This window comes from Sorex araneus, chromosome 3 (assembly GCF_027595985.1).
Source record: "Sorex araneus isolate mSorAra2 chromosome 3, mSorAra2.pri, whole genome shotgun sequence".
Lineage (NCBI taxonomy): Eukaryota > Metazoa > Chordata > Mammalia > Eulipotyphla > Soricidae > Sorex > Sorex araneus.
The window spans coordinates 121716876-122005233 of record NC_073304.1 but is presented as its reverse complement, the minus strand read 5'-3'; the positions used below and the strand labels follow the sequence as shown (position 1 = coordinate 122005233).

Sequence of the window (288358 nt, the reverse complement as noted above, 5' to 3'; positions counted from 1 at the left end):
TGGTTCTCAGAAAGCAAGGGAAGAGAATCAAATAAAACATTTTGTCTGTCTAAGAACTTATGATCATGCGGATATGCCTTCTACCTTATTTTTCATAGAAAGGACCCAAATAGCAGGCACTATATATTATGCGCCTACTCAGAACCAGTAATGCACCAGGCATGACCGCAGGGCCTTTGTACCTGCTTTCTTTTCTATCCAGGTCTGTGTTTCCTATACATGCCGGAGACCCTCCCAGGCCCTTCCGGCCTCTCCTGAAAGGCCCCCTCCAAACTGAGGCCTCCCACTGCATAGCACAGCAGCCTCCCCTCCGTCCCTGATCCCTGATCTTGCTTGGTTTCCCTCTACCACCCAGCATGTGCAAATTTGCTCACTGTCTGCTTTCTCCTCTTCGGGTTCAAGCTCCCAGGGCAAGAATTTTTGTCTGTTTTATTCATGTTGACCTCCCCAGCACTCCAAAGAATGCTCGCAACGAGACAACTTTATAAATATTTGCACAACGGGTGGATGAATGATCAATGGACCTCATTGAGCAGATGAGAAAAGCGCTCAGGAAATAAAACCACTTTCCTAAGAGTTGTGCAGCTGAAGAGGGCCGGGCTGGGATTTGAACTCAGGCCTGCCCAGCTATAAAGCTCAGTCCCTTTTATTAGGAGTTTCCCTTCTCTTTCCTGCATCGTGGTCCCTACCGCCACCTACTTATCCTTGGGTATGGCTGGAGATGGCACCCACCCTGGACTGACTGGCAGCTCTGCCAAAGCCAAGTGCTTCTGTTTGCTTTACAGTTCGCTCCTCAGCAACCAAACCATGCCTGGCACCCAGGAGATACATCTTTGCTGAACTAAGGCAGAGCGGAAGGTTTTGGAAGCTGGGAGGAGGTGGTTCCCTCTGCATTGGTGTGGAAGGGGTGGAGGGTGCTCCAAGGAACCTGTTTCTCCTCCCACAACTCATAACACCAGGCAAGGGAGGCCTTTGCTAGGCCATTTCATAGATGGAAAAATGGAGGCTCTAGCCTTGCCCACTATCATCCTGCTAGTGAGCCCAACGCTGCAACTGAACCCAGACCTCCAGAGCTCACAGGTCAGGATCGAAGGACCCCCACTTAACCCTTGCTGGCTTGCATCACTCAGTTTACCCAGGACAGCAACTATCTGGCCAGAAGCAGCCCCCACCCCGCCCCCACACCCACCTACCAGGGCCTGCTATTCCCTCAAGGTCAGTGGTATCAGGGCCAACTCAAAACAGCCTTCATTCCCAACTCCCAGTTTTGTCCATTTAAGTGCAACTTTGATGTTATTTTCACCCAAGTCCCCTGTCGACTTCAATGGAAGCTTTGAATCCACGAGGAAGGTCAGACGGCGTCTCTTTGGAGGTGGCACAGGCAGGCAATGGAAATCACATTAGCATACTCATTATCATCAAGGCCCTTTGAATGCGTTTTCAGCTGTTCCCTTAAAGTGACTCTGTGGCAACAGATCTTTTCTGTTCATGCATTCCTGGGCCTGCTGCGAGACTCCGGCTGGCGCCTGTGTATGTCTCTTGCTGCTTCCCCGGTGGGTCCAGTGAAGCCTTAAGGAAGGGAGAGCCCAGGACCTCACCCAGCGGCACCCTCACCCTGGGCTGGGTGCTGCCCGCAGTCTCCGCTGGGGAGAGAAGCTCTCCACGTCACTGAAGGCAACAGAGTCACGCTGGGAGCCAGGACGGGCATGGGCAATAGCAGGGATCAAGCAGGCGCTGTCAGAGCACCTGGGCCCTGCAGACCGGGAGAGCCATGGGGGTGGAGAGGGGCGCAAAGTGAAGGATGGGTCTGCATTGAAAAGATGGTGGCTCAGCTCTAGAAAATGCCAGAAAGGATGGGGGTGGAGCTGGGGACATCGCCAATACCTGTGTCCAGCATCCCACACCAGATCTGTAGCACTGTAGCACTGTCGTCCCGTTGGTCATCGATTTGCTCGAGCGGGCACCAGTAACATCTCCATTGGGAGACTTGTTGTTACTGTTTTTGGCATCTCAAATACGCCACGGGGAGCTTGCCAGGCTCTGCCATGCGGGCGGGATACTCTTGGTAGCTTGCTGGGCTCTTTAAGAGGGGCGGAGGAATCGAACCCGGGTCAGCCACGTGCAAGGCAAACACCCTACCTGCCCTTCCTGCTGTGCTATCGCTCCAGTCCACACCGGATCACTTGGATTTAAATCTTGGGGAGGAGGGCGCACTGGGGATCAAGGTCTTTGAGCATCTCCAGATGCCTCCACTATGGCAGCAGGCAAGCTGGGAAACAGAGCAGAACTTCTCTCCCCTCCGACCCAAGGGGAAGGAAAGAGGTTTGGGGAGGAGAGGAGCGGCGAGACGAGCCACAGGAAACCTTCTGGGGACAAAATCTGCAGGCAACAAAGAAGTTCGGGAAAGGAAGACGTTTCTGTTTTGTCTTGCCTTGATTTGGGGCCACACCTGGCCGTGCTGGGGAGCTACTTCGGGTGGTGCTCAAGGGGCCCATGGGGGTCACCGCCTCCCCGCTCCTCACTTGCATCCATAGGCAGGAAAACATTACATGGCAGAAAAGTGACAGTGCAATGGCCGTATACCCGTTACCAGCCTCAGGGTCACTGACAGGGGTCCCTCCTGCCGGGAGGACTTCGGGCTGTGCACCACCAGGAGGCAGGTGCCCAGCTTCCCTGGACACTGCTCTCAGCCCCCAAGTGCTGCCCAGTGATTCTGCAGCAGCAGCTCCTGGGGTAGGACAGGGCACCCATGCCAAGCCAGCCTTGACAGACGGCCAGAGGCTGCGGTATGGGGACTGTTGTATGACGGAGACTGGCAGCTACCTTTGAAAAGAAATCCCCACCTCTCTGGACTGGTTCTTCCTGGCTTCTGGTGTTTGGCGATAGGACCTGGGGACTTAACGCCTAACAGCATCAATGAAGCCACAAGTCTGGGAAGATCCCGGGGGTACGACTGGGCCACCCAGGAAGCTGCCAGACAGCCCCTTCTGTGTTCCTCTTTGTTCACTGAGAGAAACGCACTGGGCACCTGCTGCCAGGGGAAGGAGACGCTGCATGCTTGCGGGCAGGTGAGGTCCAAGGCAGGAGACAGACCACCCATGGGAACAAAATCCGCCCCCTCCCCCGACCGGAAGGCATGCATGCCACAGACTTCCACAGCAGCTGAGGACACAGCAGCATTGTGTGGCATGTGCCAGGGAAGCCGCCTTGCCGAGGCAACAGTGACCTTTGAGCCGCCCCCCCCCCAGCGGACAGAGGGAGGGGGCCCTGCTGGCAGATGGACCAGCAAATGCAGAGGTCCTTGGGTTGCGGGAGGGGAGGGGGCGCAGGCTGGTTTTAAGAGCGTGACACCGATTGAAGGGGACTCCAGATCAGTCAGCTGAGGTTGGGGTTCAAAGCCAGCCTCCACCCCCACCGTGACCTATGCACTGGCTCACCCTCCCTGGACCTCCAACGCTCCATTTCTTAAGTGGAGAGTCTGAGCGTTAACGGCGTCTCTGGGCTGTGGTCGGGGAGTCCGTAAGCTAATCAATGAAACACTTAAAGCACAGTGTTTAATTACGGCTCCAGAAAGGTTAATTACTGTTGGCATTACCGGCTGGACAGCTCCTCGCAGACAGGTGCTCTCGAGGCTCTCCTTCCATCCCTCACGAAACCCTAAGGAGATGGGTTCTCTCTGCAGTGCCACCACACAGGCGCCAGAGCGTAGGTACTGAGCAGCTGGTGCTTTGTGCCCAAGCTGAAGGGGCACAGAGCCAGGATTTAAGCAGGTCGAGAGGGTCTAGCATCACCGTGCTAAATCGCCCTCCAGGGGGCCGTGTGTAAACGCCCACCCTCCTTGAAGCCGTGGGTAGGAGCCCCCGGAGGGTGCAGCTTTCAGCTCTGCCTCTGACCCCCTCCCCTGCCCCCCTCACCCTGCCCTCCGAAGGAACCATGTGTCATCCCTTAAATGCAGTCTGCTGGCCTTGGTGTGCAAAGGCCACTTCTATCCCTGGTCCTAGGTGGTCCCCGTTTCCCTGGAGGAGGCGGCAGAGAGGGATGCCTGCCCCTGCCCAGGGGCGCAGACGCTGAAGCTTAGCACCCACTAAAACAATGACGCGAGGATTTGAAAGTGAGTCTCAGGCTCTGCTCCCCCTTGCACAGGGCCAAAGGGGACCCCGAGTTCCAGCCTCTCTCTGCTCTGGACAGGGAGAAGGAAAGCAAGAAGAATGTGGGGGAGGGGTGAGACCAGAGGACCTCAGAGCTGGAAGTGCCTCATTTAACAGGACCCAGAGGAGCCCGCGGGTGCCTGGGCTCGCACCCCCAACACTGCTTACCATGGAGGCAACTCTGCACAGTCTCACGCCCCGGGCTCCAGTTTGAGCACGCGGAAAAGGGGATGACATGAATTCGTGGTGTCAGTTTAATTTCATGAAATCCGCCTGCCTGGCCGGGGCGTGGATGCAAGCTTCCCAGCAGGAGGGTGTCAGGGGGAAAAGAGGTGAGGGCCAAGGCATCGGCAGGCTCACAGATGGGTGCACTGAGGGTGGGCTTTGTTCTGTCCAGAGCCGTTGCCAGGAAGCTTCCCTGGGCTTCAGTGTGTGGGTGTCACAGCATGTCCCAGCAATCCGACAAAGACCAGAACCTCTGCCTGGTGCCTACGCTGTGTGGCCTGGGATGAGCCACTTAACCTTTCTGAGCTTCAGTTCTTCATCTCCCTGCCTCCTCCCTCCATCCCTCCTTCTCTTTATCTCTGTCATCTCTCTGTCTCTGTTTCTGTCTCTCTCTCTCTGGGGACCAGTAGCATCAAGTAAGAGATGTTCATATAGTCCTGGAAACAGTGCCTGGTGTTCTAAGAAGCATTCAAATCCCATGTGCCCCCCCTCCCCAACAGAGAACCTTAGACACTTGCTGTTGGCATGGAAATGATTAAAAGATTTACCTTTTAGGAACAAAAAAAAATAATGTAAAAGGAAAGATTATTTTTGGCGACAATGTGGAGGATGTATTCGGAGGGACATGATTGGAAATGAAACACATCTATTAGGAATGTGTTTGGCGGTTGGAAGGAAAGAAATCTTACAGTGGAATGGATTTCTACACTTTTATTTTTTGAAAAAAAATTCTATTTTATTTTAGGCATTGTGATTTACAATCATGTTAATGGTAGGGCCTCATGCATCCCAACATTTCGGCGTCACACCCTCCACTAGAGTTCCCGCTCCTCTCCAGCCTTGCCCAGTGTCCCTGTGCACCTCCTCTCTCCTACTGCCCATCCCTAGCCCCCTGACACGTTGAGCTTCCTGCTAGAGCCCAGTTTCTGTTGCCTTTGGGCATTGCATTTGCTATTTGGTGCCTGCTCGAGCAAATCGATGAACAATGGGACGACAGTGCTACAGTGCTACCATTTCTTTACGACTCCACAGATGAGGGAGATCATTCTGTGTCTGCCCCTCTCCTTCTGACCACCCTCACTCAGCACCATATTCTCCAGATCCACCCCGGTAGCAGCAAATGGAATGATTTCATCTTTTTTTACAGCTGAGTACTATTTCATTTTGTCTATGGACCAGAGTTTCTGTAATGGACGACAGAGATGTCAGACCGGAAGCTGTATATTCTACTGAGGGAGACACAGGTAGAACGCGTCAGGACAGCAAAACTAGAGGTCTCTTTGGTGACTCAATGCTCTTGGCCAAGCAAACGGAAGCCAGGAGAAACATCCAACTGAGAAGCTGCTGCACCACAAAAGAATCAACAGTCGGGGCTGGAGTGATAGCACAGCGGGTAGGGCGTTTGCCTTGCACGCGGCCGATCTGGGTTCAATTCCCAGCATCCCATATGGTCCCCTGAGCACCGCCAGGAGTAATTCCTGAGTGCAGAGCCAGAAGTAACCCCTGTGCATTGTCAGGTGTGACCCAAAAAGCAAAAAAAAAAAAGATACCCCACAGACTGGGAGAAAATATTTGCCCACTGCTCATCTGACAAAGGGTTACAAGATGGAACAAGGTAAGAAAAGGAAAACAACCAATCCCATCCAAAAAAATGAAGAAAAGAGATGAACAGAAATTTCCCCAAAGAAGACATATAGATAGCCAAGAGGCATATAAAAATTTTTTTCTCTGCATCACTTATCATAAGGAAAATGTGATTTAAAACAACAATGAGATATCTCTTCACACCAGTAAGACGGGCACACATGGCAAAAATGACCAGTGTTGCTCTGAATGTGAGGGGAAAAGAGAACCTCACTCATTGTCCGTGGGAATGTCGACTAGTTAGTTCCAGCCTCTTTGGAAAACAATATGGACACTTTTCCAAAAAACTAGGAGTTGAGCTTCCATACGAGCCAGAAATCCCACTTCTTGGCATCTTTTCCCCAAGGTCCTAGAACGACTCAGAAAAGACATCTGCCCTCTGACGTTCAATGCAGCACACATTCCCAGTAGCCACATCCTGGAAACAACCTAAGTGTCCAAGAGTAAATCGCTATAGCTTCTTAGTCTCCACCTTCCCCTTCTTCCTTAGTCAAAAGAGTGCTTCATTTCAGCCTTGCGTGTGGCTAACCCTGATGTAATCCCCAGCACCACAATGGTCCTGGTTTGCACCCCAAGCACCAAGCTGGGAGTAGGCTCCAAGCACTGCAGGTGTGGCCTGAACCCCACAACCCCGTTGAAAAATTCCACACCTTGATCCTCCAGAGGAGCCCAACTGTCAGCTAAGTACAACAGGGGAGAGTTTTCACTCGGGGTGCATTCTCAATTGGGGACCCTGTGGCCCCCACTGGACCCCCAGAATATTCCAAAGGGGCCACAGATACAAGTCACATGAACGGGAGCCATTGGGTAGGACAGAGGGGCTATAGGAAGGAAACAAGGTCAAAAGGAGGCCCCGGTAGGAAAGAGACTGAAAAAGCAGGACTGGCTGATGCCCAGGAAGCAGCAGTGCCAGCTGGCTGAGCCCTGCCCAAGCACCTGCCCTTCAACCCTGCAGCAACGAACACCAGGTTTGCTTTTACAGGGCATGTATGTTATGCAGCGGAATAGACCACGAGGCAAAAGTGCCAAAGCCTCTAGATCTCTTGTTCCCTGAGAAATGAAAAGATATACATATACATACATATACATATGTTTTTGGCCAGACCCAGTGGTGCTCAGAGCTGACTCCTGACTCTGTGGCAGGGCTCTAGGGACCGTGTGTGGGGTATGGGGCCTGAGATCAAACCCGAGTCTGCTGCATGCAAGGTCAGCTTCCTCTCTGCTAGCCTATTGCTCTGGCCTCATGAAACCTTTTTGATAAAAAGCCTTAATGATACCTGGGGCGATTGCTCGGGGCTTCAGTTTCCCAAGACTTACTCAGGAGAGCATTAGGTGCTGTCAATCACCTTCCAAAATGCCAAGGACCTAGAGAGTCCCTAGAGAGGCCTCTCCCGGGTCAGATAAACAGTGTTTACATCAGTAAGGATCAACAAGTGACTCAGGGAGGCGGCTGTCAGGATCTGTGTGTTCCTAAGGGGTGTCAACTTGTCACGAGCCCATCCACCAGATGTCAGAAGCCAGATTCTTCAGGCTGCAGGTACAGTTCTGCCACTTTCGAAGGTGACAAATTGGGCCAGTCACTAAATCTCTCTGGGCCTTAGTTTCCTCATCAATAAAACACAGACGGTGCTCTTTCCCGCGTAGGCTGTGTGAGGATTAAATTAAATGAGATGAATCCATCTATTTGATAAATATTGAATATCTTCTATGTGCTACGTCAGGTACACTCCGGATATTGGTGGGGCCTGGGGCCCACTCACTCCCTAAATCTAAATATTTAAAACTTATAAATCAGGCCACAATAATACCTGGCTGGGAAAGCAGCCATTCCTTCCTTCCCTTCCCTGGGAGGGTCTTCACAGCAAGCTGGAAGATGAGGTCCATGGAGACCCCTCAGACTCTGCCCTTCTGCCCTCCCCCCCCTGCCCCGGTAGGGGGCCCCCTGCTTCTCACCACACTGCCCATGCTGTGTGAATACGTGTGGACAGCCCAGCTGTCAGCCTGCCCACAGCCTCCACCTCCTTGTTCTCTGCTGCCCTCTGCCCTCTCCTTGGCACTGACCCTGTGAGCAGCCTTGGGACCTTCTGCAGAAGGGGTCCCAGGAAACAGGAGGGTTTAGCCGATCTGACCTTTGGTTCAGGGCTGTGTTGGGCACTGAGCTTCAGGACTTGGGGACCGCTGCTGACCTTCATCTCCGGGGGCCAGGAGGCCAGGAGGGAGAGGAATGTGTGCTCCGTGCTCCATACCAACCTCCTGCCAGCCGGGAAGAGCAGGGCCTCTGCCAGCCAGCCCCACCTGTGCAACCCGGAGTACAGCCTTAGAAATTAGAATACGGGGCCTTGCTCAACCCACAAGGCCGTCTCTCCATCACGGTGCCCTGCCCATCACTCCAAGCCCGCCTGGTTCAGCTCCAGTCCCCTTAACCTCCCGGGCGTTCTGAGCCACGGGAAGCCTGTTCCTTTTCTTCTCCGCACACCCAGCACCTTCCCCCATCATTTGGAGAGTTTCGTGGATGCCCTTTGGGGGAGAAGTGTCACTGTCACCTCACCAATGAACAGCCTTCCTGGCACAGTCAGCCCACCCGTGAGCGACCGGACACAAGGAATGGGTTCAAACATCGTCTCCACCCACCTACTGGGCGCGAAGACGACAACCCCTTTCTCCACAGGCAGATGATTTAGCTTCGCGTTTCCCATGAACAGAGAGATGATCTAGACCTCTACTTTCCCATCTGTGAAAGGGAGTGAGGGTTGAACCCATCTCAAAGTTGGGCTGTGAGCTTAGAGGTGCAAACGTACTCGGAGCATTTAGAACAAAGGCTGACATCAGCCCGCGCGCGGCGGCGGGTGCGCGCGCGCCGTTAAATTAACACTTGCTCTCTGGAATTATCTCGTCTGCTTGACTTTTTGTTTGTCGTCTCACTTCTCTCCCAGTTCCCGCCCACGGTGTCTGATAAAGGACATCCAGCAGGGAGCTGGCGCTGGGTGGCAACATCGCCCGGTGCGCGTGGGGACACTGAGGCAGGGGAAGCGGAGTAGGGGATGGGGTGGGGGGTGTGGTGGACCCGGAGCCGGCGGCTCCCGCCTTCCCCGCCGCGCCCGTCGGGGTTTTTATTGTTGTGGATGCTGTTCCCGGCGCGTCTCTCCTGCAAGCCCGGCGGCGGCGGCGGCGGCGGCGGAAACGCACCCGCGAAGCCCTCGTCCGCGCCGGCTGCGCCAACAAAGGCATTTGCATGAAAACAGGAACTCCGTGTGCTGGAAGGGCCGGTTTCGGGGGTGCCTCGTGCGCTCCAGCGCCCCACAGCTGTGCGCCCCGGCTCGGGCGCGGGGGGCGGGGGAGGGGGGAAGGCGGCGGGTGCGGGAGTGCCGGGGAGGGGGCGCTCCAGCGGGCTGTCCCCGCGCCCCTGCGGCGCGCGCGGCTGCGGAGCCTGGACTCGGGTCTGGGGAGCTGGGCGCGGCCACGCGGGCGCCCCGGGACCCTCCGAGCGCGGCCCCGAGGTCACAGCCTGACCGCCCGAGTCTGCAGGGCCCGCCCGCCGCCCGTGGTCACCAGACCAGCTCTCGCTCTGCCCTTTGCGGGGCGCAAGTGTAACAAGGTCGCGGGCACAGACGCAGGGGAAGGAGCTGATTTCTGGGGCGCAAAGACGGGGCGCAGTGCAGCGGGGCGCCACGGCCCCTTTCCAGCGGGGGCTTTTTTTTTTTTTTTTTTTTGCTTTTCTTTCTTTATTCTTCTTCTTTTTTTTACATTTCTTCTTTGTATACCCTCCCTGCGGCGCTCGGAGGCAGAGTGCCTGAAGTAGCGAGGGTTCTAATTCTGCACCGCCGCGACGAGGGCCTCCAACACCCGGGGGTGCCTTGGCGGGCTCGGCTGCACGCTGGGGAGATGAGGCCGCTCCTCAGGCACTTGCCCGAGCCGTTGTGACCAAAGTCCTTAATTCCCGCCACACGAGGCTCACGGGCAATTTACCCACGCGGAGCAGGTCGCGAGGGACTTTTCAAGGTTGCGCCGAGGGCCGGTGGCCAACCCCCCCGCCAGGTCCCCCCTCCTGCGCCCCCCACGACAGTTTTCAGTCTTCGGGGGTCTGGCTGGCGAGTTTCTCCAAAACGGGTAGAGATGGGGGTCAAAGAGCCAAGAGCTGTCCCGACTCTTCTCTTTCCCCTCGCCCCCTCCCCCCAGATGCTCCGGCCGCGGGGGGTCCTGGGGGACGCTCGGTCGTGCCTGGGACTGGAATTGTAAGGACACTGGGAATGCCTGGAACGGGGTTCTGGGTTCTGGGGTGAGTTCTCCGTTCCTACCATCGTCCCACTCCACGCCAACCCCACCTTTTGCAAAAAAAAAAAAAGAAGAAGAAGAAGAAGAAGAAAAAATCCTGAAACCGGAGCCCTTTCGGTAGCCGCGGCCAGCCCCGGAGGGCGGCCCGCACCTAATTTCTCCGCACTTCCTGGCCGGCCAGAAGGCCGCACACTGCCCCCTAGTGGCGGCCAGGCGCGGCGGCCCAGGCGAAACTGACAAAGGGATCTCCGCTATTCCTCTTTGCACGTGCAGGGGCTGTTTGGAAGAGGGAAAATGAACCAGTTTGGTTCCCGGCACCCCCTATCCCCACCTCCATGGGTCTCTGTGGTTCCAGCCCTTCCTGGGATTCTTGGGAATGGAGGATAACGGACGGCGTTGGAAAGGCTGCTGATATATATATATATATATATATATATATATATATATATTCTTTATTTATTTTTGAATAGGTAACACATTTACATGAAGAATGAAAAAGGAAGGCTCCTTCCACTCTTGTTTCCCCAGCACCCAGTTCCTTTTCCTGGTGGCAGTCATTGTCATAGGTTTCTTCTGTTTTATTTTTTCTTCCCAGCAGGAAGCTGACTCAAATATAATGCAGAGGGGAAAGAAATAAGTAACAGTTGCCACGTCTATATATTCTCTTCTGCTTCTTGCTGCTTCACTTCAAAATGGACTATGGGGTTTGTTGCGAATTGACTAGAACTGTCTCTTTCTTTTGAACGGCTGCATAATGTTCCATTTAAGACTCCCCTAAATTATTTGACCAATCTTCTGATAAACTTGCTGTTTTTTCTAGTCTATTGTAAACCCAGAGTCATACCAAATAGCCCTGTACACAGGCTGCTCTGCCCAGTGAATTACTTGGCAGTTATTATATAGCACTGTAGCACTGTCATCCTGTTGTTCATCGATTTGCTCGAGCGGGCACCAGTAACGTCTCCATTGTGAGACCTGTTATTACTGCTTTTGGCATATCGAATACACCACAGGTAGCTTGCCAGGCTCTGTCGTGCGGGCGGGATATTCTCGGTAGCTTGCCGGGCTCTCCAAAAGGGATGGAGGAATCCAACCCGGATCAGCCACATGCAAGGCAAATGCCCTACCCACTGTGCTATCACTCCAGTTACTATCACTGTATCACTGTCATCCCGTTGTTCGTTGATTTGCTCGAGTGGGCACCAGTAATGTCTCCATTTGTCCCAGTCCTGAGATTTTAGCAGCCTCTCCTTACTTGTCCTTCCCAACGATTGGAGGCTCTTTCAGGGTCAAGGGAATGAGACCTGTTATTGTCACTGTATTTAGCATATCGAATACGCCACAGGGAGCTTGTGGACTTTTCCGTGTAGGTGGGATACTCTCAGTAGCTTGCCGGGCTCTCCGAGAGGGATGAAGAATGTATACCAGAGAATACAAGCATGTATGTTAAAGCCAAACACATGTGTGCTGCTTTAGGCATATCAGTGGGCTAGACTGTAAGAGGTTGTGCAGATCTGGGAGCTTTGTTATATATAGTCTCTGGATCTTGGCTGTTGATGGGATTACGTGGCACTGAGGGCAGTTTCTGGGTGTGACTGCCATGCTACTGGAAAATGGGGGTCTGGGTGGAGGAGGCCCAGTCCTGATCTGAGCAGGCTTGGAGATCTCAGCTCTGGTCCTTGCATGCCTGGGTTCCTCTGCCGGTTCCTTCATGAGTTAGACTTGTCCAAGAGTGTGCAGAGTGGCCTTGAGCATGGCTGTGGCTGGGTTCTGGAGGTTATTATATATTATATAATATATGATATATTATATAGATTTATTATTATATAACAAATCAAATGCTCAGATGTGATCCTGGCGACTCCAAGGATCTGAGTAAAAATTTCCTTGGTTCCTATGTCTGGATCAGAGTCTGTGTTGGGGGGACAGTGGCTGGCTCACCTAAGGTCTTGGTTGCTTGAGTGACAGTAAGCTGGTTGCTAGCTGGAATAATAAGTATTCAAGGTCCCGTGTCTCTCATCCTGCAGCAACATGCATGTCCTCTTGAGACACCCCCAGTGGCATTATATTCCATCACAGTCTCTTGGACAGAGAAGCCATAGAGGATCCAAATTCAGCAGGGGGAGGAAATAGAACCCAGCCCTGCAGGGAGAGTGGCAAAGTCACACTGCAAAGGGCGTGAGGCAAGGCACTTGCACTGCTGTGACCATGAGAAAGCCTATTCCAAATATATTTGAGTGAAGTTTCCATTTTAAACATTTGGATGTGCCCCCAGATATTGCAAAGATACTGGGAAGGTCATGTCTAGCCTGTACCTGCTTTCCTCTGTTGGCACTACCCCCCATCATGGGGCTATATTTGTCATAACTCAAGAATCAATATTGACATGCCAACATTAGCTAAACACCATACTTTATGCAGCTTTCAGTGGCTTTCATTAAGGTCTTTTTTTTTCCCCCCTGTTCTAATCCCGCCCAGAATTCCTATTACCTTCAATCATTTCATCTCTGGAGGCTCCTGGGGCCTAAGACGGTTTCTCAACCCTTCCTGCTTATTTGATGACTTGAAAATTTTGGGGAGTTGCTGGTCATGCTCTCTGATTTGTTTGTTTTGGGGGTTGGGTTTTTTGTTTATTTGTTTCTCTGGTTTGTTTTGGGGGAGTTGTTATTTTTTTTTTCCTTTTGGGCCACACCTAGTGGTGCTCAGGGGTTACTCCTGGCTCTGAACTCAGGAATCACTCCCGGCAGTGCTCAAGAGACCATATGGGATGTCTGGGATCGAACCAGACAAGCACCCTGTCCTATGGCTCCAGCCCAGATCAAGCTCTCTGTAGAATGTCCCTCAATTTAGACTTGTTTGTTTTTATCTCACAGTTAGATGACTGGAGTTATGGACTTGGCAGAAGAAGACCACAGAAGCGAAGTGTCATTCACAGCACTGTGTCAAGAGAGCCACCATTGGCATCACTTACCACTAATGATATTTGCTCAATCAGCTAGCCGAGGAAGCATGACACATTTGTCCTGGTGAGAAATGTGTCCACATTTCCCCTGCTCTCCAAGCTGTTCTCTCTGGTTTTGTTTTTGTTTTGGGGGCCACACCTGGTGATGCTCAGTGCTAACTCCTGGCTCTGGGCTCAAAGATCACTCCTGGTGGGGTTCGAGGGTCTGTATGGGGTACTGGGGATCAAACCCAGTCAGCGACGTGCAAGGCAAGCGCCCTAACCCTGGCACTCTCTCCAGCCTTTCCGTACTGTTCTCTAGAGACGCGGGCTGCTGAAGCATTGCTCTTATTTAAAGGGAACATGCGCTCTACCTGCTTGAGGGGGCAGTATCTTATCCAAACCAACCTTTCACGTAGGCTTTTTGTTCACTTGCCTTGGGCCTCACCTTTAGTGCTCAGGGGCTACTCCTGACTTAGTGCTCAGGGAGCCATGCACTTTGGCCCACTGAGGTATCTCCCTGGCTCCAGATGCAAGTTTTAATTTTAAGATAAAAAATTGAGGGGGGGATAAAAATTTGCACCCAAATAAAAATGATTCGATTTCTCATTTGTTTATCCCATTGTTTAGTCTGTCTGTGTGGATCAGAGATATTTATTTTTGATACTACATCATCTAGCACTCAGTTACTTCTTTTGTCACTGAGTTTATTCCAGTTTGGGCTAGTAGGTAAATGCTGTCTTGTGTCCTTGAGCTCACCCTTATTTTCCTTTCTGGGCTTCTGTGCTTTCTGGCATGATGTAGGAACCTCTTGTATGTTTTCCACCTGTGGCCTAGGATCAGCTGTTTCTTCATGGAGTCCAAAGGCTTGGACTGGAAAACAGTCTAAGAAATCAAGATCTGGGTGTTGGGTGTGTTTGTCGCTACTGGGGGCTCCCTCTCAAGGCGCAGAAATAGGACATATACGTATGTATGCGAGGATGCATAGACTCCTAACTATAATTATTTCTACATCTGTTCATCAGCATCTATAGTAAATGAAACACAAGTCCATGCTAATGTCTCCAACTGGAATCCATTCACAGAGTTTGTTCTTTCCTTCTCCCCTCTCGTCTCTATACGTTCCCACATCCCCACCATCTGCCATCCAGGGATTTAATTGTTCCGTTGTAGTACACACGGAAGTCACTTCAGAATTGTCCAGCCCCACTCCTGTGAGACATAACTTTTTTCAAGCAGAGTCCAGAGCTTAGTGGGAAGCTCTTTTGGTCTTTGGGGGAATTGCCGTTTGTTGTTTGTTTTGCATTTCTCCCTGTTATTTCTACCGTTCTTTAGGCTCCCGGCCTCATCAGTGAAAATGAATCCTATACGTGTAACATGGTTGCTGTGTCATGCCATGTAGAGTAAGCTCCACTCCTTGCGATGAAAAGTTCTAGAGTTTTTTATTTGTTTGTTTTGTTTGGGAGCCACACCTGGTGGTGCTCAGGGGTTCCTCTTGGCCCTGCACTCAGGAATCACTCTGGAGAACCTTTGGAATGTTGGGAATGGAACCTGGTCGGCTGTGTGCAAGACCAGCGCCCTACCCCCTGGACTATCGCTCCCTCCCCCATTCTAGGAGTTTTGACGAATGGATGATGACCTATTGGCAATTACTGTACCAGGCAGAATATCTCCCTGACTCTAGGCTATCTGCCCTGCTTTACTGAGCCCACCACCCCTCTGGCAACCACTGAGCTGATTTTCATCTCGAGAGTTTTGTCTTTTGCTTAATCATATAAATGGAATCAAACAGTATTCTAACCTTTGGAGACTGGCTTCTTTGTCTTAGCCACGGGCGTTTTTAAGATTCCTCCTAACTGCTGAATGCTGAACAGCTCCTTCTAGTATCTGGACTCTGGGCCCACTGCTGCTGATCCACACACCTCGTACGGGACATCTTGATCTAAATAAAACTGCCAGATTCATCTAAGGGCTTTCGTGTGGACATACTGTTTCTGACCAGCTGGATAAAGACCTAGGAGCACTCAGCTGAGTCACATGATCAGTCTTTTTAAATTTTTTTCCCTTTCAGTTTTGAGGCGACACCCAGCAAGTCTCACGGGTTACTCTTGGCTCTGCACTAAGGATTCACTCCTGGTGGGGCCAGGGGACCTGATGACACGTGGGGATTGAACCAGGGTTGGCTGCATGCAAGACAAGCACTTTAATCCTTTCACTATGGCTCCAGCACCCCCAGCCTACGACACCCTTCTAAGAAGCAGTCTGACTTCCCAAATAACGGCCCTTTTCCACTTTTCTCTGAGACTTCCTCAGGCTTTGCTATTGCCATTTTCTAAAACGTCTCCATTTCTATATTGATGTTGTCGCTAGTTTAATGTGCATTTCCTCAGTGACAGACGGCGCTTCCCATGCTTATTTGGCACCTGTGTATCTTCTCTGATGAGGTGTCTGTTTACATAGTGTGTGTGTGTCTGCTTAAAAATCCCACTATTTGGTTTTTGTATTGGTAGATTTTAGAAGTGCATTGTATATTCCTGATATGACATCTTTAGGGGGGCATGGGGGCTCCCATGCTGTGCTGGGGGGGGGGGGGCCCAGAGCCACTCCCACAACCAGGTCAGAGGGTTCAGTGCTGAAGCTCCAAGATGTGGTGCTTCTTGGACCCTGGGGTGCTCGGGACCACTAGAGCCCCAATCGCAGTGCTCAAGGCCACCAGAGTCACGCCCTGGGGTGTTCAGAGGGCTATACACAGCAGTGCTCAGGGAGCCACTTAGAGTTGGGGACTGAACCAGAATCAGGCAGATGCCAGGCATGCACCCCAAACCCCAGTGCCGTGTCCCCGACTTTTTACTAGGTGTGAGACTTGAGAATATTCATTCCCATTCTGTGACCTATCTTTTTCATTGCTTCTGGTTGCTTGACAGAACAAAAGTTTTTCAAAGTTTAACTTAGCATGTTTTCTTCTGTGCATTGCTCGGATTTTTTTTTTTTGCAGGGAGAGGGTATTATTGTATCAAAAATTAATTTACTAAATCCAAAGTCAAGCAGATTTTCTCCTGGGGTTTCTTCTAGAGCTTTATTATTTCCTGCTTCGCATTTAGGTCTCTAAGCTATTTCGGGTTCACTTGTGTTACTTTGCACGTGAGGCAGGAGGTCTATGTGAAGTGTCTTTTCTGATTTTCCGATTTTTGCACGTGGGCGTCTAATTGTCCCAGCCGTAGTTGTTGAAGTAATGTCTCTCCTTCACATAATTTCAGACTTTTGAAGTGTACTGGCTTGCTTTGTAACCCAACGTGTGGCATCATGTAGACTGCCCCCCCCCCCATCCCAGACAAATCTTTAACAAATTAGTTCTAGTTATTTTAAATTCCCTATCTGGTCATTCCAACAACAATGTTCCATGGGCAGCTGCTTCTTTTGGTTGTTTAATCTTGTTAGTCTTCCTTTGCTCTTGCCTGTGCTAGACTAAACAATGAGACATCGAGATGATTCTGGATTATCCAGGTGGGTCCTAGTTGCAATCCCACACATCCTTACTGAGGGCAACAATGGAGATTCGTGGCCTAAAGGGGCTGCTCAGGGGGCCTTAAGGACAGAGATGAGTGAGATTTAAGCAGGAGTCAAGCGGGGGTTAGCGGCTACCAGGGCTGCGAGAGCAGGGGTGCATTCTCCCTGGAGCCTTCAGAATGGACGAAACCTCACTGACACTTTGGTTTCTGGCCTCCAGGACAGAAAGAGAGCCCTACCTGTGGGTTTAAGCCACAAAACTTGTCACAACTTGGCATAGCAGCCTTGGGAAAGGCATACCCTGGGCGTCTCTGTTGAATACTGGACATGTTGTATGGAATCGCACACACAGAGTCTGCAGACCTGCAGCGTGAGAACTGACTGGCAGTTGGACGACCATTGCGCTGGTCGTTCTCAGTGTCTCAGGCGCTGAGGCCCCTGCCGCCTCGGAGTTGGCTCCACGGTTTGGTTCTGCAGTGCACCTTCATGTCTCGGAATTCCCTGTGTTCCACTGGAGTGTGGCAGTGCGGTAGCGGGGATTCCTGAGGAAGTCTCCTACTCTCTGCAGGCTTGCCTCTGGTCTGAGGGGCGCAGACTCGGGAATACTGTTTCTGTTTGGCTTCCTTCTCTGGGTGCAGCATCCCAGCCTATGTCCTCTCTTCCAAACCATGAGACAAGGCTGGCGAGACTGCTGAGTTCCTGTTGCCTTCGATCAAGTCTCAGAGCCATCCACAGACAGATTCTCTCTGTGGGAACTGAGGAGGGAGTTCTGGAAGCTTCCCTCTGGGTACTGCTGGCCTCTCCCTGCCAGAGCCATTTAGCGAGCTTTCTTGTGTCTTTCTTGGGGGGAGCTGGTGGGAAAATATCTTCAGATTCCTGAGGTCTTCTCCACACACCCCGACTGCGGTGCCAGAAGCTCACAGCCGGCTGTGAGCCCACACTCAGCCGTGAGAAATTAACGCTGGTGACGACAAAGTCTCTCCACTGACTCAGGTTGTTGTCACATGTGAAGTTATCCGGCTGCCTTGTCTCTTTGGAGGCACCTGACTTTCCTGGTGTGGGGAGGCAGCTCGCAGTCCTTGTCCTCTGAGGGATGCAAGGAAAGTCATTGATTTTTCGGCTTGTCTGACTTTTCCTGGCTAGAAGGACAGGAGTCACGTCTTCCAACCACTTTCCTGGTCTGAATTGAAGTCAGATGTCACGATTGTGGTCGTTTATTATATTGATCTCCCACAAAGAGGAAGAAATATGAAGGGTCACACAATCCTAGGATGAGAATCCTGGACTCACAGACTTTGGCCTGGAAGCTTAGAACTTCACTACTAGGGACTTGCAAATTCTTAGCATAACACCCCACCCCTGCTCCCCCTGGAACGACTCTCTTCCACAGCTAGATGACATGGCATAAAGTGACTTCTCATTATCTGGCCTCTTCTCTCTTCCCTAGCCTCATTTCTCACCATTTGTCTCATCTCCCATCCCATCCTGTCCCCACCGCCACTCTCCTCAAGAAAATGAACTTGGTGTCGCGCTCAGAGTTCCAGACATGTGCTCAACTAATTGGGATTCCCTGGCGTGCGTGAACCTTGCCTAGAACATGGCAAACCCTCAACAAACAATTGTTAATCTAATTAACGGATAATTACGGAGCTCCCAGCACCACAGACGTGTTAACAATGGCCGGTTCCTTTCACACAACTCAGTGTGGACCTGACATTCTTCTATGCACTTCGCAGGTATTGATTTATGTTATTTCCGTAACCTTATGCAGCAGGTATTATGAGTTCCCCTCCTATTCAAGATGAGGAGGCCGAGGCACAGAGAAGTCATCACCATGCTCAAGGTTACCCAGAGGACAAGGGCCAGAGCTTGGGATGCAATTTAGAGAAACATCTCCAATGGGTTGTAGTCAGTGTGAAACCCCACTGATGCTCAAGGAAGTTGCGGAGCCTGTATGATCTTGAACCTCATGATAAGCCCCATTTAAAAGTGAAGGTTTGGGCTGGGAGCGATGGAGTGATAGTTCAGTGGGGAGGGCTCTTGCCTTGCATGTGACTAACCCAGGTTCGATCCCTGGCATCCATAGGGTCCCCCGAGTACTGCCAGGAGTGATTCCTGAATGCAGAGCTAGGGGTAACCCCTGAGCATCGCTGGGTGTGACCCCACACGCAACCCAAACAAACAAAAAAAGTGAAGAGTTCAAGGCTCTCTGAGCCCCTGGGATGGAGGAGTTTGTTGGGACTTTGTGGGAACCAAGTTTTCAATATGGACAGTTTGAGGGCTGCCAGGGGCTAGATGCTACATGAGGGTCCAGCGAGGGTCATCTGGCATGGCCACCAGAAGTTCACTACCCCCTTGCGTCAGCCAGTGGCTTCTGGCCCTTCCTCCCTTGGGGCAGCCTGGACCGCCTCATTGGCAGTTCAGAAAGGAGGCACTGACGGAGCCGTGAGGCCGGTGGAGCCCCCTCGGAGTGTGGACTCCTGTAGACCTGGGTGTGGGCCACCGTGGTGTTGGCCTTTACCTGAAAGGTCACTTTTGCTGGCACTTTGCCCGACTCTCAGCAGGATGTTTGGAAGAAATGAAACCAGCTTCGTGGCTGGTTGGGAAAGAGCTTCCTCGGTCCACACCCTCCCTTTTAATGGGGAGCCACACCAGAGCCTGGGAGAGGTGGTCCAGGTTAGAGGCAGATCACAGCCCCTGCCCTGGGGCCTTCCCTCACTTCCTACCCACTGGCTGCCGCTCTTGCTCCGCTCCTCGGAGAGCCAGCCTCATCTTCACATTATGCCCTTGCTGACAGCTTGCAAATGCCCACCCTCCCGTCTGCCCCACTGCGCCTCTCTCTCCTCTGTCCCTGTCTTTCTGTCTCTCTGTCCGTGTCTGCGTCCGTCTGTCTGTCTGTCTCCCCTCCAGACTGCCATGCTCACCTAGCCGCAGTCACGGAAGCCTCTCGCTTCCTGCTCTCCCCAGCTGCCTCCCTCGTCCTCAGCCCTCCCACAGCCACTTGAGTGTGAGATTTTAATTTGCAAATTGGATCCTGCCACACCTCTGCTCTCAGCTCCTTGCATGCAGATTGCTGCCCAACCTCTTGATCATAGCTGCCAGATCAGTCCTGGGGATCCTGCAGGCCTGTCTGCACGCCTCCTCCCTACCTCCCCCCGCCACCGCCCTCCGCCCTCGCCTCTCTCTCTGCCTCAGTGGCTTTGCTCCCAGCCCAGCCTACAGGCTACTTCCTTCCCAGGGCCCGCTTTGTTTAGTGCTCAGCTTACCTTTTCCTAGAAGGGGTCCGAGTTATGCATTGCAACCCCAAACGCACCCCCACCATGTTCTCTTATTTCTCCTCGTACCAGGTCATCTGACTTGAAAATTCTGTTGCTGAGCAGAGACAGCCACGCTCCTGTGTTTTGAGTCTTAGGTCACGGCTTCCTTGAGGGTAGCGCCTCGAGGGTGGCTGGTGTGTAAGTGTGCAAGTAAATCTCCTTCCTTCAGAGCTGTGCAAAGGAGCTCATGAGGTGTCCAGTGCCAGACAGAGGCTGTGACAATACACGGCGGGTGTCTAGGAGTCAGTAAGGACTCATGCCGCATAGGCAAGCGTCCCTGCCTTCCAGGAGTGTGCCCCTATCTCTGTTTGGGCGAGAGGTGGGATGACATAGTGGCTTGTCTAAGCTGCATCTTAGACTAATTGATGGGAGTGTGGGTGCATTGCCAGCAGGGGTTGAGTCTTAGGGACCCATGTATGTCCCTTTATCGAGGAGCTAGTGGCTAACTGTCCTTCAGTTCCCTTGGCCCTCTGGGCCATGGCCAGACCCCCTATTCACAATAAAGACATTTGCAGACCCAAGGCCCCATGTGCTTGCTGACAGAGAAGATGCCTTCTCTGTTGATCTTGTCTCAGGAAGAAATCTGACTTGGCCCCACCCAGACAAGCCTTAACCCTCATAAGGTCAAGAGTCACCCATACTGCTCTCACCAGCTTCCTCCTTCGGTTCCAATGGCACCCGGGGCAGATATGCAGACCTCTGAAGGGAAGCACTTCCTCCAGGAAGCCCACTCTGCTTTCTCTTTTCCCCCTCACCCCCAAAACACACACCCTCTCTTTGTGTATTTATCCAAATATTCTTCTATCCATCCAACCAACCAGCACTCATTGAGCAATCCTGTGTTCCTTAACTTCATCACAGCAGCGAACAAATCCCTAGTCCCTGCCCTGGTAGAGCCAACAGCCGAATGAGGCAAGGAGTCATTAGATAAGATATTGCAAATGGAAATGCAGGTGTAATAAGTGCTCCTGCACGAGAAGCACCTGAATTGAAGGGGGACATGCAATAACCGTTTATGCAAAAGATCTTCCGGGGAAGGGACATTTCACCCAGGACTATGCTGCTCAATACGGCAGCCACCAGCCACATGCAACTCTCGAGCACATAAGACGTGGCCGCCACACAAAATAAGTGAATTTTACACAGCATTTGATTGCCGTTAATTGTAATTAAAATTCAAAACTAAACTGGTGTAAAAAAAAAAAAAACTAAACTGGTGTAAAAAAAAAAAAACCTTTTTCAAAACTGTATGTGTGTGTATGTGTGTGTGTATGTGTGTGTGTGTGTGTGTGTGTGTGTGTGTGTGTGTGTGTTCCACATGACTTTATTGTTTGGGTGAGCTGCATCTCCCATCACCCGTTACATTTCAAAGACTAAAGGAGAAAAGACTACAGAGTGTCACAACATTTGTGTATGGTTTACATCTTGAATTGATGCGATTTCAGATGTTGGGTTAAATAAAAGAAATCAGTTAAAATTCGTCTTCGCCCATTTCCTTTTCCCTTTTCTGTGTGGATCCCGGCAAGTCTGTGCTTCTCCCTGTGTGTTGAGGGCCAGAGCTCAGCTGCCCGCAGCAGGACATGCAGGGGGCGTTAGCCAGGAAGGAAGCGAGAAGCATATGGGGAGCGGCATGGAACCCACATTTATTTAGCTCCTCCTGGGGTTAGGACTATGAGAGAAGTGCTTATTTATTTCAGTTTGGGGCTACTGCGGACCAATCAAGCAGTGCTGGGGATCGAACCCTCCATGCAGAGCACAAACTCTAGCTTCTTGACCCACCTCCTAGCCGGAGCTTAGGACTTGGTCCCCTTCTGGTTCAGGTCCCTCGGGGGCAGTGTCACTGGCCTTTCATAGTGCCTACAGGACGCCGCAGCCTGGGCCGGGTGCAGGCTCCAGGGCTGGCGTGGCCCATCTGTGCCCGGCAGCGGTCAATCTGAGCTGGTTTTATTTCTCAGCATTGCTGTCACCTCAGCTCTGCCTGATGTCCCCTGCCTGCCTCTTAGTCTCTGGGGGTTGGGGATGGGGAATGGGGAACCCTATTTGGCCGCCGCAGAGAGTGGGGGACTAGATCGGTGATGCGGATGGAGGGCCATGGACGAGCCATTTGCGTGGGAGGTTGGGCCACACCTGGTAATGAGACTCCTGGCTCTGTGCTCAGGCATGACCTTGGTGGGCACGGGGGACCAGAGGAGTCGCTGGAGATTGAACCCCAGTCAACCATGTGGAAGGCAAGTGCCGTAACCCTTGTTCTCTCTTGTGAAACATTAATCAACTGTGAGAAGCTCTGTGGGTCGGACATTGTTTAAAACCAGATGGGCTTGTTCTGAAGGTCGCCCTCAGGCTGCCTTCCCTTCCCATGGCCCCATCTGCTCCCCCCAAGCTGCTGCTGCCAGACCTGCATTTGGGGGTGAGGGTATGGAGGCAGAGCTCCTGGCCATTCCCCTGCCTGAATTGGGTTCCCTTGCTCTGTGTGTGTGTGTGTGTGTGTGTGTGTGTGTGTGTGTGTGTGTGTGTGTACACATGTGCACGGAGCCTTGTGGGAGCACCTTGTGCTTGCTGGCATGATTGCATCCTATTCACACACCTACCCCCAAACCCAGGTTATTGTACTTTTTGGGGTGGGGGTTGGGCACACCCAGCATTGCTCAGGCCTTACTCCTGGCTCTGTGCTCACAATCACTCCTGGAGGGGCTCTTGGGTCAGACAGGGTGCTGGGAACTGAACTTGGATTGACCACATGCAAGGCAGGCTCCCTGCCTGCCTCCTCTCGGGGGCCCTGGCTGCAGGCTTTTCCTCCTGGCGGAGGGGGGGGGCGCGGGGCGGGGCGCAGTGCCTGGTAAGGGAGTGAGCAGCTGGCAGAAAACTCGGAGCCCCGCCCCCTCCCCGCCAGGGGCTCTCCTGAAACTCTGCCACTCTGCATGGGAGGAGCCCGGGCACCCGCCCCGTTCTCTCCCCGCTGCTGCTGTCTTTTCAGTTCCCTTTCCTCCTGTTGGGGTGACACTGAGGCCAGGCAGCAAGTGTAGCCTCAGGAGAGAGCCGCGGGGAGGAAGCCAGGCCCCCTTCCCACAGGCACCCTCACCTCCAGGGCCCTGGCTTGGCAGAGGCCGAGGGGGTATTCCAGGGGTTTTCCAGGGGCGAGGTTCCATCAGGAGATCTTCCCACAGGTCTCTGGGTGGCCGGCGCCTGGGAGGGTGGGGGGCGCGGCCGGGCCCAGATACTGCAGCTTCCCTCAGCTCCGGGAGCGTGCCGGCCCTCACCATCTAGGGACAGTATGGGCCACAGCCAGGAGCCAGGGGACACGGTGCGGGAGGGCGGGGCAGCGCCCAGTGCCCGGTGCCTGGCGCCTGCTGGGACCGAGGCGGGCTCTGCGCCTTTGCTCATAGGTTGGGTCATGCCCATCCAGGCTCGCCGCCCAGGCCCCGCCTCCTCTGTCCGTGGGGACGTGGTGGTGTATTCAGAGGCTCAAGGCAACACCAGAGCTGTCCTCTGTGGCTCCAGGTGCCCCAGACGCACCATACCAGGCCGCAGACGCCTGCCCACCGAGACCTCAAGGCCCGAGGGTCTGGGCCCTCTCCCCACTTCTCTGCCTCGGGCTTAAACCACGGCTCAGGCCTGGGGAGCGAGGGGCGACTCTGTGTGTGTGTGTGTGTGTGTGTGTGTGTGTGTGACTGTGTGTGACACTGTGTGTCTGTTTGTGTGTATGTGACTGAGTGTGTGGCTGTGTGTGTGACTGTGTGTCTGTGTGTATTTTTGCGTATGATTGTGTTTATTTGACTCTGTGTGTGTGTTTGTGTGTGTGTCTGTGTGTGACTGTGTGTGACTATGTGTGTGTTTGTGTGTGTGACTGTGTTTGACTCTGTGTGTGAGACCGTGTGTGTGTTTGTGTGTGACTAAGTGTGTGACTGTGTGTGTTTGTGTGTGACTGTGTTTGTTTGGTTCTATGTGTGTTTGTGTGTGTGACTGTGTGTGTCTGTGTGTGACTGCGTGTGACTGTGTGTTTGTGTGTGTTTGTGTGTGATGTGTTTGACTCTGTGTGTGTGTTTGTGTATGTGTGACTGTGTGTGTGACTGTGCCTGTGTGATTGTGTCAGGAGGCCACACTGGACTGTCAGGAGCCTCATCCCCAGCTCACACTCCTCACAGACAGGCCAGGCCTCAGCCAGCCTCCCCCCATGACAGCTGTCCCCTGGCAGTCCTCCTGAGGGTGCTTGGGGAACCATGTGGGATTGGGGGGGGGGGTAGGCCGGAGGCTCCCGGTGAAGCTGTGACAGGTGATGAGGGCGGTGGAGGTTGGGGTGGAGGAGCAGTCCCCATGCCCCGTCTTTAAAGCTGACCCATGCCTCACGGTGACCAGGGACCCAGGCTCCTGGTCTAGGTCGGAGAGGGCTCGAGGATGAGAGAGACAGAGGGAGAGAGGCCCCGAGTGATGGGGCTTCTGGCACTCTGGGACCCCAGGCATGCCAGAGCCACAGTCAGGCTGTGTGCCCCTGAGCAAGTCTCTAAACCTCTCTGAGCCTCTGGTGCTTTTCCTGAAGAGTGGGGACAACCCCACCTGCCGCCCCCACCTCCGGGATGCAAATGAGCACCCGCACCTGCAGTGTTTCCTTGGCCAGGTGTGTGAGCAGGCAGCCGGGGTGGAGGTTACCCCGACACAGCAGGAAGTGGAGCTGCGCCTCACCCCACCCCAGGTACTCCCCACCCCCTCCTCACCCCCCACCCTGGGCTGTGGCTGCTGGAGCAGCTGCCTGCACTGCTGCGGCCTGGGGTCCCACCCACACTCTGTGTCCCGTGCCCAGCTTACAGACAGGCTCAGGGTGGAGGCTGGGGGCCAGGGGGCATTCGGGGAGGCCCCTGTTCTCTGCCGGCTGTCTGGGCAGGCAGGAAGTGCGGTCCCATTCGTGTCCATGCGTGAGGACAAGGAGGCAGAACCCGGGGGAGGGGCGAGTGCTGTCCTGTCAAGGGGGTGGCGGGGGGTGGTGACTGCCTCCGGAGGTGAGCGTGCATAGGGTGGACGGGCCAGGGGGAGTGGACGGGAAGGACTGAGCGGGATGGATGGCCCCGCCCGGATCTGAGGCCAGATGGAGCTGGCGGCTCCTCACCAGCCCTAGCCCATCCCTGCACCTCCCGCTCAGAACCAGAACTGCACCCGGCCTGGTGCTCGGGCAGAGGCTGGGTGGTCTCCACCACAAGCCCCTGGGTGACCTCACCATGGCCCCCATGTGTATCTTGGGTGCCCCGACTGTCCCCTATAGTGGCCTCTGAAGCCCTGTTCTCTTTTTTAAAACTTAATTTCTTTTTTAAAAACATTTTTTATTAGTGAATCACCGTGAGGTACAGTTACAGACTTATAAACTTTCGTGCTTGCGTTTCAGTCATACAATAGTCGAGTACCCATCCCTCCACCAGTGCCCATTGTCCACCACCAATGGTCCCACCATCCCTCCCACCACCCCCATCCCATCCCCTCCACCCCATCCTGTCTCTGTGACAGGGCATTCCCTTTTGCTCCCTCTCTCCTTTTGGACATTGTGGTTTGCCATAGAGGTACTAGGTGGTCATTATGTTGGTCTGTAGTCTACTTTCAGCCCGCCTCTCCCATCCCGAGTGGGCCTCCTAGCACCCTTTACTTGGTGGGCCCTTCTCCCATTCTGTTTCTTTATATTCTATAGATGAGTGCAATCTTTCTATGTCTGTCCCTCTCTTTCTGACTCATTTCACTTAGCACGAAACTTTCCATGTTGATCCACCTATATGCAAATTTCCTGACTTCATCTTTTCTAACAGCTGCATAGTATTCCATTGTGTAGATGTACCAAAGTTTCTTCAACCAGTCATCTGTTCTAGGGCACTCAGGTTTTTTCCAGATTCTGGCTATTGTAAACAGAGTGTAGCCCTGCTCTTTCCATCCCTGCCGTCTCCATCCCATTCCCAGCAGCCCTAGTCATGACAGGGACCGGGAGACAGTCCTGCCTGGGACCTGCTTGGAGACCCCAGCACCACGGTGTGGCCCCACGCTTTGCTGAGAGTCAGCTGGGCCCCTGAGTACAGCCTGGGGAACCCCCTTACCAGATAAAACACTAAAACTAAGACCTGCGGCAGCATCTCCTCACTCAGAGCCAAGCTGCCGCCCTGTGCTGCAGGTTCTTCTGGAGTCTCTTTCCCACAGTCCTCTTGAGAGAGGACGCCTACGGGGGCTGGAGCACAGGGCAGCAGGGAGGGTGCTTGCCTTGCATGTGGCCCACCTGGTTTGATCCCCGGCATCCCACATGGTCCCCCAAGCGCCATCAGGAGTAATTCCTGAGTGCAGAGCCAGGAGTAACCTCTGAGCAGGTAAGACCAGATAGCAAAAGGAAAGAAAGAAAGAAAGAAAGAGAGAAAGAAAGAAAGAAAGAAAGAAAGAAAGAAAGAAAGAAAGAAAGAAAGAAAGAAAGAAAGAAAGGAAGGAAGGAAGGAAGGAAGGAAGGAAGGAAGGAAGGAAGGAAGAAAGAAAGAAAGAAAGAAAGAAAGAAAGAAAGAAAGAAAGAAAGAAAGAAAGAAAGAAAGAAAGAAAGAAAGAAAGAAAGAAAGAGAAAGAAAGAAAGAAAAGAGGACGCCTCAGTTTACCCTTGCCAGCAGCTGTGAGCAACTCCAATTTTGACTCCAAACTACATGTTTGACTTTCTGCAAACTCCTGTGGGTTTTTTTGTCTTGTTTTGTTTTCTTCTGATAAACAGGGAGTGAACAATTCATCATAAAATCCTGCCCCAGAGCTAAGGCTCACAGGGAGACTGAGAGATGGACAATGCCGGCGACAAATGGCCAGAAAGACTCAAACTAGCTCGACTCTGTAACTTCCTGCATTCTCCGTGACACAAAGACCCAGTTTTCCTATAAAAAAAAAAAAAGCCCACAGAGGGATCCAGGGTTAATTAACTTTGTCCTATACTAAGTTCCTCCCTGCTTGGGGGGCCCCTTCTCCTTCCTTTTCTACTTTCCAATAAACTTTTCTGCTTTCCAAGCCTGGGTCTGAGCATCTTTATTCCTCAGTCTTTCCATTCTTAAAACATTGTGGAACCTGAGAATTGTGAATGAGCAGACGTGCCACGGCCGCTTCTGCCTCACCTGCATCCCTCCCAGGGGCTCTTTCCGCTGCTCGCCTCCTGCTCCCACTTTCTAGAATGTTCTTCCCGTGGCAGGAGCAGATTCAGCCTCCAAATGCCACTGCCTGCTCCAGGAATCCTCCTAACAGTTCTAATCCCACTGTCCCTGCACCCCCACCCCTAGGAAGTCCTCCAGGCCTTTTCTCTCTCTGCACAATTTGGGTCCCCCCCCAAAAAACCATACACACACAGCACACAGACCACCGATGAGCTCCTAGTTGACATACAGACCACCCATGAACTCCCAGTTGGCATTAAGCCCTTGCCTGTTCCCTGAACATGAATGGGAGCGTATGAAGGAGTGGGAGCGGGGCCCCTGCATGTTGCTGTCCCTGGCCACGTGGTTCTCCCTGTGGTCACAAGTGCTCTCTTCTGGAACTGGGCAGCCTTTCATCTCTCTGATGGGCCTGTCTCAAAGGACAACCCCTGGAGAGTTTGCGTCTTTCAACTGCACGGCCGGCCCCGCCAGCTCCAGGAACTTCACTGCCACCTGGAAAAGGAGGAGACGAGCCTCCGGCATCCCCTCCACGCAGGCTGAGCGGCCGCCGGGGCAATTGCTCCACCACCGGCAGAGTGGTGGGCCAGCTGCTGAGGCAGGACTTGGCAGCGGAGCTGACCTGTGAAGCCACCCACCCGGCCCTGGCCGTGCTCCTGCGAAGAACCTTTAACCTCTCCCAAGTGCTGAAAGGTGATTTGGTGGGCAGCACCTGCCCGACAGCACTGGTGTGGGGGACCCAAAGCCCCTGTGCACACCCGGGCAACTGGGATTCCGTGGCCTATGGCCCTACGGCTGCTAAACACAAGGGCTCTGGGGGCTGCCGGAGGTTCAATGAGCCTCTTTACGCCTGTGTCATCTTGAGTAAGTAAATTAACCTCTTTGTGCCTCAGTGTCCCCTGAGGATGGAAATTAGGTTCCGATCAGCCTCTTTGTGTGATGAGTAAACAAGTTGCTACTTGTCAAGCACCTAGAACCGTGCTTGGTACACACTGATTTTTTTGTTTTTAAGTAAGTGTTATTATGATCTGGCTTGTCCTTTCATTCCAAACATCTTTGCTCTCATTATTATGATCTCATTATTATGATCTGGCTTGTCCTTTCATTCCAAACATCTTTGCTCTCAATACCGTCAGTACTATTTTTCACTTTCGCATATTTATTGTTCTTGCACTATGAAATGAATATTTACTGAGTTCCAGGCACCGTTTTGGGTGCTGGGGTGGGGAGGGCCCAGCCACAAATAAAATGAAGGCCTTGTCCTCAGAGACTTGGCATTTTGAAAATGGTATTTCATGGTATGGACTATTTTGAGCATATGGAAAATAATATCCCTGTGGGCCCTTAACCGGCCGTGATGAATATCAGCATTTAGCTGCATGTGATTCCCTTGGGCATATGAGAAAAAGTGCTTTCTTTGGTAAAGAAAGGAAAGGGCAGTGTAAGACAGCTTGCTTGTCTCCAGCTCCTGAGTGAGAGGATTGAGGTGGGCGTGAGTGCCGCCCTGGTACTCTGCTCCTCAATCTAGTCATCCCGACGCTGAAGATCAACACCACCGACCACTTCCATCAGGCGCGGTAAACCTCACCTTTCGTGTGTGCCACTCTTATCCCTCCCCGATGATGACCCTCATCTGGAAGAAGAACAGGTCCTCCTGCCAATCACGGACTCTCTGGTGGCCACCAGAAAGTCAGATGGAAACTTCTTTCTGGAGCACACATTGCAGATGCACCTCACAAACCAAAGTGACGAGTTTGCCTGCTGGGCGGGGCAGGGGGACCAGCCTAGCATAGAGACCAACATCACTTTGCAGGCCCATGACATCAGCAGGAAAGGTGGACGCAGCCATCCCTCTGCCTCTCTGCCCAGCAGGGTTGGGAGCCACAGGTGTGAGGCTCTGGCCTTGGGGTTGGGCCCTGACAGGAGTTAGGGACTCGGGGTAGCAGGACTGACATCAGGGAAGAAGAGGAAAGCGCTGGCTTCACCCCAGATCCTGTTCTTCCCTTCTCATCCCGTATTCTCACCATGGAGTGGGTCTTCCCCTCCTCATTCCAAGAGCTCTTCCAATTGGAAGGTGCTGCCTTAACAACTGCCTGCAGAAGTCCAGGTCTGCTGGAAGCCAAAGCACATTGCAGAGAGGTTATTACTAATGCCTGGTCAGCTAGAACCTACAGACTGGAGAGAGCACAGTGGGTAGGGAGATTGCCTTGCTTATAACCAAATTGGGTTCAATTCTCCAGCATCCCATATGGTTCCCTGAGCACTGGTAGGAGTGAGTAATCCCTGAGTGCAGAGCCGGGAAGAGCCCCTGAGTTTCACTGGATGTGACCCAAAAACAAAAGGAAAAAAAAATCAGCTAGAAGTTTCTAGATGTCAATTTTAAAGACAAAATTGGTGTGCTTGTGCGTACTGTTGTTGTTGGAATGCAAACCCAGAGCCTCACACGTTTGAGGCATGTGTTTATTCAACAGTTTCGTTCTGGTCCCTAGACCAGGATTCTTGACTTATTTAGCTAGGAAATAGGGTGGGGTTGGGGCTATGTTCTTTCTCATTCTTTCTCTCTGTCTTTCTAATCCGGTCCTCTCGTCCTCTCTTAACCTCGTGCCCCTCTGCCTTCTTTCTTCTCTTCCCCTCTTTCTTCTCTCCTCATCCTGGTCCTTTCTCCTGCCCATCTGAAGTTTTGTGGCCTCTGATAACTTTTTCCACTAGAGGGAGTAACTCTCCAGCAGTTCCCACCAAGAGCACCTGTTTTTTCTGGGCCAGCGTGGATGAATGGAAGACAGGAAGGAGATGGCCAGAGTTACGATTGGCTGGAGCTGAGTTTGGATGGACAACTTTTGAGAGCCACAGAAGGAGCGGGTGGGGGGTTGGGAGGGAGAGGGTTTCGGAGACAGCTCTGACAGGAAGCTTGAGCTCTGGGCCCTGCATTACCAGCGGAAGGGTGGGTGGGAAAACACTGGCAAAACACTGGCAAAACAACAGATTTCACAACAGGGGCTACGACCCCTCCTTTGTTCCCTCTCTCCTGACAGAGCTGAAGGATTCTCCTGGAGAACAATAACACACACTCCAGTGTTTAGTTTCTTCTGGAAATTGTCTCACAATTTTTTTTGGGTGGTTGTTTTCTTTGTAAGTGTGTGTGCTTATTTTCTGCTTTATTTCTTTTTAAAAATATTTTTTATTAAAGAACTATGATATACAAAGTTACTGATAGTTGAGTTTTAGGCAAATAATATTTCAACACCACTCCCACCTGGTGGTTGTTTTCCTGCAGAAGGAAGAAAACTATTTGCCCAGTGGGACCTACGGATCTGGACGAAAATTTCCAAACTGGTCCTTTTCAGAGGGGAAGTGAGTGATAGCATTTCATCACTCACTCTGGGTCGTATCCTCTCTGTCTTGCTTTTCTCCATCCCTTGCAAACAACGCTCGGCTGCCACTGCCAGGCTAATCCCGGGAACAGCGCTTTGATTCTTCCCCTCCCCGGGCAGCTTGCTCCAAGTGCTCCGTGATCTGAGTCGGTAAGACAAATTCCTTCCCTTGCATCCAGGTCTGCTCATATTTGTGGCCAGTGAATCTCTGCAGCTTTCCCTTCCTGTTTGCCCCCAAGTCCCTTTCTCTGCAGCCTACCCCTGTGCACATCCACCTCTGAGCCTCTGTTCACCTATAGCCTGATGTCTGCAGAGCATTTCCTGCGTATCAGGTGAGCTCACATACCTTAGCTGACAGACGACAGCCAGGAAAGGTAGCAGAGGAGCGGAAGTATCAGAGCTTCCCGTAGCGGAGCTGGGATTAGAAGGTAGGGCTGTCAGTTCACACAGAAGCAATGTGCCTTTTGGCCTCTTTTTCTTGCATCCCTCCTGAAAGCCCAGCCTGTTTGAATTTTGCAGTCTGGGGGACTGTATTTCTGATACTTATTTCCTCCTGGATGGCCAAACCTGCCCACATCATTTGTCTCTTGCAGTTGGGTCCTCCGGCAAACCCCTGACCTGCAGTTTATCCCCGTGTCTCCCCCATGACAAAACCTTCTTGCCCCTAAAGCAGTCACTGATTTTATTTCTAGAGGTGGCCAACGTGGGCCCCCCCACAGAGCTGTCATGGGCTAGCCAGGATCTGCTCCCAGCGCAACCTGGGCTCAGATTCCTCATCTGAGTGTGGACAGACACTGCAGCCACTTCTCAGGTCTCTCTGAGGATTTCTTTCCCGGCCCTCTGCTTCGTCTCTGGACAACGGAGGACAGTGAGTGTTTGGGGCCACTCGTGGTCTCTTGGTGCTTGTCCCAAGCTGGGTTGGAGGAAGGAAAATAATGCAAACTCCCTGATTAGGATGAGGTCAAGGGCACGGAGATGGAGACCAGGGCTGGGATGTGCATCTTGGGCACCTTCTGGCCTTTTTTGCCCCTCCCCCCGCCATTAACATTAGGAATCTGGTTTATATTTCTAGTAGCAGCTCCTCAGGTTGAAATTATATGATAATAGACCATTTGTAGAGTGGTATATATGAACATCCTCTGCTATACTAATCACTCTCCTTATTTATCAATGAATTCCAAGAAGTAAAAACGATGTCACCTTGCAGATGAGATGTAAATAGAACAGGTGCAGTTGTGGAGAAGCTGGGATGCAAGTTTGGATTGAGTGTGGCCCCCAAGCCTCTCTTACTCTGTATGAACAGCCTGTGAGCAAGGAAATACTCTCTCCTTCCAGGCTGCCTGATAAAGAAGTCCAGGTCTGCTAGAAACCAGGTGTGGACTTTGGATAAGACACCTAACCGGCATATATATATGGAGAGGGGGCCTCAATTTCTTCACCTGTGAAATGGGTATCCTGCCAGCTCCTAACTCTGAAGGCCTGGAAAGTTAGCAGAGAACCAAGCAGGGTCCTGCAGCAGGGTCTGAGGTGTGGGAGACTCATCTCCTTGCCATCTGCAGAGGGCCCGCACACTTTCTTTGTCTGGCCTCTGACCTACATACAACAGCAACCCCATTAGAAAGTGACCTTGAGCCCTACAGAGGAGGAAGTCCCAGGGCTCCTCTGCAGAGACTCGCACACCTCCAGGCTGGCTCACTGCTCCCCTTCTCCCCTAACATGCAGGCACATCATACAGGCACCCATGGGGCGATCGGTGCCCGGTGCGAGCATCCTGCTGACCTACACTGGCTCCTTTGGGCGACAGCTCAGTGTAATGTGGCTGAAGAACAGCTCCAGCCTCACCCAGGCACGGACCAGCATTCGGTGGGTGGGGAACATCTACCACGTGAACGGCAGAGTGCTGGTCCCATTGCAGGCTGGTGACACGTTCTCCTTCATCCTCTGCTGAGTCAGGACAAGAACACAGAAGTTTCCCAACAAATCACCTTGCTGGACCAGTACCAGTAAGGGCTGCTTTGAGCCTGGTGAGGGGCTGCAGGCATCCCTGACCCTCAGCATCTTCACCTGCCAAGTGTCCCATCCCTCCCTCGGTTGCCAAAAGACCCAAGGAGGTGAAAGAGTAAAGTATTTGCTCATCACAACCCTGCAGAACTGACTGCTGTGATTGTTATCATCACCTTATTGTTTGTGCTTGTTCAGAACTTGGCTTACCCCTGTAAGATAGGAACAATAGCATCTAGAATTTCATTATTATTGTTTTGAGTTTTGCTTATTTGGGGGCTACACCTGGGGGTGCTTAGGAATCATTCCTGTTGGGGCTCAGGGGACCATGTGGGGTGAGAGATTGAAACCGGGTCAGCTGCATGTAAAGCAAATGCCCTACCCACTATACTATCTCGTAGCTCCTAATTACTATTATAATAATTATATTTTTGGTGGTGCTGAACCACAAAATTGAGAATGGTGATTGATGTCTCATTTCATCATCATCATTATTTAGAATTTTAAAATGTATCTATTGTATTCAGGTAACATGTTTATAATAGTATTATCATTTATGGTTTTGATGTGCAGTTATTGCAACTCATTACTGATGAAGAGCCCAAGACCCCCCACCACTGTCCTTACACCATCATCATCATCATCACCATCATTATCATCATTAATTTTTTGAGTGTGATCTTCCAAGTGGAGGGCTAGGGTGCCTTCCTGGTGATTCTTTCTGTTTGTTTCATTTGGTATGTCTGTGTGTGTGTGTGTGTGTGTGTGTGTGTGTGTGTTGGTTTTGGAGCCACTCCCAACGATGCTCAAGATTTACTCCTCCTGGATCTGTGCTCAGGGATCACTCCTGGACCATATGTGGGACCAGGGGTCAAACTAGGGTTGGCTGCATGCAAAGCAAGTGCCTTAAGCCTTGTGCTCTCTCTCTGGCTCCTTCTGGCAGTTCTGAGCCCACCAAGCTGTTAGTTGAGTGTAAGGATCTGGTGCAATGGTGCTGGAGCTGCTTGAGTCCTAGGTGCTGGGGATTACCATGGGGTGCTGGGGGCCTCCGGGGCCACACCAATTGGTGCTTAGGGGGGCCTCAGGGCTGCACCAGGAGATGTTGGGGGAACATGGGTTGCTGACTGAACTGGAAGTAGCTTCCTGCAAATCACCTGCCGTGACCCCTGGAATCTCTCCACGACTCCCCATTACTTTTTCTATGAAGAGAATGGGAAGGTCTTTATGAATAGCCAAGGTTTAGGGGCCAGGGTGCCCTTTCATCAGCTCCCTTGCTTGGGTAAAGGCCTAATTTTCCATCTGTTTTTGTTAGTGTTGATTTTCCTGGCCTGGATGAAGGCTGAATAGGTTTGTAAACTCAGTGAGGGCATATCATGGCACGCTTGGAAGGAATTGAGTGAGGAGCCTGTGGTTTACCACAACTCTAAGAGGCCAGAGAGGGCAAGCAATGGTCCCAGGCTGCACAGCAGTCAGGTGAATTCCTTAAATAGACATGGCTCTTGGGCATTTTCCCTCAGTTTGAAAATATTTCCAAACATATTTTCCTTAATGTATTCTGTTAGAATCGCAAGGACTCAGGCAGCATTTCAAACAGGTGAAATGATTGGTATGAAAGTCTCCCAGGAGCACTGCACCATCAGCAAAGCACATGTGTGGGTGAACTTACTAAATGCTCCCGACCGTCCTGTGCTGTGTCCCCTCCTTTAGAGAAGGAAACAAGTGTTTCAGTTTAGTTTTGGGCCAAACCTGGCGGTGCTCAGGGCTTACCCCGTCTCTGTGCTCAGGGATCACTACTGATGGCGCTTGGGGAACCATATACGGTGCCAGGGATTGAATTTGGGATGGCCGCATGCAAAGCAAGTGCCCTACCCACTTGACTCTCTCTCAGGCCCCCACAGGAAACAAGTTTGAGATGTAGAGGCTCCCTCGACTGGCTGGTGCGTGCAGGACTGTGAGTGCTTTCGGACTCTATCTTGGGGGATCTCCTGTGTTACTTCTCATCCTTTCCACCTTGGGTCTCTGACTATAAGATAAGAAAATGATTGTCTCAGGGGCCTCTTTACCTCAGTACATATTGTGCAGTTTCTCTGGAGATAGAACAGCTCTGGAGATAGAACAGTGTAGAGAAGCAAAGATCACAGAAAAGATCAATTATTTGCTGTCATTCTTTAAGACTTTTTTGGGAAAAAATCATGCTAGCTTCCTTAGGATTCCCACTGTGTGTTTCCTCTAAGATTTAGTTCATAATTACAAATATGAGGGGTTGGAGCAATAGCACAGCGGGTAGGGCGTTTGCCTTGCACGCGGCCGACCCGGGTTCTAATCCCAGCGTCCCATATGGTCCCCTGAGCATGGCCAGGGGTAATTCCTGAGTGCAGAGCCAGGAGTAACCCCTGTGCATTGCCGGGTGTGACCCAAAAAGCAAAAAAAAAATGAAAATAAGTATCAAATATGTCATGTATTTAACTAAGGACAAAATGTGATGAAATCATTTTCGTAGTGGACATATATATTTTTTTCTTTTTTAAAATTTTTTTTAAATTTTATTGAATCACCATGAGATAGTTACAAGCTTTCATGTTTGTTACAATCTCACAATGATCAAACACTCATCCCTCCACCAGTGCACATTCCCCACCACCAATTTCCCGAGTATACCCCCCTTTCCCACCCTCCCCCTGCCTCTAAGGCAGACAATATTCCCGATACTCTCTCTCTACTTTTGGGCATTATAGCTTGCAGTACAGACACTGAGAAGTCATCATGTTTGGTCCCTTATCTATTTTCGGCATGCATCTCCCATCCCAACTGGTTCCTCCCGCCATCATTTTCTTAGTGATCCCTTCTCTATCCCATCTGCCTTCTCCCCTCCACTCATGAAGCAGGCTTCCAGGTATGGGGCAATCCCCCTCGCCATTGTATCTACCGTCCTTGGGTGTCAGCCTCATGTGATGCTACACCACACTCCACAAATGAGTGCAGTCCCTCTATGTCTGTCCCTCTCTTTCTGAGTCATTTCACTTAGCATGATACTCTCCATGTTTATCCATTTATAAGCAAATTTTATGACTTCATCTCTCCTAAGAGCTGCATAGTATTCCATTGTGTAGATGTACCAAAGTTTTTTTAACCAGTCATCTGTTTTAGGGTACTCAGGTTGTTTCCAGATTTTGACTATTGTGAACAGTGCTGCAATGAATATATAGGTACAGATGTTATTTCTACTGTGCTCTTTTGAATCCTCAGGATATATTCCCAGAAGTGGTATTGCGAGGTCATATGGAAGCTCAATTTCTAGTTTTTGAAGGACTGGTGGACTTATATTTCAAGGTAAAGTTTCAGCCAACTTCCCTCTGGCATTTCTTTGGGTGAAGCTGAGGTCTCATTTTGTGTGTTTGCTTCTAGGCATTCTTCCAGTGGATTTTTAGGGCGTAGAGACTCACCAGTGGTGAGTCTTGGGAGCATAGGACCTAATCCCTGCAGTACTCTACCTCAGCAGTGCTGAGCCTGATGGCTGGGTCTCAGCCCAGCAGTACATCTCTGACTGGGCCCACATGCAGGGCACTACCATGGCCACAATTGTTAGTTCTTAGGATGCCACAGGGTGCTAGGAATTGAACTCAGGGCCTAGCGCATGAGAGGTATGTGCTGCAGCCCTTTGAGCTATCTCCACAGAGCCTGTGGTTCGGTTTTGATCCCAAGTAGATTTAATATTGACCTCACTTGACCTTGGGATGGTAACATGGGGGCTTGGCCTCCTACGCTAGCTCTCTGGGTATGAAAGTGGTTATTATAGCAGGGCCGTCTCTGTCCTCGGACGCTGTCCTGCCCACTGTCCAAACTGAGGGAGCACGTCAGAGCTTCTCTGTCCTCTCATGGGTCCTTGCTGGCTTCCGGTGCCCATAAACCTTGCTTGGCAGTACCTTTCTTTCTCTGATGCCATCCCAGAGATCAGACCTCCCCCCTTGGGGCCTTCCCTGCTCTAGGTACTGCTCTTTGCTTGTTAATAATCCTTGCTCGGGGAAAAGTGAGAACAGAGAGCAGCCGTTTGTACAGTGTCTTGCTGAGACTCTTGCACCCATTAGCAGCACCCTTAAAAGGATTTTATAAATGTCTGTCCATTAGTATATAGAAGGGCTATTTTGGGGTCCCATGCCCTTAGTTCCCTCAAATTGCATGATGAAAAGAGTTATTCTTTTTAACCTGTACTAAAAACTGACATCTATCTTCACTGGACCTGTAGGAACTGAGCTGACCTCACAAAATTTTATAATTTAAGACTTGTAGTGGCTATGGAGTCAGTGCAGGGACCAGGATCTGAACCTCCTAGCCCTTGATTTAGTGTTAGATCTGCCCTATTACAGGCTGCCTGCTTATATGAAGACTACTGAAATATTTAATGTCTAAAAATCTCCCAATTTTCCTCTTTGGAATAAATACCATAACACAGCTATGGTTGAACAAATTCTAGCAGCTATTATATTACAATTTCAGAAGCCAGGACCTATACATGGTAATAGAGTTCAGGGTCAGATAGCATCAGAGTAAAGCATACTATCTCCAGCAGAATCCTATCTATTTGTGACCTTGTGCAATTTGGAGCCTTAATTACTTAACCATCTCCACCCAAGTGTCTTCCTGTCTAGTATTTTAGTGTCTTTGAATCATAAAGATTTAGTCCATGAATCTTCACATCTCACAATTATAAAAAATAGAGTCATTCATTTGAATCATAAGGTTTAAATGGAATTAAACATCATTTTGTGATGGATAGTTGAGTGGATGGATTATTAGATGGTTGGATGAATAGAAGGATGGGATGGATGAATGAATGGTAAGTAGGCAGATGATAATTTGTGCTTAATGTCCATAGTGGAAGGAAAGAGAAGATTAGATTGACTTTCATTCTGTCAGAATTCCATCTATCAATCCAATAACTCAACTACCCATCAATTCATTCATTCAGCTATCTATCAATTTGTCCATCATCTGCCTACCTAACACTCATTCACCCATCCATATATCCATCCAACCATCTAATAATCTATCTACACAACTATCCATCAATCCATTCATCTACTATATACCTACCTATCATCCATTCAACCATTTATTCATCTATACACTCACCCATCCATCCATCCACACATCCATCCACCCATCCATCCATCCATCCATCCATCCATCCATCCATCCATCCATCCATCCAATCATAATTTTTTTTTGCTTTTTGGGTCACACCCAGCGATGCACAGGGGTTACTCCTGGTTCTGCACTCAGGAATTACCCCTGGCGGTGCTCAGGGGACCATATGGGATGCTAGGAATCGAACCCGGGTCAGCCGCGTGCAAGGCAAACGCCCTACCCGCTGTGCTATCACTCCAGCCCCCAATCATAAAATTTTTATGCCCTCATTAATCACGTATCCCTTCCCATAATAATGTCTGCTTTCTCTGCTCTGTGTAAGTTCCTTCAAGAGTGACCATGTCCCAATCTTCACCTTCCTTGGACTTAGTGGCTATTACCTGCCAGGTACAGATTCTACCCAGAGCCTGTGCATCTCATTTGGTTGGAGAACTGCCGTATGATTCAAGGGAGCTGAAAAATCCATGTCCCATCAGAACAGCGATGGGATCTACACCCTGGAAGCCTTCCAGTTGGTGAATGTCTCAATGCAGGGTTCTGAGAGGGTGTTCACTTGTAAGGTACAGCTTGAGAGATGCAGCCTCCAATCGGGGCCAACCTCATACTGTCCTCAGATTCACATGACAAGCCCAGTGATAGCCCAGGTGAGCCCACTTCAACTCCTGAGAGCAGCTGGACCACCTTGTTTCCTAAGGGGATTCCAAAAGGCCATGGGAAGGAGGAGGAATTGATGGTTCTTGCAATCTTGCAAACCTAAGACTAGTTCTTGAGTACCTGAAATTGTTTCAGGCCAGTGGCTTCCTTTCAAACAGTTTATTTTTTAATTATTATTTTTAGTTTTTTATTAGAGAATCACTGTGATGTACAGATGCAAACACAAAAGTTTATAAGTTTGTTACTGGGTTCTAAATTTTCATCCATGCCTGCATTCATCTGCATTCATCTTGACCATCATCACTGCCTTCAAGTCCCTCCAGATAGGTTCTATTAGTTGATTTTAGCAACACTTTCTCTCTTTACTCCAGAAGTATGTCACCTGAAAACTGAAATATGCAACTGCTACCTGGAGATCCTTTGTAATCTGGGTCTCAAAGCCTTGACCTTCTTTCCACCTCTACGTCTTCGGTTCCCACCTCCAGGACCCCAAAGAATTTAATTTGAAATATCCCCAATGCCTGGTGTTAGAGGTAAAAACCTTTGAAAATACCAAAAGGCATTTGAACATGTGTAGAGTATTCAAGACCTCCTCATGAGGTTGGATCACCCTTGAGGGCACCAAGCGACTGAACTTGCACTGGACTTATCTTACCAGCCCAAGATGCAGGTTCTTATTCCGTCCCTCTCATAAGGACTAACTCCTGCCCCAAAATTCACCAGTTACACATTCCAATACTTTCAGATATAGATGACAACAAAACTCATCAGCAGCAACACTTTGAATCCAAGGAGGAAAGTCACAAAGATAAGACTCGGCATATCTGGACCTAAATACCAGAAAGAGCCATCAACTTGGACTCATGAGTTTAAGGACCTTCTCTTGTTGCCAGAAAGTTCCAGAGCCATACATTGCACCAAGTTCTACATGATCCCATGCTTTTTTTTTTGTCTACATTTAGCTTTCTCTTGAGAATGAGATGACTTTGATCTGTGAATCTCCTCTTAAATAAATAATGAAATCAAACATCTGCCATACACAAGCTAGTGTGCCAAACTCTAGAGCAGTTCTTTCCAAAGCAGGAGATATCCCCAGAGGAAGCATCCCGTAGTCTTGGGTGCCATTGAGGGGGGCGTTTTCGCTTGTTCCATTATATATGGTAGGTTTCGGAGTGGGGGCACTAAATTGTTTTTTGTTTGTTCGATTTTTTTTGAAAATGGGGTGTTTTGCCAAATCAATGTGGGAACTTGTGATCTAGAAGCACAAACTGAATACTCTGCTCAAGACCTTGTGGTTATTTAACTTAAACTGTTCGTGAAATTTGCATATAAGTGGATCAACATGGAAAGTATCATGTTAAGTGAAATGAGTCAGAAAGAGAGAGACAGACATAGAAAGATTGCACTCATGTGTGGAATATAAAATAACAGAGTGGGAGACAAACACCCAAGAGTTGTAGAGATAAGGACCAGGAGGTCTGCCTCACAGCTTGGAAACTGGCCTCACGTGCTGGGGGGAAAGGCAGCTCAGATAGAGAAGGGAACACCAAGTAGAGGATGTTGGGAGGACCCATTCAGCTTGGAAGGTACAAACTAAAATAGACTGAACATGAAGGCCACTCAATACCTCTATTGCAAACGACTACACCCAAAAGGAGAGAGAACAAAGGGGAATGCCCTGCCGCAGAGGCAGGGTGGTGTGGTGGGGAATAGAGTGGGGGTGGTGGGAGGGATACTGGGATCATTGGTGGAGGTAAATGGGTACTAGTAGAGGGACAGGTAAACTATTACTATATGAGTGACAAATTCTTTGGGGTCCTGGAGGTGGGAACCGAAGACGTAGAGGTGGAAAGAAGGTCAAGGCTTTGAGACCCAGATTACAAAGGATCTCCAGGTAGCGGTTGCATATTTCAGTTTTCAGGTGACATACTTCTGGAGTAAAGAGAGAAAGTGTTGCTAAAATCAACTAATAGAACCTATCTGGAGGGACTTGAAGGCAGTGATGATGGTCAAGATGAATGCAGGCATGGATGAAAATTTAGAACCCAGAAAAAAATGCTGGGATGTAGTGAGTAGGGGCTTCCTTTTCCATCTGTATCTTGAACCCAAGCCAAGCAGTGTGCCTGTGGTGGAATAGGTGCTCATGAAAATATCTGCAGCCTTAATACCCAAAGGAATGCTCTGCTTGCAGCCCTTACATGTCCCATGATGCATTGCTTCCTGTACTCCCAAGTGGATAGGAGAAACTGCAAAGACCCAATCATTACCCAAGACCCCCTGCCCTCCCTTCTGGATCCTCACCTCCCCTTCACAGACAGACTCCTTCTCTGAGTACTGGACATAAAACAAGAATGGACTCTCATCATGAGATTAGGGCTGTCTGGACCTTGATGCATTGGACTTCAGTCTTACTCTGCCTCCACTCATAAAATCAATCAAGAGAGAGTAAGAAGGAAAGTGCCTGCTATAAAGGTAGTGTGGGGGGGAAGGGGGAAGTAGCGGAGTGATACTGGGGACATTCATGGTGGGAAATGTACATTGGTGGAGGGATGGGTGTATGACTGAAACTCTATTGAGTTACAAAATTTTATGAAAATATTATGAAAATTTTTGTAACTGTATATCACAGTGTTTCAATAAAAAAGGAGAGCGAATCAATCAAGCCAATCAAGAAAATGGGTCACCACCCCGAACCTGTCCATGAGAACCAACATTAAAAAAATTTTTTTATTAGTGAATCACCATGAGGTACAGTTACAGACTTACAAACGTTCATGCTTGCATTTCAGTTATACAGTGGTTGAGTGCCCGTCCCGCCACCAGTGCCCATTTTCCACCACCAATGGTCCCAACATCCCTCCCACCTCCCCCTCCCCACCCTCCCCCCATCCCACCCCACCTCTGTGGCAGGGCATTCCCTTCTGCTTTCTCTCTCCTTTTGGGTGTTATGGAGAACGAACATTTTATATGTTTTTTTATCTAGAAAATTTGTGTTGTTTCATCTTAGTGCTGTGTATTCTGAAATTCCTGAATTTAATAAACATTTCTCTATTTTGAAATATATGTAGAATAATTTATCAAGGAAATATTGCTCACCTCCCTGTACTCTGGAAGTCCGGCAGCAACATGCACATCCCACAGCTTCCACGTAAGTTCATCCATCAGTCCAACTTTAGACTCACAATTAAATCTTGGAAGAAGATAGAGAAGGGAACACCAAGGAGAGGATGTTGGGAGGACCCATTCAGGTTGAAAGATTCGAGCTGAAAGTAGACTATAGACCGAACATAAAGGCCACTCAATGCCTCTATTGCAAACTACAACACCCAAAAGTAGAAAGAACAGAAGGGAATGCCCTGCCACAGAGGCGGGGTGGTGTGGGGGTGGTGGGAGGGATACTGGGAACATTGGTGGAGGAGAATGGGCACTGGTGGAGGGATGTAAACGATCACTGTATGACTGAAATGCAAACACAAAAGTTCGTAAGTTTGTAAATGTACCTCACAGTGATTCACTAATAAAAAAAATTTTTTTTAAATCTTGGAAGAAACCAACTAGCCACAAAAATTCACAGGTACACAAATCTCCTGGGTGAAAACTCTGGGTGCCCTTAAGAGGGTGGGTGGACTGAGTCCTGGCCTGCTAAAACCCCAACAACCACAATTACACCCCCACAGCTGATGCCACACCAAAGGCTAGTCTCCACCGCCTCATGTCCAAGCTCTGCAGAGATGCCAAACTGCCAAATAATTCCAGGTACACCACTCTATTGGCTGAGAACTCTAGGATCTTCTCAGAGTGAAGGCGGGTGGGCTTCCCTTCATCCCTTGTTTTCAAAAACCCAGGCAGCCACACCCACATTCCACAATCTCCGCCATGTAAACTCACAGGCCTGTTAAATATTCTGAAATGTGTATACATCTATGAAATCTATAGTACTGACATCCCAGTAGGAGCATATCAAACTATATGGGGAAATAACATGGAAGCCAACTAAGCTCAATAAACAAAACACATCAATACAGAAGACTCAACTAGTAACAGCAGCTTAATAAACCTCAAGGACTTGATGAGATATAACAATTTCACAAGCTTTCTTTTACCAAAATAGTTTTTGAAAATTTCATTAGTCATTTAGTTGTAACAAGCAATACAAAATAAATAATTCTAAGCCTGCTAAGGGGGCAGGCTGGTGGGGAGGTGTTGGGAAAATGGGGACAATGGTGGGGAAAAGGTCACACTGGTAGTGGGACTGGGGTTGGGATATTGAATTCCTGTAATAAATGCACCGTGAACAACTTTGTAAAGGATGGTGCTTAAGTTAAGGGGGAAAAGAAAATATCCATGCACCAACCTCCCTTTCTTTGTAAAATAGCAACATTTTGCCATTATGTTCTTCTGATACTTTACAAAACAGTATTATGAATTTAAATGAGTTTATCATTCCAAAGCATTATTTTATCACTTTAACACATACATATAAGTAATCAAACTATATGCATTTTACTTTGCTTCTTTTCAATTTTATATAAGTACTATTACTGAATAAAGCATTTCAGGACCTTATTTTATCTTTTATCTGCTAAAAACAGCTTGCAGAATTTGTTCATTTGAAATATTATGCTCTATTTTGCTAAAGTTTCTACCACTCCATAACTTCTATTGTCAGGATAATGCTGCATTCATGGATTCTTCTCATAATGAGTATTAAAACTTTGTTTAAAGTTTTGCTAGTTTACTGGTTTGCAGCCAACATTCTAATCTGTGGTAGTGCTTTGTATTTTTGTTTTTGAAATATAGATTCCCTATTGTTTCTTTACTGTGGAGTACAGAGCAGCAGTGTTGTCTCATTTGGGGGCTTTTGTTACATAAAGAAGAAATTTAAAAATTTTAAAAATCAAGTTTTGATTTTACATTCATGCCTTTGAATTAGTTTGCTTGTTCTAGTGAGTGTTTGTGTATGTGCACAAGTGTGTGTGTGCATGTGTGTGTTTATGTGTGTGTATAAGTGTGTGTGTATGTGTGTGTGTTTTTCTGGTAAGGCTTTCACTTTTTTCCATGAGGGAAAGATTTCCCAGCACTCACTGATGGCATTGCTCTCTCTACTTTTGTTAAATTCCCATAAATATGGCTCTTTTTATGAACTCATTGTACCTTCGAGCAACTTCTTTGTGTCAAAGCAACTGTCTAAATTGTAATAACTTTAATATAGTCTATATTCATAGTCTTAAAATAATCTGTTATCTCTTGGGGGAAAATATTGTCACCTTGTTGTTCAAAGCTGTCATGGTTATTCTTGGCTCAAATGCACTTTAGAATCACTTTATCAAGTTTCATGAAAACCCAATTAGAATTATTGTTGGACTTCACTAAATTTATGTGCTGATTTAAACAAATAGACCTCTTTATAATGTTGAGTTTTCCCTTCATAGACATGATATACCCATTTTTATTTAGCTTGTCTTTTATGATTTTCAATTTATAGTTTTACAGCTGTCTCCTTCTCCCCACACACAATGGTCTAATGCATCCTCAAATAATCCTCAATATTTCTAGTTGATAGACACTATAAAAATTATTATTACTGTTCTTAGTGCTTTTAGACTATAGCACTGTTGTCCCATTGTTCATCGATTTGCTCGAGTAGGCACCAGTAACATTTCCATTGTGACATTTGTTGGTACTGTTTTTGGCATATTGAATACACCAGGGGCACCAGGGGTAGCTTTCCAAGCTCTACCATGCGGGGCTTTTAGACTACAGTATAAAATTATAATTGTTTTGAATATCAGCCATATTCAGCATTGATAAAATCCTTACAGTGCTTTTGTGAACTCTATTGTGCTTTCTTCGCATATACAATTTTCAAAGTATTAGACCAATTCTCTAAGATCAGTTTGAACGACTATAAGTTTACGTTGCAGGGTCCAAGATTCAGTTTAAATCTACAATAAATTCTAAATATGAAAATTAAAGCCTCCTGACCCCGTACCATCTCCACCTTCCAAAGGTAACTGGTTTATAGTCCTTTAACTGATAAGTTTACTGCCATATCCCACATGGCATGCTTACATGTAATGTTTTGATTTCTCACTCTCAGGCATTATTTACAGACTCCCTCACCACCTGGGTGTTGGGGATTCACTCTTCTGTCACTTCTGATCCTGTACTTCAATGCTTGTGCTATGTCCCCATCACTTGTACTTGGAGTAAATCTTATGAATTTAGTAGTCAATGTCCACATGAAGAAGACCATGGGATTGTTTTCTCTGGGTGACTCTTATAACACTCTCAATTTTGCTTATGCAGATGCTCTTGTGTGTCCATGATATTCAGATCCAAGTAACCCAGATTCATCACAACACACTTGTGCACATATGTGCGCATGTGTGTATATATGTGCACATATGTACATATGTGTATTTGTGTATGTCTGTGTGTATGTGTGTATTGTGTTTAGGACTATTGTTTTTTAATTTTTTTTTTTTGCTTTTTGGGTCACGACTGGTTATGCACAGGGGTTACACATGTCTCTGCACTCAGGAATCACTCCTGGCGGTGCTCGGGGATCATATGGGATGCTGGGAATCAAACCCTGGTCAGCCACATGCAAGGCAAATGCCCTACCCACTGGGCTATTGCTACAGCCCCTGTGTTTAAGACTATAGACCAGCCTATGGCCACCAAGCTCCCCCAATTCCAGACCTTAGTAGAAACATTCATTTCCGCCAAACCTCTGGCCAGTGCAGCATATTCTTAATCTCTGTTCTTTTGAGAAAGTTGCACGAGTACAATCTTATAGTATATAACACTGGTTTCTGTCTTTCATCTTTGGGCCCCACCTGCAGTACTCATGGGCCATTCCTGACTCTGTGCTCAGGAGATGCCTGGTGATGCTCAGAAGACCATGTGGCGCCAGGAATTTGGACCAGGGTCAGCCACATGCAAAGCAAATGCCTTAATCACTGTACCACCTCTCAGGTCCCAAAACATTTTGAATGACTTTGTTTGCTCAAGCTAACAGCATCGAGGGCCTTAGAAGTAATTGCACATAGAATAAGCCCTGTACTTTATATTCCTTACATTATTGGGTCATAATTCTTTGAGTTGATGCACTAAAGGTTATTTAATCACATTTCAGTTCACTGTATCACTGTCATCCCGTTGATCATCGATTTGCTTGAGCGGGCGCCAGTAATATCTCCACTTGTCCTAGCCCTGAGATTTTAGCAGCCTCTCTTAACTCCTTCTTCCCAGCGGTGCCACACTGGAGGCTCTTTCAGGGTAAGGGGAATGAGCTCCGTCATTGTTACTGTATTTGGCATACTGAATATGCCACGGAGAGCTTGCCAGGCTCTACCGTACAGGCAGGATGCTCTTGGTACCTTGCCAGGTTCTCTGAAAGGGAGAACTAGGCTATAAGAGGTCGAGGCCTTGCACTTCCAGGATCTTTGTTTTATAGTCTCTGGATCTTGGCCATTGATGGGATTACACAGCGAGGGGGGGGGGGCGAGGGACAGTTGGTGGGTGTGGCTGCCAAGCTACTGGAAAATGGGGGATCTGGGTGCAGGAGGCCCAGTCCCGATCTGAGCAGGCTTGGAGATCTCAGCCCTGGGCCGCATACCTGGGTTCCTCTGTTAGTTCCTTCATGCGTGAGGCTCGTCCATGCGTGTGGAAAGGGGCCTTGAGCATGGCTGTGGCTGGGTTCTGGAGGTCTTTGGCTGCGGGGCATTATAGGTTATTCTTGTCTTTGTTAAACACATCACAAGATGCAAATCCATTTCATCTGAGGGTACAAATTTAGAACAAACAGGACACTTAAATCATCCAAACATGTGCGGCGAGAGGTGAGCTGAGAGCGAGCCCATCACCAGGTGCAGGGCGAGCGGGCAGGGGGAGCAGGCAGGGGGAGCAGGCAGGGCTGAGGGGCTGCGGGCAGCGTGCACAGCAGCCCGCACGCACATTTCACTTATTAAATATTTTGGTTGCAGGTTTTTGTGTGGGGTTCTGTGGGGTGTTTTTTTTTTTCTCATATTTTGTATTACAAAGAAAGCTGCTCTAAAGAGGCACAGGAGGTTTGTGTGTGGATAAGTTTTTGTTTTCTGGGAGAAATGTCTGAAATATCTCTGGGAGATAATTTCTGGCATGTGTAACTCACGCCCTCTCCAGAAACAAAGTCAGACCGGTTTCTTTTCTTGTATGTAGGAACATCCAAGTCCTGAGGCCTGCATGCATTTGGGATAAATGTCACCAGAGGCATCAAATGAAAGGATGGAATAGGGAGTCATTTCAAGAGCAAACTTGGTTCTTTCCCTAAAGCTGTGTAGAAATGATGAACACACTTCCTCCTTCCATCCCCTAAAGTTGTGTAGAAATGATGAATACCCTTCATCCCTCCGGATGACTCCTTGAACCCAACTTCAGTAGGATAACTTAGTGCCCACTGGACTCTTCACCCACAGAGAGAAGGTGGCATTCACCTGTCAGATGGAGCATGATGGACAGCAGGGGATCACCACTCCCTGGAGGCGTCTGATCCCATAGGGATAGGGCTCCGGTGGATGACTAAGTGAGGACACCTCCCTAACCATTTAAATTTTTCTACAGTTGAAATTAGTAACAGCATATGATTAAAAGTGCATATTCCAAATGCATGATACAAAGTGCACATTGTAAAATAAATACAAAAGTCTGTGACTAGATAAAGCAGTTTGAATTGACATCCCTGCCCCAACTCTTTCACTTCAAAAGGCACCACTAGTTAGCAGTTGGCACATAGTTTTGTATGTGATTTGAACATCAATATATATTAAAAAAAGGAAGGAGGAGGTCAGCCTGTTTGTAGCATCTGCCCTGCTCTGGCTTCTCACAGCTACTCCCTTCACCGCCCATGTCAACCCAACTTCCTCCTGATCTCCAACGGTCCGAGTCTCTACTCCAGCCTAGTCATCGACAACATCACATTCTGTGAAATCCAGAGAAGGAAGTCCTAGTCCCCCAAGTAACCCAGCTTCATCATGGAGGACATAATAGACACGCCCGGGGCCCTCTGATTTGTGTCAGTGGAGCAGCACTAAACATCACTACTGAACGGTAATTTACCACACGCCAAGCTCCACCCTCCTAGGGTCTCCTTTTCACTGCAACCACCTTTTGGCTTAGAGTTTGCAGAGAAGATGTGGGGGTGGGAAGGGGGGGTTGCTGTGAAGACTTTCCATCCTAGATCAGGTGATTGGGCTAGAGGAGGGAAGATAGCTTGGGTCCCTGAGGTAGAGGTCACCAGCCCGGATGACTAATAGTGTTAGTAAGAGACACATCCCCCTGTGCTGGTCTAATCCCAAGGATTTATAGAGTTTCCCTCCCTGCAAATAAATATGTCCTGCTTCTTCGTGTATCGTCAGGAGGGTAGGAAGATCTTTCAAAGACCCAGGTTCCCCTGACATGCGCCCCAGTCATGCATTCATCCCTGTGGTATTATTGGACCAATGCTAGGTCAATGTCTCTGTCACATGTTCCTGTGTGCTGGAAGAGAAAAGATAGGAGTCAGAGAACAGATGGAACAGATAGACTCAAGTTGCTTAATTGTGTCACCTAATAATTCAGTCATTTTTGTGGACATCAAGTTGCACATGAAGTTCATGCTTGAGATCAGATTACTTAGGCCCATGATTTTCTATTAAACCAAGACCATTAGTACATCTACACAATGGAATACTACGCAGCCATTAGGAAAATGAAGTCATGAAATTTGCTGTCTTATACATGGATGGGCATAGAGAATATCATGCTGGTTGAAATGAGTCAGAAAAAGGGGGGTCAGACATAGAATGATTGCACTAATTTGTGAGATATTTAAAAGAATAATAACCAGAGATAATAGAAATGAGGGTCTGGAGTACGGGTCCATAGTAGGAAGTTTGCCTCAGTTAGGACAGAAAAGCGACCACTATGACAATGATAGCTGGAAATGATCACTCTGGACAAGAACTGAGTGCTGAAAGGAGGCAAAGCGATATGCAGGATACCCTTTCTGTAACAGTATTGCAATACACAGTGCCTAGAAGGAAAAACACATTTAAAAAAGAGAGAGAGAAGAAAAAGTGTTTACCATAGAGGTAGGCTGGGCTGGGTGGGGTGGGAGGAAAACTTGGGACATTGGTGATGGGAAATGTATATTGGAGAAGGGATGAATTGTACGGAACATTGTATAACTGAAACTCAATCAAGAACAACCTTGTAACTGCATATCTCACAGTGATTCAATAAAAAATTTTAAAACGGTGCCCCCTGCCCCTGCAAAAAATAATACCATTAGGTCAGACTGAAAGTGACATGAGGGCAGGGGTGGAGGGTCAGAGTCAATGCTGTGTCATATCTTTATACATCAACGCCATAAATGCAGTTTACTGTGTAAATACAAGAAATAAGAAAATTTAAAAAAGAAAAAAAGAAAAGGCAAGGGATCTTCTTCCCCAAGTCTCAGAAGCAAATGTTGTTGCTGATATCTTGACTTTTGACTTCTAAACTCCAGAACAGTGAGAGAATAAATTGTTGTTTCAAATGTTCAAAAAAAAAGAGCATTTAGACATAATAAAATTAACAAGTCTCTAATGTTATCTAAAAGTACTATAAATTCTGTTAAAAATTTCTTTTGCAGCTTTTATTTTTTTTGTACACCACATTTGGTTTCCATTCATCTGTAAATGCTGATAGAATTATTCTGTGCAACCATCTGCCTAAAAAAATCTTTTCCAGGAGCTGTACTATTGTGAAATCAGTTTTTTCCTTTTAATAGTTTAGGGTTATTCAAATTAGTATTTCAACTGGGTTTCTGGCCTGGGGGCTACTCCTGGCCATATTTGGTTCACCTGGGCAGCCCTGTGGGTTCAGAGCCTGGGCCATGATGTGGAGCTACTCAGATTCGGGGGTGCTGGGGGCCCCGGGCTGCCAGTTGGTGCTCAGGGCCCCATGCAGTATCAGGATCCGACTGGGGCCTCCTGCCCACCCAGCATGTGCTTCTGTCCTTCGAAGTTTCTCCCTGGACCTGGTTCCCTTCCATAGTGTCACATGCCTGGTAAAGCTTTCCTGTTCACTCATTTTATTCCTGAGATCACTGTATTGCTTGCAGGAACTTTCTTGTCACTTTTTGAATCTCTTCATGAAAACTACTTTGAATTTTTTCAATTAGACTTCTCATCCATGTTCTGGAGTTCAAGAACTGACATTTATCATTTTTTTTAAAAATTTTAAAATTTCATTTTCATAAAGTTGTTCACAATCATTGATTACTTTCAATATTTCAACACCAATCCCACCACCATGACACCTTCCCACGACCATTATTTTGAAATTTCCCACTACCACTCAAGCCTGCCCCACAGGCAGATGCTAGATCATTTATTTTGTATTAAATTTATAATTTTCTTGGTTACTATATTACTATGATTTTTCGTGGTCTTTGATGAAAAAGGAAATTAGTCCAGCAGCCAAAATCCTTCACAATCCCATATGGTCCCCTCAGCACCGCCAGACTCCACGGCTCAGGATGAGCTTATTAAGAAATTAATCTATTTGAAAAACTCAGCTATAAGGGTTTTGTGACTGAAATCTCCAGGCTTTCACGGAGTCAGGGATGGGCTCACCTCCCTCCACCTCCCTGTACTTCCAGAAGCTGAGGCAGTCACACACACGTCCAAATCTGCCACCCAGTTAAAATTTTAACTCCAGCTATGTCACCTCATTAAAAATTTTGGACTTCCTGGAGCAACATTTAAAATTCTATAACATTGATAAAACAGGAGTAGCACACCAGATTGGATGGGATGTAATGTAGAAGGCACCCGAATTCGATTAACAAAGTATTAACACAGCAGTCTTAACCTGTAACAGCATTTTAGTAATCTCTTTTACAAGGGCTTAATAGCTCCATGGTGAGACAGACAATCTTCACTAACTTTCTTCTGAGGAGACAGTTTTTGATCATTCCTTTAGCAAAGTATGACAAGAAATATAAAATAAATTATGAGGGCCTGCTATGGGGGGGGTACAAGTTTAAAGGGTAGTTGGGAAAATTGAAGATAATAGTGGTGGGAAGGTACAATGGTGGTGAAATTTGTGTTGGTCTATTGAATGTCTGTAACAAATCGTCATTAATTACATTGTAAACCACAATGTTTATATAAGGTGTAAGGGGAAAACAAAATTTTAGAAAAGAGCACACGAAGACGTTATAAATATTTTCCCTCTGATTGGATCCAACATTCATCAGAGTGTTGTTCATGTCTATAATTTCTTAGAAATTTTTTCATTTCATCAAGATTGCATTAATTATAATAAATTTACGTGATAATCTTTAAAAAGGGGAGGGCGGGGAGAAAAGGGAAACTAGTCTGAGAGAAAGAGCTCAGGAAGCTCTGCTTTCCTTGATGCCTTTCTTGGATTATTCCAGAAGGTGGCATTAGAGCACAATTTTCTCTTTTCAGTTTACTTCTAAAAGGGTGAATATAGCTCGTAGGTGTAGGTCGCTTGGTGGTTAAATCTTTGGCACCTCAAAATGTTTCCAGAGCCCGCCAGGAGAGATCCCTGAGTTCAGAGGCAGGACTAAATCCTTAGCACCACTAGGCATGACCCAAAACTCAGGGGGGGGGAGGGAGAGATGGGGGGAAGAGAGAGAAGGGGGAGAGGGACAGAGAGGGAGAGAGAGAGGGGGGAAAGAGAGCGGGAGAGAGAGGGGGAGAGGGAGGGAGAGAGACAGGGGGAGAGAGAGGGGGTGTGGGGAAGTGACAGACTTGGAGGGAGTGAAAGAGGAAGGGAAGGAGGGGGAGGGAGGTGAAGAGGGAGGGAGGGGATGAGAGGAGGAGAGGGAGGGAGGGGGAGGAGGAGAGTGGGAAGGAAGGAAGAAAGGAAGGAAGAATCCATCGAGGACCTGATGGTGCAAGCACCCAGCAGGCCATGGGTGGTGATGAGACCACTGGCTGCCACTCACGCATGGGTGCTCTCCATGTGAGGTAGCCTTGTACGGGAGGCGACCAAAGGTACTGAGTTGGTCTACTTGCCTCCTGTGGAGGAGAATAGGTGACACTTTCTTCCTTGGGATCTCTTTGCCTCCTTTCCTTTCCTCTCTCTCCTCCAGCCACTGCAGGTCTCCTGAAAGAGTTAGGGAGCCTTCGGATGTGCATAAAAGCTCAGGCCAACCTCACCCATTCTGCTGCCCAGCATCTACTCTGCCAGAATAGCTACTACCTGGGAGCCAGAGAGATAGGGCAGCAGCTAGAGCATTTGCCTTGCATGTGATCGCCCTGTTTAATCCCTGACCCGGGTACTATTCCCAGCATCCCTTACAGTCTCCTGAGCACTGCCAAAAGTATTTCTGTGTGGAATCCAGGAGTTACCTCTGAGCATATCCAGGTGTGGCCCCAAGACATAAAGTAAAGCAAAACAAAACAGAATAGTTAATTCCTGATGTTCTCTGCCTCTGCTGCCAGTCCCAAGATGAGGTGCCCTGGGCTTCCCTTTTCAGGACAAAGTGAGGAGTCCTTGGACTCCTGATGTCCTTCCAGAATCTTCTCTTGATCTTTAGACTCTCCTATAGCTTCTCCCTTTGTTTGAGGGGATCCAGCCTTCTCTGGGTGGTGCCTCTGGCACAAGTGGTTGATGATTCCTTTTCTCTATCTCTCTCTTCAGAGAGCCTGGTATTTGCATCTCAAAGGAGTATGGTCTTCATGCTTTTGGGCTACTTCAGGGCTAGGGAATTAATTTCTTCTTAGTATTACAATCCAAAGACAGGCATCTGTTTGTGGCTTTCTCACTCTCGGCATTCTTCGTGCAGTCATGGAGGTGCTGAACTAGTCGATCGTATTGATGTTGTTGATGTTGTCAAGGACAGCATCTTCCCATGTTGCCACAATAGTGCCAAAGAGCTCCCAGTTGGTGGTCATTCTGGGAGTTCTTTTCTTAAACTTAAACTTTGCAGACCTTTCTCCCCGCTCTGTGAAGTAGAATTTTGCATGAAGGAGATGGTGATCCGATCTCGTTTGAGAATTTTGGAACAACAGTGACATCGGTCAGGCAAAACCTTCAGTTGAATATGATGTGGTCAATTTCATTGTGGAACTGTCCACCAGGAGACTCCCATGTCCAGCGTTTAGATTCGATCTTCTGGAACTGTCAGACAGTCTCTCACCCTGATCGTTCCATTTTAGGCCATGGGTCCCAATGTGGAGTTCTTCGGGCAACCTTCTTGGTCCTATCCTGACATTGAAATCACCAACAATGATCTTGTAGAAGGTGTGGTTTTCTTTATAGAACCTCTTCAGTTCCATGTAGAACTTCTCAATTTCTTCTTCATTGTAGTTGGATGTTGGTGCGTAAAGGACAAAGATAGAAATTGCTGGCAGTGAGCCACATCTATTCAAGCATAATCGTCCAATTTGGGTTGTTAGGCATTCAAATGAATCAATGCTCATGGCCAAGTTTGTGTTGACAAGGATGCCGATGCCACCGACACTTCTGTGTCGCATGTTCTGAGGAACAGTTGTTCTCCAGTGTTGAAAATGGCGTGATGTGATCGATGTCTTCTCGTTTTGGTCAGACCAATGACGTACTTGATCTTCTGTGCTTGCACCATCAGGTCCTTGATGGATGCTTCCAATGCCAGCGTACGTGCGTTGAAAGTACAGACAGTCATTTTAGTCTTTCTTCGTTTTGGCAGTCTAGTTTGTCCCTGAGATTTTTTCAGCCTCTCCTTGCTCATCTTTCTTAACGCTGCCTTATTGGGGGCTCTTTCGGTGTCAGGTGAATGAGGCTCATTGTTATTACTGTTTTTGGTATATTGAATATGCCACACGTAGCTTGCCAGGCTCTGCTGTGCGGGCTGGGTACTCTCGGTAGCTTGCCGGGCTCTCCAAGAGGGTTAGAGGCTTTTAGGGAGGCCTCCAATTGCCCTTAGAGGTGTTCCCATGGTTCATACCATATTTGAACCCTATCAAATATGGTGCAGGATTTATGAAAAATGGGTATTAACTGTCTTATGGTATGTCCGGAGAGCGGCCTGGAGCATGGCAGTGGCTGGGTAGTGGAGGTAGTGGGGGTCAGCCGGTGAGGTATTTATCTGTCTTGGGTTGGGTGGGATGTCTGGGTTTGACCCCCTTCCTAAGGTGCTGGAGATTTAGGAGGCAGACAGAGGATCTTGTTTCTGGGTCTTGTTGAGCCTAGAGTCCAAGGTCTCAAACTTCTGCTTACTTGGTTTTGTGGGGCTTCACTCATGAGGTTTGGCCCAAGCGTCTGGAGAGCGGCCTGGAGCACGGCAGTGGTTGGGAGTGGAGGTCTACCACAAACAGACACCTGTCTTTGGAAACTCTTGAGCTCATTCGTCAGTGTGGTTTGGCGCGAGCCTCAGGCGACCACAAGCTAACGTCTGAACTCGCAAAGCTGTGCAGAGAAGCGATAAAGGAAGACCTCAAAGAGAGAAGAACAGCAGTGTTGGCCGATGCAGCAGGAGCCGGGAAAAGTATTCGCAATGCTCGCCTGTCCTTCACCAACTAAAAGACCAAGGTGACTGCCCTCCAACATCCTGATGGATGTATCACATCTTCCAGAAAGGCAATGGAAAGGATTATTCACGACTTCTACTCAGATCTCTTTCACAACCACGTCTACCTGCCCACATTCTAAATTCCGCAAGATGGATATGTCATTCCCAATGTCCTCCCTTCCGAAATCTGACATGCCATTTCATCTGTAAAGACGTGTACAGCACCCAGTCCAGACAAGGTTAGACCCGAACACCTGAAGAATCTGCCACCAGTACTCATCAATACACTGGCCCGACTCTTCACATGCTATCTGTCTGAATGCAAGGTTCCATCCCAGCGGAAAACCAGCAGGACCGTTCTGTTGTACAAGAAGGGAGACATCCACGACATCGGCAACTATCGCCCAATCTGCCTGCTGTTTGTTGTCTACAAGTTGTTCACTCCTGTCATCCTGAATAGAATAGGCAGAACACTAGATGAAGGCCAACCATGCGAGCAAGCTGGGTTCTGAAAATTGTTATTACTGTTAGACCATATCCACACAGTGACCAAACTCGAAGTTTTGCAAGAATTCAAGATGCTGCTCTATCTAACGTTCATCGACTTAAAGAAGGCCTTCAATTCTGTTGAGACTGAAGCAGTCATCGAAGCCCTAGCCAAACAGGGTATTCAAACTCAGTACATCAAGATCCTCCATGAGCTGTATTACGGATTCACCACCAGGATCTCACCATTCTACAAGGAAGTGATCATTGATGTAAAGAGAGGGGTTCAGCAGGGTGATACCATTTCACCGAAACTCTTCAGTGCCACCCTTGAGAATGTCATGCGACAATGCAACGACTGGAATGGGAAGGAATGGGAGTAAAGATAGACAGTTGGCAACTACACCACCCCCGCTTCGCTGATGACATCATTCTCATAACACCAAACATTAGCCAAGTGGCACAAATGCCGGCCAACTTTGACCTCGAGTGTGGAAAAGTCGGACTGCAGCTGAACCTCAACAAGATAATGCTCATGAAAAACAAACTAGTTCCTGATGCTCCATTTGCTCTTCATGGAATGAACATCTCTGTATGCAGCAGCTATGTGTACCTGGGTCGAGAACTCAACATGAGGAATGACTTGGTGCCAGAACTGCACAAGAGGAAGAGAGCAGCATGGAACACCTTCAAGGGCACCTTCAAGAGTGTCGAAGAAGTGGTTAAGAGGACAAAGGACCTCCAGCTCCAGGCACACCTTTTCGATTCCACTGTTCTTCCTGTGCTAACATATGCCTCAGAGACCTGGGCCCTACACAAACAGAATGAGAACGCTATTCGGGTATCCTAAAGAGGAATCGAAAGAGCTATGCTAGGAGTATCTCATCTCACTCAAGTGAGAGAAGGAATCCGGAGTTCCGACCTCCGTCGACGATCAAGAATCAGGGATGCTGTCTCGTTTGCCAAGACATCAAATATCAGATGGGCCGGACATGTAATGCAATTCAGAGATGACTGTTGGACTAGAGCTGTTACAGACTGGATTCCATGAGACGTCAGAAGACCTCTTGGCTGCCCTCCAACTAGATGGTCAGATTTCTTTGTCAAATCTCTGGATGAACGATTTGAGGCTCTTTCTATTCCTGGAGCGAGCAGGTATCATTGGGCTACACTAGCTTGCGACAGGGACAAATGGAGATGTTACTGGAGCCCGCTTGAGCAAATCGAAGATCAACGGGACTACAAGTGATACAAGTGATAAATTTTGCACATAATGATTTGATTAATGTATCACAATAATATTGTGATGTTAACATCCACTACCTGTCATAGTCACACTTTTTTTCTTATGGTGGAAATTTTCAAGATTTGCTAAATAAGTCCCCCCCACCCCCCCCCCCCACACACAATGCATGAAAACCCAATATGGAGGGCATGAGAGTGTAAGAAGAGGCCACAGGAGCCCGCGGGCAGGCAGCTGTGCAGAGAAGGAAGCGTCTGGAACACAGACTCTGGAAGCTTCTCCTCATTCCTCCTCTTCCTGTGCCCCTTGGGAAGAAAGCAGGCAGCAGGGGTTGACGTGACAGGTGCAGAGCAGGCGGAAACTGTGAGAAACCTGTTCACACCTAAACACCTGCTCTTCATTCAAGAAATATTCCCACAGGAGCTACAGTACAGCGGTGGGGCTGTCGCCTTGCACTCTGCTGGCCTGGGTTCAGTCCCTGGCACCTCAAGCCTCACCAGAAGTGATTTCTAAATGCAGAGCGAGGAGTAACTCCTGGCTGGGTGTAACCCCAAAACAAACAAAACCAATCAAGAAGTATTGCCTGTGTGTCTATATCCCCATCCTGTTCACCTGAAACACAGGCCATGAGTGCATGTGGAGTAGTGAGAGAGGGTTCTGGCACCTCAGGGCCCCCCTGTGTTCTGATTCCCAATTCCCCTGATCACCCCCACCCTATCACACAGCGGGTGGAGGGTCCCATGGGAGCAACCCTCAGAGCAGTGGATCTGGGATTTTGCACCATTGTTCAAAAAGTGAATTCCATTTCAGGCAGATAGGAGGAGTGGGGGTGGGAAGTCCTTTTTTTATTTTTATATTTTTTGGATTGTAATCACTTGTATCACTTGTCTTCTCATTGACCTTCGATTTGCTCAAGCGGGCACCAGTCATGTCTCCATTTGTCCCTGTCGCGTGCTGGTGTAGCCCAATGATATTTGCTCGCTCCAGGAACAGGAAGAGCCTCAAACCATTCATGCAGGGTTTTGACGAAGAACTCTGACCATCTTGTTGGTGGGCAGCCACTCGGTCTTTTGACATCCCGTGGAATCCAGTCAGTAACAGCTCTAGTTCAGCTAACAGTTCTTCCTTCTCTGCACAGCTGCCTGCCCGCGGCCTCCTGTGGCCTCTTCTTACACTCTCATGCCCTCCGTATTGGGTTTTCATGCATTGTGTGTGTGTCGGGGGGGGGGGGCTTATTTAGCAAATCTTGAAAATTTCCACCATAAGAAAAAAAGTGTGACTATGACAGGTAGTGGATGTTAACATCATAATATTATTGTGATTCTTGATTTTTGACTGTCGACGGAGGTCAGAACTCCGGATTCCTTCTCTCACTTGAGTGAGACATGATATTCCCAGCATAGCTCTTTTGATTCCTCTTTGGGATACCCTAATAGCATTCTCATCCTGCTTGCGTAGGGTCCAGGTCTCTGAGGTGTACGTTAGCACAGGAAGAACGGTGGAATCGAAAAGATGTGCCCAGAGTCAGAGGTTCTTCGTTCTCTTAACCACCTCTTCGACGCTCTTGAATGCATTCCACGCTGCTCTCTTCCTCCTGCGCAGTTCTGGCACCAAGTCATTCCTCATGTTGATTTCTTGACCCAGGTACACATAGCTGCTGCATTCGGAGATGTTCGTTCCATTGAGAGCAAATGGAGCTTCAGTGAACAGTTCGTTTTTCATGAACATTGTCTTGTTGAGATTCAGCTGTAGTCCGACTTTTCCACACTCGAGGTCTAAGTCGGCCAGCACTTGTGCCACTTGGCTAATGTTTGGTGTTATGAGAACAATGTCATCAGCGAAGCGGAGGTGGTGTAATTGCCAACCATCTATCTTCACTCTCATTCCTTCCCATTCCAGTCATTGCATGATGTTCTCAGGGGCTGAAGAGTTTCGGTGAAATGGTATCACCTTGCCGCACCCCTCTCTTTACATCAATGATCACTTCCTTGTAGAATGGTGAGATCCTGGTGGTGAATCCACAATACAGCTCGAGGAGGATTTTGATATACTGAGTTTGGACGCCCTGTTTGGCCAGGGCTTCGATGACCGCCTCAGTCTCAACAGAATCAAAGGCCTTCTTTAAGTTGATGTACGTTAGACAGAGCGGCATCTTGAACTCTCTCGAAACTTCAATGTTTGGATATGGTGTGTGGATATGGTCTATTGTGCTGAATCCTCTTTGGAACCCAGCTTGCTTGCATAGTTGTCCTTCATCTAGTGTTCTGCCTATTCTATTCAGGATGACACGAGTGAACAACTTGTAGACGACAGACAGCAGGCAGATTGGGCGATAGTTGCCGATGTCGTGGATGTCTCCATTCTTGTACAACAGAACGGTCCTGCTGGTTTTCCGCTGGGATGGAACCTTGCATTCAGACAGATAGCGTGTGAAGAGTCGGGCCAGTGTATTGATGAGTACTGGCGGCAGATTCTTCAGGTGTTCGGGTCTGACCTTGTCCGGACCAGGTGCTGTTCGAGTCTTTACCAGCAAAATGGCATGTCAGATTTCAGAAGGGAGAATGTTGGGAATGACATATCCATCTTGCGGAATTTGGTATGTGGGCAGGTGGACATGGCTGTGAAAGAGATCCGAGTAGAAGTTGTGAATAATTTTCTCCATTGCCTTTCTGGAGGATGTGATATATCCATCGGGACATCGGAGGGCAGTCATCTTGGTCTTGTAGTTGGCGAAGGACAGGCGAGCATTTCGAATACTTTTCCCGGCTTCTGCTGCACTGGCCAACACTGCTGCTCTTCTCTCTTTGAGGTCTTCCTTTATCGCATCTCTGCACAGCTTTGTGAGCTCCGACATTAGCTTGCGGTTGCCTGAGGCTTGCGCCAAACCACGTTGACGAATGAGCTCAAGAGTTTCCAAAGACAGGTGTCTGTTTGTGGCTTTCTCACTCTCCGCATTCTTCGCACACACATGGAGGTGCTGAACCAGTCAATCGTATTCCTCGTCGATATTGTCAAGGATGGCATCTTCCCACGTTGCTGCAATAGTGCCAAAGAGCTCCCAGTTGGTGGTCATTCTGGGAGTTGTCTTCTTAGACTTAAATTTTGCAGACTTTTCTCCCTGCTCTGTGAAGTAGAATTTCGCACGAAGGAGACAGTGGTCCGATCCCATTTGGAATTTTATACTACATGTTAATAATATCTTATTTAAATGGGGCCAGAAAGACTAACCTTTTTTCACTGAAGATTGTTCTTTTACTGTACATATTTAAATATTAAGTTTATTCTGGTAAAAGTGACTATAATAATAGGTGCTAATTGCTCTTTAGTCTGTAAATAATAAAGTATAAAGTCATCCAAATAAAAGCAGATTCTATACGAGTGTTTCAAGCTTAAGCAGACTAGTTTGGTCCTTATTAGGCTTTTCGATAGACTGTGATAAATTCCAAAAGCTGCGATGGGAAAGTTCTCTAGGTACTGATGTAGGAGAGGCAAAGACAGTGGTGGCAGGTCTCCACGATTCCCAGGTTCTTCAATAATTTCAGGAATGAAAATATTGAATAATAAAGATGCTCAAACTCAGAGTTGGAAAGTAGAAAAGTTTATTGGGAAGTAAAAGAGAAAAGAAAAGAAGCTTCCCAAATGGTTGTTAAGTGGTTCAGCTGTTAACTGAGACACACAGAGACAGGACAGATATTTCAGTTTTATTCACACACCAAAACACACTCATACAAAGGACTCAGCGCTGAGGGTTTGGAAGCTGGGACTGCTCCCTGGGCTTGGAACCCAGATTCCCTTCAGGGAGAGGTTAAGCCTTATGCCGTATGAGCCCAGGTGCATGCCCAAGTGTCTGGGTGCCCCCTGGACAGGTGCATTGGCAGGTGCTCATGGTCTTGAGCAAGCAGGTAGAGGTACAGAATTCAAACAGAGTGGTTAACGCATCTTGTTGCATTCACTTAAATCATCCTGCCACCTGTGGTCAGATGTCTGGGCTTTCCATGCCCCTGGGGTCGGGTATGATTTTCTAAGTAGATTGTAAACTAATGACCCGGAGGCACAAAATGGAGTCTGGCTTTCTGTCTCACTGGCAAGGGGAAACTGAGGCTTCCTCTTTCAGTATCACCAAACTTTATCCCAAAGTTAGACATTTGGTAAAAAGGATTCTTATTCTAAATTATCACTTGCACAGTTATCCAAGTAGTGGGCTGGACAATAGCACAGTGGTAGGGCGTTCGCCTTTCACGCGGCTGACCTGGGTTCAATTCCTCCGCCCCTCTCTGAGAGCCCAGCAAGCTACCGAGAGTATCGGGTATGCACAGCAGAACTTGGCAAGCTACCCATGGCGTATTTGATATGCCAAAAACATTAACAATAAGTCTCACAATGAGAGACATTACTTGTGCCCACTCGAACAAATCAATGAGCAAGGGGATGACAGTGACAGTGATCACTTGCACAAAGTTTAGCAGTGACTTAGCCATAGAGCCTTGTCTATGAGCTCAATAAATTTGAACTCCCGGGACCTTTTCTTCCCTTTTGAAATTGAGTTATCATTTTTTTGCAGTAGTATTGAAATAATGACTTTAAAGTTGCAGAGCTCTTACACCCATACTTCCAACAGGGTTTCAAGGTCCCTGCACCATTATCCCGCCATCTTCTTCCCTCCCACCTCATTTTCAATTTAAACTGATCATGTCTCAGAATTGTCTAATCCCTTTGCTTCTTTATACTTTGCATATGAGTAAGATCATTTAGTATCTTTTATTTTGTGACTCACTTCACATGACATCCTCCAGCGTGATCCAAGTTGCAGGCAATTGCAAAATTTCATCTTTTCTCATAGCTGAATATTCGGTTGTGACATTTTCAAGTATTTCTTCCTCTTCCAACCCTTCCTCCTCTTTCTTCCTCTTTTTGCCATCTTAACCACAGTTTATGACTGTCAATTATGTTCACATAAGTATGAAATAAATCTAGGTGCTTATTTCATTTTTCAAACTTAAGCCTTATAATCATTACACAACTGTCACTGTCACTGTTATCCTGTTGCTCATTGATTTGCTCGAGCGGGCACCAATAACTTCTCCATCATGAGACTTGTTGTTACTGTTTTTGGCATATCAAATACGCCACGGGTAGCTTGCCAGGCTCTGCCGTGCGGGCGAGATACTCTTGGTAGCTTGCCGGGCTCTCCAAGAGGGGCGGAAGAATCAAACCCAGGTCGGCCGCATGCAAGGTGAACGTCCTACCTGCTGTGCTATCGCTCCAGCCCCATTACACAACTATATACTTAAATTTTATAAGTTTATAAAATTATTGAATTTAGTTTATAGTTAGAAACTTATAATCTTACTAGTCCTTAGATAATTTTCCCCTTCATCTAGATACTAGAAATCCTGACTCTGCTTCACCTTTCCATGAGTCTGGATACTCTGATAGATAGTATAAGTAGAATCATATGGTAACTTTTGCTTTCTTATCTTAATTAACTTAGCATAACACCTTCAGTCTCATCCTTGTTATAGTAGGATGTGTTCCCAGTGGAAAGAGAGTTTGGGATAGTCTCCTACCCATTACATCTTTCTGGCATCTTCTGTTCATCCAAAATCACATTCATGTGGTGAGTCACACATCATTCACACTTTCAAGCAAGCATTGAATATGTTAGTTAACACAAAAATCTTCATGTGTGGCAGGTCCCAAGACAAGCTCCCCCACGTGAAACACTCAGGTATCACATGCATTGTATACCCTTTCTTTGGGGTGTGTCAATTTCTCCTACAGTATCAATGTGGATTACATTTGAAATTTTTTGTTTGATTTTGGAACATACCTGGCAGTGTTCAGAGCTTCCTCCTGCTTCAGGGATTATTTCTAGCAGGGCTTGGAAAACCACATGAGGTAGTGGGGATCAAACTCAGATCGGCCACATGCAAGGCAATCACCCTCCTACTGTGCAATCTCCCCAGCCCCTACATTTGAGTTTTAAGTATCAGTTTCATATCAAGCAAACTCTTAGAAATCTGTTGCTAGTATTAATATTATGTATATTCTTTGAGAAGTAAATCATAGTATTAATTTAATTATCTAAAATATCTTTACATCTTGATCAAATTTACATATACACATAGTTGAAGGGTCAATGGTCTTTGAAGTCAAACTTAAGAGAAGAGGGACCTTCTACCCTCTACCACTTCCATCTTCCAGAGACAACAATTTTCAAATCCTCTAACAGAATTTTTTCTAGATTTTTCTGCTGTGTCTCAAAAATTATGTGAGCCTATTACTACACTTTTGAAATTTATCATTCTTAGGCATTATTTATTGATTCCCTACTTTGGGTGGTGAGGATGCACTGTTCTGTCACACCTGCGCTCATGCATACTCTGTCCACCACACCCTGTCATTCTCTGTAACGTGAATGACTTCATAGTGTTCACGTTATAATGATTATGAGATGAGTTTTTAGAGTTGAGTCTTATACCATTCTTAGCCATGACTTAAACTAATTTTCATGTACATTTTGGTCAAACCAACTCCATAGTTGGGATGCAGGGGAAGGTGATGACCAAAAAGTTCTCTCTTGTGCCAGTTTTCAGTGATTTCAACAGTGATAACCAAAGCAAGCTGGAATATTGCAATCTCTTCTCTTTCTCAGTTATTTTGAAGACGTTTTAAAGGGGAATCATACGAGTCAGAGAGAATCATATATTTTGAGAGGGACTTAATTCAATCTACCTAGAGCCTTTGAGAATTTACAAGTTACAGCGCTTGTAATCATTCCTTCCTTTTGCTGAGTGCCATTTCATTGTATGGAAACACCACAGTTGATCATTCACTTATTGAATTCTTTGGTTGCTTCCCATTATTTGATGTAGAAGGAAAGCTGTCATAAAGTTTACTCCCAGGTTTTTGTGTACGTATGTTTCTTATATCTCTGAGGTAAATACCTGAGAGAGGGCTGGAGCAATAGCACAAAGGGTCAGGGCGTTTGCCTTGCATGCGGCCAACCCGGGTTCCATTCCCAGCATCCCATATGGTCCTCTGAGAATTGCCAGGGGTGATTCTCAGGAATCACCAGAGCCAGGAGTAACCCCTGTGCATCGCCAGGTGTGACCCAAAATGAAAAAAAAAATACCTGAGAGAATAATTGCTGGGACACACAGCCCAGTTATCTCCTGAAAGAAGTCAGGAACTGATTTCTTTTATTGGTTGCAAGCATATAAAAGGTCCTCAATGACAGTGGACTTGGGCTAAATTTTATCAGCATATCAGTAAACGTTTGAATGGGATTCATTTCAGAAGCAGGTTTGGGTCTATGTGAAAGTGTCCAGATGCCAGCAAACTCGCCTCCTCTTGTCAGTTGAGCAGCCCCTGGGGCTGAAGCTGGTACAGCACGAGCCCAGGTAAGTGGCTCCTGAGTTCCTGGTCTCGGTAGTTTGATGCACAAGTCATGATTAAACATCAATCTTGACTGGGACTTCTGAATGCTGAACCACCATGAAGCTCTCAACATGGGGTCCGTGCACCGAGTGGACATAGCAGAGGTCCCACACGAGGCGGAAGCATTATTTGTAACAGTCCTGTGCAAGTCTCACTGAGAAGATTGATGTTTCACTGTTCAACTTTATTCCCCTCCTGGACTCCTTTTTCACAATGTGGAGACAGGAATTGCTTAACTCTAGAGCAGGCTACTGCCTCTCAGCCACTTTACCCACCAGAGGTTCTTCTTTTGTGTCACATTAGGTGTGGTTTGTCTGCACCAAGCAGTGCAGGTTTCCCCCAAACTCCCAGAACACTGCCGGTTCCACAGGCCTTCGGAATGCTGGCCCTTGTCTCCTGGCCCCGCTCTCTTCCTCCCCACCTGTTGCTGACTCTACTACTGGGACCCACAGGTGAGCAACACGTTGGGTGGAATCCTTTCCCTCCATCCTTTTCCTATCTGTAGGTTTGTTTGTTTGGGGGTCAAGCCAGGCAGTGCTCAGGGATGACTCTTGGTAGTACTCAGGGGACCAGAGGCAGTTCCAGGGATCGAATCCAGGTCAGCTGCATCCAAGGCAATTGCCTTATCCTCCTGTGCTATCTCTCCAGTCGCTACCTGTGGACTTCTAAGACTTCCAGATAAACACTGTGTCCACCAACTGCTGCTACAGTTGCCAAGAAATGGGCTTTATCTGAGAGTAAGGAGCAGGGGGCCGAGCACTTTCTCCCTATTTCCAGGGATGTCAAAACAGATGGTGTTTCAAGCAGCAGGAATGATTCTGTGCATCTCAGCCCTCTGAACCTCACCACATGCTTGCTCTAGCAACTCCTATTTTTTCCAAGTTGCAGATGTGAAAAATGAAGCAGAAGAATCATTTCCTCAAGGTTTTAGAACTAAGTCAGAGGCGGTATTGGAGCTCAAGTTCAGGGTTAATAGCTCCAGAGGATTTGTTTCTGGTTTTCTTTGGTTTTTTTGTTTGCTTGTTTGTTTGTTTGTTTGTTTGTTTGACTTCTCAATGGAGGGTAAGTAGAGAAAAATTTAGAAATGCAGAGAACTGAGCAAAATAACTCCTCAAACATCACACATCTCAGAGGTCTCTAGATTCAACTTCTTTGTGTGCTTACAAACTACTGTAATGATGTGATGGAGGATTCAAATATGCCAGATTTTTCACTTTGCTCCAAAGTACTTTCACATTTCCAAATAACTTATTTCTTATGTGTATTATGGTCATTTCTCACTAGGATATAAGGCTCAAGAGGACAACTATTTTATTTATGCTATTCCCTAAGGCACACAAGTTCTATGATGGCTCCTGGCATGTGGCAGTTATCCATTGAAATATATATTTTTTAGATTTGTGAATTGCCCAATGTGACAATTTCTTGAAACATAACATGGAAATTATGAATTTCCCATGACTTTGTACAAAACAAAAGCAACTTTCCCATATGCCGGAAGCAGAGGAGGCCCGAAGAAGAACATCACAAGTCATCTTCCCAATTATTTTTGTTTAAAAATTTTAAGTTGGGGGTTCCACCCAGTAGTATTCATTCAGGATCTGTGCTCAGGGATCACTCCTGGGGGTGCTCAAAGCCGTATATGCAATGCCAGGGCTTTGAACCATAGTCATCAGAGTGCCTAGAACCCTGTATTATCTCTCCAGCCCCCAATCTTCTTCTCCTGACTTAAAACCCAAACTACCTGAGGCCCTGACCACAGTAACAAGCCGGGTGTGCCCTGTGAGAATAGCATCTTCTTAGGAGCCAGGCCCGTCTTACTTCCATTTACTTCCATAGCTGATCCTCTATGTAGATCTCTGCTACCAGAACCATGTTGATTTTGGGGGACCCTTCAAATCACAAGGAACATTCTTATAGTTCTATATGATTCCAGAACATGCCTAGTCTTAGTGGAGGGAATCCAACTGAAAAGTTCTTCATGTGGCATGAAAACTCAGGGTGATTCAGGTCTCTTCAACTCATAACTCATCGTCCATGCAAAGCTCTGTTCTTTTCAAAACACAAATTTTGAAAAGCCTGCTATTTCTTGTTCTCTTGCCTCCTGGTCTGTCTTCACATTCAAATATGCATTTACAAAAATCTACCAACCTCAGATACTGTACATACTATATTTCCCCTTGATTCATTTAATCCAACTCAATGACTAATGACCTTGTTCTAGTACACACTTGTTATTGTGCTAATTAAATATAACACAAAACCTTCCTATTGAAAGTATAAAAGTCAACATTGTATACCTGAACTTAATAATGAGTAACTTTTGTAACTCTGTGAATCATGGCTAATTAAAACGTATTCAAAAATTTTTTAAATAAACAAATAAAAGTGGCAATTCAGTACAATCATAATGTGCAATCATCAGCACAGTTCTGGAACTTTCCAACATCCTAATCATGTACCCCATTAGTTAATAACTTCCCACTTACCTTATCCAAATTCCAAGTGACTTTTTTCTCTATGAATTTGCTCATTGACAGTACTTTATATATGTGATAAATATTACTCCTTTTGCATTTGATATCATTATTTTTTTGTTGTTGTTGTTGTTTAGGGACCACATTAGTGGTGCTTAGACTTACTCCTGACTCTGTACTCAGGGACCACACCTAGTAGGCTTGGGTGAACCATATGGGTTTCTGAGGATTGAACCCCGATGTGCCAGGCAAGTGCTCTACTATCTCTCTGGCCTGCTGAATTCAATTTATTTCAGTTATTACAGTATTTTAAGGTTCATTTATGCTGTAGGCTGGATCAGAACTTTGTTAGCAATTGGGTTGGATAATATTTCATTTTCTATGCACTATGTTTTGTTTATCTACTCGTTGGTTGATGAAATATTATATTGCTTTAAGGCAATAACCTCTTGGTAACTGTCACAGTGACATTATGATGCAAATATGCATATGCATTGTTCAGGCAATAGCAATTATGAAATACAAGGACCTGAAATAATGTTAAACTTTGTATAAAGTTTCATGTGTGTTGGAATTTGCACCCCACTCTCAGCAATCAGGCTGAGGGGCAGACCCCACCATGAGCACATCTGGTGGGGGAGGAGGGTGAATTTACTGGGGTCCTGACAAGTCAATGATATCCCCGGGCACCTCCATCCCTTCTGCTCGTACTCAATGGTCACAAGAGTCTCAATAAGTGGTGGTTGGGGGGCAGGGGAGAGGCTGGTGACAGAGTGACTGTATAGTGGGTAGGGTGCTTGCCTTGTATGTGGGGGACCTGGGCTCGATCCTCGGCACCCCATATAATCTCCTGAGCTTGCCAGGAGTGATCCCTGAGCACCACTAGGTGTAGCCACCCATCCACCCACCTATCCATAAAAAGAATAGTCTCATGCAAAAAAGTGTGAGACAAAGTATGAGACAAAATATAAAAATCGTCACAGTGCAAAGGAGAGAAAGTCCAACACTCCCTAAGGCCAGACAATGGAGGAACAGACTCATTGGCCAAAGCCAGACAGTCCAGAGAAACCACTCTCTGCCATGTCCGTAACCTCCTTGTTCCTCAGTTTCCTCGTTTGATCACACTCACGAAATGAAGGTTCACAGTGGGGGAAGCTGATGATTCACGCAATGTGCTAGATCCACCATGCTGAACACTCAGCCAGTGGTGCTGGTTGCTGACAGACACTGGGGAATGCCACAGGCTGACAAGGACGAGCTGCTTGTGTTTCCCTCAGGCATGGCGACTCAGAGTGAGGAGCTGCAGGTGATCCAGCCTGAGAAGTCCGTGACCTTCACAGCGGGAGAGACGGCCACTCTGCACTGCCATGTGATTCCGACCCAAGTGGGGCCGCCTGCTAGATGGTACAGGGACACCGAGAAGGGCAGGCAATTATTCTATGACTTCCAAGAAGGCCACTTTCCCTGAGTGACAAACGCTTCGGATATCACACAGAAAGGCAACGTGGACTTCTCCATCCACATCCATGACATCACCCTCACAGATGCCGGCATCTACACTTGCATGAAGATTAGCATACAGCCTCCTTTACGTGTAGTGTCAAAGTCTGGACAAGGCACCCTGGTCTCTGTGAGAGGTGAGTGGGGGTGAGGGGTGGCAGGGAGAGAGTCCTTCGTCCTGTTGTGTGACCAGTCAGTCCGGCCAGTTGCCCTCCTCTGAGAGCAGCAAGTCAGGGCAGGTAGGGCACTGGTGCTCATCCTCTTGTATCAGGGAAGAAGGCTGCAGAGATCCTGCTGCTTGCTCAAGGTCCTCCGGCAGGTTCATGGGGGAAAGTCTGGGACTTGCTACCCCGATCTCCAGGGGCTCCATCCCCAGCCTGTTCCATCCCGTCAGCCTCATCCTGCAGGGATGAGGGAGCCAAGGTCTGATAGACTTGCCCAGTCACCCTCTGGGCCTCACCTTCGCCCCCTGTAAAAGTCCCCTCCATGGGGGGAATCTTCTCTTTCCTCAGTACCTGCGGAGCTCCCAGGCATGCCCGGCTCCTCATCGGGTGTGTTGGAAGCAGCGGCCACCACCGACAATCACTCTTCTTGGCTGACTTTCCATATTCAGCCTTGCAGGGAGGCAGGGAGGGGAGAAAGTGTGTTTTGTTATTTCATCATCAGAAAGAGCTTCAGAGAGAAGTACAGACTTCTTGTTTAACAGACGGCACCAGGTGGGGGGAGGGCAGAGTTGGGGTTCAGTGTCCTCCTGTCCTAGAAATACCTCCTGGGCTTCAGGGACAGATCCACTGTCCTCAAAGGCAAGGCTCTGTCTGAGCAGATTACATTCTGGATCAAATATCAGAATGTCTCTCCCCTGGGAACAGTTTCCATGTTGTGACTGAGGGATTGTCCTGTTCGGAAGCAAAATGGATCAATTTGGGTTTTCTCCCCGAAGCCCAGAGTCCTGAATTCTGGCCTGGGAGCACAGTCTGGACCTGGACACTCTCCTGCTGCACCCCCCAGAACAGTGCAAAACTGGGACTGTGGGCAGACAGGGCCGATGCCATGCCTGTGGGTGAGAGAATTGTCCCACAGTCCCAGGTGGCTTCCTGGCCTGGCATGAAACACATTCATGGAGCCGAGGGGAAGGTGCGGGGAGCTGAGTAATAGTGAGGTGTTTGCCTTGCATCCGGCCAACCTGGGTTTGATCCCTAGTATCCTCTATAGTCCCCCAAGCACTGCCAGGAGTAATTCCTGAATGCAGAGCCAGGACTAAGCACTGAGCATTGCTGGGTAAGAGCTCCAAACGAAAACAAATCAAAAAAAGTTTTCATGGGAAAGGAGTTGTAACAATCACACCAAATCCTTCCTTGATGCCAAACATCTGATGCCACCAAACCAATGAACTGGGGCACCTTCCATCAATTTCCCCCAGACCAACATGTGCTCCCCCAGCTCCTAATATTCATCAGTGGGTTAGAACCTTTGCCAGCCTTCAGCCACATCACCTCAAATCCCAATGAGGTGTCAACCATGACACAACCAAACAAATCTTTCCACTATGGAGACAAAAATTTTATGATCTGCCATCAGCAGACTTGCTCCAGGCCCAGGGATGTAAAATGGTGCTGAGTGGATAACCAAGTCACGCAGCCTTCTCCCCTCAGGGAGATGCCCCTGGCCTGGCTGTGCTGAGTCACAGAGGATGGATCTTTCATCTGTGTGGACAGAGTCTCCCTAGACACAGCATCACCACTCCAGACACAGGCGGGGAAGGCAGCTTCCCTGACTTTGGAGTCCCAGAGGTGCACCCTGTGTCTGGATCATCATAGATGCTTGCTCTGTTGCTCCTACGGAGTGTCTCTGTCCTCTTTCCTCTCCCTCCTGGTGCCCTGGTGAGGGTGATGCAGTCGAGGCTAGAGAGACAGCAGCAGGTCTCTGTGTTTGTTCATGATTCCCAGGTTCTTCAATGTTTCCAAGAATGAAAATGTTGAGTCATAAAGATGCTCAGATGCAGAGTTGGAAAGCAAAGAAGTTTATTGGAAAGTAGAAGAGAAAGAAAAAGAAACTCCCCAAGCGGGAAGGGACTTAGTATAGGACTAAGTTAAAAGGGAGTTTTGTGTGTGCCCTTTTAAAGGCTCCTGGCATCCCTTACTGGTTGACAAAGAATTGCAAAGGAAGCCAGAAAATCATAGAATATCTAGCTGATCTAAATCTCTGCAGGCATAATTGCCCATTATCTTAGTTTCCCTGTCAGTCTGGGCTCCAGGGCAGAGTTTTCTGTTCCTGGGATGCCCTGGGCATGCTGAGACAGAACCTTGGGGGAGGAATGTGATAGGGGATAGATGGAACATCTGGAAAGAGAAAACTGTGGCTTTTTCTCTCGATGACAAGAAGAAACTGAGGTTTCCTCTGTCAAGAGCCTGGAGGAGGGGAGGCTGGGGGAGGCAGAGGGCAGTAGTGCACCAGAGGCTGAGCATTTCCTGGCATTTGCTTTCCCCAAAGCACCGTGAGGGCCTTGGTCCTTCTTATAGAGACCAGGTCTGACCAAGTAAAGGAGCCAATATCTGAACCCCAATGGTCAGATTCACAGACTTTGCTCTGCAACCGCCCCCCCCAACCCCTGTGCTTCCAATCCCAGAGGGCCCAGCTTGGACACACAGCGAGCATCACGTGCAGGTCCTGTGGTTACTCCCTCAGAAACATTGGCCTGTGGTGGCTCAAAGCACAGGAACATGCAATCAGCCTCCCAGACCAGTGTGGATCACCCGTGCCTGCTACTCCATCTCCAGCACAGCCAGGGTGCTGCTGGCCCCAGGGGACATGCGCTCCTATTGTGTTACATACTGTGTCAGTGATTCCGTTCTCATGCAAAGAGCACTCAGTGTTCAAGCTCCTCACTGCTTAATTCTACAAGACTCCCTCCTCTAGAGTACCCCCTGCTGTCGGTGGGAATTCCGCCCCAGAACTCCGCCACCGTGGTCTGTCTGTTCACTGAGATCAGAGCTTCTTCCCTGTGCTTTTCAGTTCCACCCACCTTGGAGATTTATGAATTCCCTGAAGTGGAGAACCAGGTGAACCTCAGCTGCCAGGTGATGAAGTTCTACCCCCCGAACCTGCAGCTGACCTGGCTGGAGAACGGAAATGTGTCCCAGACAGAAACAACCTCCCTCCTCCTACAGAACAAGGACGGGACCTTTAACCAGACCAGCTGGGTCCTGGTGAACTCCTCTGCCCACCAGGAGAATGTGGTGTTCACCTGCCAGGTGGAGCACGATGGGCAGCCGCCACTCACCAAATCGCACATCCTGAAGGTGATGGACCAGGGCTCAAAGGAACAGCCTGGTAAGGAAGCAAATCTACTGCCCTAGACCTTCAGATTTAACTTCCTTTTAATGTTAAGTATTGTAATTCATGCTTATTATGATGTAACTTAGAAGTCTGTAATGTGAAATAATTTAACTCCTCTGCCTCATTATGCATTCCAAGAGGAACCACTGGGAAAAGTTGGTGTTTGCCATATACATCACTGTATCACTGTATCACTATCATCCCGTTGATCATCAATTTGCTCGAATGGGCACCAGTAACGTCTCAATTTGTCCTAGCCCTGAGATTTTAGCAGCCTCTCTTCACTCTCTTCATTCTTTTCATTTCACTTCCCAGCGGTGCCCCATTGGAGGCTTTTTCAGGGTAAGGGAATGTTACTATTCCCTACTGTATTTGGCATATCGAATTGCTACTGTATTTGGCATATCGAATACACCATGAAGAGCTTGCCAGGCTCTGCCATGTGGGCAGGATGCTCTCAGTACCTTGCCAAGTTCTCTGACAGGGAAAACTAGGCTATAAGAGATCACACGTATACATATATGAATATGTATATATAGCATATATGGCATATACATACCATAAGAAATAAAGTGGAAAGGCCCTACTTCGTGGGGTTCTGCCTCCCACCTGCTTCTCCTCACAGTGACGCCCTTCACCATCCTTGTCAGCTCACCTCCCTCCTGTTCTCTAACCCTGCTGAGACTCAATTCCAAGCAGACTTTCCCTCTGTATTAGGAAGATCATCCCAGATTACACCCACACCTTCTTTCTGTGCAAACACAGAGGAAAGGTCACTCAGTCCCTAACTCAAGTCCCTGAGTTAGGAACCACAAGCTTCTACATCCAATAAGCAGTAATTAGATGCATTCCCCTATGCTGGGCACTGCTCAAAGACTTGCAGCATCTCTTTGTGGGAACAAATACATCTTTTCTCATGTAACACTATCAGACTTTAAGAAGACTTTAGTCAAAGAAATCAGGTTTTAGTCAAATCAGGTTTTCAGAAAACTTCAGTCAAGGAAACCTTTCAAAGACCCAGCATCCTTCCAGCATATCCTCTGGTGTTACCATCTGTGGCCAGGGGAATGAACAAGTTTCTTAAAAGAAGATGCACACAGAAGTTGCTTGACAGTGTCCACAGGACCACAGCCCTGTATGTGCATCCAGCTGAAAATGGAATCTGTGATTATTCAGTCCTATTAAGATCAAAATCAGCACAATTATGCCTTTAGTAAAAATAACACCTATTTCCCAATAGCTCATAAAATGCAATATATATTAAAATTGCCAAAATGCAACTAGGTTTTGTGCTCTCAAAGTGATTTAGATTCATCTATAAATACTTAGTTGAATTTTCTGTGAAACCATCTGCCCTTGAATATTTAGGGAGGATATTTTAAAACGTGAACTCATTTTCTTTTACTCTAGAAATCTCTCTCATTGAAGCCCAAATTCATGCTATTCATGATCTGTGGGCAAGCCTTCCTATGACCAAACAGGTTGGACTTGTCTTGGCCTAAAAGACAAAAAATCTGAGAGTCATTTTACTGAAGCACAGTGATTAATTTCTCTTGGTGGAATCTCACAGACCATAGGGCACTCCTGAATATTCTGAGTCTCAGTTTCCTATCATAATAATAATAGTATTGATGGCAATAATGCGACTCATAGGGGATTGAGGACCAAGTCAGTTAACCAGACTCCACTGAGGTGTCACTGGCACATTCTCTTAACACTTCATTTAAGGCAGACAATCCTCCTTTCTGAGAAGACATTAAGGGAGAATGGAGATCTGTTTGATACTGCTTCCTCAGTCCTAACCAGGGGAACATGTAGGTTCAAAAGTTTCAGAGCGATAGACTTATAGATTTTCAGGTGGAGCAAGTAGAGGCTCCTGGGAATGGACTTCTGTGTAGCTGTTCTAATATCTCCTCCTATCCCTTGATTTCTAGACTCAAGGACATCTTCTCTATTCCTCACACTCCCCCTAAGTCTCCTCATAGTCACAAAGATGATGATGGTGATCTCTGCCTCTATCATGTACCTCGTCAGGAAGTTAGAGGCCTGACCACATGTTTTGGAGAATGAAAACCAGGTTAAGGTCTGTCCCTGAAAAAACAAATAGCAGCAAAAATAGAAAATACAGCTCTAAAATTTTATGGAACCACAAAAGAATTGAATGATCAAGATAATTTTGAAAAAGAACTACATTGAAGGCATGATATTTCCTGATTTCGCATTATACTACAAAGCTATAGTAATAAAAATACTTTATTGGCACAAAAACACACATGTAGATAAATAGAAAAAAAATTGATGACAAACACTTGCATGAATCATCAAACTATTCACCCACATAGGTATCAAGAACATAAAGTGGGAGACCCAGAAGTCAAAAACTCCTACACTCTACAATCACCACCATGCTCGCAGCTAGACTCCACCACCTCAGGACGAGCCTCACTCAGAAATTAATCTGCTGAAAAATTCAGGTATGCGGGTTTTGTGACTGAAATCTCCAGGCTTTCAGAGATTCGGGATGAGCTACCTCCCTTCATCTCCCTATGCTTCTGGAAGCCCAGGCAGTCATGCCCATGAACCATCACTGGCTTCATGTAAGCTCATTTACAGACCAAAACCCAGAGACTCATAAATAAATCTCAAAAGAGATCAACAACCTGCAGAAGACTCTTCCTGACATTCAGGCAAGGCTGAGTCATCAAGGACATCCTGGAGTGGGGTTGGTCAGCCCAGTGCCTGCCCAAACAGAGCCCCAGCAGCCAAACACTCCCACAATCCATACTCATCACCATCACAACCGCTGGACTCCACTGCCTTGGGATGAACCTCACTCGGAAATTAATCTGCTGAAAATTTCAGCTATGTGGATTTTGTGACTGAAATCTCCAGCCTCTCACAGAGTTGGGATGGGCTACCTCCCACCATCACCCTATACTTTCCAAGCCCTGGCTGTCATGCACATGCCCTGAAGATGCCACCCCACCAAAAATTTATCTCCAGTTGTACCACCTTGTTAAAAATTTCAAACTTCCTGGACATCTTGAAGTCTACAAAACTGATAAACCAGTGGCAGCACGCCAGATTGGATGGGATGTAACATAGAAAGCAACCAATCTTGATTAACAAAATGTAAACACAGAAGGCTTAACCTGTAGTAACATCTTAGTAATCTCTTATACGAGGACTTAATGGCTCCATATTGAGATACAACAATTTTCACTAAGTTTTTTTCTAAGGAAACCTTTTTTAATCATTCTGTTAGCAAATTATTGATAACAAGCAATATAAAAATTATTGAGGATCTGCTATGGGGGCAGGCTTAAAGAGTGGTTGGGGAAATTGGAGACAATGGTGGAGGGAAGTGGAATGGTGGTGGGATTGGTGTTGGAATACTGAATGCCTGTAACAAATCATCATAAAAACTTTGCAAACCTCAGTGTTTATATATGTGTAAGGGAAAACTTACATTTTTCTACTACCTTACCTATTCCATGTAAAATCCAAGATTTATTAACACTGAATTGCTTTAAAGGTGTCATAAATATCAGGTGAGACATGATTATTACCATAATTATATTCAAGTATCACTTGTATCACTTGTCATCCCATTGGTCATCAATTTGCTGGAGCGGGGGGCCAGTAAGGTCTCCAGTCGTCCAATGTAATATACTATAGATTCCAGAGTTGAAAATGTAAACATGTAAATGAGAATAGGCATTTTATATTATATTAAATGATTCTAATTTTCTTATTTAAATAGTCAAAATCATAAAGTACTCACTAATTTGTCTTTGCTGATTTTTTTCTGATCATTCTATTTCCCAGTTCTTAAAGTTTTATTGGAATAAATAATATAAAGTATATTAATTATTGTCAAAGGTCAGGTTGGGCTATGGAGGGAAACTGCAGATACTGGTGGAGGAAAGGTCACACTATTGGTGTTGGAACACTAAATGCTTGAAACAACTGTATAATGAAAACTTTATAAATTACGGTGTTTTTAATAAAATTATTAATAAAAAGAACATAAAATGGGAGAAAGAATGGCTCTTCAAAAATTGTTGGGGAATGTTTGATTTTTGATGTGGGCAAAAGAATAAAATGAACACCTATCATGTACTATATGCAGAATTCAAACTAATTGATTTGGGGCCAGAACAATAGTACAGCAGTTAAGGCACTTGTGTTGCATGCATCCTGAGTGCAGAGCCAGGAGAAACTCCTGAGCATTGTTGAGTTTGATTTAAAAAAGCCAAAGCAAATGAATCAAAGACTTGAATACAATAACTTAAAATTTAAAACTCCTAGAAGAAAATAGATATGAAGTTTTTACCATTGCTTTTGATAAATATAGTTGGAACAACCAAAGTAAAGACAATAAATACAGAAATTGGTGGGAACACAGTTAACTGCAAAATTTCTATGGAGCAAAGAAAGCCATCAATAAGATGAAAAGGCAACTAAAGAAAGGGAAAATTATTTGCATATTATAAATATGAAACATTTATTTTAGATCTTTTAAGGTGTTACTATAAATTTCACATTAAGAACTCATGCATCTCAGTAGCAAACACGCACACACACACCACATGCACTCTCTTTCTCTCTCTTTCTGTCTTTCTCTCTCACACACACACAGGAGTAAGCATTGGCAAAAAGAACTGAATAGACATTTTTTCTTCCAGTAATATATTCAATTAGTCATCAGTTGCAAGAGAAGTTGCTCAAACTGATCCTCAAAAGGGAAATGCAAATAAAAACCACAATGAAAGATTACTTCACAGATTATTAATAATGACTTCCCAAAAAGACAAGAGATCCAAAGTATTGGTGAGAATGTGAAGAAAATAAAATAGCTTGAGGACTCAGAGAAGCGATCACCAACTACATTGTAGTCGAAGGCCATGTGGGGGAAGGGAGTTGCGGGCTGAATGAGGGCTAGAGACTGAGCACAGCGGCCACTCAACACCTTTATTGCAAACCACAACAGCTAATTAGAGAGAGAAAACAGAAGGGAATGCCTTGCCACAGTGGCAGGGTGGGGTGGGGGGGAGATGGGATTGGGGAGGGTGGGAGGGACACTGGGTTTACGGGTGGTGGAGAACGGGCACTGGTGAAGGGATGGGTTCCAAACTTTGTATGAGGGAAGTATAAGCACAAAAGTGTATAAATCTGTAACTGTACCCTCACGGTGATTCTCTAATTAAAAATAAATAAATTAAAAAAAAATAGCTTGAGGGCTGGAAAGATAGTACAACAAGTAGGGTGCTTTCCTTGCACACAGCCAACCCAGGTATGATTCCTGTGATCCCATATGGTCATGGTCCCCTGAGCACTGACAGGAATAATTGCTGAGTGCAGAGCAAAGAATAACACTTGAGCACCACTGGGTGCTGCTCAAAAACAACAACAACAAAAATGTAAATTGGTAAAACCTCTGTTAGTTGAAATGTAAATTGGTAAAACCTCTGAAAAATAAAGGCTAGCCGTGCCTCAAAAAATTAAAAATAGCTTCCATGTTACTTGACAACTCGATTTCAGACTCTCTAGCCAAAGGAAATAAAATCACACCTTGAAGAGATAGCAGTAGCTCTTATCATTGCACTATGCAATAGTTATGACACTGGAGCAAACTAATTGTTAAGTATCTACACACAAGGTACATACATGTATGATGAAATGCTATTTAGCTATGAAAGGACACCATGCCATTTAAAACCACACAGATGAACCTTTTGGCCATTACACTGAGATCGGTCAAAGAAAAATACTGTAGAATTTATTTTTATCAAGAAAACTCTTATATGGAGTTGGTTTATTTTGTGGAGTTAGGAATGGGATTGGAGTGGGGTTTGAGGAAATATGTGAAAGTGATCAAAAAGTGCAAATTTCCTCTTATAAAATAAGTAAGTCTTGTTGAGGTAGTGTACAACATGGTGAGTATAGTAACAATACTATATAAAACATTGCTTAGAGTATATGTTTTAACATTGTCTTCTTAAAAATAATTGTGACCATAAAATAATGAATGTTAGCTAAATTTGCAGTGTTAACTTTAAAAAAAATTATTATATTGAATCACTGTGAGAAAAAAAATACAAAGCTTTCAGGTTTAAGTCTCAGTCATACAATGATTGAATCCTCATCCCTTCACCAGTGTTCCACCACCAAGAACCCCAATATACCCCCCTCCCACCCAGCCCCCACCTAAGTAGCTAATGATCTTCATTTTATTCTCTATACTTTGAATACATTAAATATTTCAATAGAGAACTCACTATTATTGTTTGGAATTTTCCCTTATTGTTGGGGGAAAAGGCATCATTAAAAATTTTCTTTTCAAGAAAAGATAAAAATCATATAATCATATCAATAGATGCAGAGAAAGCATTTGACAAGATCCAGCATCCGTTTATGATGAAAACACTAGCCAAAATGGGTATAGAAGGGACCTTCCTCAATATAGTCAAAGCCATTTATCACAAGCCTATGGCAAGCATTGTCCTCAATGGGGAAAAACTAAGAGCCTTCCCTCTGAGAACAGGGACGAGACAAGGATGCCCACTCTCTCCACTTCTGTTCAATATAGTACAGGAAGTACTTGCAATAGCGATTAGGCAAGAAAAAGACATTAAGGGCATTCAGGTAGGAAAGGAAGAAATCAAGCTCTCACTATTCGCAGATGATATGATACTATACTTAGAGAACCCTAAAACCTCTACCAAGAAACTCCTAGAAACAATAGACTCGTACAGTAAAGTTGCAGGCTATAGAATCAATACCCAAAAGTCCATGGCTTTCCTATATGCAAATAATGAGAGAGAAGAAAGTGACCTGAGAAAAGCAATCCCATTCACAATTGCGCCTCAAAAAATCAAATACCTTGGAATCAGCTTAACAAAGGAGGTAAAGGACTTGTATAATGAAAACTATAAAACACTACTTCAGGAAATAAAAGAGGACACGAGGAAATGGAAAGACATCCCCTGCTCCTGGATTGGAAGAATTAATATTGTCAAAATGGCAATTCTCCCCAAAGCATTGTACAAATTCAACGCGATCCCTATAGGGATACCCTTGACATTCTTCAAAGAAATGGAGCAAGCGCTCCTGAAATTCATATGGAACAATAAGCCCCCACGAATAGCTAAAGCAATCCTTGGGAAAAAGAAAATGGGAGGAATCAACCTCCCCAACTTCCAACTCTACTACAAAGCGGTAGTCATTAAAACAGCATGGTAGTGGAACAAAGGCAGAGCGGCAGACCAATGGAACAGGGTTGAATACTCTGACATACACCCCCAAATATATGATCATCTAATCTTTGATAAGGGAGCAAGAAATGTGAAGTGGAGCAAGGAAAGCATGTTTAACAAATTGTGCTGGCAAAACTGGACGGCTACATGCAAAAAAATGGGCTTAGACCTCCATCTATCACCATGTACAAAAATCAGATCAAACTGGATTAAAGACCTCAACATCAGACCAGAATCCCTAAGGTACATTGAAGATAAGGTCGGCAAAACCCTCCACGACATTGAAGCCAAAGGTATCTTCAAAGCTGACACGCCACTGGCTAAGCTAGTGAAAACAAAGATAAATAAATGGGACTATCTCAAACTAAGAAGCTTCTGCAACTCAAAAGAAACAGTGACCAAAATACAAAGACAGTCTACAGAATGGGAACGGATATTTATGCAGTACCCATCCGATAAAGGGTTGATAACAAGGATATACAATGCACTGGTTGAACTCCACAAGAAGAAAACTGCCAACCCGATCAAAAAATGGGCTGATGAAATGAACAGAAACTTTTCCAAAGAAGAAATCCGAGTGGCTAAGAGGCACATGAGAAAATGTTCAACATCACTAATCATCAGGGAGATGCAGATCAAAACAACAATGAGATATCATCTCACACCACAGAGACTGGCCCACATCCCCAAAAACAAAAGCAACCGGTGTTGGCGTGGATGTGGGGAGAAAGGGACTCTCCTTCACTGCTGGTGGGAATGCCGACTGGTTCAGCCCTTTTGGAAAACAATATGGACGATTCTCAAAAAGTTAGACATTGAGCTCCCATTTGACCCAGCAATACCACTCCTGGGAATATATCCCGGCGAGGCAAAAAGGTATAGTAGAGATGATATCTGCATTTCCATGTTCATTGCTGCTCTGTTCACAATAGCCACAATATGGAAAAAACCAGAGTGCCTGAAAACAGATGATTGGCTAAAGAAACTCTGGTATATTTACACAATGGAATACTATGTAGCTGTCAGGAAACATGAAGTCATGAAATTTGCATACAAGTGGATCAACATGGAAAGTATCATGTTGAGTGAAATGAGTCAGAAAGAAAGAGACAGACATAGAAAGATTGCACTCATATGTGGAATATAATGTAACTGAGAAGTACAAGTTGGCAACGATGCAACTTCTGGCAGATATCTCTCTGGACTTAGTTACTAAAATACTAAATTACAGAAACCCAAAACTGAGAGGCCGCTAAGTGTGGTCACTCGACCTCATACTTCTTCATCCTCAGCAATGGAAAACAAATTATCTAATGCTTCCTTTTCAGCAGGTCTGACTTTAGGGGAGAGACTCTCCAAACAATAATAGTGAGTTTTGTTGAAATATTGTATGCAATCAAAGTGAAAGTAAAGTGAAATTTATTAGTTACACAGGCGGGGGGGGGGCTTAGGGTGGGGAGGCTAGGGGCGTGGGGGGGTTTGGGGTGTGAGGGGGCGGGGTGGAGCTATACTGGGATTCTTGGTGGTGGAATATGAGCACTAGTGAAGGGATGGGTATTCGAGCATTGTATAACTGAGATTTAAACCTGAAAACTTTGTAACTTTCCACAATAAAAAATTAAAAAAAAATTTTCTTTTCATTGCTGAGAATAAAGATTCTGTGAGCTCGCGCAGCCGCTGTTGTGGCCGCACGGTTTTGGATTTCTGATATTTTAGTTCAGTTCACAGTCTAGATGCATGTCTGTAAGAAGCCGCTCTGGGTGCCAAAATGAGTTAGAAGACCTCTTGGATCATAGTCTTTACAAGCAGAGGGTCTGTTTCACGAGCAGCAGCTCCGGATCTTATCTGGGCTGAGGGCGTGCTGGTACCACTCCCATCCCATGATCGCCTATGAGCTACAGCATTGCAAAGTTTCTACCTCTGGGTGGAAGTCTTAGGGGGTGGCTCTCGCCACATGGATGATGCCGCCGCCGCCATTTTCCCTGCAGAAAACAGGGTGGAGAGAGAAAATCCCTCCCCGGGCGGCACATAGTTGTAGTACAGCTCACACTCTAGATGCATGTCTGTAAGAAGCCACTCTGGGTGCCAAAATGGGTTAGGAGATCTCTTGGATCATAGTCTTTACAAACACAGTGTTAACTTTTTTTTTTTAATTTAAATTTTATTGAATCACCATGTGGAGGGTTACATAGTTCTCAGGATTATGTCAGTTATACAATACTCAAACACCCTTCCCTTCACCCGTGCCCATATTCCATCACCAACCACCCCATTATACCTCCCGCCCCCTCCCGCCCCCCCAGTCCCCGCCCTTGTAAGTGATAAGTTTCACTTCGTTTACGCTTTATCTTGGTTATAGTCCATGTTTCAACACATAACTCACTATTGTTGCTAGGGTTTCCCCCCAAAAAAGAAAAGACAGTCCCACTGTCAAGGAAGCATTTGATGGCTCTCCATTGCTGAGAATGTAGAGATATTAAGTCCTGCTGTTTGTTACATAACTTTTCTATTCTTTTCCCCCCTCGACCCGCACCACCGAGATCACGCCTGTTTAGTAATCACCACGCTGCCTGACAAAGGAAAACAAACCAAAAAAGATGGTTATTTCTCGTCATCAGCCGGCGTGGGGCTCTGGCTTAGTTGATAGTCTGGTAGAATGTCTGCAAGCAGTTTCTGGAACCAAAAGTAATACGCTGGTATGGGCCCCGGCTCGAGATTCCACCAGCATCCCGCTGTTCCAAGTACATAATAATTTATTCCCTTGTATCCCATTCCCACGCCACCAGGTCCGTGTCAGCTTAATGGACATCATACTATAGTTAACGCCATGCCGCGTTTCTTCCCGAGAAAGAAGGATATTTCTTCTCAGCCGGCATGGGGATATGGCTTAGTTCAGTCTATAGAGATGGCTACCACTTTGGTAGCCTTCAATATTTCAGCAAAAGACTTACTATTCTTGTTAGGATTTCCCACCAAAGTCCGACCCGTTAAAAGGGAACCATTTCATATTGGTGATGATTAAATGACAATAGGTTGCGCGGCCATGGCAGCGGCCTCGCGGCTTTGAATTTCTGTATAAAGTCCAGGGAAAGTACAGCCAGAAATTACACGTCGCTACAAACTTGAACCCTATTATGGTCCCCCCAAAGTCCAACCCATTACAAAGGAACCATTTCATATTGCTGATGATTAGATGACATTAGGCTGCCGCGGCCACGCGGTTTTGGGTTTCTATATAAAGTCCAGGGAAAATTCTGCCTAAAATCCTATCGCTACAATCTTTTACCCTTCAACAAAAAACTTAGTACTATTGTTTGGAGTTTCCCCCCACGTTAAGCCCTGCCAAAAAGGAACATTTACACATTGCTGAAAATCAAGAGATATTAGGTCGCGCGGCTGCAATAGCGGCCGCGCGGTTTTGGATTTCTATATGAAGTCCAGGGAAAATTCTTTTGGTAATTGCATCACTCGCTGGCAGCGCCTGGGCCAGAAGCTCCGAGCACACAGTTTGGAGGCATTTTGGGGGCGCCGCTCGTGTCCAAAGTGGTTCAGTTGCCTCTGGGGTCAATCTTGCACAGGGCTGGAAAGGCCACAGTGTTAACTTTTTTTTTTTTTTTCTAAAATTTTTATTAAATCACCATGTGGAAAGTTACAAAGTTCTCAGGTTTATATGTCAGTTAAACAATATTCAAACACCCATCCCTTCACCAGTGCCCAAATTCCACCACCAGAAACCCCAGTTTACCCCCCGCCCCCACCCCCTACCCCCTACTGTATAACTAATGAATTTCACTTCATTTTTTCTTTACCTTGATTACATTCCATATTCAACACAAAACTCACTATAGTTGACATAACTCTCTCTCTCTCTTTTTTTTCTCTTTTTCCTTTTCCATTTTTTTTTTTAAAATTTTTCCCCCTCATCCCCCTTCCTGCGCCTCATAGTATGGTGTACTCCACGCCACGTTGGCCAGCGTGGGGCTTTTGCTTAGCTCATAGTCCAGGGGTGGCTGTTACATTAAGAACCTTCAATATTTCAACAAAAACTTACTGTTATTATTTGGAGTTTCCCCCCCAAGTCTGACCTGTTCAAATGGAACCCTTTCACATGGATGACAATTATAAATGTTAAGTCACGCGGACGCGGCAGCGTCCGCGCGGTTTTGGATTTCTGTATAAAGTCCTGGGAAAATTCTGCCAGAAATTACATATTTCCTCCGTTAGCCGGCGTGGGGCAAAGGCTTAATTCACAGTCTCCATACATGGGTGCAGGCACTTGCTGGAACCCCAATTCCTAAAGCTGTCTCTGGTTCCCGCTTGTTCCACATCCACCGGCTCTGCAGGGGCATGGGCGCCCGGGCCGAAAACCCGGCCGGCCGGAGCCGAGCACGGGCCCGACTAGGGCTGGCTCTGTATCCTGCGGCTGTTTCAAGTTCAAAGCACACATTTTTTTTTTTTTTCCGCGCCACCAAGTTCGTACCTTCTCAACGGACCCACAAAATGTCGGACTCCACGCCTTCTCCCGGAGGGGAGAGAGACCAAGAAGGAAGGTTCTTTCCTCCGTTAGCCGGCGTGGGGCAAAGGCTTAATTCACAGTCTCCATACATGGGTGCAGGCCTAACTTTTTAATATACAAGACATCTGATTATTTCTTGTGCAACTTACTACAATTTTATAAATCAATTATTTTTTATTTTTTTATTGAATCACCATGAGATATAGTTACAAAGCTTTCATGTTTGAGTTTCAATCATACAATGACCTAACACCCATCTCTCCAACAGTGTAGAATGTTCCCAGGGAGCCCAGCAAGGCGGACCTGCCCCCCCCCAACAAGGGGGTCGCCCCTCCTCCTCTGCCGCAGGGGGGCAATAGAGGGCGGGTCGAAGGGTCTCTGGAAGCCAGGGGCTGTGCCGGGTTGTAGGGGCGGTGCTCAGGGGTCTCTGGAAGCTGGGGTTGCCTATAAGAGTGGTCGGGGGTCTCCAGAGGCTGGGGACGGCCTGTGAAGGGGTAGTCTGGGGCCTCCTGAAGCCGGGGGTGGCCTAGGGGGTGACCGGGGGTCTCTTGAAACCAGAGACAGCTTTTGGGGGGTGGTCTGGGGTCTCCTGAAGCTGGGGAATGGCCTAAGGGATGATCGGGGGTTTCCAGAGGCCAGGAGCGGCCTAGAGGGGTGTGGCCGGGGGTCCCCGGAGGCAAGGACAGCCTGTGGGGGGTGGCCAGGGGCGGCCTAGGAGGGGTGGTCGGTGGTCTCCAGAGGTTGAGGGAAGTCTGGGGGGCATGGTTGGGGGTGACTGGTGGGTGTTGCGTGGTTTTGCCCAGGGGTCTGCTGGGCCTGCAGCGGGAGGGATGGCTGAGGGGCAGGAGGAGCGGGGAGGGGCCAAGAAGCCGCTGGACGTGGAGTTTGGGGCTGGGCGGGGGCCATGGGGACCCAGAAGATAGGTGGCCATGGGGCCGGACAGAGTAAGGCCAGGGAGGAGCCTTCTGAAGCCCCATCATTTACATCTCAGGAAGAGAAACGGTCTGTCGGGGCGCCCCCAAACAAGCCCCACTCCATCCCTGGTTCCTCTCTGCGAGGACCTGGGGAAATCCTGGCCTGCCGCTGCCTGCAGCCTTTGCAGGGCCCGGGCTGTAGAGGCCACCCAGACAGCCTGGCTGGTCAGCTCCATAAGCCTGGACTTAGTAGAGATTGTGGACAACCTGCTACAGGGGCTCATGTCCACTGGGCATCACAGCACACACCCCCAAGCCCCCAGGGACCCCTGCGGATGCTGGTTCTTATTCTGAAACTTTTTAGGTTCCCACTGCCCCCTTGCAGGTTTGATTCCTCTGCCCCTCTTGGAGAGCCCGGCAAGCTACCAAGAGTGTCCCGCCCGCACAGCAGAGCCTGGCAAGCTACCCCTGGTGTATTTGATATGTCAAAAACAGTAACAACAAGTCTCACAATGGAGACATTACTGGTGTCTGCTGGAGCAAATCGATGAGCAACAGGATGACGGTGATATGGTGATGGAATGTTCCCAATATCCTACTCTCCACATCTCACCCCTCCCCATGCCTCTATGGCAGACAATTTCCACCCCACTCTCTCTCTACTTTTGGGCATTATGGTTTTCAATATAGATTCTGAGAGGCTATCACGTTTGGTCCTTTATCTACTTTCAGCACACATCTCCCATTTGGAATGATCCCTCCAACCATCATTGACTTAGTGATCCCTTCTCTATTCCAGCTGCCTTCTCACCCAGCTCATGAGGTAGGCTGCCAACCACAGAACAATATTCCTGGTCCCGTCTCTTCTGTCCTTGGGTGTCAGTCTCATGTTACAGAAATCAATTCTAACTAGCAAAACAGGGCAAAGCATTTGTCTTATTTAAGGGATTATTCTGTATTATATGTCTTTCGCATTAAAACTTTTTTGTTACAAAATAATGAAAGTACATAGTAACTCCTTTTTAGTATGTAATTAACAAAATATAAGTGGATTAAAATAAGAACTTTAAAACAACTCAAATATCGAAGAATAGATGACTGAACAAAGGAACTATGGTATATATACACAACATACACCATATTTCATATACTGACTATTCAAAAGGGAAATGCACATAAAAACCACAATGAGAGATTACGTCACAGATTATAATGTCTTACCAAAAAGACAAGAGATCGCCTTCCCCAGGTCAGTAATAGAACCCGGGACCATTTACCCTGCACCAGCACCTCAGGTGTCTCCTTGGACGCTGAGCTGCCCCACCGCCCCACACACCATCCCATCTGCCCCTGAGCCACTCTCCAGAGCCGCTCCTGGTTTTCTCCCTTCCCCAGGTTTCTGCTCGCCTACCTGGCACCCCACCCACACGGTGGTAATGGGCATGGCCTCTGCAGAAGTGGGCGTGGCCTATTTGGGGGCGGGCCGCTGCTTATGCAGCGGCAGTTATTTTCCCCTTTCCTGGCACTTGGAAATCACATCTTCATTTCCAGCACCTAATTCTGTGGAGACTATTCTGGACAGTCAAACACATTAGGACAATAGTCCAGTACCATATTCCAATTGCACCATAATACAGGCGTCACTAGAAGCTCTACAAGTCCAATATAAAAGAACACATCCTCTGAAGCTTCACTGGAGACCTCACCTAAGCTGCTGAGGAGCACCTGAGAGGAAGAGGGCAATACTGATAGGGAACTGGAAGGTTCCACCACCACACTAATACAAAAACATGAAGAAACAATGAAAATCCACACCACAAGGAGAAGATGATAAAAAGGGTCCAAGCGCCTCAACAAGCATTACCTACCCATAAATACGATCTCTCCGATAAAGAATTCAGAGATGAAATATTGAAGATGTTCAATGAACTCAAAGAAATGGCTCAACAGACATCCAGGAAATTAAAGGAGGACATAAAAGAAACAATGGAATGGACAGCTGAGAAAATACAGGAAGAAATAAGAGCATAAATTAAAAAGCTACAAAATGAAGTGTCATGAATTAAGGATTCTGTAGATGAAATTAAAAACTGAGTGGGTGCCCTCAATAGTAGAATGGCCACAGCCGAAGACAGAATCAGTGAACTTGAAGATGAGCTGCAGGAAGCTTACAGGCGACAACAAGCAATGGGAAAAGATCTCAAAATAGCTCTTTGGCAAATCAGAGACCTAGGGGATGATTTCAAGAGAACCAACATTAGAATCATCTGAGTACCAGAAGGACAGGGAGACAACCCCAATGAAAAAGTCACAGTTAAAAATATTGTTGCTGAAAAGTTCCCAGAGCTGGAGAAGGCAGGCATCCAGATCCAAGGAGCCTGAAAGGTGCCAGCTAAAAGAGACCCTAGTAAAAAAACTCCAAGACATATCATAGTCAGAATGATGGATGGCACAGATAGAGACACAATACTGCAAGCAGCAAGGTCAAAGAAGGAAATCACATACAAAGGAGCACCCCTTAGATTTACAGCAGAGCTATAAGAGGAAACCCTACAAGCCCGAAGACAATGGGGGGACATAGTGAAAAAACTCAATGAAATGAAGGCCTCACCAAGAATACTTTATTCAGCTAAACTCTCACTCAAACTTGAAGGAATGATACACTATTTCATGGATAAACAACAGCTCAGGACTTCATAGACTCAAAATCAAACTTAAAAGGGGCTACTGTAAGAAAGAAAAAACCCTACAAGCACAACAACCCCCTACAGAAAGATGGCACAAAACCCATGACAATAATCTCCCTCAATGTCAATGGCCTAAATGCACTAATCAAGAGACACAGAGTGGCAAAATGGATTCAGAAATTAAACCCAACATTCTGCTGCCTACAAGAAACACATCTGAACAGTCAGAAGAAACACAGAATCAAACTCAAAGGATGAAAAACAATCCTATAAGCAAACAACTCCCTCAAAAAAGCTGGGATGGCCATACTAGTATCCGACAACATAGATTTCAGGTTAAAAAAGATTAGAAGGGACAGCGATAGCCAATTTTTACTAGTCAAGGGATATGTACAGCAGGAAGAAATCACACTCCTAATGAGGTACCAGTTAAATACTTAAAATAACTGCTAACAGATTTTAACAAGGACATTGCTAACAACACAATATTAGTTGGAGACTTCAACACTGCCCTATCACCTCTAGACAGATCTACAAGATTAAAACTCAGCAAGGAAACACTGGCTTTGAAGGAAGGGATAGAAGAGAGAGGGCTAATAGATCTATACAGGGCTTTGCATCCCAAAAAGAAAGAATACACATTTTTTCCAGTGCACACAGATCATTTTCCAAAATAGACCATGTGCTGGGTCACAAAATATACCTCAATAGAATCAGGAAGATAGAAATTGTATCAACTAGCTTTGCAGACCACGATGCACTGAAGATAGACTGCTGGTGGGAATGCTAAATGGCTCAGCCCTTTTGGAAATAGTATGGATGCTTCTCAAAAAATTAGAAATCAAGCTCCCACTTGACCCAGCAATACCACTTCTGGGAATATATCCCGGAGATGCAAAAATATAGTAGAAATGACATCTGCACTCTCATGTTCATTGCAGCACTGTTTACAATAGACAGAATCTGGAAAAAATCCGAGTGCCCGAGAACAGACGACTAGTTAAAGAAACTTTGGTACATCTATACAATGGACTACCATGCAGCTGTTAGAAAAGATGAAGTCATAAAATTTGCATAAAAGTGGAGCAATATGGAAAGTATCATGTTAAGTGAAATGAGTCAGAAAGAGAGGGACAGACTTAGAAAGATTGCACTCATTTGTGGAATGTAAAGTAACAGAATGGGAGACTAACACCCGAGAACAGCAGAGATAAGTAGCAGGAGGATTACTCCACAGCATAGAAGCCAGCCTCGAATGCTGGTGGAAAAGGCAGATCAGAGAGAGAAGGGATCACCAAGTAAAGGGAGCTAGGAGGGCCCGCTCAGGATGGGAGAAGCTAGCTGAAAGTAGACTATAGGCCAAACATGATGACCACTAATACCTCTACTGCAAACCACAACACCCAAAAGGAGAGAGAGAGAGAGAGAGAGAGAGAGAGAGAGAGAGAGAGGGAGAGAGCGAGCAAAAGGGAATGCCTGGCCACAGAGGCGGGGGTAGGGGTGGGGGGCCGGGGGTGGGGGTGGGAGGGATGCTGGGACCATTAGTGATGGAAAATGGGCATTGGTAGAGGAATGGGTACTCGATCATTGTGTGACTGAAACGCACGAAAATTTGTAAGTCTGTAACGGTACTCCCATGGTGATTCACTAATAATAAAAATAAAGACAAGAGATCCAATGTGTGGTGAGAATATCTATCTCTGTAGCACTGTATCACTGTCATCCCGTTGTTCATCGATTTTCTCCAGTGGGCACCAGACGTCTTCATTGTGAGACTTGTTGTTGGTGAGAATATGGAGAAAAGAAAATAGCTTGAGGGCTGGAGAAATAGTACAGCACGTAGGGTGCTCTGTATATGAAAAGATAAAATCATACAATTTGCATGAACTAGAGGGTATCTTTTTAAATAAGTGATCCAGAGGAGAGAGACAGATGCAAAATGATCTCAAAAGCAACAGAATCTAAGAACTGGTCTGTAGAACAGAGCTTATTAAGGCAGCGAGGCTTGGGGAGTGGGTGGAGATGGTGAGGCAGTGGTGAGGGAGGTATAACAAGCTCCCTGGGACAATGGTGGAGGGAAATGGACCCTACAGTGGAAGGTTTGGTGTTCGTGTTCGGATGTTGTATGTGTAAAACTCTACCATTCACTGTATTGTAAAATTGTACATCACTATGACTAAAAGAAAATTTAGAAAATATTCAACATTGCAATGCTAGGGAATGAGATGAAGAAATTAGTGGAAGGTACAATTAATAATCTTGAAAGACAGTATGAGAGAAAAAAAAGTGTCCAAATAGAAAAGAAGGAACCAGAAAGTATAGCAACCGAGTGAATAAGCACAGTTGGATTTGAAAAGAATAGAAACTGAACTCTAATAAGTAACCTTGAGACAATGTTATATGATTACATCAACAACAACAAAAGACAACAAACAAATTAAGAAATAGACACATATATTAAGATGACATTATAGGAATTCCAAATGGAGATAAATGAGAAGGCAAGAATTCTGGTGGAAGAAAAAGTAGCTGAGAACTTTCCCAATTTGAGCAGGGAGATATGCACCCTGACCCAGGAAGCTCAAGGAATTCAAAACAAAATAAATCCAATCAGAAAAACACAAACATGGGCTAGAGTGATAGCACAGCAGGTAGGGCGTTTGCCTTGCACTCGACCGACCCGGGTTCGAATCCCAGCATCCCATATGGTCCCCTGAGCACCGCCAGGGGTGATTCCTGAGTGCAGAGCCAGGAGTGACCCCTGTGCATCGCCGGGTGTGACCCAAAAAGCAAAAAACAAACAAACAAACAAAAAACCCACAGAAACCCTTTGTAATCAAAGTGGCAAGAACCAAAGAAAGAAAGACGGACCCTAATAGAAGCAAGAGAAAGCAAAGCCTCATTTTGGGAATCTACAAAGGACTCAAGAAATTTCAAATGAAAATTTTTAGACTAAAAATTATGTGATATATTAAAAGTTTTGAATAAAATAATTAAAAGCTATAACCAAGAATCCTCTACCCATCATATTTCCACTCAAATTTGTAATGGTATAAAGGTATTCTCAACCAAAAACAACTGAAGGCATTTACTATCTTTAAACTTGCTCTATAAATAATACAACTTCTATTTTTAAAAAACTCAGTTTGGGGGCTGGAGCGATAGCACAGCGGGTAGGGCGTTTGCCTTGCACGCGGCCAACCCGGGTTCGAATCCTAGCATCCCATATGGTCCCCTGAGCACCGCCAGGGGTAATTCTTGAGTGCAGAGCCAGGAGTAACTCCTGTGCATCGCCAGGTGTGACCCAAAAAGCAAAAAAAAAAAAAAACTCAATTTGGAGGCATAAAGATGCATAAAAATGAGGGGCTGGAGCTGTGAGGCTCCAAAGCAGGCTCCTCAGAAGCCAGGAAAACCTGCAGCTAACATTAAGTCTCAACTAGGCCTCAGTTTTTTATTTTTTAATTTTTTAATCGAGTCACTGTGAGAACAGGTACAGGGCTTTTAGGATTGAGTCTCAGTCATACTATGCTCAAACACCCATCCCTTCACCAGTGCACATGTTCCACCACCAATAACCCCAGCTTACCCCCTTTCCCACTCCCCCTCTGCCTGTGTGGCAGATGATTTTCACTTTACTCTTTCCTTACTTTGATTATATTCAATTTTCGACAGGAAACTCATTATCATTATTTGAAGTTTTCCCCCCAACAGTTAGACCTGTCAGAATGGCATCATTAGATTTTATGTTTTCTATTGTTGGTAACAAAGAGCATATGATGTTGCACAGTCACGAGAGAGCAGTCGCACAGTTTTGGAATTCTGGTATTAGGTCCAGAGGTATTTCTGCCAGCAGCCGCTGCATTCAGAGATTGGTTTCTGTGGTGCTGGGATCATGGCTGTTCAGGAGCGGAGGAGCTGTTTACGGGCAACTGCTTGGGGTCTCATTTGGGGATGAGGCAGGTTCAGTTCTGCCTCCCCATCGCAAGATTCCCCATGCTTCCCGTCCCATCACTGCAAACTCCTACCTCTCTGTCCAATTGGTTTTGAACGGTGGTGGTCGCCATGCTGTCCAGGGGGGAAAAGGCCAAGGGACAAACCCTTCCCCTCGCGGGGCTGCATGGGGCCGTAGCTTAATTCAGAGTCCAAGAGTATATCTGCCAGCAGTGGCTGTGTTTCTGAGATTGGTTTCTGTGCCTCTGGGATAATGGATGCTCAGGGGTGTCAGGGCCATTCCTGAGCATATATTTTGTGTATCAGGAAATGGTTACGCGGCTGCGTAAGTGGCTGCGCAGTTTGGAGATGTCCCGGCCCCGCATACTGGAACCGTGTTAGTAGAAGCTCAGTGTCGCCGGGGCTCCATCTGGAGAAGGCGTGCTGGCTGTACCTTCTCCGTCTGGCACCCCGGTGTTGTTGGCCCAGTTGGGGTCTGGAGCAATCTCCAGCTGGCGGTGCCTGTCGGGACGGCCCGGATTTTTCACTGCTGGATGTGGCAAGATGGTGCCGAGGTAGGCCTCAGTTTTTGTTTCCCCAAAGCAGTTTCTGGTAAACTCCCAGTTGAGTAATTTGACAAGATAAGGAATTAGGCAGTTGGGTCTGGCAGGTCATAAAGGGTCACTGCACCCTCCTTAGAAACTGTTGCTAACCATTGCCTAATTGCTGACCACTATTGTAATAGGGCCAATGATAAAAATAGATCCGTATAAGTTGCTTCTTAACTCTGAATACTATATAAACTGCTTGTGATTCAGAGTCGGGGTCCTTGTCAAGACTCCACTGTGTTGGATGAGACTTGGACCCTAGCTCGACCTAGCACTGGCTCGGGCTAGTAATAAAGTTCCTTTGCTTTTGCATTATCGTGTGTGGACTTGGTTTTTCAGCAATTGGGGATCTGAAACTCGGGCACAACAGAGAAATAGCACAGTGGGTAGGGTGTTTGCCTTGCACACGGCCAACCCGGGTTTGATCCCCAGCATTCTATATGGTCCCCCAAGCACTGCCAGGAGTAATTCCTGAGTGCAGACCCAGGAGTAATGCCTGTGCATTTCCGGGTGTGACCCAAAAAGAAAAACAAAAAACGCATAAAAATGAAAAATGATGGAAAGATGAAGATAAATCACGGGCACTCCCAGATCAAATTTGAGACTTATTGTTTTAATGCAAAATAAATAAATAAATAAAAGCTTAGAACTCCTGATGGCAACTTCTAGGTAAAAAATGCTTAGGAGAAGCTAATAGTAAGAGGCAATAGATGCAGAACACCTCATAAAAGCAAGCCTCAAGGTGCACGTGAGAGAAGAAAAAGAAAAAGCCCAAGAGGGGCTGGAGAGATAGCACAGCAGGTAGGGCGTTTGCCTTGCACGTGGCCGACCCGGGTTCAAATCCCAGCATCCCATATGGTCCCTGAGCACGGCCAGGGGTAATTGCTGAGTGCAGAGGCAGGAGTAACCCCTGTGCATCGCCAGGTGTGACCCAAAAAGCAAAAAAAAAAAAAAGCCCAAGAAACAAAGTCAATATCTAAGAACATCCATAAGAGAATGGCAGCAAACTCATTTTTGTCAATTTCACATAATGTTAACAATTTACACCCCATCCCCCATCAAAAGACACAAACTGACAAAATGGATTAGGAAATAAATAAAAGTCACTTCTACTTACAAGAGACACACTTAAACATTCACTATACACACAGACTCAGAGTATTAGTCTAGAGAAAAAAACAGACAGGAAAGTGGCAACCCCAAAAAATGCAGAGATAGCCATACCTGTACCAGATAAAAGAGCATTTAAATTAAATATAGTTTAATGTAGATATAAATCGTCATTATATGCTAAGTAAACAAGACATAGAGAGGGCTTAACTCTTACCAATATATATACAGCAAATGAAGGAGCAGCAGAGTACGTACAGAGACTAGGTTAGACCTGAGGAGATACATTAACGGCAACACAGTAGCAGTGGCAGACTACAATAGCTCACTCTAATCATTGGATAGATCATTGGCTAGATCAACCAGATAGAAAATCAATAAGAAAACCCAAGTTCTAGATGAGGATTTGTAAGAGCTGGTGTTAATAGACATGGACAGGGCTCTCAACCCAAACCTGCCCCAAATCCGTATGCACATTCTTCTCCAGTTCACATGTAATTTAACCTGACTTAACTAGGTTAAGTCACATCCTGGAATTCAAAGCAAGTGTACATTAAGCTACAAGTAGAGTAATTTATAAAATCTCTTCTCAGACCACAATGCTATGAATGTAGAAATTAAACAGAAAAAGAAAGCAAGGAAATGCTGAAGGATTTGTAAGCTAAACAACGTGTTCTTCAATCTCCAATAATCTCTGAATCAAATATAAAAAATAAAAATACTACTAAAAACTAATTAGAATGAAGACATAGGTTATCTGGACCTTTACAATAGAGAAACAGCATCACAGAATAAGCTTTCATAAAGGAAACAAGAAAAAAATAATCTAGCATTATACTCAATAAATTAGGAAAGGACAAACAAAAAAATAGAAGAAAGAAGAAATAATTTTATTTTATTATTTTTTTAAAAATTTATTTATTTTTAATTAGTGAATCACCGTGAGGGTACAGTTACAGATTTATACACTTTTGTGCTCATGCTTCCCTCATACAAAGTTTGGGAACCCATCCCTTTACCAGTGCCCATTCTCCACCACCAATAAACCCAGCATCCCTCCCACCCTCCCCAATCCCATCTCCCCCCACCCCACCCTGCCACTGTGGCAGGACATTCCCTTCTGTTCTCTCTCTCTGATTAGGTGTTATGGTTTGCAATAAAGGTGTTGAGAGGCCTCTGTGCTCAGTCTCTAGCCCTCATTCAGCCCTCAACACCCTTCCCCCGCATGGCCTTCTACTACATTATAGTTGGTGATCCCTTCTCTGAGTTGCCCTTTCCCCAGAATGTGAGGCCAGCCTCCAAACCATGGAGTCAACCTCCTGGTACTTATTTCTACAATTCTTGGGTGTTAGTCTCCCACTCTGTTATTCTATATACCACAGATGAGTGCAATCTTTCCATGTCTGTCTCTCTCTGTCTGACTCATTTCACTCAGCATGAAACTTTCCATGCCGATCTACTTATATGCAAAATTCATGATCTCCCTTTTTCTAACAGCTGCATAGTATTCCATTGTATAGATGTACCAAAGTTTCCTCAACCAGTCATCCGTTCTAGGGCATTCGGGTTTTTTTCAGATTCTGGCTATTGTAAACAGTGCTGCGATGAACATATAAGTGCAGATGTCCTTTTGATTATGCTTTTTTGCCTCTCTGGGATATATTCCCAGCAGTGATATTGCTGGGTCAAATGGGAGCTCAATATCTAATTTTTTGAGAATCGTCCATATTGTTTTCCAAAAGGGCTGAACCAGTCGGCATTCCCAGCAGCAGTGTAGAAGGGTCCCTTTCTCCCCACATCCTCTCCAACAGCGGTTGCTTTTGTTCTTTTGGATGTGTGCTAGTCTCTGTGGTGTGAGGTGGTATCTCGTGGTTGTTTTGATCTGCATCTCTCTGATGATTAGTTATGTAGAGCACTTTTTCATGTGCCTTTTGGCTATTCGTATTTCTTCCTTGGTAAAGTTTCTGTTCATTTCTTCACCCCATTTTTTGATGGGGTTGGATGTTTTCTTCTTGTAGAGTTCAACCAGTACTTTATAAACCATTGATATCAACCCCTTATCTGATGGGTATTGTGTAAATATCCTTTCCCATTCTGTGGATTGTCTTTGTATTCTGGTCACTGTATCTTTTGCGGTGCAGAAGCTTTTTAGTTTAATGTAGTCCCATTTGTTGATCTCTGTTTTTACTAGATTGCTTAGTTCTGTGTCAGCTTTGAAGATACCTTTATCTTCAATATCGTGGAGGGTTTTGCCGACCTTGTCTTCAATGTGCCTTATGGTTTGTGGTCTAATGTTGAGGTCTTTAATCCATTTTGATCTGACTTTTGTGCATGGTGTCAGGTCAAGGTCTAAACCCATTTTTTTGCATGTGGTTGTCCAGTTCTGCCAGCCCCATTTGTTAAAGAGGCTTTTCTTGCTCCACTTCACATCTCTTGCTCCCTTATCAAAGATTAGATGATCATACATTTGGGGTTGTGTGTAGGGATATTCCACCCTGTTCCATTGGTCTATGGCTCTGCCTTTGTTCCAGTACCATGCTGTTTTAATTGTTACTGCTTTGTAGTAAAGTTTGAGTTTGGGGAGGGTGATGCCTCCCATCGTCTTTTTCCCAAGAATTGTTTTTTTTTTTTTTTTTTTACTGAGAGTAAATTTATTTATTTATTTATTTATATATTTTTTAATTTTTATTAAATCACCATGTGGAAAGTTACAAAGTTCCCAGGTTTATATGTCAGTCACACAATATTCAAACACCCATCCCCTCACCAGTGCCCACAGTCCACCACCAGAAACCCCAGCATACCCCCCGCCCCCACCCCCTACCCCCTACTGTATAACTAATGAATTTCACTTCATTTTTTCTTTACCTTGATTACATTCCATAATTCAACACAAAACTCACTATAGTTGACATAACTCTCTCTCTCTCTCTCTCTTTTTTTTTCTTTTTCCTTTTCCCTTTTTTTTTACTTTCTCCCCCTCATCCCCCTTCCTGCGCCTCATAGTATGGTGTACGCCACGCCACGTCGGCCAGCGTGGGGATTTTGCTTAGTTCACAGTCCAGAGGTGGCTGCTACATTAAAAACCTTCAATATTTTCAACGAAAACTTACTGTTATTATTTGGAGTTTCCCCCCCAAGTCAGACCTGTTCAAATGGAACCGATTCACATTGCTGACAATTATAAATGTTAAGTCCGCGTCCGCGCGGTTTTGGATTTCTGTATAAAGTCCAGGGAAAATTCTGCCAGAAATTACATAGCCCAGCTCACAGTCCCAGTGCATTGCTGTAAGAAGTCTCTGAATTCAAAGTCTTTAGGCGCAGAGGGTCCGATTCGCGCTCAGCGGCTCCGGGTTTATCTGGGCCGAGGGCCTCCCAAGAATTGTTTTAGCTATCTGTGGACGTTTGTTGTTCCATATGAATTTTAGGATTGCTTGATCTGTTTCTTTGAAGAATGACATGGGTATCCTTATAGGGATCGCGTTGAATCTGTATAATGCTTTGGGGAATATTGCCATTTTGACAACATTGATTCTCCCTCTCCATGAGCAGGGGATATGTTTCCATTTCCTCATATCCCCTTTGATTTCATGGAGTAGCGTTTTATAGCTTTCTTTGTAGAGGTCTTTTACTTCCTTGGTTAAGCTGATTTCGAGGTACTTGATTTTCTGGGGCACGATTGTGAATGGGATTGCTTTTTTCATGTCCCTTTCCTCTGCCTCATTGTTTGCGTATAGGAAGGCCATAGATTTTTGGGTATTGATTTTGTAGCCTGCAACTTTACTGTATAAGTCTATTGTTTCTAAGAGTTTCTTAGTAGAGGTTTTAAGCTTCTCTAGATATAGTATCATATCGTCAGCAAATAGTGAGTTTGATGTCTTCCTTTCCTATCTGGATGCCTTTAATCTCTTTTTCTTGTCTAACAGCTATCGCAAGTACTTCCAGTACTATATTGAAGAGGAGTGGTGAGAGTGGGCATCCTTGTCTTGTGCCTGATCTTAGAGGAAAGGCCCTTAGTTTTTCCCCGTTGAGGATAATGCTTGCCGTTGGCTTGTGGTAGATGGCTTCGACTATCTTGAGGAAAGTTCCCTTTTGTTGATATGATGGATTATGTTGATTGATTTCCAAATGTTAAACCATCCTTGCATCCCCGGGATGAATCCCACTTGGTCGTGATGTATGATCTTTTTGATGAGTTGTTGGATCCTATTTGCTAGTATTTTGTTGAGGATCTTCGCATCGGTGTTCATCAGGGATATTGGTCTGTAATTTTCTTTCTTAGTGGTGTCTTTGTTTGTTTTTGGTATTAGGGAGATGTGTGCTTCATAGAAACTGTTTGGGAGGGTTCCTGTTTTTTCAATTTCCTGGAAAAGTTTGAGGAAAAGAGGCAACAGGTCTTCTTTAAATGTTTGGAAGAATTCACCAGTGAAACCATCTGGGCCTGGGCTTTTGTTTTTGGGGAGGTTTTTGATTACAGTTTCAATATCCTTAACATTGATGGGCCTATTCAGGTATTCCAAGTCTTCTTTGTTCAGTCTTGGGAGATTGTAGGAATCAAGGAATCCATTCATTTCTTTTAGGTTCTCCTGTTTTGTGGCATATAGACTTTCAAAGTAGTCTCTAATGATCTTTTGAATCTCACTGGTTTCTGTTACGATGTCCCCCTTTTCAAGGAAGAAATAATTTTAAATAAAAGAGTACAAATCACACGGGTAGAGGGATGGGTGTTGGAATACTGTATGACTGAAATCCAATCATGAACAGATTTGTTAAAAAGTTAATTAAAAAAGAGTATAAATCAAAATATAAATCAAAAAGGCAATGCAAAATATCAATAAAACCAGGATCTGGTTTTTGGAAAGAATAAAGAATAAGAATAAGAATAAAGAATAGAGATTGCCAACTCTTTAGACTCCCAAGAAGAACAAGAGTGGACTCCAATAAATCAAATCCAAAATGTAAAAGGAAGAAGTTACCCCAGAAATGTTTAAAAGTTATAAGATATTACTATGAATACATTAATGTCACCAACCTGAGGAACCCAGAAGAAACAGACAAAATTTTAGAATCACTAAAACTGAATTAAGGGAAAGTACAGATAAATTGCTTGCAAAAAAAATGTAAACAGGGGGCGCTTGGCCGAGATTCGACCTGAGTGGCCACACTTTTGTGCGGTCACTCTGCTGATGATCGACCACGATCTGGAGGCCAGCTAGACTACTTTTGGTGCCAGCAACTGCTTGCAGCCATGTCTCTAGACTGTGAACTAAGCCATTGCCCCATGCTGCCCCAGGAAGGGAAATGATGCAATTTCTAACATAAATCTTCCTGGACTTAATTACTAAAATACTAAAATACAGAAATCCTAAACCATGCGGCCGCGATAGCGACTTCATATCTCGTCATTCTCAGCAATGAAAAACTAATTATCAAATGCTTCCTTGTCAGTAGGGCTGTTTTTTTTTTGGGGGGAAATGCCAACAACAATAGTGAGTTTTGTGTTGAAATAAGGAATATAATCAAGATAAAGAGAAAATGAAGTGAAATTTATTAGCTACACAGGCGGGGGTCAGGGGATGGGGGAGGTAGGAGGTATACTGGGGTTTTTTGGTGGTGGAATATGGGCACTGGTGAAGGGACGGGTGTTCGAGCATTGTATAACTGAGACATAAGCCTGAGTACTTTGTAACTTTCCACATGGGGATTCAATGAAATAAATAATTTAAAAAAATTATACTAGATGAGGAAAGAACAAAAAAATTCATGTATGTTTTTCTATTTTTTTAAATCAATAAATCTTAATTAAACAGGTGTACCTGAAAAAAAATGTAAACAGGGGACTGGAGCAATAGCACAGCAGGTAGGGTGTTTGCCTTGCATGTGGCCAACCCAGGTTCGCATCCCAGCATTCCATATGGTCCCGCGAGTACAGCCAGGAGTAATTCTTGAGTGCATGAGCCAGGAGTAACCCCTTTGCATCACCAAATGTGACCCAAAAAGCAACCCCCCCCAAAAAAAGGTAACCAATAATAAGAAATATCTCCCCAAACAAAATCCAGATCCCAACGGGTTCATTAACATATCCGTGGTCTTTTCTAAAATGGCTTAACATTCATACTTATACTTTTCTATTTCTTCCAGAGAATTTAAGAAACTGAAATTCTTTTTAGTAACTTCTGTGAGGCCAACATTACCCTAATAACAAAAGCAGAGACACTACTGAAAAGAAATTTACAGACCAAGATCCCTTATGAACATAGAAAGAAATCTCTAACTTTTCGGAAACCAAATTCAATGATATATAAATAGATCAAAAGGATCATCATGAACTAGTGATACTGTAGGGCTTCAAAGATAGTTTAACACACGCAAATCAAGTTATATAATATAGCATGTCAAAAAAGCAGATGGTTACATCAACAGATGCAGATGTTTTGACAAGTTGAACAACCATTCATCATAAAAATTCTCAACAAAATAGGGATATAAGGAACTTGCCTCAATATATTAAAGAATTAAAAAAAAATTTAACGTTGTATCCAAAATACTGGATGATCTCACTCTTCTATGGTATATAGAGAAATAAACCAAGTGTAGAGATAATAAACCCTGAGTACTGGATTACAGACCTGAGAATATGAAGTTCATGTGAGGTGATGAGGGGAATGATGAAGTGACACAAGGATGTTGGTGGGGTCTTGGGCACTTTGGTGATGGTTAAGTGAGGTGGTACATACCCAAATCACAATTGTCAATCAACAGATAGGAAGGGTGTGGTAGAGAGGAGGGAATGAAGATCAGACAAGGACAGAAGCAATTCAAGGACAGTGGCAGAGGGCAATGAGCATTTTGTTGGTGGTGATGTGTAATAACTTTGTACACCAATACTATAAACTTAAACATGATTAAAACAATATTATCTAAACCATAATAGAAATTAGGTTGTATCCAGAAATAATAAGTAACTGAGAATCAACTTACCAAAGGATAATGACTTGTATACCTCAAACTACAAATTACTGTTGAAAGAAATAAAAGAAGACACGATGAAATGGGAAAATATTCCACATTTGTGGCTATAAAGAATTAACAATGTTACAAGGATGATTTTACCCAAAGAATTATATTGATTCAATGCAGTCCCTGAAAAAATGTTCCATTGACATTTTTCAAGCCATACAACAAAAACTACTAAAATTTGCACTTCCTGATGAGGCATAGCAATTCTAAGGAAAAAGTATAAGTCAGAAGGCACCCATTTACTAATTTTAAACTACACTAAAAACTACAGTATCAAATAGTGTGCTGGTAGATTAAAATTAGACTCCCAGGCCAGTAGAATAACATTGAAATCCCATTGTTTGTGTCTTTAATTTTAATTTTTCTCTTTCACATTGAAATAGTTTTATTTTGTTGTTATTATAATTTGGTAACATATTGATAATTGTATTGGGTCCATACATATTTTGAAATAACTAAGTTGAACAATCACTTTTATAATAACTAAAAGTATAAAAATTTATATGAACCTACCATTCTGTCTTTGAACCTATTAATATTTTGCTTTTTTGTTCCATGATCACTTTAAAACAACTTCCTGAATATGGGATTTATATTCTATAGCATGATTTATCATTTTACCATCTCTCTCTATATATGCATACACATAAATACGAGGAAACATTTAACATATCTTTGCATATTTTAAATGTCATTGAATTCTCATTTTATTGTAAACAATATTCTGGAACTTAGTTTTGTTATTCCTCACACAGCTTGTGGGATTTGCTCAAGACATATGTAGCTCCATTTCATTAATTTTCTCTTACTCTAAAGTTTTATGTTTAGGAATAGCTCTCAATTGATTCTCCTCAAACTGAATAGTGAAGTTCTGTTTAAGTTTTGTTAGCACAACTTTCTTGTTTGTCTTGTTTGGTTTTGGAGCCACACCTCACCATGCTCAGGTCTTACTCCTGGATCTGCACTCAGGAATCACTCCCAATGATGCTTGGGGGTCCATATGGAATGCCAGTGACCTAGCTCAGGTTGGCTGCATGCAAGGCAAATACCTTATCTACTGTACTATTGCTCTGGTTCCTGCTAGAACAACTTTACAACAAACATTCTTTGGTAGAATCCCTTTTGTCCCTGTGATATGAGTAGCAGTGTTGTGTCATTTGTGTATTTTTTCTTCTTTTAGTTTTATTTTATTTTTTAGGATTTTTTAAATTGTATCACTTTGTGATCGCCCTTACAAAGCTATTTCTGATTAGGTTTCAGTCATACAGTGTTCCAACACCCATCCCTCTACCAGTAGGATTTTCCAGCACCAGTGTCCTCAGTTTCCCTCTCATCACCACCCTGCTCCCCGGTCTGCCTCGATAGCATGTACTTTTCTTCTCTCTCTCTCTGGCATTGTGGTTTGCAATACAGATACAGAAAAGGTATCAGAGGTATTACTTTACCTACTTTTATTTATTTATTTATTTATTTATTTAATTTATTCCTTTAAAGCAAATATTTTTTAATTTATTTTTTTATTAGTGAATCTCCATGAGTTACAGTTACAAACTTATGAACTTTTATGTTTGCATTTTGCTTATATCCCTCCACCAGTGCCCAGTCACCTCCACCAGTGTTCCCAGTATCCCTCCCACTCTTCCACCCCATCCACCCCACCCCACCCCAACCCACCTCTATGGCAGGGCATTCCCTTTTGTTCTCTCTCTCCTTTTGGGTGTTGTGGTTTGCAACAGAGGCACTGTGTGGCCATCGTGTTTGGTCTATATTCTATTTTCAGCCTGCATCTCCCATCCCATGTGGGTCCTCAAACCACACTTTACTTGGTGTTCCCTTCTCTATGTGAGCTGCCCCTTCCTCCAGCATGTGGGGCCAGTTTCCAAGCCTTGGAGCCAACCTCCTGTGACACTTATTTCTACTATTCTTGGGTGTTAGTCTCCTATTCTGTTATTTTATTTTATATTCCACAGATGAGTGCAATCTTTCTGTGTCTGTCTCTCTCTTTTTGACTCATTTCACTTAGCATGACACTTTCCATGTTGATCCACTGATATGCAAAGGTCATGACTTCATCTTTTCTAACAGCAGCATAGTATTCCATTGTGTAGATGTACCAAACCCGAGTGCCCGAGAACAGATGACTGGTTAAAGAAACTGGTTAAAAATACTTTACCGGGGCTGGAGAGATAGCACAGCAGGTAAGGCGTTTGCCTTGCACGCAGCCGACCCGGGTTCAAATCCCAGCATCCCATATGGTCCCCTGAGCACGGCCAGGGGTAATTCCTGAGTGCAAAGCCAGGAGTAACCCCTGTGCATCGCCAGGTGTGACCCAAAAAGCAAAAAAAAAAAAATACTTTACCTACTTTTAGCACTCAGTTCTTGTCCAGTGTGATCATTCCCAGCTATTATTGTCATACTGTTCCCTTCTCTATCTCCACCCCACATACACTTGTGGTTGATTCTAACCACTAGCCAGTCCTTGTAGCCTCTGCTTTCCCTGGCCGTGAATATTAATCTTCTAATATATACATATATACATACCACAAATGAATGCAGTCATTCCGTATCTGTCTCTGACTTATTTCACTCAGTATGATACTCTCCATGTCCATCCACTTATAGACAAATTTTCATGACTTCACTTTTCCTAACAGAAGCATAGTATTCCATTGTGTAGATATGCCAAAGTTTCTTTATTCAATTGTCTGTTCTCAGGCACTCAGGTTGTTTCCAGATTCTGGCTATTGTGAATAGTGCTGCAATGAATATAGGAGTGCGAATGGTGTTTCTGCTGTGTGTTTCTGGACCTCCAGGGTTTATTCCCAGAAGTGGTATTGCTGGGTCAAGTCAGAGCTAAATATATAGTTTTTTGAGGAATTTTTTCACATTGTTTTCCACTCTGCATTCCCACAGATAATGAAGGAGAGTTCATTTGTGTATTTTACAAGCATAAAAATGTTTTATTTGTACCAGGCTGCTGGACCCCAAGCCAGACTTTCACTCAGGGTGCCCCAGAGGGGGTGGGTGAGACCCCCCCATCCCAAGACACCCAGCCCTGGCAGATGAAAACCTCCAGAACTCAACTGCCGCCATGCTCAAGGGCTGCTCTCCTGACGCTTGGGCCGAGCCTCACCCAAGAGTGTACATATTCCTGGACTGCACAGCCGTAAACACAAGTGTGGCTGCTTGACAACCTACCTATACTCCAAGAGTACTGCACCACATTTAATGGGGTTCAAAGTAGGAGGCAACCAATATTAGAGGAATTTTTTTCCTTACAGACTTTCTTACAGGCCCCTGGTGAAATACAGCAATCTTCACACTCCTTCCTCTAAGGATACTTTTCTATAGCATTTTCAATGGTTTTTCATAACAAACAATACAAAATACATTATTTTGGCTCTGGGGCTTTGGCAGGGATTGGGGTTCTGGATGGAAACATCTAAAATATGGTGAAGGTGTAATGGTGCTGGAGTTTGTGTTTGAATATTAAATGTAATCAAATATTGTGAACTTTATAAAATAAAAATAAAATAATTTTTTATAAAATAAAAAAATTTTAAAGGTTTTATTTAATTATGAACATTTTGTTTTGTCCATTACTTGATGTAATTCTATTTTTCTGGATGTGTGTGTGTGTATTTGGAGGGATCTTTTCTTTTCCTTCCACAAGATTAAAATATTCAGCACTTACTGTTCTCAATGCTACTTCCACCTTATATTTCCACAAAATTTGTCATTTGATTCCTTAAACAACACTAATCAGACTAAATTTGTTTTTAATCATATTTTATTGTTGTTGTAGATGAGGCAGGAGGTTTACAAGAGTGTTAACATTTATGTAGATTAAATTAGTTTTTTTATTAAAGTTGAGAATGATAAAATGACAACTTAAAATATCTCCTAGACTCAGTGAAAACTACCCTAGTTGTAGTAAAGTGGAAAGAGGCTGGGAGAATGTAACAGTGGGGTCTTTTGGGGGGGAATTTGGATTGGGAATGATGAGAATTGAATACATATAGAGGTATGAAGATAAAAATCCCTAAAAATTACATAATATGGTCAATTAGTAAACCAGCAATAATAATTTATCTTTTAAGACATCAATAATCAAATAGTTCCACAGGTTCCACACACAAAAATGTAACATGCCACGATTTTCAACGTGTCTAATGGATTACTTAAATGTTGCTGTTGTATTTCATTCAGTATGCTTGCATGCTGCATTTTGATTTCTTGCTCGTAGATATTGTTTACTAATTCCCCTATTCAGGTGATGAGGAAAAATGGTTCCATCACATCTCACATGCACACACGTCTAGAATCCATCACCCTAATGCCATTCTATTATGATTTGGGATGACTTCCAGCATCTATATTATAAAGCTTGTGAAATTTTAATTAATGGACAAACCTTACAATGTTGATTCTCTTATGTGTCCCACTGCAATAATTTTCATACTAAAATGCAGAACTAGTTCACAAACACAAAGTTCTCCTATGGCCCACACTCAGAAGTGACTTGATTATTAACAACCCAGCCTCTGTCAAATACTGATTTGTTCTCTAGCAATGAAAAGTAAGTGGATTCACACACTTTGATATTTTGCTTTTGGGCCATAAATACTTGCTCTTACCTCTGTACTCAGGGATCACTCCTGGCAGGGTGTAGTGAACCATATGGGGACAGAACTTGGACAAGTAGCATGCAAAGCAAATTTCCTACCCACTGTACTATCTCTCTAACCTTGATTTTAGTTTTCTCATCCAATGTAAGACTATTGATTCATTCACACATGTTTGCACCTATGAAATGCCTCCCTTTTTTTATTGCTGGTTATTAGTGCTTGGGGTAGCAGTACCATGCTGAAAGTAAGGCTTATGTTTGAGAGGACTAAGAAGCAGGTTGAGTGGACAGAACAACAGGGACCTGGTGGTCAGAACACTGGCGCTGGCTGACCTGGGACACACTGAGCCAATGGTCCTGAATGTGCTCCTCTGTGGCCCGGCTTCTTGTATGAGAAAGCAGACCCATAGGAAGGTTTTGTCCCAGACTGCCAAGGCATGAAGTAATGGAGTGGCTTAGCCTAGAATAGTTATTGTGAGAATAATTATATTTATAGTCAAAGTATTATGTGTGTGTCCCCCACCACCAAATTCTCACTAACAATGTCATTCCCCATTCTGGTTTCCTGATAGAAGGCAACAAACAACATTCTACAGGAACAGATGGGCTCTTAGGCTGGAAGCTCTTAGCCCCCTGGTCCCACACCTTTTTTTCTCATTCTGTCTTGCTTTTTAATCCTTGGCGGCTTCCATCTTCAATCATGTTTACCTGAGCTGATCCCCGGCCATTGGCCCTGATGAAGGGGCAAGAGGACTGTGACTGATGAGAGAAATTGAGACTACACCAGGGGGCCTGGAATTGAAGAAGGAAATTCCTGCTAGAAGGGAAATTGGTGCTGAGCAGGATTCGGAGGATTTGTTACTCAGGCAGCACTGGAGCAAGTACTTTCAACATGAGGAACATATTCAATGCCTAAGGGGACTACTGCTACGTCCACGGTGAACACAAAGAGAAGAACTTTTCACAGCTGTTCCAGGCTCTTCACCCACATTGCTATTGGATGCCCTCTCAGAAAGATTAGAGTTAAAACAGCAAAAAGATGCGATAATTTGGTAAGGAAGAGTCACACACGGGGAGCAGCCATCCCAATATCTGTAGGTACCTCAGGAACCTGGTATCTCTGAACTTGGAGAAAATTTAGCACTTGCTGTTCTCGATCAAGAAAACGTTCCCCCCAGAAGCCCTCAAGGTTTGTCCTGTGCTATGTGAAACGCTAGAAAGTTAGAATCTGTTGAAATCAGAAGAAGTTGAAATTCATTACAAAAAGATGTAATGAATGTGGGATTGGTGTTGGAATATTGAGTGCAATAAATCATCATAAACTACTTTATAAAAATGAATTATTTTAAAAAATAGAAATAAGAATGGGGAATTCTCAAGTACGAAGCTGGGTCGACCAGTTCATAAACAGAACAAGCTTCACCATCACTCGAGATCACAGCAGTCAGTACCCAACAATTTTTTAAGTTGGATTGCTTTTATTTGTTAATTGTGACCTTGCAGAACAATAGTTAAGCTGAAAGATCTTTTTGTGTGTATTGTTTTTTTATGGGGGCCACACCCTGTGGTGCTCAGGGTTTACTCTTGAAGATAGGTATTGAACCTATCCTATTGAACCTAACCTACTGTGTGAAAGGGGAAGGCCTTACTAGCTGTACTATAGGTTGGGCCTATAAAAAACTGACTGTTGAACCTATAAAAAAAGCAAAACTGGAGCTCTGCTCAGATGTGATCAAAGCGGCTGCACATGTGCGGCCCCTCCATTGCTGAATGCCCATGATCCCAGAGGCCATTCATTCAGCACCAGCAGCTTCTTTCAGAAATGCCTCCAGACTTTGAACTAAGCCACAGCCCCATGCCGCCCCAGGAGGGGAAAGGTTTTTCTCTCTTGGCTTTTCCTTTCGGGGGTTAGAGGGAGAGTGGGCGGTGTGGCAACTGCCATCTTATAAGGCCCACTAAACAGAGGTACGAGCTTGAAATGATGCAATTTTTGGCAGAAATTTCCCTGGACTTAGCTACGAAAATAAAGAAATTCAAAACCTCCTATCTCTTCATTCTCAGCAAGGGAAAACAAATTATCAAATGCTGCCTTTTCAGCAGGTTCGATTTTGGGGGGAAAATTCCAAATAATAATAGTGAGTTTTATGCTAAAATATTGAATGCAATCAAAGTAAAGAGAAAGTAAAGTAAAAACTATCAGCTACACTGGCGAGGGATGGGGGTGGGGTGGGAGGTATACTGGGGTTCTTGGTGGTGGAACATGGGCACTGGTGAAGGGATGGGTGTTTGAGCATTGTATGACTGAGATTTAAGCCTGAAATCTTTGTAACTTTTCACACGGTGATTCAATAAAAAAATTAAAACAAAACAAAACAGAACGGAACTTCACCCTCTGACCCCACTCTTTATACTCTCACTTCTATCTTGTTTCTTTATCCTGTGGTTCACCTGCCTTGATCCTGTTCATCCACGCTGGTCTGGTCCCCAGCACACCAGTCTAACCACAAACTTAGTGGACATTGCAATTATTTCTAGTTGGATTATTACCCCAAAACAACTGTCACATATGCTAATTCATCGGCTGTTGTATGGACATAGTTTTCGTTTCTCAGATAAATGCCTGACAGTCTAAGTGCTGAGGCACAAAATTCACGTTCTCTGTGCCTTGCACTGCATCACTAGATCCAGGTTCTGACTCTCAGACTCACTTACTGGCCTAAGCACGTCATCTTCAGGAACAAGGCAGAAACTGGCTTTTTTTTATAGTTTATGGGAGCATCCACATTGCACTCTTACATCAACACTAAATGTTGCCAGAGACATTAATGAATGGTTGGAAGAGGGAGGCTTTTCAGAAACCATATGAATCTATCCCAAAGTTGTCCAGCTCCCTTAAATCCTCTTCAACTCTGCGGAACCATGACTGCAGAATGTAACCATAAGCCCATCATAGTCAGGAGCTGCAAGCTTGGGAGTCTGGGACACAACTCACAGTCAGACATCACTCTTGACCTGGGAGCTCCTACTGTGAAACCACCTTGAAGACTCCAAGATGTATGAAAGTTCAAGTGGAGACAGCAGGGGACCCAAGATGAGGAGGAAGCATTATCTCCAATAGGCTTGAGCAAGTCTCACTGAGAACACTTGATGTGAAACTTCTCAGCTTTAACCCCTTCCCTGCCTGACACCTTTTTCACAATGAACAAACAAGGAATGCCTAGATGTAGAGCAGGTTACTGTCTTGCGGTCATTTTACTAGTGGGAGTCCCCATCCTCTCATGTTAGGAAAGGTTGCACAGGGCCCCCTTCTCTGCACAGAGGAGAGTTGGTTCTGCCAGCACACACTCAATACTTCAGGCTCCTTGGGTGTCCAGGATGTCTGTCTTGCTCTTCTGGCTCTACCTGCTTCCTTTCCACCTGCAGCTGACTCCATTGCTGGGACTCACAGGTGAAAAGCATGTTGGGTAGAATACCCTTTTCTCTAACTTGCCTGTGGAAATTTAAGTCTCTACTAAACTCACAGGAAGACAGGGTCTGGGCATTATCTTGGAGCAGGAAGGCATGGTCTGAACTCTTTCTCTGATCCTTTTCAACTCTTTGTCATTGCTGTCCCTTCTCTACTGTTCTTCGGTTTTAGTCTTATAATAACTTATAATAACTGTAGCACTATCATCATGTTGTTCATCGATTTGCTCGAGCGGGCACCAGTAATGTCTCCATTGTGAGACTTGTTGTTACTGTTTTTGGCATATCGAATATGCCATGGGTAGCTTGCCAGGCTCTGCTGTGCGGGTGGGATACTCTCGATAACTTGCCAGGCTCTCCAAGAGGGATGGAGGAATTGAACCCAGGTCTTATAGTACATTTATTTTATATCCCACAAATGAGTACACTCTTTCTGTGTCTGTTCTTCTCCTTCTGACTATTTCACTCAGCATAGTATTCTCCATGCTTATCCATTATATGCGAATTTCATTACTTCATTTTTCCCAACAGCTGCGTAGTATTCCATTGTGTATAGATGATCACTCTGGATAAGAACTTCGTGCTGTAAGTAGGTGTAGGAAACAAACATGAAAATCTCTCAGTATCTGCATTGCAAACCATAATGCCCAAAAGGAGAGATAGAGTGAGAGATAAAAGTCATAGAGACAGGTCTAAGGGGTGAGGTGCAGGAGGGAAATTGGGGACATTGGTGGTGTGAAATGTACACTGGTAGAGGGATGGGTGTTGGAACATTGTATGACTGAAACCCGATCACGTACAGCTTTGTAACTGTGTGTCTCACTGCAATTCAATGTAATTAATTAATGAACAGATAAAAAACAAAAATAAATAAGCGGTCTCTCTGTGAACCCATTGCCTGATGTTGTTAGCACTATCGATGAAACAGAAAATGCAAAGAAAAGCTGCATGACAAGCAAGCATTGTGTGTTTAACTTTAGTAATTTTCACAGCATCTCGTGTGAATGCTATAACCACCTTATCTGATTTGAAATGGGGAGAGGAAGTAAGTTGTCCATCTGTTGCATGAACAAGATGTTGCATGAACAATCGATCAGTCAGTTGGAGGCACAGAGGAAGGTCAAGCAAAAGAAATGGTGAAGCATGTAGGACCACAGCTTTCTAGAATAGCGTTTGTAGTCTATTTTTATTTGCTTTCCTATCATAAACCTCTCCTTAGAGAAAGAATCATTAACACAGGAATGTGGGGGCACAGAATAAGCATATCTCACAAGGACACCAAACCATACATTGTCCTTCCGTGCCCATGAAGCAAAGAGCTATAATCTCCGGGGAGGAATGCATGGTCTACCACGTAGGCTCCATAGGTCAGGACCTCCTCACACCCGGAGTCCTTGTTAAGCAGGAGGGCTGTTTAGGAGGGCTGTTTTCTTGTGCTGCCAGGAGTTAATGTATGACCAAGGCATATGTAGGAAGACCATATCCTTTTCAGGTCAATCAGTCTCACAAGCTTCAGCTTGCCCGCTTACTTCAACGTGGAGTCCTGCTGGGCAGCGTCCAAGGACTTGTCCTAATGATCTGGCTAGGCACCAACATCCATCTAAGTCATAGATGTTAGTTAGGTCATCCAGGAATCAAGTCCAGGTAGTGCAGTTTTGGATCATGTTTGAATCTTGTTATGCTCCTTAGCTTCCTGAGGAAAGCAGAAGGATGAGGAAATACAGAGAGAAACAAGACCAATAGATATCAACATCACTGAGATCTACAGAGTTCAGAGTTGGCTCTACATATTCACATACTTTTGTTCCTATCTACTTTATTATTTACTGAGTTTTTAATATGTATTATAATTTCTTTCTTTTTTGTGGGGTATATATTTAGGCTATAGCTGGCAGTGCTCAGGGCTTATTCAGGGCTCTGTGTTCACAAATCATTCCTGGCTGTTCTTCTGGGATCATATTTGGTGCTAGGGATCAAATCAAGGTTGTCTATGTACAAGGCAAGTGCTTTAACTCCTGTACTATATCTCCAGCTTTACACACTGGAATTTCTCTTTTTCAAACGAACATTTGTTGGACATTTATTGTTTATAAGTAGCCATTTTAAAATATAGCAAAAGAGAGCTAACACTCATACAACTGTTGAAAAGATACATAAATATTTCTGTACAGAAGAGAAAGACTATGATTGATCCCATTTATGAGTTCTTCACTGTATCACTGTATCACTGTCATCCCATTGTTCATCGATTTGCTTGAGTGGACACCAGTAACATCTCCATTCGTCCCGATAAATCTTTCAGGGTCAGGGTAATGAGGACCATCGTTGTCACTGTTTTTGGCATATCGAGTATGCCACGGGTAACTTGCCGGGCTCTGCCATGTGGGCAAAATACTCTTGGTAGCTTGCTGGGCTCTCTGAGAAGGACAGGGGCTTTTGGAGCGGCCTCTAATCACCTTTACAGGTGTTCCCAGTCTACCGAATGTAAGCTTTTGGTCGACTTGCATGTTATAATGATCTGCACACTGACAAACATGCATCTGCCTGCATCTCTGGGCAGCACCTGGGACATCTGTGGCCTCAGGTTGATCTCTTTGAGGTGATTAGTTATGAGTTCTTAATGAGTTCTTAATTATGAGTTATTAATTTCATTTATTAATTTTTCAATTTTAGTTTTGTATTTTAGTTTCATTCACTTTACCGGATAAAACTGCGTGGGTGGTCATTTAAAGATAGATATCACAGTGGGTAAGGCATTTGCTTTGCATGCGGCTGACCCGGGTTCAATCCTCTTTCCCTCTCTGAGAGCCTGGAAAGATATTGAGAGTATCCCTCCTGCACGGCAGAGCCTGGCAACTACCCATGGCATATTCGATATGCCAAAAACAGCAATAAGTCTCACAATGGAGACGTTACTGATGCCCGCTCGAGCAAATAGATGAATAACAGGATGATAGTGGTACAGTGACAGTGCTACAGTGCTATTTTAGTTTCAATTTTAGTTTCATAAAATTGTTTCCAGTAACTGATTACATTCCATATTTCAGCACTGATCCCACCCACCACCATTACCCCCTTTCTCCACCATTATTACAAATTTTCTCACCCACAGTAAGCCAGACCAACAGGCAAACACTAAATAGTATATTGTGTATTATTTGCTAAGAAGTGTATAGGATGTTGTGCGGCCACAAACGTGGCCACATGCTCCTGGATATCTGAACGTTTAAATAACTGGAGTCCGAAGACCTCTCTGCAGTATGCTGTTCTCTTCCAAGATTCATTTGTGAGTCTCTGGATCTTGGCCATTAATGTGCTTAAATGGCACCAGGAGGCAGTTCGTGGGTGTGACAGTCAGGACAACCATCTCCATATGGCCTGGAGTTTTCAATTACCTCTCCAGTGTATCCGGGCTTTTTTTCTGGAGGTTTGTGGTCCCTGGAGTACATCTGGAATAAGCAGAGTGAGAGAATGTCTACTCCACCTGAGGTCCCCCAGTGAAGTCAGCTTAGCACAGGGTCCAGGGACATCTCTGTGGTGAACTTCTGTCTTCTGCGATTCTCAACTTCTTAATTTTAGTGGCTGCTTTCTTTTTAAAAAAATTTTTATGCCAAGTCTTCACTCTTTTTTTATTAGTGAATCACCGTGAGACAAAGTTACAGATTTACAGGTTTTCATATTTTCATATTTACGTTTCAGTCATAAAATGATCGAGTACCCATTCCTCCACCAGTGCCCATTTCCACCACCAATGCTCCCAGCATCCCTCCCACCACCCACACCCTGTCCTCTTCACCCCACCCTGCCTCTGTGGAAGGGCATTCCCGTTTGCTCACTCTCTCTCCTTTTGGGTGTTGTGCTTTGCTACAGAGGTATTAAGTAGGCATCATGTTCAGTCTATAGTCTATTTTCAGCCCGTATCTCCCATCCCTAGTGGCCCCGCCTAGCACTCTTTGCTTGGTGATCCCTTTTCTATCAGAGCTGCTTCTTCACCTAGCATGTGAGGTCAGCTTCCAAACTGCGGAGTACTTCTCTTGGTACTTATCTCTACTATTCTTTGGTGTTAGTCTCCCATTCTGTTACTTTATATTCCACAAATGAGGGCAATCTTTCTATGTCTGTCTCTCTCTTTCTGACTCATTTCACTTAACACGATACTTTCCATGTTGATCCACCTATATGCAAATTTTATGACTTCATCTTTTCTAACAGCTGCATAGTATTCCATTGTGTAGATGTACCAAATTTTCTTTAACCAGTCATCTGTTCTCGGACACTCGGGTTTTTTCCAGAATCTGGCTATTGTGAACAGTGCTTCAATGAACATATAGGTACAGATGTCACTTTTACTATACTTTTTTGCATATCCGGGATATATTCCCAGAAGTGGTATTGCTGGGTCAAATGGGAGCTCAATTTCAAATTTGTGGCTTCTTTCTTTACCTCCTCAAAACAACCTTGTTTTCTAAAGTTGTGCTCCCTTCCCTTCCTTTCACTTATCCCCTCCCCCTCCCCCTTGCTTTCTCTTTGCTTACACTTCCCTATGCCTTCCCTTCTTTCCTTCCTACTTCTGCTTCCCTTTCCCTTCCTTTTCTCTTCTACAAGATTATGGACTGAGAAGGTCTCACCCATCCACGCAGGCAAACACTACCACAGAGCTATGTGTCCATAAAGTCTCTAAGATTAAAGCAGTTCTCAGTTTATATGAAATGCTCATTGAACAGAGTTTTACTTGCTCCTGTCTCAGTTTCCCTACCTCCTTTCCTGTTTTTCTAAATTTACTTCTTCTTTTCCCCAATCTCATAAGATACACTAACTTCTCTCTTGACATGAGTAGAAATTTTTACATTGCCATATTGGAGCAATTGGGATAATTATTATCAATACTTATTTTGTATCTACCTTGGCATCCTCTTGTGTCAGTTGAAACTTCAACACAGGAAATACAATGTTGATACATATTCATATTCATAGTCACTAACGGTCAGGTTGGAAATGTTCCAGTTGGGATTCTCTCCTGGGATCATCTGAAGTAAATACTCTTATTTCTCCTCACCCACAGATGAGCAAAAGGAGACGGAACATAGGGGTTCAAGGTGTCACTTAAGGTTAAAGGAGATCTGTAACTTGAATTCAGGGAGTCTGATCCTAAAGTTCACACTTAACTTTAACCCTGTCAATACTCATCAATCTACAAATACTTTCAGCCCATATTATTTCTACAGCTGCTGCCAATGGGTGTGAAGAGTAGGGTAAAGAGCTTGTGGGTCTCTGTCCCTGGGACCCTCTTTTTCCTGTATGTATACAAACAGCTTTTGTTTTATACGGACTCATCTACTTAGGAAACAGTTTCTTGTGCAATGTCCACTGAAATTATCACTAAAAATAAACCCCAAGGGTCAAGGAAGTGTCACATTGTTCGCATTTGTAGACATACAGTTATTTATTGATCTCACACTGTGTGTCAGAAATTGTTAAAGAAATTGGGGTGTACTGACAAATAATAGAGACAAAATACTTGTACTTACAATGCTTAGTGTTAGGGAGAAATGACAGTAAAATAGACATGATAGGTAGTTAATCTTGTATACAATGAAGTGTTTTGTGAATTAAAAGTTAGAAAGTACTGCAGACAAAATATTTGGGAGTAGATGAATAATGAAGAATAAGATGTGTTTTAAACGTAGTCTGATGGACATGACAAAAAAGGGGAGATTTGAGCAAAGCTTAGAAGACGGTGCAGGGCGGACCATGAGGATATCTGGGGGGGGGGGTGGAAAGTGACAGGGAAAAAAATGTATGCAAGAACTCTGAGAAAAAAAATTCTTCCTGTTGTGGTCCAGGATTTAATCGTGCTCTTATCTTGCACATTTTTTTGCAGTGTCAAAAACAATGGGTTTGTTATTGCAAAATTTTGAGGATGAAAGCCACTTTCTCCATGATGAGTATGAAATGATTCTACATGTAGTTGAGAATGGGCTAGACAATAGAGATAGAAACAACTAGAGAATTTCACAAGTCACTGGTGATGAGTGGGTGTACTCTACCAGCTCACACATGCAAAGGGGAACCACAACTCTATCCTGTTGAGCACAAGAAACAGAAAAAGAACATTGTTAGGGTCCAGTGTCCCAAAGGCAACACAAATCAATGAGCTCTGCAGTGTAATATTTAATTTGGCATAAGTCAAACCAGTATGGAGTTCAGAAAGCTGACCGGCCAGGGCCGTGCCCTCTAGTAGGAGAGCGACCCTCCCCTTGTTTCCAGGGTCCTTTTATACTCTAAAAACTCAAGGGCCTTCCCTGACCATCTTGTGCCACTCCCTGGAGACCTTTCCCTTGATTAGTTTGGTATTTATGTTCACTGACTTCATGCTGGGTAATTCTGCTTTTTCAGATGATCCCCATAAAAGGGTGTTATCTGGTTCAACTGACAATTGCTGGCAAAAGCTGTGCTTTTCCAAAATGGCTCTGCAGATGCTAAACAAGGCTGAGTATTGTAGGAGGGGAATAGGTCTTCACAACATGGGATTTACTCGTGGTCCAACAACAGGCTGATCCTCTAATGCAGATCTGCTACCAGAACCATGAGACACTTCAAATCAGAGGAAAGTATTTTTATATGATTCCAGATGCCTAGTCTTTGGAGAGGCAATTCAACTCGAAAGTCCTTCACTTGGTATGAAAATTCATGGAGTGACTCATGGCCCCTCAACTCATAACTCATTTTGTCAAAGCAAAACTAACAGCTCCATTCGTTTCAAAACACAAATTCGAACCTTGTTGTTTCTTGCTCTCTTGTATCCTTGATCTCTCTCCACACTCAAATATCTATTTACAAGAAATACACCTTCCTCTGTATCACATATGTGATATTTTTTCCTTAAATCATTTAGTTCAAATCAAAGACTAATGACCTTTTTCTAATATGCACTTATTATTATGTTAATTAATCATAAGATGAAACAGTTTGTTAAAAGAATAAAAGTTAGTGGGAATAGAGCACATTCACAATGGTGAAATCATCAGCACCACACATTTCTAGAACTTTCCTTCAAGCTAAACAGAAATTGTGTACCTCAAGTAACTCCTCCCATCTCTAGCTGCAAGGTATTTTTTCCTCTATGAATTAGCCCATTTTAGCTACATTATAGATGTGGGGAACTATTTATCGTTTACATTTGACTCATTTCCATTAACATAGTGTTTATTTTAAGGTTCGCTTCTATTATAGGCTGGATTAGGATTTCATTAATGAGTAGGAATGTGAATATTTCATTTTATACACATACCAGGTTATGTTCATTCATTCATCTGTTGAGGAAATTTTCAATTACTTAAAGACAATAAGCTTTTGATAATTATCACGTAGAATGATGACACCAATATATACTTATCAGGCAATTAAAAAAAGTATAAATTTCAGGGATATGATACCATGTTCAGATTCCAACAAATTTCCATGTATATGTTAGGATTTGTACCTTCCTCTCAGTATTCTAGCTGAAGGCAGACACTACCAAGAACATTGTCTGGGGGAGAGAAGGATGGATTTACTGAGGCCCTGAGAGATCCAGGATATCCCATTGGCACCACCGGCCCTCTGCTCACACTCATTGGTCAGAAAAGTCTCATGGTTTCTCGTAACACAAAGAAGAAAAAGTCCAACACTCCTCAGGTGAGACAGTGGAGGAGCATGGGAGTTGCTACTTCCAGACATTCCAGGGAAAGCTCCTAAACAACCCTCTGTGCCATGTCCTTAAGTTCCTGGTTCCTAGATTCCTCCTTTGCATCACACTCACCCTGTAGAGATTCATGGTGGGGCAACATAAGAATCAACAATGTGTTGAACTCATCATGCTGAACACTCAGTCACTGGTGTCAGTTGTTGACAGAGTTGGGAAACTTACAGACTAACAAGGATAAGTGAAAAGTTGTGTTTCCCTCAGGAGTGGCTGAGCAGGATACAGAACTGCTGGTGATCCAGCCTGACAAGTTTGTATCCATAACTGAGGGAGAGATGGCCACTTTGCACTGCTCCATGACCTCCCTGCTTCCCGTGGGCCCTGTAAAGTGGTTCCGGCATGGTATAGATGGCCTGAAGGAGATCTACAGCTTCGGAGGCAAAGGCCACTACCCCTGAGTGACTGTTGTTTCGGATTCCACCATGGTAAACAACAAGGACTTTTCCATCCACATCCATGACATCAGCCTGGCTGACACAGACACCTACTACTGTGTGAAGTTCCGGAAGGGGCACATGAAAGACGAGCAGTTCAAGTCTGGGACAAGCACCCGGGTCACCGTGAGTGGTGAGTTCTTGGGGTGTCTTTCTTCCTGGTCTGTGACCACAGTCAGTCAGGCCAGCCTTGCTTCTGAGAGCAAGAACTAACGGCACCGGAGGAGCTGGTGCTTGTTCTTGGATCTGCCTCACAGTCCACTTCACCTGCCTTTGGAGAGCAAAGATGGTGAAGTCACTGAGTCCTGCAGTTTGCACCTGAGGAGAACACTCTGAGGGCTGTTCTTGATGCGAGTGGAGCATCTTCTCTTTCCTCAGTACCCCCTGTGTGCCCAGCCCTGCTCTGGGCACAGTGGAAACAGGGGTCATTGCAATGACCAGAGGCTTTTCTCCAAAATCATTGAATCCTATTCCTCTAATATGGTGCTAGCAATAGGTCTACATTTGGTTTTGCTTGAGAAACAAAAGTGACAAAAGGAAGGTGATAAGAAGCACACACTCTGTTCAATGTGACAGTCCCCAGGACTGCACGCTTTCAGGAGGGTTGTCAGGAAAGCCTCCAGTGGTTCAGAGAGACTCACACAGTGACTGAAAGCTCTGAGAAAAGCAGGTAACTCTGGAAAGTCTCAGCCAGGGAAAATTCTTCAGTCAGGTGACAAAAGACTACCTGATGAGATGATGCGAAATCATGAGACAATCTTTAGAGGACCCAGTTGTCTCATCTCCAAAATGGCGATAATAACCGACTCCTTTTAAGAGAGTTGAAAGGATATCAGATGCCATTTCAGAAGCACAGAGTAGACCCCCAAACCAGGGGCTGTATCAAGGTTCTGTGAACCAGCTTCCTCCTGCTCATCAGTGTCCTTACACATAGAAGGTGACTAATCCACCAATCTCTGTGGGAAGGTGTGAGATGCAATGAGCCTGGTGAGAGAACAGATGAGTGTTGGAAATTAGGTGCTAAGTTAGTCAACACAAATGGGACCTTTTGGTGAGAACACTGGCACCAACTTATGTGGAACAGCACTGAGGCATAGTTCTGTATGTGCTCCATCTTTTCCTGACTGCCTTGGGATGAGAAAACAGACCCATAGAAAGAGCCTGCAAGAAAAGTGTTCACCCCTGGCTGCCTAAGGCATGAAGTTTAGCTTAGAGCCAGCTTGGTTTAGAGTAGCTCTTCTGAGAGCAATTGTGATTGTAATCAAAGTCTCCTGTCCCCATGCAAAGAATGTTGTCCCCCAGTTCTGATTTCTTGGTGTAAGGCAATAAATGTGATCTGCAGGGTACCAATGGGACTCACAACTGAAGGAGGTTAGCCATGTGACTCCACTCAACTCTCATTTCTGTCTTCTTTCTTTTTTTTATATAAAACTTGAATATCCATGGTTTATATGGTCTTTGAATTTTTAAAACAAGATAAAACATAAGAAAATGGTTTGCATTTTTCTGACCTTAATACTTAACCATATATATATATGTATATATATTAATGAGTCACCATGAGGGTGCAGTTACAGAGTTTTGTGCCTGTGTTACAGTTATGCAATACTCAAGTACCAATTCCTACACCAGTTCCCATTCTCCTCCATCGATGGCCCCAGGGTCTCTCCCTGCCCCCCCATGCTGTCTCCCCTCTTTCCCCCCTCACCCCGTGACAGGGAATTCCTTATTGTTCTCTCTCTCTCCTTTTGGGTGTTAAGGTTAGAATGGAGATACCGGGTGGCTATCGTGTTCAATCCATAGTCTGCTTTCAACTCGCCTCTCCCATCCTGAGTGGATCCTCCACTACACTTAAGTTGGTGTTCCCTTCTCTATCTGAGCTGCCCTCTCCTCCAGCATGTGAGGGCAGCTTCCAAGCCGTGGAGCAAGCCTCCTGGTACTTATTGCTACTATTCTTGGGTGTTAGTCTCCCATTCTGTTGTTTTATATTCCGCAAATGAGTGCAATTTCTCTGTGTCTGTCTCTTTCTTTCTGATTCATTTCACTTAGCATTATACTTTCCATGTTGATCCACTTATATACAAAACTCATGACTTCATCCTTTCTGACAGCTGCATAGTATTCCATTGTGTATATGTACCAAAGTTTCTTTAACCAGTCATCTGTTCTTGGGCATTCGTGTTTTTTCCAGATTCTGGCTATTGTAAACAGTGCTGCGATGAACATACAGGTGCAGATGTCATTTCGACTGTACTTTTTTGCCTCTCCAGGATATATTCCCAGAAGTGGTATTGCTGGGTCAAATGAGAGCTCAATTTCTAATCTGTCTTCTTTCTTAATCCTCAGCTACACCCTCTTTATAGGGCTGGTCCTTGTCAGATGAGCAGTGGTGCTGTCATCTCAAAGCTGTGGATGTCTCAGTGTCTAGAATTCTCAATTATTCTCTCAGTGAAGTGGTGGCTTTAGTTCTGGTCTGTGAAGTGCAAAAGAGCAGTACAAAGTCCTGTGGAAGCATCACTAACATCACTGAGCCCCAGGGGAGAGCCTGGGTGGACCTCCTGCCTGGGCTCTTGTCCCTGCTCTGCCTCCTCGTGTGTGTGACCTCAGATCCACAAGGGGCCAGGGTCCTCCTTTTTTTTTCTTTTTAGAGAGAAGATAAAAGAGAGGGTAGGATCTATGAAAGGAGGGAGGGTAGGAGAAAGTCAGGGGGAAGGGAGGGAGAATGGAGAGGGGAGAGGGAGAGTGGGAGAGTGAAGTGAGGGAGGAAGAGTAAAGGGAGGGAGAATGGAGGGAGAGGGGAAAGGAGGGAGGGAGTGTGGAGGGAGCTAGGGAGAGAGAGGAACATAGGGAGGGAGAGCAGAAGGAGAGGGAAGGAGGGAGAGTGGAGAGAGGGAGGGAGGGTGGAGGGAAGGAGGGAAGGTGTCTGTTCAGGTTAACAGCTACGGCAGGACTTAGGGGACCATGTCTGTGCAGGGAGGTCAGAGAGGGCAGGAATGGCTGCAGTGTTGAGACTGCGGACAAGGACAGAGAAGAAGGCCAGGGGAGAGGGGTGGCAGGACCCCAGAAGGCTTGGTGAGCAGTATAGTCCTCATGGTTCCGGCTCCATGCAGCAGAGCCTACAAAGTGCAGGTTCCATAGGAGCTGGAGACAAGGCGAGGTTATGGACAACGATCAGAAACCTGGGTTGGCCCAACACCCAGATCCCTGTGATGGGCAACCAGGTGAACGTCACCTGCCAGGTGAAGAAGTTCTACCCCCAGAACCTACAGCTGACCTGGCTGGAGAACGGAAATGTGTCCCTGACAGAAACGGGGCTCCAAGTTCTAAAGAACAAATACGGGAATTATAACCAAACCAGCTGGCTCCTGGTGAACTCCTCTGCCCACCAGGAGAACGTGGCGTTTACCTGCCAGGTGGAGCACGATGGGCAGCCGGCACTCACCAAATCACACACCCTGGAGGTGTCTGCGCCCCAGAAGGACCAGGGCTCAAACGAACAACCTGAAGAGGGCACAAAACTACTGATCTAGATTATCATATTTAGCTTCCTGTTGAGGTTAAATATTGCAATCATACTGATTGTACAGAACTTTAGAAATCTCTGCCTCTGGTTATGCATTTCAAGAAGAACCACAAGGATGATGTTGGTGCCAGGTTATTGGCATAAACAAACCATTAGAAGTTAGTGAGGAGGGGCCAAGATCTGACGTTGAAATATTTAATCCATTTTGATCACACTATTATGTATGGCATTAGGTAGAGGTCAGAGTTCATCTTTTACATGCAACTGTCCAGTTTCCAAGCACGACATTTGAAAGAGGCTTTCCCTGTTCTGCTTCATATTTCTTGTCCGCTTATCAAGATGAGGTCATTGTATATTTTAAGGTCTATGCCAGGATATGCAACTCTATTCCATTGGTCTACGGGTCTTCCACTATTCTAATACCATGCTATTTTAATTATTATGGCTTTGTAGTAGAGTCTAAAGTTGGGTAAGGAGATGCTACCCATCTTCTTTTTTCTCAAGAACTGCTTTAGTTATTTGTGGCAGCTTCTTGCTCCATATGAATATCAGGAATGTTTGAATGTGAAACCAGGATCCAATCTGTGAAAGGAAAGAAGGACAGATGGAAGGAAGAAAGGAAGAAAGGAAGGAAGGAAGGAAGGAAGGAAGGAAAGAAAGAAAGAAAGAAAGAAAGAAAGAAAGAAAGAAAGAAAGAAAGAAAGAAAGAAAGAAAGAAAGAAAGAAAGAAAGAAAGAAAGAAAGAAAGAAAGAAAGAAAGAAAGAAAGAAAGAAAGAAAGAAAATAAAAAATATTTTTTTCTGACTCAACAAATAAATTTCACAAGAGAGCCAAACCTGCAGAAATGACCCCAGATGCGGTCTCAGGCTGAAGTTTATTCAAGGCAAGGTGGGGTGGGGGTGGGGGCAGCGAGGCGGGAGAGTTCGTTCCACCTGCCTCAACAGAATACCAACAGCCCAAAACCTCCAGAACCCTATGCTCATGTGATTCTCCACAGGCTGGAGTTGAGACCCGCCTGCATGAGAACGAATCTGCTGAAAACCTCAGGTATGCAGCTTTTGTGACCTACAGAATCTTGTGGAGTTGCTAATTGGGCGAACTCCACTCATATCCCTGTTTTCCAGAGCCCGGTTGCCACGCCCACAAAGACCTCCGGCGCCATTTAACCTCATTAATGGCTATAATTTAGAGAGTCGAAAATAAATCGCTTAAGAAACCGACAAGTTGTATCAACCTATTTAAAATCTCAGATTTCTGGAGTTTTTATACTCCACTTCACATGGCAGGTTTTGGTGGTGGTAGGTAACTGAAGGCGGTGGGAAGGTGTTAGGTAGTGGGATTAGTGTTAGAATACTGAATTGGTAAATTATTGTGAGCTATTTTATGGAAATAAAATGAAATTTGGGAGAAAAATATTTTTACCAGGACGAAAAAAAAGCAAAAGAAATGGCACTTCCATTACTCAGATCAGAAATGAAAGGGAATAAGAAAAATTGATATCACAGAAATATGATTTCAGGAGAAACTATAAACAACTTTGTGACATGAAGCTGAAGAACCTGTAATAAATAAAAAGTGTTCAAAATGGTATTTTTTAAATTGTTCATACATGGGCTGCCCTATGCTGAAAAATAAGGCTTATGGTAGATAACACAAAGCAGTAGGTTGAATGGACAGAACAATGGGGACCTGGTGGTCAGAACACTGGTGTGGCTGACCTGGAACACACTCACCAATGGTCCTGAATGTGCTCCTCTGTGACCCGACTTCCTCGTATGAGAAAGCAGACCCATAGGAAGGTTTTGTCCCAGACTCCTGAGGAATGAAGTAGTGGAGTGACTTGGCCTAGAATAGTTACTGTAAGAATAATTATGCTTATAGTCAAAGTATTATGTATGTGTCCCCCACCACCGAATTCCCACTATCAATGTTGTTCCCTAGCAAGCTTCTGAGAGTTTCCTGCCCACATGGGACAGACTTGCAAGCTTCCCATGGTGTATTCATATGCTAAATCCAGTAACAAGCTGGATCTCATTCCCACGACCCTGAAAGAGCCTCCAGTGCGACATCTTTGAGAGGGCCAGGCTGAGAGAGACTTCTAAGATCTCAGGGAAAGAACGAATGGAGAGGTTACTGAGCCTGCTCAAGAAATCAACGATTAATGGGGATTTCATGAATGTTGTTCCCCATTCTGGTTTCCTGATGGAGGGCAACAAACAACGTTCTACAGGAACAGATGGGCTCTTAGGCTGGAGGCTTTTAGTCCTCTGGTCCCACACATTTTACTCTCATTCTGTCTTGCTTTTTAATTCTTGGCGCCTCCCAATCTTCAACCATGTTCACCTTAGCTGGTCCCAGGCCATTGGCCCTCTAAGAGTCTGATGAAGAGGCAAGAAGACTGTGACTGATGGGAGAAAATGAGACTCTACCGGGGACCTGGAATTGAAGAAGGAAATTCCTTCTAGAAGTGAAATTGGTGCTGAGCAAGATTCTGAGGATTTGTTACTCAGGTACCACTGGAGCAAGTACTTTTCAACATGAGGAGCATATTCAACACCTAAGGGTGCTACTGAGATGTCGTTGGTGAATGCAAAGAGAAGAACTTTTCACAGTTGGTCCAGGCTCTTCACCCACACTGCTATTGGCTGCCCTCTCAGAAAGATTAGAGTTAAAAAGCCAAAAGATGTGATAACTCAGTTAAGGAAGACTAACACATGGGGAGCAGGCATCCCAATATCTGATAGATCCCTCAGAAATCTGGTGTCTCTGAACTTGGAGAAAATGCAGTACTTGCTGTTCTCCATCAGGAAAAATTTTCCCCAGAAGTCCTCATAGTTTGTCCTGTGCCCTCTATGTGAAACGCTGGAATGTTAGAGTCTGCTGAAATCAGAGTGGCATGGGAAGATGTAATGATGGTGGGATTGGTGTTGGAATATTGAATGCAATAAACCGTAATGTACAACTTTATAAAAATAAAATCACTTGTATCACTTGTAGTCCTGTTGATCTTCGATTTGCTCGAACGGGCGCCAGTAACATCTCCATTTGTCCCTGTCGCGAGCTAGTGTAGTCCAATGATACCTGCTTGCTCCAGGAACAGAAAGAGCCTCAAATCGCTCACTCAGAGACTTGACAAAGAAATCTGACCATTTATTTGATAGGCGGCCACGAGGTCTTCTGACGTCCCATGGAATCCAGTCTGTAACAGCTCTAGTCTAACAGTCGTCTCTGAATTGCATTAAATGACCGGCCCATCTGATTTTTGATGCCTTGGAAAACGAGACGGCATCCCTGATTTTTGACCGTCGACGGAGGTCAGAACTCCGGATCCCTTCTCTCACTTGAGTGAGACATGATATTCCCAGCATAGCTCTTTCGATTCCTCTTTAGGATACCCTAATAGCATTCTCATCCTACTTATGTAGGGCCCAGGTCTCTGAGGCATACGTTAGTGCAGGAAGAACGGTGGAATCGAAAAGATGTGCCCAGAGTCAGAGGTTCTTTGTTCTCTTAACCACCTCTTCGACGCTCTTGAATGCATTCCACGATGCTCTCTTCCTCCTGCCCAGTTCTGGCACCAAGTCGTTCCTCATATTGATTTCTCGACCCAGGTACACATAGCTGCTGCATTTGGAGATGTTCGTTCCATTGAGAGCAAATGGAGCTTCAGTGAACAGTTCGTTTTTCATGGACGTCGTCTTATTGAGATTCAGCAGCAATCCAACCTTTCCACACTCGAGGTCGAAGTCGGCCAGCATTTGTGCCACTTGGCTAATGTTTGGCGTTATGAGCACGATGTCATCAGCGAAGCGGAGGTGGTGTAATTGCCAACTGTCTATCTTCACTCCCATTCCTTCCCATTCCAGTTGTCGCATGATGTTCTCAAGGGCAGCACTGAAGAGTTTCGGTGAAATGGTATCACCTTGCCACACCCCTCTCTTTACATCAATGATCACTTCCTTGTAGAATGGTGAGATCCTGGTGGTGAATCCACAATACAGCTCGCTGAGGATTTCGATATACTGAGTTTGAATGCCCTGTTTGACCAAGGCTTCGATGACCGCCTCAGTCTCAACAGAATCGAAGGCCTTCTTTAAGTCGATGAATGTTAGACAGAGCGGCATCTTGATAAATAAAATAATTTTTTTAAAAAGAAGAAATCAGAACTGGATTCATCAGGTATGAATCTGGGCTGATCTCAACAAATAGAACAAGTTTCATCACTCAAGATCACAGCAGTTGGTATCCAACAATTTTTAAAATCGGGGTGCTTCTAGTTATTAACTGTGACCTTGTAGAACCATAATTAAGCTGAAAGATCTTTCTGTATATATTGTTTCTGTATATGGGGGCTACACCCTGTGGTGCTCAGAGCTACTCTTGAAGTCCGGAATCGAACCTGGTCTAATGTGTAAAAGGGGAAGGCCCTACTAGATATACGATAGATTGAACCTTTAAAATACTGAACTTCTCCCCCTGACCCCACTCTTTATACTCTCACTTCTATCTTGTTTCTTAATCCTGTGGCTCACCTACTTTGATCCTGTTCATCCGCACTGGTCCCCAGCACACCAGTCTAACCACACACTTAATGGACATTGCAATTATTTCTAGTTGGGTTATTACCCCAAAACAACTGTCACATATGCTAATTCATAGGTTATTGTATTGACACAGTTTTTGTTTCTAATGACCGTTAGGCATTTATCTGAGAAATGAAAACTGCTGGGACACAAAATTCACATTCTCTGGGCCTGGCACTGCATCACTAGATCCAGGTTCTGACTCTCAGACTCACTTACTGGCCTAAGCACGTCATCTTCACGAATAAGGCAGAAACTGGCTTCTTTTATAGTTTAGGGGAACATCCACATTGCACTCTTACATCAGCACTAAATGTTGCCAATAGCAATAATAAATGGTTGGAATAGAGAAGCTTTTCAGAAACCATATGACTCTATCCCAAAGTTGCCCAGCTTCCATAAATCCTCTTTAAATCTGCTGAACCATGACTGAGGACTGTAACCTTAAGCTCATCACAGTCAGGATCCCTAAGCTTGGGAATCTAGGACACAACTCACAGCTAGACATCACTCTTGACCTGGGAGCTTCTAACTTTGAAATTACCATGAAGACACCAAGATGTATGAAAGTTCAAGTGGAGACAGCAGGGGAACCACGATGAGGAGGAAGCATTATCTCTAATAGGCTTGAGCAAGTCTCACTGAGAACACTTGATGTGAAACTTCTCAGCTTTAACCCATTTTCTGCCTGACACCTCTTTCACAATGAAGAAGCAAGAAATGCCTAGATGTAGAGCAGGTTACTGTCTTGCCGTCATTTTAATGGTGAGAGTCACTTCCTCTCATGTCAGGAAAGGCTGCACAGGGCAATTTTCTCTGCACAAAGCAGAGTTGGTTCTGCCAGGACACACACTCAACACTTCAGGCACACTCAATACTTCAGGCTCCTCGGGTTTCCAGGATGTCAGTCTTGCTCTTCTGGCTCTACCTTCTTCCTCTCCACCTGCAGCTGACTCCATTGCTGGGACTCACAGGTGAGAAGCATGTTGGGTAGAATCCCCTTTTCTCTAACTTGCTTGTGCATATTTATGTCTCTAGTAAACTCACAGAAACCAGGGTCTGGGCATTATCTCGGAGCAGGAAGGCATGGTCTTAATGCCTTCTCTAATGCTTTTCAACCATCTTTGTCATCGCTGTCCCTTCTCAATTGTTCTTGGGCATTAGTCTTCTAGTACATTTATTTTATATCCTACAAAGGCAAGTGCCTTAACTCCTGTACTATATCTCCAGCTTCACACACTGTAATTTCTCCTTTTCAAAGTAACAAACACTTATTGGAGATTTATTGTTTATGTGGAACTATTTTAAAATATAACCATTAAAAAATATAACAAATAGAATGCTAGCACCCATGCAATTGTTGAAAAGATACATAAATATTTTTTCTTTCTTTTCAGAAGAGAAAGACTGTGATTGATCCTATTTATGAGTTCTTAGTTTTATTTATTTTTAATTTTTTCAATTTTATTTTCATAATGTTGTTCACAGTAATTGATTACATTCAGTATTTCAACATCAATCCCACCACTATTACCCCTGTCCTCCACTATTATTTTGAATTTTCTCACCAACACTAAAGCCTGCCCCAGAGGCAGATGCTAAATAATTTATTTTGTATTGCTTGTTATGAATAGTATAGGATGTTGTGTGGCCACAAAGTGGCCACATGCTCCTGGATATCTAAAACTTTAAATAACTGGGGTGTGAAGACAACTCTGCAGCGTGCTCTCTTCTGAGATTCATTTGTGAGTCTCTGGTTCTTGGCCATTAATGTGCTTAAATGGCACCAGGAGGCAGTTCGTGGGTGTGACAGCCAGGACACCGGATGGGTGGAATATGCAGAGGGAAGGTCCATACCCGCCTCCATGTGGTTTGGAGTTTTCAGTTACTGGCTCCATGTACATGGGGTTTTTCTTCTGGAGTTTTGTGGCCACCGAGGTTCATCTGGAGTAGGTGGAGAGAGAAAGCTTGCTCCATCTGAGGCACCCCAGTGAAATCAGCTCAGCCCAGGGTCAGGGACATCTCTGTGGTGAGCTGCCATCTTCTGTGATTCTTTGGTGAGTCTCGAGTTCTTAATTTTAGTTCTTAATTTCTGCTATCTTTACTTCTTCATAACAACCTTGTTTTCTAACTTGGTGCTCCCTTCTCTTCCTTTCACTTACTTCCCCTCACCCTTCCCCTTGTTTCCTCTTCGCATACCCTTCCCCATGCCTTCCCCTTCTTCTTACCAATTCTCCTTCCCTTTTCCTCCTTTTCTCTCCCACAACGTTATAGACTTAAAAGGTCTCACACATCCACGCAGGCAAACACTCTACCACTGCGCTGTGTGTCTATAAAGTCTCTATTGAAGTAGTTCTCAGTTACACGAAGTGCTCATTGAACTGAAGTTTAATTGCTCCTGTCTCAGTTTCCCTACCTCCTTTCCTGCCTTTCTAAATTTACTTCTTCCTTTCCCCAATCTCATAAGACATACAAACTTCTCTCTTGGCATGAGTTGAAATTTTTACGTTGCCATATTGGAGCAGCTTTTGGATAATTATTATCAATATCTATTTTGTGTCTATCTTGGCATCCTCTTGTGTCACTTGAAGCTTCACCACCACAGGAAACACAATGTTGATACGTGTTCAATTCATGAACATTCACTAACTGCCAGATTGGAAATGTCCCAGCTGTTCTCTCCTGGGATCATGAACTCTGAAGTAAATACTCTTATTTCTCCTAACCCACAGATGAGAAAGGGAGGTGAAACATAGGGGTTCAAGGTCATTTAGGAGACCTGTAACTTGAATTCAGGGAGTCTGATCCTAGGGTTCAGTTTAACTCTAACCCTTGTCAGATACTAATAAATCTACATAAATATTTTCAGCCCATGTTATCTCTACAGCTGCTGCCAATGGACGTGAAGAGTAGGGAAGAAAGTTTGTGGTTCTCTGTCCTTGAGACTCTCTTTTTCCTGCACATATACAAGCAGCTCTTGTTTTTATATGAACTCATTTACTTGGGAAACAGTTTCTTGTGCTATGTCCACTGAAATTATCACTAAAAATAAACCCCAAGTATCAAGGAAGTGTCATATTGTTCATATTTGTAGACATACAGTTATTTATTGAACTCATACTGTTTGTCAGAAATTGTTAAAGAAATTGGGGTGTTCTGACTGACAAATAATAGAGACAAAATAATTGCTCTCTCATAACATAACGTGAGGCTGACACCCAAGAACAGTAGATACAAGGGCCATAAAAACTGCTCCATAGCTGGAAGCCTGCCTCATGAGCAGAGGGGAGAAGGCAGCTGGAATAGAGAAGGGATCACTAAGAAAAAATGATGGTTGGAAGAATTGGTTGGGATGGGAGATGTATGCTGAAAGTAGATAATGGACCAAACATGGTAACATCTCAGTCTCTGTCTTGCAGACCATAAGGCCCAAAAGTAGGGAGAGAGTTCAGGGAATATTGTCTGCCATGGAGGCAGAGGGAGGGTGGGAAAGGGGGGGGTATACTGGAGATATCGGTGGTGGGGAATGTGCACTGGTGGAGGGATGGTTGTTTGATCATTGTGTGACTGTAACCCAAACATGAAAGCTTGTAACTATCTCATGATGATTAAATAAAATAAAAAAAATACTTGCTCTTATAATAGCTTAGTATTTTGGGGAAATGACAGTGAAATAGACATAACAGATAATTACTCTTGTATCTAAGAAAGTGTTTTGTGAATTAAAAATTAGAAAGTACTGCAGACAAAATATTTGGGCATAGGGGCTGGAGTGATAGCACAGCGGGTAGGGCGTTTGCCTTGCACTCGGCCGACCCGGGTTCGATTCCCAGCATCCCATATGGTCCCCTGAGCACCGCCAGGGGTAATTCCTGAGTCCAGAGCCAGGAATAACCCCTGTGCATTGCCATATGTGACCCAAAAAGCAAAAAAAAATATTTGGGCATAGATGAGGAATGAAGGATGAGATGTGTTTTAAACAGTGTCTGATGGACATGACAAAAGGGAGATTTTAGCAATGCTTAGAAGATAGTGCAGGATGGACCAAGAGGATTTCTGGCGGAAAAGTGACAAAGTGGCAGGGAACAACATCTGCAAGGACCTTGAGAAATATTATTGTTGTTGCTCTCAAGCATATCATTTTGCTCTGATGTTGCACATTTTTTTGCAGTGTCAAAAAATGGGTTTGTTATTGCAAGATTTTGAGAAAGGAAGCCATGTGTCCCATGAAGAGTAAGAAATTATTCTACATTTAGTTGAGAATGGACTAGACAACAGAGATAGAAACAACTAGAGAATTTTACAAGTCACTGAGTTCATGCACACAAAACAAGTTGATTGCGACAAGTCAGTAGTTAGTAGACACAAAGTCTAGGGCTCGGTTCTGGGACGTGAGCTGATGAAGAGTGAGCAGGATTTCCTGGTTCACAGTGCTGGAGTGGGAGAGAGAAATCCAAGGGCTGGGATCTGAGATCTGGGAGAATCAAGCTGTTAGCGAGGGCATGGGAGGAAATGAGGAATTCAGGTTCGGGATGTCAACTGCGTAATGTTTACTTTTGACTAAGGATTACGGCCCAGAATAACTGTACAAAAAGTCCAGAGTTCAGGGAGGGAAAGGTGTGGATGTGAGAATTATGGATACATAAAGGGCAGAGTTTCTCCCTCGCTTGGTTTCTGTCAACCTCCTGGTTTCTCTTCTTCCCTCTCTCCACTATTCAGTTCACTCATCTCTTCAAGATTCAGTCATAATTATTCCCACTTTGTCATAAAAACTGTCACTTTTGTCACACAGTTTCCCATTGTCCAATCATCTTCTCTTATTTTATATTTGAAGTTTTTGGTTTTGTGCCACATCTGGTGATGTCCAGGCTCTGTGTTCAGGGACCACTCCTGGCAGTGCTCAGGGAACCATATCAGTGCCCAGGCATTGAACCATGTCAGCCAAACACCTCGAACCCTGTACTATGTCTGCAACCCCCAATCTTCTTCTCCTGACTTAAATCCAAACTAACAGAGGTCCTGACCACAGTAACAAGCCTGGTGTGCCCTGTGAGAGCAGCACCTCCTTAGGAGCCAGGTTGGTCACACAGGTGCTGACTTGGCACACTCTACCAGCTCACACATTCAAAGGGTAACCACAACTCAATCCTGTCGAGCACAAAGGAATGGAAAAAAGAACATCATTAGGGTCCGGTGTCCAAAAGACCACACAAAGCAGTGAGCTTTGCAGTGTCATATTTTATTTGGCACGAGTCAAACAGGTATGAAGTTTAGAAAGTTGACCCTTCAGGGCCATCCTTTCAAGCAGGAGAGTGACCCCTCCCCTTGTTTCCAGGGTTCTTTTATACTTTAAAAACTCAAGGGGCTTCTCCAAACATCTTGTGTCACTCCCTGGTGACCTTTTCTTTGATTGGTTTGGTGTTTTTCTCCACTGACTTTATGCTGGGTAATTCTGCTTTTTCAGCTGATCCTCATAGGTGGGTGTTATCTGGTTCATTTTGACAGTTACTGGAAAAAAAACTGTGCTTTTCCAAAATGGCTCTGAGGATGCTAAGCAAGGCTAGGTATTGTAGGAGGGGAGTAGGCCTTCACAACATGGGATTTACTCGTGATGTGATCCAACAACAGGCTGATCCTCTGATTCAGATCTGCTACCAGAACCATGATACACTTCAAATCAGAGGAAACTTTTAGTATTTCTATATGACTCCAGAATATGCCTTGTCTCTGGGAAGAAATCTAGCTGGAAAGTGCTTTACTTGGTATGAAAAATCCTGGATAACTCATGGTCCCTCAACTCATAACTCATTTTGTCCAAGCAACACTAACAGCTCCGTTCTTTTCAAAACAAAAATTTGAAGCCTGCTGTTTCCTGCTCTCTTGTATCCCTGATCTCTTTCCACATTCAAATATCTATTTATAAAAAATATGCCTTCCTGGGGCTGGAGCAATAGCACAGCAGGTAGGGTGTTTGCCTTGCACACGGCCACCTGGGTTTGATTCCAAGCATCCCATATGGTCCCTTGAGCACCACCAAGAGTGATTCCTGAGTGCAAAGCCAGGAGTAACCCCTGAGCATCGCTGGGTGTGACTCAAAATGAAAAAAAAAACCTACGCCTTCCTCAGTATCACATGTTTTATTTTTTCCTTAATTCATTTAGTTCAAGTCAATGACTAAGGACCTTTTTCTAGTATGCACTTGTTATTATTAATTATGCAGCAGATGAATCAGCCTGCTAAAAGTATAAAAGTTAGTGGCAATAGACCACATTCACAATGGTGAAATCATCAGCACCACATATTTCTAGAACTTTACAACAACCTAAACAGAAGTTGTGTACCCCAAGTTACTCCTCATATCCTTTTTTAAAAAATTTTATTGAATCACTGTGAGATAGTTACAGGCTTTCATCTTTGGGTTACAATCACACAATGATCAAACACAGCTCGCCCAACTCCAAGGTGTTTTTTTCTCTATGAACTAGCCCATCTCAGAGAATTGAAAACATGTTCAGCTTCTGAGAAATTTTCATGTATATGTTAGGATTTCCACCTTCCTCTCAGTACTCTGGCTGAGGGCAGACACCATCAGGACCATACTCTGGGGGAGAGAAGGAGGATTTACCGAGAATGGATTGACAGATCAGGGTATCCCATTGGGACCACAGTCCCTCAGGGTATCCCATTGGGACCACAGTCCCTTTCCTCACACTCATTGCTCTGAAAATTCTCATGGTTCCTCATAATGCATAAAAATAAATCCAACACTCCCCAAGGCCAGACAGTGGAGATACAGGGGAAGTGCTAATTCCAGACATTCCAGGGAAAGCTCCTAAATTACCCTCTATGTCATCTCCTTAAGCCCCTGGTTCCTAGATTATTCCTTTGCATCACACTCACAAAGTGTGTGGAGGTTCACGGGGGCAACATGAGATTCACACAATGTACTGAACTCATCATACTGAACACTCAGTCACTGGTGAAGGTTGCTGACAGAGAGTTGGGGAAACCTACAGACTAACAAGGATGAGTGAAGAGCTGCTTGTGTTTCTCTCAGGAGTGACCGGGCAGGATGCAGAGCTGCAGGTGATCCAGCCTGACAAGTTCGTGTCCATAGCTGCGGGAGAGACGGCCACTCTGCGCTGCTTGGTGACCTCCCTGCGTCCTGTGGGCCCTGTCAAGTGGTTTCAGGAGAGATTGGGTGGCTGGGAAGAGATCTACAACTACGGAGGAAAAGGCCACTACCCCCGAGTGACCAATGCTTCGGATTCCACCAAGAGAGACAATGTGGACTTTTCCATCCGCATCCATGACATCAGTCCGGCTGACATGGGCACCTACTACTGTGTGAAGTTCCGGAAGGGGATCACCAAAGATGTGGAGTTCAAGTCTGGGCCAGGCACCCAGATCACTGTAAATGGTGAGTGCGCTGGGGGTTCGTCATCCTGCTGTGTGACCACAGTCGGTCAGGCCAGCCTTGCTTCTGAGAGCAAGAACTAAGGCTAGGTGAGGATTTCATGCTTACCCTTGGATATATTCACAGTCCACTTCACCTGCTTTTGGAGATCAAAGATTTTGAGGTCACCGAGTTCTGCAGTTTGCAGTCCTGAGGAGAACACTCTGAGGGCTGTTCTCGATGTGGAGCATCTTCTCTTTCCTTAGTACCTCCTGTGTGCCCAGCCCTGCTCTGGCCACAGTGGAAACAGGGGTCATCACAATTACCAAAGGCTATTCTCCAAAATCATTGAATCTTATTCCCTCTAACAAGGTGTCAGCAAAAGGCTGCATTTCGTTCTGTTCGAGAAACAGCACTGACAAAAGGTGATAAGAGGCACAGACTCTGTTTAGTCTGACAGTCAGACAGTCACGAGGCTGCCCATTTTTAGAAAAGTTGTCAGGAAACCCTCCAATGATTCAAGGAAATACACACAGCCACTGAAAGCTCTGAGCAGAGCAGGTGACCTTGGAAAGTCTCAGCCAGGGAAAATTCCTCAGCCAATTGACAAAAGACTGCCTGATGAGATGATGGAACATCATGAGACAATCTTTAAAGGACTGTTCTCATCTCCAAAATGGCAATAACAACTGATTTCTTTTAGGAGAGTTGAAAGGATCTGAGGTGTCATTGCCTGAAAGCACAGAGTAGACCCCCAAACCAGGGGCTAGATAAAGTTTCTGTGAATCAGCATCCTATGCGCATTACACATAGAAAGTGACTAACCCACCAATCTCTGTGGGAAGGTGTGAGATGCAATAAGCCTAGTGAGAGAACAGAAGAGTGTTGGGAACTAAGGGTTAAGTTAGACAGGATGAGGAAGGAGCCTTCGGGGGCAGAAAAATGGGACTTTGTGGTGAAAATACTGGTGCCAATTTTTGTGAAACAGCACTGAGGCATGGTCTTGTATGTGCTCCATCTTGGCCTGACTGCCTTGGTGTGAGAAAAAAATAACCACAGTGGCTCTTAGGAATGCAGCTGTGCTTCTTTTTTTTTTTTTTTTTTTTTTTTTGCTTTTTGGGTCACACCTGGCGATGCACAGAGGTTACTCCTGGCTCTGCACTCAGGAACCACCCCTGGCAGTGCTCAAGGACCATATGGGATGCTGGGATTCAAACCTGGGTTGGCCGCATGCAAGGCAAACGCCCTACCCGCTGCGCTATCGCTCCAGCCCCCACAGCTGTGCTTCTAATCAGGATATTCTTTCCCCAATATTGTCCCCTAGTTCTGGATCCTGGTGTAAGGCAATAAATGTGATCCACAGGGAGCTAATGGGACTCACAGTCAAAAGGGTGTTAGCCCCATGATCCCAAACAACACTCATTTCTGTATTGTTTCTTAGTCCATGTTGGCACCCTCTTCATGGGAGTGGTTCTTGGCAGATGAGCAGCAGTGCTGTCATGCCAAAACTGTAGATGTCTCAGCGTTTGGAATCCTCAGTTTCCTCATCAGTGAAGTGGTGGCTTTAGTTCAGGTCTGTGAGGTGCAGAGAACAGTCGAAAGTCCTGTGGAAGCATCACTAGTGTCACTGAGTCTAGGAGGAGAGCCTGGGTTAGCCACCTGTCTGGGCTCATGTCCCTGCTCTGTCTCCTTATCTCTGTAACCTCTTACAGGTCACTCCATACCGGCCAGAGTCCTCCTCTGTCAGCGATGTTCCATCCTTACTCCATAGCTACACACACCTGGGATCGAGCAACATGGAGAACGTGAGCTGTGTTAGCTCAGGAAAATTACTGCCTGTCAGCCAGGATGCTCTGAAGCTGGAGGTCCTAGGGCAGACTCTCTCCACCTTAGGCCACGGGTAGTTTAGAGGTGAGGGCAGGAGGTGCCTGTCAGCCCTGGACTCTCTTTAGTACAATGTGGGGAACATTGATTAGCTTCCCCAGGCTCAGCTCCACCTGGACTTTCTGACTGTACTGGTCAAGTATGCCCTGAATGTCTGATCTCCAGAGGCTGCTCATCACAGTCAGGCCAGAGTTCAAGAGTGAATACTGTCACTGCAGTCTCAGAAGATGTTCACCCATTGAGGTTCCCAACTTTCATGGGGTCCTGCTTCCAAGTTGCTTCTCTTCACAGTGGTTCCCTTCACCTTTCCACTCAGTTCACCTCCCTCTTGTTCTCTAACCCCGCTGAGACTTGATTCCATCCCAGACTTTTCATCTGTTTTGTCTGTTTTGTAAGACCACCTAATGACTCTTGGGCCTTCTGTCTGTGCAGACATGGGGGAAACCATGCCTAGTTGAGTTCCACTGGTCACCTGTGTGTGATGATTGGAATCAAGGATTTCCTGTGTCCTTAGTTAATGACATTGGACCTGCATTCATCACCACCATTCTGCACATTTACCACTGGAAATTATTTTCCATCTACAATCTCCTTTCTCCTTCAACTGTCTCCTGAGTTTAGATTTTTACAGAAGAGACTTGGAGAACTATAAAGAAGGGATGTTTTAAGACTTCTTGCTTTTGACCAGGTGATGGGGCTAACATAATACATGTTACCTTAGTTCCTGAGGCAGGGACTATTAGCCTGGACAGGTGATATTTAGAGATGTGCTTCCCTATAGCGGCATTATTAAAGGACTTGCACTATTTGTTCATGTGAACAAATACATCTTATGCCTCCCTCGTGTAACATGAAGCCAATCAACTCAGGTTACTGGGAGAAGTCTCCTCAGAACACACACACACACACACACACACACACACACACACACACACACACACACACACACCCTTTTTCAAAGACCCAGCATCATTCCAGCATGCCCTCTAATGTTGTCTTCATCCTCTGGTCAGGGGAATAAGCAAATATCCTTAAAGAATATGCTCATGGAAGTTACTTGGTTGTGTCCGTAGGAGCACAGTTCTGTTTGTACATTCAGCTAAAATTGGAACCCATAATTATATTCTCTTATTGTTTTTTTTCTTTTTCACTGTAGTACCATGATTCACAATAGTTAATGATATATTGTTCCCACACTCATCACAGAAGTAACTATATTTTTCCACCAATATCCCAAAGACCCCTTACATCCACATCCTTTCCCCCTACAGAAGGCCAGTTCTATAGGCCAACTCCTTACTCTATTATCTTTATTTTATAGAACATTTATTATGCTAAAATTTAATTTCCTCATTTAATAATTTTAAACAATGTAAAACAGTGATACACTGCTCACTTTGTTTGTTTTTGTTCTGGTCTACATCTGAAAATGCTCAGGCTTACTCCTGGCTTGAGCTCAGGGTCACTTCAGGTGAGGCTCAGGAGTCCAAATGAGGCGCTAATTTCAACCCTGAGCAGGCCATGTGAAAGGCAAGAGTGAGTTCATAAGTGACTGAGTGAAAAGTGCCAAACAGAAATACATTTGGGGCATGAGAGGGGCTTAATTGGTTTACTTTGTGAAGCATTTTGTGTTTATTTCAAAGCAAAATGTTTCTACTGCTTAATTCATTCCTCCTGCAGAGGCCTGGAAAGGAGAAATGCTGCTGTCCCACTTCTCAGGTTGAAACTGGGATACCAGTACCAGCCCTCCTGCTTCCCTTATCATCTCTCTAGACATGGCACATGTGATTTTCAGAAACAGTTTCCAACAGTCATTCCAACTCAGGAAGCTGGCTACACCCAATTGTTTTCATTGGGTTCCCATGTAGATATAAATTAGGAATCAAGCACTGTGCTAGGTAGTTTCAGGTAGTTTATATATCAAAACCCAATAAAAATCAACTCTAATTAATCTCCTGTGCACACTTGTACAACTTTAATGCAGTTACTATTTTCTTATTACATTTGAGGGGCTGTTATTCTCAACTTCATTTGTTTTTTCCCTGATAGGTTCTAACATTCATTAATCACCTTTCTAATGCCTCACCACTGCACTAATGACTTTCAATAAGCAGATTCCCTCAGAGTGAGGTCACTCTGTCTAACGATTTCTGTCCTCGGTGAGTTTCTTGCTGTGGGGTTGACTAAGTGATGGATCTCCTGCCCTATGACCTGTCTGCTTACAGGTCAGAGCTTCTACCCTGTGTAGTTTCAGTTCCACCCATGATGGAGGAGTCTCTACCCCCCACTTAAGTGAACACCATTGAGAAGACTCACTCCCTCAAGTCTGAGGATCAAGTCAGTAGATCAAATACAAAATTCTCCTCACTGACTATGCTATCTCTTTTCCCCTCTTTCAATGAAGACAACTCGTAAGTCTGACAAAAGACTAAAAGTGATTAAAGATGAGGAACCTCTTTACCTTGATTTCTGAATTCATCCTAAACTAGAGCAATAGTCAAGCTCAAAAGCTTCAGAATGTTAATGGGTGCTGGCATCACAGCTGGAGGAAGCAGAGTTGCCTGAGAATTGACCTGTTTAGCTCCTTTGAGGAAACTCTTGTTTCTTGATTTCTGTGCCCAGAAACAGACCTGCCCACTCCATCCCACATACATTTCCTCCTGGGATTCTTCCTTGGAACCAAGATGCTGTTGGTGCTTGGTGTTTCTGCCATTTACATCTACAAGAAGCCGAGGATCTGACTGTAAGTATCAGGGTGGTGGGGGGAGGAGGGAAGGAATATTGCGGTGGTAGACAGGCCAATAGCTCTCCCTGAAAGGAAAAGTCAACAGAAGGTCCAACATGTAAGTCACACATGGCCAGCATCCAGGTCAAGTTAAGAAAATTTAACACACTCCTCTCAAAATCCTGAGGAGGTGGTGGATTTTCTAACAGATTCTCAACATCCAAGAAGTACATGAGTCCTGTGGAATAAACTGGGTTAAAAGTGTTCAGAGATGGCCACAGAGTTCTAAGCACAGGAAGAAGAGGGATAAATAAGAGACAACTACATGGAGGCTCTCTGGAGACCTTTTCTAGAATATTTGATCATGGAAATATGTGACAGAAGCGATTCTCATTTGAGAGTAGTTTTGAGAAATTCAATCAGCTTCTCTGAGGAATCTTTGTCCTCTCTGAACCACTTGTAACAGGGTAGGACTGATGAAGAATCGGGGTCAAAACCTAGGAAACTATGGTTGTGCAGAGCGCTCTCCCAGGAGATGCCTGTATTCCCAGGAAAGGTACTTTAGAAGGAGAGCAGCACCAGGATACACACAGGGGAATATTTCTTGAATAAATAGATATTGAAGTGTGAACTGTTTCCCCCAGCTACTTCCTCGATTCCTGCTGTTACCATCTTAGTCTCTGCTGCCCCCTTTCCTTTCTGAGTCTTGTAATCAAAAGAAAATGGAAAAAAGAGAAGCTCCCAGAATGTATCCCAGATGACCTCCCTCTCCTGAGACCTCCACAGGCCCTGATACCCTTCTCCCACCCTGATGTGCCCAGTTCTTGGACTTGAAACACAGTCTAGAGCAAGGTTCATGGGAGCAAACTCAGATATTGACTCTTGACATCACCCTAGAATATGAGAAACAATCACTCTAGAACACGAGAAATTAGGCAAATCTGTGCATCTCAGACTACTGCTTATCCACTGCTCTTGGGGTGGCCTTGATCTACAGTCAAGAGTTACTTCAAGATTGCCCCATTCCTAGAAGACTGCTTCATGACTGGAGGAAATAAGGCAGATGGAATAGAGAAGGGATCACTAAGAAAATGATGGCTGGAGGAACCTGTTGGGATGGGAGATACACGCCGAAAGTAGATAATGGACCAAACATGATGACCTCTCAGTGTCTGTGTTGCAAGCCATAATGCCCAAAAGTAGAGAGAGAGTATGGGGAATATTGTCTGCCATGGAGGCAGGGGGAGGGTGGGAAAGGGGGGTATACCCGGGATATTGGTGGTGGGGAATGTGCACTGGTGGAGGGATGGGTGTTTGATCATTGTGTGATTGTAACCCAAACATGAAAGCTTGTAACTATCTCACGGTGATTCAATAAAATTAAAAAAAAAAGTTATCTCAACTGGATTCCTTCATCCTCAGACTTACTGAGGTTCTCTTAGACTCTTATCACTATCACTGTCATCACTCTCATCCCGTTACTCATTAACTTGCTCGAGCGGGCACCAATAATGTCTCTATAGTGAGACTTGTTGTTACTGTTTTTGGCATATTGAATATGCCATGGGGAGCTTACCAGGCTCTGCCATGTGGGCTAGATGCTCTCGGTAGCTTGCCGAACTCTCCGAGAGGGGCCGAGGAATCGAACCAGGGTTGGCCGTGTTCAAGGCAAATGCCCTACCCGCTGTGCTATCACTCCAGTCCCCTTAGACTCTTAAGTATAAAATTTTATTTATCTTTATTTTTTATTATTTTTAAAGAAACATTATTCTCCTTCATTTGTGCCAATGTGTTCTAATTCCCAAATTTACTAAAGCTCTCTAATGATACTTATGCATAAATTTTTATGTGTATCAATAATTTTAAAAGAAACATTTTTCTCATTTATCTATGCTTATGCACTCTCCTTTTCAAGCTCAGAAAGACATTTCTTGTCTGTGTATGTGTATATATATCTACATGTGTATATATAGACACATATAGATAGATATACAAATATATGTATATACATATACATCTGTGTCTGTGTTCATGTTCACACAATCTGCATATAATCTTCCTATTTCTTGACCCAACCTACTACTCCTTTATTGTCATATGCCATCTTCTCTTCTGGAACCACTGCAATAGTCACAGTGGTTGTTTGAGAATATAAGTCACATCATTCTTCTTCAAAACTAACAGAATAAGTAGATCAGGAAGCAAAAATGTCTGCCACTTAGAATAGACACACTTAAAAATTCACTATAAATACAATCTCTGAGAAAAAGGATTGGGAAATATCCATACATGAAAATGGCAACTCATAAAGAGCAGGAAAGGTTATACTCGTGTCAGACCAAAAATCATTCAAACTAAGGTTATATATTATATCCTGACTAAAGGATCGATATATTAAAAGACTTAGCTCTTACCAACATGTAGAATCCAATGAAGGATCAGTGACTATTTACAGAACTAGAGTAGATTGAGGAGATAATTGATGGGAACACAACCAGTGAGAAACTTCAATACCTCCCTCTCAACAGTGGTGAAAAATCAGATAGAAAAATAAAATACTAAGCCTTCAATGAGGATTTGGAAGAGGATTGTGAATATATATATTAGAGTCTTCCACATTGAATCAAAGTACCCCAAATACACATTATTATCCAAGTACACAATCTATAATGACACATTATTATCCATTGCATAGGTATCTTCAGGATAGATTATATACTGGGACAAAATACAAGTGTACGCGGCCATGATCCATGATCCAAATGAATCTCGAACCAGAGCAACTTGCTGCAGAGATGGCTCTGGGCTTTGCAATAGGCCATTTTTGTCGGAACCTAGGAACCCCAGCGCCACCATCTTCTAGAACTCAGTGAAAAGCTCCAGGTACAGGGTGGCGGTGGCGGGAAACAACAGGCCTCACGGGACAGGGGAGGAGTCAGTCCTTCTCCTTCCCCCCACCCCAATGGAACTCTGAGATGATGCCCACATAAGGCTACCATCTGCTTAAACTCCCACAGAGCCATGATCTAGAGACACAAATCTCGAACCCGAGTCACTTACTGCAGTGATCTCTCCATTTCTTAATTATTAAAAGTTTAGAATCCCTAAAGCGGCCACGTGACATTCTATTGCATCCATAACAAGCAATACAAAACACATTGTCTAGTATTGCCTTTTTGGCAGGTATGAGTGGTGTTAGGACTGGTCTCAAAATATTGAAGGTGACCAAAGTAGAGAAAGAGAGTATTTTGCAAATTCTCTGCCACACACAGGGGTAGGTGTGAAATGGTGGGGGGGATACTGGGGATTTTGGTGTTGGAAAACATGCACTGGTGAAGGGGTGGATGTTTGATGATTGTAAGATCAAAGCTCAAACATGAAAGGTTTGTCACTGTACCTCATAGTGAATCAATAAAAAGAGAAAAAATAACTTCACAAGAAATTATAAACAACTTTTTGTCTTTTGTTTCCGGATGCATCAAGGCAATAAACCACATTCTGAGGGAACAAATGGGCTCTCAGTCCAGGAAACTCTTAGCCCCCTGGCGTCACACCTTTTGCTCTCATTTCTGTTTTGCTTCTTAATCCTCTGAGGAACACATTCTCCAACCCTGTTTATCAGAGCCAGTTCCCAGGCTCCCTAAGAATCCTACTGATGGGAGCAAGAAGACTGACTGATGGGAACAAGAAGACTAACCAAAGGGTGAAACTGAAACACCACAATGGGGCCCAGAATTGAAGAAGGAAATTCCCACTTAAAAGAGAAATTGCTAAGAAAATGATGGCTGGAGGAATCTGTCAGAATGGGTGATGTGTGCTGAAAGTAGGTAATGGACCAAACAAGATTGGCCTCCAAGAATCTGTGTTGCAAACCATAATGCCCCAAAGTAGAGAGAGAGTATGGGGAATATTGTCTGCCATGGAGGCAGCGGGAGGGTGGGAAAGGGGGGTATACCGGGGATGTTGGTGGTGGGAATGTGCACTGGTGGAGGGATGGTGTTTGATCATTGTGTGACTGTAACTCAGACATGAAAACTTGTAACTAACGGTGATTCAGTAAAAATTAAAAATAAATAAATAAATAAATAAGAAATTGCTGATGACCATGAGTCTGGGGATTTGTTACTCAGGGTGGCACTGGGGCAAGTACTTCCCGGCATGAGGAGCATCTTCAACACCTCAGGGTGCTACTGCGACCTCCAGGGGGAAGGCAAAGGAAAGAGCTTCTCACAGTTGTTCCAGGCTCTTCACCCACATTGGTACTGGCTACCCCTTTGGAAAGAGTAGAGTGACAAGAGAAAGAAGTGTTAGCTCAGTTAAGGAAGACTCACACCCAGGGAGCCGCCATCCCAATGTCTGTTTGGTCCCTCTGTAAGCTGGTGTCTCTGACATTGGAAAAAATGCAGCACTTGCTGTTCTTGATCAGAAACTTTCCCCCAGAAGTCCTCATGGCTCTTCCTCTGCCACCTGTGTGGAACCCTGGACTGTTAGAGTCTGTTGAAATCAGAAGTGGGACTCCTCAGGTACAGACCTGGGCTGGACAGTCAGCAAACTCACTTCACCATCAGATCACAGTCATATGAACCCAGCAATTTTAAAAGTCTGGGTGACTCTGTGTGTTTCCTGGGAACTTGTTAGACCACAAGTCAGCTGAAAGTTGTTTTGTTTGTATTCTTTCTTGTTTGGGACCATACCCTGTGGTGGTCATGGTTTACTCTTTGTTGACAGGGATTGAATCTATCATGTGAAAGGGAAATGCCCTACTTGCTGTACTATAGGCTGAGCATATAAGAAAGTACTGTTGAGCTATAAAGAAATTGAAGTTCCCCTCCAATCCCACTCTCTATAATCTCAATTCTACCTTGTTTTTTTAATCCTCATGGGGCATCTGCTTCCATCCTGTTCACCAGCACTGGGCCCAAGCACACCAGGCTAACCATATACTTAGTGGACATTCTAATTATTTCCACTTGGGTTATTGCCCCCAAACAACTGCTACATATGCTAACTTATCAGTTTTTGTATGACGTAAAGTTTTATTTCTCTCAGATAAAAGCCTGGGACTCTAGCTTCTGAGACACAAAACTCATGTTCTCTGGACTAGAGCACTGCATTACTGGCCCAGGGTCTGACTCTCAGACTCACATATTGGCCTAAGCATGTCATCTTCAGGAACAAGGCAGAACAGTCTCCTTTTATCATTTAGAGGAACATCCACATTGTACTTTTACATCAATACATCAATGTTGCCAGTGTCATTAATAAATGGTTGGAATCAGGAGGTTTTTCATAAACCATATAAATGTATCCCAAATTTGTACAGTTCTCTAAATCTTCAGATCTGTTGAATCGTGCCTGCTGGTGCAGAATGGAACCATCAGCCCATCACAGTCAGGACCCCTAAGCTGGGGAGTCTGGGACATAACTCACAGCCAGACATCACTCAACCTGGGAGCTCCTGAGTGTGAAATCACCATGAAGACTCCAAGATGTATGAAAGTCCAAATGGAGACAGCAGGGGGCCCAGAGTGAGGAGGAAGCATCTCAAACAGGTTTGAGGAAGATTGACTGAGAACATTTGATGTGTAACCTCTCAGCTGTATCCTCTTCTCTGCTTGACCCCTCTTTCACAATAAAGAATCAGGAAGTGCCTAGAATGTAAAGCAAGTTACTGTCTTGCAATCACTTTATTGGTGAGAGTCACTTCCTTTCATATCACGGAAGGTTGGGCTTCTCTGCATAGGGCAGAGTTCTGCCAGCCTACACACACTTAACACTGCAGGCTCATTGGGTCTCTGGGATGCAGGTCCTGGTCTTCTGGCTGTACCTTCTTTCTCTCCTGCAGCTGCCTCTACTGCTGGGACTCACAGGTAAGTAGAACCCTTGGTGGTCCACTTTATCAAACCTGCTTGTGGATATTTAAGTCTCTAGCAAACTCACAGGAAGTTCAATTACTGGGCATTCTCTTGGAGTAGGAAGGAAGGTTCTGAACTGTTTCTATGTAGATCTATTTCCTGCAGTTGTTAGCACTGGTGGTGAAACAGATAATGCAACTAAAAGAAATCTGGCAGCTTTGTGTGTGTTAACTTCTGTAATCCTCACAGCATCTCATGTCAGTGCTATAAACACTGTCTCTGATTTGCAGATGGGGGAGAGGAAGTAAGTTGTCCAATGACACCCACCTAAGTGTGAAAGTTGATCAGCCAGAAATCAAGTCCAGGTAGTACAGATTCAGATCATGTTTGAATCTTATTATGCTCCTTAGCTTTCAGAGGAAAGCAAAAGAATTAGAAAATATGAGAAAACAAGGAGAACAATAGATACCACAACTGACTATTCTTTAATATGCATTAATTCCCTTATTTTTGTTAGGGATGTATTTGATATACATCTGGCAGTGCTCAGGGCTTGTTCTAGGCTCTGAGTTCATGAATCATTTCTAACTGTCCTTTTGGGACCCTATGTGGTGTCAGAGATCAAATCAGGGTCAACTTCATGCAAGGCAAGTGCCTTCATTCCTGTAATATATCTCCATCTTATTATAGAGGGATTTTTCAAAGGAAAGAATATTTATTTGATATTTTTTATTTTTAAACAACCATTTTAAGATATAACAAATACAATTCTAACAACTCATACAGTTGTTCAAATGATACATGAGTGAATATTTCTGTAGAGAATAGAAAGACGCTGACTGAGTTCTGCATTTCAGTGGCTACTTTCTTTACGTCCTCAAAACACACTTGTTTCCTAATTTGATGTTCCCTTTCCTTCCCTTCCTTCCCTTTTACCTTCCCTTTGCTTCCTCTTCACTTTCCTCTTCCCCATTCCTTTCCCCTTTTTCTTCCCCTCTCCCCCTCCCCATACACTTACCTTTCCATTCTCTACAACACTAAGGAATGAAAACAGAGTCTCACACATCCCACATGCCAAAACTCTACTAGAGCTCTGTCCCTGAGCCTCTACTGAAGTAGTTCTCAGTTTACATGAAAAGAGGTTTACTTGCTCCTGTCTATGTTTCCCGATCTCATTTTCTGCTTTTCTACACAAGCTCTTAAGACATAGAAGAAAATTTTCACATTTCCATGTTGCATCGTTTTCCATATTTATTATCAAAATCAATCTTGCCAATATTGGCATCCTCTTATGTCATTTTAAGCTTCACCAACACAAGAAATACAATGTCGATACATGTTCATATTCATGAACATTCACTAACTGCCAGATTGGAAATGCCCCAGTATTCTCTCCTAGGATGATGATGTCTGAAGTAGACACCCGTATCCCCCTTAATCCACAGATGAGAAAAGGTAAGAGGAACTTAAGGGTTCAAGGTCACTTAAGATAAAAGGAGACCTGTGAATTGAATTCAGGCACTCTGATCCTAGATTTCACATTGTTAGGGCGCGGATCAAGATCTCCCTATAACGACAAAGAGACTCCAGAGACTGCAAACAGCAAGCAGGGTTTATTGTAAGACTGGCTGGCCAGGGTCCAGCCGCCTACACAGACACGCAGGTCCAGCAGGTTGGGCAAAAGACCCCAAGCTTCTCCAAAGGAGATCTTATATAGGCCTTCCCCGGCCGTTACAGCAGAGCCCGCGCATTTCATAGCCAATAGATTTGTAATATTGCAAACTTTCTTAACCAATCCATTTAAAAGGACATCACTCCTTAGCCTATGGTTTTAGAGATCAGTATTTGCGCCAATATTCAGGAATGTCCCGGTTCTGGGGGCAGTCCTGGGTCTTGTGATACGGGTCATGTGATATGGGTCTGATTATCTGGTCTGACCACCACCGTTCTTGCGAACTGGGGTGCCTGTATCTGAATTCCTTGCTCAGGGGCAGAAAATCAAGTTATTCTAGAATGCGGGCTCCTGTAAAAAGAGTCTTAAGGAAGCTAAATAGATTCTTGTGTTCTGTCCTGGGCCCGATCCTCACAACATTTTAACTCTAACCCTCGGCAATACTCATCAATCTACAAAAATACTTTCAGTCCATGTTATCTCTACGTCTTCTGCCAATGGGTGTGAAGAGTAGCAAAGAGAGCTTGTGGGTCTCTGCACCTCGAATCCTCTGTTTCCTGCACATACTCAAGCATCATTGTTTTGTACCAAGTCATCTACTTGAGAAACAGTTTCTTGTGCAATCACCACTGACATTATCACCAAATCAAACCCCAAGGATTAACTAAGTGACATAATTTTTCACATTTGTAAACATGCAGTTATTTATTCATCACACTCTGTGTGTCAGGAATTTTGAAAGATATTGGGGTGTACTGGTCAATAATAGAGACAAAATAGTTGCTCTTATAAAGTTATCTATTGGGGGAAATAAGAGTAAAAGAGATATAACAGAAAACTAAACTGATATATAAGAAAGTGATTTGTTCTGGACAAGAACTATGTGCTGAAAAAAAAGGTGAAGGAACAAACATAATAACCTCTAATTATCTGTATTGTAAACCATTACAGCACAGAGAGTGAGAGAATGAAAGAGAGACAGAAAGACAGAGAGACAGAGAGAGAGATGAGAGAAGGAAAGTGTCTGCCATAGAGAGAAAGTGGGAGTGGAGGCACAGGGGCAGGAGGGAAACTAGGGAAGGACATTGATGGTGGGAAATGTGCACTTGTTGAAGGATGGGTATTGGAATATTGATGACTGAAACATGACCATAAACAGCTTTGTATCCATTGATCTCATGATGATTTAATAAATAAATCATTTTCTAACTCTTTAATTAAATCACTGTGAGATATACCCAATAGTTAAATTTTTAAAAAGTAATTTGTGATTTAAAAAATGCAAAGTACTTAAGGACAAAATACTTGGGACTATAAGAGTAAGAAGGATGAGGTGTGTTTTAAACAAGTTTGATAGCTATTATGGAAAAGGCAAATTTGGGCAAAGCTTAGAAGACTGTACAGTACAGTCTACAGAGATTTCTGGTGGGAAAGTGACAAGGAACAGCGTGCAAGGACCCTAAGAAGAAATTCTTCTTGTTTTGCACAAGGGTTTGATTTTGCTCTGATCTTGCTCGTTTTATTTTTGCAGCATTAAAAAAAATTGTTTGATATTGCATGGTTTTGCTGAGGGACGCCACTTCCTCTAAGAGGAGTATGAAATTATTCTACATTTAACTGAGAATAGACTACACAACAGAGAATTTCAGAAGTTATTTCAGAAGCTAGACAACAACTAGAGGATTTCAGAAGTTACTGAGTTCATGCACACAAAACAAGTTAATTGCAATAAGTCAGTAGTTAGTAGAGACAAAGTCAAGAGCTTGGCTCTGGGACATGAGCTGATGAGAGTCAACAGGATTTCCTGGTGCACAGTGCTGGAGTGGGAGAGAGAAACCCAGGGGCTGGGATCTGAGATCTGGGAAAATCAAGCTGATAGCGAGGGCATGGGAGGAAATGAGGAATTCAGGTCCGGGATGTTAACTGTGTGATGTTTACTTCCAACTAAGGATCAAGGCCCGGGAGAATTGTACAAAAAGTCCAAGGTCTGGGGAAAGGTCTGGCCCAGAGTGTGATTGTGAGAATTATGGATCCACAGAGGGAAGAGTTTCTCCATTGCCTGGTGTCTGTCAACTTTCTGGTTTCTCTTCTTCCCTCTCTCCACTATTCAGTTCACTGGTCTCTCCAAGGTTCAGTCATAGTTATTTCCACTTTGTCACATAAACAGTCACTTTTGTCACACAGCTTTCCATTGTCCAATCATCTTCTCTTATTTTTATGTTTAAAGTTTTAGGTTTGGGGCCACATCTGGTGATGTCCAGATTCTGTGCTCAAGGATCACTCCTGGGGGTGCTCAGGGCACCATATGCAGTGCCAGGGCATTGAATCATAGTCAGCAGAGGGCTTAGGACCCGTTCTATCTCATTAGTCCCTAATCATCTTCTCCTGACTTAAATCCAAACTGACAGACACCCTGACCACAGTGACAAGCCTGGTGTGCCCGGTGAGAGCAGCACCTCCTTAGGAGCCAGCCCGGGCACACAGGGGCTGAGTGGGTGCACTCTACCCGCTCACATATGAAAAAGGAAACCACAACTCTGTATCGTGTTTAGCACAAAGAAACAGAAAAAGAACATTGCTAGGGTGCAGTGTCCCAAAGAACACACAAAGCAATGAGCTTTGCAGTGTAATATTTTGTTTGGCACAAGTCAAACAAGTATGGAGGTTAGAAAGCTGACTGGTCAGGGAAGAACCCTCTAGTAGGAGAGCGACCCCCCCCCTTGACTCCAGGATCTACTTATACTTTAAAAATTCAAGGGGCTTCATCCATAAAGGAGCATGAAGAGAAAGAAACCTCACAGGTAGTAACAAGTTTAGATTTCAGTGCACTTTTACTTGCTCTCCTGGCTAACTTGGGTTTTCTTCAGAGAATTTAAAAAATGTTACCTATCACACTAAGGATGCAGTGCATGGCTCAATCCCCTACATCACAAGGACTCCCAAACATCAGTATGTATAGACCTGATGTGCAACCTTGTGAACGTAACCCCAAGTACCTCAGGGTAACCTTGAAGTCCCAGCACCTCAGGGCCTGAGCAGTGCAACATCCTTAAACCCTAGCACTATGTTAAGGACATGCTGTTATCTCTATGTGTGACAGCTAATCCCTCAGCTTCAACAGGAAAATTCCTACCACAAAATAAATGTCTAGCAAAAAGTCATGATTAATAAGTAAAAAACAGAGGCAGTTTCTACTGATGCACCTCTCCCCTAAAACTGAGTTATTTTAGGATTTTAATAATGTATTGATGTGAGTTTAAACTAAGAACACTCAACTAAGTCTTTGAGCACAGCAATAAATTATTTTCCTCTTTCTGGTTACCCATATAACATCTAAATTTATGAATATATTTATAATGATATGTATTCTTCTGTGCAAATAATGCTTACAATATATTTCTGCTTCTCAGATATAGATGATAACACAATTTTCTACTAATATCATTTGGATGACATGCAACAAAAATAAACCATGGTCTCCTTCAGACCAGTGATTTGAAATCATTGGTCTTTTGCCTTCTACCATTTGGGAATTAGTGGGAAATACTTCTGCAGTGTCAGTATCTCTCTACAAATATGAGGACACAATTGCAAGAGAATTGAGAAGATCAACTAAGATTATTTTTGAGGGTGTGGTTTGGAATTTTTGGGCCATATACAGCAGTGCTCAGGGGTTACTCTTGAATTTGTGCTCAGGTGTCAAACTTTTATGTGGTGCTGTAGATAGATAAGACTAAACAGCATGTACAGCAAGCATCTTAAACTCTATACTATCTCCCCGGTCCTCTCAAATGATATTTTAAGGAAAGACTTAACAAGTACTACAGATATCTAATAATTAAATATCAACAAAAAGCCAAAAAAGCCTTTGCCTGAACATAAGAGAAACAACAATAGCTACCAGATTTCATTTTCTACATTTGGTAACTGAATTTGCAATCATTTTTTAATAATATCAAATTATTAATACTTAATTTTAAATCTAAGTGCTGAGCAATAGCACAACAGGTAGGGCGTTTGTCTTGCACGCAGCCAACCTGGGTTTGATTCCTCCATCCCTCTTGGAGATCCCGGCAAGCTACTGAGAGTATCCTGCCTGGCAAGCTCCCCATAGCATACTCAATATGCCAAAAACAGTAATAGCAAGTCTCACAATGGAGGTGTTACTGGCGCCCGCTCAGCATATAGATGAACAATGGAACAATAGTACTACAGTGCTACAGTGCTAGATCTTAAATACTCTGGAAAAAACAAATCCAGGTCCACAAACAACACATGCACAAAATTCAAACAAATAACAGCGTTTTTTAATGCTTTAGATTCATTCATACAGAAACCACTAGCTCAAAAAATAGTAGTACTTTGTGTCAAAGTGTTAGGGTCCGCAGATCTCTGCCCGGGGGAGGCTCGGAGAGATAAAAGAACAAAACCAAGACAACTCTTTCTGCAAATGCATGGGGTTTATTTAAGCCAATATAGCTATATTGGGACCTTCAATTGTGCCTCAATAGCGTGGCATAACCGAAGGCCCCAAACTCAAAAAGCTAGCTGTTTTTATACCCTTTTGGGGGAGAAATGAAAATCTCACATACCAAAGGGAATCACATAGGTAACTTAATTTGCATATCTAAACATTTGTTGACAAATGAAAATCTCACATATCAAAGGGAATCACATCTATATATCAAAGGGGATCACACATAGGTCACTTGATTTGCATATCTAAACATTTGTTGACTGTTAACTATTTCCCTGCAAATGTTTGCCTATAGTTCCTAGGGCAATTTGTTGGCCCATTTGGTGACAGAGTCCTGCCCAGCGGTAGGTCCTGAAGACATCTTTCAAAGCAGTCAAGTAGTTACAAAGGGCAACTTCAGCGGTTAACCCTTAACCTGCCCTTCAGTTCTTGACTCTTAACTTGCCCTCCTCTTCAATCCCCACTTCCCCTTGTGAATATCTCTAATCTTAGAGATTGTGAAGGGGGTGTCTCCCATTGTCTGGACATGCCACTAGTAGTCTCTCCTTGTCTGGACATGCCACTAGTCGATGTCATTCTGGTTCCGAGAGGGGAGGCAGCTTTTTGATTCCATCCTCCTTCAAAGCAGTTGGTGTGTTCAGGATCACAGACCTCTCCAATGGGGTTCTCTGGTGGCAGTTTTTATCACCTGATTGAAACCAGATGTCTCAATGCACACGGATGAGGAGTTCACTCTGGCAGTGTGCTCCCAGCCCCCATGGAGCTCGGCCTTGATACCTGTAAAGACTAGTAATAACTGGAAAAGAGAGAGAGATCATATTCTGGCCTACACTTCCCTTTTCAAGGCTAAGTTGGAACAGTGGCAGTTGACCCCCCCAAAAAAAATTTTTTTAAAAGAGAACAGAGTTCCTCCATTAATGGGGTTTACACTCACAACAGGGCAGTTGGGATTTTCAAGGCCAGAGGGGCTTCCTTAATCTAGCTACCTACTTTATATTCCCCTAGAGATTCCACCACCTTTAATCCTTAAAGGGAAAGTGGTCGAAGTTCCGTCTTCTGGAGCTGCTTCATGCTGACAGAGGGGCACTGGCCCTGCCTGCACAAGGGGTGAAATCTCATGCTACCTTAATTTAGTGGGCCCCAGGCAATGAATTTGTTGGGTTCCTCAAGTTATCTGAAAGAAAAGATCAGATCAGTTAGACTGAGGGATGGCCCTGGAGATGTGGAAGGTCCTTTCTGACATAGTAACAACAAAATAGTTTGCTATCTTAGAAAACATAAGAGTTAAAGCAACATAAACCAAAGCAATGTAATGCCATACCCATTTCTATCATAAAAGCAATGGAAAGGAATAATTGCTTTACCCATGGTTGATAGAAAATGACGTCTTATGTCCAGATTTTTCTAGTAACATAGAAGCACCAAGCTACTTCTCAGATAGGAAAAGCTATCCATTCACTGAAACTATCAGTTGGAGCCAGTAGATACCTTGAATATAAGTGTTTGATCATTTGCATGTCAAGCTGCCAATCCTCTCCTTGATAAGTTCCTTGAAGTTACAAGTGTTAGGAAAGGAGGCCCACTGTAAGAAATCACGCAACCCAGAGATTCTTCTTGCAGTGATTTATTCAGAGACCTTCTCGGGAAAGAGGACCGAGGGACGAATGAGAAGAAAACCATACCTAGCTAGGCAGCTTCCCTCCTTATCTACCCCTCGCTGCCTGCTTAAGCCCAAGTGTCTGCAGCTACTTACAGCTCGTGGCGTGACAAGACATCCTGATTCCTTATCAGGTGTTATCTACGAAGCACGGTGTAATTAACAAGAAACAGGTTTCCATGAAGCACGGTCCCGTGGCGGCTCCCCACAGCCCACGATTCATTAATGAAACAGAAAGCACAGTTCTGAGTTCCTTTCCATGAAAGATGGCTTTCACTAGTGTTGGAAGCTTAGTGTAACCCTTTATCTATCAATTTCCTTTTGAAAACATTGTTCCAATGCCTATTGTCCCTCTTTTGCAGAATATTTTAGATGAGTATTATCTGGATGGGGTATTAATCCCATGATGGAATGAGAATTAAGAGCTGTTAAAATTCTAGTTCTCTCCAAATGACTGTGTTCATAGAACTAAGAGTGAATACTTAGATGTCCACTCTTGGCACTGTAGCCAATTGACAGGTTGGCGGGAAAGTAATTAATTCTGCACTTTGAGCTGAGGTTCCCCCACTAAAGCTCTGGCTTCCAATACCCTGGTCAGACTAGTGACAGCATCTTCAACATTGAGTCTCACAGACTAGACTGCTTACTTTACAGTCAGCAAAACACATTGTACCTGAATTACTCAAAAGGGATACCTTATAGATCAAGATTAGAATACATTTACTAGATCACTCTATAGAATTTGAATCTAATTCTTTAAAAAGCAAGTTACAGAAACATGGTTTTCTCTTCACCTTCATTTTAAAATTTGCCTGATGGCTTAACAAATCTGACTTGTTCTTTTGCATAAACACAGCAAGATTGGAGAACTCTCCATTTGGGGTGCCCCATTATTTTACTGAGAAGTCCTGGGGGTTGGCTAAAGACAGGAGGCCTACCAATAACAGCATTAATCTTATGTGGCACGTCAGAGTTACCCAGACCTGGCCATAAATGTCCCACGATGAACTGGATGGCTTCAGGTCTTCAGGTTAAACTGGAGGTGACCTTGAGCCTCATTTGCCCTAGAGGCATCCTGGCAGAAAGGAGTCCCTCCCCTCCCTTCTTCAGGGCTGGGAGAGATCCAGGGTGTTTCTTGATGCTGAGAGTAGGTCAGGCCGTGTCAGTCACATAGATTTCCGGATTCCTCATTCTCCATAGCAGTGATGATTTCCATTCTTTCCTTGAGCTGGCCTGCCTCTAGGGTCTCCCTGAGGTTTTTAGGGTACTTGAAACAGTACCTGTTAAATACATGCTCCTGTCATTTAGACCAATCCCTTGCTGTTTCCCTGGAAGAGGGTTTTGGGGTCCCATAACTGATTTTCCTGTCTGCATGAGGGGTGGACCCTATTACAGAGAGGAAAGACTTTTATCTGGATTTATGCAAACCAACACAGTGCCATGAAACATCAAAAACATACTGAAGGTACAAAAGAAGAGAAAAGCAAACATCTCACTTTACTCACAGTAAGATGCAACACACCCATTTGTTGTGGTCCTAGTCAAAGGAGCTAAAATCTGTAGAGGAAAAGTGTACAATTTAACATCGTATTTAACCCATTCAATCCTATGTTGAGAACCTTGACTTCCCATTAATAAAAGCACTGTACTGGGAGTACTAGCACAATTCCGCATGAGATTTAAAGAGTTTCTTAAAACAGTGATCAATTTTTTTCCTTCAAACACAACTTCAAACCTTCTACACATTCCTCTATATTCATTCTGTCCTGTAACTTTCCTTCAACTCATTTCAAAATCAACTTCACTTTAACAGGATTCCTTGCCTTTTTTCAACTGATGATATCTGCATCCATTATCTTTCTGACTTAAGACATACATCTATATTCCTTATAGTCATCCCATAAGTTTAAATTTTTATTTTACTGAACTTAGTACAACATAATCTCCCAAATTTAGACAATAGTTACCAATCATTTCATTTAACATGACAAAACTGCTCTGCAGTACCATTTCAAAAGCATTAGGTTAGTTCTATAGATATTTAAAAAAAAAAAACTTTAAAGATGCTCACAACTAAAGTTCTTACAACATATTCATTGGGCAAAGGTTCAATTCACATTAGAAATTAACCAGGAGACATCTTAGAATTCTGATTTCTAGGAAAACAAAAATATAAAGATTAAAACACTCATAGATTACCATAAAACATTAAGGATCTCACACTTGCATACAAAGTTCTCTGAGGTTCAGGATAAGGTTGGTAAATCCCAGACTAAGTCCTCAGGCCAATTCGGCCTGTCCTTTCTTCCTCAGATTTCCTTGTGACTTCCAGCTGAGATCTGTTTGAGGTGGTTTGGGGTCTTTATCAGGAAAATGAAGTTTACTCCAGATGAAGCCAAGCCATAGCAGGATCCAGAGTACATTAGTAGGTGTTATCTGTTAAAATATAAGCATAGACTTTTCCTCCTACAAGGGGTTTCACACTATTTCTTTTTTGTGTGTTTGTCAGATTTTAATGCAAATATAAGAATCAATTGTTTTCCCAGACCCTTTCTCATTTACAAAGTTGCAATCTTATCTGCTGGGCAAACGTGTGATTAGAATTCACACGTTTGAGGTTAGGGAAGGTCTGCATATCCAGTCTGACTGAGGCAGAGCCTGCTGAGCTGGGTAATGCAGGGGATGGGCAGATCCAGGGAAAATCTTAAAAATAAATAAATAAATAAAAATCTCTCAAGCTGACAGCTGTAAAAAAAACTAAAAAACGCCGAGGGGCGAGTGCACTCGAGGGCTCTCTAGGCGGCTCTGTCTCACCGCCCGCGTTTGGTGCCCTAGACCACTGTGTGTGCTGTCAGTCGAGGGCAGGCGACGGAAGGAAGAAGGAAGAAGGCCAAACTGGTTGCTCGATCCGTTTATTTCATTCTCTCCCTCCGCTTCTCCCGCTCTCCTTGATCTCTCTCGGTGGATCTGGCCCCGTGGATCTGCCCCGTGGATCTGGCCCCAGGAAAGAAGATCCAAAACCAAAACCAAGCCTTCTTTGGGCTGAAAGCACTTGGATTTACATCCCAAAGACCAGGCTGGGCTGCAGCAAGAAATCTACATGTCAATTACAAACTAGACAGCACCTGAAATTTACATCCCAAAGACTAGGCTGGGCCAGAGCCTGGAATCTACAATGTCAAATCAAGCCTGGCTAGCACCTTAGATCTGCAGGTCAAAGATCAGCTAGGTTTCTGTGACAAAAGGTTTCTGTGACAAAACTCCAGAAGGCAGCTGGAAAAAGGGGAAATATTCCAACATCTCCCCCCTTTTTGTTTAGAACAGATTTTAACCATAAAATAAAATGCTAGGCACAAAAAGTTCAATAACACTAGCAGAACACCTATTCTCTAGGACAGATACGCTTTCAGCAGGACCCATCCAAGGATGAAATCCCATGGCTGTGTTTCTCCTCTCCTTGTCCAGTAAACATATAAGCATTCACAATATTAATCATTTTGTATGGGCATAGCAAGAGATGAGATTAACCCCTCATTACCCTGAGCTAGGTAGCTTTAAAAAGTTTTGTTACCAAGCATGATGAGAATCCAAATACAGAAACTCTAGAGTTAAATAGATGAGATTAAAGAGGCATAACTTTGATTCTGGCCTTGCTGTAAAGCCAGATCAACGGTTGACTCTAGACCATAATTCCAGAGAGCTCTTACTGATAAGAGATTTCTCTGTCATCAAATTAATGACAATTTGGTAGACTAAATAAATTTCCCTCCCTCCTTCCTTCCTTCCTTCCTTCCTTCCTTCCTTCCTTCCTTCCTTCCTTCCTTCCTTCCTTCCTTCCTTCCTTCCTTCCTTCCTTCCTTCCTTCCTTCCTTCTTTCACTCCTTCCTTCCTCCCTTCCTCCCTCCCTCCCTTCCTCCCTCCTTCCCTTCCTCCCTCCCTCCCTTCCTCCCTCCCTTCCTTCCTCCCTCCCTCCATTCCTTCCTACTTCCTTCCTCCCTCCCACCCTCTCTCCCTCCCTCCCTCCCTCCCTCCCTTCCTTCCTTCCTTCCTTCCTTCCTTCCTTCCTTCCTTCCTTCCTTCCTTCCTTCCTTCCTTCCTTCCTTCCTTCCTTCCTTCCTTCCTTCCTTCCCTTCCTCCCTCCTTCCCTTACTCCCTCCCTCCCTTCCTACCTCCCTTCTCTTGTCTCTTCCTTCTCTTGTCAATTTAGACTTCTCTTTCTAAATTGCATCTACTTCTTTTAATGTTTCTTTTTCATGTGAGCTGGGGGTGGCCTTGGATTTTGGCCACATCTGGCAGTAATTGGGAGATATGTTGGGTACTGTACTTGTGGGTTGCTCTGAGTAGGACTCCAGGGAACACATATGGTGCCAGAGATTGAATCCAGGCCTCTAGCACGCAGTGCATGGGTTCCAACCACTGACCTATCCGGTCCTCTTTCTTTATTTTCTTTTTTAAAATAATGTTTACATTATTACTTGTTACTTTCTGGAATAAATAATACTTCTACATGCATCTGTATGTTTCTTATCTATATGTACTCAACATTGCTCTTTTCCTCTGTTGGCTGTTACCCATGTAGATTCTTTTTTAATCTTTTCCTTTGACAATAAATCTCATTTCAACAACAAAAAAAAATAAAATAAAATAAAAAAAAAAATAAAAAGTTTTGTTACCAGAAGTCTCAGAGATCAAATAAAACACAGGTACAATAAGTTTTTCAACCAATATTGCTACTCTAGAAAATAACATTTTAAACCGAAGCATTACTCTTTGAACCTGTTTTCATATATCAGTTATTTCAACTCACAAGATTCTCTAGGTCAAATAATTCTAATCCAGTGCAGATACAAATATATACATTGGTATAATAGCATAAGGCCTCTGGACCATCAATTTTTGTGAAACATGGTAAAACCTTCTTTGACTTAAGTTCAATAGTTCTCATACCTTAGTTAGTTCAAATGATGAGCTTTCTAACTTTAAACAAGTCCATCATACAGACATGTTTTCAAATACAGAGAGAGAGCCTCCACCCCCCCCCCCTTTTTTTAAACCAACCTTTGATATTAGCACAGAAAAAACACTTAGACCATCAATGTTTATGGAAACATAAGAAAACTTTGTTTATTTTGGTGGTTTCTGTACCTCTGTTGCTTTAAAAACAGCTAAATTCCTCATTAAAATTGGCTGAGGCTTGTAAGATAAAGCCTTGCATCCTCTGAATTGTTTTAGTTTTTGATGCTACTTCCTGAGCTCTTCCTAGATAGTACAGATTACGAATTTCAGAAGTTACAACTGTTAATAGCCATTAGTGGTCTTCCAATAAGAAATCTAGATTGAGAATTTCAATTTCTTTGTAGGCGCCATATTCTGATTAGAAATCTTTGTTTAAACCTGATCTAACAAGTTCCAAAGATACCTAGATCTTTTAAATTGCTCGGCTACATATCGCTCTGACTCCCTTGATTTTGTTTGCTCAGTTCTAAGAATTAATGACTTCAAACTAGCTCTAACACTCGAGTGTTCCACAGACAGACAGACAGACAGACAGACAGACAGACAATGAACTGACTAAAAATACCACTACACGTGCACACATCTGCAGTTGATCGATCGGATCTGACCCTTCAAAAACAGCAGGGAAAAAACTGATAGACAGAGAAAGGAAAGAGCACTCCCCAGGGCAAATTGAGCCCTGTCGGCCGATTGGGAACATTGCTCCCTGTTTCTCTGCCTGACCAGCCAGTTTCCTGCTTGTTAAGAACAGATCAAGAAAGCGCCTTTGTTGATACACGCTGGCAAAACAAATTATGACAAAGTTGTTGAAACCTGAGGTTGTTAGATGCTACCATTTTAAGGTCAAGACTACTTGAGACCAACCATCATGGCTCCGTTCCTTCCTTCGCCTGCCATTATCGCCATCAACCTCCCCGGGGTGGGGGAAGCTGCCGGAGGCTACCGAACTCGGGTGGCGGGAGAGACAGCTGCTGCCCTAGGCCCTGTGCCTGACTCTGTGCGGTGAGGCGTCCCTTCCCTCGCCCGCGCCTTTTCTTTTTATTTTTATACAAGGAACCTTTTAGCATTTCTATGTAATCCCAGTTCATGTCTCATCTTTGGGTAGGCAATCCAACTGAAAAGTCCTTCACTGGTATGAAAAATCATGGATGACTCATGGTCCCTCAATTCATAACTTATTTTATCCAAGCAAAACTAATAGCTCCGTTCTTTTCAGAACATGAATTTGAAGCTTGCTGTTTTTTTATTATTATTATTCTTTAATTAGTGAGTCACCATGAGGGTACACATACAGATTTACACATTTTTGAGCTAGTTTTTCCCTCATATAATGTTCGCAAACACATCCCTCCACCAGTGCTCATTCTCCACCACCAATAAACCCAGTATCCCTCCCACCCCCCAATCCCATCTCTCCCCATCCCACCCTGCCTCTGTGGCAGAGTATCCTCTTTTGATCTCTCTCTCCAATTGGGTGTTGTGGTTTGCAGTAGGGGTATGTAGTGGCCATTGTATTCAGTCTCTAGTCTATTTTCAGCACGCATCTCCCTTCCCACTCGGGATCTCCAACCGCGTTTTACTTGGTGTTCCCTTCTCTATCTGAGCTGCCTTTTTCCCCAGCATGTGAGACCAGCTTCCAAGCCACGGAGCCAACCTCCTGGTACTTATTTCTACTATTCTTGGATATTAGTCTCCTACTCTGTTATTTTATATTCCACAGATGAGTGCAATCTTTCTATGTCTGTCTCTCTCTTTCTGACTCATTTCACTTAGCATGATACTTTCCATGTTGATCCACTTATATATAAAGTTCACGACTTCATTTTTTCTAACAGCTGCATAGTATTCCATTGTATAGATGTACCAGAGTTTCTTTAATCAGTCATCTGTTCTAGGGCACTCAGGTTTTTTCCAGATTCTGGCTATTGTAAACAGTGCTGCGATAAACATATAAGTGCAGATGTCATTTCGAGTATACGTTTCCGCTTCTCCGGGGTATATTCCCAGAAGTGGTATTGCTGGGTCAAATGGAAGCTCAATTTCTAATTTTTTGAGAAACGTCCATATTGTTTTCCCAAAGGGCTGAACCAGTCGGCGTTGCCACCAGCAGTGTAGAAGGGTCCCTTTCTCCCCACATCCTCTCCAACAGTGGTTGCTTTTGTTCTTTTGGATATGTGCTAGTCTCTTTGGTGTGAGGTGGTATCTCATGGTTGTTTTGATCTACTGAAGCTTGCTGTTTCTTGCATGCTTGTATTTCTGGTCTTTTTTCACATTCAAATATCTATTTACAAGGAATTAACCTGCCTCAGTATCGCATATGCTATATTTTTTCCTTAAATCATTAGTTCAAATCAAAGACTAATGACCTTATTCTAGTTTGCACTTGTTATTATGTTAATTATACATGCAATGAGCCATCCTGTTAAAAGTACAAAAGTTGGTAGCAATAGAGCACATTAACAGTGGTGAAATCATCAGCACCACACATTTCTAGAACTTTCCAACAAGCTAAACAGAAGTTGTGTACCCCAAATAAATCCTCATATTTTCCAGCTCCCCGAGCTCCAAGGTGTTTTTTCCTCTATGAATTGGCCCATTTTAGGTACATTATACATGTGGGAAACTATTTCTCTTTTATATTTGATTTCTCACAATTATCATAGTATTTATTTTAGGTTCATTTGTGTTATAGGCTGGATCAGAATTTCTTTAATGAGTAGGGATGCAAGTATTCCATTTTGTACACATATTAGGTTATATTTTTCATTCATCTGTTGAGGAAATATTCTATAACTTTAAGACAATAAGATTTTGATAATTGTCACAGCAGAATTATGACACCAATGTATACTGAGCAATTTAAAAAAGTATAAATCTCAGGGACTTGAAACCATGTTCAGCTTCCAAGAAATTTCCATGTATATGTTAGGATTTCCACCTTCCTCTCAGTAATCCAGCAAAGGGCAGACACTGCAAGGAGCATCATCTGGGGAAGAGAAGGATGGATTTACCGAGACTTTGACAGATCAGGGATATCCACAGTCCCTCTGCTCACACTCATTGCTCAGAAAAGTCTCATGGTTCCTCATAATGCAAAGAAAAAGTCCAACACTCTCCAGGCCAGACAGTGGAGGAACAGAAGAGTTGCTACTTCTAGACATTCCAGGGAAAGCTCCTAAACTACCCTCTACGCCGTGTCCTTAAGCTCCTGGTTCCTAGATTTCTCCATCACATCACATTGTGGAGGTTCATGGGGGCAACATAAGATTCACACAATGTGCTGAACTCATCATGCTGAACTTCACCACTCAGTCACTGGTGAAGGTTGCTGACAGAGAGTTGGGGAAACCTACAGACTAACAAGGATGAGTGAAAAGCTGCTTGTGTTTCCCTCAGGAGTGGCTGGGCAAAATGCAGAGTTGCAGGTGATCCAGCCTGATAAGTTTGTGTCGGTGGCTGGGGGAGAGACGGCCACTCTGCGCTGCTCTGTGACCTCCCTGCTTCCCGTGGGCCCTGTCAAGTGGTTTCGGGAGAGAATGAGTGGCCGGGAGGAGATCTACAATTACGGAGGAAAAGGCCACTACCCCCGAGTCACCAATGCTTCGGATGCCACCAAGAGAGACAATGTGGACTTTTCCATCCGCATCCGTGACATCAGTCCGGCTGACATGGGCACCTACTACTGTGTGAAGTTCCGGAAGGGGATCACCAAAGATGTGGAGTTCAAGTCTGGACCAGGCACTCAGGTCACTGTAAGTGGTGAGTGCTCTGTGGGATCCTTTTTCCTGTTTTGTGACCAGTGAGTCAGGCTGGCCTTGCTTTGAGAGCAAGAACTAAAGCCAGGGGAGGAGCTGGTGCTTGTCCTTAGATCAGCTTCACAGTCCATTTCACCTGCCTTAGAAGATCAAAGATGTTGAAGTCACTGAGTCCTGCAGTTTGCACCTTAGGAGAACACTCTGAGGGCTGTTCTCGATGTGGAGCATCTTCTTTTTCCACAGTACCCAGTGTGCCCAATCCTGCTAAAACACAGTGGAAACAAGGATCATTACAATGACAAGAGGCTTTTCTTCAAAATCACTGTATCCTATTCCCTCTAAAAAGGTGTCAGAAATAGGGCAGCATTTGGTTCTGTTTGAGAAACAGCACTGATAAAAGGTGATAAGAAGCACATACTCTGTTCAATCTGACAGATGAGAAGATCAGTCTTCTCATCTCCAAAATGACAATAATAACCGACTCCTTTTAGGAGAGTTGAAAGAATCTGAGATGCCATCACCCAGAAGCACAGAATAGACCCCAAACCAGGGGCTAGATCAAGGTTCTGTGAGCCAGCTTCCTCCTGCTCATCAGTGTCCTGACACATAGAAGGTGACTAATACACCAATCTTTGTTGGAAGGTGTGAGATGCAATGAGCCTGGTGAGAGAACAGATGAATGTTGGGAACTAAGAGTTAAGTCAGACAGGATGAGGAAAGAGCTTTAGAGGGCAGAAAACGGGAACCCGTTGGTGAGAACGCTGGTGCCAACTTACATGGAACACTGAGACATGGTCCTGTATGTGCTCCATCCTGGCCTGACTGCTTTGGTATGAGAAAGCAGAACCGTAGGAAGAGTCTACAAGAAAGGTCTTCACCCTGAGCTGCCCAAGGCTTGAAGGTTAGCTTAGAATTAGCTTGGTTTAGAGTTGCTCTTCTGAGAGCAGCTCTGCTTATAATCAAAGTCTCCTGTCCCCATGCTAAGAATGTTGTCCCCCAGTTCTGGTTTCTCGGTGTAAGGCAATAAATGTGATCCACAGGGAACAAATGGCACTCAGTGTCTGAAGGGTGTTAGCCATGTGACCCCACTCGACTCTAATTTCTGTCTTGTTTCTTTATCCTGGGCAACACCCTCTATATCGGGCTGGTCCTCAGCAGATGAGCAGTGGTGCTCTCATCCCAACGCTGTGGATGTCTCAGTGTTTGGAATCCTCCGTTTCCCCATCAGTGAAGTGGTGGCTTTAGTTCAGGTCTGTGAGTTGTAGGGAGGGGTACAAAGTTCTGTGGAAGCATCACTAGAATCACTGAGTCCCCGGGGAGAGCCTGGTGAGCCACCTGCCTGGGCTCATGTCCCTGCTCTGCCTCTTTGTCTCTGTGACCTCTGACCTATCACTCCACATGGGGCCAGGGTCCTCTTTTTTTAACTTTTGGAGGGAAGAAGAAAGGGAAGGAGGGAGGGAGAATGGAGGAGGGAGGGAAGACATCTATTCATGTTCACAGCTGGGGCAAGACAAGTGGGTCTGGTGTCCTTCAACAAGTGGGAGGTTGAAAGGGCAGAAACGACTGCACTATTGAGACTGGGGACAAATAGAGGGAGGAAGGCTATGGGAGAGGGGTTGCAGGACCCCAGAAGGCTCGGTGAGAAGTGTAGTCCACACAGTCTGGCTCCCTGTAGGTCAGCCAATAGACCGCTGGGGTCCCTAGAGCTGGAGATGCAGCGAGGTTGAGGCCAGTCAGAAACCTGGGGCAGCCAGAGACCCGGCTGCAATCTTGTGTAAAGGCGGAGGTCCTGGACTCTGGCTGTGCAACTCTGCAGGCTATAAAGAGGAACTGTTTTGTAGCCTTTGCAGCATTGGGCTGACGGTCCGGCAGAGATGAAGGGCACGATGAACACTGCTGAGAACTGACAGAACGCACGGAGCTGGGAGGACAGACTGACGTTTGGTCAGTGGGTGGTACGAAAAGTCCTAGGGTCACCCTTTGTCAGCCGTGCTCCCTTCTCAACTCACAAAAGAGTGCACGGGGAGTGACCGCTGGGCAGCCCTTGAGCTCTGTGAGATGAGGGCAGTTACTGCCTGTAAGCCAGGATGTGCTGAAGACAGTGCTTGTCCTTGTGCCACACTCCCCCTGTGCTCACTGTGTCCAAATGCTTCTTTTGTAGCCAAACCTTCTCGTCCCGAGGTCTCAGGCCCCAAGACGAGGGCCCCGCCGGGGGTAACCCCTGTGCATCGCCGGGTGTGACCCCTCCAAAAAAAAAGCAAAAAAAAGCCCAGTTTCCCCCTATTCCTGGGCCGTGGGGTGACCCCTTGGGGGGGAATGGGGGAGAGTGCCCGGCAGAGGCCAGGCAGGTGTGGCAGGCTGGAGTTGAGTGGAGAATCTCGCGTGACTGAGTGCCAGGCTCCGGGCCCTCGTGCCCCCCTGGGCGACTCCGGCTCTCGCTCTGTGTTAAGGCAGCCGAGCGGGGGTGTTACCTGGCTTTGATTTCAGAGCCACCCCTGGCGACAGTGCGAGCGTGAGGGACGCGGCTGAGCAATGGAGACCTGTCTGAAAGCCCAGGTCGGGGTCCAGGCCAGGGTCCGAGGGGCAGGAGACCGGGGCGAGCGAGGTCAGAGTGAGCGGGCAGGAATCAGCTCCACAATGGGTGCGGGACCCGGGGGACAGGGGGGCCATGTGCCCTCCTCCGTCCAGCTCCTTCCCTGCTGACCGCCTGACCTCGGGGACTGAGAGGGCGGCACCCCCAGTTGACGGCTGACCCCGTGGAGGCTTGCAGGAAAGTGACTGTCCCAGGTCACCCCACTCTCGAGAGACCGGTGGGTTTTTCCGTCCCCGAAGCCCGGTTCTGGCAGTTGAGGACGTTGTAAAAGCTGAGGACCTTGCGGTGACAGGGAGGGACAGCCCTGAAGGTGGCCTGGTGCTCCAGTTTTCAGCCGTCCTTGGGCCGTTGGTGCTGAAGGGAGTGGCCGTGACCCCACCGCCCCATTGTGTGTCCCTCATGCTGGCTTCCACACAGAAGCTTCTTCCTACCTAAGCACGCTGCCGCCCAGCAGGCATGCCCCTATCCCCCCAGCCTGACCATTCAGGTGGGTACTGAAATCTGACTGCAGGGTGCCGGGCGAGGCCAGGACCAGGCTCACCTCATCCCAGCTTGTTTACAGTTACAAGCACTTCCCCTGGCCCCATTCGGTACCCTCCTCCCCCCTCTGCACTTTGCACACTTGTGAGATGCATCCTTCCTGGAAAGCTTTCCCTTCCTCCTGACCTCTGCCAGCCTTCAAGACCCTGCTCAGGGGCCACCACCTCCAGGAAGTCTTCCCAGATCCCACTTCTCTGCTGAGAGCCCCCCCCTTCCACCCTCCAGCCTCTTCTGGCTCCCTGATTGCCCCCCACAGGTGCTCATGGCCCGTGCCCGTGACATCCTGCCCACAAGGGCTGAGAGCAGCAAACCTAACTGTGGTGTGTGGGATGTTGACACAGGGACAGAGGCAGGAGAGGGCAGGAATGAATCATTCCAGCTGCCGAGGAAAGTTTGTGCCTGACTGTGCCCACAGTGCCCCCGTGGAGCTCGAGCACCCACATTGGGTGCACACAGCGCCCCCAGCCACGCAGACCCTCCCTGAGTCGCACCCCAGAGTCCATCCCCAGTGTGCCGGGGTGTGAGATCCGGCAGGGCGGTCTGGGCTGGCCTCTCCCATCTGAGTGTCTAGCACACGGTGCTCACCTTAGCGAGAGGTTCCCTCAAGACCTGGGGCTGGAGGGGGTAAGGTGCTCGCCCTGCCCGGCTAACAATGGCTCAGTCCTTGGTGCCCCTAAGCACGGCCAGGAGTGAGCCCATCGGTGTGGCCCAATCACCAAAACCAAAAAAAGGACAAAGACCAGGAGCCAGAGATGCCCAGAGGCTTCAGGCACCTGCTGGGAAAGCGCCAGGCCCTGAGCCCAACCCCCGAGATGCAGACCCGGGAGGGGGCGGCGCACAGGATGGGCTTCGCATGCTTCAGCTGCAGTCCCCAGCACTGCATGGTCCCCCAAGCACTGCCAGGAGCGACCCCTGAGCACTGAACCAGGAGTCAGCCCGAGCACTCTGTGATGTGGCTCCCAAACAAGCAGTAGACACCTCAGCGAGGCCATCCCAATGGCTCTGCCCTTAGACTCTCGAGCACGAGAGGGTGACTCAGGGGCTTGGGAAGTGCCCAGGGTGGGGCTGCAGCCCTGAGCTGTGTGAGCCCAGGTGCCATGCCGGAGAAGGGAGGGCAGGGGAAGGGAGAGGAGAGGCGAGGCAAGGGGGAGGGGAGGGAGACAGGATCAAGGGCCAGAGCCATGGTACAGCAGGCAGGGCACATGCACATTCTCACACTCTCTTTCTCTCTCTCTCTCTCTCTCTCTCTCACACACACACACACACACACACACACACACACACGCACACACACACACACGCACACACACACACACTCACTCCTCTACGCAGCCTTTCCTCCCCTCTCTGCACCCACACACCCCTCCCAGGGGCCTGCCTTGCCCTGACACTTGCACCCACAGCCAGCACCCCCATTCCTATACTCACCCCTGCTGCCTGGTCCTCCCGAGCTGCACTGTCTGCCCATATATAATGCACATACATGCATGCATGCACAGGCACATACACGCATGTACACACGCTCACATACATGCACACTCATCGTTTGGTGAGCACACACATGTGCATCACCAGGCACACATAACTCGGGACACATTTGCATGCACACGCACACTCTCCTACAGCACACATGTACACACACATGCTTGTATGCACACAGTGTGAATGCTGGTGCATACACACTAACTCTTACACAGCTGCCTTTGCACGCCGGTGTACCAAACCCCACATGTCACACTCTGGTCCTCACTTTAGGTGGCATATGATGAGGTGCAGTGGCAGGGTGGTGGTGACAACAGCCACAGAAGGTGGACAGTGATGCTCAATGGTCCGGGAAGGGGATACTGAGTCACACTAGGGCCCGCTCATTCCCGCCGTCCCAAGATGCTGTCCTCGGGGCACTGCAGATGCTCCCACAGACTCCGGGTCCTGGGCGCTGAGAACCTGGCAGCGAGCACCCACGTGGACAAGGCAGCTCGAGGAGTGGGATGGGGAGGTCAGGACTGCGCAGGCTTCTGGAGGGACCCAGGCAGGTGCCGCCTGGCGCTGTGTCCCTTCCGGCCAGATCTGATTCAGTGCTGATTTGTTTTTTCCATTAGAAAAGCATCCATGCTTATTTTTTCACTTCTGATGGAAATTGTTTTCATCTTTTCTTAATCTCTAAAGCTACACATGAATGCCGTACCCCCCAAAAAAAATCCAGTGTATTTCTCCAGACCCCATGGTCATTCCTCAGCCCCCCGTCTGCAGCCTCACACCCTCCTTGGCCGAGTCGAGGACGACAGACAAGTCAGAAATGGGGGCCAGAGCAGCAGGGCGTGGGGCAGTGTGGAGAGGAGGCCAGAGATGGCCGTGCGTGTCACCTTCTGAGGGCTCTTCCGGAAGTGACACAGCTCTTGCCTCGTATGTGTGAGACCCTGGATTCAACCCGGCACTGCAAAAAAAAAAGTAATTATCCATGTTGTTGCCTTAAAGTCTGACTCCTGCTCAGGGGCAAGCGTCATGAGGCCGGGGAGCCAGCTGGCCTCTGCCCTGTGCTCAAGGTCGTGCATGCAAGAGATTCCACTGGTTTCCCAGGACCTCTCTGGCCTCCCGTGGACCCCCAGCTCCTTCTCCACCTGCTCACAGTGCCAGTGGCCACACACTGTTCACTCCTCCCACTCAGAACTCATTCATGGCTTTCAGTTCATTCATTCTCACCTCAAAGCAGCAAGTGTTCCCTGAAAAAGTGAAACTAAAATGAAAGCTTTGGGAGCAGGGGTATGGTGGTTAGAGATGGTTCAGTGGCAGGGATGGTTCAGTGGTCAGCAATGGTTCTGTGGCAGGATGGTTCAGTGGTCAGGGATGGTTCAGTGGTCAGGGATGGTTCCGTGGCAGGGATGGTTCCGTGGTCAGGGATGGTTCCATGGCAGGGATGGTTCTGTGGCAGGGATGGTTCTGTGGCAGGGATGGTTCCGTGATCAGGGATGGTTCCGTGGTCAGGGATGGTTCCGTGGCAGGGATGGTTCTGTGATCAGGGATGGTTCCATGGCAGGATGGTTCGGTGGTCAGGGATGGTTCCGTGATCAGGAATGGTTCCGTGATCAGGGATGGTTCCGTGATCAGGGATGGTTCTATGGCAGGGATGGTTTTGTGGTCAGGGATGGTTCCATGGCAGGTATGGTTCGGTGGTCAGGGATGGTTCCATGATCAGGGATGATTCCGTGATCAGGGATGGTTCTGTGGCAGGGATGGTTCCATGGCAGGGATAGTTCCATGGTCAAAGATGCATACAGGGACCCAAGTTGTATCCCCAGTACCCCATCACCCACCCCCAGCACGGCAGCAGTTCTCCTGGATGTCTCTGGGCCCACAGTACCACAGGGCCTATAATCACTACACCTTCAGGTTCTAGCACTGAACTTACTGGTCAGGTTGACAGAGTATCACCAGGGGTGGCCCCCAGGTCCCCTGAGCAGCACTTGGGGGCCCCCAAAGTAAAACCTTCAATGTATTGTTTACTCTAAAGCAAAGAAAATCTGTGTCTGTCTCTGCCCCCGCCAACCAGGGACCCATTTCCCACACATGCTTCCTCTCAGTGTAGACCTTTTCTCTGGATCTTGGATCTATCGGTCAATTAGCAAATACTTATTGAGCATCTATTATTGTCCAACCACTGTATCTAAGATGGGGAAAATAGGGAGTGAACAAAACAGACAAAATTCCCAGGGTTGGGGGGGGGCAGTAAACATAGTAAACATGGGTGAAACATACATATTATATGTACAGATGTTTCGTAAAATTTAGAATACAGAAACTGTGTTCTTTAACATCCACCCCATTTATAAAACCTGAAAAGTACCCAAAATAGAATAAAAAAAAAAAGAAAGATGCATCACTTTTGAATTCACGAGCTAAAAAAGAGTTGTGGTTTTATAGCTCTGTATAGTACCTTGAAGTTGTTTATTTGTATATGGTTTTATTTTATTTTATAAAGTCACGATCATCCCCAAAGCAGTTTTTCCTTCTTCTTTATGGCACAAATAACGCAAAGAGAAAACATAAAAGCAAAACCCTAATAAATCTGTGACTTACAATTAATCACTGGGAATATTTAACAGCACGTGTGCATTGTTTTCCAAACTACAAGTTTGGGGCCACCCCGAATCTGTCACTGAATAACCGACTCTCATCTCAAATGTATTCCTGCATCAGGAATTGTCATTCTGCACCATCAGCTCTGTCGATGTGGATGTCCTCAGGGTCGGCCTTCGTGCCACCAAACAGACCTCTTTCCACGGACGCTGGAAACTCTCCCGTTTCTCCGTTTTGATGAGACGTGTGCGTAGATCCCTCGTGATCTGAGCGTGGCTTTACATTCTTCCTTCAGTGGCTCATGAACGGTTTTTGACGGTCACCGATTAAATGGATGAAATGATGATTGTGTTTTGGCTTTCTCGTTTGCTCTTGGTGCTGCGAGGAACGGGTGATTATTTGCATCGTCACGGTCTCCTCTGAAACGATGCCATGCAGAAGTGGCCAGATTTCTGCCATTTTATTTATTTATTTTTATTTTTTATTTTTATTGAATCACTGTGACATAGTTACAAGCTTTCATGTTTGGGTCACAATCACACAATGATCAAACACCCATCCCTCCACCAGTGCATATTCCCCACCACCGATCTCCCGGGTATTCCCCCCTTTCCCACCCTCCCCCTGCCTCTGTGGCAGACAATATTCCCTATATTCTCTCTCTGCTTTGGGGCATTATGGCGTGCAGCACAGACACTGAGAGGTCATCATGTATTTTCAGGGTCCTGCTTTTCTGTGGCTGCCTCTCGTTCCATGGACGGGATAGACCACAATTCACCTAACCGAGGAATCTCCCGAATGCTGGGGAGATTCCTCCGAGTATTCCAGATCCTTCCGTAGGAACCTTATTCCATCTTGGGGTTTCCGCCCCTGCGCAGGCGCCCACCCAGGGCTGCTCGGTCACTTTCACACCTTTGGTCCATCCTGCCCACCTGCTTTTCTGGAAGGAGGTTCCAATTTCACACTCCCACCAGCAGCGCGGGGGAAGGTCTGCCCAGCCGACCTCCTGTCCCAGTGCCCGCTCAGGCCCCTGGACAGCCCCTGTCTCCGCCAGGAGGACAGGAGAGAGCCAGGGATGGCTTTGTCAGCCAGGCCAGCATGCTGTCCCCAGGCCCAGAGCTGCAGGAGTGAGTTTTAACAAGCCCGATTCCCAGAACAGAACCTGCAGAGAAAAAGAAAAGCAAGTTGGGGGGTGGGAGAAAAACTCTCTGCTGGAAAAATAAAAAGAAACACACACACACATACACACACACACGGATTAAAATAATATTTGGCACTTACGTGGCACTTTTAAAATTCTTCAAACGCTTTATAAACACTAGCTAATTAATTAAGCTGCCTAAATCTGGCTGCTGTTGGTGGAGAGAGCTCAAGAAAAAGTTAAAAAAAAAAAAAAAGGAAAGGGAAGGAGGGGTGTAGCCGTACCCAGCTCGAGACTTTTACTGTCGCCTGCCCGGGGTGTGATTGCAGGCTGTTCCCCAAGAATAGTCCTGCTTCCACACGCCGCGCCCGGCTCCGCTGCCTCCTCGCCCGCTCACACGCTCCCCGACTACTGCTGACTCACTGCCCAATGTGCCGGGATAGAGAAGGATAAGAATAACTTCCGGCTAGGCCCTGCCCAGGGCCCCAGCGCCAGGTCGGGCCCCGGCTTCGCCCGGCTCTATATCTCGTGGCTTCTCCCTTCCCGTGGCCGCAAGAAAATAAATGCACGCTGGCGCCTGTAGGCAGGCCACACGGGACCAGGTGCTGGGCTAGGCAGGGATTGCTGACCAGGCCCCGCAGAGCCGGCAACCTGGTGGTGGAAGCCGCCGCCCCAGAAGAACCGTGTCTTATCAGCACTGGGTCCCTGTCTTATCAGCATTGGGTCCGTGGCGATGAAGGGAGGAGGAAGTCGAGGCTAACTGCTGCTTTGGGCCTCGTAGGGGTGGGGCGGGTGCCCTGTTTTATGGAGGGTGCAGTGGGGCTCAGGAGGCAGGCGCTGAGCCAGCTCACGGGGAACCCCGATCCTGCCCGGGCTGGCCGCTCCCTCCCCACCGCCCCCACAGGCGGCAGCATTTCCAGTTTGTCCAGCCCGCCTGGCCGCTGGGGTGCAGACCCACGGCGGGCAGCAGGGAACGTGTGTGGCCCACTGACTGGCACTGGGCTTCATCCAGGCTGCCTCGGAGGTCCCTGGGCCCGTGCTACCTGGGGGGTGCCCTCCGGAGGAAATAGGGGGGTCTGCCCAGCGGCCAGTGCCCGCCCTGGAAGCACAGGGCCACCCACGTGCCACAGGCCACAGGTAGGGGCTAGCAGACTGCTCCAGGGATGGCTTGCCCACAGGCGGGTCATCAGAGAACTGGCCTTTCCCTGGGGTGTCTGTCCCGGCCCGGGGTGGTGCCAGGCTGGGGGCGGAGAGGAGGTGCAATTTGAGGGTCTCCTTTCCTGCTAGAGGCCGAGTAGACCAGCCCTGGTGACTGAGTGTACACAAGGCAGAGGAGGGCGAGGTGGGGGGCAGGATGGGGTCCACCAAGGGTCAGTGGCGGACCAGGACGGGGACCGGACAGCCATGACCCCCCTATATGATGCAGCCACCACTGTTCCTGTTATTCTTGTTTGCTCTGTCTCTGTGTGGGTCTGTGTGTGTGTCTGTGTGTCCTGTATGGCCCCTATACTCCCCTGCTTCTACTCTACACAGCCCCTGACTCAGCCACCCCTCCCCGCCACCACTGTCCAGCTCGGGACTCGGACCGCTTCCTCCCTGACTTCTGCTACCCCTTTCCCTGCCCCACTCAGGAACCACTGAGGCCAGGGCCCATGTCCGGCCCCCGTGTGTCTCCCGCACCCCTGCACCAAGCCTGTTCGAGTAGCAGGCCCTGCCTTGTGCCCAGCGCGGTGCTGAGTGACCAGGGTGCCCATCCCATCTCCTGAGTCAGGATCCCGAGTCCCCCGAAACCACCGGGTGGCCCCTGGCACAGAGCCGCGTCTCAGACCATGGTGGGAGGTTTGCAGAAATGCAGATACTCTTGGACTAGGGAGTCGGCTCGGCGGGTTTTGCCACGCTGGGTGCCATGAGTCTTGCCAGAGAACCGTCCGGGGGTGCAGCCAAGGCTGGGGAGGTGAGGGTGGGGGGCAGTTAAGGGGCAGCCATTGCCCTTCACCCACAAGGAGACCCTGTGCGCCAGTCGCCTGAGAGCTGGCCCAGGTCATACAGGAGTGAGGCCCCGAGCCAGGACTCCAATCCAAGAGCTCTTGCTTTCCCATCGGCAGCCTGAGCAGGCCCCAGATGCTGAGCTGGGCTTCTCTGTTTGGGGCCTGCTTCCTGGGCCAGGCCCAAGACGGATCTGGTTGTCCCAGGCCCTCCCCCCCCACAACAACTCGCCCCCTGATAGGCTGGCCCTGTCTCTGAACCTTTGCCTAGGCTATTCCCTCAGTCAGAAACACTGTTCCTGATGGGTCAGATTAGGATTCGGAGCCTGGCACAGACACCTCGAGGGATGCCCGGGCACTGCCTTGCACCTTGCTGCTCTGGGCAGCTGTTTCCTTGCTGGGATGGGCCTCCCCGAGGAGCCCGGGTGAGAGTTCTGTGCCGTGACTCCCACGAGGAGCTGAGCTCCAAGCCACCGACATGGCTGCTGACAGATGTTTGGGGAAATCTCTCGGACCCCACTCGAAGAGCTGCTTGTGTTTTTCCCCCAGGAGTGGCCGGGCAGGATGCTGAGCTGCAGGTGATCCAGCCTGACAAGCTCGTGTCGGTGGCTGCGGGAGAGACGGCCACTCTGCGCTGCTCTGTGACCTCCCTGCTTCCCGTGGGCCCTGTCAAGTGGTCCCGGGAGAGATTGGGTAGCCGGGAGGAGATCTACAACTTCGGAGGCAAAGGCCACTACCCCCGAGTGACCAATGCTTCGGATACCACCAAGAGAGACAACATGGACTTTTCCATCCGCATCCGTGACATCAGCCCAGCTGACACAGGCACCTACTACTGTGTGAAGTTCCGGAAGGGGAGCACGGAACATGTGGAGTTCAAGTCTGGGTCAGGCACCCAGGTCACCGTGAGTGGTGAGTGCACTGGGGGGCCCTCCGTCCTGTTGTGTGACCACAGTCAGGCTGGCCTCTCCTCTGAAAGCAGTGACTCAGGGCAGGGCAGGGGGGCACTGGTGCTTGTCCCCACGGGGGCTTCACGGCCACACTACCCCCCCACAGCAGGTCAGGGAAGGAGGCTGCAGAGATCAAGGTGGATCCACGGGGCAAAATCTGGGACCCGTCACCTCGATCCTAGCCCTGTCCTGTCCCATCCCATCAACCCTTTGGCTGCAGGGATGAGGAAGCTGAGGTCTGAGTCACATGCCCTGTCACCCGCCGGGCCTTACCCCTGCACCCCGAAAGGGCCCCCCTTAGTGCGGGGCATCTCTCCTTGGCACCTACCAAGCACCCAGGCGTGCCCGGCTCTGCACTTGGCGTGGTGGAAGCAGTGGCCTCCGCAGCGCACAAACGCTCTTCTCAGCTGATTTTCCATTCTCGGCCCTACAGGGAGGCGGCAAGGGAATAGGGTGCTTTCGCTGTCATGTGTCTCACGTGGAGAACGAGTGTCTGAGAGGCACGGGCTGTGGGATGCAGCAGGGACGGGCGGAGGCATGCGCAGAGCTCAGGGGGGCGTTGTCATCCTGGCACCGGGTCCCATAGCCCGGGAGGGCTCGAGCAGTTCGGGGGCTGCGTCTTGTAGCAGTGGGTGCCTGTGTATTGTAGCCACAGTGTGGACCTGGGAAGTCACATCCCGCTCAGCCCCCGGCACGTGTGTGTGTGTGTGTGTGTGTGTGTGTGTGTGTGTGTGTGTGTGTGTGTGTGTGTGCTGGGGAGTCCCCAAGGTTGGTTGGGGTGATGAGGACCTGACCCCCCTTCCCATGGCCCAGCTGGGGGAAGGGATTGTTCCAGAATCCAGCCTGATCCCAGGCTCTTCCCTGCCCTGCGGAAGCTTTGGGTGCAGAGCAGCCATGAGTGAAGCAAGTCACAGGTGTCTCCCTGTGTCAGTTTAGCCAGGTTCAGCCCTGCACCGCCAGCCCCAGTGTGGTCCCTGGAGCCTAAGGTGAAGCCTAAGCCTTTGCTAGCATTTGGCACGTGAATTCCATAAGTGCCAGGAGCCACATGGCACTGCCCAGCGTGGACACAGCACTGTTGCTGTCACCGTTCTCTGTGGCTGGGTAGAGATCGTCACCAGCCTCGGGCTGGTGGGATAGTGTGGCCGGGGACACTCCTTGCGTAGCTCTGCGGGGCTTCCTCTGTGTGGGCACGGCCCCAGTTCCCCCAGCTGTAGCAGAGCAGAGCCTGGCCACCCGGACACAGGCGGGGAAGGCGGCTGCCCTGATGTTGGGGGTCTCTGAGGTTACAGAGGTGCTCCCCTCACAGTCTTCTCTGCTGGTCCTAGAGGGCAGCACCTTCCCTTCCTTCTCCCTCCACCTTCCCAGGTGCTGCCCAGGTGAGTGCCTGGATCCAGGAGGATGGGGGAAGCCTGGAGCAGGGGAGGATGGGGGAGGCAAGAGCCGGAGCTCGGCAGAGACAGAGCATTTCTTGGTGCAGTCAGAGAGGGTCTGTCCCATCTCCAGATAAGGACACTGAGGTACGGAGGGGTCTGAGCAGGTATACGAGCCAGAATCCAAACCCCAAACAACCTGATGAGCACCCCTACCTGCTCTGCCACCCCCACGGTGCTCTCTGGTCGGGAGGAAAGTCTAAAAGTCTTGCCTGGTTCTGTTCTTCAGAGAGGAACATTTCAGGAACACTTGGCTGGCGAGGAAGGGCGCTTTCAGATCAGAGGCTGCCACGCTGAGCCTGCTCCTAACACACAGGGCTCAGATCTGAGATCACTGAAGTGCTTCCCGTGTGTGTGACTGTGCATGTGTATGCATGTGTGTGCACATGTGTGAGTCTGTGTGTGCATATGTATGATTATGCACTGTACATGTGTCTCTGTGTACATGTGCATTGTGTGTGCACTTGTGTGTGGATGTGTCTGTTGTGAATGTGTGCTTGTGCACATGTGAGCGCATGTGTGTGCACATGTGAATGTGTGCATATGCATATGTATATGTTTGAGTGTGTATGCATGTGTGCACGTGTGTGAGTTGTGTCTATTGTGCATGTGCACGTGTGAGTGTACATACATGTGTATGTATATGAAGATGTGTGCATGTGTGTGAATGTGTACGCATGTACATGTGTGCATGTGTGTGTTATGTGTGCACTTATACATAGATGTGTGTGCATGTGTGTATGCCCGCATATGCACATGTGTGTATATATGTGAGCGTGTGTGTATGTGAGCATGTGTGTGAGAGTGGGGTTGGTTGCTCTTTCGCCTCAGAGCTATTCTGGGAAGCGTGGGTGGAGTAGGAGAGCAGAATGTCCTGCAGGCCCAGGGCCCATGTACCTCCCCTGCTCTAGCTGGAGGGGAGGAGGGAAGAGCTCTCGAGGTGCAGGGCCTCTCGGAGCCAGAGTCCATGTCCCACTGTAGAGGGAGGGGAGAGGGTAGCCAGTCCATGGGAGCCCGTGTCTCTGCCTTCCTTGCCGCAGGCTCGAGTGGCGACTCCGCCCTATCCTTGCCTGAAGTTGGGCTCTCAGAGAGTGGTAGCCAGCTGGTCAGTGTCTGTCTCGTGAGGGTGGGGCCCTGGCTCTGCTGGTTCTCCCTGGACATGTGGGGGATCGAAGAGACGGTTCCTTCTTTTCTGTCCAATTCCCTCTTCTCAGGAATCAAACAGGGGTCACGAAGGATTGTGAGCTCTGTAGGAAGTCGTGAGACGCACCGAGCGGGTATCGGAGCAGATACTCCTGATCTGAGATGGTGCTGTCTTCTCAGAGCTCTGTGTGTCTGGATGTCTCAGTCCCCGGGTCCTCAGTTTCCCCATCAGTGAAGTGGTGGCTTTGATTCAGGCCTATGAGGTGCAAAGCCGGGTAGAAAATCCCACAGAAGCATCACTAGAGCCACCTGCGCTCACCTCCCCGCTCTGCCACTTCCTGTCTCTGTGACCTCTGACCCGTCACTCCGCACTGGGCCCGGGTCCTCCTCTGTCTGCAGTGCTTCCTCGTCACTCCATACCTGCACTCAGAGGGGAGTGACCGCTGGGGAGCGCGTGAGCTGTGTGAGTTCAGGGCTGTCAGCCAGGATGTGCTGAAACCCGAGGACCTCGGGCAGTCACTGTCCTCCTCAGGCCTCAGGCAGGGGTGAGGTGAGGCCAGGAGGAGCTGTCAGCTCTGGCCGCTCATTAGAACATTATGGGGGACCTTGATTAGCCTCCCCAGGTTCAGCTCCACCGGAGTTTCTGACCGAACTAGTCAGGTGTGGCCAGGCAGCTGAAATGTCTGATCACCAGAGGCTGCTCATCACAGCCAGGCTTGAGAAAGATGATTCTGAGGTCACTGAGGGAAAAAATGTATTATTGCTCCTTACCAGAGCGACTCCTTGTGCTGTGGGCTCTGAGAGAAGGGTGGTGGGTGCTTTAGAATAGCATGTGCGGGGCCCAAGCCATAGGACAGCAGCAAGGACACTTGCCTTGCATGGGGCTGACCCAGGCTCAATCCCATGTGGTCCCCCGAACACCACCAGAAATAATTCCTGCGTGCAGAGGCAAGAGTAAGCCCTCAGCATCGCTAGGTGTGACCCAAACACGAACACAAGAATTGCATGTGTTTCTGACAGCAAGCCGGGATCCCATGTTATTAAGAAGCCACAGCAGTGGCTAGGAACCCCCTACACACATACACACACACACACACACACACACACACACACACATCACCACACCCGGAGCATGACTGGGGCTCCGAGTGGGTTCCCTTCCCGAGGTCAGGCAGCCCAGACACCCCCACTGAGACCCTTCCCACCAGCAGGTATGTGTGCGTTTCAGCGGGAGCTGGGCTTGCAGTTACATCCAGGACACTGCAGCCCTCCCTGCTGATGTGCCTCCCTGCCTCCCACACGCCTCCGGCTTCTGTCCAGCATGGCCTGGAACTGGTGTGTATATTGGAGTGGATCCATCACACTTGTTTCCGGAGAGGATTATGGGGGCTGGGGAGGGGGTGGCCGGGGGGAAAGCAAGGCTGAGGACTGTGTTGGAGTTTCAGCGCCTTTCTTCACTGGGTTTTCCGTGGTTGCTGCTGCAAGAGGAGCTCTGAGACCCTGTGGTGTTTCTGCTCTGGTTCTGTCTCCTGGTTCTTCTTGCCCTTGGTGATCGTTAGGCTTTCACAACAAATAAGTTTCATCCCTAGAGATGACCGGATGCTTTGGTAACGGTCACCAGCATCCACTCCCAGGCTCTTTGTCCAGGGATTCTGCTTCTCCCCAGGGTGAGGGTTCTGTCCACAGAAACAGCTGCTGAGGCTCCCGGGCGCAGATCAGAGACCCTGGGTCAGTCCCCCCATGTGGGGTCACTGCCTGTGACCAGACCCTAACCACCTGAGCCATGTCCATACATGACACCCTTGAGGCCACCTCCCAGGCTGGTAAAGGTGTGAGAGCCCCGGAGACATCCATCTAGCACCGGGATTCCCAGGACACCCCTAGGTAAATGGTTCCTGCCCGCCACCCCCACCCCATCTTTTCTCTTTTGAGAGGTTCAGGCTCAATCAGTGACACCCCCTCCCCCGACTCAGTCATCAAAATGTTGGCCGTGTGTTAGGAGGCAATAATTTACAGAGGCAAATATTTGTCCTATTTGCCGCCTGGTGACCATGACAGGAGGTGTTATGCAATAACAGACAGTTTGGAGGCGCCCGAGTGGAGCCCCCACAGGGAGGCCGGCCATCACCTTCCAGTCACCGAGACGTTTCAGGTCGCGCAAAGCCCATCAGCCCATGTCAGAGGCCTGCGTGTCTGCTGATTTCACAGTGATTAAGACAGGGAACGGCCTGAGGCTCTCTCAGCCAGCTTCGGTTTCAGCCCCAGGTGGACCCAAGAACTGGACCCAGCCTCAGAAACAGACGTTTTGTTCCCTAACATTCCGATCCTGGATGGGTGCAGGTCAGGTCTTCAGGAGCCGTCGGAGAAGCCCCCTTCATCCCCTGTCCACCCCCCACCCCACCCCGTAGGTTGTTTGTAGTCCCTGATCCCTGCAGGGAAAGCTCTGGCCAGCCACAGACTGGAGCTGCGTGAGTTTGGTGCAGTACCTCCAGCTTGACTGTGAGCAAAAACACCGTCACTGCTTCCTCTCACCTTCCATGCCCTCCTGGGTGCGCCCGCTGGGTCAGCTCCTGGGTCCCACGGTGCTGCTGTCTCCCTTATGCTCACTTCCGTACATGGCTCCTCTGTCCTCGGGGGCAGCTGCTAGGAAGAGAAAATACTCAGTCAGGGCTGGAGCGATAGCACAGCGGGTAGAGCCTTTGCCTTGCACACGGCTGACCTGAGTTCAATCCCCAGCATCCCATATGGTCCCCTGAGCACCGCCAGGAAATATTGAAATATTACAAAGCCGGGGGTAACCCCTGTGCATCGCCGGGTGTGACCCTCCCCCAAAAAAAAGCAAAAAAAAAAAAAAAAGCTCAGTTGCCCCCTATTCCTAGGCCAGGTCTAAGGACACCCACAGAAAGTGAAGAAGGCCCACTCTGAGCTCAGCCTGGCTTCCAAGCATCCCCTTGACTCGGTGCAGAAGTGGGCTAAGGGTCTCCCCTGCAGTGAGTGAGGACACGGACCCCCTCCAGCCCCAGAGGAGGGACCAGCAGAACCCGGGTGGCGGTGCTTGTCGGTGGTGCCACCCACCTCCTGTGCTCACTGTGTCCACACGCTCCTCTTGTAGCCAAACCTTCTCGTCCCGAGGTCTTGGGTCCCAAGACGAGGGCCCTGCCCGGGCAGACAGTGACCTTCACCTGCAAGTCCCACGGCTTCTCCCCCAGAGACATCACCCTGCGGTGGTTCAAAAACGGGAACGCGCTCTCGGCCACCCGGACCAACGTGGACCCCCAGGGGGACAGCACCTCCTACAGCGTCTCCAGCACAGCCAGGGTGCCGCTGACCTCGGGGGACGTGCGCTCCCAGGTCATCTGTGAGGTCACCCACATCACCCTGCCCAGGGGCACTTCTCTCCGTGGGATGGCCAGCTTGGCTGAGACTATTCGAGGTAGACACCCTCGCCCCAGCCCCTGTGTCTCCTTGCCCGATCCTGACCCCCTGTGTTCTGTTCTAACGTCTGGACTCTAATTCCCATCAGCCCTTCCCGATTGCCAGCATGCTGGATGTGCCCGTCATTCATGCCTGTTGCCATGGCAGCTGCTACGTGCCCAGCACTGTGCTGGATTCCCCCACTTATTTTGCAAAACAGCAGCCTTGCTTCCTAAGCACCCACTCACCTACTATCACCAGAGCCTGCATGGACGGTTCATTTATGGGGTCCTCATGGATGTGAGGGGCTGTGCTTACTGATTTTGCTGGCTTTTGCCCCCTAAGGAGCTACCTGTCTCCTGAGCACCTTCTGTGTCCTGGGCACAGAGCTAGCGGTTCCATTCCTGCATGACTCCCCGCGGGGGGTGGGAACTAAGTGCTGGAGCCCCTCCCCTGTGACCTGTCTGTCCCCTGAGATCAGAGCTTCTGCCCTGTGCTGTTTCAGTTCCTCCCACGCTGGAGGTGTCCCAGTTCCCGGCGGTGGGCAACCAGGTGAACCTCACCTGCCAGGTGAAGAAGTTCTACCCCCAGAACCTGCAGCTGACCTGGCTGGAGAATGGAAATGTGTCCCGGACAGAAACGACCTCCCTCCTCCTACAGAACAAGGACGGGACCTTTAACCGGACCAGCTGGCTCCTGGTGAACTCCTCTGCCCACCGGGAGAACGTGCCGTTCACCTGCCAGGTGGAGCACGATGGGCAGCCGGCGCTCACCACATCGCACACCCTGGAGGTGTCTGCGCCCCAGAAGGACCAGGGCTCAAGTGACTCCTCTGGTGAGCCCTCCGTGCCAGCGGACCTGGTTCTTTTTCTTCTCCTTTTTAATGTTGAAAATAATTCAGGGGCCAGGGAGATTGCCCAGTGGTCAGGGGCATTGGAATCCAAGTGTAAACCTTGGTGTTCTATGACTCCACCAAGCTGCACTGGGTATAGCCCTGGGGGCCCCCAAGCACTGCCTGGGTGGCCCATATAATCCCCGGCACTGCAGGGCCCAACCAGTTAAATATACTTGGACCATTGAATCATTGGCCTGATTGGTCAACAATGGCTGGGAGTGGTCCCCAGGACCCCAAGCACTGCTTAGGATAACCCCACCCCTTAACAAGTAGTGGGGGGGGGCTGGAGCAATAGCACAGCGGGTAGGGTGTTTGCCTTGCATGCGGCTGACCCGGGTTCGATTCCCAGTATCCCATATGGTCCCCTGAGCATCTCCAGGAGTAATTCCTGAGTGCAGAGCCAGGAGTAACCCCTGTATATCGCCAGGTGTGACCCAAAAAGCAAAAAAAAAAAGAAAGAAAGAAAGAAAGAAAGAAAGAAAGAAAGAAAGAAAGAAAGAAAGAAAGAAAGAAAGAAAGAAAGAAAGAAAGAAAGAAAGAAAGAAAGAAAGAAAGAAGGCTGTGTGAAAGACATGTGTAAATTCATAGGTGTATGAAGAGAAAATGCTGAATAGATAGATTTGGGGTGCCAAATAGATTTCGTTGACTTTTTGAAGCATCTTCTGCTTACCTCAAAGCTAAATGTTTCTACTGCTTGATGTATTCCTCCTTCACAGGATTGGAAAGGAAATATGCCTGCTGTCCTATTTCTCAGGTGGAAACTAGGGGTACCAGTACCAGCCCTCTTGATAGGCCATTGGATCAGCTCCCTGGATCCCAGTGTGGCACTGCTTCCCTTGTAATCCCTGTAGAAATGCCTCCTCTGACCTTGGGAAAGTTTCCAACAGTCATTCCCAACTCAGGACGTTGGCTACACTCAACTGTTTTCATTGGGTTGCCAAACAGCCAATGTGAAGCATGTGCCAAACATTGTGCTGGGTAGTTTCAAGTACATTATAATTCATATCTCGGAAAAAACAACTATAATTAAGCTCCTCTATGTACACAAAAATTACTATACTTTAGAACAGTTACTATTTTCTTGTTACATTTCAGGCACTGTTATTGTGACTTCACTTTTTTGTCCTAATAGGCTGTAACACTTCTTAATCACCTTTCTAAAGCCTAAGCACTGTGCTAGTGACTCTTTCAATAAGCAGATTCCCTCATTGTGAGTTCACTTTGTCTAATAATTTTTCTCTCCTTGGCCCGTCCTTTGCTGTGGGATTGCATTAGTGATGGACCTCTTCCCCTATGATCTGTCTGCTCACAGGTTAGAGTGTGTACCCTGTCCAGTTTCAGACCCACCCACTATGGAGACTTTTCAATCCCTCATGTAATGAAACCCATTGAGAAGATTCACATTCTAATCTGAGGATCAATTCAGTAGGTTAAATAACGAATTTTTGTATCTACTTATGCTTTCTCTTCATTCTCCTTCAATAAGGACAACCTTGGAAGTTTAGCCTGTGAGTGATTAAATAAAAGAACCTCTTTTTTTTTTTTTGGCTTTTTGATCACAGCAGAAATTCTCAGAGATTACTTCATCCTCTGTACTCAGAAATTACTCCTAGTGGCACTTGTACTACCATAAGGAATGCCAGGAATAAAACCCAGGTTGGCTGCATGCAAGGCATGCCATCCCCCCTGGATTATGGCTCTGGCCCAAATATAAGGGAACTCTTTACCAGGACAGCAGTCAAGTTCAAAAGTTTCAGTATATCTTGGGTCCTGGCATCAAGTGGAAGTAGAGTTACCTGAAAATTCACCTATGTACAGCTCCTTTAAGGAAACTCCTGTGCCTTGATTTCTAGAGCCACCCCACATACGTTTCCTCCTGGGCTTCCTCTTTGGTTCCAAGGTGCTGTTGGTGCTCGGGGTGTCTGCCATTTACCTCTACAAGAAGTTCAACATGTGACTGTAAGTTTTGGGGAGAATGTTGTGGTTGGAGATATCTCCATCAAGGGAAAAGTCAAAATAAGGGGCCAGCATAGAAGTCACACATGGTCAGGACCCAGGTGAAGTTAATAAACATTAACAGACTGCTGTCAAAATTTCAGATGAAGGTGGATTTTTCTAATAGATTTTTGACATCCAAGAAATAGATGAGTCCTTGGAATAAGACTGGTTTTGGAGTGTTCAGAGATAGCCACAGAGTTCTAGGCATATGAAGAAGGGGGATAAATAAAAAACAACTGCATGGAGGCTATCAGAGACTTTTTCTAGAATATTTTATCATGAAGACGTGAGACAAGGAGTTCTCAAGGAGAGTAATTTTGAGAAATCCAGTATCAGCTACTCTGAGGAATCTTTATCTTCTTGAAACCTTTTCTGACAGGGTGGGAGTGATGAAGAATGTGGTCAAAACCTAGGAGACTGTTGATGTGTAGAGCCCTCTCTCAGGAGATGCCCATATTCCTAGGAAAGGTACTTCAGAAGGAGAGCAGCACCAGGACCCACACAGGGGAGTATTCCTGGAATAAACAGATACTGAAGTATGAATTGTTTCCCACAGCTATTTCCTCAAATCCTGCCGTTGCCACCTCAGTCTCTGCTGCCACTTTACCTTTCTGAGTGGTGAGACCAAAAGAGTTTGAGATGAAAAGAAGCTTCAGAATCTACTTTAAATGCCTTGCATATAAGTGGATCAACATGGAAAGCATCATGTTGAGTGAAATGAGTCAGAAAGAAAGAGACAGACATAGAAAGATTGCACTCATATGTGGAATATAATGTAACTGAGAAGTACAAGTTGGCAACGATGCAACTTCTGGCAGATATCTCTCTGGACTTAGTTACTAAAATACTAAAATACAGAAACCCAAAACTGAGAGGCCGCTAAGTGTGGTCACTCGACCTCGTACCTCTTCATCCTCAGTAATGGAAAACAAATTATCTAATGCTTCCTTTTCAGCAGGTCTGACTTTAGGGGAGAGACTCTCCAAACAATAATAGTGAGTTTTGTTGAAATATTGTATGCAATCAAAGTGAAAGTAAAGTGAAATTTATTAGTTACACAGGCGGGGGGGGGGGCTTAGGGTGGGGGGGCTAGGGGCATGGGGGGGTTGGGGTGTGAGGGGGCAGGGTGGAGCTATACTGGGATTCTTGGTGGTGGAATATGAGCACTGGTGAAGGGATGGGTATTCGAGCATTGTATAACTGAGATTTAAACCTGAAAACTTTGTAACTTTCCACATGGTGACTCAATAAAAAATTAAAAAAAAAATAAATAAATGCCTTGCCTCATTTGAGACATCCACAAGACCCTGATACCCTTCTTCCACCCTGATGCCCAAGTTTTTGGATTTCATCCACACTTTTGAAGCAATGTTCATTTGAGCATACTCAAGAGAATCCACTCCTGACATCACTTTAGAATATGGGAAATAATCACTAAAATGTGTAAAACAAGACAAAGCTTTTTATTTCAGAATATGGCTCATTCACTACACTGGTTTGGCTCTGATCTACAGTCAAGAGTTATATGACCTGGCTTCCTTCATCCTCAAACTTATTAAGGTTCTCTACTGACAAACATTAATTTTCATATTTGTTATTTTTATACTAATAATTTTTTATTTTCATTTTTAAATGACAATAAATAAGCTTTATTTTGGGACCTTCCAGTTCACTATCATTATTCCTGATATGATAGTGAGGACTCACTGGGGAATACACCTGCAGTGCTGGAAGGCTGGCACTTGGGACATAAGGTAGGTCCTGGGAGGCTGGGAGGTGTTTGGGTGCGGTGGTGGGCTGGGGCACGGGCTCGGGGTCAGGCCACAAGCTGGGGGATCACACACCTGGGGAACAAACCTGTGTCCACAATTTGACTTTCACTGAGTGAAATCCAAACTATCCACATGAATAAATACCACGGGAATTTTCCTAATTTCTCACTTAGGGTATTTTTTACTACTCAAATATCCTCTTTATTTCATCTGATCTTTCATTATTTTTATGTATTTTAATTGAATCTATGTTCATCAGGGATATGGCTTTGATTGTGGGGTCTCTGCTTTGGGTATCAGGGTGATATTTGCCTCATAAAACATTCTGGGGTGTTTCTGTTTCTTCAATTTCGTGGAAAAACTTGAAAAGGATTAGCAATAGGTCCTCTTTAAAGGTTTGAAAGAATTTACCATTGAATCCATCTGAATCTGCACTTTTGTTTTGGGGAAGAGTTTTGATTAACGTTTCAATTTCCTCCATGGTGATAAGACTGTTCAGGTATTCCAAATATTCTTCGTTGCACTTGGGAGGTTATAAGAATCCAGAAATTTGTTCATTTCTTCAAGGTTCTCTTGTTTTGTCCTGTAAAGATTTTCTTTATTTTTAAATTTTTTTTTAAAAATTGTTATTGAGATGCCGTGAGATACAGTTACAAAGCTTTCATGTTTGATATTCAGCCATACAATGATCAACCACCCATCTCCCCACTAGTGCAAACCTTCCACCACCCATATCCCCATTATCGCCCCCGCCCACTTCACTTCCATCCCAGTGTTTACCTTGCCTCTATGACACACAATTGCTCAGATACCCTCTCTCTCTCTCTCTCTCTCTCTCTCTCTCTCTCTCGCTTTGGGCATCACATCCTGCTCGGATATTCCCACCACTATTCATGCCCGCCTCCCAGGGGAACATATCATATCATTTATTTTCCATTGCTCACTTTGTATGTCAGGAAAGATTGACTATTCCTTCCTATTCCTTCGGAGGAATAATCCTGATGCCCACATACTGGAGCCAAGATTGTAGAAGCTCATGGTCTCCGGGATTCCATCTGGAGAAGGCGGGGAGACTGCACCTGCTCCATCTAGGGTGACCTGGTGATATCGGCTCAGCATGGGGCTGGAGAATTCTCCAGTGTTGAGGTGTCTGCCACATCCCTTAAAGATTTTCAAAGTAACCTCTGATAATCCTAGGGATTTCTGCAGTTTCTGTAGTTATGTCTTCCTTGGCATTTCTGGTGTGGAATTTTTAGATTCCTTTCCCTCTGTTTCTTTGTTGGTCTTGGTAGTGGTTTATCAATCTTGTTTATTTTCTTAAAGAACCAGCTCTTGATTTCATTGATATCTTGGATTATGTTTCTTTTTTACTTTTCATACATGGCTTCACTGTGCTTCAAAGTAAGGCTTATCTTAGATAGAACAAAGAAGCAGGTTGGGTGGACAGGACAGCAGGGATACTGGCACTGACTGACCTGGGACTCGCTGAGGCAATGGTCCTGAAAGTGCTCCACTGTGGCCAGACTTCCTTGTGTGAGAAAGAAGACCCATAAGAAGTTTTTGTCCTGAACTGCCAAGACATGAAGTAATGGAGTGACTTAGCTCAGAATAGTCCTTATAAGAGTAATTATGCTTATAGTCAAAGTATTATGTCTCCCCACCCAACCCCCTCGATGACTGTTCCTCAATCTGGTTTCCTGGTGGAAGTCACCCAACAACATTCTGTGGGAACAGATGGGCTCGCAGTCCGGGAGGCTCTTAGTCGTCCGCCACCCACACCCCCCAGCACCACACCTTTTACTCTCATTTCTATTTGACTTCTTAACCCCTGGTGGCACTCGTTCTCCAACTCTGTTCAGCTGAGCTGGTCCCAGGCCTCCTAAGAATCCCACTGATGGGAGCAAGAAGACTGACTGATGGGAACAAGAAGATTCTAACTGAAGGGAGAAACTGAAACTACCCAGAGGGGCCAGAATTGAAGAAGGAAATTTCTACTTGAAGAGAAACTAGTGATGAGCATGAGTCTCGGGATTTGTTAGTCAGGGTGACACTGGGGCAAGTACTTCCCGGCATGAGGAGCATCTTCAACACCTCAGGGCGCCACTGGAACCTCCAGGGGGAAGGCAAAGAGAACTTCTCACAGCTGTTCCAGGCTCTTCACCCACATTGGTATTGACTACCCCCTTGGAAAGAGTGAAAACGAGAGAAAGAAGTGAAAACCCCTCTACAGTGAAAACGAGAGAAAGAAGTGTTAGCTCTGTTAAGAAAGATTCACACACGGGGAGCTGCCATCCCAATGCCTGTCTGGTCCCTCTGCAACCTGGTGTCTCTGACATTGGAGAAAATGCAGCACTTGCTGTTCTTGATCAGAAAAACATTCCCCCCAGAAGTCCTCATGGTTCTTCTGTGCCACCTGTGTGGAACACTGGACTGTTAGAGCCCATTGGAATCAGAAGTGGGACTCCTCAGGTACAGACCTGGGTCTGGCAGTCAACAGGACAAACTTCACTCTCCCTTCACCATCAGATCACATTGGCATGAACCCAGCAATTTTAAAATCTGGGTGATTTTGTGTGTTTACTCGGACCTTGTTGAACCATCAGTCAGCTGAGAGGTTTTTTGTTTGTATTCTTTCCTGTTTGGGGCCATACCCTGTGGGAGTTGGGGTTTACTCTTTGGTGGCAGGATCTTTTCCACAGAATCTATGCTGTGAAAGGGGAATGCCCTACTTGCTGTCCTATAGGCTGAATCTATAAAGAAACTGATTGTTGAGCCTATAAAGAAATTGAAGTTTGCCTCCTGATCCCATTCTCTGTAATCTCATGTTGGGGCAGGACTGATCCTTGAGGATGAGCCCATGTAGACTGCACCACACAACAGGCAGGACATAGGGACCCATAAAATGGGCGAGATTTCTCATGTGTCCTGACTGGTTTGGATGAAGCTGAACATCTTTTTCCCTTAATCTGCCTTCAGTAAATAATTTCTTAAGTTTCAGTATGTTGAAAGAGGCAGTTTTCCTTTTCTCACAGGAGCCCAGCTTGATCTTTGACATGTAGATTCTGAGCTCTAGCCCAGACTAGTTTTTGGGATGCAAGTTTCAGGTGCCTGCTCAGTTTGTCTTTGGGATTTCAGGTGCTGCCCAGCCATGTCTTTGGGATGCAAACCCAAATACTTGTAGCCCAAGGAAGGCTTCAGTTTAGGTTTTGTTTCTCTTTCTGGAGTCCAAAATTCACTCTTCTGAGACACAAGGAAGCAATACATGCTTTGCTGCCTCAATGTTCTTTCTGTAACTTTCTTTGATGATGTCACTGTATTATGCCCTTGGGAGGTAGATGATCAATAGAAGGAGATCTCAGGACACTTTGCCTTTTGTCACAGTATCAGAGAGAGTCCAGTGAACCTCCATGGAAATAATTTTTCTCTCATTCCTTGTCTCACTGCCTCGTACTGAACGAACATTCACACAACAGTCTATCTTGTTTCCTTTTTTTTTTAAAGTAGGAGTACTGCTATTTATTCAGCCACTGAGTAAACTGATTTAATTGGGCATGAACTCCATATTACTTCAAAAAATTTTTTAATTGGATATCCGTGAGATAGAACATTACAAAGTTGTTCATACTTGGGTTTCAGTCATACAATGATTCAGCATCCATCCCTTCACCAGTGCACATTTCCCACCACCAATGTCCCATTTCCCCACCATCCCAAACTCCTTCACCCTCTATCCTCATCCTCCCTCTAAGGGAGGCACTTTCTTTCTTGCTCTCTTTCTCCTTTTCCTTTTATGCATTATGGTTCGCAATACAGGTGCTGAGAGGTCAGTGTTTGTTCAGGGCATTTGTTATTATTATTTGTTTTTGTTTTTGTTTTTGTTTTTTTGCTTTTTGGGTCACACCTGGTGATGCACAGGACTTACTCCTGACTCATGCACTCAGGAATGATGCCTGGCAGTGCTCAGGGGACCGTATTGGATGCTGAAAATCGAACCCGGGTCAGCCGTGTGCAAGGCAAAAAACGCCCTACCCGCTGTGCTATCACTCTGGCCCCAGGACAGTTGTTATTTTTATTGAGATGGAGTAGCTTTTCAATTGGGTGGAAGCTCTGGGGTGTGAATGTGACTTTGAAGCTTCCAGAAGTACAGGTGGGATGAAGTAGCCCATCCTGCCCCAAGAACGCCTGGAAATTTCAGTCACAAAACCTGCATACCAGAACTTTCAGCAGATTATATCTTGGTGAGGTCTGTCCTGAGTCGGTGGAGTCAGGCCAGATTAGGGTTGCGATTTTGGATTGTAGAAGCAAGTGACTGCCAGGGACTCTGCTTGGGTGGGCACAGGCCAATCCGCCCCCCTCCAATTTATCCTACTCTGTTCAGCCATGCATAAGTCCCATCTTAACAGTGGCTTTTGATCTCTTTCAAGATTTATTTATGGGTTTCTGAAGCAAGGCCAGTAGTAGAGCTTACAGAGTAGCACTGGAGTTGGTTCGTGTGAGTGACTGTCAGTGCTCCCATGAGTTTTGGGAAGTGGGGATAGGTAGCCCACCCCAGCTCTGAGAAAGCCTGAAGATTTCAGTCACAAAACCTGCAAACCAGAATTTTCAGCAGATTATATCTTGGTGAGGTTTCTCCTGAGATGGTGGATTCAGGCCAAGTTTTTGTAGTGATTTTGAATTGTGAAAGCAAGTGGCTACTGGGGGCTCTGCTTGTGTGGACCACCAAGCCAACCCACCCCCTCCAATTTACCTGAGTCTGATCAGCCATGTTCAGGTCCAAGATTAATTGTGAATATTGATCTCTTTTGAGATATATCTGTGTGTCTCTGAAATAAGGCCAATAAATGAGCTTGTGTAGCTGAGCCGGAGGTGGTTTGTGGGTGAGGCTCCCACATACCTAACTTTTGGCCATTTAATTTCTTGATAAACTTGGTCCCAAGTTGTTGGGATCTGGCCAAAAGCACAGCAGCAATTGTGGGGTGTCAGGAAGCCTGAAGGCACCATTAGGCTGCTGATGCACTTACCCTACAGTTACAGGTTGACCCGCTGGCAACACCATAGCCCCTGTCTATCTTGTTTCTTAATCCTCATGGTGCACCTGCTTTGAGCCTGTTCACCAGCACTGGTCCCCAGAACACCAGTCTAACCACACACTTAGTGGACATTCTAATTATTTCTACCTGGGTTATTACACCCAAACTGTTACATATGCTAATGCATTGGTGGTTGTATGGACAGATGGTTTTATTTCTCTTAAATAAAAGCCTGGGACTCTAACTGCTGAGACACAAAACTCATGTTCTCTGGACTAGAGCACTGCATTACTGGCCCAGGTTCTGATTCTCAGACTCACATACTCACCTATGCATGTCATCTTCAGGAGCAAGCAGAAACTGTCTCCTTTTATCTTTTAGAGGAACATCCACATTGCACTTTTACATCAATACTAAATGTTTCCAGTGACATTAATAAATGGTTGGAATAGGGAGGCTTTTCAGAAACCATATGACTCTATCCCAAACTTGCACATGTCCTCTAAATCTTATTCAAAATTGTTGAATCATCACTTTACTTGTGAGAGTCACTTCCTCTCATGTCAGGAAAGGCGGGAGTTCTCTGCATAGGGCAGAGTTCTGTCAGCCTACACACACCCAACACTGCAGGCTCCTTGGGTCTCTGAGATGCTCGTCCTGGTCTTCTGGCTGTACCTTCTTCCTCTCCACCTGCAGCTGACTCTACTGCTGGGACTCACAGGTAAGCAGCATTCTTGCTGGTCCCCTTTATTATACCTGCCTGTGGATATTTAAATCTCTAACAATCTCACAGGAAGGTCCTTTACTGGTCATTATCTTGAAGTAGGAAGAAAGGGTCTGAGCTGTTTCTCTGTTGACCCATTGCCTGCAGTTTTTAGCACTGGTGGTAACACAGATAACACAACTAAAAGAATCCGGTGTCTTTGTGTGTGTTAATTTCTGTAATCCTCACAGCATCTCGTGCAAATGCTAAACCACTGTCTCTGATTTGCATATGGGGAGAGGAAGTAAATTGTCCAATGACTCTCACCTATGTCAGGAGTATATCAGTCGGGAATCATTTCCAGGGAGTGCAGATTCAGATCATGTTTGAACCTTGTTATGCTCCTTAGGTTTCAGAGGAAAGCAGAAGAATCATAAAATGCAGGAGGACAATGAGAACAATAGATCCACATCACTGATATCCCCCAAATCAGAGTGGGCTCTGAATATTCACATACTTTGTTCCTATATTTAATTACTTACTGATTTTTAATACATATATATTAATTTATTTTTTGTTGTTGGGGATGTATCTGGTCTACGCCTGGCTGTGCTCAGGGCTTATTCTAGGCTTTGAGTTCACAAATCATTCCTGGCCATGCTTTTGGGACCCTATGTGGTGAAGAGATCAGATCAGGGTCGTCTTCATGCAAGGCAAGTCCTGTACTATATCTCCTGCTTAATACATAGGATTTTTTTTCAAAGGAAGAAACATTTATTACATTTCTTATTTTTAAATAACATTTTTTAAAGATTTAACAAATACAACTCTAACAACTCATACCATTGTTCAAAAGATACAAGAGTCAGTATTGCTGCAGAGCACAGAAAGAATCTGAGTTCTGAATTTCAGCGGCTGCTTCCTTTACATCCTCAAAACAACCTTGTTTACTAACCTGATGGTCCACTTTCCTTCACTTTTTTTTCTTTTTGGGTCACACCTGGCTATGTACAGGGGTTACTCCTGGCTCATGCACTCAGGAATTACTCCTGACGATGCTTGGGGGACCACATGGGATCCTGGGAATTGGACCTGGGTCGGCCGCATGCAAGGCAAACACCCTACCCGCTGTGCAACCACTCCAGCCCATCCTTCCTTTCTTGCCCCTTCCCCTTCCCTTTGCTTCTTTTTCACTCCATCTTCTCAATCCCTTTTCCCTTCTTCCTTCTCACTTCCCCTCCCCTTCCCCTTACCTTACCATCCTCTATAGCACTAAGGATAGAAGACGGTCACACACAACAAACACACAGGCCAACACACTATGACTCTACACACTACAGAGCAGGCGCTCTGTCCCTGAGCCTCTGCTAAAGTAGTTCTCAGTTTACATGAAAAGAGGTTGACTTGCTCCTGTCTTTGTGTCCCTACCTTATTTTCTGCTTTAATAAGTTCACTCATTCCTTTCCACAATCGCTTAAGACATGCAGGAAAATTTTTACATTTCCATATTGGAGTGCATTTCCATATTATTATCAAAATCAATTTTGTATCTATATTGGCATCCTCTCATGTCACTTGACGCTTCACCACCACAGGAAATACAATGTTGATACATGTTCACATTCTGAAACATTTACTAACTGCCAGATTCGAAATTCTCCAGTATTCTCTCCTAGGATGATGATCTCTGAAGTAGACACCATTATCCCCCTAACCCACAGATGAAAACAGGGAGGAGGAGGTTCGAGGTCACTTAAGATAAAAGGAGATCTGTGACTTGAACTCAAGCATTCTGATCCTAAAATTCTAATCCTTATCAATACTCATCATTGGAGCACTGTCGTCCCATTGTTCATCTGTCCCATCCCGCAGAACCGGATAATGGGGTTCACAAGGATAGGATGCAAGAGTGATAGGGAGAGGGGAGACAAACACATACAGAGCGAGGTGAGCAAAAGCTACTTTATTGTAACTCCACAGCGCTTATGTATGCTTAGGCTTCAATCTACTTGCGTCATGGCCTTAAGGTAAAACTAGAAGTAACTAATGGCACCGGGGCAACTAGGGGACATAACAATAGATATCCAGAAGGCTGATCTATCTGTTCCTGTTGGCTAACCATCCTGCTCTTGTAAAAATGTCCCAGTCCTCCGGTTCTTATATAGTGGCTTTTTCAACCTGTTTGTTTGACCACAAGCTATATGCTGAAGGCCCGCTCACCACATTCATTGATTTCCTTGAGCAGGCACCAGTAAAGTCTCTATTAGAGACTTGTTGTTACTGTTTTTGGCATATCAAATACGCCATGGGGAGCTTGTCAGGCTCTGCTGTGCAGGCGGGATACTCTTGGTAGCTTTGCCAGGCTCTCTGAGAGGGATGGAGGAATCGAACTCGGGTCGACGTATGCAAGGCAAACACCCTACCACTGTGCTATTGCTCCAGCCCTCATCAATCTACACAAATACTATCAGCCCCTATTTTCCTTGTGTCTTCTGCCAATGGGTGTGAAGAGAAGGGAAGAGGCTCATGAGTCTCTGTATGCTCTGTTTCCCGCACATATGCAAGCAGCATTTGTTTTGTATCAAGTCATCTACTGAGAAACAATTCCTTGTGAAATCAGCACTGCAATTACCACTAAATCAAACTCAAAGGATTAAGGAAGTGACATATTGTTCACATTTGTAAACTTGCAGTAATTTATTCATCACACACTGTGTGTCAGGGATTTTTAAAGAAATTGGGGTGTACTGGTGAATAATAGAGAGAAAATAGTTGCTCTTATAAAATTATCTATTGGGGGAAATAAGAGTCAAAGAGACATAACAGATAACTAAACTGATATAAAAGAAAGTCATTTGTTCTGGAAAGAACTATGTGCTGAAAAAGGTAAAGGAACAAACATAATAACCTCTCATTATCTGTATTGTAAACCATTAAAGCAGAGAGAGTGAGAGAGAGACAGAGAGACAGAGAGAGATGAGAGAAGGAAATTGCCTTCTTTAAAGACAGGTTGGGAAGGGGGACACAGAGGCAGGAGGGAAACTAGGGAAGGACATTGGTGGTGGGAAACGCGCACTGCTGGGTTAATGGGTACTGGAATATTGATGACTGAAACTTGACCCATGAAGAGCTTTGTAACTTTTGATCTCATGGTGATTTAACTAAAAAATAAATATTTTAACTTTTTTATTGAATCACTGTCAGATAGACCCAATAAATAAATTTGTGATTTGAAAAGTGCAAAGTACTATGGACAAAATACTTGAGAGTACAATAGTAAGATGAATGAGATGTGTTTTAAATACGTTTGATAGTTATTATGGAAAAGGCAAATTTGAGCAAAGCTTCCAAGAAAGTACAGGATGGACTATAGGGATTTCTGATGGAAAGTAACAGGGAACAGTGTGCAAGGACTCTGAGAAAAAAATTCTTCCTATTATGCTCAAGGATTTGACTTTGCGTTCATCTTGCTCATTTTATTTTTGCAGTGTTAAAAAAATGTGTTTGACCATTCAGGGTTTTGCTGAGGGAAGCCACTTGCTCCAAGATGAGTATGAAATTATCCTACATTGAGAATGGACTAAACAACAGAGATAGACACAACTGGAAAATTTCAGAATTCACGAGTTTATGCACACAAAACAAGTTGATGAAACAAGTCAGTAGTTAGTAGTTACAAAGTCAAGAGCTCGGCTCTGGGACGTGAGCTGATGAGGAGTCAACAAGATTTCCTGGTACACAATGCTGGAGTGGGAGAGAGAAACCCAAGGGCTTGGATCTGAGATCTGGGAGAATCAAGCTGATAGTGAGGGCATGGGAGGAAATGAGGATTCAGGTCCGGGATGTTACTGTGTGATGTTTACTTCCAACTATGATCACGGCCCAGGGGAATTGTACAAAAAGTCCAGAGTCTTATCTAGAGTGTGATCGTGAGAATTATGGATCCACAGAGGGAAGAGTTTCTCTACTGTCAAGTTTCTGTCAACTTTCTGGTTTCTCTTCTTCCCTCTCTCCACTCTTCAGTTCACTGGTCTCACCAAGGTTCAGTCATAGTTATTTCCACTTTGTCACATAAACAGTCACTTTTGTCACACAGCTTTCCATTGTCCAATCATCTTCTCTTATTTTTATGTTTAAAAATTTAGGTTTGAGGCCACATCTGGTGATGTCCAGGTTCTGTGCTCAAGGATCACTCCTGGGGGTGCTCAGGGCACCATAGGCAGTGCCAGGGCATTGAATCATAGTCAGCAGAACCTAGAACCCTGTACTATCTCTGCAGCCCCCAATCTTCTCCAGACTTAAATCCAAACTGACAGACGCTCTGACCACAGTGACAAGCCTGGTGTGCCCGGTGAGAGCAGCACCTCCTTAGGAGCCAGCCCGGGCACACAGGGGCTGAGTGGGTGCACTCTACCCGCTCACATATGAAAAGGGGAACCACAACTCTGTATCCTGTTTAGCACAAAGAAACAGAAAAAGAACATTGCTAGGGTGCAGTGTCCCACAGACCTCACAAAGCAATGAGGTTTGCAGTGTAATATTTTATTTGGCACAAGTCAAACAAGTATGGAGGTTAGAAAGCTGACAGGTCAGGGATGAAACCTCTAGTAGGAGAGCGACCTCTCCCCTTGACTCCAGGGTCTATTTATACTTTAAGAATCCAAGGGGCTTCCCTGATCATCTTGTGCACTCCCTGCTGACCATTTCCTTGATTAGTTTGTTGGTTATCTCCACTGCCTTCATGCAGGGCTAATTCTGCTTTTTAGGCTGATACCCATAAATGGGTGTTAAACAGTTCAAATGACAGTTATAGGAAAGCTGTTCTTTCCCAAAATGGCTCTGGTGGCGCTGATTAAGGCTAAGTATTGTAGGAGGGGAATAGGCCTTCACAACCTGGTATTTACTCATGGTCCAACAACAGGTTGATCCTCTGATGCAGATCTTCTGCAAGAACCATGAGACACTTCAAATCACAGGAACCTTTTAGTTTTTCTATGTGATTCCAGAACATGCCTAGTATTGAAGAGGCAAACCAATGGGAAAGTTCTTCACGTGGTGTGAAAAATCATGGATGACTCATGGTCCCTCAACTCGTAACTAATTTTGTCCAAGGAAAACGAATAACTCCATTCTTTTCAGAACATGAATTTGAACATGCTCCTTGTATTCCTGGTCTCTCTTCATATTTAAATATCTATTTATAAGTAATTTACCTGCCTCAGTATAACATACATTATATTTTCCCCTTAACCATTACTTCAAATCAAAGACTAATGACCTTATTCTAACACGCACTTGTTATTATGTTAATTATACATGCGATGAACAATCGTGTTAAAAGTACATTTGACTTTACATTTGACTTCATTCAATTAACATAGTACTTATTTCAAGATTCATTTGTATTATAGTCTGGATCAGAATTTGATTAATGAATAGGGGTGCAAATATTCCATTTTGTACACGTACTAGATTCTGTTCATTCATTCATTGCCGCGGCCCGGGCGGCCAACTTGAACCTTGGCCGGAGAGAGGGAATGAGAGTTGAGTGGGCTAGGGAGGACTGCATGCAATATACAGCATACAGCAAGTTTATTGAAATCCAAGCGGGTTTATATAGTCTTATTTTAGCAATGATCAGCAGGTTACATAAGTGCTATAAACATTATTAATCAAGCTTTGCAAGAAACTTTATTTTTGCCAATATTACTTGTTTTTCGGTTCCTTCTCTCAGCCTTGAGAAACATGGGAAAGCAGATGTGGCCTTGAGCATGGCCAAGGCGGACGTGAGTCAATCCTCCCTTCAGCCTCCTCTCGAGTCCAGCTGCCAGAGCATGGTGGCCCTTTAACTTTTCTCTTGAGGCAGGTCTCCAGAGCATGGTGGCCCTTCTACCCCTGTTCCAGGCTGGCCGCCAGAGTATGGTGGCCCTTCGGGCGCCTGTCCAGGTCGGCTGTCAGGAGATGACTCGCCCTCACACCAAGTTTCTCCATACTCATTCCTGTTTACAGGAACTAAGGTAGGGAGTGCCTAGGCCTTCTCCTCACCCAGTCCCTGTTTACAGGGACAGAGGCAGGGGGTGCCTAGCTAGGCCCATCCCTAACAATTTATTTGTTGAGAAAATAGTCTACTAATTTAAGACAATATGCTTTTGATAGTTGTAACAGCAGAATTATATTCTGATTAGAAATTTAAAAAGAATAAATGTCCGTGACTTGAAATAATGCTCAGTTTCTGAGAAATTTTCATGAATATGTTAGGATTTGCAGCTTCCTCTCAGTACTCTGGCTGACCTCAGGAGATGTGCAGTCCCAGGTCATCTGTGAGGTCACCCACATCACCCTACACAGGGGTTCTTCTCTCCGTGGGACGGCCAGCTTGGCTGAGACCATCCGAGGTAGACACCCTCACCCCAGACCCCTCATCTCATCTCTAGCTCCTGCTCCCTGAGTTTTGTTCTACTGTTCTGGAATCTAATTCCCATCTATGCTTCCTGATTGCCAGCATGTTAGATGTGCCCGTCACACACACCTATTTCCATGGCAAACCTACCAGTATTCTCACCCTGTACAGAATGTCTCATTTTTTTTATGAAAAGCAACTCAAATTCCTAATTACCTAATATTAACCAGCCCTCATATGCATTCTTCATTTCACTTTTTGGTGACAGTTATTATCTTACACTGCATGCAAGGGACTTTGCTTATTCCACTTGTTTCTCCCCTACTAGAAGCTGTGCCTGATACCTACTCTGCGTGAGATGCTGTGCTATTTGTTTCATTCTTGTGCCAAGAGCACTCTGTGTTGAAGCTCCTACCTATCTCTGTGCCTGTGGCCTTTGGGTTGAATCCCTGTTGTGGGTTGGGTTCTATGTACTGAATCCAGACCCTGACAACTGCCTGTCCTCTGAGATCAGAGCCTCTGCCCTATGCTGTTTCAGTTCCACCCACCTTGGAGGTCTCTCAGATCCCCACAATGGGCAACCAGGTGAACCTCATCTGCCAGGTGAAGAAGTTCTACCCCCGGAACCTACAGCTGACCTGGCTGGAGAACGGAAATCTGTCTCGAACAGAAATGACCTCCCTCCTCCTAGAGAACAAGGACGGGACCTTTAACCAGACCAGCTGGCTCCTGGTGAACTCCTCTGCCCACCAGGAGAATGTGGTGTTCACCTGCCAGGTGGAGCACGATGGGCAGCTGTCGCTCACCAAATCGCACACCCTGGACTCAAATGAATCTGGTAAGGGTGCAAATATACTGACCCAGGTCTTCAGTTTTGTCTTTCTTTTTTTTTTTGGTTAAATATTGTAATTGTTTGCTCATTGTTGTTACTGTTTTTGGCATATTGAATATGCCACGGGTAGCTGGCTAGGCTCTGCCATGCAGGCTGGATAGTCTCAGTAGCTTGCCGGGCTCTCCGAGAGGGATGGAGGCTTTTAGGGAGGCCTCCAATAGCACTTAGAGGTGTTCCCATGGTTCACACCATATTTGAACCCTATCAAATATGGTGCGAGAATAATGGAAAATGGGTTTAAGTGTCTTATGGTGTGTCCAGAGAGCGGCCTGGAGCATGGTGGTTGGTGGGTAGTGGAGGTAGTGGGGGTTGGCCAGTGAGGTATTTATCTGGCTTGGTAGGGTGGGGCATCTGGGTTTGACCCCCTCCCTAAGGTGCCGGAGATTGGAGGAGGCAGAAGATCTTGTTTCCAGGTCTTGTTCTGCTTACCTGGTTTTGTGAGGCTTCATTCATGCATGAGGTTTGGCCCAAGTGTCCAGAGAGTGGCCTGGTGCGTGGTGGTGACTGAGTAGTGGAGGACTTAATGAGGGCCTTCGATTCTGTTGAGGCTGAAGTGGTCATCGAAGTCCTAGCCAAACAGGGCATTCAAACTCAGTACATTAAGATCCTCCCTGAGCTGTATTACCACAGGGTTAGGGTTAGGGTTGGCGTTAGGGTTAGGGTTAGGGTTAGGGTTGAGTTAGGGTTAGGGTTAGGGGCTAGGGTTAGCTAGGGTTAGGGTTGGCAAGGGTTAGGAAGTGTTAGGGTTAGGGTTAGGGGTTAGGGTTAGGGTTAGGGTTGAGTTAGGGTTAGGGTTAGGGGCTAGGGTTAGCTAGGGTTAGGGTTGGCAAGGGTTAGGAAGTGTTAGGGTTAGGGTTAGGGGTTAGGGTTAGGGTTAGGGTTAGGGGGTTGGGGGTTAGGGTTAGGGTTAGGGTTAGGTTTAGGGTTGGGTTAGGGTTAGGATTAGGGTAGGGTTAGGGTTAGGGTCGGGTTGGGTTAAGGTTAGGGTTAGGGGTAGGGTTAGGGGTAGGGTTAGGGTTAGGGGAAGGGTTAGGGGTAGGGGTAGGGTTAGGTGTAGGGTTAGGGGTAGGGTTAGGGTTGGGTTGGGTTAGGGTTGGGTTAGGATTGGGTTTTGGTTGGGTTTGTTTAGGGTTAGGTTAGGTTAGGGTTAGGGTAGGGTTAGGGTTAGGTTAGAGTTAGGTTAGCGTTAGGGTTAGGGTTAGGGTTAGCAAGGGTTAGGGTTTTGGTTAGGGTTAGGGTTTGGTGTTAGGGGTTAGAGTTAGGGTTAGAGGTTAGGGTTAGGGTTAGGGTTAGGGTAGGGTTAGGGTAAGGTTAGGGTTAGGGTTAGGGTTAGGGTTAGGGTTAGGGTTAGGGTTGGGTTAGGGTTAGGGTTAGGGTTAGGGGTTAGGGTTAGGGTTAGAAAAAACATTTCTGCTCCACCTGTCAAATTACTGCCTATTCTTTTCTGTTTTTCCTTTGTGATTCAGACTTGGAGAGGGTCTGAGACTCTGCCTCTCTGTCCAGGTGTCTCTGAGATTCCATGACCTGCATCTTCAGAGCAGCCTTGCTCTGCTCTTTAAGCTCCTCTTACTGGGTTCTGTCTCACTACTAGGGAAGCCAATGAGCTGGGGTTTGGCTCCACCCCTGCCAGTGCTTGAGGGATGCTTCTTGCTCTCTATTCACAGTACCTGTGGACAGTGGGTACCAGGGAATCCCCCCACCCACGTCCTGCTGGCTTCCAGCTGGCCAGCAGCAGCTCTAGCCTTGTGCGCTCTCCCCTGACCTTTGTTGATCTATTGATACATTTGTTGTAAGTTCTTGTATGTAAGTTCTTAAGCCTGGAACTATAGGTTCCCAAGCAGTGAGAATGACAGAGACACTAACTTGATAGTGCAAAAGCAGTAGCGTTCTATTACAGTATACGGAGGTCAACTATCTTACCCACAGAGTGGTTTCTTAACAGTGAACCCGACTTCAGGCAGCAAGGAGTTAATATAGGGTTTGATTACATAAGCAGCACATATCTAATTGTTTCTGAAAAAAATCTTAGCTAGCTATCAAACAAAGGTGTTTTGGCAAGTGTATAGAGTAACAGTGGTCAGGCAATAGTTAAACGTAATTTTCCAGTAATAGTTCTGGTTACATAAGCTACTCATTCTTTTAGGATTCAGAAAAGAAAATTTCTCGGGCATTTTGACTAGGGGCATAGAGATGGTTTGACCCACTTGTTGGGCCTAGGAGCCTTCCCAGGGGGGTCCATGTTGGCTAATTTCATTGTGGGGAAACCAAGTCTGATTTTGCTGATTTCTGCCACATTAACAGGCATCAGTTTTGCACTTCTGGAACAAAATGCTGTCAGGAGGAAAAGAAGGAGATGAAGGATCTGAGAAAAATTACAGACTTTCACCATTAAGATTTCTTTTGGGGTAAGTGTATTTTTTCTCCTCCTTTTTCTTACCCAAAATTATTTATCAAAGGAGTAAAATCATATAGTCTGTTAAAGCCTGGCCTGTAAGATCTGAGTCCTGTCAGGTGTGGCCCCCAAACATATACAAAGTAAAAAACTGACTCTTGAGATTATACGGCTGGATTCCAAACCTTTGCTGTCAGCAGACAACTTCCTCTTTGCTTTATTTATGTGTGTAGAGAGGGGAGGGGATTTGGGATTGCTGCCAGACCCAGCAGTGCTCCAGGATCACTCCTTGGGGATTCAGCATATGAAGTTAAGTCTGCCACATGCATGACAAGTGCCCTGCCCACTGGTTTTTCTTTCTGACACCTGAAAACCTTTGAAACTGCTTTGAAACTGCAGTCTGTGCTGCATACTGGCATCATACTGGGAGCCCCAGGCACCAGCAGCCCTGCCATGGCCTCTAACAGCTGGACCTCATCTCTGTGCACCCCCACCCCCATCGTGCCAGACTTTGTTCCTCTCATGTGCCCAGGCCCATGTCCCATCCACTCTACAAGTGGGCAGCTGAAGGTTTATCAAAACTCTCTTCTCTGTCCCTTGGAGAGTCCCTGTGGGTGCCCCCACGGCAGAGCCCCTAATGGGGCTGTGGTCACTGGGGCCTGCAGGGGCCGCATTTGCGCGGAAGCTCCTGTCCTCATAATTAGTCCCTGGTCTTAGGGACCTTCCTGTGGGCCTGGGTGGAGTCCCGGGGCTTGACAGGGCTGTTGTTTCCTCCCCTGTAGGTTGAGCCGAGCACTCCTGTCCCAGTACGCTGCCGAGTCACAACTCACTTCTCTGTCCCCTGGACAGGCAGTAGCATCTGTCCGTGTCTCCCCGAGGATGGGTCTGTGAGCCGGTGTTGAGTCTCCGTCTGGTAACTACATTTGTGGCTCCAGTGCAGGGACTTCTGTTCAGGTGGGCGCGGGACTGTCTGTGCTCCTCTCTGGTGCTCACAGCTCATTTCTTTCCACAGATCCTCCTCTGATCCACAGGAAAAACAAAGGCAGGAGATGGTGACGTGCCCTCTGCCACTCCATCCGCAGGCAGGAGAGTGACAAGAGGACACTGTGCAGGTCACAGTGGGCCACAAGTCTCGGGTAGTTTGAGGAAGGAGAGATGGGATGTGGCTCCTGGCCTGAGTGACCAGCTCTCTGTTTAAGGCCACTTTTTTGTTGTATATTTTGTTGATTTGAATGGGCCACAGTAGTGGTGCTCAAGGATCACTCCTGTCAGGACAGGGGACTATATGGGGTGCAAGGGGCCCAACGTTGATTACACTCATTTGGGTGTTTTTATTTTGGAAGTGGCTGAAGGGGAGGGGCCATACCCCATGGTTCTCAGAGTTTATTTCTGGCTGGGTACGCAGGTTTCCCTCTGGCAGTGTTAGAGGGGCCATTTGGGAGGGCGGTATCACCAGCCCTACCCACTGTCCATGGACCCGCTGTCATGTTACTCCATCCTGCTGCTCTGGTTTCTGTCATGTTTATTTTTGTGCCACAGTGGAGCTGCTCAGGGCTTCCTCTTGGCTCCTACTCCAGATTCACCCCTTAGAGGCATCTGGGGATCCCAGGTGTGTGGGATATGTATGTACCCTGATGGCTACAAATGTCTCAGGCCCCGGGACTGGCATTTGCCCTATTTTGTCCTTCCAGCTCTGAGAGACTCACCTGCTCAGTCACACGCTGCTGTGTGTGCAGTTCTGGGCATAGGCCTGTCCCAGGGAGTTGGTGCAAAGGGCCTCAGGGTCAAGTCATTTTTACCTACTTTGAGATGAATTAAGGATGGCTCTTATATTTATAAGGACTGTGGGAACACATTCACTCACTCCTTCTTATTATACATAACAATATTCATACTGGAAAGAAAACTTACATATGTGAGCAATGCGGGAAGGCGTACATTATGCCCTCAAGCCTTAGAGTAACAGGAAAATTGATCTTGGAGACAGACGCTACATATGTAAGGACTGTGGGAAGGCCTTCACTCAAACTTGGCATCTTATTAAGCACAGAAAAAAATCATACCGAAAAGAAACCACATAATTGACTTCTGGGAAGGCCTTTACTCTGCCCTCTAGCCTTACTATGCATTTGAAACATTATAGTGGAGAGAAATCTTATATATGTAAGGAATGTGCAAGGCCTTCACTCAATCTGTAACCCCTACTAGCCATATAAAAACGTATAACAGAGAGAAATCTTGTGTTTGTAAATGTTGGGAGACCCATGTATAATTCTCAGGGCTTTTAGACATCATAAAATGCACACTGCATGAGTTGATCCCTTCAGAACAGCCCCCCCAGGGAAGAGAAGTTTTGTTGGGACCAGGAGTGTTAGGGGGTTGGAAGAGTGCAGCCAAGAAGTGAATAATCCAGGTAGCGTGTGACAAGTTTCCAGTAACATCATTATTATACGGGAAAGGTACTTGCTGATTATCACCTGGGCATCGGCCATAGCAGTGACCAGCATCTGGATTTCACGTGTATGTTAACTTGTAAATAATGGGTCTTGGCGATGGAAGTCAGGATTAAGGTGACTAAATAAAACTGCACTGTACTGCACTGTCGTCCCATTGTTCATTGATTGGCTCGAGCTGCACAAGGAATGTCTCCATTGTGAGACTTGTGGTTACATTTTTTGGCATATCAAATACGCCACAGGTAGCTTGCCAGACTCTGCCATGCGGGTTGCATACTCTCGGTACATGCCGGGCTTGCCGAGAGGGACAAAGGAATCAAACCTCGTTAGATTGCATGCATGGCAAACACCTACCCGCCGTGCTATTGCTCCAAGAAATAAACATAAATAGGTAATACCTCTTGAAGCAACAAAAAGATTCAAAAATTCTTATAGAGTCTTAAAAATCCTGTAACCAGATATAACAATCACTGTATCACTGAATCACTGTCATTCCATTTTTCATGGATTTGCTTGGGCGGGCGCCAGTAATGTCTCCATTAGTCCCAGCCCTGAGATTTTAGCAGCCTCTCTTTACCTGTTATTCCCAACGGTGCTGCATTGGAGGCTGTTTCAGGGTCAATGGAAAGAGACCCATCAGTGTTACTGTTTTGGCATATTGAATACGCCACGAGGAGTTTGCCAGGCTTTGCCTTGTGGGCAGGATACTCTCAGCACTATCTGTCAGATATAACAATATTCACATAAATTTATTTTCCACCTATTTGATATTGCAAGTTTGTTTTCTCATCTATTTTAATACTAGACATTTTAACAACAGTTTGCCCTTTTTGTCTTTAGTAAATTAAATACATACATGCATAAATGCCCCTCTCTCAGGACTGCCAAGTTCACCATTCTCTTAATCTTTGCCCTGATTCTTTCTTGGCTCAGAGCCCCTGTTTTGAAGGGATTTATGGTGGACATCAACCACAGTGTTGCCGAGAATCATAAATCAAAAATGAGCCAAACCTTCATCGTTCAGGCCTTCCTGCTTTATGCCTGAGGGACTGTGGTCAGGCCTACACCTGGCTCTCAGCTCAGAGCTCTGTCCCTGGGAGAGTTTGCGCACGTCATGGATGCTGCGGTTGGAATACAGGTCGCCCATATTTACAAGCACCTTACCCGCTTTATCATCTCTCTACATACATAGCATTCAAAATATTATTTTAGACTTTGATATGGATTAAGGCTATATTTACAAGCACCTTACCCGCTTTATCATCTCTCTACATACATAGCATTCAAAATATTATTTTAGACTTTGATATGGATTAAGGCTATATATTTCCAAAAGCTATCATCTTAGGAGAATGGCCCTGGAAATGTTATTTAATAGGGTAGATGGGTTGAGGGCTGGAGCGGGCATGGCATTTGCCTTCCATGTAGCCAAACTAGGTTCGATTCCCAGCATCCCATATGGTCCCCTGAGCACTGCAAGGATGTGGCTCTCACAAGGGGCTGGGGTTTGCCAAAGAAAATTTACATTTTACCCTATTTTTGGTTTGCTGTTTATATTTTTTTCAAAGGTGTTCCACCTGGACATGCTCAGGTTTTACTCCTGTCTCTGGGCTCAGGAATTACTCCCTCGGTGCTCAGGGGGTTGTATCGGATGCATAAGATTGGTTGGGGCCAGCAAAGCAAGCATCCTACCTGATTATCTGTCTTACCCCAAAATTGGTGATTTGTTTAGGTCAGGAATTTCCATTCTCAAACATCAAGAAGTGAAGCCTCCCTCACTTCAAATCTCCCTGATCTGGTGACTCCAGGAGGCTGCCCACTGGGTGAGTACAGTGAGTAGTTTTGTTTTTCTGGGTTGTGTGTTTGGAGGCAGATAGTGTTTTGTGGAGAGAGGAGCTTTACTCAGGGATCACTTCTAGTGTGCTGGGGAAGATTTTACTCAGCAATGCCAGGAGTCGTAGTACAACGATTAGGGTAGTACCTCGCACCTGCCAAGCAAAGGCTGAGCCCTGCACCTCAGGATTTTTAGGACCTGCTGAGAGTGATCCCTGAGTGCAGAGCTAGGGATCACTCCTGAGCACTGCCACTTCTGGCCCAACACACACACACACACACACACACACACACACACACACACACACACATACACACACACGCACACACACACGAAATATGTGAGAGCAGTGACAGAGAAGAATGAGGATTCAGGAGAAACCATAGGCTTCTGCAGCATAAAAAAAGCCATTAAACAGGCTTTTAAGGACATGCTCTTTGACTGTTTAAATGTTTATGTGAGAATTTGTCTTTGCATGTGAATTTTTCTTTTATTCCCCCTCTTTTGTTAGTTAGCGGGGTAGTGGTGTCTCGTTTGTTGGTCCAAGTTATTGTTGCTTCTTTTGGTCCTGCTGGGTCTGTGCTCAGGTGTTACCCTCTGCAGTGCTCATTGGATTTATTCCTGGGGTGGCTGCTGGCAAGTCCAGAACCTGCAGGAACCTTCTGGTATAGTGTCATTGTAGCACATCTGGCTTCCTGTGAGGGATTTCTGGGCTCATCAGCCTGAAATGTGGGTGGAGGCTGGTTCCTCCTGACTGGAGTGGGGAACCCTGAGCTATAGAATGCTGGAATTCAAACCACGTGGATTGCGTGCAAGGCAAATGCCCCGCCACTATGTTGTCATTCCAGCCCCTGAGATCATTTATTTCGAAGAGTCTCATCCCCTCTGTTGCTTTTTGACTCAGTGCTTGGGGTCATTTCAAGTGATCTTCGGAGACCAGATGTCGCCCGGCATCAAATCAGAGGTCCCTGCGTGCAAAGCATGTTCCCCAATCCTGTGTGTTGTTGCCTGACTCCATTGGACTCTTTTTGGTCTTTGAAATTTGCTTTGGGACAAACCTGCAGGACTCAGGGTTTTTTCCTGGGCTCTGCACTCAGGGATCATGCCTGCCTGGTGGGGAACCATATGGGGTTGTCAGGGATGGAACCTGGATTGATGGGCAAGACCTTTGCCCACCTGCTTACTATCTCCCTACCCCCACCTTCCCTTTTTTGTGGGGGGTTACACCAGGTGTTGTACAGGGGTTACTCCTGGCTCATGCACTCAGAATTACTCCTGGAAGTCCTCTGGGGGCCATACGGGATGCTGGGCATTGAACCCGGGTCGGCCGCATGCATGGCCATCACCTTACCCACTGTGCTATCACTCCAGCCTCCCCCCTTTGTTTTTATCTTTATACACATTTGGTGGGCTTGCGATCTTTGTCCTTGCTTGAGTGCCTGGGTTTACTCCTGACTCTGCACCCAGGGAGATTGAACTCAGGGCCTTCAGTGGCTGGTATCCTGCACACATGATAAAAGACATGTGGATAAAGAAGTATGTAGGGTCTCTCGGAAAACTGACTGTGAAGGCCAATTTTGTGGCACGACACGAGACCCCCAATGAGAGCCTCGCTCCTCCCCGTCTTCACACTGTGAGTAGTGGGGACACGCTAGTGTGGGGGGCACTTTCATGCTTGTTGTTCACTTGTTCCCCGATATCCCGGTAGTTCCGGAGGCTCGGTGGAGGCTTAAGGGGGATGCATTTTTTTGCAGGATGTGGTGGGGTTGTACTGATACATAGGGATTGTGTGTGTGAGTGTGTGATCCTGGGGGACCCCTTTGGCCACCATTGCCCCCTCCTCTGAGATCAGGCAGCAGCGGGTGGGTGCGGGGCTGAGCACTGGGTCTGCAATGAGGTGGGGCGGGGCTTGGTCTTCGTGACCCTGACACCACAGGACTGTGCTGGACCCTGTCCAGGAACCTTTTAATTTTTTGTTGGGCCTTGTGTTGCTGTAGGTTTTTCCTGGTGGTCCTCAAGCCTTCCTTTGTGCGGTACTCAGGGAACAGCCCCTGACACCCTGTACACCAACATGCTGTTCTCTCTCTGACCCACTAAGAGATTTTTTTCCACATTTATGTTTAAAAGTGAAGGAATGAGCCCATAACAAAGGTAGTTGGGTAGAGTGACAGTACAGCGGGGAGGGTGTTGATCTTACCCATGACCGACTGGGGTTTGATCCCCAGTATCCTATATGTTCAACCAAATGTCACTGGTTCTAGTCTAATACAGAAGTCCAAAAATTAGTTTAAGGATTGTCAGCCTCCTCACCTGTATCCTTCCGAAGTACCTTCCCTCTGCTGTGGGCCTGTCTGGACTGTGAGAACCACAGAGATGCCCTCCACCTGCCCGGCCTATCCACCCAGGGATTGTTCGACTAATTCTTCCCTTGATTGCTGTGATTGATTTCAGAACTCAAACCACAGCATGAGGATTTGTTGTTGCTGCAATTTGACTTGAGAATGTGGTCACCAAATAGGAGTGAATGGCAAGATTCACACGTGGAATAGACATTTTAATGCTGGCGGGATAGATCAGTGGAGCGACAATGTGACTTGAACGGTGGGGTCCAGGCTCAATCCCTGCCACCATATCTCTGGTCCCTCAACAGCTAAGGAGGGAATCCAGAGCCTAATGCTGGGAGTGGAGGGCCTTAGTCTCACTGGGCACTGATGTTAGTCAAATTGAAACCTAAAGACATTGTATTCTTCTTCATACTAATGGGTACTGTGTTTGCCTTTGTTCAAATTTCGTGCAAGTGTTAACTTTTCAAAGAAGCGGTTTGTGGGCCGTAGTGTTAGCACAGTGGAGAGGACACTTGCTTTATATGAAGTAGAAAGCTGGATCCATCCACAATACCCCATAGGCCTCCAGCGCCCCACTTGAACTCACCCTGAGCACTGCTTGATATGCCTCCTAACAAAATTAATACAGTGCTGGAGAGATAGCACAGCGGACAGTGTGTTTGCCTTGCAAGCAGCGGATCTGCGATCAATTCCTCTGGCAGAGCCTGGAAAGCTACCCGTGATGTATTCGATATACCCAAAACAGTAACAATAAGTCTCACAATGGAGACATTACTAGTGCCAACTCGAACAATTGGATGAACAATGTGATGACAGTGCTACTATAAGAAACATCAAATTTTAGCTGAACAATACATCAGCATATCTGAAAAATAGAGACTGTCTCTGCACAACCACTGTACAATTCTTCTTGACTACTAGTTCAAATTTTGAAGAATTTAATTTTTGTTTCATAATAGCACAGCCGGTAGAGCGTTTCCATTGCATACGGCCAACCTGGGTTCGATTCCTCCGTCTCTATTGGAGAGTCCGGCAGGCTACTGAGAGTGTCCTGCCAGTTCGGCAAGCTCCACGTGGCATATTTGAGATGCGAAAAACAGTAACAAGAAGTCTCACAATGGAGACATTAGTGGTGCCCGCTCGAGCAAATTGGTGAGCAACTGAACGACAGTGCTATAGTGCAATTCATCCACTACCAAACTACTAAATGACTACTCATTACAGAGCAGGGAAGGGACCTTCCTTTAATGTGGCTGATCCATTTTAGATCCCAGTTAAATTCAGTGCATAGTCAAACTTGAGCACTGTTTGAAGAGTTTCTGAGCACAGAGCTAAGAGCAGCTTGATAACACCAATGGCTATGAGCACACACAGACCCATATAAAGGAATATTGATTACACATATAATACTTTTCCATTCACCAATTCTGAAGCCTGATTCTGGGTCACCCACAAAATTAGTTTAACTAATTCTGGGCATGTGATTCACTTAGTTTCTAGCTCACTCCTGTAAACTGAATACATGAACAGTTGTAGCTACTCCAGCAATTGGAAGTTCAGTGCAATGTAAACAACAATCAGGACAGTCCAGATGGGAGGTGCTGACCCAGGATCCATGGTTAGAACCCCAGAGGTTTCCCCGAGCCCAGTGTGGAGTGATCCCTGAGCAGTCAGGGAAAATGCTCGGCACCACAGAACATGCCCCCCCCAAACGGAGCAATGAACAGAAAACATTATGATATCTGGATATTAACGCCCAGTGATTTCTGAGCATTGTTTTTTTGTGGTGTTGGTTGGGGGTCAGGGTTGGGGTGCTTACTGGTGGGTATTTGCAAGGAAATCCTTGTGGATTTTATTCCTTTGTGAAAACATATAATTTTTGGCTTCATACTCTGTCTATCCGGTAGTTGGCGACCCCACAGATTTCCTGCTGACCTGATCCAAGACGAGAAACGGGAAAAAAAATCAACTTTCCTGACCAGAAAGTACCTGGTCAGGAATAGTTGGAGTCTGGCCCTTTAAAACTCCGGCCGGAAGTGTGACGTCACAGTCCCTGTCTGAGGGTTTCAGCATTTTGTGGCCCCCTTTGCCAGCGCTTGGGGAGCGTAGTCGGAGCGGAAGGGGGAGCCCGGGGCCGACAGGGGGTCCCCGCGGGGTCACTCCTTGCCATGGAGGGGGCGGCGGCCCCACCCGGGTGGCCCCCTCGTCCGTTTCTTCCTGCCCTTCAGGGAGACGAGGGGTTTCTGGGGGAACTTACCTCAGGGCTGCCCGCGGCGCGAGTCCCGGGGAGGCCTGGCCGCAAAAGTGGGGCTCGGGGCAACTCCGGGCTCTGCACTGGGGATGCTCCGGGGGTCGGGGGACCCCACGGGGTGTCGGACAAGGCCCTGCCCTCCCCGCTGCCCTGTCGCTCAGGCCCTGACCACAGAGAGAGACAAGAGGGAGCCTCAGTTTCCCCAGTTTCCCCACAGGTCGGCGGGGCGTGCGCGGCCGCCTCCCCATTGGTTCCTGCAGGGACCCTCGGAGCCCCCGGGGGTCACGGGCTGGGGAGGGGGGTCACCCGGGAATGTTCCCGGGCCGGTCCTTTGCGGGCCACTTCTGTCATTGGGGTGATTATGGAGTCGGGGCCGAAGGGTCGGTTTCCCTGGAAAGGGGGAGGCGAGTCTCCCTTTTAATTAAAAACTATGTTTTGTGACAGCTCTGGCGGCCCGCGCGGGGGACGCGGTGAAGCCGAGCGGCCCGGGGCGGCCGGGACCAGCCCGAGGAGCCGCCGCCGCCGCCGCCGCGCCCCGGCTCCGGGCAGGGGTGAGTGGGCCGGGCGGGCGGGCGGGGCCCCCGCTGCTGCCCGGGCCGGGCGCGGGGCCCGGAGCCGCCGGAGCCCGCCGGGGTGGGCGCCCGGCCCGCGCGTTGCCGGGGGACACTGGAGGCGCCGCCCCCGATTGTGGGGGGCCCGGGGTCCGCGCGGGGCCCAGGGCGACCCCGCCCAAGGAAACGTCCCGCCTTCAAACTTAACATCCCACCCACCTCGGCCGTCCGCCGGGCGTGGGCCGGAACCCCCCTCCGTGGGCTCGGGGCTGACCCCCGGGGCCGACCCCCGAGGCCGGGCTGCATCCTGGGCAGAGCCGTCGCGCCCCCCGCCCTTCCCGAGCGAGAGTCCCCAGGGCCAGGGCTCGTGCGAGTGCACCCACGGGCCCCGGTTCCATCCCAGGCACCGGCCGGTGGGCCTCGCGCATCGGGGGCCCCAGAGCAGAGGAAAAGGTAAATAATCACTACCAGTTCCTTCAGGAGTGGGCAGTCGGGCCCGGCATGCACAGCGTGTTCGAGCCCTGGCACCCAATGTCTGTAACACCCACACAGCTGGGGAAACCCCCTAGCGCCCGGAAGACTGGGCAAGGTGGGCCAAATACCAACACAGAAACAAAAAACTCTAACCGCCATCCACTCGGCTGATTTATGGGTCCCAACTTGCAGTTTGAAAACTCACCTCCTGCAAAGACACATTTCTTCCCCTTGTGACCACTCTGGCTTTTCAGAGCGAGGCTGCGGGAGGGAGGGAGGTAGAGGCCCCTGCCCGCAGGGGCTGGGAACTGCTTGGGGTGTTTACATAGTTGCAACATATAGCTCTTCAAGGTTCTCTTAAGGCACCCTCTCTTTTCTATCTTAGTGTTGCCTGAGTGATAACAGTTTGGTCTAGCCAAAAAAAAAAAAAAAAACAAAACAAAAACCCCCAGTGTCTTGAAAGAAATTTTCTTTGATAGGATGGGAGAGAAAAAGAGGAAAACAGTATTCAAGAGCGAACTCGCGCTTAAAGCCTCATTTGATGGCATTTTGGAATTGAGTGTATGCTTGAACTTTTTTGGTCCTTGCTGCGGATGAGAAAGAAACATGAGAAGCCTGGTTCCATGGAGTTGATTCATCCCTGCAACACGGTTAATCTTACCGACTTCTAATCGCTGTAAAGATACACTGATTTGCTTTTCTGTTATTTGGAAAAGTTTCAAGATGAAAACAAACTCTCCTTACTCTAGTGATTTTCCTTTCATTTTGTTCTCACCTGGTTGTGAGATTAGGTCACTTTGGGCAGTGCTGGAAGACCAAATGTAATGTGGGGAATTGAACTGGGGTGGACCACGTACAGGGCAAGCGGGTGCCTTTATCTCTCCGCCCGGCAGTAATTCTTACAGAGAGTTCTCTGAACACTGTTAAAGTTAGGGATACAGCACTAGTATGTATTTGAACCGTCGCAACGTAACTTTCATCAGTCATCTTGGTGCCTCCATCATCTCTTGCTAAAACAGTTGTAGCCCTTGGTGAATAGTTTTGTTCTGGATGGATGTTCAGGGGTGGGGAACAAAGTGAGTGAGTAGCTGTTGCGGTTCAAAGTCCTTTTCAAAGGGGTCACAAGGCCTTTGCTACTGGATGTTGCATGTCAGATGCTGCTGCTTCATTTTTCTAGGTAAATTTATAGGGTTTGTATTGAAGACCAGTTTAGCAGGATTAATTTTTGTTGATGATTCTTTCATATGAACTGGACCATGGAGTTCAAAAAGAACACCTTCAGAATTCCCAGCATGAGTGGGCCCATATTCCTGATTAGATGCCTTTGAAGGCAGTTTTGCCATCCTCAAACTGGGTGTGTTCCGCGCTGTTTTTCTTACTATTTACTGACTGTATCTTGTTGGTGGATGATAGGGGCTCTATCTGCAGCATGTCTACATCCTTTAAAAAAATTTTTTTTTATATTTTTATTTGGTAAATACTTGATTTGAAATATGAAGCTTTAAAGAATGTTTAAATTTTCCGTTTGTGGTAGGTGAATGGAACTTTAAGGATTCTAATGAATTTTATTTTTCTGGGAATCCTGTGTACCCATCAGTAAACAGTTGTGGAGAACTTAAAAAAAAAACCAAAAAACTATGTTTTGTTTCGTAATTTATGACCGACATCCCGCAGAATTCAGGGTCTCTCCTGGCTCTGCACCAGGGGACTCTCCTGGCGGGACTCAGGGTACTTTGAATGTCAGGCTCAGTCCTGTCAGCCCTGTGCACTGCAGGTGCTCTCCCAGTGCACTGCCCTCTACACAGGCCGGGGACTCGAAATATGTGACTGACCATTTGATTTTCCCAGGTTCCCTGTGCTTGCGGTAGGTTTTGGGATCCTGGGAAATGCGGAGCTATAAGAGACCCTGGTGGATGCTGGTGTAGCATCTTTGCTGTGTTGGAGCAGAGGGGTACGTGCAACCAAATGTCCCAGGTAATAGTCTGGTCACTTCCAAGATGTACCCCCATATGTACCGTAATGCAATCTAGGATGACCATTGGTCACCACACATTTATTTCTTTGTTTTACATAATTTTTATTTTTTTTTTATCGTGAGGGAACACATGGCAATTTTCAGGGGTTATTCCTACATCTGCACTCAGGGATCACTCCCGGTGGTGCTCAGGGAAACATAGGATGCCGACAATCAAACCTGGGTAGACACATGCAAGACAATAACCCCACCCACTATATTTCTATTATTAATAATCATAGTTTTTGGTCAACAGCTGGCAAGTGCTCAGGGTTCACTCTTGGATCTTAGCTCCTGGCAGTACTGGGGTGGGGAAACCTAAGTGCTCTTGCATATTAACCCGGGCTCAGTTGCTTGAACGGAAGCATCATATCCATTTACTATCTCTGCTAACTCTCTGATTTTATTTTTCCCCAGAAAAATATTTTCTGCTTCACCTATCAGGTTTCAGATCAATCCCTCATTGACGGAGGTATTTCTCCCAGACCAGAGGCTGCCCCTTCTGTTCCAGTGAGTACTCACAGAAATGGGCTTTGCAGGGACCTGTTGCACTAGGTTTTAAATGTCTCACTCTAGGGGCGGGAGCCTTAGTACAGCCTGGACAGTGTTGGTCTTGCTCAGGACGGACCTGGGTTCAATCCTCTCATTCCCCATAGGAGTGTCTGAGCATCGAGAGATGTGGCCTCAAAGACCAAAAAGAAAGAAAAGCCTATGGGGCTGCAGTGATAGCACAGCTGGTAGGGCATTTGCCTTGCCTGCAGCTGAACTGCACTCAAATCCCTGCATTCCATTTGGTCCCCAGAGCACTGCCTGGATTAATTCCTGAGTGAAGAGCTAGGAAAATCCCCTGTGCATCGCCAGGTATGACCCAAAAAGCAAAAAAAAAAAAAAAAAAGAAAGAAAGAAATAAAAGCCGAGCAATAGTAGAGCAGACAGGGCACTTGCCTGTCTTGTGGCTGAGGGTTTTATTCCCCAGTATTCCATAGGGTTCCCTGAGCACTACCGGGCATCTCCCAAATATCTTTTTGGCTGCTGTGGGCTTCTATCCAACCTCTTCTTTTAGTTTCTCCCTTTTTGCTACAAACTTGGAGTTGATTAGGGACTCTTCCCCTCTGTCCATGTGTCGCTGGATACAGGGGAGCCATGTCATGTCCCCCACCAGCAAAGCAGGTGGTCAGCCCTTGAGCTCCTCTCCCTGGATCTATCTCACTACTCTGGGAGCAGACGGGCTGGGATTTGAGGATACACCTGGCCGTGCCTGAGGGCTGCGCCCTGCTTTGTTCACATTGGCAGTGCCAGTGGGTACCGGTGAAGGTCCCCGAACTTCCATGTGGCCAGCATGTGCTCCAGCCTGGTGTGCTCTCTCCTGCCCCTCTGTTCATACCTTCATTGGAAGTTCTTAGATGTGAACATGCTGGAAACCTTCCAAGAAGAGGCTGTCAGAAGCAAACGAAGGGGTTGGAATCTCTAAGCAAATGTGTAGACTTTCATCATTTAGATTTCTTTTGGGCCAAATGCATGTTCCGCCTACTTTTCTTACACAGAATCACATAACTGAATGAGTAAAATGGCATAATATGTGAAAAATCTACCTGTAAGTTCTGAGCATCCCAGGTTGTGGCCCAAAAACAAACAAACCAAAGAATTGAGCCTTGAGATTTATGGCTGGATTTCACACATCACTGTTGGCAGACAACTTTCTCTGTGCCTTTGTCAGAGGGGAGTTGTGTGGTGATCTCAAATCCAGATTTCAGGGTGTAAAATTCAGTCGGACGGATGCAAACCTTGGAAATCACAGCTTGTTTTCAGCTCAGCTTCACACCAGAAGCTGCCAGGTGTCCGAAGCCCTGCCATGAAATGTACCAGTTGGGCCTTGTCCTAGCCTTCACCGCCATGCCAGTCTGTTCTTATCAGAGGGTTCACAGGATTTATATAGTATTTGAATTCTGGGGTAAGAGATAGGCCAGGCGTGCAGGCCCTGACCTTGGAAACAGACTGCTACAGTATAATGGGTTCATTTTCAGTTGGTCCTGCCTGCGATGCTAATGGGTCACTTCTTGCTCTACAAATTGATCAACTCCTGCAAGACGTGGGAACACTTTCCATCTGATAGAGATTGAAACTTGATTGAAGTGCATGTCAGGGAGGCACCCTATGCTCTGTGCTATCACTGAGGCCATCATAAAAATGTTTTTACTCTGGATAAATTCCAGGAAGTTGTGATAGTAAATGTATTTTTTCCTACTAAGTACACAGCTCACATTTCTTGAATCTGTGTTTTTCTTTGGGATCACATCCACCAGTAGTCTGCCCAGTCTTTCTTTTCACTCTGCACTCAGGAATCCCTCCTGGTGGGCTTTCTGGACTGTAGGGATGAGGGAAGTCAAGCCCGGGTAGCAGTGTGCAAGGCCAGTGCCCACCTTTTCCTGTTTTATTGATCTGACTCCGGGACCTGATTTTTACCTATTCAGCTACATATGTTTGTTCAGAAATTATAGACTTTTCAATTAGGGTAGACCCAAGAGCCCTAAGAACAGGACAGCAGGTCAGCTGCTTGTTTTACCTTCCCTGAGAGCGAAGGGCATCGTGGACTACAACACACTTTTTTGTCCCCTGGAGAGGAAGGGACATCTGGCAATGTCTTTCTGGTTGGGTCTCTGAGCTGTACCTGAGGGTGATGCTGGTCAGGGCCTTTCTGGATCTAGTGTGGGGACTTCCAGTCAGGGCCATGAGTTGTGCTCCGTTCTGGAGCTCATGGGTCTGCCTTCTCTTCCAGGTGATTCCCCAGAGCCACCTGCTGATCCTTGGGAATTACAGAAGCTGCAGACAATGTTGAAGAGCCATCTGATACACTGTTCCCCGCTGGGAGGAGAACAATGTGGTGACATGATGCAGGAACAGGCACGTACTGGTTTCTAGGGTCTCTGTCTCTTGAGTTTCAGGAAGGAGTCCTGGGATGTAATTCCTGGCCTGAGTGCTCCGACTCTCTGCTATTTGAGGCTACTGTGTAATGAACTGTCTGTTCATTTCCTTTTATTTGGATTTAGCCACAACCAGCAGTGCTCAGTGAGTACTTCTAACTCAGTGCTCAATTATTCCTACCAGATCTCAAGGACCCTATTGGGTGGCGTGGATTCAAGTCTGTCTTCGGGGCTGGAGATATAGCACAGCGGTTAGGGCGTTTGCCTTGCACATGTCCAACCCAGGTTCAATTGCCAGCATCCCATATGGTCCCCGGAGTAGCGCCAGGAGTAATTCCTACAAAGCCAGGAGTGACCCCTGAGCATTGCTGGGTGTGACATAAAAAGCAAAAAAAAAAGGCTCTTCAGTTTTTTTTTCTTTTCAACATCTTTACAACAACATTTAGTGATCATTATATTTTATGTCAGGAATGATTGTGTGCTTTATATCTGTTTCAATTATAGTACTTGTCTTTGCAAAGTAATTGTACTTTGATCTATGCAACATTTTTCTTTTAAATTTTTTTTTCAATTAGTGAATCACCGTGAGGATACAGTTAACAGATTTACATATTTTTATGCTTTTGTTTCAGTCATGCAATGCACAAGTATCCATCCCTCCACCAGTACCCATTCTCCACCACTGATGATCCCAGTATCCCTCCCACCCTCCCACTCCATACCCCATCCTGCCTCTGTGGCATGGTGTTCCCTTTTGTTTTGTGAGATGATGGGAGGGTCACAATGAGTGATTCTCCTGGGTTACTTTTGGCTCTGCACTCAATATTGTAGCTGGCCGTGCTTGCCGGACCAGATGGGACAGTGGGGATTGAAAGTCCTGCCCACTGTTTCTGGATGCACTGTAGTGTAACTCCATCTGGCGCTTTGTTTTCTATTGTATTTGTTGTTATCCCACAATGTATGTGCTCAGGGCCACTGGAGACCTACCAGCACCTGCGGGCCTTCGGTGAGACCAGGCTGGGAGCAGGGCTGGCTTTGTGTTCCCAGAGACAGTGCTTCTGATGGGCCAGGATTATTGACATCAATGCTTATAACTTTCACATGTTCATTTCTCTTTTTCTGTTTTTGTTATTTGGCCACACGTGGCAATTGTCAGGCTTGCCGCAGGGATGCATGGGATCTACCCAGGTCAGTCCAGAGCATGGGAAAGCCCCCCACGTGCTGTACTATCCATAGGCTTCCTGTGAATAGTTCCTTCCATTGCTAAATGAATCTACTTCTTGTACGACCACAGGGGCCCATGGGGGTGCTGTGGACTAAACTGGGTCAGCAACTATATGGCAGGTGTTCTATTGTACCTGACCTGCAGCTTCATTTGTTATTATTTGTTTTCAGTTTTGATTGTGTTAGGGGCCTACACCCAGCAGTGCTCAGGGATCACTCTGGCTGTATATTCAGGAATTTCTCGTGGAAATGCTCCTGGCCCATATGGTTGCTAGGGATCAAACCTCTCTGTGTGTCATCAGGTGCCCTCCCTGCTGGACTATCGCTATGAGCATGAGTTCATTTTGTTTTTAGGGACTCACGTCATCAGTTGCTGTTGTATTTCAGTGCTTTGAGTCACTTCCTGTGCTTTTTGGGGGGCTTCAACATAACAATTTCGGACTGAAATTAAAACTTGGGACTTCTGTGACTGATAAATACCAATTTGGGGTATATCAGAAGTGGAGTTTCTGTTCAAGCTCTTTTTGGAATTAGTTTGATCTTGTTTGGGACACATGGGGTTGTCTTGTCACCAATATCATTTCTCTGTGGGGACAGGGGATTCTGGGGTGAAGCCTGTGGTGATCTCCTGGCTTTAATTAGGAGCCGTGAGGCCGGGGAGAAGAGGCAAGTGTGCAGGTAAGTGTCTGAGGACCCTCCATGTCTTGGGCCCTGGGAACTGTGTGAATGCCTGAGTTCATGTGAGTCACGCTGCTCACACTGGAGGCCTTAGGCTCCTGGGTACAGGTGTCTGTGCCACGCTCACTGTGCCCTTAATTTCACGAACTGCTTGTCATAGATATATCCTGTTCTTTCCTTTCTTGGCTTTGTTGTCATTTTTCCGTATCTGTTAGAGATGTAGAATATTCATGGGATTCACAGCCATTGGTCATCTGTCTGTGCCTCACCAGTCTCTTGTACAGCCTGCACTGATAGTGTGCCCTTTCAGGGGAGTCTGGTTACCACTCTACTCTTTCTTTCATGCTTATTTTGGCCCTCAGATCATTAGCATGCTTTGTCAGTATATTAAATTTATGTTTGGCTTTGGGCCTTGGAATTTTCAGTGTTTATTCCTGGCATTTTTCAGAGGTTACTTTTGTGGTACTCAGGGATCTGACCCTGTCAGCTTCATGTGAGGGAAATGCCCTCCATGCTATTCTATGTAATCTACTAAGAAATATCTTGTGTGGGGTTGGAGTGATAATAAAGCAGGTAGGGCACTTGCCTTGCACGCGGCAAAGCCGGGTTCAATTCCCAGCATCCCATATGGTCCCCTGAGCACCGCCAGGACCAATCCCTAAGTGCAGAGTCTGGAGTAACCCCTGTGAGTCGCCAGATTTGAACCAAAAAGCAAAAAAATAAGAAGTTAAAAAGAAGTGTCTTTTGCTTTTCTGTTTACATAGTGAATGCATGATCCTATGAAAAAATGCTGATTTGAGATGGAGAGCTAATACAGCAGGAAGGGTATTAGCTCTTGTACATGGCAGCACAGGTTGAAACCCTGACATCTTATATGTGCCTAGGTATCACCAGGTCTGGTTAAAAAACAAAACCCAAAACGCTCCTTCATGGATTCACAAGCTGCTCCCACCATTCCCCACAATGGATGTCATTCGAATACTTTCCATTACTGATTATTTTTTTTTTAATTCTTTTTGGGTAACACCTAGCAATGTTCAGGGGTTACTCCTGGATTCAGGAATTACCGCTGGCAGTGCTTGGGGAACTATATGGGATTCTGAGAATCGAACCTGAGTCGGTCTTTTCAAGGCAAATGCCCTAACCACAGTGCTATCACTCCAGCCCCAACATTACTAACTCTTCCATTGTGTTTTATGTTTGATTTCAGAAAGGAAATTGCAGCTTCAGATGTTTTCACTGCAGCAATTTGATTTGGGAATTGAGTCACCAAAAACGAGTGAGTTGGTAAGATTTGCATGTTGAATATAAATATTATGTTGGCAGGATAGTTCCTTGGAACAAGAATGTGACTTGAAAGTGGAGGTCTGGCCACTGCAGAGTGGAACTTTGTAGCCTAATGCTGTGAGTAGAGGGTCCAGAGTCTTACTGGGTGCTAAAATCAGTCCTTTTAAAATCTAAGGATATTACTATTGTTGCTGTTATTTTTATTATCATTATTATTATTATTATTATTATTTCTTGCTTTTTCATTCACTCACAGTGATGCCGATTATTAATTCAGGCTCAGTACTGAGGAATAACGCTGGAAAGTGCTTAAGGCATCATCTGGGATGCCAGAATTCAAAACAAGTCCACCATATGCAGTGGAAATGCCCTCCCCACTGTTACAGCATTTTTACCCCAATTCCTACTACTTTTAATTTCGAAGAAATATTGTGATTTTTCACTGGATCAAAGTAGGCACGAGAGTTAATTGTTTAAAAGTATTGGTTTGTTGCCACGAGTGATAGAGTATTGGGGCGGACTTGCCTTCCACAGGATGGAAACTGGGCTCTATCCCCAGCACTGTTCCCTGGGACCCACCATCCGTGATCTGTGGTACCTCTTGGTGTGGTCCACCTCAAAATAAATACAAACTACAAACCAAAAAAGAACAAAAAACCTTATTGATCCTGGAGAGTATTTGTTTTTGGTGTAATGTTTTCAGTGGCTCCCATGGTCCATCTTGCTGTGTAGGAGTGCAGCCTTGCCTTCACACATGGATCAGGGGCAAGACACTGTGCTACAAACAAACCCAGACTCGGGTGTATTTCATTTTGTTGGAAACTACTTTTTGGCATTCTGCAGACAGTCTTGTGTCCATTTTACGTCTATGTCTATCGAGTTGAAAAAATTCAAAACAAATTAATGATGGTGCAGCCTTTCAATTAAGTGCAGCCACTACGTGGAAACATTGGGTCATCCCATAGAATATCCATCCACCTGTCAGAAATTGCATTTCTAGTGGTGGAAATGTTGAACTCGGTTTCATTTGACAGGGAGACTATGAAGGAATGGAGCAGTCATTGGAATCCTCCTCTGCTCTGTACAGGGAAGCAGACAGCCCCAGTGGAATGTCTCTGATCCTGCACTCTGTGACAATGTCTCAGAGTCAGCAATCCCGCCCCCGCCCCATGGGGATGCTGAGACAGGCTTAATATCTTCTGAGGGTGATCAGAGTGGAGAGACTGACCTCATTTTGAAGAAGCTTTCCCCTGGGAAAAGCTCGTCATAGTCTGTTCTCCTCAGTTTCTGGACACAAACCCTTCAAAACAGCAGCCCCAGGACTGTGGGAGAGGAGCACTGTTTATAGTGAGTCCCACCTGCTGACATTTGCAAAAGGAAAGTCACCATGGACTGACCCCGTCCAAGAATAATGTTCCCTTTGAAACCCCCAGTAGACAAAATTCCCAGGATTGTTACCAGGGAGAATAAACTTTGAGTCAGGTATCATTGCTGTGTGTCAGTGCAAAGATTCCAAACTGGAGAGAAACCGTTTATGTATATGGACTGTGGGAAAGCTTTCGCTTCCCCCTCAAAACGTATTATACATCAGAGTGTTCACACTGCAGACAAAACCTCATGCATGTGATCAATGTGGAGAGGCCATTACCTTGTCTTCACAACTTGGTGTCTTCAGGGAAATTCATACAGGAATGAAAACTTACTCATGTCAGGACTAAGAAGGTCTAAACTTGCTCCTCTGATCTTTTTCATCACAGAAAAAGTCATTCTGGAGAGAAACCATATTCATGTCAGGACTGTAGAAAGGTCTTTGCTTATCACTCAAGCCTTTCTGTGCACGAGGATAATCACACTGGAGAGAAACAGTGACTGTAAGACATGTGGAAAGGCCTTCACTTGATGGGCAGTTCATAAAGGGCACATGGATACTCATACTGGAGAGAACGCTTCTATATGTCAGGAGTGGGGGAAGAACTTTAGCAGATCCTCAGTGCTTACTGTACATAGGAGAATTCACATTGGCGAGAAACCTTATACATGTAACGCATGTGGAAAGGCCTTCACTGATTTATCAGCCCTTAATAGGCATATGAATACTCATACTGGAGAGAAGCCCTTTGTATGTCAGGAGTGTGGGAAGACGTTTAGTAGATCCACGTATCTTACTGTACATCTTACGTATCTTACTGTACATCTTACTGTATATAGTAGAAATCCCAGCCTTATGTATGCCAGGAGTGTGGGAAGGCCGTCAGCATGTCCACACATGTTACTTACAGTACATAGGAAAATTCACACTGGAGAGAAGCCTCATAATTGCAAAATTTGTGGAAGGGCCTTCACTCAGCAGACTGTCTTTTTTTTTTTTTTTTTTTCTTTTTGGGTCACACCCGGCGATGAGCAGGGGTCACTCCTGGCTCTGCACTTAGGAATTACCCCAGCGGTACTCAGGGGACCATATGGGATGCTGAGAATCAAACCTGGGTCAGCCGTGTGCAAGGCAAACACCCTACCTGCTGTGGTATTGCTCCAGCCCCCTCAGCAGTCTGTCTTTGCTCAGCATATAGAAGTCATACTGCAGAGATGCCTTATTAGTGTCAGGTATGTGTGAAGGCCTTTAGCTCATCCTCAGTGATCACTATACATAGGAGAACTCATTTGGGAGAGAAGCCTTTTGTATGTCAGGAGTGTGGGTAGACCTTTCTCAAATACTCAGAGCTGACTAGACATAACAGAATGCACACTGTCGAGAAACCTTATAAATATAAGGCATGTAGAAAGGCCTTCATTTGATCATCTGCCCTTAAAACATATATGGGTACTCACAGTGCAGAGAAGCCTTATGTATGTCAGGAGTCTGGGAAGGCAGTAGTAGTATAGCCTTAGTACTTACTACTAATAGGAGCATTCACACTTGAGAGAAACCATATTAGTGTAAGGACTGTGAGACAGCCTTCATCACCACAAGCGATTTCATACTAGAGAAAAATTGAATGTGAGAAATGTGGAAAGCATATTATTTCTCATGCCTTTGTAGTCATAGGAACTTTACTGGAGAGAAGCTGTATATTTCCCTTTTTTTCCCCTTTTTAAAAAAAATTAGTTCTTGGGTTCTGTGAGTCCTTTTGTGTGGGTGTATGTTGTGCAGCCTGGAGAATGGGGATATCCCCCACAAATTTTGCAGGGATGTGATTTGGATCAAGTAGAGTCATGGCTGTGAGATTACTTTGTAAGTTATAAAGTGAGAGCATGGCAAGCTACCCGTGGCGTACTTGATATGCCAAAAATAGTAACAATGATGGTCCTTGTTTCGCTGACCCTGAAAGAGCTCCCAATACGCCATCAGCCTATACTGGCATGCAACACGGACGAATGGAGATATTACTGGCACCCGGTAGAGCAAATTGATGAACAACAGGATGACAGTGATACAGTGAAGTTATAAAATGCCACATGTATATTAGGCATTGGATGTGGCATATAAATATAAGGCATTATTTCTGGCTTTAATCTTGATTTAAAAGTAGGCTTTTAGTATAAAGTAGCAGATTATGGTAATGTAATTTGGGGGAGAAATGAAGTATTAATAAAGTCTGGGGAAAGGGTTCTGATATCTGTTAGGTCATAGAAGACTATAAGATTTGCAGTGTACTAAGACCCCTCCACCAGGAGGTAGGACTTTCTTTAGTGACGTAGCCTGTAGGTGATCCTGGGAGGGGAGGTGTTCCCGGCGCGCCTTCCGCCCAGAGATGAACCAAGAGCCGCGGCACGAGAAGCAGAGCCTCCCGCCTACTGACTGTGATCCTGAGGTCTCCTAACCCATTTTGGCACCAGAGCAGATTCTTGCAGCCATCCATTTTGACTGTGAACTGAGCTAAAATATTAGAAACCCAAAACTCAAAGTCTTCACTCTTACCAAGGAAGAGAAATTATTAGATGATGCTTATTCAGCAGGCCTGATTGTTGGGGAAAATTTCCAATCAACAATAGTGAGTTCTGTATGGAAATATGAAATGTACTCAATATATAGAGAGAATAATGGGAATAGCATCAGCTACTTAGATGGGGGGTGGGGTGGGAGGGGGGTGTATTGGGGTTCTTGGTGCACTGGTGAAGGGATGGTGGTTTAATCAGTATTTGACTGTGACTTAAACCTGAAAGCTTTGTATTTTTTTTTGTTTTCACGGTGGTTCAATAAAATATTTCTTAAAAAAAAAAAAAGATTTGCAGTGTATCTGGGACTTTTGTATTCGGGATAATTAAGTGGGTAATCCCCTCTGGTCACTGTGTCTTCTGACTTCTTGCTGTGTGCTGGCCTCCTCTTACCACTTCATCAGTCCTATCTTGCCTCCAGGCAGTGACCTTCACAGTGCAGCCATTTTTTCATTCATTATTAGTAGGCTTATATGTTGGGCCTGTCATTAGATTGGACTGTGTGAAATCATCATTTTGGTTGGTTAGAAAGAGTTATTTCAGCTTGCTCAGACTAATACAATAGATACTCAATAAAGTGTTGCTAATTCTCTCATTGGATCAATATACCAAGCAGGGTGTTTTGCTTTATAGCTCCTTGGATCATGGGTTCTTATGATTTTTTATGCTTTGAAACCCTTATCAGAATAAGTGTTTTGTTGCTTAAAATACTTATCTACAATGGGGCTGGAGTGATAGCACAGCGGGTAGGGCGTTTGCCTTGCATGCGGCCAACCCGGGTTCGAGGTGGGAGGGGGGTGTATTGGGGTTCTTGGTGGTGGAACGGGTGCACTGGTGAAGGGATGGTGGTTTAATCAGTATTTGACTGTGACTTAAACCTGAAAGCTTTGTATTTTTTTTTTGTTTTCACGGTGGTTCAATAAAATATTTCTTAAAAAAAAAAAAAAGATTTGCAGTGTATCTGGGACTTTTGTATTCGGGATAATTAAGTGGGTAATCCCCTCTGGTCACTGTGTCTTCTGACTTCTTGCTGTGTGCTGGCCTCCTCTTACCACTTCATCAGTCCTATCTTGCCTCCAGGCAGTGACCTTCACAGTGCAGCCATTTTTTCATTCATTATTAGTAGGCTTATATGTTGGGCCTGTCATTAGATTGGACTGTGTGAAATCATCATTTTGGTTGGTTAAAAAGAGTTATTTCAGCTTGCTCAGACTAATACAATAGATACTCAATAAAGTGTTGCTAATTCTCTCATTGGATCAATATACCAAGCAGGGTGTTTTGCTTTATAGCTCCTTGGATCATGGGTTCTTATGATTTTTTATGCTTTGAAACCCTTATCAGAATAAGTGTTTTGTTGCTTAAAATACTTATCTACAATGGGGCTGGAGTGATAGCACAGCGGGTAGGGCGTTTGCCTTGCACGCGGCCAACCCGGGTTCGAATCCCAGCATCCCATATGGTCCCCTGAGCACCGCCAGGGGTAATTCCTGAGTGCAGAGCCAGGAGTAACCCCTGTGCATCGCCAGGTGTGACCCAAAAAGCAAAAAAAAAAAAAAAAAATACTTATCTACAAATAATGCCAGTTACACTGAAACACAGTTATCAAAATGAAAAGAATCCAAACTTGTCACATAGTAATGTTTGCTTTTAAAATTAATACATTAAACAGCAAGATCATTGAATTAAAACATGGGAATAGTTACTGTATTTTTTTAATGAGAGATTCTTGAAACTTTTTGCACTGTGCACAGGAGATGATCAGTATGGAGTGGCCTCTGATGATCCCTTAGAAATATGGAATGCTGAGAAAGAGCTGTCTGGACCTGATGCTAGCCTTTGGTAGCTGAATGATGACTGGGGGGAGTTACCAGATCCTCATTTAGATAGGAAGGCTGTGAGCAGAGTTGATCTAAGTGGCAAGTTTAAGATCCTTGAAATTTAAAAGCTGTAATAAATGTGAGTGATGTCAGTAACATCTCTGTAACATGAGTAAAAATATTGTGATATGATGTAAAGTCAAGGTAGAGATAATGCTAATACTATTGTTGTTCTTTGTTGCCTCTCTTCTTTTTTGGGGGTCGCATGGCGATGCACAGGGTTTACACTCAGAAATCACTCCTGGTGGTACTGAGAGGACCATATGGGATGCCTGGAATCAAACCCAGGTCATTTGCTTGCAAGGCAAATGCCCTACCCGCTGTACTATTGCTGTGGCCCAAGGCAGTCTTGTTCATATCTAGGGCATTTGTCTTACATTTCAAAGTCTTTGGATGTTAGAGGGCCGTAAATCATCTTACAAGTATTGCAAAGATGTCTACATTTGTGGACGTCTGTTAGGCTTGATCCAATCCCTTGGCAGTATTAAAATATTAAGGCCTTATACTCCCAGACCTGCAGGCTAGAATCTGTCCAGTCAGTCCTTGTTTGCCTACCAGTATTTAAGAAATTTAACAGACTCTTTTCATATAATTTTGCTTGGAGATTCCAAATATAAATTTACATATAGATGTGGAACCTTTCTTCTGTGTGTGTAGGGGTGCACAGCTGGAGATGCTCATGAGTTACTCCTGGATCTGCACTCAGGAACTACTTCTATCAGTGAACTGGGGACTGTGTGGGCTGCTGGGGATCAAACCTTAGTTGGCTGTGGACAAGGCAAGGTCCTACACATTGTACTATCTCTTCAGCCCCAGACATGGAAACATTTATAAGAGAATTTCATTGAAGCTGTCTGTAGTTACTAAAAAATAAAAGTATATGTTCCTTTAGAGAGTGCTGCTTGAGTTTGGAGATGTGGTACGGCGGGTAGGGTGCTTGCCTTGCAAGGGGATGGCCTGAGTTCAATACCAGGTGCACATGTGGTCCCTGGAGCTCCACCAGGAGTAGTTCCTGAGCACAGAGCCAGGAGTATGCACCGAGTGCCGTTGACTGTAGTCTAAAGACAAACAAACCAAAACAATAGAAAAGAGATTGCTTCTTATTTTGTTTTGGCTTTTTGGATCACACCCAGTGATTTTCAGCGGTCACTCATATCTCTGCACTCATGAATTACTACTGGCGGTACTTGGGGCATCAAATGGGATGCAGGGATCAAACCCGGACTGGTCACGTGCAAGGCAAACACCTTACCCACTGTCCAATCACTCTGGCCAAAGCTCCAAAACATGCAGATAGTTTCAATAAATAAACTCATAAAAACGGTCAACTTTGGTAACTAATCATCAGTGCAAATACTTTGTTCTTTCGTGCCTGTAAAATAATAAGTTTCCTAATGTATACTGATTTCTGTCTTCCTCCACCCCTCTCAGAGAGCCCGGCAACCTACTGAGCGTATCTCACCCCAACGGCAGAGCCTGGCAAGCTACATGTGGCACACTCGATATGCCAAAAACAGTAACAACAAATCTCACAATGGAGATGTTACTGGTGCCCACTCAAGCAAATCGATGAACAATGGGATGACAGTGCTACAGTGCTGTTTCTTTCTTGCACTTCGGTGATGCTCAGGGAACCATTCGGAATTCTGAGGTGTGAACCCAGATTGCCCGCATGCAAGGTAAGTAAGTGCCCAACCCACTGTACTGCCCCTCTTGCCCATCCTCTGTATTTGTTTCTGAAACTGCCTTGATGTGGTTTCCCTTGTAGGCAGGAGCCCAGGGGTTGGGCTTTTTCCAAAGACTGTGTTCTTCCAGCCTTTTACCCTTTCCAGTGTCTGTCCAGCTCTCTGGGCTGCTGCTAGGCCAGTTCCTCTCTGCATCTCCAGGGCTGGCTTCAGAGTCACTGCTCTCACCCCATCTTAATTCCCCAGCATCAGGTGACTTGCACCTACCTGCCTGTTTTACTTTCAATCAACCCACCCGCGTTTTTCCTGGGGGACTGTGATAGCATTGGTTGAATGTTTGACTGACCAGTACAGGATCAAGGGTCTTCTCCTTCCCCCCGCAGCTCCTCACTCTGTGGCTCACCGCCCCATCAGCTGCCTCTCCACTCCTTTGTTTAGTCCATTCCCCTTACACCACCAGTTCACCTGGGTTCTCTAAATCTTAGCCATGGCTCTTTAAGGCCCATGGTAGAAGCAGAAGTGATGTCACAGATGGCCCTTCAGGAATCCTTTCTAATCTAGCTGCGGTTGCCTGGCTCGGGCCGCCATTGGTCTTGTGGGTAGAGGAGGAATTGGTGCTCCGCAGGGCGGCTGTGAAGGCAGACTTTGTGGCAGGACCAAAGTGCTCTCCGGAGTGCCCCGCGCCTCCCCATGTGTTTGATAAGTGAAATATTGCTTTTCTCCTTCTCTCCTTTTTGCATAGTTTACTTCATAGCAATGTCCTTTCTGTAGTGACACAGGAAGACAGTTAAGTCTATGCTATTGGAACTTTGAAGTCCTTTAAATCCGATGAATATTAACTCCTGGGCATCTGTTTTCTTGAGACACTAAAGCCTTTGTTGTCCATATTTCTTGGCACCTCAAATGCAGGGTCCTGATGAGGGACTAGATGGACCCAGGGCAAACTGTGAGCTACCCTGGCATGGAATCAGGATAGGCCAAGTGCTATAATACGGTGCTTAACTATAAGTTAAGAGCATTATAAGTTAAGAGCATGGACAAATTCACTTATGATCCAAAAGTAACAACTGGATTAGGATCCTGCTAGGGTTAGGAAAGACTACAGTGGCCTGAGAACTGTGGTCTCGGATCTATACTCTGGGATCTTTAGCAAGATGTCCCGAGGACAGCGACCCTACAAGCTTCATGTAGTTTGTGTCCACACAAATTGATGAGAACAATTATTTAGAAGTAAATCTAAAATAGTTGTGGGACTAAGTAAAGGAGAAACACAACCCTAGGTGGTATTCTGCCCTTGAGAGGATCTTCTGGCTGCAGAAGATCTTTCTCTTAACTTAAACTATGTTGATTGTGTGGCCTCACATGGGTGTAGTTGCTACCAAGGATGCTTGGAAGGTGGGTTCAAGACCTAGGCTATAAGACGGAGTGCAGAGAGACTAGTTCGGAGGACAAGAGGAGATGGGAATGAGGGTCAGTGTGAGACTGGAATGGGGAGCTTTGTGAGACTGGAACAAATACGTGGGGAGAATGGAATAAAGAGCAACTGATCACCAATCCGCCTGGCGGCCCCGTTCATTCCTTCATGTGTCTGTTGTCGGTGGCTGCAGCCCGTGTTGGGGGAAGCAGATCATGGCCACCAAAAGCATGGGGTGGATGAGAGACCACGCCATTGCCACCACATCTCACTCTTATTTTGTGAACTTACACAACTCACCAGCACACACGCCTCTGTTCCCTGGCCTTAGGACTCCTTCCAGCCAGAACACTGCAGATTTCACTCTGAAATGCCCAAAACCCCAAAGACACATCTACATAGGCCTGCATCCAGCATTCACTACTGTTGTGCAGGAATGTATTTGAAAACTGCACAAACAGTATTTGGATAAGAAAATTATCCTCATGTCCCGGTGTTTACTATACAACAGGATGTGAAAAACTGTCTCACAGTTGGAGCATCTGCAGTGAGTCTGCTTTTTAAAGATGAGCATTATACTTGGGGCCAAGGTAGTGATACAGTAGAGAAGGTGCTTGCCTTGCTTTTGGCTGACCCAGGTTTGATACCCAGCACCCGAGATGGGTTCCTGACCCTTGGGAGAAATGATCACTGAGATTAGAGAAAGGAGTTAGCCATGAACACTGCAGGGTGTGGCCCCCAAATACTGCAACAAAAAAGGTAACTAATGAAGAAAAAGAAAAGAAACCCAAAAATAAATTCATGTGCAAAAACAGTTTCTACAGTAAAACACTTAAAGAACTGAACAGTGGATCCTTAAATTCACTGTGTCTGGACTTATATTATGCTGCAGAAGCCCATGTTTTATCCTGAATACTTATTCTTTGTTCTCTACTCTCACATCCTCTGTGTGTCTTTGGTTTGGGGCAAAAACCAACAGTATTCAGGGATTATTCCTACTCTGGGATGAGGTAGTCTTGGTGGGGTTTGGGGAAAAGATAAGATGCCACAGATAGAATCTGGGTTGGTCGCTAGCAAGGCAAGTACCATACTTGCTATATTCTGGCCCTTTTTAAATAAATTATTTCCAGCACACCAGGAGTGAGCCCTAGGCAAAGGTTCTATTCACTCCGGACCCCCATAAAAAATTAATTTCTTTCTTCAAATATCTTATTTACCAGCACTACTCAAAACAACACTGTGGGTAGCCTGCTAAGGGAAAGATGAAACAAGGGGGGTGCTTTGCTCTGTGACTTTAAGAAGCACATAGTCCTACACATTCTTTTTGCCCTTTTTGGGTCACACTTGATGGATGCTTAGGATTTCCTCCTGGCTCTGCACTCAGAAATTACTACTGCACCAAGCTCCACATCCTCGGCAGAACACACAAACCCAAGGTCTGACATACTTAAAAAAAAAACCTTAACCACAGTACTCACCCCAATAGCCTGGGTCGCCTGATCACAGTGAGATGAGAATTGCGGAGGCTTTGCAACTTGCTGTGAGAGAGCAGAAATTCCTGATATACAAAAACACCAACATTGGAATCAGATAGACAGTAAAGGGCTAATGTGCTTGCCTTGCTCACCCTGATCAATCCTCGGCATCTCTTATGGAGCCCAGATCCAGGAGTAAGCCCTGAGCATCTACAGGCATGGACAGACCCCCTCGCACTCATAAAAACACCAAAAATAGCCCCCAAAAGCAAATTTTCATTTGCAAACACTAAGCACCTATGACGACCACGCCTCCTGGATGGTCCCAGACATCATGGTAATAAATACATCACCAACAACAGCATGGTCCCTTGATTTTTGGGAGCTGCCACTCTGCCCCTCAAAATAAATCTGTCTTCTATTACATTTTCTCGAAGACCACACAGCCAATACTAAGTGGTTATTCCTGGCTCTGCACTCAGGAATCAGTTCTGGTCATGCTCATGGAATGGAACCTGGGTCTGAAACATGGAAAGCAAAGGCTCTAAGTGCTCTGATATTGTTCCCATCTAAGTAAAACAGTAGCCATGTCGGGGTCAAATTTTCCTGGACAGGGTCCAAAGAAGTCCTGTCCCCGGAGGGTTGGGACAGCCACGTCCCCTTGTTCCTGGCAGTTCCCGCACCCCCAAGGCCCACAGGCCCCGTACCAGGCTCTGCACTCACCCGCCGCCACCTCATTCCGGGTGGGAACCTTGGGTTGATGCCAGGCGCCACCTGTTCTCCCAAGATCAGTTGAAGTGACCCCAAGCACTGAGCAAAACAGTGGCTAAGCGGGTGAGAATCTAAGACATAATTGATCTTAGAGGCTGGAATGACAGCATAGTGCAGGGCAGGGCTTGCATACAAATCACCGGGGTCCCAATTTCAACATTCCATGTGGTCCCTGAGCAATTCAGGAGAAATTCCCTAGGGCAGAGTCAGGAGTAACCCCTGAACACCACTGAGTGTGACCCAAAAGCCAAAAAATAAATGAATGGAATTTAAAAATTACAAATAAAATGAAAATGCCAAATGTGTCCCCCAAACAATACCAAGAGCAGAAGCAAAGCACTCAAGTCAAGTGTGGAAAGAGAAGTAAATGCATTTGGTTTGTTTTGGGTCACACACAGCAATGTATAGGGCTTAATCGTGGATCTGGGCTGAGGAAATATTCCCGGCTGTGCCTGGGGACCATATTGGATGCTGGGGATCTAATCAGGAGTGATTCCTGAGTGCGTATCTTGGAGTCACTCATGTGCATTGCCAGCTGACCCAAAAATGAAATACAGCAAAAAAATAAAATAAGTTGGACTCATAAGACATAAAGGCAGGGACTGGGGAGATATTCCAGCAGGTTGGAGCTCGCCTGTACCCTGCAAAAACTTAGATTTCTGACACTTGTTCTTTCCTCTGGGGTGGAACTCACGGCCATGTTGGGGAAGGTCACCATGTCCTGAACACAGACATATGGAGCAGGAGTGATGTCATCCCACCCCATACTATGGGGCGTGAGAATGAGACACCCTAGCGCCCTAGAGGAGCTCAGGGCCTCACTCCCTTCCCCATTCCAATTGGGAGGAAACAGCCTCCATCCACATTTGGGGCTGATGAGCCCAGGAATCCCTCACAAGAAGGCAGATCTACTACAATGACACTAGACTAGAAGGTTCCTGCAAGTTCTGGACTTGCCTGCAGCCACCCCAGGAATAAATCCAATGACCACTGCAGAGGATAACACCTGAGCACAGACCCAACAGGACCAAAAATAGCAACACTGGGTTGGACCAAATCACTAGATACCACACCCTACCAATGCCATATCCCACAGTCCCTATTCTATGTTCTAGGGATGAGAAAGGGACACACAATATCCAGTTAGGACTCAAAGCTGTGTGAGAACACAAATACAATAGAAGACAAAAAGGCAGATGGAGTTACACTACAGCGGGTCCAGGAACAATGGGCAGGACTATCAATCCCCACTGTCCCACCTGGTCCGGCAAGCACTGCCAGCTGCAACATTGAGTGCAGAGCCAGAAGTAACCCAGGAGAATCACTCTTTGTAACCCTCCCATCACCACCCAAAGGGAATTCCCTGCTGTAGGATGACAGGGGAGAGGACAAAGTAATGTCATCCTACACCCTGCCACAGAGGCAAGGTGGGGTGGGGGGGATAAAGTGGGGGGTGGAAGGAATACTGGGATCATCGGTGGTGGAGAATGGGAATTGGTGGAAGGATGGGTGCTTCAGCATTGTATGACTGAAACAAAAGCACGGAAATACGTAAATCTGTTAACTCTACCCTCACAGTGATTCACTAATTAAAAAGATTTTTTTAAAAAGAAAAATGTTGGGGCCGGAGCGATAGCACAGCGGGTAGGGCGTTTGCCTTGCACGCGGCCGACCCGGGTTCGATCCCCGGCATCCCATATGGTCCCCCGAGCACCGCCAGGAGTAATTCCTGAGTGCAAAGCCAGGAGTAACCCCTGAGCATCGCTGGGTGTGACCCAAAAAGCAAAAAAAAGAAAAAGAAAAATGTTGGGGCTGGAGCGATAGCACAGCGGGTAGAGCATTTGCCTTGACCCGGGTTGATCCCCGGTATCCCGTATGGTCCCCCAAGCACCGCCAGGAGTAATTCCTGAGTGCAAAGCCAGGAGTAACCCCTGAGCATCGCTGGGTGTGACCCAAAAAGAAAAAAAAAAAAAAAAAAAAAAAAAGATGTTGCATAGATCAAAGTAGTTACTTTGCTAAGACAAGTACTATAAGTGAAACAGAAATAAAGCACACAATATCATTCCTGTCCTAAAATATAATGTTCACTAAATGTTGCTCAAAAGAAAAAAAAATAATCTGAAGGCAGTCTTGAATCCACGCCAACTGAACGGTTCCCATAGATCTGGTAGGAATGATAATTGAGCACTGAGTTAGAAGTACTCCTCTAGCACTGCTGGTTGTGGCTAAACCCAAATAAAAGGAATCTAACAGACAAGGACAAAGTAGCCTCAAATAGCAGAGAGTCGGAGCACTCAGGCCAGGAATTACATCCCAGGACTCCTTCCTAAAACTCAAGAGACAGAGACCCTAGAAACAAGTACCTGCCTGTCATTGCATCATGTCACCACATCATTCTCCTCCCACCTGGGGACAGTGTGTCAGATGGTGTGTCACCATTGTCTGAAGCTTCTGTAATTCCCAAGGATCGGCAGGTGGCTCCATAGAATCACCTGGAGGAGAAGTCAGACACATGAGAACCAGAACGGAGCACAACTCATGGCCCTGACCAGCGTCACCCTCAGGCACAGCTCAAAACCCACCCAGAAATACATTACTAGATGTCCCTTCCTCTCCAGGGGACACACAAGTGCATTGTAATACATGATGCCCTTCACTTTCACGTAAGGTAAAGGAAGCAGCTGACCTGCTGTCCCGTTGTTAGGGCTCCTAGGTCCACACTAACTGAACATGATATAATTTTTAACAAACATATTTAGCTGGATAGGTAAAAATCAAGTCCCGGAGACAGATCAACACAGAGAAGGGAGGTCACTGGCCTTGCACACAGCTACCGGGGATTGGCCTCCCTCATCTCTACAGTCCACAAAGCCCACCAGGAGTGATTCCTGAGTGAAGAGTCAGAAGGAAGCCCAGACTACTGGTGGATGTGATCCCAAAGAAAAGACACACACTCAAGAAATGTGAGTTGTGTACTTAGTAGGAAAAAGAACATCTACTATCACAACTTTCTGGAATTTAACCAGAGCAAAATCTGGCCTCAGAGATAGCACAGAGCATGGGGTACCTGCCTGGCATGCACTTCAGTCAAGTTTCAATCTCCATCAGACGGAAAGTGTCCCCACGTCTTGCAATGGGTGATCAATGAGAAGAGCCAGAAGTAACCCATTAGCATCAAGGGCATGGCCAACTGAAAATGAACCCATTATACTGTGGCAGTCTGCTTCCAAGGCCAGGGCCTGCACTCCTGGCCTATGTCTTACCCTAAAATTCAAATTCCATATAAATCTTGTGAACCCTCTGATAAAAACAGACTGGCATGCAGGCGGAGGCTAGGACAAGGCCCAACTGGTAGTGGTCATGGCAGGGCTGTAGACACCTGGCAGCTCCTGGTGAGACCCTGAGCCAAAAACAAGCTGTGATTTCGAAGGCTTGAAGGGGACAGTAAGTGAGAACTTCCCATGCATGCACTTGCCATGCATGCGTCCGACTTAACTTTACACCCTGAATCCCTAAGGAGTTATCCCTGAGTACAGCTGGAATTGATTTTGCTACTCCCCTCCCCTCTAATAAAGGCACAGAGAAAGTCATCTGCCAACAGCGATGTGTGAAATCCAGCAATAAATCTCAAGGCTCAATTCTTTGGTTTGTTTATTTTTGGGCCACACCCTGGGATGCTCAGAACTTACAGGTCAAGTTTTCACAGATTATGTCATTTTACTCATTCAGTTATGTGATCCTGTGTAAGAAAAGTAGGTGGAACATACATTTGGCCCAAAAGATATCTAAATGACGAAAGTTTGTAATTTTGCTCAGAGACTACAACACCTTCCTTTCCTTCTGACAGACTCTTGTTGGAAGTTTTCCAGCATGTTCACATCTAAGAAATTCCAATGAAGGTGTGAACAGAGGGGCAGGAGAGAGCACACCAGGCTGGAGGACATGCTGGCCACATGAAGCTCGGGGACCATCACCGGTATCCACTGGCACTGCCAATGTGAACAGAGCAGGGCGTAGACCTCAAGCACTGCCAGGTGTGTCCTCAAATCCCAGCCTGTCTGCTCCCCGAGTAGTGAGATAGACCCTGGGAGAGGAGCTCAAGGGCTGAGCACCTGCTTTACTGGTTGGGAACATGGCATGGCTCCTCTACCTCCAGAGACAGAGGGCAGAATCCCTGATCAACGACAAGTTTGTAGCAAAAAGGGGGAAACAAAATGATGAGGTAGGAGAGAAGCACACAACAGCCAAAAAAGAAGTTTGGGAGACACCCGGCAGTGCTCAGGGAACCCTATGGAGTACTGGGAAACAAACACCTTAGGTGCATGAAAAGCAAGTGCCCTGTCTGTTCTCCTATTGCTCAGCTTTTCTTTCTTTTGTTTGCTTTTTGGATCACACCTGGCGATGCACAGAGGTTATTCCTGGCTTTGCACTCAGAATTACTCCTTGAGGAGCTCAGGGGACAATGTGGAATGCTGGGAATGGAACCTGGGTCATCCGTGTGCAAGGCAAACGCCCTACCCGCTGTGCTTTCTCTCCAGCCCCATTGGCTTTTCTTTCTTTATGGTCTTTTGGTCCACACCTCTCAATTCCCAGACACTCCTATGGGGCATGGGACGATTGAACCCAGGTCCGTGCTGAGCAAGACCAACACCGTACTTACTGTACTAAGGCTCCCGCCCCCTAGAGGGAGACATTTAAAACCTAGTGCAACAGGTCCCTGCAAAGCCCGTTTCTGCAAGTACTCACCAGAACAGAAGGGGGAGTCTTTGGACCTGGAAAAATTGAAAATGAGGGAATGCTATGAAATTTGACAGGTGAAGCAGAAATTATATTTCTGGGGGAAAATAAAATCAGAGAGCTAGAAGAGATAGCAAATGGATAGGATGCTTTTCGTTCAAGCAGCTGAGCCTGCGTTAATATGCAAGAGCACATAGGTTTCCCCACCACAAGACTGCCAGGAGCCATGTCTGAGCAAAGAGCCAAGAGTGAACCCTGAGCTCTTGCCAGCTGTTGACCAAAAACTACAATTAATAATAGTAAAAATATAGTGTGTGGGTTTCTTATCTTGCACGTGTCTTCCCAGGTTTGATTGCTGGAATCCCTTGTTTCCCTGAGCACCACCAGGAGTGATCCCTCAGTGCAGATGTAGGAATAACCCCTGAAAATTGCCATGTGTTCTCTCACCCTAAAAATAAAAAAAAAAACACTAAAAACTATATAAGACAAAGAAATAAAAGTGTGGTGACCAATGGTCATCCTAGATTGCATTATGGTACATCTTGGGGCGCATCCTGGAAGTGACCAGCCTATTACCTGCTACATTTGGTTGCACGGACCCCTCTGGGCCAACACAGCCCAGATGCTATACTCCCTTCTGCCAGGGTCTCTTACAACTTCGCATCTCCCAGGATCCCAAAAACGTACCGCAGGCGCATGGAACCTGGGAAAATCAAACGGTCAGCCACACACTCCTGAGTCCCCGGCCAGTGCAGAGGGCAGTGCACTGGGAGAGCATCTGCCGTGCCGGGGCTGACAGGACTGAGTCTGACATTCCACAGGACCCTGAGTCCCGCCAGGAGAGTCCCCTCATGCAGAGCCAGGAGTGACCCTGAATGCTACGGGATGTTGGACGAAAATAATGAAACAAAACATTGTTTTTTAATTAAAAGAGAGACTCACCTCCCCTCTTTCCAGGGAAATCGACCCTCTGCCCCCGACTCCATAATCACAATGACGGAAGTGGCCCGCAAAGGACCGGCCCGGGAACATTCCCGGGTGACCCCCCACCCCAGCCTGTGACCCCCGGGGGCTCCAAGTGTCCCTGCAGGAACCAATGGGGAGGCTGCTGCGCACGCCCCGCTGATCTGCGGGGAAACTAGGGAAACTGAGGGTCACTCTTGTCTCTCTTTCTCTGTGTTTGGGGCCTGAGCGACAGGGGAGCGGGGAGGGCGGGGCCTTGTTCCCACACCCCATGGGGTCCCCCGACCCCGGAGGATCCTGAGCACTGAGCCCGAAGTCGCCCCGGGCCCCGCTGGGCGCCGCCAGGCCTCCCCCGGGACGCGCGCCCCTCCGGCAGCTCTGAGGTACGTTCCCTCAGAAGCCCTTGTCCTAGCCTCAGAAGCCCCCTCGTCTCCCTGAAGGGCAGGAACGAAAGAGACGAACCTCGGGAGCAAGCAGAGAACTGGTCACTCAGCCAGCAGCCACATCCCACATTTCCTTTATTAGAGACAGCAGCCCAGGAAGCCTGTGTGACCTGTCAGTGCACTGTGTCATCTTGTCACTCTCCGGCCTGAGGATGATGTTGCAGAGATGCGTCACCATCTCCTGCCTTTTTCCTTCGGATCAGCAGGTGATTCCATGCAAAAACTTGAGCCGTGAGCACCAGAGAGGAGCACAGCCAGCCCCCCCACACCTAATCAGAAATCCCTGAATTAGAGCCAAAAATGTAGAGAATAAAAATGTAGAGACTTGCCGGACGCTTGGACACTGGCCCAGGGAGACATCTGTAAAGACACTGCTAGATGCTCCTTCTCTCCAGGGGACAGAGAAGTGGGTTGTGACCCATTTGTCTGTCAGGACAGGAGGGCTCGTCTCAGCCTACAGGGGAGGATACCACAGCCCTGCTCAAGCCCCAGAAATCCACTCTGCCACCCCCCACCCCGGGAAGGTCCCTAAGGCCAGGGACTAACTCTGAGGCCAGAAGCTCCCACGCAGAGGCAGACCCTGTGGGCCCCAGTGACCACAACCCCACTAGTGGCTCTGTCGTGGGGGCAGACACAGGGACTGAGGGTGGACAAACCTTCAGCTGCCCTCTTGCAGAGTGGACGGGGACATAGGCCTGGACAATATCTTCCAGGGACCAAGGTCACATCTAGGCACAGCTGAGCCCCAGGCAGTCCCATCTTTGACCTGCTGGACCTGGACCCATCCTGGTCGTGATTTCCTATAATCCCAAATCAGCACATGAGCCTCATCCAGCACTCGCTCCTGTTGTGCAGAAAGAGCTCAGAAAACCATGTAAAGAGTGTGTTGGATCACAAAATTACCCAAATATCCAGGGTGTCTACTATCAACCATGATGTCTGACAACTGGAATTTCAGGAGTGAGTCTACTTTTAAACCATGAATATTGTATCTTGAGGATTAGGGTGGTAATACAGCGGGTTAAGACATTCACCTTGCACTTGGCTAACCCAGGTTCAATACCTGAGCACATATATTGGCCCCTGACCCCTACCAGACTGATCTCTGTGCTCAGAGGCAGGAATAAGCCACAGACAATGCAGGCGTTTACCAAAATACTGTAACTTCAAAAGGTAACTCTAATGAAACAAAGGAACAACAATATCAGCAAAAAATACTTAAGTGTGAATTCTGAGGCGGCCTCCCCGGGTCACCAGATGTGAAGAAAAGTGAGGAAGTTAGGTCCCATGGTAGGAATGCTTGATGTTCTGTCTCACCAGAGAAACAAAGACATGAGGACAAAAGCAACTGATGGCCAATGGGCAGTGCATAGTGAGCCTTTAATTCCAAGCCAAATAGCATACTTATAGAACATCTGAGGGGTCTTGAGGTATAGGCATGCATGTATTGTGATTTATCATTTACAAAGGTCAAGTGTTTCAACAGAGGCAACTCTTTTGGAGGAATTAACTCAAGGAAACGTTCTGTCTGAGACTAGACTGAGAAATTCGCTTAGGGGCTACAAGCATCTGTGTTACCTACTTGTACATATTTAACAATTAAGTTTACTTCTTATTAATATTTGTATTTATCTGGATATACACAGTAAGAAACATTCTAAAACTTACTTCTCTGGGATCCAGGACTTAAGGTTAAAAGCTGGCTGTGCAATTACCATAAATTCTACATGGAGTACTCAGGCTGGTATAGCTTCCCCTACCCAATAGGGTCTGGTCTTTTAAGTCATAACAGCTTGGAAACAAAACCATGCTTCATGATTTCTAGACTGTCCCGTATGGAAGCCAAAATAGCTTTGCTGCTTGCCCCCGGTCCATCCAGAGATTCTGGGTGGGATCCAGTTCTCTAGGGTTAGGAACTATGGCAACTTGAGCCCGAGTCAAGTAATTTTAACCTGGATGCCCAGGTTAAATCTATTCTAAAGTCAAATAACCCTCAAAGTTGCTTAGCATTAAAAAGTGCTTAGCGTTAACTTCTTTCTTTTTTTTTTCTTTTTTTTTTGCTTTTTGGGTCACACCTGGCGATGCACAGGGGTTACTCCTGGCTCTGCACTCAGGAATTACCCCTGGCAGTGCTCAGGGGATCTTATAAGATGCTGGGATTCGAACTCGGGTCGGCTGCGTGCAAGGCAAACGCCCTACCCGCTGTGCTATCGCTCCAGCCCCAACTTTTTTCTTTTAAAACAAAGAATATTGCTCTATAGTAACAGATTATAGATAATAGTTATAGGAGTTATATCAGTTATAGGAGAAAGAGAAATGCAAATAAATGACTATAGATGCAAAGTCTGGAGTCACCAGAAGGTTTGAATTTACCAGTTAAAGATAAATTCGGAGTATTAGGAGAGCTCATAAGAGCACTATAACCTTCTATGGGGGAAGAAAATTGGCAATTCATGGATCAAGCCTAAAGCCCTTAGGGTTAATATCCAACACTCATGTGTAAAGACAAATTCTGGAGTGACACATTTAAAGTGGGTCCTTAAGCCCTCTTTTCTGTTTTTTTCTACACTACAGAAATCCATATATTCTCTTGAATTCTACTACTCACTTTCATTGCTCTCACATCCTCTATGTATGTATGTGCGTGTGCATGTGTTTTGATTTTGGAGGGCAACAGGCAGTGCTCAGGGGTTATTGCAGCTCTGGAATCAGGGCTCAGCCCTAGTTCGGCTCAAGGACTATATGGAATACCAGACGTAAATTGAACCTGGGTTGGCCAATTGTAAGGCAAGCACCCTACTTGCTATACTTGCTCTGGACATTTCTAAGTGATTTATTTCCACCACATCAGGAGTGACCCTAAGCAAAGCTTCCCCAACACCACCAACAACCCTGGAAATCAATTATTTCTCTTTAAAGAAACCCCAAAACTTTAGCTCCGTTACTCACCACAATAGCTGGGGGCAGTCTGGTCAGGGAGGGATTACATGTGTGGGGTGCTTTGCAACGAAACCTTAGAAAGCAGAAATTCTTGACCTAAGGGAAAAAAATACAAAAGTTGGGAGGAGAGACAGAAAAGCAGGTAGGGAATTTGCCTTGCATGCAGTCAACTGAGAGCAATCCCCAGCATCCCGTGTAGACCCCGAGTACCGTCAGCAGAATTCCCAAGTGCAGAGCTGAATGTAAACCCTGAGCATCTCCTGATATGGTACACAAGCCCAACCAAAACAATAATGAAAAAGTTTCACTTGAAAACTCCACTCCCTTCAGGGACCAAGACAGAGGTGGCCCCGCCCCACCACAGCAGTCAATCAGAGGACAGAGGACAACTGGGTCTCCTTCTACAGATGGCCCTGCCCGTGGAAGTGAGTCTGAAAGTTCTACTCGTGATGCCAGGGCCAAGGGCTTCGAACAAGACCGAGCACAGTCCGGTGATGGCAGGTTCGGGAGGGCTAAACCCGCCCTCTGCAGGCCCCACTGCCCCGCACCCACCCGCCTCGGACCTATTCCAGAGCTGGGGGCGATCCTGGCCAAGAAGATCCCCAATGATCATTCGCTCACACCAGTGACCCCTGCACTCCGGCACAGCCCCCACTACACCGCCAAAAGCCTCTGGATCCCCGAAAGCCTTTGCCACACCTCAGAAACCACCTAGATATCCGGAACCAGTGAAAAACAAGCACGACCTTGTCCCCCAAGCCGGCGGGGCCCCACCCCTCACATTGCAGAGATGGAGAGGCACGGGTACTCGCGGGAGGCCGCTCCGGTCCTGCCACAAAATCTGCCTTCACAGCTGCCCTGCCGCCAGGCGCCAATTCCTTCTCCACCCATGAGACCAATGGCGGGCCGAGCCAGGCAACCACAGCTAGAATAGAAAGGATTCCTGAAGGGCCCTCTGTGACATCACTTCCACTTCTACAGGGGCCTTAAAGGGCCATGGCTCAGATTTAGAGAACCCAGCTCAACGGGAACGACCTAAATAAAGGAGTGGAGAGGGCGCTGATGGGACGGTGGGCCACAGAATGGGGAGCTGGAGGGGAAGGAGAAGACCCCTGATCCTGTACTGGTCAGTCAAACATTGAACCAATGCTATCACAGTCCCTCAGGAAAAACGCGGGTGGGTTGATTGAAGGTAAAACAGGCAGGTAGGTACAAGGCACCTGACACTGGGGAATTAATCAAGATGGGGTGAGAGCAGTGACTATGAAGCCAGCCCTGGAGATGCAGAGAGGAACTCGCCTAGCAGCAGTCCAGAGAGCTGGACAGACACTGGAAAGGGGAAAAGGCTGGAAGAACACAGTCTTTGGAAAAAGCCCAACCCCTGGGCTCCTGCCTACAAGGGAAACCACATGAGGCAGTTTCAGAAACACAATTTCAAATCCAGAGGATGGGGCAAGAGGGGCAGTACAGTGGGCTGGGCACTTGCCTGCATGCGGGCAATCTGGGTTCACACCTCAGAATTCCGAATGGTCCCCTGAGCATCACAGAAGTGCAAGAAAGTAATAGCACTGTAGCACTGTCATCCCGTTGTTCATCGATTTGCTCGAGTGGACACCAGTAACATCTCCATTGTGAGATTTGTTGTTACTGTTTTTGGCATATCGAATATGCCACAAGTAGCATGCCAGGCTATCCTATTCGGGCGAGATACGCTCGGTAGCTTGCCGGGCTCTCTGAGAGGGGTGGAGGAAGCCAGAAATGAGTATACATTAGAAAAATAATTATTTTACAGGCATGAAAGAACAAAGAATTTGCACTGATAATTAGTTACCAAAGTTGACCACTTTTTAAGGTTTTACTTATTGAAAATCTATGCATGTTTGGGAGCTTAAGAGGCAATCTCTTTGGCCAGAGAGATAGAACAGTGGGTAACGTGTTTGCCTTGCACGTGACCAGTCCGGGTTTGATCCCTGCATCCCATGTGATGCCCCAAGTACCACCAGTAGTAATTCATGAGTGTAGAGATATAAGTGACCGCTGAGCATCACTGGGTGTGACTCAAAAGCCAAAACAAAATAAGAAGCAATCTCTTTTCTATTGCTTTGGATTGCTTGTTTTTAGACTACAGTCAACGGCACTCTGTGCATACTCCTGGCTCTGTACTCTGGAACCACTCCTGGTGGGGCTCCAGGACCATATGTGTGCACGGTATTGAACTCAGGCCAGCCCCTTGCAAGGCAAGCACCCTACCCGCCGTACCACATATCTAAACTCAAGCAGTACTCTCTTAAGGAACATATACTCCCAGGAGCAAATCCAAAGTTCCTACACCTCCTCCCTGTTGCAAATGCCTTCTCCCACACTTGTGTCTATCCATTGAACCCCTCTCCAAGGCCGAGCTCGCCCTGCCATCCCATCCACACGACGGCCTTCTTTCTATGAATCGCTGGAGTACTCAGTGTATTGTTTGTCCGTGATCTTCCCATGTAAACACTAGCAAACTTTTTAAACAGACATCGTCAGTTTTTGTGAATCATTTTCACAAAGACCTTTTTAAGTTTTATTTTTATTTTATTTTTTATTTTATTTTTTAATAACTACAGAAACTTCAATGAAATTATCTTATTAAAGTTTCCATGTCTGGGGCTGAAGAGATAACACAATGTGTAGGACCTTGCGTTGTCCACAGCCAACGCAAGGTTTGATCCCCAGCATCCCACATGGTCCCCGGTTCACTGCTAGAAGAAGTTCCTGAGTGCAGAGCCAGTAAAGCACCCTGCTTGGTTTATTGATCCAATGAGAGAATTAGCAATACTTTATTGAGTACCTATTTTATTAGTCTGAGCAAGCTGAAATGACTGTTTTAACCAACTAAACTCTTGATTTCACACAGTCCAATCTAATGACAGGCCCAACATATAAGCCCACTAATAATGAATGAAAAAATTGGTGCACTCTGAAGGTCACTTCCTGGAGAAGTTAGGACTGGTGAAGTGTTAAGAGGAGGCCAGCACACAGCAAGAAGACGTCAGAAGACAAAGTGACCAGAGTGGATTACCCACTTAATTATCCCAAATACAAATGACCCAGATACACTGCAAGTCTTACTGTTTTCTATGAACTAACAGTGATCAGAACCCTTTCCCCAAAACTTTATTAATACTTCATTTCTCCCCCAAATTACTAACATTTACTAACTGCTACATTATACTAATCAGCCAACTTTAAAATCAAGATTGAAGACAGATGCTCCTTCCTATCCAGGGTATGCAGAAGTGGTTTGGCATATGGGCTATCCATGGTGAAGACAGGAGCAGCTGAGCTACTGTCCCATCCCACAGGTGCCTTGGGTCCACTCTAACTGAAAATACTATAATATATAAACAGAAATCTTGTACTATAGATAAAAATTAGGTCCGTGGGCAGAGTGACAACATATCAGGGAGGGCATTTTTCATGCATGTGGCTGACTCCGGTTTGATCTCCCACCACCTCATAGGGTCTCCCCAAGCCTAGCAAGAGTGATTCCTGAGCTCACATTCAGGAGTGAGCCCGTAGCACTGCTGACTGGCCCCCAAATAAAAACACACAAATGAAAGAGTAAGTTGCAGTCTATTGAGGAAAAAGAAGTTGTAATTTCACAACTTTTTTATCTTTACCTTTTTTTTTTTTTGCTTTTTGGGTCACACCCGGCCATGCACAGGGCGTACTCCTGGCTCTGCTCTCAGGAATTACTCCTGGCAGTGCTTGGGGGACCATATGGGATGCTGGGAATCGAACCCAGGTTGGCCGCATGCAATGCAACCGCCTTAATTGCTGTGCTATCGCTCCAGCCCCACCTTTAACTTTTTATGATGGCCACAGAGATAGCACAGAGCACAAGGTGCTTGCTGGCATGCAGCCAACCCAGGTTCATTCCCCATCACGCAGAGGTTCCCAAGCCGTGCATGAGGGGATCAATGATCACAAAGCCAGGATTAATTTCTGAGCAATGCCTAGCATAGCCACCAACCAAAAATGAATGAACTTATGGGCTGGAGCTAGAGTCAGCTAGGGTGTTGGCATTGCATAGAGCTGACCTAGGTTCAGTCTTCGGAACCCCACCGAGTACCATAAGCATCAAACAGAAAAACAAAGGGAAAAAAATGAATGATATTGCATCAACAACCCCCACCATCCAGATTTATAGGACAAAGTTTTGGGTTTTATGGTCACAAAGTGGCAGAACTTTGAGATATTAATGGAGGTGTTTGGAGGACCCTGCATTGTGCCATTTTCCCATGGCAGGCTGCTTGCAAGGGCAGGGACTGCACTCCTGGCCTGTCTCTGACCCCAGGAATTCAAATTCTATAAATTCCATGAGCCTTGTGACAGCAACACATTCTGGCACAATGGGGGCGGTGGTGCAAAGAAATGAGGTCCAGCTATTAGAGGCCATGGCAGGGCTGCTGGTGCCTGGGGCTCCCAGCATGATGCCAGTATGCAGCACAGACTGCAGCTCTTCAAAGCAGTTTCAAAGATTTGCATGTGTCAGAAGAAAAAACAGTGGGCAGGGCCCTTGTCATGCATGTGGCCGACTTAACTTCACAGCTGAATCCCCAAGGAGTGATCCCGGAGCAATGCTGGGTCTGGCAGCAATCCCAAATCCCCTCCCCACCCTACACACATAAATAAAAGAGGAAGTTGTCTGCCAATAGCAAAGGTTTAAAATACAGCCGTATATTCTCAAGAGTCAGTTCTTTACTTTGTCTTTGTTTGGGTTCCACATCTGACAGGACTCAGATCTTTCAGGCCAGGCTTTAACAGACTATAAGATTTTACTCCTTTGATAAATAATTTTGTGTATGAAAATGGAGGAGAAAGAATACACTTACCCCAAAAGAAATCTTAATGGTGAAAATCTGTAATTTTTCTCAGGGCCTCAAATTCCTTCTATTACTCCTAACAGCGTTTTGTTGTGGAAGGGCAAACTGACCGCTGTTAATGAGGCAGAAATCAGCAAAATCAGTCTAGGTTTCCCAGCATGAAATTAGCCAACCTGAACCCCCCTGGTGAGGGTCCTAGGCTCAGCAAGTGGGCTCAAACAACTACTATGCCCTTAATCAAAATGCCCCAGAAACTGTCTTTTGTTAAACCTAAAAGAATGAGTAGCTTATGTAACCAGAATTATTACTGAAAACATATGTTTAACTATTTCCTTGTATAAAAATAAAAAGAAAAGGCGCGGGCGAGGGAAGGGACGCCTCACCGCACCGAGCCAGGCACAGGGCCTAGGGCAGCAGCTGTCTCTCCCGCCACCCGAGCTCGGTAGCCTCCGGCCGCTTCCCCCACCCCGGGGAGGTTGATGGCGAAGATGTGGCAGGCGAAGGAAGGAACGGAGCCATGATGGTTGGTCTCACTTGCAGTTTATTCCAGTCTTCCCTCTATACACTCTCCATCCTCTCTACACCTGTCCGCCTTCTATACACTTTCCGCCCCCTCACCTTCTCTCCAAACCCCTTTTATTGATCATGGCCCTTCCAAAGGGCGCAATACATTGACGTCACCAAAAGCACCAAAAGATCTTACAGGAAGAACATTGAGGCAACATAATTCTCTTGTATCTGCAGGCCTGCTAATCTAGGCCCCCCGGAAAGAAGATACAAAAACAAAAGGGAAGCCTTCTTTGGGCAGAAAGCACTCGGATTTACATCCCAAAGACCAGGCTGGGCTGCAGCCTGGAATCTACAATGTCAAATCAAACCTGGCTAGCACCTTAGATCTGCGGGGTCAAAGATCAGCTAGGTTTCTGTGACAAAAGGTTTCTGTGACAAAACTCCAGAAGGCAGCTGGAAAAGGGGAAATATTCCAACATCTCCCCCCTTTTTGTTTAGAACAGATTTTAACCATAAAATAAAATGCTAGGCACAAAAAGTTCAATAACACTAGCAGAACACCTATTCTCTAGGACAGATACTCTTTCAGCAGGACCCATCCAAGGATGAAATCCCAATGGTTGTGTTTCTCCTCTCCTTGTCTGACAAACATATAAGCATTCACAATATTAATCATTTTGTATGGGCATAGCAAGAGATGCATTAAACTTTTAGAATTGCTCTCCGGGAGTCACCTCGATCTCAGACTACAGCGCTCAGGCCAGATTAGTCTTTCCTAGCCCTAGCAGGGCCCTGTCTCGTCGTTGCTTTTGGATCATGACATGACACCCCATGACCAAGCTCTTAACATATAGTTAAGCATTAGGCGCTTTGGCCAGGCCCATCTCGATGCCAGGGTAGCACACAACTTACCGCTTGCCCTGGGTCCTTCTTCGTCCCACGTTGGGACCCTGCCTTTTAGAGGGCTAGGAACTGAGGGCAACCAAGGCTAGAGTCAAGAAAGCAGATGCCCGGGAATTAATAATATTCAAAGCCAATTAAATCCCAATTGCAAAGGCATAATATTAAATGTCTTCCTTTGTCCATACAAAAAGACATGGCTATAAACTAAACTATTCAAAAGACAAGAAGAGAGGAGAAAGACAACATCTCACTCATACATATAAAATCATAGATTTAACTCATCAAAAATACTTTGCCACATAACTGAAAACCCAATACCAGAAGGATAGTTATTATAGGTACTATGAATTTACAAATCCATTATTCTAACTGCTCATATATATATATTATACGCTAACAAATGATTCTTACTTAACATTATCCCATAAAAATTCAGTCAAATTTTACAACATGAGTGTTATACAAAATAAAGCATAATTCTAATCTACAGGAAATCAAAAGGGCGCACAAGCTAAAACAAAGAGTTAAATTTCTGTTAAAATACATCAGGTTAAAAATCCAAATTAAAATGATGCAGAAAGAAAAAAACCTATACTATCCATATACTGATTATCTTTAAATTGCCATACTAGGCTTATTTCTACTCTTTTGTCTGTATGAACATAACTTTGATGGGCGTGGCCAATATACCTAAGCTCCTAGTGGCAAGGGGAGAAAGGACAAACCAATGATATCCAACAACTCCCCCTTTTCTGTTTACAAAATTACAAAAATTTGAAATAGAAAGAGGAACAATTCCAAACACAATACAGTCTTATAAATTGTAGTAAAATTTCAGTCCGACCCTTGGCCAGAGCAGTGCTTGTAATAAAGCGTCCAATTGTCCTGCACTGTCCAAGGGTGAGGAAAGTCACCAATGATGAGAGTCAGTCAGTCCCATTGTGAAGAAATGAAGTGTCTGGATCAGAATTGAAGAGTTGTTTCCGCAACAGCAGCAGTAGTGGTCACAGCAATGAGTCCTAGAGGAGCAGCTATAGGAGTCTGATGAACTTCATGAAGTACTGGATCAGGCAGGGAGCACTGGAACAGGAGCATCACAACTTCTGTCAGGAGTCCTTCAGCAGGGGAATGCAGCCATTCTCTGGTCAGGTTCACTGGCAGTCATATCTGTGTAACCTAACTTATGTTTGGAAAAAACACTTTAAAGTTATTAGAGGCTTCGATCATTCGGGTTTACTACGTCTCCATGCCTAGGGGTAGAGAAAGAGACAGGGGGAACTCCGACACGAACAGTTATTCTAGAAAGAAATTAAAAAGGTTTTCCTATTAAAAGTCATTCCTTCCTCCTTCAGAAACTGAGGCACCTGTGAATTCCAAGGAAAGGGTAAAAGTAAGGAATTGTTAATCCAAAATATGGGGTCCTGGCGTTTTCCATTCTACAACCTGTGAAAGAAAGATACAAGGAATGCTCTTAATGTGGCCTTGTGATATGATAGAGGAGTTAGAGACCTTTGCTGCAGGCTCTCTGATGCAAACTCCTCCTCTGGTTTTCTTGTGGCTGCCAGCTGAAATCAGTTTGGCGGTGGCTTGTGGCTGGAATTTGGAGGGTTGTAAAACTGCAGAGTTCTGAAAGTTAAAGCAGGCAGATGAATTCGGCTCCTGACGAAATGCAAAACGAGACCCAAAGTTTCTTGGTGGAGATATCTGTTGAAAGAAAAACATAGCCTTTTCCTCGAATGAGGAGTCTCCCTGCTATCCAATTTGTTAATTTTAATCCAAATAGGAGAATTAATAATTTCTTGAGCCTGTGCACCTTCCTGGAAATGCCTTTCAGCTGCTGTATGTGGCTCTCGTTGAGGTAAATTCAAAAATTTTAAAGAAAACAATGTCAAGGACAAGGAGTCAAACGGGGCATACCTCCGTTTGCACAAAGATGCACCCAGGAATGAGGCATCTTTGTGCCTCCTGGGTCAATAAGCAATTGCCGAGTGGGAGAATAACCACGTACCCACTGGCCCTGAAGCCGTTTTCCTAGAGGTGGCATCTCATGAACTAGAAGTGGGAGTTCACTTCCCCAAAAATAAAACTGTACCAGCCTGAATCTTTGAATAACCTTCCTTGGAACTGGCACATCACCACAGGTTCTGATAAAAAACCTGAGATTTGGTTGTCCAGACTGAGTTCCTGGCAGATGATCTTGGGAATTGAGACTAGAAACTAGACAAGGCTTTCTCCACCTCTGGCCTGACTGAGGCCTCTCAGGGTAGCTGAGCCCTTTTACACAGAGTTCTGCTCGGTTAGCCAGTGCAAATTCACCAACAGACATAACTCTTTGATTCCAAAGTTCCTTGCTTTTATCCTGGCTCAAAACCTGATGCCCATTAGGTACAGAACTCAGCTCCGCATGTCCCATACACGGGATAGCTTCCTGTTCCCTGAACTCAGCCGCTTGTCCTTGAGATTCTAGATGCACTCCATGAGTGGCGTCAGAGATTGGCGACGCCTTTACCTTCACTGTCAGGAGATCCTCCAGACAACCATGAAAACCTGATGTGCTGCTTGCAAGGTTCACTTGAGCAAGCTCCCTTTCTACCTGGGGGCTCAAATCTTGTCCCTTTACTTTAGAATTTAATGTGTTGGGACTCTGGGTGAGGCAGATGGTAACTGTATCAGGGCAGGGAATATCCAAGGCATTGCTCCCTGCCGTGGCTGGTTGCAGTGAATCTACGGACTGGAGCTCTGAAGCTCCACACTGGGGAGAAGGGCTGCAGCTGGGAATATCCCCTGATTTTGCGGGGCCTGGGGCTGGCCCCACTGCAAGTTTCCCGAATTGGGGTCAGCAGCCACACCAAGATTGGAGGGACAATCTCTGGCCCAATGGTTTCCTTTACGGCATCGTGGACAAGGTCCAGGTGGTGCTCTCACAGTGGCACGGTTTGGAGGTGCCCTGCAGTCCTTGCGGAAGTGGCCTGATCTCCCACAATTAAAACATTTGCCCTTATCTTGCCTCTGTATGGCATAGGCTTCAACTGCATTAATGCGCGCCTGATGCTTGATAGAACCAACATTCCTACATGCCTTCAAGTATCCCATAATATCCTCCTTCTCCTTAATGGGGCGCAAAATGGCCTGGCAATCCTCATTAGCATTTTCAAAGGCCAATTGTTTGGACAAAAGCTCCTGAGTTTCCTTTCCCTTCACCTGCTTTTCTATGGCTTCCATCAGTCTCCCTATGAAGTCTGCATAAGGTTCTGAGACTCCCTGAATAATCTTTGTATAGCTTCCCTTGAATTCAGCGTCTGCATCAATCCTCTCCCAGGCCCACAAGGCGATATCACGGACGTGGGCAAACACAGCACAAGGCAAGGTGACTTGCTTTTTAGGGTTGTGCCATTTCCCTTCACCTATTAACATCTCATAAGTCAATTTAATCCCTGAAAATTTTCGTCCAGCGTGGCCTAGGCTCTGTAGTTTTGCCTTGGCCTCATCACTGAACCACATCCTCCACTGCATATACTGAGAAGGGCTTAAGCACGTCTTAGCAACCACGTGAAAATCTTGAGGTACCCAATGAGCCTTTTTGCTCCAGCCTGTAAGATACTCCTTACAGTATGGAGATGTAGGTCCGTACAAGGCACAGGCCTTTTTAAAATTACTGAGTGAATCCATTCCTAACCCTTCATAAGATGGAGGCTGATTTTCCTCTAGCTGGATGGGAAAAAAGAGACGGAGCTTATGGGGTCTGGGTGGAATTGACCATTTACGGTCGAGAGGTCTCAGCTGTAAGCTTCTATCGGGAGCGTGTCCCGAGCGACCTGGAGGCCGCTTGGTTGAAGGGCGGCGGCTCCTGTGAGAAGCCTCCTCTACCAAGCCGCTCTCAGACTCAGGATCTGAGGAAGTGGTAGCTGGCTCATCATACCCATCACTTTCCTCTGATTCACTAGAAGTGGAGTCATACAAGGGAGGTGGTGGTCTCTCTGGTCTAACGTCAGTAGAGAACGTTAATTCTTCAGTGGCAGAGTGATTTTTGCTTTGAGAACGTGTCTGCACTGGAAACGCCTTGAGCTGCTTTCGGGGTTTGGGTACGGGAGCAGCCAAGCATTGAGCATCAGGCTTCTTTCTAGGCTTGGGTATGGGAGGAGCTGAGGGTAAGGCTCTCTCCGTAGTAGAAACTTTCTTTACTTCATCCTCAAATTTAAAATCCTCTCTGTTTAACTCTTGAGGAAAGCCTCCCATAGCATATCTAACTTCCTCCTCCTCGGAGGTATCTTCCAAAGCTTTGAGAATGGAATTAATGATTTCCCAAGTTACCCAGAATTGTTTGGGGATTTTAGCCCCTCCTTTAAATTCCTTAAAGACATTATCCTTAATTTTTTCCCAAACCTTAGGCTCTAAAGTACCCTTATCTGAAAACCAGGGATGAAACTTATAGACAATTTTTAGGCAGGACCGGAGTTGGTCCCGAGAGACACGATGCCCAGTTCTCTTTGCAAAATGCTTAATTAATTCAATAAAAAACTTGCCACGTTCAGTTTGGCGCGAAAAATTTTGAGTGGACTTCTCGCGGCACTGTTTTTGTCCCATCTTACTGGGGCAGTAAGTCTAGTATTTTAATTCACTGCACCACAAAATTCTGTTCTCCCACCAAACTTTTCTAGAGTGGGGTTCTACCGAAATGCTATTCTTACCTTTAGTTGCACACCGGTTGGAGGTTCGTGCACGCACAGGGACGCCAGTTGTATAAAAATAAAAAGAAAAGGCGCGGGCGAGGGAAGGGACGCCTCACCGCACCGAGCCAGGCACAGGGCCTAGGGCAGCAGCTGTCTCTCCCGCCACCCGAGCTCGGTAGCCTCCGGCCGCTTCCCCCACCCCGGGGAGGTTGATGGCGAAGATGTGGCAGGCGAAGGAAGGAACGGAGCCATGATGGTTGGTCTCACTTGCAGTTTATTCCAGTCTTCCCTCTATACACTCTCCATCCTCTCTACACCTGTCCGCCTTCTATACACTTTCCGCCCCCTCACCTTCTCTCCAAACCCCTTTTATTGATCATGGCCCTTCCAAAGGGCGCAATACATTGACGTCACCAAAAGCACCAAAAGATCTTACAGGAAGAACATTGAGGCAACATAATTCTCTTGTATCTGCAGGCCTGCTAATCTAGGCCCCCCGGAAAGAAGATACAAAAACAAAAGGGAAGCCTTCTTTGGGCAGAAAGCACTCGGATTTACATCCCAAAGACCAGGCTGGGCTGCAGCCTGGAATCTACAATGTCAAATCAAACCTGGCTAGCACCTTAGATCTGCGGGGTCAAAGATCAGCTAGGTTTCTGTGACAAAAGGTTTCTGTGACAAAACTCCAGAAGGCAGCTGGAAAAGGGGAAATATTCCAACATTTCCTGACCACTGTTACGCTATACACTTGCCAAAACACCTTTGTTTTATAGCTAGCTTTTTTCAGAAACAATTAGACATGTACCGCTTATGTAATCAAACATTATATAAACTACTTCCTGCCTGAGTCGGGTTCGCTGTCAAGAAACCATTCTGAGGGTAAGATAGTTGACCGCAGTATACTGGAATAGAACCAGTCAAGTTAGTTTGCACTGTCAAGTTAGTGTCTCTGTTCTTCTCTCTGCTTGGGAACCAGGATTAGTTCCCAGGCTTAAACAGTTGAAAGATTCCAGAATGTTCACATCCAAGAAATTACAACAAATTTATCAACAGATCAACAGAGGTCAGGGGGAGAGCACACTAGCCTGGAGCTGTTGCTGGCCAGCTAGAAGTCGGCACGGTGGTGTGTGGGATTTCCTGGTACCCACTGTCCACAGGTACTGTAAGCAGAGAGCAGGAAGCAGCCCTAAAGCACTGGCAGGTGTGGAGCCAAACCCCACCTCATCAGCTCCCCTATTAGTGAGACATAACCCAGAAAGAGAAGCTTAAAGGGCAGAGCACGTACTTGAAGATGCAGGTCATAGAATCTCAGAGACCCCTGGACAGAGGGGCAGAGTCCCTGACCGTCTCCAAGTCTGAATCAAACAGGAAAAACAGAAAAGAATAGGCAGGGTGCTGTAGTGATAGTATAGCAGGTAGGGAATTTGCCTTGCACATGACCGACCCAGGTTCAATTACGAGCATCCACATGGTCCCAAGCACCACCAGGAGTAATTCCTGAGTGCAGGGCCAGGAGTAACCCCATGCATTGCCAGATCTGATCCAAAATAAAATAAAAGCAAATAAAAGAACAGGCAGGAGAGATATTCACAAAGCCCAAAAAAGATGTTCAAAGAATGCTCATTGTCATGGTAAATTCTGGAGTGAGACTTTTTTCTGGGGGAGTTTGTTCCACACCTGGCAGTGTTCATTGGACCCTATGAAATGATAAGGATTGAATCCAGGCTAGCTGCATGGAAGGCAAATGTCCTACTAGCTCTACCATCGCCTAGCGTGCCTGGTCTGGGAGATGGGCTGTGCTGAGACACTTGACAGATGAAGCAAAAAATCCTTTATTCTGTAGAAAAAATTACATAGGGTTAGTAGAGACAGTACAGTTGATAGGTTGTTTTTCTTTCTAGCTGTGAAACCACATTCAATTCTCCAAAGCAGATAGGGACCCCGAGCAGTGCCAGGAACAATGTTGAGCTCAGATCCTAGACTAAACAATGAGCACTGAGTGATGTGCGCCAAAATCTACAATTCAAAAAAATAATAGATCAATTTTTTTCTGTGCAAACGGGCTGAAGACATAGTACAGCGGGAAAAGACCTTGTCTTGCAAGCAGAAAAAACGGATTTGACTAGTGGCACCTAATATGTTTCCCTGAGCACCATCAGGAATAACCACGTATCAGCAGGTGTGCCCCGTACCAAAAAAGTAACTACTAAAAATGAATTAACTGAAATAAATCTATTAAGGTGAAGGAGCCAACTGTGACCATATATTTCACTATGGGAGAGCTCAGGGCACCCACTTAAGTGTGCATGTTACTCCTGCTAAGATTGCACACTAGGTTGCATGACCCCTAAGGTCCAACACAGCCCTGATGCACCGCCCCCTCTGCCACCAGGCTCTGCATCCTCTTACAGCTTCCTGTGGGACCCCCCCCATAACCTACCAATGAGTGGGGAGCATGTGAAAGTCAAAAAGCTCCACCAAACACTATTGAGCCCCAAGCAAGTGAGGAATTGTACCCCCTACCCCCACAGGGCAGGAGGCTAGTACACTGAGAAGACATCTCTCTTGTATGCTGCTGTGACTGCAGCCATCAGCCCCTAGGATCTCCCGAGCACCCCCAGGACAGATCCCTGAGTGCAGAGCCAGGAGTTAGCCCTGAACCAATATTTTTTAAAGGAAAAGAAAAAAACGCCTCCACAGATACCTTTGAAAAGGGTGTCTGTGACACGTAGGATGACTCCGGATTCAGTCTCAGGAATGAAAGGTGGCAAGCAACAGGCTGTCCTGGGACACTCCCCAAATGACCCCCGCCCAACCCTGTGACCATTGTTGCAAGGGAGCTAACACATGCCTAATGCGGCCACACATACCCCTGGGAAACTGAGGCTCCTTCTGGCTCTGACACTCTCTTTGGATGGGGGCCTGAGCGACAGGTCAGCAGGGAGGGTGCAAGCCTCGCGTCCCGACTCGAGTCCTGACACCCCATGGTGTCCCCTGACCCCCAGCAGGGATTGGGGAGCAAAGCCAGGAGTCAGCCCCAGCACCGTGGGTGTAGCCCGAAACACAATGAACAATAATTTACAAAGAAATGACTCTCTTGTTTGTTCCGTTATTTTGGGTTTTCTGGAACCTTCCAAGTGACCTCACTCACCCGAGCTCATGTTCCTCCCCGGCCCCACGCTGCTTCTCACACCCGGGTTTCTTTGGAGATTTCGAGGTGATCGCTCCTACTGTGCTGGGGCACCGTGTATGGTGGCGGGGACAGGGCCAGCGCCCTCCCGAGACTAACGCCCCCTCCACGTCTCTCAAGAGAGTCTCAGGAAAACTCCCGCTGCTCCCTGAAGTCAGTGAATAAAGGGGGGGCGCGGTGCCGGATGAGGGGCCGAAGCCCCCGCCCCCGACACGGGGCGACCCAAAGGCACTCGGCAACACTCAGCTGGTGACAAAAAGGCCCATGGGATGCCCCCTGTCCCCCGGTGCCCCAAAGCCAGCACTTTCCCTGTTCCTCAGCTGGCAAAAATGGCGGGACTGGAACTTATGGCAAGCAAAGCTGCAGGGTTCTCTGAAGTCACTGCATCGCCGCTCACGGCCTTAAAGGGCCAGTCTCCAAGGACTCCTGACCACCTACTTTCTGACAGGAATGATTTTTTTTCTTATTTCACGTCTTCAGTCCAGTGACCAGGATATCTAGGGGTCACCAGTTCCACGACAAATCCAGAGTGAGGGACTGAACAGATGGCATATGCTGCAAAGTCTTTATATTTTCATGAAAAGAATAAGGGCTAGAGTGATATTGCAGCGGGTAGGGTGTTTGCCTTGCACACGACCACCTTGAGTTCGATTCCTCCAACCCTCTCAGAGAGACCAGCAAGCTACCAAGAGTATCTCACCCGCACAGCAGAGCCTGGCAAGCTACCCCTGGCATAATCAATATGCCGAAAACAGTAACAAGTCTCACAATGGAGACGTTACTGGTGCCCGCTTGAGCAAATCGATGGGTAATGGGATGACAGTGACAGTGAAAAGAATAAAATGCACTAAGATTCCATGAAAACCACCTCCTGGACCATGCCTCAGCATGATCTTATCCTGCCTGTTATTCCCAATAATCAGCATTAGGGTCCAAAACAGAGACCTGGAGGAGATATCGGAGCGGTGAGCAGAGAGAGGACAAACCTCTAGCCCTGACCTGGAAAGTTCCTGCTTGACCCTGGAGATGTCCTGGTGGGAGGCACCTGGGGTACCAAGTCAAGCCCCACCTTGGGGAGACACTGCCAGAAGCTCCTTCCTCTCCTGGGGGTGCAAAGTAGGCTAGAATTTGGGCTGTCAAGTCAGGAGACGGGTGACGGGCTCGGTGGACAGGGGAGGATATTGCAGCCCTGTGATGCGGGACTCCTCCCTGGGTCCCAAGGAAGGTCCTAATGGGCCCAGCCAGGGGATTCCTTCTAGGCCAGAACCCCTTTATTAACACCAGTGAGCTTCAGGGCTGCCCACAGCAACCACAGCACCCAAAGTGGCTCTGCATGGGGGCAGCCACAGGGACTCAGCATGAACAAAACTTTGTCCTCGTTCTGCTCACATGCTAGGACCAGGCCCCCAGGATTCTTAATGGCAGCTGCTAATGAAAAAGATGAACTTCAACAGGGTCCTTCGCCACTGGGGGCTGAGGAGCTGCCCCTCAAAGAGATCTCTCAGTTTTCATACACATGTCTACACCAAAAACGTCAGGAGATCAGGACTGGGGTGCTGATCCCCACCCGTGCCTGAAGGCAGGAGCACCCAGGAAGGGGAGGCGGCGGGCCGAGGCCTGGCGCCGGGGGCAGTGTGGGGGCGCGGGGGGCAGCGGGCCCCTATCTCATGGAGCCGTCAGATGAGACGTCGCGATCGGAGTCCTCAGCCTCGCCCGGAGGCGGCGGGTCACTGGGCGGGGCCGGAGGGAAAGCAGGAGACTTTCGGTCTCCAGACTGCGTGATGAGCCGGGGGCAGGTCTCCATAACCCTAACCCTAACCCTAACCCTAACCGTAACCCTAACCCAAACCCTAACCCCAACCCCAACCCCTACCCCTACCCCTACCCCTACCCCTACCCCTAACCCAACCCTAACCTAACCCTAACCCTAACCCTAACCTAACCCAACCCAACCCTAACCCTAACCCTAACCCTAACCCTACCCTAACCCTACCCTAACCCTAACCCTAACCCTAACCCCTGACCCTAACCCTAACCCCTGACCCTAACCCTGACCCTGACCCTGACCCTGACCCTGACCCTGACCCTAACCCAACCCTAACCCTAACCCAACCCTAACCCCAACCCCAACCCCAACCCTAACCCCAACCCTAACCCAACCCCAACCCTAACCCCAACCCTAACCCCAACCCTAACCCAACCCTAACCCAACCCTAACCCTAACCCAACCCTAACCCAACCCTAACCCTACCCCTACCCCTAACCCTAACCTAACCCTAACTCTAACCCTACCCTAACCCTAACCCTAACCCTAACCCCTACCCTAACCCCTACCCTAACCCCAACCCTAACCCTAGCCCTAGCCCTAGCTCTAGACCTAGCCCTAACCCTAACCCTAACCCTAACCCTCGCCCTCACCCTCGCCCTCACCCTCACCCCTAACCCCTACCCTCACCCTCGCCCTAGCCCTTGCCCTAACCCTAACCCTACTCCTACCCTAACTCCAACCCTAAACCTAACCCTAACCATCACTCTATCCCCAACATTAACTCCTAACCCAACCCTTATTCCTAATTTCTTCCCGAACTCCTAACTTCTTACCCTCACCCTAAAGCAACCCACACCCTTCATCCCTCTACCCTAATTCTATTCCTACCCCTAAACGTAAGCCTACTCCTACCATAATCATATACAGAATCCAATCCCAATGCAACTTACTCTATTCCAATTTTTTTTACCTCAGAACATATAAACTTCCAGTCCACACTTCATACACTACCCCCATCCCTCCTACTATCACTGCCCATTGATAACAATCTACATAAGCACCCAACCACCCTGGCTCCTACCTTAGACTTACCTTCCATCCACTGTGGGGCAGGTGATGCAGCTGCAAACAATGGACACCTATATGATGTCAATGAGTCTAACTTACCTGGCATTGCAGGACACCCATAGCACATAATACAATATACAGTGAATCAAAACAGGAAATATAAGGAATGCATTAAGTGCATGCCATGAAAGAAATGATAATGTGCCTGTGGGCATCACTGTGATCACAGGAATGAGGGTACTCAGAATAGCCACTCATGACTAGTCAAGAAAAAATATGCCTTTTCTTAATGTTACTGGAGCCATACACAACAAATCTTAGGTTTTACTCATCGATTTGTGTTAAGGGATAATTTCTGGCAGTGGTGAGTCCATATAGAAGACCATGGGTTGAATTCCAGCTGGCCTAGTGCTAAAGGAGTGACATGCACTATCACTTCATGCCACAAAGTAGGTAATATGAATAGTCATTGATACTGTAGTAGCACCATCCTTAGTATCAGTAGGAGACCATTAGTTTCATGATGTTATAGGGTAAGACAGAGACAGAGAGCACAGGTTAGGTAGCAAAAAAACACGCAAGGTGTGTACTGAAGTACAAAATGTTTACTCAATGAAAGAACGGGCTAAAGGACGCCCTTTCAGAACTCTAATCAGAAATGCCACTTAGGAAACATCCTGTGTGAAGTCAAGAACAGTAGTAAAATATTTTCCCCTATGTTCGGGTGCTAACCCTGAGGGAAAGTGCAGTGCTTCCTCGTTACTGCTGACTGCAGTGTAAAGTGCTGTAAGCCAGACTACAGTGAAACCAGTGAAATGTGCACTGAAGCAAGACCTAACTGTGAAAGCTTAAGCTGTCAGCACACCCCACAAATCAAACACAGTACTGAGAATCAAATTCAAGCACGTGACAAACTGGAAGGTAAATCAAATTCTCACATAGAAGTGCGGAGTAAGGTAACACAAGCAGGTGTGTACTTAGCAAACCAGAAAATAAGCTGCTGCATGCTGGGGTGGCACAACAGAACAGAGGCTCGCATGTGACTGTGTGAGAAAGGGAGAAACCCCATGCTTTCTGCAATGAGGAAGTAACTGTGCTCACAAAAAGATTACAGGAATGCACACAAGGTCACATAGCAGTGCTCAAGGAAAGGATTCCAAAGAAGGGTCCATACACTGGATTGCACCAACCAAGACATCATGACCCTGATTTTAGAATGAGTGTTAGAAACACTGGTTGAGGTGTGCATGCTTCAACTGTGTGGCTGACTTGTATGAACGCTGGACATATGTGACCACAGAATAAAATATTTATAACTGGTATTAATGCCATGAAATTATAATGATGCCAACCTCAAAATAGGGATGTTTGACAACAGAACATGTGATTCTTGCTCCAGTCTATCAAACGTCACACTAAGTGTGAGCCACCAGAAGCACACAGCAGCAGCATCCTGAGCGGCAGGGCAAAGTGCTGTAAGCCAGACGATCCTGAAAACAGTACAACGTGCGCTGAAGCAAGAGCTGCTTGTGAAGGCTTAAGCTGCCTGCACACAAAAAATGAACACATTACTTAGTATCCAATTTAAGCATGTGATAAAAATGAAGTGTAAAGCAAATTTGCACACCCAAGTGAGCACCAAGGTAACACAAGCAGGTGTGTGTTAGTATGCCCAGGCCCGAAAAGCTTAGCCAAAAATTCCTGTTTCATAAGCAAAGAATAAATAGCCATGGTCTGAGCATGTAGGTGTGTGTGTGTGTGCACATGCAAGAGAGATAGTAAACAGACATTTGGCTGTGAATTTTGCATCTGCCAGTTACTTCCAAAGAACATGACTGATTAAAGCAAACCTTCAGTGAGTGTGCACACATGGATGGGATCCCAGTGGCAAGGGAATGAACATGCATGCCCGTGTCTGGTCTAAGGATCAGGATCAGGAAATAAAGCAGTGGCAATCACACCTAGGTGGTGAGCTATGCAGGCTTACTTGCCAGCCCGTACCTGCATCTAAGTCATAAGACAAAACTTCGTGTCTGTGTGTGTGTGCATTTGTGATTAGCCAACCATAATTGATAACTTATGGTTAGTAAATCATGTGTGAGACACAAAATCATGGAACAAGAAATACAAAAAAATACAGATACAAGAAATACAGGACATACAGGTATAACAAGAAATATGAAATATACAGGTAAAACAAGAAATAGGGAACATAGAGAATTGAAGAAAATGGTCAGCACTACATGTTAAGCAACAGCTTACTTAAAGTCAAAGCCAGAGCATGAAAACCACAACATGTACGAGAATGAGAATAATTTGAACCTTGTTCTCAGCATCTTATGTGAGCAATGAATTATTGAGACCATCTGTGTTCACCTGTATCCTGTGATCCCACTTTTAGCGAGTATTTTAAGTATCAGCACAACAATCTTAACATACCCATGTAACCATTGTAACATTAATCTAATATAACCATAACAATGTTCAGAAACACTAGATCATGGTCAACTCAGCCATGACATAAAACCTAACAGCAAAAGCAGCTGCACCACGAACATAAACAAATACATCACATAAATACACGGGGGCAGCACGGGGGCAATAGCACAAACAAACATGACACAAGGAAAATAAGTGAATTAATAAAAAGACCCAGGCACAGGTTTTGTAGTCTCCTCCAAACACACCCAGCAATGGTGCGTGGGTGGTCCCTGCTCGAGTGAGCGACCACAGTCAACCTGTAAGGAAAACTTAGAACACCCGACACCATGTGTTGGTGGTAAAAGACACACTGCAACAGCACCCTGACCACACAAAGTCCAGCTTCTCCAGGGAGTCCGGAATACAAGCCAATGGCCAACATCACAGCAGACATGCAAGTGTCCACCAGACAGTGCTGAGGTCAGAAGAGGAACCCAGCCAACACTCTTCCACTCACTCACCAGGGGCCTTCCCGAGTTACTACCAGAATGCCAAATAGAGCAACAGGGACTGAAATGTCCATCCACAGACCACAGACTTGACCATACACACATAACTTGCAGGAACCTGCCCAAAGTGTTTGGTTTCACCAAAAGTTGACAAAAGGCACAGAGTAAACTGAGAAGAGAAATAAAGGCCTCCCAAGTGTCCTTACTGACAGTGAATACTCTGAACACTGATCAATTACGTGCCATGAATGCACCTTCTCAAGGACCGACCAATGCCCTGAAAACATGGGCCTCCCATGTCCCCCAGTTCACTTCCTCTCCCTCACTGGGACTTCCTCACTGGCCCACTTGTAAGGCCGGAAAAGGGAGAGAACTTGCAAAGCCACACATTGAGAGAACCAGTCCATAAGAACTAACCATCTTTCAGGATGAATGCAGTAGCACACAATCCAAACACTGGCATTGCTGCAACTACTAATACAGTCTCAGTAGAGAATAAAAGCACACTTGGATAATAGATGGGAGACAAAGTATAGCATGCCACATGAGCAAGGGTGGCAAATCCACACATGAATGCGACGAGTCTGGAGAGCCCAAAAGAAACTTGGGACTCACTTCGCATCCATGTGAAAGTGGAAATCCATCAGAAATATTGCATATATTTCTGCATATATAGTGCACACATTTTTTGCAACATATTACATGTGCTGACAGTGGTCTTTCACAGCATGCTTTGTCATGGAGTTGCTGAGTCCTGAAAAGCTGTTCAGGACTCATGGTCATGAAATACAGGTGGTGCTTCCCAGGAAGCTCCTTGTGGGAAAAGATGATCTATTTTCAATGATGATCAGCAGTGCAGGACAGCTGTGTCACACCCAGCAAACAGTATGTAACACCCTGTACCCAAACCAAGGAAACAAAGCATTGGGGAGAGCTCTGCAGGCTTATACATGCTTATACATGCCAGCAAGTACATGTGAAAGTAACTAAGGCATAAAACAAAGCTCCATAACTCTAGATGCAGGTGTGTGCATGTGTGGCTAGTCAATCATCATTAGTAAATCATGTGTCACACTGACATGTACCGCAAGAATGCACATACAGGAACACAGTACTAGGGAAAAATTGAAGTAAGATTTCCTGAGACAAGGATGCAGGCATGTTTCTGATCTGACACTAGGTAGACTTGGGCTGTGTGGCTGCAGTGGGAAAACCACTGCCACTACACGGCATATGAGCAGTAACGCCCTGCATGCGTCTGTCAGAAAACAAGCCATAAAACTTAAATGTGAGCCACAAAATCTAAATGGCACGGACCGCAAAACAAATTCTGGACAATAACAACATGGCATGCCATAGCAGACCGTCTGATGTGACGTCCAACCAAGAGCCACCAGAGGGATACAGACATGCCATGGACATTGCCATGGACATGCAAAGGAAGTGCTGCAGAGTGTATAACATATTTTTTCATATGCAATGGTTTCAAAAAGCATACACACGAGAATGAATCATGACTTACTCTTGTGTCCAAAGACCTGCTAGACAAATGGTGATTTCTGCAAATGCACTTTATGTGAGGACTGAATTTGTGAGAGCATCTGTGTTTGCTAACATCCAGGGCCTCAGTTCATGAGGCCCCTGACCCCATGCTTTTTCTCTCTTATTTCTGTCTCTTTCCTGAATCCTCATCGTGTTACTGCTTCAAAGCCTTTTCACCTTTGACTGGTCCCAGGCGACTGGCACCAGAAAAGTGCCTCAACAGTAAGGACTGTCTGATACATAATCTAATCAAAAACCCCAATAAACTGTGGGGACCCAAAACTGTAGGAGTGGATCCCTGCTAAAACAGTGAGCGAACCTCCAAGGGTGAGTGTATTCTGAGGATTTGTTACTCAGGGTAATAATCAGCCAAAGTACTTCAAAAGACAGGGAGTATATTCTAGTCCTTTGACAAACCAGCAGGAGGAAAATTAGAAGATTCAAGTTCGCAGTGACATAGGGTATTGCACACAGCAGAAACACCACCGTCATAGCAAAAACACACAGAGCTAAAGTGCAGGGCTATTGCTAAAGGAGCACGGTACAACAATTTGAACAACAGCCAGTCATGAGGTGAACTTCACAATAAAAGGACTCTGCAACGGTTAAAAGTGTACAGTAATAGTACATCGCAGCAGACTGGACCATTCAGATGGATGGCTTTATAAGCAAATAAAGAATCCAGCAAGGCAATGAGTACTGCAAAAGGACTGTAAGTCATGTCCATAATTTCATAATAGCACTGTGAGCATCATAACAATGTTAAAGTCAATGAAGGACAAATATTGGTAGCAATACCTGGTCCTGTCAAGCTCTGTTGTTACCCACCAAAGACACCTGAGATAAGATCATACAGCAGCAGACTATGCAAAGCACACACAACAGACAAAGCAAGTATGGCCATGCTGCTTAAGGAAATGTAGACAGGTCCTATGCCTCTGTCATTTCACTAGCAGTCTCAAGATCTCCACACTGGGCAGAATCAAACAGTGGGAAAGGAGCTGTACTCGGCTGTTGACAGCATCAATGCTTCACAGAGAGGAAATGCAAAACAATGGGCCTGTGGAGAAAGCGGGAGCTACAAAATCCACACTAGCATACATTCAGCAATGAGAAAAGTAAACGGAAGTTCTGCAGTACAAGGGAAAAAAAATTTTTTTTTTTCTTCTTAAATATATTTTTTTTTTATTGTGGAAAGTTACAAAGTTACAAAGTTTTCAGGTTTAAATCTCAGTTATACAATGCTCGAATACCCATCCCTTCACCAGTGCTCATATTCCACCACCAAGAATCCCAGTATAGCTCTACCCCGCCCCCTCACACCCCAAACACCCCCACGCCCCTAGCCCCCCCACCCTAAGCCCCCCCCCCCGCCTGTGTAACTAATAAATTTCACTTTACTTTCACTTTGATTGCATACAATATTTCAACAAAACTCACTATTATTGTTTGGAGAGTCTCTCCCCTAAAGTTAGACCTGCTGAAAAGGAAGCATTAGGTAATTTGTTTTCCATTGCTGAGGATGAAGAAGTGTGAGGTCGAGTGACCACACTTAGCGGCCTCTCAGTTTTGGGTTTCTGTAATTTAGTATTTTAGTAACTAAGTCCAGAGAGATATCTGCCAGAAGTTGCATCGTTGCCAACTTGTACTTCTCAGTTACATTATATTCCACATATGAGTGCAATCTTTCTATGTCTGTCTCTTTCTTTCTGACTCATTTCACTCAACATGATACTTTCCATGTTGATCCACTTGTATGCAAATTTCATGACTTCATGTTTCCTGACAGCTACATAGTATTCCATTGTGTAAATATACCAGAGTTTCTTTAGCCAATCATCTGTTTTCGGGCACTCTGGTTTTTTCCATATTGTGGCTATTGTGAACAGAGCGGCAATGAACATGGAAATGCAGATGTCATCTCTACTATACCTTTTTGTCTCTCCGGGATATATTCCCAGGAGTGGTATTGCTGGGTTAAATGGGAGCTCAATTTCTAACTTTTTGAGAATCGTCCATATTGTTTTCCAAAAGGGCTGAACCAGTCGGCATTCCCACCAGCAGTGAAGGAGAGTCCCTTTCTCCCCACATCCACGCCAACACCGGTTGCTTTTGTTTTTGGGGATGTGGGCCAGTCTCTGTGGTGTGAGATGATATCTCATTGTTGTTTTGATCTGCATTTCCCTGATGATTAGTGATGTTGAACATTTTCTCATGTGCCTCTTAGCCATTCGGATTTCTTCTTTGGAAAAGTTTCTGTTCATTTCATCAGCCCATTTTTTGATCGGGTTGGCAGTTTTCTTCTTGTGGAGTTCAACCAGTGCATTGTATATCCTTGTTATCAACCCTTTATCGGATGGGTACTGCATAAATATCCTTTCACAAGGGAAAAAATTTTTAATAAAATTAAAAGGAAAAGGGGGCTGGAGAGATAACACAACAGGGAGGGCATCTGCCTTAGACTCGGCCGATTATCAGCATCCCATTCCCCCGAGCACTGCCAGGAATGATTCCTGAGTGCAGAGCCAGGAGTAACCCCTGAGGGTTGCTGGGTGTGACCCAGAAAGCAAAAAAAGAAAAAAAGATAAGAAATAAAATAAAATTAAAATTAAAAAATAAAAATAAAATCAAGGGTAAAAATAAAGAAAAAAAATCCACTTCAGCAAGGGGGCACAGCCCTTGCACTTAGAAGATCCAGACGGAAGTATCTGGCACAGTAATGCAATGTGCCAGCCGGGGGTTCCTGAACTGCCTGCCCTGGACTCCCTGTGGCCCAGTGATAAGGCAAGCCAAGCGTGCCCTGGGGCCACCATGGGCCCATCTGCAGCCCCTGGAGGGAAGCAGAAGCCCATAATCGTGCCTTAGGAGGCATTTCTGGAGTATACCCCAGGGGCTCAATGCCTGACCCTGTGCATATGCTCAGAATTGCACCCCAGTGCTATTCAGAGGACATAAAGAAAGGATGAAACTGGGTGATCTGGTGGCCAAGAGACAAACAGCACCCCCTAACGCGTAGGTCTGGTCCCATAGTACCAGGAATTTAGGGAACAGGGTAGAGCCTGGTAACTGTTACTCCTTAATGCTGCCAATGGTGGATTTCTTAGAATCTAATCTCTTATCATGTTCTATAGCAATGTCAACACACACAGAAAACATGAGGTCAGGTTCTGTACATTACACACGTTTCACCGTATAAAGAGAAACTTCACTCCTGAATCATCGTTAGCCATTGTAAAAACTGGAAGATTAACCACAGTTGAATGCAATGACAACTTTTCCACGTGATGTGAAAATGAGCCTGTGATACGACACACGTGCATTGTGTGTGATCGACGATGACTCACCTCTGCACAGCACCTCAGGCACGCTGGAGCTGGAAGCTAACAGTGTTGCGGCAGGAGCAGTCATGTGGGTCTATGGTGGAACATGATGAACATCAAGCCATGCATGCATGTCGGGGTTCTGGAGGCCGACAGTAAAACCTAGAAAACAGGCATGTAATGGTTGCTGAAAACCCATGGATGGATATGGTCAGGGATGTGCCTGTAAGAGCCAGAGTGATGTCTGCAAGTGGTCACTGGCATGATGCCCAGCACACTCCATTTCTGTGGATTTCTCCTTCAGACCCTTTGTGGGAGGGGGGTGGTCACCCAGTGCTCTCAGATCTGTATACTCCTATGACTGTCAATGACTGTGCAGAGGCAGAGCAGTGTGTGAGGACAGCCACCCTCCATCTGACAGTGAGCACTAGTCACTGTCTCAGACAGGGTGAAGCTAACTAGTACTCTACAATCCTGTCACGTATTGCACGTGAGTAACTGAATTTTTAGCTCACTGACACTAAAATGAATGCAGTCTGAGAACGAGTGCTCCCTTCAACACTCCATGACTCAAGTTGCTCCCTTGAGACACTTATGCTAAGAAAGGGCAATAATGATCGTCTTACAGTAACACCGGTTGCTATGCTAAAGAGGAGTAATAAGCGAGCAGGAGTCCTACCTCAGAAGCTCGGGAGCTCTGACATCATCTTCTGGTGCCCATCCCAGCTTCCAATGGAACCTAGTGACGAAAGAACACAAAGATCAGGCAAGGCACATTTCTGGTGCACACAAGTGCACCCGGCCCTGAGGAGGGAAACTGGGAACAGTGGTGGTGAGAAGCGTACACTGGTGGTGTTGGAACATTAGGATTTCATGACTGAAATCCAATCATTGACAACTTTGCATGCGTATCTCACTGAGTCGGTTTCTTAAAATGAATAATTAATTAAAAATAAAAATAAGAGCTTAATTCAAAAAAATTAAAAGGCAGGGGACAGTTCCCAGCAATGGTGAACACAGCCAGGCATCACTGGCCAGCGCTGAGACGGGAAAGACGCCTGACCCGCCTGCCTGGCCAAAGCAGCGCCCCTCTCCGGGCGGCACGTGAGGGAAACGCCAAACGCCCCCGCGCTGCGTCTTCGGGAAGAGTCGGCAGCGAAGGGCGAAGGGCGCTGAGGTGAGACGGGAGACAACACCCGGCACTGAGGGAAACCTGGCCCGGGCTCACCGAGTCTGCGACCCTCCCAGAGGAACAGCCGGAACCGAACTACACGGACGATCGGGCGCAGAGACCCCCAGTCACGGCCGTCTCCTCCCCTGCACGAGCGCCGGAAATAGGGAGGGCCGCGAGGAGGGGCACGGGCGAGGGCACACCCCCAGGGGCCACACGTGAGGCACGCGTGGCCACACCCCGGGAGGCTACAGGCGCCGGAAATAGGGAGGGCCGCGAGGAGGGGCACGGGCGAGGGCACACCCCCAGGGGGCACACGTGAGGCACGCGTGGCCACACCCCGGGAGGCTACAGGCGAGGCCACGCCCCCAGGAGGCTGCCAAGTGGGGCCACACCCCCAGGCCCCCAGGGCGAGGGGCCACACCCCCAGGAGCCATCTAGACTCTGCCCCCTCGGCCCTGGCAAGCGAGACCCCCACCCCCCAGCTGGCGTGAAAGGCAGTGTGAACAGAGGAGCTGAGGACATCAGCTTCTCCTCAGAAACCGTTTGGAAAAGCGGGGCAGAGATTCCAGCGGGCAAAGCGTTTGCCTCTCACGCGGGCGACCCAGGCTTGATCCCCAGAGCCCCGTAGCGTCCCCGAGCACTGCCGGGAGTGAGTCCTGAGTGCCACCTATCCCTTCCTCCTTCCCTCAGAAACCTCTGAATAAAATCTGTTTACTTCACTGCTTGTCTACTCCTGAAATTCTTTTCCGTGAGTGAGACAAGAACCCAGTAACTCTGGGTCCCCAGTGTTGCTGGCCCCGATTGGTGTCCGGAGCATTGTCCGGGCTGCGTTGCTCACCAGAATACCTGCCGCTTCTCTGTGCATTCTGGCAAAATGGCACCGAGGGTGGGTCGAGGGCGTGACTTCCGGCGGCCGGGACCACTTGGAGTTTTGGGCTGGCGCAGCCGCACTCCAGAATGCCATTTTTTTTATGCTCTTTATTGTTTGTTTCTTTTTGAAAAATCCGATTTCTTAATTTAATTGTATGTTATTTAAACATTTAAAAGACGCCATACTTATTTACAGAAAATGTTATTTACCATCAAATACACAACATAACTATTCCTAATTCTAAAGTACTCGTGTATTTGTCTAAAGATTTATTAAAGCCACTGCTAAAATTTGCATTTTTCAGTTACAGAAGGTAATTTGTGTATGTACATGAGCAGTAACTTTAAGCTTTTGTTTAATATTTAAGTTTGTTTCACTAATTAAAAAACAAAAATAATTTTTGGATGTTAATGTACATACCTCTCAGAGTCAATTTCTGTATGTTCAGATTGCGTGCTTTGAAATGATTTGTGTACATTTGGGCTATTATCGTGTTTTATGAGTTTTTAAGACTCCATAATGAGTCTAAGATCTTTCTTTTTTTTTAATTCTTTTATTATGTCACCATTTGGAAAGTTACAAAGTGTTCAAGTTAAAGTCTCAGTTATACAATGCTCAAACACCCATCCCTTCACCACTGCACATATTCTACTGATTCCACTGATTACGTGATTCTTGGTGGTGGAATATGTGCCATCTTTTTTTTAGCAAAAATAAATAAATAAATAAATTAAATTAAATTAAAAAAAAAGAACAAGAACAGCCAGTACTCGAGTGGATTTAGGGAGAAAGGGAATCTCCATTGGTGGTGGGAACGCTGACTGGTCCAGCCTTTTTAGAGAATATGGGCATCCCTCAAAACACTAGAAATTGAGCTTCCATATGATCTAGCAATACCACTTTTGAGAATATACGCCAGGAGTACAAAACACAACAGATATGCCATCTGCACTTCTATGTTTATTGCAGCACTATTCACAATAGCCAGAATCTGGAAACAACCCAAGTGCCCAAGAACAGATGGCTGGATAAAGAAACTATGGTACATCTACACTATGTAGCCACCAGGAAAAATGAAGTCATGAAATTTGCCTATAAATGGATGCATAGAGAATATCATGTTGAATGAAATGAGTCAGAAAAACAGGGACAGGCATAGAATGACTGCACTCGTTTGTGGGACATAAAAAAACATAGTATGAGGGGCTGGAGTGATAGCACAGCGAGTAGGGCGTTTGCCTTGCACGCGGCCGACCCGGGTTCTAATCCCAGCATCCCATATGGTCCCCTGAGCACCGCCAGGGGTAATTACTGAGTGAAGAGCCAGGAGTAACCCCTGTGCATCGCCAGGTGTGACCCAAAAACCAAAAAAAAAAAAAAACAAAAAACATAGTATGAGACTAATACCCGAGGACAGTAGAAATGGGCCAGGAGGATTTGTCCACTGTTGGGAGCCTGCCTCAGGTGCTGGGAAGGAAGGTAGTTGGGATAGAGAAGGAACCACTATGGTAATGATAGTTGGCAATGATCACTCTGGGTAAGAAACATAGGAGGTAAGAAACATAGCACTCAGTTAGAAACATAGCAGGCAGCCTGTTATGAATAATTAGGATAGTTTTCATGTCTCTGCCATTAATGTAAGCACTGCAACAGCATATATTCACATATTTCTTCTCAAATTAATGTTTTCAGTTCGGGTGTAGTTATCTGGGTGAAAACACTTGGTCATATAGAAACTATTCATTTAAGTACCATTAATCACAGTTACAAAACTATTCATATTCTGGAAACTTTGTTTCACTTTTTTTGGAAAAATTACTATTTTATTATTTTTATTAAAATATTATTTTTTAATATTACTTTTTTCATGATTAGATACTACCATATTATAAAATATAAATATTACAATTTTTCATGATTAGAACCAAACATTGACATTCCAAACCAACCTTGAGACCACATCCATTGTTGGGGATATCCCAGCCCACACTGGTTGTCGCCAGTCTCAATAGTGGCCATTCTCAGTGGGTTGAGAGGACCCACCACTGTCCTTCTGATTGACATTTCCCTGACAGTCAGTGCAGATAAACACTTCTTATGCCTACAGCCCGCAGGGATGTTGCCTCTAGGGCAGTCTCTGTGCATGTCCCCACAGCATGTTATGAAGGGGGATTTACAGTCAGGGATTTCCTGCTGTGAGCTTTGTGAGTGCCGTAGTATCTTAGATACTAGGGTTATAACTATGATGTGTGATGGGTAAACATTTCCTCCCTTCTCGCCTGTAATCTTTTTATCTTAGTGTAGTTTGCCTTGCCATGTAAAATCTTTAAAACTGATTGGGTTTTTCTTTGTTCGTTTGTTTGATTTTACTTTTAAATGTGATTTCCAATCAGAGTCAAAATATTAACTATACCTTTCTGATCAGTATGGACAGTCCTGCCTACATTTTCCTCAGTGTTCACAAAGACTTTAGCCCAATCTCCAGGCCCACCTGGGGTCTCTGTTCCCTTGTCCTTGTTCTGGGCCCTTGTAGCACCTGCTCAGGTGTCAGAGCCTCAAAATTCCTTCTCTGAGACTGAGTCTTCTCCCCTCAGCCCCACACGTGATAGGTGGGACTAGGAGTGGAGTCGTGAAGGGTGGAGGGACATGGAATTATTTGTGGCCATCACTGTCCTCCCCCCTCACACATGACCCTCATCTACACGACTGCCATGAGAAAGGGATTCTGACCCCATGAGGTGTACTTGAGTCACCAACAGGGGCTTCTGTGCACAGACAGGTCAGCCAAGGCTCTGCTCTTAGCAGTTTCTCCTAGTGGAACATGGGCGACTATAGGGTATGCTGGGGATCAAACCCAGGTAGCCGTGTACAAGGCAAGCACTGTTCCTGCTGTTTTATCACTCCAGCCCCTCTGACTTGGTATTTCTTCCCCATCACACCTGGAACTCTGTGCCAACAGTTCTTCATGTAAATCATGTACAAAGTTACCGTCATTATAGGCACCAATTCCAGCACTGAGTTTTTCCCCACCCCCACGCGATCCTCAGACAAAGGCCTGGTGCCCTATGGTCCCCTCGATTCAGAACCTCGCCCTGGAGACAGTATCACTCCCCCAGGTTCTATCTCCATCACTGAAGCTCCATACAGAGGCCATTGCAGATATGACTCATAACGAATTTCTCATTAAGGGTTACCATGGATCAACCTCAATTCGGGTCACCCCTCCTGAGACACTGAAAGTTGGGGATCAGTGTTGGATATCATTGGTTTGTCCTTTCCCCCTTGCCACTAGGAGCTTAGGTTTATCAGTCACACCCATCAAAGTGCTCCAAGTCACTCCCATTCCTTTGTTTATCTATAACCATTTCTACCAGTTTATCTGCTCTTCCCTTAATCAAACTCTGTTAATTGGTAAGGTCAGAACTTTCTAGGACACTGAATATTATAACATTGCCTTTCTCTCCTCTTTATGCCTTTTGAATAATTTACTTTAAAGCTATGTCTTTTTTGTATAGACACAAGAAGACAATATTATGTTTTTATAACTTAAGACTTAATTGGCCTCGATATTCCCTCCTGGGCATCTGCTTTCTCCACTTAAGCCTCAGTTGCCCTCAGTTCCTAGCACCCCAAAGTAGGGTCCCCGACGTGGGACGGGAAGGATCCAGGACAAGCGGTGAGTTATGTGCTACCTTGGCATCGAGATGGGCCTGGCCAAAGTGCCTAATTCTTAACTATAAGTTAAGAGCTTGATCATAGACAAATGCTGTCATGATCCAATAGTAATTATGAGACTGGGACCCTGCCAGGGATAGGAAAGACTGATCTGGCCTGAGCACTGTAGTCTGAGATTGAGATGGCCCCAGGAGAGCAATTCTATAAGCTTTAATGCATCTCTTATTGTGTCCATACAAAATAATTAATATTATGAATTCTTATATGTTTGCTGGCTGAGGAGAAGAGAAACACATTCATGGGACTCTGCCCTTGGGTGGATCCTCCTGCTGAAAGAGAATTAAGTCCTAGGAGAAGCATCCCCTGAGGGAAAAGAACCTTACCCTATTGCTGACCACACCTATGTGTATGCCCCAACCCCCTCATGCTGTGGAGATTTAACGAGGCTGTAAGAGTGGGTCGGGGGCCAGATCCACGGGGCCAGATCCACGGGGGCCAGATCCACAGATCGAGAGAGAGACCGAGAGCCGGGAGAGAGGCAGAGAGAGAGAGAATGAAGTAGGATGGGGGAGAAAGAAGCAGGAGGAGAATCAGAGGAGAATGGAGATGGACATGAAATAAACCGATGGAGCAACCAGTTTGGCCTTCTTCCTTCCTTCGCCTGCCTCGCCGCCTGCGCGCCCTTTCTTTTTATTTTTGTGTTTTACACACCCGGTGACTCCCTAGGGGGGGTCAGGGCCTCCCTGAATGCCCGGTAGGTCGGCGGGACAGTCTGGACCCCTCGCGTGCATCCTGAGGGAGGACTAGGGACGCCTCTACACAGGAAACTGGGTTTCAGGGGGCGCCCCCAGAAGCCCCTGCACCCTCCGCGGCTCTGGGGAAGGCGCTGCCTCAGCTCTACTCCGGCCTGTGGGGCTGGAGAGGACACAGGAAGCCCGTCAGGGCGCGCTCGGCTGCATCTGCAGAATCCCAGCGCTGACTCGGCCTCAGCAGACCCGGTCCTGCCGCTGGCCCGGCGGGCTGCCTTGGGGACGCCCGCTCCCAGCCCGGCCGCGGGGAGGCCCAGTGAGCTGAACTGTGCCCGCGGGGTTGGGAACTGGGGTTTGGCTGCCGGGGAAGCGGGTCCGGGAAGCGCCTCTGGCATGTGAAGAAGGCGGGCGTGTCGCAGGGCAGGTTGCCAGCTTGCCCCCTCGGACGGCAGGGGTGTCAGCGAGGGCTGCTACCCGCACTGGAATCAGACCCGGACTCCGTCCCCACGGCTCCGGTTCCCGAGTGTGGTGGGGGTGAGTGGGCCCCAGGGATGCCCTGAGGGGTCCTTAATGGGCACTCCTCTCGCGTGCCAGCGGACAGGCCAGCAGGGCGAACAGCTTAGCGGCCTGGTCCCTGCCGGCCTGCTCAGGCCGCTCTCCTAAAGGCCTGTCCCTTTCCTCGGGCACATGGGAGCAAGGAGTGCAGAGCGAGGAGTAACCCCTGAGCATTGCGGGGTTTGGCCTCAAACAAAACAATGGAAAGAAATTTGGGGGCTGGAACACAGCGGGTAGGGCGTTTGCCTTGCACGTGGCCGACCCGGGTTCGATTCCTCCGCCTGCCCCTCTCGGAGAGCCTGGCAAGCTGCTGAGAGTATCCTGTCCATGGGGCAGAACCTCGCAAGCTACCCGTGGCATGCTCAGTATGCCAAAAACAGTAACAAGTCTCACAACGAAGAACTTACTGGTGCCCACTCCAGCAAATCGATGAGCAACCGGATGGCAGTGATACAGTGATATTCATAAGGCTAGGGAAATAGCTCAAACTGCCATCTCACATCCCTGATGATACAAGGCCCAGGTTTCATTTTGATCCCACTTAGCCTTTGAACCATTCTGGTGGCCCCCAGCACCACTGTGGAGGTCCTTTCTCACCCCAGAAAGTTATATCCATTTTGAAAGAGTCCATTAGAACCAGCCATTACTGGTATAGTCAATACTAGGTCCTTAAAACCAAATGACTTAGCAGATCACTCAATATACATAGTTGTGGAAAAACAATGGACAAAATTGAAGGGAAGTAATCCATGTGTTTTTGTTAATCTAAGGTTAATAACACTTGTGGACTGGTGTGTGTGTGTGTGTGTGTGTGTGTGTGTGTGTGTTAGAACATAGGAGGAGGGCGCCCTTCCCTTGCGTCCAGTGCAAGAGATGGGCAGGTAACAAGCTGCTTCAGGAGAGGGCCTGGGAACCACACAGGTTCCTGGGGTGAATCTGATGAGGGTGTGTGCATGTAGAGGGCTTTGTGGAAGAATTCATGGGGATGACACTTAAATGAAGACATCAACTTGCCTTCAAAGTCAATGCAGGTTTAATGTGTAATTACATTAAATGCAATTTACACAGATCTTTTCTATATAGTGTATAGAGAATTAGCATACCTGGGGCAAGTCTAGGATATGGAAAGCAGTTAATTGAGATAATAAGCGGTTTTATGACCTGGAGGCAGAAGTCAAGCTTCACAGAACACTAGTTAGGAGACAGTGCCACCTGGATGTTGAAAGTAAGGAAAAGGACAGATCATGTTCTCGGTAAGGAAAAAAGCATTTTAAGGTATAGGTGGAGGCAATTCATAGTTTGTGCTGAATTAATTTTAACCTAGTAGCAATACCCTAGCAATTGAAAGTAAGAGATTAAACAATTCCTAGTGAAAAAACACGGAGGCTGCAGTCCACAGAACTCTGGTCTGAGGGTGCTAAGGAGGAAGGAGACTAATAAGGGGAAGGTGGATAAAAAATCTGGTCTGGGGAAAAAGAAAGCTGCTGTCTTGTTTCACTTTCTGGATCTAAGTTTTCTAATGATATAATAATTTTAATAATTGGATGCAGAGGGACATAGACTTGAAGAAGAGAGATCTGAGTTGAGGATTATAGACTCAGGTTTTGACAGCAGGAAAATAGTTGAAGCAATGTGGGAGAAAATGTTATGTATGTGGCCAGAGAGATGGTACAGTGATAGGACTTTTTATTTTATTTTTTTAATTAAGACCTCACATAATTGTCTGCCAGGACTAATAAAAATGTCAAGTAGTATAGACATAAGTATCTTGATCAGCAATAAGCTATAAAAACTTATTTTAAATTATTATTATTATTATTATTTATTCAATTTATTATTTGTTTTTACTGTTTAAATTTCTGTTTGTTTTTTGGGCTATACCCAGCAGTACTCAGGGCTTCCTCTTGGTTCTCCAGTTAGGGATTTCTCATGGCCGGGCCCGGGACCACAGGTAGTGCTGGGAATTGAACCCCAGTCAGCTGCATGCCAGGCAGCCACGCTATCCGCTCTACTGTCTCTCTGAACCCCTCCCCCAAATCACATTTTAAAAATCATATATTAGGTGGGTAGAGCTCTGGCCTTGCAAAAATGTGTGGTTTCTTTTGATGAAATAGATAGTATCATTGTATCACTGTCATCCCTTTGTTGATTTCCTCGAGCGGGCACCAGGAACGTCTCTATTACACTCAGCCCTGAGATTTTAGCAGCCTCTCCTTACTCATCTTTCCCAATGATTGGAGGCTCTTTCAGGGTCAGGGGAATGAGAGAAATAGGTAGCATAGAGGTTAAAATGCTGTCTCCTGTATCTATTTTTCTGTCAGGTTACATTAATTGGTCATTGATGACACTGAGGACTTGTATTGAGGTCCTGAGAGAATCAAATATGCAGAACTAAGAAGGTAAGCAATAACTTGTAAGTTTTTGTATAATTAAAAAAAATTTTGAGAGTAAATTCAACTCATTATTTCAAAGTTCTCCATAGTGTTCGAAATATATACTGTTTACACTAGTCCCACCACCAGTGCCCCTTTCTCCCCAGAAATGTCCCTAGGTTCCCTTTCATCCCTCCTATATACTTGCCCCTTTTGCAGGTATATGACAAATTTATTTCACATTACTTGCCCCAATAATATAGATAAATAAAAATAGAATTATCAGAAAATAAATAAAAAAGTTCATACGTAATGATTGCTATGTTGTTGTTTTTTTTTCTTTTTAGATCACTCTTGGCGGTGCTCAGGAGACCATATGGGATGCTGGGAATTGAACTTGTGTCGGCCACATGCAAGGCAAACGCTTTCTTCGCTGTGCTATTGCTCCAGCCCCAAGATTGCTATGTTTTCAACCTTTTTTAGTCTAGTAGAAGACAATCATATCCACCATTTTGTAGTACCATACTCAGTGCCACATGTGGGGAAGTTTGTCCTGTGCTTTAAAAGGGCTCTTTAATGCTCTTTGCAAAACTGATCTTTATGCTGTTAATCATCTAAACTGTTGCCTGTCCATTAAGCCCTCTATGGTTCTTTTTTTTTTCTTTTTGGGTCACACCTGGCAATGCACAGGGGTTATTCCTGGCTCTGCACTCAGGAATTACTCCTGGTGGTGCTCGGGGACCATATGGGAAGCTGGGATTCGAACCTGGGTCGGCTGCGTGCAAGGCAAACACCCTACCCACTGTGCTATCACTCCAGCCCCTCTATGGTTCTTTAAAAGCTTGTTGGATATTAACCCTAAGTATTTTAGGCCTCATCAGTGAATTGCCTCTTTTTTCCTCCCAGAGAAATTTAATATGCTCTTGCTAGCATCCCTAATTTAGTTAAACGTTTATCTTTAGCCTTTCCTTTGTGTTTTACCTCTCATTTTCTCAGTTTCTCAAGTTAGCCTTGATTACATATAAGCCAAAGCTTTCTGGTAGTTCTAGACTTTGTATTGGTAGTGATTTGTATTTGAAGTGCTGTACATTTGTACTTGCTTTTCTATTTTTCCTATAGCCTTTTTATATTTTACTATAGAGTAGTGTTCTTTGGTTAAACACAGAAAGACCATTAATGCTATGCTCCCAATATTTGGGAGTTGATCAACTCTTAAATATATATTTCTGGGAATTGGTTATATTTGACTGATACTTCAGTTGCTATAGTTCTTAACACCCCAAAAGGGAGGTCCTGCCATGGGACTGGGATGGACCCGGGGTGAGTGGTGACACTACTCCAGCATCAAAATAGAACAGTCTAGAAAGCATAAATGCATAGTCTTGATGCAAGCTGTTTACACTTAAGAGGCAGGATCTCCATGGGGAAGGACAAGCTGAACTGGCCTGAGGAGACTTAGTCTGGGATTTACGGTAAAAGCCTTGCTTGCTCTCAGAGCCCAGAGAACTAAGTTATGGGATCTTTGTCTCTTAGTGTGTTTTTCCAAACAACTGCAAGTATTGGTAAGAAGTAAACTTAATTACTTAACATACACAACTAGAAGGAAAGCAAAAGCAATGCAGATATCCCTGGGAGACAGTGTCTCTTTGAGTTAATGTCCTTATTAGTGAATCACCGTGAGGTACAGTTACAAACTTATGAACTTTCGTGTTTGCATTTCAGTCATACAGTGACGGTTACCCATCCCTCCACCAGTGCCCATTCTCCTCCCACCACCCCGACCCGTCCCCCACCACCCTACCCTGTCTCTGCGGTAGGGCATTCCCTTTTGTTCTCCTTTTGGGTGTTGTAGTTTGCAATAGAGGTATTGAGTGGCCATCATGTTCAGTCTATAGTCTACTTTCGGCATTCATCTTTCAACACGAATAGGTCCTCCCAACATCCTCTACTTCTATCTCAGCTGCCTTGCCCCCAGCCAGCAGTGCACTGACCCAACTGGCCAGTGAGGCCAGTTTCCATGCTGTGGGGCAGACCTCCCAGTCCTTCTCTCTACTACTCTTGGGTGTTAGTCTCCCATTCTGTTACTTTATATTTCACAGATAAGTGCGATCTCTCTATGTCTGACTGTCTCTTTCTGACTCATTTCACTTAACATGATACTTTTCATGTTGGTCCACTTATATGCAAATTTCATGACTTCATCTTTTCTAACAGCTGCATAGTGTTCCATTATGTAGATGTACGAAAGTTTCTTTAACCAGTCATCTCTTCTCGGGCACTTGGATTTTTTCCAGATTTGGGCTATTGTAAATAGTGCTGCAATGAACATACAAATGCAGATGTCATTTCTACTATACTTTTTTGTCTCTTCAGGAAATATTCCCAGGAGTGGTATTGCTGGGTCTAATGGGAGCTCAATTTCTAATTTTTTGAGAGTTGTCCGTATTGTTTTTCAAAAGGGCTGAATCAGTCGTCATTCCCACCAGCAGTGAAAGAGAGTCCCTTCCTCCCCACATCTGCGCCAACACCCATTGCTTTTGTTCTTTTGGATGTGGGCCCGTCTCTGTGGTGTGAAATGGTATCTCATTGTTGTTTTAATCTGCTACTTGCCGATGATTAGTGATGTAGAGCATTTTCTCATGTGTCTTTTAGCCATTTGGATCTCCTCTCGGAGAAAATTTCTGTTCATTTCCACCACCCCCCCCCATTTTTTGATGGGGTTGGATGTTTTCTTCTTGTAGAGTTCAACCAGTGCCTTGTATATCCTTGATATCAACCCCTTTCCAGATGAGTATTGGGTGAATATCCTTTCCCATTCTGTAGACTGTCTTGGTATTTTTTTTGGCTTTTTTTTTGGGGGGGGTCACACCCGGCAATGCTCAGGGGTTACTCCTGGCTCTGCACTCAAGAATTACCCCTGGCCCTTTGCGGCCCCACGCAAGATCGACCCCGGAGGCAACTGAACCACTTTGGACACGAGCGGCGCCCCCAAAATGCCTCCAAACTGTGTGCTGGGAGCTTCTGGCCCAGGCGCTGCCGGCAGGGTATGCTCTTTTCTCTCTCAACTTTTTCTGTTTGAACGCAGTGAGGCTATAGCCGGTTTTTAGACTCAACAGGAAGCCCGGGATAGCCGATGGGCGGGACTCTCTGCTTAAATGTCGGCCGCCCTGTGCCGGCCGACATTTAAGCAGAGAGCCATGTGGGGACGCTCTCTGCTTAAATATCTTCCAAAAGATATTAGGAAGACCTAATATCTTTTGATTGTTTGATTGTCAGCAACGTGTAAATGTTCCTTTTTGGCAGGGCTTAACGTGGGGGGAAACTCCAAACAATAGTACTAAGTTTTTTGTTAAAGGGTAAAAGATTGTAGCGATAGAATTTTAGGCAGAATTTTCCCTGGACTTTAACGGGTCGGACTTTGGTGGGAAATCCTAACAAGAATAGTAAGTCTTTTGCTGAAATATTGAAGGCCACCAAAGTGGTAGCCATCTCTATAGACTGAACTAAGCCATATCCCCACGCCGGCTGAGAAGAAATATCCTTCTTTCTCGGGAAAAAACGCGGCGTGGCGTTAACCACAGTATGATGTCCATTAAGCTGACACGGACCTGGTGGCATGGGAATCGGATGCAAGGGAATAAATTATTATGTACTTGGAACAGCGGGACGCTGGTGGAACCTTGAGCCGGGGCCGATACCAGCGTATTACTTTTGGTTCCAGAAACTGCTTGCAGACATTATACCAGACTATCAACTAAGCTAGAGCCCCACGCCGGCTGATGACGAGAAATAACCATCTCTTTTGGTTTGTTTCCCTTTGTCAGGCAGCGTGGTGATTACTAAACAGGCGTGATCTCGGTGGCGCGGGACGAGGGGGGAAAAAAAATAGAAAAGTTATGTAACAAACAGCGGGACTTAATATCTCTACATTCTCAGCAATGGAGAGCCATCAAATGCTTCCTTGACAGTGGGACTGTCTTCTCTTTTTTGGGGGGAAACCCTAGCAACAATAGTGAATTATGTGTTGAAACATGGACTGTAACCAAGATAAAGCGTAAACGAAGTGAAACTTATCACTTACAAGGGCGGGGACTGGGGAGGTGGGAGGGGGCGGGAGGTATAATGGGGTGGTTGGTGATGGAATATGGGCACGGGTGAAGGGAAGGGTGTTTGAGTACAGTATAACTGACATAATCATGAGAACTTTGTAACCCTCCACATGGTGATTCAATAAAATTTAAATTTAAAAAAAAAAAAAAGAATTACCCCTGGCGGTGCTTGGGGGACCATATGGGATGCTGGGAATTGAACCCGGGTCGGCTGCGTGCAAGGCGAACTCCCTACCCACTGTGCTATCTCTTCAGCCCCACCATCTTTGTATTTTGGTCATGGTTTCTTTTGAGGTGCAGAAGATTCTTAGTTTGAGATAGTCCCATTTGTTTATCTGTTTTCACTTGCTTGGCCAGTGGCGTGTCATTTTTGAAAATACTTTTAGCTTCAGTGTCGTGGAGGGTTTTGCCAACCTTGTCTTCTGTGTACCTTATAGATTCTGGTCTGATGTTGAGATCTTTAATCCACTTTGACCTGACTTTTGTACATGGTGTTGGGTAGAGATCTGAGTCTATTTTTTTTTTTTTTTGCATGTAGCTGCCCAGTTTTCCCAGCACCATTTGTTACAGAGGCTTTCCTTGCTTCACTTTACATTTTTGTTCCATTATCTAAGATTAGATTATCATATTTGAGGGTGTATGTCAGGATTTTCAACCCTGTTCCATTGGTCTGCGGCTCTGCCTTTGTTCCAGTACCATGGAGCTTTGTAGTAGAGACTGAGGTTGGGGAGGGTGATTGCTCCCATCTTCTTTTTCCCAAGAATTGCTCTAGCTATTTGTGGGGGCTTATTGCTCCCCACATGAATTTCAGGAGTGTTTGCTCCATTTCTCTGAAGAATGTCATGCGTATCCTTATAGGGGTTGCATTGAATGTGTACAATGCTTTGGGGAGTATTGCCATTTTGACAAGGTCAATTCTCCCAATCCATGAGCAGGATATATCTTCCCATTTCCTCGTGTCCTCTTTTATTTCTTGTAGTAGTGTTTTGTAGTTTTCTTTATACAAGTCCTTTATCTCCTTAGTTAAGCTAATTCCTTGGTACTTGATTTTCTGAGGCACGATTGTGTACGGGATTGCTTTTTTTCAGTCACTTTCTTCTCTCTCATTATTTGCTTATAGCAAAGCCCTGGACTTTTGGGTATTGATTTTATAGCCTGCAACTTTACTATACAAGTCAATTGATTCTAGGAGTTTCTTGGTAGAGGTTTTAGGGTTCTCTAAGTATAGTACCATATCATCTGCGAATAGTGAGAGCTTGATTTCTTCCTTTCCTACTTGAATGTCCTTAATATCTTTTTCTTGCCTAACCGCTATTGCAAGTACTTCCAGTACTATATTGAACAGAAGTGGAGAGAGTGGGCATCCTTGTCTCATCCCTGATCTTAGACGGAAGGCTTTTAGTTTTTCCCCATTGAGGATGATGCTTCCGATAGGCTTGTAGTAGATGGCTTTGACTGTATTGAAGAAAGTCTCTTCTATACCCATTTTGGCGAGAGTTTTCATCATAAACGGGTGCCTGATCCTGTCAAATGCTTTCCTCTGCATCTATTGATACAATCAAATATGGTTTGTATCTTTTATTTTTTTTTATTTTTTTATTTTTTGCTTTTTGGGTCACACCCAGCAATGCACAGGGGTCACTCCTGGCTCATGCACTCAGGAATCACCCCTGGCGGTGCTCAGGGGACCATATGGGATGCTGGGATTTGAACCCGGGTTGGCCGCGTGCAAGGCAAACGCCCTACCCACTGTGCTATCACTCAAGCCCCCCCCGTATCTTTTATTTTGTTGGTATGATTATTATGTAGATTGATTTTCTAATGTTAAACCATCGTTGCATCCCCGAGATGAATTCCACTTGGTCGTGGTGTATGATCTATTTGAGTTGTTGAGTTCTATTTGCTAATATTTTGTTGAGAATCTTCGCATCGGTGTTCATCAGGGAGTAGTACAGATTCTTAGTGCAGTATTATTAGTATAAATAGTGCTTCTTTGTGTGCTAAGCTTATAGAAAGTAACTGTATCAGTGTTCAGTCTTGCTCATTCATTTCTTTTCAATTTTTTAGGTTTCTAGTAACTCTATTGCTCAGATTCCAAATGGCAGCAGCTCATGAGCCAGCCACAGTCACATAGGCACTCTAACTCTTGCAACAGCATTTCTGTAGCTTTCTCTATTTCGGAATGGGAGCAGAAAGTTCCCTCCTACAACACGCCTGTCGATGTCACATCCATTGCGAGCTGGAGACAGCAGGGGGCAGGACAAAGTAAAACTTGTATGGTGTCAGACAGATGGCGAGGGGTGTACTGGACTGAAGGCAGAGAGGTGTTCCCACATCCAGGAATGAGCTAGGAATAGAAGAGGATCGTCCCTTCAGGGTTAGTGCCAGCATTGTTTCTACATGTTGTACTAGTCGACTTTAATCTTGCTTTTGTGTTCTGTGCTTCAGAAAGCCCAATGGGTGAGCACCATTGTAAACAAAAGCTAAATTTTCTTTATTTAAAGATTCAACTGCCTGAAAGTGAGATCTCGCTTTTCCTCTGGGGAAACGAACAAACAAAAACAACAGAATAGGGTCAGCAGCAGAAATGATGCCTCGCATTTAGTGAATTCATGTGTTCCCTGGGCGTGCAGACTAATCAGTGGCTTTGTGTCCACAGTGGCTCTTTGATGAAGCGCCCTGTGCTGGGAATTCAAGATGGGAAGAAAGAGGGGACCCAAAACCTCTGTTGGCAACTGGTCTCTCACCTCAACCCAAGGCAGAACAGCAATGGTCAGAAAGCCCAACACTTGCTAATGTTTCAGTCAGTCTCTGGAATTCTGGGAAGCAGGTGTTTCTCCTTTGTTTTATAGCTGTTTGGGTGACGCCAGGGTTTTATTTATTTAAAATTTTTATTTTATAAGTTAGTTCACAATATTTGATTACATTTGATACTCAAACACCAATCCCACCACCATTACACTTTCCCAACACTAAATTCGAGAGGCTTCCATCACAATCCCCAAGCCCTGTTTCAACACAACCAAAAGAATATATTTTGTATTGTCTGTTATGAAGAACTGCTGAACATGCTTACAAAAACTCTCTCCTCTCTCTCCTCTCTCCCTCTCTCCTCTCCTCTTTTCTCTCTAGTTCACAGGTTTGATTCCCAGTAGCCTGTAGGGTCCCTCAGACCTGCCAGGAGTCAGCCCTGAGCACTGCCAGGTATGACCCACAAACAAAATTAGTAATAATCATTGTTTGTCTTCGGGCCACTCGTAGCATTGCTCGGGGATCACTCCTGGAAGGGCTCTGGGGACCCTCTGAGATAGCAGGGAGGGAACCTTGGTGGGCCGTGTGCGAGGCAGGAGCCTCCAGTATTGTCTAGCCACTCCGAGGGCAAGAGGGGATGGCAGGTGGTGACAAGCTGGGAGAAGTGCCCCTAAGGAGCTTGGTTACATTGTCATCATTGGGTGTACTCGGCTTCACTGGGAACATCTGGGAGAATGTGAGGCAGGCAGCACTTGGGAATTGCCCCACACAGGCTGAGAGGGAGCCAAGAATCAGGGGCATTTGCCCACCAACTCCATCTGTCCATCATTGCTTGAAGAGTGTGTGCTGGATCGAACCTTTCCTGGAGCCCCCAAGCACTCTGGGAGACCCAGACGCCTCTAGTTTTCAGTCTGGGATGACAAGGCCACAAGGGCCAGGCCAGGGACTGGGGAGGTAGCTCAGTAGGCAGGGGACATGTCTTGCATGTTCAAAGACCCAATTTTGATCCATGGCACCACAGGTTCGCCACACACACAAAGTTATGGTCTTGGCGTCCCTCAGCACCTCAAGGCCCAAGCACCCAACTCCCACTAGGAGGGGCCCCCAAACCTCTGAGCACTGCTTAGTAAGTTGATCCCCCTACCAAGACAAACGGAGCACAGAAACGTTCCACGGCGCCGTCTAGTGGCTACTCGGCGGAACTGCCGCGGCCCGACTTCCCCAAGGTCAAGATCTCCAGCCTCTTTGCCTCAGTGTTAGGTCTGGGGTCATGAAGGGTCAAGCACGCAGCCTAGGGCGTGGATCGAGCACTGGGCCGGGAGGGCGCTGGCCTTGTCCGGGGCGACCCGGGGTCTGTCCCTGCACCGTGGGTTCCCCGAGCACGGTCGGGAGTGAGTCCTGGGTGCAGGGGCAGGGGCGGCCCCGAAACACAAACACGCCGTTCCCGGAGGCTCCTCCCGCCCAGCTGGGGCCGCTGGGCCTCCCCCGCCTTCTGCTCGTCACACCGCGGAGTGCGGGGACGGTCGGGACAGGCGCCGCTGGCGAGCGGGGCTCGGAGGGGGAGAGGCTCCTGCGGGCCCAGCACGGGCCGCGCTGCGGGGTCAGCCCCGACGCCCGGGTCGCCCCGCGCGGCTCCCGCTGCACGGCCCGCGGCGGCCCGCGTGAGCCTGGGGACCCGCAGGCGAGCCCGGCACAACCCCAGGGCGGGACTCTCGGGCGGGAAGGCCGGCCCCGGCTCTCCCGCCGACGCCCGCGAGGGGGCGCTGTGGGCGCTCCCCCCAGTCCCGGGACGCTCCTCTAAGAAACGCCCACCCGGGTCCCGACCTCTCGGGAACCGCAGCTCCCGGGACCCTCCGAATTTCTGCAGGAAAAGGGAAGAATTTCTGTCCAGAGGAGCCGGATCCTCAACCCGCTGCACAGCCCACGGCGCTGGCCGGCCGAGCGAGTGGCTCTGGCTTCTCTGCTTGGGCTGTGGTGGCCGCAACGCTTCTTAGGGCGGCCCAGGTGACCCCCAGGGTGCCTGAGCTGGAACCCAGGGGGAGCACAGAAGAGGGTTGTGCCTCCCCGCAGTGCGATCTCTCCAAACCGGCCCGTTCTTACAGGTCTCCAGCCCGTCACCCCACCCCCAGCACCCCACATTTCTGACCCTGTATCTTCCTCCCTCCTTGGGAGAACGTCGGGGTTCCCACACAAAGGGAAAGTCCCAAGTCCTCTGCTCTCCGTGAGGAGGATGGAAGAGGCCAGATTCAACCCCAACGTCTCCCAAACTTTGGGGTGAAGGTACCTGCCGTTCCTCTGGGAACTGGGGGTGGGTTGAGAAGAACTTTGTTTAACATGGTAATAAAGAGCCTCTACAGCCAATCTCCTTCCCTGGAAATTCTACATACACCCATTCTGCTATGAATTTATTTGGGGGTTTGGTGTGAGCCCGCGCGGTTCTGGGGACCATTAGAAATGCCTGGGATTGAACCTCATCTACCACAAGGAAGGCAAGCTTTCATTTTTTTAAAGATTTTAAATAAAAAAGTTATGTTCTCTCTCTCAGCATGGAAGTTCTAAACCCGCTCTGCTAATTCTCTGGCTGAACTGCTTCATCAAAGTTTTCTGGTATTGTGCACCCCACAACCTGACACCCCATATATCTGAGGGTGTTCTCCCATCTGTGAGAATGAGGGGTGTGGAAGCAAGATTCGTCTCGGCACCCCACTTAGGTTGCGTGCGAAAGAATTTGCTGCCATCGGATTGAGGCTGCTCTGATTTTTTGTTTTGTTTTGTTTTGGGGTCACAATCGACGATGCTCAGGGGTGGCTACTGGCTCTGTACTCAGGAATCACTCTTGGCATGATTGGGGGACCGTATGGGATACCGTCGAAGGTACCCAAGTCTGCAGAACGCAAGGCAAGCTCCCTAGGGGCTCTGCTCCTGCTGCATGCCCCAGGATGCATGCTAGACCCTGAAGTACCCCTTACCTACTCCTGAAGCACACCCAAGGGGGGAAATTTCTTAGAGAAACAGCACCATCTCGTTGCAGTTAGGCGGAACTGCGAGTAGCCCTCAAGCACTGCATGCAAAGCCAAAGAAATACATGTATAAGATTCTCCATCCAGAGCAGCTCTGACTGCCTGTGACTGTCACCAAGTATGCTCGGGCTCAGGAGATGTGTTTCCCTGCAAATACGAGACAAGCCTGGTGTGGACACCCAGTAAGAAGGTGTCAGTCACTGGGACTGACGGGAACCAAGGAGATAGTCTGTGGCTGTTGCTTTAATTAAATGCAAAATATTCTACATGTCAGATGTCTTGGGACCTGGAAATGTGGACGGTGTCATGGGTTAGAAGAAACTGTCTAAGCTGGTCAGTAGTCCTGTAGGTGCCGGAAGTGCAGTTTTGAGAGTTCATCTGGGGTGTGACCATCTGTGATGGAGCGGTGGGCTTGTCCCAGACAAGGGTATGCCATTCATGATCCCAGAAATCCTGGGAGACAGAGGCCAGGGGGGCACAGCTTAGAGGTACTGCTAGTCTAGATTCCTGTGTCCAGCCTGTGCCCCAAACCCCGTCCCTGATTTATTTGTCCCAGAGCAGGGGCAGAGGGTCACTGAGCTTCTCAGGGGGACCCTGGGCAGAGCAAGGTGTTTACTGACAGAGCATCCACGTGTCTCGTACACCTGGACAAGCAGTGTTGTGCGTCCTTGCTAACTCACATTTCTCTTTTCTCTCCTCAGACTCCTGCTGGGACCACCATGCCCAGGGCCTACTTCCTGGACGGGTCAGTATTCTGCTCTCGTGTCTCTGTGCTGTCTTATCCGGGAACCTCATGCTGAGGCCACCTAGATTGAATCAGCTCAGGAGCAAAATTGGGCTGAGACCATGAGCCAGTCTCTCGCCCAAACCCTGCCCCCCACCAGGTGGGGGCCCTGCTGGTGGCTGTTTCCTGCCAGGCAGAGCAGAGGCCCCTTCGCAGAGCTGAGCTGTCTCTGGGAGTGCGTGTGAGCAGAGGCTGGGCTGGCTCCCAGAGGAGTCTTGGCAAGTGGGGCTACGCCAGGGGCAGGGGTCTGTGAGGACTGGGAGCTGTTTCCTCTCGGGGCACCTGTATCTCTGTCCAAAATGCTGGCCTCCGAGAGTCATGTTTTTCTGTCTTCTTAACTGGGTCTTTGCCCAAAGAAACAGGGACTCTGGAATCTCACTTGGAAGCCAATGAGGTGAATGGTGTGTATTCTAGAGATGAGATTATGCAAGGAATTCAAGAAGGGGCTGGAGCGATAGCACAGCGGGTAGGGCGTTTGTCTGGCATGCAGCCAAGCCGGGTTTGATTCCCAGCATCTCATATAGTCCCCTGAGCACCGCCAGGAGTAACTTCTGAGTGCAACCTACAAGTGAGCATGGCTTCCAAGGCTGCTCTGTGCTTTCTAGGTCTTTCTCATAGATCTCTGAATCCCAGGGTTCCCCCACAGTGGCTCAGTGGGATCTTAAACCAGTGTGTGGACAGGGTGGTTGCAACCATGGATTTGGGGGGGTTGCTTTGGAGTATAATTTCCATTTTGTTTGTCTTCAGTCCCTTAAGTCTTCAGATGCTTTCCACGTGTTGTGGTGGAGGTCTTGAGGGAGCATCTGTGGATCTCAACTGGAAGAGGGCGTTTGGTCCTTGTGACTTCCTGAGAATGACTCCTTAGTACCTTACTGTGAATGGCACAGCACACACCATAGTGTAACTGCACATACAGTTTGGGAAACATCCCAGCCTCAGAAATGCTTGCTTCAGAAACGCCCCTCACAGCTGCAGCAAAGCGAAAAGCCCTGTCCTTGGGCACACACTGGCTGCAGCTGGTGCAGCAAATGGGCTTCTTGTGCCCGGGCCTTCTGTGGCTAGCCCTTGGCGCCTTCCTTTTTGGTCATGAAAGTGAAGACACGAAAGAGCTGCAGCTCTGGCTTTCGAGGCCTGGGTCCCGGCATTCACATCTCCAGAGAAGCTGCAGCTCTGCTCTGCCGAGCCATGTAGCCCCTGGGCTCCCCCACAAGCGGCTGCTCTCCCCTTCCCCATGTGACTCTCCTCCCCAACCCGATGAAGCTGTGCATCAATCCTAAGGGCCGTGCTTCTCCCTCAGACACTTTGACGGCAACCTGACGGGGCGTCTGACTCACAAGGATTTCCGCTCCTGCCTCAGCTACTACCTGCCCATGGTGGAGGAGGGTGAGCCCGAGCCCAGGTTTGAAAAGTTCCTGGACGCCATGGATACAGGATGGTAGGAGGGCCTTGCCCTGCAGTGGGGACACAGGAATGGGCAGAGTGGGCTGGACCATTGGAGAGAGACCACAGAGCCAGGAAACTCCAAGAGTGGGGCTGGGGTCTGGGGCAGGAGGTGGGGATGGGAGCAGCCTGAGACTCTGTCTGGGGGGCTGAGGGTGCGTTGACCCACTGTGCACAGGAAGGGCTGTGTCTCGCTGGAGGACTACACCTCCTCCCTGATCGACAAGGAGTCAGAAAACATCAAGTCCAGCGATGAGATCGAGAGTGGGTTCCAAACCTGGGCAGAGGGCAAAGCCCACATCACTGAGGAAGACATGGAGCAGGCGGGGGTCCGTGTGCCTGCGCTGATGTGCTTCACCCAGTCGCCACCCCAGTCTCCTCACCCCAGGACTGCCCCCCTCCCCCACACCTACCCTCTGTCTGCTCACCCCAGTCTCCTCACCCCGGGACTGCCCCCCTCCCCCACACCTACCCTCTGTCTGCTCACCCCACTCTCCTCATACCAGGAATGCCCCCCACACCTACCCTCTGTCTGCTCACCCCAGTCTCCTCACCCCAGGACTGCCCCTCTCTCCCCACACCTACCCTCTGTCTGCTCACTCCAGTCTCCTCACCCCAGGACTGCCCCCTCCCCCCACACCTACCCTCTGTCTGCTCACCCCAGTCTCCTCACCCCAGGACTGCCTCCCTCCCCCACACCTACCCTCTGTCTGCTCACCCCAGTTCCTCACCCCAGGACTGCCTCCCTCCCACACACCTACCCTCTGTCTGCTCACCCCAGTCTCCTCACCCCGGGACTGCCTCCTCTCCCTCCTCATGTACCCCGCTGCCCACCCTGGTCTCCTAACCCCAGGGCTGTCCACTGTGTCCCGCTTTCAGATTAGACAGGCTTGTGTGGTGGCCTATTTGCTATGCTCAACACTTTGATTTGACTGAGCAGGCACAATCTGAAGACATGTTTGCTTTTTTTTAACTTTGTGTGCTCACCTGGTTTTGCTCAGGGGTTACTCCTGGCTCTGCATTCATGAATTACTCCTGGCAGTGCACAGGGAGACCAGGTGGGTGCCAGAGACTGAAGGCAGGTTGGCCATGTGCCAGGTTAGTGCCTTTCCCGCTGTGTTATCACTCCAGCCCCTCAGACCTGAAGTCCTGGATTCAAATCCAAACTTGCACTCAGCTTGAAGGCTATTTCTTCTTCTTCTTCTTTTTTTTTTTTTTTTTTGCTTTTTGGGTCACACCTGTCGATGCACAGGGGTTACTCCTGGCTCTGCACTCAGGAATCACTCCTGGAGGTGCTCAGGGGACCATATGGGATGCTGGGAATCGAACCCGGGTTGGCCTTGTGCAACAGAAATGTCCTACCTGCTGTGCTATCGCTCCAGCCCCCTTGAAGGCTATTTCTGACCCTGTGTGTTTCGGACTCACAAGGAAGTGTGAGTGTGTCCCTTAGTCTGATCTGCTAAAACTTAGGTGATGAGAAAGTACTATAGGGATAGGGTTGGCTTCTTCTCGAAACTTCTTGCTCCTCAAGTTCAGGGTGTGTGGAAATGTGGCCCCTGGTCCCAGTGACTGTGCTTTCTCTTTCGTTTTCAAGCTCTGACTCCCGAGCAGGTGGCATTCTGTGCTTTGCACATGCAGCAGCATGTGGGACCCTCGGGGCCGAGGCTACATGGCTGGCTACGACTACATAGGATTCACCAATTCCTACATCAGCATTGAGAGAGCTCTTTTTTGGTTGGTGGTGTTACGGCCAGTCTTGGATGTGTTGATTTGGGCGGCAGAAGGTCCAGTGTGGGTTTCCTCATGTACCTTGGTGGCAGTCACCAAAGCCCAAGTCCTGGTGGGACTGGAGTGAAGGAGGTTCTACCTTCTGGGTCTGCTTTGCCTTCTGGGTCTACGTGTAGTTATTCTCTTGAGTTGGCTATAGAAAAAGTTTTGATTATTTCCTTTAACATATTATTTGGGTTTCTTGGGAGAGAGCCCAGTGGGCTATAATATATGCTTTGCATTCTGGAAACTGGATGTGATCTGGTGTGTTCTGCAGTGTTGCATGATTACCTGAGCATTGCCAACCCTATCCCCTGTAAAAACTCAAATACTCATCTACAAAGTACTTACTTTTAAGAATTTCTTTTTGTGGGGAATTTGGAAGGAGGTATTGCTACTGGATTGGGTCCAAGTGGCCGAGAGCTTGGTGAGCCAGGCCAGGGCCGGCAGAGACGTGACCCCCAGGTACTTGGTCACCCAGAGATCTCTTTGGCTATGGGCCCATCAACCACTTGACATTGCAGATATTTGATTCCCTTAGTGTGGTGGCAACATTCCTTCTGTGAAACGGAACCATGGGAAGGAACAGCATAGGGCTCGTGATCTCTTCATACTCGGCAGACATCTACTCTGTGAGGTACTGGGTAAGTAGCCGGGAGCTTCCACACATGAAGCACACACTGCAGTCCTTTGAGCTAACTGCCCAGCCCACAGCTGCCTCAGCTCTGCACGAGTACTCCAGCATCTATGATCCCATTATGGCTGGGATGGGATTCCTAGGGCTTTCTTTTAATTCAGGACCCCGATCAACCTGATCTTACTGTCGATCTGTAGTGTTTGATTTTCAAGGAATCACAGTGCTTGTCTGTGAGGGGCATCTTTCTAGTGAAAATTAACCTGCTCCATTTCCTCTTGAAACAGACTTTTAAACTCCCTGAGAGTCGAAGTACTAAAAATAAAATATAGGGACACCAAAAAACAAACACACAAACAAAAAATATATAGGGATACCCTGGTTAGCAATTTGTGTGTAGATTTCTTATTACTGGCTGGATAATATTGATCAGTCCTTTCTCCTCCACCACGAGGAGCTTAGGTTTACTGAGTAACACCCATCACAAAGCTCCTGAAGTGAGTGCTCCCATTCATCTTTAACTTCTCCTTTATGCTCTGATTCCCCTGTCTGTTAATCACTCATTTCTTCTAATCAGACCCTGTGACTTGTAAAGTCAGTCTTCAGAGATCTCTGGACTTTGTGTTTGTAAGTGAAGTACTGATTTTCTCTCTCCTTTATGTCCGTTTTGTATGAACACAAGAAGACATTTGATGCTATGTTTTTGTTACTCGAGAGTAACTTGAGAGTTCATTGAATCCAAATAATATTAACTCTGGGCACCTATCATATAAGCCTTCTATTTTTATGGACATAACAATGTAGTGCCAGTCATTGAATGGAAGGCAAGATGTAACCCCCTGTACTATGTCCCTGGCCCTTTTTTGGGGGGGGTAGGGGCATGAATTTTTTGTTTTGTTTTGTTTTTTTGGGTCACACCCAGTATGCACAGGGGTTACTCCTGGGTATAGCACTCAGAAATTACTCCTGGCAGTTCTCAGGGGACCATATGGGATGCTGGGAATCGAACTCAGGTCTGCCAAGTGCAAGGTAAACACCCTACCCATTGTGCTATCACTCCAGCCCCGAGCATGAATTTTTTTTAAAGTAAAAAAAATAATTAAAGTGGATTCTGAGTAATTTATCAGATCTATTTGGAGTCAAATGTTAATCTATCAGTGACCCAGAAGTACAGTTATGTGCTCCTTTTTAAAATGAGGAATTAATAGATATCAATAAGAATATTTTAGGGAGCTGGAGCAATAGCACAGCGAGTAGGGCATTTGCCTTGCACGCGGCAGACCCAGGTTTGATTCCCAGCATCCCATATGCCCCCCTGAGCTCCACCGGGGGTAATTCCTCAGTGCAGAGCCAGGAGTAACTCCTGTGCATTGTCAGGTGTGACCCAAACAGAAAAAAAGAATATTCTAGGGAGAAACTCATACCAAAGGAAATGCAGGGACGGTGATGGCGACTGCTGGCTGTCTTCAGCTGCAGGGCCCCGGATGCAGCCAGTCAGAGGGATGGGAGAGGCAGCACTGCAGCTGCTGAAGTGGCAGCACAGGTAGCAAAAGCACAAGGGCATCTCCGTTATTTTCAGAACCTTTGTCTCCAGATTTTGCTCCTGGAGCAGGAGTGATGCCACTTCCTTCTGTTCACTCAGTGGAACCCTCCTGCAAGCAGTCCGTGTTATGGTGCTGTGGAATAACATCAAATTTTGGACTTAAGGTCCTTCATCTCTCTTACCAGATCATTCCATTCTGGCAGACTTTCTTGATCCATGAGAAGGGGGATACTGAGAATTTTATATATGCCTACCCCCAATGGCTGATGTCACAAGGGAGGGGACCCCATAGACAAGTTACAGGCGACTCTCAGGTGCTCGCCTGGCCAGACCCCTCGCGCGCTCTTAGCTTAAGAGTGCTGGTGTGAGCCCCCCATTTGGATCAACCTCGAAGGACCAGCGTCTGAGACGGACATCTCCATTAGGCTGAAATGGCCGTCCACGGAACTGCATGTTAGAGCCCACTCAGATCCTGTGGATGCTGTGGGACCAAATCAGTCACTTACCCAGGCATTCCCCATACAAACCAGAGTCTAGAAGACATTCCCAATTCCCGACCTAACTCACAAAAACCCAGGAAACCAGTAGTGCAGAAAAAATGGTGCACAAACCCTAGAAAATAGTGCTGCCTCTGGATCAACATCAGAGGCCTCAGTGGCACCTAAATTCCTGTGTTTCCTGTAGAGGCCAGTGCCACCTCTGGAACTTCATCAGAGGCTTCGGCCGCAAATCCTCAAGCAGGGAGATCAGTCCTGGGGAACCAAATTCAGCATGAAAGACACACCCAGCAGCACTCCAGGGTTACTCCTGGCTCTGCACTCAGGAATCACTCCTGGCAGTGTGGGGAACCTTGTGTACCTACACACCAATAAATGATGTCACAAGGGGTGCCAGGGATAGAACCTGGCTTGGCCATGTGAAAGGCAAACCCCCTCCCCACTGTACTCTCTCCTGGAGGTGTGGCCAGGTTGGAGGGCCACCTGGGGGTTTAAAAGGCCTCACTTCCCTACACAGCCTCCCTGCAGTAACCTGCTCACAGTAACCAAGGCTTCTCCACAGTAGAGAGGTGGCTGCAATCACATATTCGCATTACATATGAAAGTATGAAAGACCACATCCCAAGAGGGGAGATGTGGGTGACACATATGCTCAGGCACCACATAAGCAGAGCAGCCTATGCAGTCAAGTTGGCTTTTAGAGGGTTTCTCATGGGCTGCCCCATCAAAGTACACTGCTAGGTTTGCTGCCAAGGGGTGGCGGGGAGTAAAGTCTCACTGTTACAGCAGGAATGGATGGGGAGGGGGGCGCCAGGAGTATTTAGTCGTGTCACTTTTAACAGGTAGCCAACGGGATGGCTGAGGGAGCGCTACAGGAGCAGATAAAAGTCCCCAGACCCAGCTCTTTTTTTCTCCATCTCTGTAGACTTTCTCCTCCCCTTGGGTCTCCAGGGTCAGGTCGGGCTCTGCGTCCCCACGGCCCAGCTAAGGCCCGGTACAGGCAGGGCTAGATGAGGTTCAGGTCAGGCTGGACTCGATGCCCAGGCAGCGATAAGGAAGTGGACGCAGGAGGTGCACGTGGCTGCGGCTGGAGACTAGGAGACTCCTGGTACAGTTGGGAGGCTCCGCGACAGGCCCAGAGCACAGGGGTCTCGCCCACGCGCACGTGGCTGGAGACACGGGAAGGGTATGGGGGCGTGACCTGATTATATCACGGGCAGAGAGAGGCCTGGGGAGCCACCCGGATCCGCCTACTCAGGACTCACTCCTGGCGGTGCTCTGGGTCACCCGCGTGCAAGCAAACGCCTTGCCCCCTGGAATATCTCCCCTGCTTTTCTAGTTTCTAAGTGGGGTCTCCCCTTGCTGCCCCCTGAGGGTCTGGTAGTGTGGCCTAGGTGTGCCCCTCCTCGGGGCGTGGCCTCACCTGTGAGACTGAGGGTCTGGGGGTGTGGCCTCGCTGTGCCCCTCCTTAGGGCGTGGCCTCACCCGTGTCCCTCTGGGGGCGTGGCCTCACCTGTGAGCAGCCTGGGGTTGTGGCCTCACCTGTGTCCCTCCAAGGGGCGTGGCCTCACCCGGGTCCCTCTGGGGGCGTGGCCTCGCCTGTGAGCCGCTGGGGGCGTGGCCTCGCGGCCCTGTTTCCTGTTTCCCTCGCAGCTGAGGGGCCTTTCCCGGCTCTGTCTTCGGCCGCCGCGCGCTCTTTTGGGGGCGGAGACTCGCTCCTGCCGGCGCGTGACTGGAGGGTGTGGATAGAGCAGCTGTGACTGAGGGTCTGTCTGCGCCCAGACCCGTCCTCGTCGTCTGGCTCCGGCTATTCCTCTGGGAGGGTCGCAGACTCGGGTCAGCGCGGCCGCGCGGGGCGTTTTCTCCGCGTCCCGCCTCAGCGGCCCCTTCGCTGCCGACTTTTCCCGAGTGAGGCCGCGTGAGGGCGTCAGGCTTTTCCCTCACGGGCCGTCGGGGCCCAGAGAGCGGAGTTGCTTTGGCCAGAGCCAAGCGGGTTTTCTTTTCTTCAGATTTGCCTCCCTGAGACAGAAGACATTTTCCTTGCTGAGGCCGAGCCCGTCCCCCTCGCTGGGGTGATGCGGTGTTTCCTGAGGAAGGTTCAGAGAGGGGTGAGCGGGGAGGTGGGGGAGAGGAGTGGGTGCCGGTGGAGCGGCCGCAAACAGCTGCAGGTGTGCGGATTCGCCCTCCGGGGCTGCTCTCGCCTGGGCACCTGCCCTGTGGCCCCGCCGGGAAGGCGCCACCGTGCGGCGTGTGGGTGCGACCCCAGGCGGGTCAGTGTGTGTGGAGATTGTCTGACACTCGCTGCTGAGCTCCAGGCCTTTGGTTGGACTGTTCTGAGTGACCTTTGGGGACGCAGAGCCGCTGCGCCTGACTGGAAGGGGCGGTGCTCGCTGTGGCACCTGCTCGGGACAGCAGCCTGATGGCGCTCAGGTCCCCTGAAACTTGGAGTCCTGGGGTTGCACCCGTTTGACTGCTGGGTAGGGCGCGGCACTTCAGGGGGTGGAGACAGATTTCTCTGTCAACATCTGTTCCCGTTTCAGCACTGGCCGGTGATGCCAAGCCGTGCTCACAGTTGGGGGAACTGTCCCCCACTTTCTTGTCTTTTTAAAGAAAGCTTTAATTTTTGTTTTCCGAATATTTCTTTAAATGGAATCACAGTGAGATACACGTTAAGAAGTTGTTAATAATTGGATTTCAGTCATGAAGTCCTAATGTTCCCACACCCACCTACCCCCAGTGTAGGCTTTTCACCATCAGTGTCGGGTTTCCCTCCCCAGGGCCGGGTACCCTTGTGTGCAACAGAAATGTGCCTTACCTGACTCTGTGTTCTTCTGTCACTGGGTTCCATTGGAAGCTGTGGATGGGCACCAGAAGATGAGGTCAGAGGGGCTGAGCTTCAGAGGTAGGACTCGTGCTTGCCTATTCCTCCCCTTTAGCGTAGTAACCAGTGTTTCTATAAGAAGATCATTATTGCCCTTTCTTAGCATACGTGTCTCAAGGGAGCAGCTCTAAAAGATCATGGAGTGTTGAAGGGAGCACTCCTTCTCAGACAGCATTCATTTGAGTGAGTGAGTTAATTCACAGTTGTAATAAATAGAAGGCATTGCAATGAGGGTCAGTGGGAAAGCAACAAGCTTAGCATGTGTGAGGCTCTGTGTGACAGGCTAGGGGATTGTAGCATCACAGGTTAGCTCCCCCTGTCTGAGACAATGACTGGTGCTCACTGTCAGATGGAGGGTGGCATGTCCTCACACACCACTCTGCCTCTGCACAGTGATTGACTAAGTCATAGGAGCACACAGACCTGAGTGCACTGGGTGACCACCACCCCCAGAACGGTCTAGTGGTGGGTATCATGCCAGTGACCACTTACAGATACCACTCTAGCTCTAACAGACACGTGTGTCCCTGACCATATCCATTCATGGGTGTTCAGCAACCATTACATGCCTGTTTCCTAGCTTTTACTGTCAGCCTCCAGAACCCCTACATGCACGCATGCTTTGATGTTCATCATGTTCCACCAGAGACCCATGTGCCTGCTCCTGCTTGGGCCAACACTGTTAGCTTCCAACTCCAGAGTGCCTGAGATGGAGGTGTTGTGCAAGTGAGTCATTGCCGATCACACACAATGCAGGTGTGTCACATGCTCATTTTCACATCACGTGGAAAAGTTTTGTTACATTCAACGACGGTTAATCTTTTCCAATTTTTACAGTGGCTAACTATGATTCAGGAATGAAGTTTCTCTTTATACAGTGAAACATGTGTAATGTACAGAACCTTGCTGCATGTTTTGTGTGCGTGTTCATTTACATCGTGCAGCTATTTCCTGGGTGTGTTCATTGACATAACTATAGAACATAAGAAATTAGATTTTAAGAAATGCACCATTTGTATCATTAAGGCATAACAATTGCCTTTTTTTTCCCTTAAAGTCCTGGTACTATGGGACGAGACCTTCACATTAAGGGTGCTGTTTATCTCTTAGACCACCAGATCATCCAGTTTCATCCTTTATATATGTCCTCTGAATAGCACTGGGGTTCATTTCTGAGCATATGCACAGGGTCAGGCATTAAGTACTGGGGTGTAGTCCAGAAATGCTTCCTAAAGTGCGGTTATGGGATTTCTGCTTCCCTCCAGGGGCTGCAGATGGGCCCATGGCAGCCCCAGAGCATGCTTGGTTTGCCTTATCACTGGGCCACAGGAACACAGGGCCGGCAGGTCAGGGACCCCCGGGCTTGCACATTATGTTGCTGTGGTTGAAACCTAAGTGCCAGTTACTTAGCTCTGAATCTTGTAGTGCAAGGGCTGTGCCCCCCTTGCTCAATTGTTTTCTTTATATTTTTACCCTTGATTTTAAACAGGTTAGGGTCCAGCCAGCATGCACTGCAGCTTGCAGGAGGTCCAGATTTCATCCCTGCCACTAACTTGATGATCCCAAGCTCAGATCCAGGTGTTAGCCCTGAGGGCTGGTGGTGTATCTGTGTGCTTTCAGTGCAAAAACAAGCTAGAGTAAATGGATGTCTTTTCCTTTTAATTTTATGAAAAGTTTTTTCCCCTGTACTTCAGTATTTCAGTTGATTTCTCATGTTGCTGAGAGCTAGTTCAGATTTTGTAGATTCCACTTTCTCCACATGCCCATTGTTTTTTTTTCTTTTTTTTTTCCTGTTCTCAAAGCTTCATTTTAGGCCTGTGAGGGAATTAAGGACATTGAATCCAAAGGTTTTTCTGAATAAACTTGTGGCTTTTGAAGGGCTCCAACCCCCCCTCCTCCAGTTTGGCCCTCTT

General features: G+C 46.5%; 4 protein-coding genes and 2 long non-coding RNA genes across 21 annotated transcripts; 5 read left to right on the top strand and 1 right to left on the bottom strand.

Annotated features, from left to right (window-relative positions):
• The first annotated feature begins 129818 nt into the window (after positions 1-129818).
• LOC129403488 (signal-regulatory protein beta-1-like) lies at positions 129819-156834 on the top strand. Its single transcript, XM_055132136.1, has 3 exons — positions 129819-130212; positions 131670-131761; positions 156694-156834. The coding sequence occupies exons 1-3, from the start codon at positions 129819-129821 to the stop codon at positions 156832-156834; spliced, it is 627 nt and encodes a 208-aa protein (XP_054988111.1).
• Positions 156835-156839: 5 nt separating this feature from the next.
• Positions 156840-157277, top strand: LOC101537801 (signal-regulatory protein beta-1-like). The gene has a single exon (XM_055132135.1). It carries the CDS (start codon positions 156840-156842, stop codon positions 157275-157277), a length of 438 nt encoding a protein of 145 aa, XP_054988110.1.
• Positions 157278-167894: 10617 nt separating this feature from the next.
• On the top strand, positions 167895-178069 carry LOC129403415 (signal-regulatory protein beta-1-like). Of its 3 annotated transcripts, none has more exons than XM_055131530.1 (5): positions 167895-168474; positions 174198-174518; positions 175005-175334; positions 177248-177353; positions 177949-178069. In XM_055131530.1, exons 1-4 carry the CDS (start codon positions 167910-167912, stop codon positions 177349-177351), a joined length of 1320 nt encoding a protein of 439 aa, XP_054987505.1. In that variant the 5' UTR covers positions 167895-167909; the 3' UTR covers positions 177352-177353; positions 177949-178069. The 3 variants fall into 3 exon arrangements, with proteins under 3 accessions (XP_054987505.1, XP_054987508.1, XP_054987504.1); XM_055131533.1 differs by having other exon boundaries at positions 177772-178057; XM_055131529.1 differs by having other exon boundaries at positions 177248-178062.
• A 600-nt stretch (positions 178070-178669) lies between these two features.
• LOC129403416 (tyrosine-protein phosphatase non-receptor type substrate 1-like) lies at positions 178670-209409 on the top strand. 8 transcript variants are annotated; one of them, XR_008629208.1, is made up of 6 exons: positions 178670-179146; positions 191156-191292; positions 191836-192135; positions 194491-194594; positions 195594-195693; positions 198770-198860. XR_008629208.1 is itself a non-coding variant. In XM_055131535.1 (5 exons), the coding sequence occupies exons 1-4, from the start codon at positions 190775-190777 to the stop codon at positions 194544-194546; spliced, it is 633 nt and encodes a 210-aa protein (XP_054987510.1). In that variant the 5' UTR covers positions 184925-190774; the 3' UTR covers positions 194547-194594; positions 198770-198860. The 8 variants fall into 8 exon arrangements, 1 of the variants encoding a protein (XP_054987510.1); XM_055131535.1 differs by lacking the exons at positions 178670-179146; positions 195594-195693 and adding an exon at positions 184925-190914; XR_008629210.1 differs by lacking the exons at positions 178670-179146; positions 191156-191292; positions 191836-192135; positions 194491-194594; positions 195594-195693 and adding exons at positions 195369-195535; positions 206341-206466; positions 206924-207016; positions 209283-209409.
• A 5-nt stretch (positions 209410-209414) lies between these two features.
• On the top strand, positions 209415-227759 carry LOC129403420 (uncharacterized). 2 transcript variants are annotated; one of them, XR_008629236.1, is made up of 4 exons: positions 209415-211329; positions 212540-212616; positions 219861-220108; positions 227622-227759. It is a non-coding gene; the product is annotated as an uncharacterized LOC129403420 (long non-coding RNA). The 2 variants fall into 2 exon arrangements; XR_008629235.1 differs by lacking the exon at positions 227622-227759 and having other exon boundaries at positions 219861-223045.
• On the bottom strand, positions 213655-258954 carry LOC129403419 (uncharacterized). 6 transcript variants are annotated; one of them, XR_008629232.1, is made up of 8 exons: positions 258852-258954; positions 258303-258362; positions 257648-257785; positions 232867-232953; positions 228521-230717; positions 226138-226266; positions 223007-223086; positions 213655-214384 (listed from the first exon to the last, which is right to left on the bottom strand). It is a non-coding gene; the product is annotated as an uncharacterized LOC129403419 (long non-coding RNA). The 6 variants fall into 6 exon arrangements; XR_008629233.1 differs by lacking the exons at positions 213655-214384; positions 223007-223086 and having other exon boundaries at positions 223099-226266; positions 228521-228546; positions 229937-230717; XR_008629230.1 differs by lacking the exons at positions 213655-214384; positions 223007-223086 and having other exon boundaries at positions 223099-226266; positions 228521-230186; positions 230574-230717.
• Positions 258955-288358: the final 29404 nt, after the last annotated feature.

Bases quoted from the DNA above. Each gene is read 5' to 3' on its own strand.
- LOC129403416 (XM_055131535.1), top strand. From the start codon at position 190,775: ATGGTGGCCCTTCTACCCCTGTTCCAGGCTGGCCGCCAGAGTATGGTG. The intron at 190,915-191,155 runs GTAGGGAGTGCC...TGAATATGTTAG, and splicing joins TCCTGTTTACAGGAACTAAG to GATTTGCAGCTTCCTCTCAG. The intron at 191,293-191,835 runs GTAGACACCCTC...ATGCTGTTTCAG, and splicing joins CTTGGCTGAGACCATCCGAG to TTCCACCCACCTTGGAGGTC.
- LOC101537801 (XM_055132135.1), top strand. From the start codon at position 156,840: ATGAGTGAAAAGCTGCTTGTGTTTCCCTCAGGAGTGGCTGGGCAAAAT.
- LOC129403415 (XM_055131530.1), top strand. From the start codon at position 167,910: ATGCCCGGGCACTGCCTTGCACCTTGCTGCTCTGGGCAGCTGTTTCCT. The intron at 168,475-174,197 runs GTGAGTGCACTG...CTCCTCTTGTAG, and splicing joins CACCCAGGTCACCGTGAGTG to CCAAACCTTCTCGTCCCGAG. The intron at 175,335-177,247 runs GTGAGCCCTCCG...CTTGATTTCTAG, and splicing joins GGGCTCAAGTGACTCCTCTG to AGCCACCCCACATACGTTTC.
- LOC129403488 (XM_055132136.1), top strand. From the start codon at position 129,819: ATGAGTGAAGAGCTGCTTGTGTTTCTCTCAGGAGTGACCGGGCAGGAT. The intron at 130,213-131,669 runs GTGAGTGCGCTG...GGTTCTTGGCAG, and splicing joins CACCCAGATCACTGTAAATG to ATGAGCAGCAGTGCTGTCAT. The intron at 131,762-156,693 runs GTCTGTGAGGTG...CCTGGTTCCTAG, and splicing joins AAGTGGTGGCTTTAGTTCAG to ATTTCTCCATCACATCACAT.